Below are 288358 nucleotides of genomic sequence, written 5' to 3' on the forward strand. Positions count from 1 at the left end.
ACACCCTGTGATATTCCCTGGGGGGGATTAAATTTTTTTGATTTTCACAAAAACAAGAGAGTGAAAATTTCATGTGATCCACAGGCTTCAAAATGCATCCACACAAGAATAAGACCACCTAAGTATTCAAAAATTAAGTCTATGACTCAGATGTGCATTCTACCTTAATATTGAGGTACCTTTTGATTTTTCAATTTCTCTCAGATGCTTATTGACTGACCTTTGAACATTTGGAAGGAAAACGCATGGAATAACATGTAACTTACAGTTGGATTGATTACCATGGTAGCCAATGTTTGGAAATGATTGGTGAGCACTGCTGCTAAAACTTAATGTTACTTTTTGTAAGGATACCTTTCAGGGTACCTAGGAAATTGTAGGTTCAGGTGTGAAAACTACAGCAATGACACCCTACAGTTCTTTTTGAAATTTGTGATCTGCAACATTTAGATGGCGGACGGTCAAGAAGTTCAGCCATTGTCCCAATAGCTAGGACTATTTCATGAAATGGAAAGATTGACCGCAATAAGTATTTTACTTTGTTTCTTCAAATTTAGATAAATTACACTTGAACGTCATGCAAAATTCAGCGTGTTTTAATACAAGTTTAAGCCATCATTTGCAAATCCAATCAAATTGTATGTTCTGAGTTTTGCTCACTATGGCTCCAGGTAAACAAACTTTGGGAAAGACACGTTTATTTTGCAAATTTTGATGAACAATCTGATAGCAGATTGTTACATATATTTCATCCTGCCATGAAGGATTCACAATGGCAAAAAGTTTGACCACAGCTTCCATTATGAATTATATCAAAAATCTGAACTGTGTAATAACTTCCAGTTGCTCTCCAGCTGAAGTCTTTCACTTTTGATGAAAATCTTTAAGTGTCAGTAGTCAAGCTGTTTGTGTGGCGTTCATTTGTACAATAGCTCTTCAACCACAATGCAAAACATAAAAGTGATACATGCAGCAGTTTTAGCTGTGCACAGAAAGACAAATATAATTCCATACATAGTCACAAGAGCCATGCTTTATCAGACAAGCCCCCACTGTCATAGACTCATGACACATGGAAGCTAAAAACTGTACCACAACACAGACTTCAATATAGAAAATTTGTTTTATTTTTCTCAAGACAGATGGACACATTGACTTGTCTACTCCAGAAATAAAAAGTTTTACTTTAAAAGGAAACAAGTTTGTTTACATCACTGTTCAATAAGTCCCTTCATCACAAACTGTTAACAGTCTAGACTTCTTTGAAATCTCACATATATTTCAGACACAACAACATACCCACACTGCCACCCTGTTTTACACATTTGACTGTTGAATTGAACCTTGGGAAAATATCATGATACTATTAAGTACTGACATAGTCAGCTTTATTCAAAAAACCTGTCTGTTAGGACAAATTTCACATCAACTCGGCTACAAAACGTGTACTATGCGTGGAAAAAATAAAGGAAAATAGTAAATACAAGGCAATTCCCCATATAAGTTTTTTTTCATGATTTGATGTATTCTAAGTTTTTTGATTCTCTGCATTTTGTTTGATGACCCACATGGCCAGCACACATAGCAAAACCACAGAGAACTGAACATAAGTTTTGCATTGACTTACTTTGTTGTTATTGCTTGATGATACCCTTGACCCTAACCAACCATACAATGTTCCATGACCATGGAAACACATCTGTCTGGGAATCATAACATTCATTTTGAACTTGGAATTTGTCATGAGTTGTTTGTTTTTTCAACACGGTTGCCAAGAACTTCAAGATCAGAATGTAGACAATATTCTTTCAACTGTGAATTTAACTCTACAAGAAATGTAACACTTTTCAATTTTCACATCTAATTATCTGAACAGTAACAATGACTTCGATTGGTTCACTCAAAGGACACAATTCAATACAATGATTTTGATTGGCACACACGCCACACTACTTGAAACACTTGACTTATAATGGATGAGTGAGTGGTACAACACATTTTTATGAACATCATTCAACCAAGTATCACTGTTAAATCTCAAAATACACGACAAGGCAATGAATTGTTTGGTAAAGTTCACACCATTTTTTTGCCCGAGTTTACAGTCTATGATTTCTTTCTCAGTACAGCAAATTATGAGGGAAAAACAACCCTCTGAACAATTTCCCCCCCACAACAAATAAAGCACAGAAAAATTATCTTAAGAAGAACTTTTATCTACCAATGTTAAATTTTTTTAAGAGAGTAAAATATAACTTATTTTTGACTAGTTGCTCTGTTTAAAACAAAACTGACACTTTGATCTATATTTTTCTGCATACTGGCCCACCGCACAATGCAAACCACTGAGGTTGTATCAATGCAGGTGACCAGGCAAAACACATCCACAAATTCACTTCAGATCATTGGATTATATTTTGGCATACATGAATGTTCAAATCAATTCAGAATGCCGCAATCACATGGAAAAAAGCCACAGTCAAGCAGAAATGCAGAATTATCTTGAAGATTTCATTGCAATGGAAAAAAAAATCTTCATAATTCATAGAACTGAAGTCATCTATTCAGAGACTTGACTTAACAAAAAAAATAATTTTGAATTGCTGTACAACATCATAGGATATTTTGGCACATTTGTTGACCAATGCTGACATTATTTTTTGAACTTTCACACTGAGTGTTTCGATGTGTACTTTCACGCATACATTGAAAATTACAAGTTCAATCGCCCAGCACCAATTATTTACACTGTGGACATTATTAGTCTTTACAACTAAAAAATTCTAATTAATTTGAAATGTACTCTTTCCTTTCTCAATGTTTATCTGGATGTTCCAGACTCACTTTTTTAATACAGTAAACGTACATACATACATGACAGCTTTTGTACATGTGATAACTTTTTTGAAATGACATCACGAAACACAACCTTTAACCTTTTAACATTACTACAGGAAATACTTAACTTACAAAGTTCCCATAATGCTCTGCTTTGAATCAAAATGCAATACACAGTATACTGTTACATATTTTTTAGTTTCCTCTGACGAAAAGTTGCCTGCCTTATGATTTCAGCTTGCTAATAATGTTACTGAGTAGCAAGCCAATCAACTATTGTGAATAAATGAGTATCCAAGCAGCCAACCAATCAGAGGGCTGGAATGGATGAGTATCCAAACAGCCAGCCAATCAGAGAGCTGGAATGGTTGAATACCCAGACAATGACAGTTACTTCTGCATTCCCATTGCTATGGATATGTCTTGTATTTCAGAAAATGAGCTGAACTGCATTGAACCGTGGAATCAAAAAGCAGTACAAAGTATTACTGAATTAAGTAAAGTCCTGATTCAAACATTCATAGATATCATGTGTTGCATTCTGTACAATTGGTGTAATGAGATATTAAACAATCTCAATTTAAACACTTGAGATGAATTACCTATCTATCATTGAGAAAATTTATCAGTGAAAATAAAGGTCATCTATTCGTAAGCTAGGAACATTAAGTTATTCACCAAAAAGAAAACAAATACTAATTAATCTTTAAGTAATGCTACTGCTGTGATGTATTTGTAATATTTACTTGTACTGGGAATAAGCAGTGTAAAAACTTCATATGATTTCTGAAGAAAACTATTTTAAATTTTCAAAACAAAGCATACCAGTTTCAATACAGGAACAACAGTAAGATTTGCTTTGATTCAATCTGAAACACTTAATAATACAAGAGTGGCATGGCACAGGTTGTGTTTAAAATTTCTTTGTTTGTTTTGAAAACTTCTCATGTCTCTCCTGAAAGTCTCATGTGTTCAGTAACCTAGGGATCCCTATGAATAAAGAGTAACCTAAGGATACTGAAGGATACACTGCAACTGACACTCTCTGTCTACACAGAATCATCTGAACTTTTCAGTATCAGGATTGCGTTATAGATCTTCAAAGCTGGTCCAAGTTTGATGCTCATTATCTTCACAATGTCTGTCTGTGTTAACAGCAAGAATGCTTCACCATCAATTTGCTGTCAGGAGAAAAAAGACATAAAAAGTTTTATCACAGCGCAATACATATCCATCTGTGTTAACAGCAAGAATGCTTCACCATCATTTTTCTGTCAGGAGAATAAAGATATAAAGTTTTAAAAGTTTTATCGAAGTGCAAGACATGTCATCTGCAGGACATATCAAGTCAAAATACGCTTGTACTCATCTTCTCACACAGACTGCCCTTTTCAAGTGATAATTTCTCAACCAATCACGTTTTAATGAGCAAGGAATATTCAGTGGCAACTCAAGAAGAAATTACAACAGCATTCTCTACAGAATACTCCCTTCCAATGTCTGAGATGTATCCATAACTGTGATAACTATGCGGAGTATTGCTTTTTTGTTTAAACCTAGACTGATAAAGTTGGAGAGCTACAACAATGATAATTTGATTTCAGACTTTTAACAATCAGATCTTGACTTCCAGACAGATGGTCAACATCAAAAGTTAATCAAATAAACCGTCACTAAAATTTGTAAAAAGGGTGACTCACCTCCTCAGCAAATTTCTTGGCATGTTCATTGCATCCTGGCAACTTGCCAACAAACTCAGACACTTGCTCAGTTGTCCACTTGGCAACTTCAGAAGCTGAGATACCAGACACCCCAGGTAAGAGTTTCGAATGCTGCTCCCAACATAGAGGCAAATCTTTAGCAGGATAGGGAGACATGGCTGACATGAACACAGATTGGTGAAGCTGATGATGTAGGTTGTTTGGTGATCCCTCTGACAGTAAAAAAACAACGAAATAAATGTCAAACTGCTGCAGACTGTCTGATGATAAAATGCAATGTTCTTAGCGACAGATTACACTTTCCTCAAGTGAAAAGATTTTCTCCTAGCTCTATACTTACCTGTTAGAACATAGCCTAGTGTCTAGTTCTAACAGGTGAGTATGAATGCGCCAGAGGAGGTAAATCCTCCAAACTGCACAACAAATTTATCATGATAGTTATTTTCTTTACCTTTGCTATTGTCTGAAGATTTTGGATCAGGAGAACTCAGCAACTTGTCTCTATGATGTCTGTAAAAGAAAAAAGAAATTACTAGTTAGTATTTCATGTTCATTTAGCCAAATGGTGATATTGTAACTCCCTTTTATTATGTGATATTGAATGAATTACCAAGTTGTGCTTTATCATGTACGAAATATTGCTCCTATTCTTATGACTTCAGTTTGAAGTCCCATTAGCTGTGTCTTTTGCATTTTCATTAACAAAAAGATCCAATCTTCGAAGAGATGTTTTAGATTTCCGTTCTTAATCCTTTGAGCGCCATAATTTTCTCCTGCCAAAATTTTAGTGCAAAATTTTACCAATTTTTATGAATTTTTCTGTAACTTATTGGTAATTTTGGACCAAATGGACATCACATTTCATTGGCTACAGTTTTTTCTCAAAATTTTGGCAAAAATCTGAGAAAAATTGACAGGGATTTATTTTAAGTAAGGGACAAAAATAGACTTTGGCGCTCAAAGGGTTAAGCAATATTGTCTTTGAAATTATCAATATTTCAATCACTGGTGATGGATTTGGATGATTTAATTCAGGCACTATACTTCCAGTGGCCATATTTGAGTCGCAACATAACAATTATTTAGTTGTTAAAATTTAAGTTGTGCATTTGTTGCCAATATTTGAAAAACATTATGTAGTAAATTGCTTTCAAACCATCCTATAAAAAAATGTCAAAAGATACAACTAATGAGGCTTTCAATTTGGAGATATTTTGAGATATTTTGAGTCTGTCAAAAAGTAACTGAAAGCAAAGTTTTAGCAAAATTTGATATGTCAGATTTTAGTTTGGGAAAGATACCAAACTTTCTCACAAATGTGACCTTTCTCATCAAAGTTTTTCAAGAGGCAAGAGATTTACAAAAACTCACCGTATTTTAAATCTATCAGTCCAGGAAAGCAAAGAAAGGGAAGGAAAAATGTGCTCTATTTAATTTTCCATACATATTTTCTTTGACAAACACTAAACATACAATGGGATATGATTTTGAGATATAAGGTCCTCGTAATGAAATAACTCTCAAGGTATGACTGATATTATCAACAGTTGACAGATAAAATGTGTATACTTGAGTAGTATTCCTTGGGGACAAACTTCTTGGCGATATGTTTCAAGTTCGTATACTGAATAATCCGTTAAAAATACTGCAGGAAAATGAGCCATACCACTGACTTAGTATTTATGACAACTGATAGCCAAACACAGATCATCGAACATCACAAACTCTCAAACAGATTCTCCTGAAAACCAATCAAGAGACAGGAAGAGTGATCATGTGATGTGCAGATAACCAATAAGATTAACTTACTTGGATCTTCTGCCTCTTCCAGTGGCAACACTGGCGCTATTGTGAACAACACTTGGTGAGCTGTCGACCACCCTTGTCTTCATCTTATTCACATTTTTCTCTGCCAGTGGACATCCTGATATTCTGTGATGGGCTGTGTACTTGCCAGTCACATGACCTGATCCGTCACATCCTGGTGTTGGACATTTCCTATGAAAACACAAGATAAAGATGTTACCATATCAATCTATCAGTACCTCTATGCCTAGGAACTAAGCTATGACCTGTGTGCCCTCTAGGCTCACCTGACACACCACTCGATAAGAATCTCTTTGACATAGGAAAATTTCACATATTACATGTTCTGGTATAAAGCAGATGCTGAGAAATTTTCAGGTCTTCTTAGTTGACTCAAAAATTTAGGTATGTTGTCTATTAGAAAGAACACTGATTACAACACTACAAATGGTGTGATTTGTTTAAAATTTTTCAAAAGGACAGCAAATGCATTGCTGATAAATTTTACGACTTTAAACAAAATGTTAAATTTTCCATGATTTGCGCAACAAGACTGAAGACTAGCGTGAAAAGGGTACGTGACAATAATCACCTCCATTCTTGGACAGTTACCCGTTACCTTCTGGATGTTTACACACAAGACACTTATCCAAACGAAAGCCCCAACTGGTAAATTTTCAAGGAGAACATGTCCTAGTATTGATCTCCTGAGCTGATTGGTCACAGGAGGTCATGTGACTGGTATCAATGGTAACAAAAGGACAAATTAGGGCACAGAAAAGGAGCATCTCACTTACTTCATTTCTGGTGACTGGGGAATTGGTAGAATTGGTTTCTTATCAATAATGTTACTTTCTTGACTTTTGGGATTGGCTCCTAAACGATCTTGCAATGCGGACTCTTTGTTCATGTTGGACTGAGAGTATGGACATCCAAATGAACTGCAAATAGAACAATGCCACACTTTATTACCATTAAGTAAAATTACTTATATTTTGAAATACAATGTATTCTCTGTTAAAGCACAAGTCTTCAATCCCTGGTTCTGGCATTAGTGGTTGTTGACATTGACTGTTTATATGATTTTTGTCCTTTGTTCTCTTTTGAAATTGTGTTCAGTTAGTCAACTACATTTGAGATAAAGCTAATAAAAAAACCATCCCCTTTAAAGATTGGGAAACTATAAACGTTTACAAATAATCTTTGTGTGCTTGTTCACTGCAGTGTGTGTGATAGTACCTGGCTTAAAATATGAGATATTGAATAAATGTTAAATATTTCAAGAAAAAAAAGACATGTTTTGCAATGTTTCTAAAACGTAACCACACAGCATAGTCTCACTTTGCAAATGAAGTAACATTTTCATTATATGCTGAAATAGACGGTTTATGTTTAGTTGAAATTAATGCCGGCATGAAACTACCTCTCACCTGTGATGTCCGATATATTTAGCACCTTTGATATGACCAATACCTTTGCATCCAGGTGTCGGACAACCTGATTGGCTAGCAAGATAAAAATAATGAAAATTTTTTAAACACAATGATAAGAAAGATAGGCATACAAGGTTATGGAATTGAGGACAAAACACAATGAATCCAAAAGGTATACATGTGGGTTTCCATCTTAAACTGGAAGGTAAGCTTGTAAACAAAGCAGTCAAATCAAATTTTTTGTGGGAGGAATTTGACCATGCAAGGCAAATATTTTATTGTACAATAAAAAAGGTGAGCATGAGACTGATAACCTTATCACCTTAAAGCAATGTTTAATATTAACTGATTTAAATACTGGGTATCAATTCTAGTTTTACTGGAAAATTTGTCTGGATTATACTAGGTTGATAAAATAAGTTTACTAAACTTAGTGTTAATTGGTTACTTACCCAGGTGTAACAAGTAAATCCACAGGACTGATTGGTGGCTGCAGTGGATGTCCAGATTTCGCACACCAACCAAATGGATGTATATCTGGATTATCATCATCAACCCAGTAATCATAATCATCGGCCCATCCATCGAAATGTAATTTAATTCTATGTCCCTCTACTTCTACTATGGTGGCAACTCTTATTAAAGTAGGATTTCTTTTATCAACTGTCTCTAGTTTCATGCCGGCTTGGAACCCAACAATCTGTCTCTGCAAGTTAAATACATACATTACCATAATGTACCACAGTCTTTTTGGACAGATTTCTGACAACTTTACTGAATTTGAAATTTGAATCTCTATTCCATAATCATTTTGATATTATCAACAGTCAATGAAGTAAAAATAACATCCACATATGCATGCAATGGTGTTTTGATTATCAACTGACTTTAAGGTTTAAAGGCAGCATGTCAAGGTTTTCTAGACATAAAGGTTAAAGCACCAAGCAGTTCTATGAATAGTTTCAAATCCGTTTCTTGTACTCAAATCAACTTACAGGTTTGAAAGCTCTGGCTGGAACTGGCACAGACTTGGTCTTCGCTAAATACTCTGACCATGTGAAATTCTCAGGTTCTGAGTAATCTGTGAAGGAACAACAAACAGCTTTCAACAAACAAACAAACATCCAAGACCATGAATAAAAATATCAAATGATGACATAAATTCTAAATCATATCAAGTTACTCGATGTCCTACTAAATGTTGAAGATGAATGTCTAAAAAACAGATAAAAGTAGTCTTCTTTATATGTTCAGATCAATTCTTGGTAAAATTTGTTCATTACAAGAGACAATATGAACTGTCCATGCTGTGAAGATCTAGTACAACTGGGCATGCCCAACTGATGACTTCCATAAAACTTGACACAATTCAATGTTAAACAATATGTTCAAATTACTGGCTATGAACTTTCAGTCATTGCCATACAGCTGGTAGGATTCTGGATGTTACCATATTAGGAGTTACAACAGTATCCAAGGATACCAAATGTAACCTTGACAACACACTTCTACGTCTGTCAAATAAACTTGACAGATACCAAAGCCCAAAGGAGCACAAACACCTTGATGAACCTTGCCTTAATTTGTATAAACCTTGTTTTGTATATCTTGTAACAACATTCCAATATACCAACAGTCTTGAATGTGAAAGAAATGTTCTTGAACTTACTGAATCATTTTCACAACATAACTAGTTACTAAGTACGAGTGCAGAGTACAATTTTACAGAAACTGTTTAATGCAGCTGGTATGTAGGCTACAGAGGGCCCCATCGACAAGTTTAATGTTAGTGTGCTCTTACGGTTGAAATAATGAGTAAATCAGTTGTAAAACCGGTAAAATCACAGCAATATGAATATGGCTAAAACTGTAAATGTATATATACTTAAAAGGTCTTTTTGTTACTGTCACCAATTTAAATCTCCTATAGAATCTGTCTCAATCTGTTTCATGTGATACAAAATGGTTTCAGACACAGCTAACAAAAACATCCAAATGCGAGCACTGATTCATATCAACAGAATCAAAATCGTGTGAAATGTATTCAACAGATATTACAATGGCTTCAAGGCCTGGTCTCATATTATGAGCATGATACATTTATACGAACATTTTTGGTGAAAATGGTAATGGTTATTAAATTGCCAGACGATAGTATCCCATTGAATAGTGACTGCACCAAGCCCTTACCATTAGAATTGGTAAGTGCCTTACCATTGGGTGGGGTAAGTACTTTGTTGTTTTCCTGGCACCATCCCACAGGATGAATGTACGGAGACGTTGAATCTGCCCAGTAGTCATAGGAGTCATCCCAGGCATCGAAATGAACTAAGAATCTATTATCCATAACGTCAGCTACCGTGGCAACACATGTCAATGATGGATTCTTGCGATCAACGGCCTCTAGTTTCATTCCTTTTCTGAATCCATGTGGTGTAATTGTATCCTAAAGATAGCACGAATTGACAAACATCAGTTTTTGTGGTCAAAAATTTGGTAACCACATTGAGTTTGGAGCTAACAAAATCATGTCTTCATTTTATTACATGTGCACTGTGAAACATGGTTTCTATCACAGACTGCGTAATGCACTCCCAGGATTTGCACCATTGACAAAGCAGGAGGATACGTACCATTGTGGCTTTAGTTACTTCAGTTACTTTTTGATTACAGCAACTTACAAAAACATAAAGACTTAATATTGCAACATGTGCAGCAAGAGTTGACATTTGGACATTGTGTGGAGCAGGATAGTCACATTTGAAAAATCTCATCGATGTTACAACTTCCAAACTTTACAAAAACATATTCACACCCTCTACCAAAATATCAAAGGAAATTCACAGTGTGTGTCAAAACACCACACCATATTCACACATCGCACCAAAATATCTCATAATTTTCACACAACGTACTAAAATATCGCAGAAAGCAAGACACTTACAAATTTAGTGCATCTAAATACATGCTTTGGAGCAGCTTGTGCTCTAGACAATTTCAGGTAATTACTCCAGTTAAAACTTTCAGGTGTAAAGCCTAAAAGAGACAAAAAGATACAGTATAACAATTTATTTTGTTGATTGAACTGTCTTCTTATACTACATCTGCCAAAGTTTATCATTTTCTCTTTGAAAAAAAAAACACCTTTCAAAATACCTTCAATAACTTCTCTCATGAACTAGCTGATCTCTAAAAGGTGAATAAGGCAAACAAGAAGGAACTGGTCATATTTCTTGACAAAACATAGTCGCTTAGTCACGGTATGATTTTGAAATCAGACTTATCTAAATCTATATATTGTGGGTTCAACAACTATAATAATCATTTGAGATCACAATAAAATCGTTATGAAATGACTATTTGTGATTACAAATGCTAAATATTGTATTGCTGAATTTGCAAAGTATTAGCCATAGATGGCACTTATAACTGGATATCAGCTAGCTGTAACCATTTGACTTGAAGATATGACAGTGTGTGGCTTAGTCAAATGTATTGCAGATTTTAGACGAGCTTGCTGCAGCTCATAACAAACCTAACTGAGCTACAAACCATGTTATCTTAAAGTGTTGTATCATATTATTATTATTGAAGGAAAGCACAGACATATTATGTTAGAGCGCCCTCACCTTTTGGTGGGTGTAGTTTGTGATCATTTTTCTCACACCATCCAACAGGGTGAATATCTGGACAGTCTGCATTGACCCAGAAATCATAACATTCTGAGTACCCATCAAAGTGAAGTCGAACACGATATCCACGGACCTCAGCTACACTTAGAACACAAAACATGGATGGATGTTTGGGGTCTATTCCTTCCAGTTTCATTCCTGGCTTAAATCCATTCTTAGAGGATGGGAAAGGCTGTAATAAATTGTCAGAAAATCAGTTATTATTTGGAAAAAAATGCTTCAAAAATGTCACTTGGTAAACATTTCTGGGACTGAGTCAGTAACAAACAGAGCAATAAAGCTGGAATGAAGTCAATAATACTGCGTCATTGATTGTTACTGTATCAAGGCAGAGGTCATGCTGTTATGGGAAAATCAATGACGACCTGGGCAATAACACCTTAGATGAGGTTGATAATATTAACCAGGTCCAAAGTCATTAATGGTCAAGTCAAGCTGAAGATTATACTAAGTGATCATGAATTTACCAACATCCAACATTGTAGAACATATTATTCATGTCTGAATGAAAGGAATGACAAAATAATTAATATTAAAAAAAGTAAAAACAGGAAAATTTGCCTTTTCATTTATATTTTATAGAGTAGTATTGCCTGGTCAAAATAGCTACTGTTACTGGAGGGTCAATACATGGATTTTCACTGCCAAGTCAATATCTAAGGACAGTCATTTCTGGGTCAATATCTACCACATTATCCTTCAATAATGTGGGTATTTCAAAATCACAAAGATTAGTTTATCAAAATAAACAGTACTACACATCTAAAAGGATAAAACTGTTTCACTTTCTTGCAACGATAATGAAACATTTTCTCTATAAAACTGTTCCTTGCTTCCCACTTACGTCTTTAAATAATTTGGTTGGAGCACCAATGGCCTTTTCTTGTTCTAGATATGTCTGCCATACAAATCCTTTCTTCTTTGCTAGAGAAAGGACATGAAAGTCAAATTAACAGTGGCAATTTGTCTGCATACAATTGTGTTTTCTAAAGTTTCTGTTAACAATAACCTCAGATTACATTATATGACAGGAAAACTTAATTTGTGCAATTTGCCAGATTCACATTGTTGTAGTTTCATTTCCAGCGATAGCTGTGGCTGCAGACTAGTTCAAACAGTATAAATTTGGTGATTGATTCATCATTTTCATCTCAGTATCAATCTCTGTTCAGAAATCTGTCAGAAAGTCCCAGTCCAATGTGCAAAAGTTTATTGGTGTAAAGCGCCCTCAGTGGTAGATAGCACACTTGTCTGAGCTTAGGTCAGGTTACAGGTTAGAATAATGACCTTTGACCCATGACAGCACATGTTCAGTACAATAAGCAGTTGATCACGTTGCCAAACAGCTGGCATAATTACATCACTTGATCTCTGCCCTAACACTGTACATTCACAAAAACTCCAAAAATATTGTACAAAGTTGATAAGCTTTGACCTAAGTCACAGTTGGGACGTTTTTTCACATGGATTGACACAAATCCATAAATAACGTCACACAAGGCAAATCCCCCGTTGCAAATATGCTAAAACAATTAAAGTATATTCCTAATTCGACAAGCTTTACATACTCTACTGATTCAGCAGTAATTTTTAAATTTTTCATGAGTTTCCTGTTCAAATTTGCACAGAATAACTTTGCAAATTTCTTTGACTTTCTATTCCCTCTCATATTCACATTTCTTTTAGACATGCACTGTTGGGAAATTGTCAGAAAGATAAAAAGGCAGACTTGGGTTTGTGTAGCTGACATTACTGTGGACACCATATCTGTAACTGCACACTCTCACTGGAAATGAACACTGCATACAAGAGTGATCACACCTTCCCAGACATTTTCAGTTCAAATGTTTCAGAAATGTTACAGAAATACGGAATGTGATTAAAGTGGAATGCTGGAAAGATATTCAGACTCTCTAACTTTTAATTAATTTGATCCTTAAAGCTCTGAGAGTATGAAAGATTTTCACAAGCTTAGATTTTCAAAAATTTCGGGAAACTGCAGCCATTTTGAATTTCAAATATCAGTAAATGTTAGGTAATTTGTTTCCCTAGTACCAAGCTTTGCATGGTGGCCCCTCCTATTTGTTCTTGATTTGTAATGAGAATGGTTGAAAGTTGCATTGAAAAAGGTTTGAGCAAAGGTTTAATCTTTCACTTTCGAGGAGCAAGTTTTTCAGGATTTCACACATGCCACTCACAGGTGCACGACGTCTTTTGAAATCACTTGTCTGTAATTTTAATGTTGAAACATGCATTTTATTTAAATCTGTGCAAACGGAAGTCGTGCGGGCAGGTATTGATACATACAGTGAACAGTGCCCCGTGCACGGCTGTGGACGCTCAGCTCTACTGTTAACGTTACTAACTTTATAGAAACGGCGAATTTTAAAATCACTTGTCTACAATTTTAATGTTGAAACATGCATTTTATTGAGAAATCATGCAAGCAGCTTTTGAGACATACAGTGAGCAGCGCCCAAAGCACGGCTGTGGCCGCTCGGCAGTCTTGTACACATTACTCTAAAGGTACGAAAGTATTTGGAAAATAATTTTTAAATTAGACAAAATTAACGGTTATTGGCCATCCTCGAGATTCAAACTTCAATTTAATCAAGGGAATACTTACACAAATCGATCGATCGGCTTCCTAACTTGTAAAGTCAACATCGGCCCTATCTACGGCTGATAATTAGCGCAATGTTTTTTTACGGACAAGTCCCATGCCAGCGCCATTTTCAAAGTGTGCAGCTTGAAGTTGACGCATGCGCATACTTTCCTTTTAAACCAATACGTCATTCATTGTATGATTCGTACTGATATGGGAGCCTTCAAAATGGCGGTGTCACGGGAGTTGTCCGGAAGTAAAATTTAGCGACTTACCAGCAATTACATGGCCCGGTGCAGTTTTTGTGTTTCAAGAACCCTGTCGATCGATTTAGTACCACGCATGCGACAACACAGAGAAGTTTGAATCCCCAGGGTTGCCAACAACGTTTTATTTTACGGATTTTATTTAAATTATTTTCCCAATAGTTTCGTACCTTTAGAGTAATGTGTACAAGATAGCCGAGCGGCCACAGCCGTGTTCATGGCGCTGCTCACAGTATGTCTCAAAAGCTGTCCGCATGATTTCTGTTTGCACAGTTGTTAATAAAATGCAAGTTTCACCATTCAATTACAGACAAGTGATTTTAAAATTCGTCGTGCGCCTATGATGCCACTTGGATACAATAAAAGTCAAAAAAATGTGAAACACTTACTGTACTTGAGTCCAGCCTTTTCACCTATCTTATAATCATCGTCTCTACCTTCTCTGGTCACTCGGATTTTCATTTTCAAATCTCCACGTACTTCCTAATAGTCAAAGAGCCAAGAACAAAGAAACTCATATCAAAAGACGAGAAAGGATTGCCACAAATAAAGATTTCATTCTATGATTCAAGAATCATTAAATTAAGTATTTAGAGGATTTTGCAATTTTATTTAGAAGTACATATACCGTTGCAGTGATCAAATTATCCTCCTCTGCATGTACAACAATATTTTGTAAAACACAGAAAAATTATCAATATGATTGTCATCCAAAGTTTTTATGAGTAATTTTGTTAGGAGGGTCAATGAAAATGTTCTCATCATGGCATAGTAAAGATATAATGATGAACAAATTGGATTTGGACAAATTGCGACTAAATGTGCTGCTTCAGTTTATATCAAACCTAACTAAATAGCAAACATGATACACTTTTACTTAATCAGATTTTGTGGGATGCAATTGTGAATCCCTTTAAAATCTCTTGGGTCTTGTGAGAAAAACAAAGCACTTCAAAAGACATCGATGTAATATTTGAATCTTGGGCAAGAAAAATGAATTTGGAGAACAACAGTAGAGTAATTTTAGGTGACCCTATTGCTCATTTTGCTACATAGAATCAATAACTATGTATCAAGTGAGTATAACAACAGCACATTGGCTAAATTTTAACATTGTAACAATTTACAGGCTAATCTGCTTAGTTTGAGGTCAACAGTGACAAGCAACAAAGTTGCTGAGCTGAGTGACTGAGTTTCCTATTTTGGATCAATATCGACAAATTTCTTAGCTGTATTAGCTAGTTGAAACTTACTTCTTCCATTTTATGACCAATCTTTCTTTTCTTGTGTTTTATTTTCAATATAGCAGTTGGGAGCGGTTTCTTTTCTCCAAGTTTCTTCAGCTGTCTGCAATGCAAAATGTGAGTCAAAATCAAAAAAAAGTTTGGCATAATAAAAGAAACAAATTGACAAAGTCCTGTCACTATTCATTTTAAGTGTACACAGACAATATTGCTACATGAACACTTGGACCAATGAGCATGCAACAAACTATACAGATCTTCAAATGAAAAGTCCCCTGGTATTGGGCAGCAGATCTGACACAATAAAAGTTACAGATGCCAGCATATATGAAATACAACAATAAGTATAATCATCACCAATATTTCAACCAGGCAGCAGTGAAACAGATCACTCTGTTTTGTAAATATTGATTCACTGGGTAAGTTTTGCTCAGTGAAAAAGAATTGGGCTTAGAAAAAGCATGGCAAAGAAATAGCACTCGATACTTACAGACTAACAACCAACTTTGATAAATTAAATTGAATTTTATTACTTAGCTTAGATGGTCAATCTTAATTTCATCTATCCTACATTTTGTTATGAAATGTTTTACAGGTAGTTTCAATAACCGTAGTTACAACTACAGCTATGTTTGACTTACTTGTTATTGAAGGCAATGGCACAAGCCGGACGACAAAAGCGTCCTGATTTTGTGAACTCCGAAGCAAAACCATAACGTTCACAGTTTTCACAACAACAGATAGGTCCAGTGTCATCTAAGCCTGTATTGATAAATTACAATATTTCCATGAAGCCTGTTCATTAGATCGACATCTCAAAATGGTTTCAACTTTGAATTCATCAGCTGATACATCATTCTATAGACATACAATTTTCACATTTTTCTTCACTCAAGACACAGAATCCACAAACAATTTACAGAACATGGAGATGGCACAAGTTAGTTGTTCATGGCATAAAGTTTTCACTGAAAACTTCGTCACTTTGGAAAACCATTATCAGCAAGCTGGGCTTCCATTCTTGATAACACATTTATAATTCACACTTATAAATAAATTCCTTTATGACTTTAAAGTTGAAACATTTACTGGCTGTTTTCCAATAAATTTAACATAGCTGGGGAACTTTATGAGTCATCTACTCTTTTGACAGATTTGTTGATTTTGAACTGATTTTATTCATAAGTGTGCAGCCAGTGGATATGAATTTGTTTGCAAGTTGATTTTGACAGTAAGATTTGTTAGCAACAGGGAAGTAAATTGGTTCATCTATATTCTTTGTTTGTTTGTTTATAGGAATTACATGGTGAAATGGCTGATGCTAGTTTCAAACACACTTTTTAGTATTCATAGATATTCTGTTGGTAACAGTAATAATGGATTACGGTGCTTGTCAGAAAGGTGTATCATTACAGTTCTACATATGGGGAGGTTGACTGATAAATTTCAGACGACTTTGAGTTAGTTTTTTAACTTACTTTTGACAACAAAGTTTGGTTTTGGTGTGGTTGTCAATACTGTTGTGACATGGGTTGCAGTTCCTGGTGCAGTCGCCGTAACTCTGGTTGCTGTTAGAGTCGCAGTCGTGGCAGTAGCCGTTGCTGTTATCTGTGTGGTAACTGCTGACGCAGGCACCAACTGCAGCGACAGAGTTGGTTTTGCTGCAGTCACCACTGGACCAGTTTTGGTAGTAAGTGTGATAAACTGGCTAGGTTTTGTCACTGTGGCTGAAGGCTTAGCCATTGAAGATGAAGGCTTTGTCATCGATGTTGATGGTTTTGACACAGTAGCAGAAATCACTGTCTTGTTCTCACTGCCCACAGTCATCACTGATGATTCTCCAGTCTCGGTTTCCACCGTACTGACAATTTCCAGAACTCCAAATTCATTCATTTTAAACTTTAAGACAAAGAGAATCACATGAAACCAGTAAATAACAGTACCGGAAGACAGGATTGTAACTGTGTTTATATCTTTTCTTTCTAATATTAATTTGTCTCTAAAATTGTAACGATAACGAATAAATGTTGCAACTATGTCCCTTATTCTTGAAATCCAAAACATCAAATTTGAAACAAAATCATACATTAGACAAGAAATAATTGTTACTATAGATGAAATGCATGCCATACGTACAGACTTCTTCTTTCAAGAGAAATTCAAGACTTTACACAGACCTGTGCCTACAATTTCTTGCTTGTTTTAACACAATATTTAGCAGACTGATAGACAGCTGGGCTGTAATTTTTTCACACTTTATCAAGCTTTGCTCAATGGCATTTCACAAACCATGAATACTACCAGCAAAAAACACACATGATGATGGGAACTTAATATAGTTTTGGAGCCAGCTGCTTTGATAGACTATTCTAGACAATTCACTTTTTTATACGTTTTAAAAACAACATTAGCTCAAGGACATTGATATTTCAGCACAAAGTATTACCTGCAGATTACTACCAGGCAATGTGGCAATACCATCTCTCCATTCCATCATGGATATCGGATCAACATTATCTCCAGCACTCTCTCCACCACCAGCTTCTCTTTCTTTACTTTTTTCACTCTCTGTTTGTTTGGCTTTTGTTTTCTCTTCTTCATTATCCTTTGTTTCAATGATTTTGTCCTCACTTGGTTTCACAGCAGTGCTGACATTTGCAGAGCTGGTCTCTGTCTCTTTGGGGCCATTATCTGGAACCTTCGTGACTTCTATAGTCACTTCTTTGTTCTTCACTTCAACTTTTGTTTCTAGAACGGGCACAGCAGTCTATATTTAGCATTCTTAAAAAGGATTTAACACATATCAACTTCCATCTTATCAGTTCAAACAACAAGTTCACTCTTTCACCTTATTTTTCCCTCTAAAGTGGTCAAACTTTGTCACAGAAAACAATGAGGTCATAACACACTTTGGTGGTGATAGGGGTTTAAGGGACAGTCTCAGATTGTCACATAGGTTCAAAAACCAAATTCCTTTGTTCAGATCAAAACCCCCTCCCCCTAAACGAAAGGTCAAAAGTGCGAAATGATGTCTGCCTGAGAGTACAATGTAACACTTTGATATCACTTCTGAAGAATATGTATCCCCTGACCACATTACATCGTCAAGTAATTGATCAAATTTGAATACTAACCATAGCGTGACACGAACGAGGTGGAAACAGTTACGGCAAAATTTATTGGTACAAGTGTGCAGTTTTTGTTTATTTTTACACACAATGTAAAGAGAACTTGTAATCACAAAATAAAAGTGCAAAAGTGAAGTTCACTAATTGAATGGAGGTGAAACCCCTCCCCTTGTAAACGAAAACATTTCGCTTTTTGAACTTATGCGACAATCTGAGATGGTCCCTAAGCTCAACTAAAGTATTATAGTTGTCATTGACCAAATGCACTCATTCACTCCGCCTTACTTTGTTTAACATTGGTAAAAACTCCTTTTCATGACTTCGCTCATGTTGCAGTTTGTTGAAAAATATGCTACTATTCATGAAAATATAATTGAAGTAGTCCAACTGACAAAATATATAAAAGTAATTGAGACTGGCACAAGAAAATCTGTGCGATACACAATAATCCATTTATGTATTCATGCAGAATAATGGGCAAAGATCAAGTAAAACTGAGTGGTGGACTTTACAAAATATTCAAGATTAGGGTTTCTATACATGCTATTTTTCCATTATCCTATTTTGTATATTATTTTACATCCATGTTATTCTACTGTTTAACGTACTATTAATGAAAATTTCTGCATTTAGCTTTGGTTTGAAAGGTTGAAACTACTGTTAAAATCATATTGACCAGGAACGTATATGTAAATAACTTTGCAACACGGAAAATCCTCAAAATAAAATGACCAAAATAAGATTTACAGAAATTCACTGACTCTACACACGATAAGTGGTATGTTGATACAAATAAAAAGATAACGTAAAGCACTTTTATCACCAACTGGGAATAGCTACATGTGTACAATGACATGCACACTGTAAATCTTACTTCAAACATTTTCAATATGGCTGCCTAAACCCATCTGTCACGCTACCTGCAAAATTTGTCTCCATGGTGACTGTGACCTTATTTGGCACATTTTGACAGATTTGTGTTAAACAGCCTTCCACTAAAGTCTGTCCACAATGTGCATAAAAATCTGAAGTAAAATTTTTGAATGATTGAAAAGTTAAAAATATTCAATGGGAAAAGAAAACGTCAAATTACCTTCTTTACGCAACAATATTTCCCCATTTGGTATACTTTTCACCTCTTCACTTTTTTCTGAACTTGTATTCTCATTTTCTTGAATCTTGGCTTTCTTGGCAGGAGGGCCTTCTAGGATGCTGTCGCTGGGCGTACTCACTGTTGCCATGGTGCTTGAAGAAATGAAGGCCACTTAACTTCCTGAAATAAATGAATAATTTCATCACACACGTATATATGGTACTGCATAATGTCTATAATTGTTTTTTTCTTGTATCTAGATGAACTGTAAATATACAAAATATAGATTTTCACTTTGATACAATGCTGCTACTGTTTTAAATTTTCAAAAGAGTACAAAAATCTACATATTGTCAAGCATAGAAAGGTGTTCAATTTTCTATTTTGTTAAAAGTCATATCAAGCAAGTGGTTTTACGTTCCCAGGCGGATGGAACTTCAAATTCACATAAAACAGTAAGCAAACGCATTAATATCTCATGCATAATACAGAATTTCAGGTGGTTTGGTTAACTAGCATGGGTGCCTCCATCTTTCTCACATTTGCAACAAAATTTCTTCATCAAACTTGAATGGGAATGGTTGGCAATTTCCTTAACAGAAGTATCAGCAAATTTCACCACTCAATTTTACATTCACCCTAACAAAGTGTCAGGCAGTTAGGTGGTTTCATGAACAACAAGGAATGTCATGTACTGAGAACCATGGAATCCCTCAACCATGATTATTCATCTAAAAAGTGCAGTGACTTGTAAATACAACATTAAATTCGTAGTTTTTCATGGAAGTTGAATGAATTTCTGAGTTTAATGGTCAAACTGATGATCAAGATTACATGTAGGTCATCTCTCATTATTTGATAAACCGGGATGCAAAATGTTTTTACAGCATAACTTATAAATGGTTCAAAGAAAACCTAAATTCATATAGACTGCGTCTACCTGTGTTTAATTCACATTCACACATCAAAAAAAAATCTAAAAGGTTTATCCATATTTCATAAATCATGAAAATTTTAATAATATCATAGTATACATGTATCTGGGCCAATATTTTATAACATTGTTTGGCAAAATTTTGTACATTTCCCTTTATGTAAATCGTCAATTCATTTTGAACTCTCGACATGCCAGCATGCTACGCTCAATAGGAATGCAAACAAAGGATTAATTACCGTACATTGAACTCTGGAAGTTTTGTACATTTTTCAAGTTACATGAGCAACAACTTTTCACAAAAACCTCGGAAATCCTGTCAACATTTGCAGCGATGCCAATCCAGAGAATGAGTACTTTTCAAGTAGAATGCAATTCATGATTCAATGACAACAACACCGCAAGATCCATATAAAACTACACCACAACTCTTCAAACAAAACCCAATACACGAAGACTGCTGATATAAAAACCTCTGTGACCTCGATACAATTTCCAAACCCAAGTAAATTATACCTTTTTCTCTTTTCAAGTTTATTCTTATTACTTTTCATATTAATTCTACAAAAAGTCTCCATTACAAGTACAAAATAGCCGATTTTAGATGCTCAAAAATATTGCAATTCAGTTGTCATGATGCTCATCTGATACATTTTCTAGCGAAATACAAATCTGTATCAGAGAGTAGCTTGCCAGCTATACTGCACGATCTCAAGCCATAAACACAGGATAGATATTGTTATCAAATCAAGTCAGTTTAACCACGTCATTTACGCCAGACCTTATCTCACCTTTGACCCATCAACATACAATTTCCCGCCAATTTTTTTTCAGACTCTACATCTTGATGTCAATGAAAATTACAGAATTGATGTTAGTTCAAACTATACGTAAGACAAACTGAGTCAGAAAAGGGATATTTTGACAAAATTTGTCAGTATAAATAGTGTTCAATATTACAGGAAACATTTTTTGGCATCTACAGAAAAGATTTTGTGTAGGAACAGGTGAGATATATCAATCTTTACTAAAAGTACATTTATCACTGTATAAGACCTGACGGCTGAATTTACCTTTTAACATTATAATATTGTGTAATACCCAAAATAAGTATTATGAAACTATGGCAATTAAATACAAAATTGATATAAATACACAGCATATAAACATGAAACAGCAAATGTCCAAACGATGAATAAGATACTGACAAAATGTACTATCAGATTTAGCTTCTCATGGTATAAATATAAATAGAAATCAAAAGTTAAACATATGGTGATAAATGATATATGACCGACTTACAGATTTAATTTTATTACGCGACGGTGTTTCACTCCAATTTCTGTACAAATAATATTTTTTCACTGATATGATATGACTACAATAAAGAAGAGTCATAACTGTAGATCAAATATCGCGGTGACACAACAGCAGACAGAGAGAGACAGACAGACACCACATCCTCAGCAGTGACACCAACAGAATGAAAAGCTAGAGTCTTCAGCATTTCAACAATCTCAGGAATGTAGGAATATTTCCATTTTGATGAGGTATTTTAACCACTATTCCTCTCGTTACCAAATCTCTCAAATTATTTAGAATATGCTATTTTTTTTATTTTTGGAGTGTACATCTCAAACCCTGCATCTCTTTCTAATATCTTCACTGACAATTGCAAATTCCACTCCTCCCAGATTGATTGCAGACTTTTAAGGATTCATGCTGATTACCAAATTTTTATCTCCGGACAAAAGCAAGCCATGGACCTCATTCCATTCTAGTTTTTGTTACAGATTTGACAGTCAGAAATATGCAATATGGAAGAGAGTATTTTTTGAGTGGATTAGAAATGCTGACAAATTGACATATCAGATTCAGACTTCTTGAAGTTCATTTTTTAAACATGTCAACGATTTTTGATTCAATACTGAACGACACACACTGTAGGAAGCCTACATTTCACAGAAAGTTTTGATTGTCTTGATGAAAATGTCAGAGAACACTGAATCACAACCTGGAGGGCATACACGTAATCCTTTCTTGATTTTGAGACAATTTTTGTATATTATTTATGAGTGGAAACATTGAGCATACACTGTGGATTAGAATATCATTGTTATGCTGCTTGTCAGTTATTACAATGTAAACACTGACAACATTGCAGAATTCTAGTCGACCTTCTTTCCATTGAAAATTTCCATTTTGACTGTTTTTGACGCAAAAGGTGGACATGGGTGTTTTTTAACAAACTGATGGATATCATCAAGACAGAAGTCAACATTGAGCACACTCAAACGACAAAACAACAACACTTGGATAAAATTGGAGTTAACTAAATATAAGCACATGAAATGAGCCTTATAATTTTAATTAAAGGAAAGTACCAGCAGAGAATCCAAAGTAATGATGTTAAAATGTAAAATGGATCAGCCATTATTGACATGATGAACCTGTCATCGGATATGCTTACTATCCTTTCATGAAACATTGCAGAATTCTTTGACAGATTAGGAAATTTTTTACCCTTCTTTAAGCATTGATTCTGTCAATAAATAATACAGAAAAAACACAGAATATTGCTGTTTATTAGCAGCTGCCATAGAACTCCACAAAGCTTTGTTAATTAATATGAAGTATTGCATTAATCAGAATATTACGATTCTGAAATTTTGATCTCATGAATAGTAATCATTTTTTTGTTCTTTTCTTTTCTGAAAAATGAAAAAAATACAATGTTTCATATGACATATTTCTCCTTGAGGATTCCGAAATGTCAGCATTGATTTGATAATTCAGGATACACTCCGAGTGAAGAGATTTTTCCATCATGTAGAATTTCATCATTTGGTGTCAAATCATTGGGTATGATGACTACAATACCTCAGGGATAACAACGCACAACAACGTCCAAAAGCCAGCAGGTGTAGCAATCCCACAAATTACATCAAGGATAAAAGCTTTGTTGTTTTCAAACAGGTTTGGATCATGCTGATGATAAGGCTATTTGATTTTACTTTAACGCAAACTAATCTATTTAAAGAATTAATAAAAAAAATATTTGTTGCCCATGATTGTTGACAGTGTACATTATTCAGATTAGTCACAATTTATGAGATTAAAATGTCAAAACAGTTTTCTTATATAATTTTTTAGAATATCTTGTAGTTGAAATGCACGGTACCGGATCAGTAACTGAAAAGACATTTCCAACTGAATTTCCCTTCCACATAAAAACTAATAAGAATCACTTCAGCAACCTTGTAAAATTGTTCAAGAAGAAACGGATTTCACTAAAACTGGTGATTAGATTTCAAATACTGACATACTTGACTTGAAAGCCAATTTCTATGTCATGAACATTTTGTGTTGACTTCAATTCCTAGTTCTTCCATAAAGTATATAGCTTTCATGCTTTTGTTCGTATGATACATATACCATTATTGTTAAAGATATATATTTACATTTTCTTCCTGTTTGCATTCTCTATTAGATAGCCACACACTTTAAATCCATGTTTTTATCAACGTTCAAAACGACACACTTCTTTGATGGAACAGGTACACTGAAACGGAACAGTTACTGCAACTTCAGCAATGATACAAAGTGAAGTAAATTTGACCCTGAAAACGTATAGACTTGATTGATACATTAAACACCATGCCACCGTAAATACTATTTTGATAATTTTATCAAGTATATTCCATGTTACCGGTAATTCACTATGTCATCATGAAATGATTTTTTTCCTGTAAAACTGTGCAAATATGTCATGACAGTAAAACCCTTATGTAGTGTCTGTGAAAACTGTATGGGATGGTTTCCACAATGCTGATAAAATAGCATACATGCACAAATTTGTGTCTGTAACTAGTAAATATATTAGTATACCGGTATGTTCACATTTGTTGATAATTCAAGATGTGTAAGTCGTAAGGCTGTCTAAACAATGTACTTTAGGATACCCTGTAGCAGGTTTAGAGATTGGATACAGGACGTACTGCCTATGTTGGAACCATGGGGAACTATAGGACAGCCTGATGGGTACAGGACGTACTGCCTATATTGGCACCATGGATGACTATAGGACAGCCTGAGTCAGGATGATGGTTGCTACAGTAACAGGACTGTCTATGTTGGGACCATGATTGGCTATATGACAACCTAGGTCAGGAACATGGTTGGTTATAGGACAGTCTGTGACAGGACAATAGCTAAGACTGTGATAGGACAATTATGGCTGGCTATAGGATGTCCAATCTACGGTACGACCATGGATGGCAGAGAGAAAACCTACTGTATGTCTCATATACTGAGATATATCAGGTACACCTTGGTCGTTTGTTGCTGGTTCAGACTGAAGACATACTAGACAATCATTTAGATTCATCTAGCACTCCTTTACAACATCAATATTTTGGATGATATGTTCAAAAAGTGAAACACTCTTTAATGAGTCGGATTATTTATCCTTTTAGTCTGTTTTAATATTGGAACGATATGCCTCATTTTGCTAACTGTGTATATTTTTTCTTTCTCATGATCCTTCCATTTGCTCAGTATGTGCAAGTGTTTTACAATATGGTAAGTTTAAAGTTTTCATTTGTAAATCGTCACAAAATAACATGAGTTGGTGAAGATGTGCAGGGTGTCATCTAATGAGTTCCATATCCATCACAGATTTTTCTGATTCTTGCCGTGAAAGAATTCAACTAGCACTCCCTGAACTCACATCTCAAGAGATTACTTTGACAAAAATATGCCTTTCAGATTATATAGCAATTGTGGACGTAAGAGAGCAATGAATTTCCAGAAGTCAAACTAAGTCTACAGGTCAAAACCCTGAACTGTATACTTTAACGTAATTCTATGAACAATCTCTTCATAATGTACTATTTCTTAAACATTCTTGGCTTGGTTTGGGCCATGAGGCTAAACGAAGATGAAGCATCGAAAAATTTTGAGACGATTGAAAACTCTCGTGTACAGTAACACTATTTTCATGAAAAAAACTAATCACAACATTTCTTTGACACTCTGATCTCAAATAAAACATCTGTCACGATTGAAACATTCATATACCATCATTATTCTTTAAAAATCATAAACTCAAAGGTTTCTTTCAAAAGCACACAGATAGCAACCAAAATGTTATGGACTCCATTGCAATACATCTACAGCCAGCTATATCAAGAGCGGTGAAATTGTTATATTGAAAAGAGCATTCTCCCCTAAAAGCCTAACAATTCAGAGACAATGAGAACAATGAAAGCCTTGACTGAAGTCTTTAACTTAACTGCCGACCAACAGTTCATTAAGAGTAACACTCAACGTCTCTTAGTTTTCTACTTTTGAATGTATTTATGTACACTGCCACGCAATCTAGAAAAACAGTCACCTATGAACATCTACTTTTCTGAATCAGAGGTGAATTAAAAGCACATATATGTACATTATCTTTCAGGGACACAAGACTAACAAGTTTCCTATGAACACAAGTCTTCCTGTGAACAAGTCAAACACTACACAAATAAAAGTTTAACATAATGAACTATTATGCATTTTTTCTAAATTCTTTCAGAGGAAACAAAAACTGTAGACGCAAGTGTGAATAGCAGCTAACACAAATGCGCAATAAAATATCATGTTGGAGGTTGGACTGATCTGATGGCACTGAAGCAAAGGTCATTATACTGACTGCATATAATTTGAACACGTAGAAACTTTACAACTGGGAAAAGAAGATATTAGATTTCATACAGTATTGAGGCACAGCATTAGACCCTCATATCAAATTCAAAGTCATGTATTTTACAAACTCTAGCTGACACTAGGATTTGTACATGCATAGTTCATGCATGCAGCTAATTTATACCATCACACAATAATTCTCAACATTTTTCAGTTCAGCCCTTCGTTGTCTTTTGAGAAGTACATGACCCTTTAAAACTGAGGTCTAATAATTGCATTATATCCGCAAATTTTGTTGTAAAATATTTTTGATTGAAATTAAACTTTGAATAACTTTAAACAGATTTACAGTCTCTAATGTCTGTAAATCATGATAACATTAACAAATGAGAATTCTGAACAACTGTTAAAAGTTCATACAAGTGCCTTGTCACTTCCATGTTTCTTTATTTCATTCAGTTTTTATCTTCAGTGGAAGCCGCTAGCTTCTGAGTTCAAATAACTAGAATACTTCAAAACATTTTATCCACATTGTAAAAGGAAAGAATGCAAAAAAGTTCCCCTTGAAAATCTATGCGTCACATTTTTTTATCATATCAACACATATTGCAGATAATGAGGAGAATCACAACAACTTTGACATATGGTGTTTTGTAAAAAAATTCTTGAGACTTAAAAGACCACAACATAAACATGAGTCCTTGCTGCTCTTATCAATTACACTACACAGCCCCCTGTTAAATAGTAACTTGACCCCTTCACCACTTTCAGCACAGAGTTTGGTATATCCCCATTGTTGTCAATAGGGTGGGTGGACTTTTACACTGGGAAATGGGTGTGAAAGGGTCAAATATATATTTTTTAATGACTCATTTATGTACTTGGACTGGCGGTATGTTTGATTCAAACGGAACATCTGCATTATTCATCAAACTGTTCACAATTTAAATTACCACATACCGCAAATCTTGACTCTCTGTCTTCAAAGGTTTATAAACACTGAATATATCTGTAGTAATTTCTATGGATACCTACTGTTAAATCAAAACAAAAAGCGATTTTAAAAAATGTTTTCAAAGAGCAGTGACATCTAGATAGTGGCAGTTAGGGGTTTTGTATGATTTGTGATCACACTGGAATGACCTTTGCTACCACTCCACAGTTTTGTGATCACAAAAAACGTGGCTGACCAGTAAAGACACCAAAACCACACCCTAACAAAGCGTATTACCTACAAAGTGCAACAATCGAGATCTCAATTTCTTCTCAATGCATGTCTTTACACTTACCAAATAACTTGGGGAAAAGGGACAAATTCATATAAATGGATCCCAATAAAAGCAATTTATAAACTTCTAGAAACACCATTGGTATCCCATGACTGTACATGCTAGAGATCAGTAACAAAGAAACAATTTTATTTTCACTTTGAAAACTGAATTTCAGACGGTACTAGCACTTACACGCAAAATTATTTCATATTTGCATTTACGAACTGAGCGAAAAATAATTTCCTTGACACTGTCTCTTTGCAAACAACTTGAAATACCCAAAATTAAACGACAAAATATAATCTAGCTTTTTAACTGACAAACTTTTTGCTATGGCCAAACATTTAAATTTTTTTCACACTAATCAAAGACTTCAATGACAAAGCAATTTTGAAGCAATGATGTGTTGTTACTTGAAAATAACATTATACCAACCTATCCTATCAATTTTACGGTTTTCTTTCAGGAAATCAGTCTAATTTTAACTGCTACCCTAAACACAATTAAGAGCATGAATATTTGAATGTTGACATAAAAATATTCATTTTGAGTTTAAAATAGATTCTCTGATTACTTCCATATCTGGTTGACCTAGAAATATTCATTTGTTAATTAAGAAATATAGATTTTGTCATGAATTCCTAGTCTTCGGAAATTATGACACAAAAAAAAGAGTTACCTGTTTGATATTGCAAGATAGGAGACAAGTAGAACAATGAATGATAATTTGAACAGTTCCTTTTTCGTTACAAATTAATTCTGCAAATTATCAGTCTGGTTTTTCCAACAATTTTTATGAATTTCCACTTCTGATTCTACAGCTTGGCGTGCGCACCCAACACTGTGAAGCAACTCACAGCATTAATATCATGCAACTACATGATAATTTCCACCAATAAAACCAAGCTCTGACCACAAAATAAGCACACAAAGGGGTTTTTCTGTGAAGGGTTATTTTATTGCAAACCACACACCCGCATTGATGCTGGTATCACATGCACCCAGGCACAACCACGTTGTTGTTTGAATCAGAGGGAGGGTACTCATATGATTAAACAGCTGTGTTCAGATGGTGAACTCTGTTACCTTTGAACCTGGGTTGCCTTATAAGGCAACAGCAGCAAATCTCCAAATGAACTAATTTTTTCGCAGCATTTACAATTTGAAACCAGTCAACCTAAACTTCACAATATGATTCAGAGCTAGATATTCACTCTTCATGCTTGTTTCATTGAAGTTTCTCACCATTCACAAATTCAGACATGTGCCATTAATGGAATGACAAAAAAATAAAGCTCAAATCTTGGGTGTTTATGCAAAATTTATCAAAAGATAAACACATGAGAGGCAATATTAAAATCTTAAGAGTCGAAAAAGAACACATGAAACTCATGACCTGAACATAAACATGGTACTTACACACGATTTTCACCACCAGGAATAAACAGAACAATAAATCGTGTCTTCTGAAAGTACAACTATTGGGAATTTCCACTACTTCATTTTCTCTGTATTCACACTGATACTTTTTTAACATAACTCCATGTTCACTGCTGAGTCATCCCTAGCTGCCCACTGAAGCAAAACAACGTAGACATACCACACGGCTTGAAAACACTTTTGTATATACACTCAGTCTCTTCTAAACAAAAGTTGGATGTCAGCACTGAACCCTTCTCACATATCCCGACACAGCGGTTTACAACAACCTACAAATGCCACCTAGGCATAATCAGTTATGGTGATACAAAAACCAACTACAAGTGTCACACAGAAACATCATTGCAGAGAAGCATATCCATGGATATTTCTTCAATTCAAACAAAACCATGCCATGTCTAAAAACATTACCACTGCTTCAGTCGCATAAATGCTTCATCATGTCGTCATGAAATTTACATCATGAAATTTACTGTCACTCATACTGAAACTTGTGACATCATAGTTTTATCCTTTCTGAAACAAATTTCCTTTTTTCCCCTTGTAGGGCAGATGACAAACTCTAAACATCCATTCATCAGTGCGTTTTGCCAGAATATTTCTTGTTACTGAAAAATGCCTTTTTACCATCAGCATGTACATACTTTCGATGTTTCTTCTCTCATTTTATTAACCATATGCTCCACAAATTTATGCATTTTTTTTTTCAGAAATTCTCTTTTTTCTTACTTTGGTAAATGACACATGAGCTGTGAACTAACAATGCCAATCTTTGAGAAGAAATTGAACCTCAAAGGAAAACAGAGAAATACGGGGTTTTACCTTGAATTGTTACACAACTAGTTTTTTGTGTAACATGCCAACAAAAAGTACTCAACTAATTTTTTAGGAAGTTTATCAGTGAGACAAGTCATAAATTTTCCAGTTGCTTTATGAAAACAGCTAATTAAGTGAGCCATTTCACAAACCTAGCCTGACAACACGACTGAGAATTTCTCAACAGGTTGATTTGAAAAGCAATTTTTTTGAACAATTATTTATGACAAACTGCTCCACAGTAGAGCAGGAAGTGACATATGGGTTTGGCAAGGAATATGATAAGGCCGTTGAACAGTCATATAACAACATATTAGGAGGGTTCAAAAGGTCAAAACAAGGTGAAAGGTCGTCTCTAAACATGCCAATGTTTTTATAAAACTGACTTGTAAGGGGAAATGGACGGGAAATTTCACGTTTGGTTTTCTTAATACCAAGTTTTCGTGATGTTGCAAGTATACCACTAACACAAAACTTTCATAAAATTGTCATATTTATAATCTGGATAACAAGTAAGATTATATATTCTTGAAAACTGTACAACCAGATAATCATGAACACATCGCCGGTTTGAAGGTTTAAAGACAAAATGCCTGAATTGAGTTAGCTTTGTATTTATTACGCACATTGTGTATATCTTCTTTTCAAGAACGTCTCCCGCGATGCAAAAACACAAGGACACACAACAAACGGAATTCTATAACACGAAATGTTATGGGAGAAGTTTGTGAATTTGCAGTCAATAATAATATAAATTTTATTAGGTGACTGTTTTTCTCTACAGTGTCACAAGACGATAGGACTTATCATGATGTTATTGTCACCCGGGGGCAAAAAACCCCTCACTTTAATTCTCTGCCATGAGATTTGTCAATGTTAATTTCAACTGAAATAAGCAGACAATAGAGCCGCCACAACAAAACAAGTATTTCATTGATTTAGACTTTGGCTAATGTGAGTTGTGGCGAGACGGATAAGTGACTGAATGTATACAATTAAACATGTAATGCATTCGCCATGTATTGCCTAGTTGACTTATAATAGAGAAACCATAGACTTGTACAAAGGACGTCGCACAGACAGAATACAGGAATCTCTTCAATACTCCAAAAAATGGTGTGTTTACATTATGTGTACGTTTAGCTTATTCCATCATCTAAAACACGACACCAGTTTCGACAAATGAAAATTTCAGCTTTGTTTATTGAGTAAGTCTCTTAAAAAAAGTGATGCGGTGACACGGTTTTTCATTTAATTTTTTTTGGACTCACAGGATCTGGCTACTGACATGAAAACATCATGAATCCAGACATGCACACAGGTAATTACCAAACACATGAAGATTGTCTAGAACTTCACAGATCAGAATTACACAGCATGTACATATGATCCTGCAGATATATTAAACATTAGATTTTCTGCTATGCAAACCACAGTTATTGTTATCCTTAATATTATTGAACAAATGTTAAAGAAATGGGCTGATGTGGCTAGTCTACATCTACGATGATAAGAACAAAATATTTCCCTTTTTTGCCATCATTGTACACCTTTCTTTCGCACACATTGCACTATGGATCCTTTGTAAAGGGGTCAGTTTATTAGCTTTGAAACAAGCGACAATTTTGTTAAAAGTAATATCTGCTAAAGAGATATATTATTATATTTATCCCCTAATTCTTTCATTCTTTCCTTATAAAGAAACTGCTTCGTTTTCCTGTATAAGTAAACCTCAAGTCCAACTTTGTGAAAAAGATCAAATTCAATATTTACAGTAATTTAACAGGTGGCTGTTCTCGTGGGATTTTGACAAAAAAGTAGCCCCATCAAAAATCTGTTTGTTGATTTCATTATTTTTTTAATGTGTTATCAGGTCTGTAAAATGAGTGATTGGACTGCATGATGTAATTGTTTCTAAAGAAGGACAGTAACAGAAATACAAACTTGTATTGATTAATCTCAGAAGTTACAGCATGGTTTCAGTACATAATTTTGATACTGTTCTCGGTTTGTTACACCATCTTACAGATAGTGATATACCATAAAAGACCACAGCTACTCGTTCTATGACAAAAGTGCATGTTAGCAACAGTAATACTTCAGTTTTCTTGTCACTGGGATACAATATTACACGATGTCAACTATTCAAGTAAACCACAGTGAAAAATATCTTGAGTATTCATTCATTCATTGATACAATAAAGTTACAATATCAAAATGAAGAGTACATTTTTCAGGTAAAGAAAGCTCAAAATGATAAACAGATGTAAGTTTTGTCATTCAACAAGATTTCTTATGCTTATAAATTATTCCATAAGTGTGCAACATCTCAACATGTTGTTAAACACATACAAACACAGTTCTGTCAGTAAGTAAAATAAATTGTGGTAAAATGGACAGTCTGATAAACGTGCATTGCCGCATTGTTGTATACTTATGGCTATGGTTGTGTAAGACAGAACACAGAAAACATTTTGCAGTCGATTCTGTAAACAAACCACTCATTCCAAGCTTGAGTTATACACTTTGTTTTGAAAATCTCACAAATTCTTGACGGGATCTTCAATTCTCAAACAATGCAATGTCTCTGTGGTAAACAGTCTCATTTTACAGATTGTGTCTCGTTATCTAACACACACTGTTTTCACTGTTTTATTGATTTTAGTTGTTCTTAAGAATAAATGCTGAAACCAGAAGTCACTGATGACCTTTTCAAACATGCAGGGTCACTGGGTTTTCCACAGAACATTACTGTTTTTTAAAGTTACAAATTGCTACATAACTCCCAGAACCAAGGGTTGACTGTGCACCAAAAATATTTGACAAGGACACAGCAAATTCAGAGGGACACGTCTTTCAACTACCTACTTGAAAGAATGGGCTGAACCATTACAGATCTCAACAGAGCTATCCTATTTTCATGGAAAGATTGGGGGTGTCACACAAAGAACTGTCTATATGTGATATGAGATTATAATCACATTTGTTAAGTAAATGTTGTCTTTCACTGACTGTTTTGCCCCTCTCTATAGTATTGTAATTATACATTAAACTGGAGATTGGGCTTATTTAATCATATCACAACGTAAAGTGTTCCATAAGTTATCAAAATTTCTGTCCTCCTAAAATACAATATTCCGAAAAACGAAAAAAAATATGTGTACAATGACAGAGTGGAAGACATGATCGCAATAAAAATTATTTCCTCTTCAAAATCAAGCTTTTCATAAGTTTAAATTGTCTCAATGCAAATTCTGGAACAAAAATTTAGCAATCTGACGTTTGTTTTCCGGTACGATGATGATCAGGTTAGTGAATAGACAAACCTAACACATTTGCGGTTTTTTGCTCAAGGCCAACAAAATGAACTTTCCTGTCTGCATACAACATATGTTTCTTATTTTCACATTTAATTTGCTGACTAAATTTGTAATTTCAAATCACCTATGTTCATATTGTTTACAAGGAATACTATTGTGGAAAGCGAAAATTTTATTTTGGTTCATTCAAAATTCATTCAAATCAGGACTAAAATTTGTACAAAAATGGAGTGGAAAGCAAAACAACAGTGAAGGTACCCATGGCACAACAGGCAATGACATGAATGTTCTTTAACTGCACCTACATCTATTCATGTACATTTAATTTCACTTCAGCTTGTGACCAATTTTACGGGACGTAATTCAAAATATTAATGGTTTAACAAATATGGTTTTTTTTCCACATTCTCTAATTGCAAACTGGCACAACACTTAAAAACAAACAAGGACAGCATCTTATGTTAAATATGAGGCCAACTTAACAATGTCATTCATGAAATTAATATTAAATAACCATCTGATAGTCTTTCTTGCAAAGGATATGTTCATACACCATTTCACAGGGACTGCATTTTATTTTACCAGAAAGGGCTACTTTCTTCATAAAAGACTTTGCCCATTTCCGTGGTTTTTACACCCACCTACAAAATATTTATCAGTTTATCAGTATCAATTGACCCTCTTAACTAAGTGGATTTCATTTCAAACCTGATCAATGTTGCTACATTACTGTTATCATACCATCTTTGTTACCGTGTGATAAATTACACAAAATTAGGTGTTCATTCTCAACATATTTGGCCTCTGCAAGGAATACAGAGTCCCTCAGGCGAAAGCTGTCCACCCCTGTAATGAGTTCTAAACACCTTGCAATATGCTAATTATACACGTATGCAAGGGGCAAATATAGCACACAGCAAAACCAGCTTTTTCAGTTGATGAACTTTTACTGAATTTGTCAATTGGACCTACAGCAAATAAATAAAATATCAGAACTTATTTATTTTTCATATGTCAACATTCAGATTACACGGTTTGCAATGTTTTGTTTTTGAGGGGTTGAAAAGGAAGTCTGAAAGTAGACTGTACGCTGGAAACAAGAAGTTCAAAGCAGATATTAAAATTGCCAAAGTTAACAATGCAGTGAATCGAAAGGTCACACTCGCCATGCACACAAACATATAATATGACAAAAAGTTGTTAATGACATCATTTTCTTTGCTGCAAAAGCGACAGAAAAGATCACTGGCAGCAAACTGTCCGACTTGAAGCTCGTTTCAAAGGCAAACACAATACTTCTTGCAGTTTCACACAACGCGTTCTCCTGGCGTGTCTGACTCGCGCGAAATAAAAGAAACATGGCGGATACGAGTGACACATTTTAGCCATAACACGCACAAAACTTGAAAGATATATTTGAAAGGAAACTTTGAAGGCACAAAAGTAAATAGAAGTGCTTTGAAACATTCTGTTCCCTAAACTTTAAGGGTCCTTTTCTCACAACATTACGTAAATTTATAAATTTAAAGTCGTATCGAAGTTCTACGTATGCACCCCCGTTTGGCCTATGCACACTTCCAGCAATTTGCCAAATTTCCTGAAACGAAAACTCTACAATTTCAAGACAGGAAAAAATGCGCAGTGCACACTTGCTACTTCAAAATATGGCAGTTGCGTTCTATAACTACCCATGTATGCCTCACCGTAATACAAATGCCCAAACTTACCAATGTAAAACGCTTTTTTCATTTTTTCCAAAGTCTGTCAAGGCTTCAAAAAGTACACTCAGCTTTAAAAAACACATTATGATCGCCGCTGTAACTATGAAATTTCGTGAAAAAATCGACGAAATTCCGCAAAACATAAATAAACAAACTGGCGAAAGTAGAAAACAATTATTATTGCATCGCCCTTGAAAAGTATATTGGATTTTAAAGAAATTTCGAGGACAAAAATATGGATTTAAAACCAATTTCTCACCGTTTTTTCAGCAGATCGCAAGCGCCATTACAGTCACGAGTCAGCGCAGCCCCTATATTTGCATAAAATTTACATATTTTAACTGTACCGCAGCACTGAATGCGCTTGCGCAAATTATTAGCTGTTCCGCATGTGGAAACTCTGCACCCCCTGGAAAAATGTGAGAATCATTCCAAGCCATAGAGGCCACATAGGGTAGGACGACGGTGGGCGGCAGAGTTGAGCCGACGCAATGGCGTGAATGATAAAACTACTCTTACGCCAACCTTTGAAGAAAAAACACTTTATGTTATCTTATTGTCAGTAACATTCAGAAAGTCTCGAACTGCTAATATTCGTATTTTTTTAAGAGACTCGGAAAGCACTGTCTATGATGTTTTTAACTCCGTTGCAGGAGATCAAAATCCCCTAAACGGTATGAGAGAATATTGGAAAAGTCGATATTCGGCCGCACTCACTCGATCACCGGCAAGCCGAACCTTGCCTCAACCTTTCCAACAGGAAGTAGATTACGTAACCTAGCAACCAACTGTTAACTTGATCCATACCAGGTATGATGGCGCTGTTCATTAAAGTTTTCGCTCCATCTGAATCGGTACTACTAAAAGCTCCCCTCTGCTATTTGGACGGTAGATATCATTGATTCAGATTGTTATAACCCTCAGAAGCTCATATTTTTAATTACAGCGTTAACGAATTTAAAAAATCGAAGGCTATTTTGGTGCGCAAACAAGTTTGCTGGCTCTGCTTCATTGAAAAGTAATTAAAGATTCATTAAAAAGATCAAAAGAGTTGAAGTTTTTTTTTTAACTTTGCTAGTATCTAACACAAGGATAGGCAATTTATGTTAAATAAATACTACAGATATAAAGATTACACACATCGTAATCAATTGAAAAATCAATTGATCAACTTTACTTCATTGATCGATATTCATCTCATTTTCAGCATCCCTATTTTTCCAACTTGCTCTCACTCCCCCTCCTCTCTCTCTCTCTCTCTCTCTCTCTCTCTCTCTCTCTCTCTCTCTCTCTCTCTCTCTCTCTCACGAAATTCCAGAGCTCGATGCCAGAGCAGGGTTACAAGTCCATTAATAAATAACAGAAATGACATATCATCACTTATAATATTTTAGGTAATTTATGTTTTTGTTTACATATACATAATATCATATAATGTGTATGTATTTGTGTATTTATTCATCTACCCATCCATCCATCCATCCATCCATACATATATACATACATACATTTACTTGATCACGTTTCTAAGCTATACTTTACAGTCACGTGACCAAGACTTCCCTTGGACCTCCCACGATATTGGCAAATTGTACGTGCAGAAAATGAATTGTTTTAAAGTATTCTGAAAGTCATATTCCTGCAAGTTTTGCCAGAGTTTAGTCATTACGATTTCGTTGTTTTACTGACATGCAGTATTCTTAGCACCTTATTATCATATACCTTATTATCACCTTAATTAAACTTAAACCGAACAGGAAAACAAAAATGATTACATTCCAAGTGTTTCTGTGCTCAACGTACAAAGCAGCTGAAAGTAGGGTTATACATGTTGAATGAATCAGTTTGACTGTTTATGGCCTTGTCAGTGTGACCGCTGAATACGACAAAATGTGAATGATAAATTGATATACACGTTACTCAATTAGTGGGTGGGAGAATTTTGATATTCCGATCACTAAAATAAAGCGCTCTGAGTGGTCAGTTAACGGAACAGCCATTTTAGTGGGTGGGCGGAGGTCAGCTGATCGGGACGTATTAGATGACAAGTGTATCTAGCGAAGAGTTGAGGTCATATCGAAGCATGTGTCACAACTGCATTGAGCAGCCCACTTTGAAAGAGCTGCCGCCTAACACGTACGGTGTTCTCAGGTATGCGTTTAACAAACCCTCTCTACTTTGATATTGTCACTTTAATTCGGTTTGCTTGATACGATCTTGGATTTTTTCTCTTTTCTGTGATTTTTTGTGTCTGTAAAGTAAGGGTGTTGTGCGGTATTTGTCGGTGAATTTTTTAAGGTCAGTGCGTGAATAGTTAGAGCGAGGACCGGCCGACTCCCGACGAATGCACCGCAAAACTCCCGTTCACTTTTATATATCTGTTTGCCGATCTTTTCGTACACCTGTTACTTTAACGGCCCGCGGACAGGGCGAATTGCAATTTTGTCTCTGAAGCAACTTAAATGTGTATTTGATTTTCAAATATTTCGGATCTGAACATTTGGAGGTCATGTGGCTTGTGAGCGATTGTCCACGCCCTTGTAAGTTGTTCATGATTGCTATCGCAATCAGGCCATCGACTCACCGAGTCTCTATTTGACTATTTAGAGCAAAAAAGTGTGAAATTCGGATGACACTCAATAAAGTAGTTGAATTCCTGCACTTTAAAGAATTTAGTGGGGAAGGAAAGCTGTAAAACTGTATGAAACGCGGATTAGTTTCGAGGTCAATTTTTCTTTTCAAAATGAGGCCATTGATGTGATTATGCAGGATGGCCTTAGCAAGGCCCATGACCTGAAAATGACCTTAAACTAGCCAATTTTAGTCACTTATGCTTTTCAAAATTCCAAATGAACATTCAGAGATGACTTCTTTGAAGGAGTAAAATTGTTCCACATTTTAAATATATTTTTCTGTATTTTATGATAGCTGTACTAACCAGAGTACATGGTATGGCTTCAAGGTCATTGATTCTAACAAGTCTTTCCAAGAGCTGCTCTCAAATTGTGAGCAAGTCTTCTGCCCAGCCGTGCACTCTGGACAATAGTTTAGATATATTCTACGCCATTTTCTAAAATTTAATTGATATAAGAATAATTGTGTTTTAGTCATTTCATATTTGGGGTCGTTCTCCGACATGCTGTCAGAGTGCGAGGTCCAAGTAGAGACTACATTTTTGATCAGTTCAAGGAGTCCTTATCAAAGAAAAGTCTAAAAGTTAATCATTTTAAGGCTCCATTGATGTAAAGTCATAAAATAACTCTACAAACATAAACCTGCAATTCGGCATTTTTGTTTGACCTTCATTCATATAACTGTCAAATTTTGAAATGTCCTTGATTCTAGTCATTTACTTGCTCTACTGTAGTTGGTATTTTTAGTTTCCATGCTTTAGGAAAAATTGTTATAAAATTTGTACAGTAATTTTAGTGTTCTGCGCTCTAGCTAAAGAAAATAGAGAATTTTATGTTAGGGTCAGGGGCCTATGGAATGTACGCCTTTTTTGTTGGTTATTGTAAAACTGATAGGCAATAAAAACTCAAGCTTGCATGTATGGAGGTGAGATATTGAAGACAAGATGTAGAGTCAAGATTTTATGAAAGGAAAGGAAACTAGCGGATAGAAGTAACGATGAGTAATAGTGCAATGCCTTGTGACTCAGATGAATAAACGTGCTGCAAATATAGCAATATAGCAATGTGGCCTTGAACTCTTTAGATTCTATTATAAATGGAGGTTGAAGAAATATCTGAGAAAATTTATCACATTTTGAAGGTTTATGGCTGTCAGTGATAATTTAACACTGAAAAGTGAGTCGAGTCATGAAAATTTTGATTGCAATCTCAACAATTATCGTTTCGATTTCTGAAAATATGGCGAAGGCGAAGTGAAATATAAAAGAGTTGTTATAGTATGTCATGGTAACTTGTATCTGTCCATCCATTTTGATGTTCTACATTATTTGTTCAACAAATTGTATTTTATTGACACACATAAAATGAAAGTGGAATGACTGGACATGTCGGTGTAAATGGAATGTTTTGAAATTTGTGACTTTTCTATGAATCTATATTTTCTTTTACTCTTCATCAATGATTGATTTACAAACATTCATATGAAATGTATGCTTGTATCTTGAGGATATAGTTTTTAAACAGATACATAAAATATAGATGAGAAATCTTTCATAGGGAAATACATTTAGAAATTAGAACTAGGAAATAATTGATGAAATTAAAGACTGGCTGTAAACTCTGGATTTTCCAACGTAGATTGAAGAGAAACTCTGGTGAATATCGGATGGAATACCTGCCACAATTGTATTTTTTGTCAAAAGACAACTTGATGATGGTTGGACGTGATAGCTTAGTGGTATCTAAACAATTTGTGACATAGCAGTGATACTGAAATCATGGATTTTTGTATGCTGCTTATAATAATATTGAAAAGGTCAGTTTTGTCTTTCATTGTAATTATCATTACCAACAAAACATATGTGTGCATATTTGTAACTTCTGTTTCGGTAAAATGTATTCATTCATGTCCAGGTGTAAGGTAGTTTAATTTTGATGGTAAATGTAGAAAATATTCAATAATTGAACATGTTTTATTAAAACTTCATGAATTAAGGAGTTCGTTATTTATGTAACATTGTAAGCTTTGGGTTTAGTTTTCAGAACAGTGTTAAACACTAGTTGTGATTAGTTGTTAAGAGTTCCACGATTCAATCCGGTAAAGATTTTAAAAGTTCATATAAAAATGTGAGAAAAAAGGTTGAAGTTCCATAATGTTAGAAATTTTGTGTATGCAGCATTTTCAGAAGAATAACGCTGCATGAGGTTTAGGTTTGAAGTTGTTGATGGTTTGAAGTTGTTGATGGAAACTGTATTCTTAAAACTTGATATCTTTATAGGTGAAAGGACATATACAAATTGCATCATAGGTTTGTACCTAATGATCGATACAGTGGTAGTTTTGATGAGAATTCATTCCAAAAATGAACTTGCTCAAAAAATTTGAAATGCTGGTTGGACAACCATGTGCTGACCATTTTATCACGTGTAACGTAAGCCATTGGTACCATGGTACAGATTGGCGGTGGCTATAACTATCTGACCATATCAATGTGTAAATACAACGAGGATTGTCAGCTACTAAGAAAGGCAATAAAGTTAAATATTAACAACATTTTGGTTGAAATTTGCAAGTTCATTATCAGGTAGGTTAATTGAACCAACAGATTTAACATGTTGATTTCATTACGCCTGTTCAGAGAGTTGATGCAAAGCCATCATGAAATGGTTGTGTGACCTCACTGAAGTGTATTTTGTAAGATTTCTATCAGGTGTGACATGCAAGTATGACAAATATCGATATGTCAATGTCATAAATTCTTGCGAGCTTTGTGCAAGCTATGTCATGTACAGTTTGTATAACAAAGCCCTGACACCGGCAAGCTTGATGCATTCCCAAATGCTGTTTCAGCATAAGCTGTAATGCTCTAGCAACTAGCCACTTTGCAATGGGTAAACAATCCCTTTGAACCGACACAATCTCCAGTTCATAGAAAACCATGGTTGATTCCACTCTACAAATTTCCACATAAATTTACCTAGGGATTTACAAGACAAGTTTCATGTGTATGTTATCAGTTACAATCCAGCGGAAAATTCCATGTTTGATTGGTAGCTGTTTTGCATACTGTTTGTGAAATATGTCCCCATTTCCTCAAAACTCCATCTTGGTGTTGTGTATGTACTATTGACTCTGTTTCACCAACAAGATAAGTCATGAGTTAAAAACTTGTCAAGGATTGAAAAATTCTCATGTAATGTGACTTCTGACCTTCAAATTTTGGGAATCAAATAGTACGTCCTAGTTGTCCGGGAGCCATGTATCATAGTTTATACTGTTGTTGAACAAATATTTCTGTGAAAAGATATCATGCAAAATTAATGTTCATGCACAAAGAAAGTGGAGAATATTTATTTGTTGGAAGTTACTAGTTCTTGTAGGTAATGTTTTACAAGTTACTGAAGTTTCGTTGATTTTCTTCAAGTAATTTTCATCTCGGTGAATTCAATAGAATTACGTACAGGGCACGGATTAGCAACTTATAATCGAAAGATAACCTGTTAAAAGATACTTAGGTTATATTTTTGCTGCTGTTAAATCCTACACAAGGACATGTTGAATGATAAAGCTTCTAGGCTGATGCAATTTCTTGAAAAAGTTGTGGGAAATTCTGATTCACAGCAAGATACTTTCTTATCCTGCCCAAACTCTTTTTACGTTGAAATCACAACCCGATAAACCTTGGTGAATAGATTGAATTCAATACAGCTGTAGAAAGTAATGTCAGCGATACACTTGAAGGACATTATAAGTCACATGGCTCATAGAATTGAGGTCACGGTCTGCCTGACTTTGGCCGCTCAAAAAATTAAAATACTTCGAAAAAAAACTGTGTTAACAAAAAACTAAATCTACCATCCAAATGTAATTCTGAAAAGGTAATAATCCCCACCCATCAAATATCTACACAGCTGTAATGAACCATCATGATGATTTTGTCACTCAACCATTTTCAATTTAGGACAAATATGACAATTAATGAGCAGAATTGGTGGTTATTGAGTGACCTGTTGGTACAAATGGTGATAATTAATGATCAATTAGTTGGAATATTACTACCGATAAGATCTTGCTACTGCCAATCAGTTTTAGAATTTTTCACAACTTTTGAAGTGCAACAGAATCCTCAGAGTGGTGATATGACTTGATAGATTGGCAATAAATAGATTGTGTGCTGAACCAATATAATTTAGGTCATGGTAAAATGTAATAAGTGAGACTTTTGACGATTCGGTTGGATTAGTTTACAGAAATGTTACTTTGAGATGAGCTGAATACTTGCTGAATGTTTGATGTTCAATTGTGTCATTGCCACTGGCATTTAGGCTTTTCAGAATATTCAAAATAGGGCGTGTAAATACATGGTCTTCAGCCGATGGTCAACTATGCAGTGGTCAGCAATGCAAATATGTCAAAGGTCATGGCTTCTAGAAGAGGCATTTAGGACACAAAGTCTCAGAGGTTCTTGTCAATTCACCAGCTGAACAAGATTAATTTATAAAAAGAAAAGTGAAACGTTTTAAAACTAATGGTGTTTCAGCCATTTTGACATGCATGTAAAAATTTCCTTAACTTGTCGACAGTTGTCATTTGCAAGTTTGAATTACATTATCATGTTTCTCTGCTTGTAGGGACACAAGGAAATAATAAGGATCTACATACTATGTTCCATTATTGTCTAGGAATTACAAGGAAATTGTTTTGAATGGGAAATTCACAACATCCTTGTCGTAAAACAAGTCTTTTCCTGCATGGTTAAGATACATTGAGTGTAATTTTGTGGAATGTTACCATATTTAAGAGGTTCATGGACTTATTCAGGATAAGGAATTGATGAAAGCCAAGGATTGAAATTCTGACCCTGACCTTGATAGGTCCATTTTATGAGCCTTAATTTAAAATTAAGTTCAAGTCAATTCATAGTCTTATCTGAACAGGGTCAGGAGGAACTGTATTCTAAAGTTGGACAGATTTCAAGATTAGAATATTTCTATCACCACATGCAGATGTTCGTCATTGAATCTGTAAATATTGGTCAGTGTGGTTGGTGTAAATAGACAGCTTGTGATGAAATATAAGAATATTGGAAGTTGTTTATGTTTTATATGGAGTTGAATTATGTCCTTTACAAGTATGTAATTATAAACCTCAAATATTAACTTTCTACAGATCATGTGGAAACAATGTGAGCAGAAAAATATACACAACATCAAATAATGCATTTTATTTGTGAAGTGAATGCCACATTTAATCTTGATTTTCCTTTCTTTGTGTTTTTCCAGATTGAGACATGAAGACACAATTACACAGAGTCCAATTGTTGTAGGGGTTGAGGCAGACATTCGCAAGAGCACATTTTGACACTAACAATAATGTACTCTTCCTAATGCCTGGCTCACTCTCTAGCCCTTGTCAACACCTGGTTACCATGACAACAACTGGAAATAACCTGAAAGAGGAAATTTGACCAAATGGATAAGTGTTTTTGAACTTGTGTGTTTTTTGAGTCCAGTTGGGATCTAATGTCGGGAATATTGGCCAGGCGTTTGTGTTGAGCACATTGTGGTTGATACAAATACTTCTAAATGTACTCTTCCCAACGCCTGGCTAAAATTCCTCAACAACACATCAGAGTGGTTTAATTCACTGTTTCATCCCATCTGGTCATCACTACTCATGAAACATACACATGTTGATTTATTTCCACTGTTCTAGGGGGCTGGTTCAGGTATTGGAAAAAGCACGTTGAACTCCCTAGACAAATGTACTTTTCCCAATGCCGGGGCCATCTTCTAACACAGCGTCGTCAATGGCTTGCAAAAAGTAACACACTGTCCTTGATAATATTCATGTCCATACGACTCATCTTTTCATCAGTAATCTCATGTCAATATCTGGGTAGTTTACAAGTAAACTATGTTGCTATGCTGTCATATCCATTTTAAAGATACTAACTTCATCAAATCATGTGCTTTCATATTCAGCTAATCTTAGCCCTGACACTATTTACTCAACGAATAAATAATGACCCTCAGAGTGCCAGTGTACAACCAGCCTCATCTCAATTTAGGTAATTTAGAACTGGTTACCAAGGCAACTCCATACCATGTGATGAAGACTAAGGTAATTTGATATTAAGTCTTTTCAAAGATTATCAAAAATCAACTGCTGATTATTATGTTTTCCATATTTTAAATGTAAAATCAATCGGTATGTGAAATGTCTGTGCATGGTTTCTCTACTGAACTTGCAAATTTTTTGAAGTCAAGTAATTGTTAAATATCAAATATCTAGTATCTATGATGAGATAGTTGTGTGATGTCTTTACTTAGTAATGTGTTTGATTTGTTATTTCTAGCCATTCAGGGCTGCCTGTAATGGAGGTAGACTATTCTAACAGTTGACCTGTTTCAATCTATAAATATATCTGAAGGACATATGGTACAAGTACTAAAGGTCAAGGTCAAATGTCACAAGTGATTGAAAATTATGGGATATATGACATACTTAATCAGGAGGAACCTGACTACAATTTTGCAGTATGTTTCATTGCATGAAGTGTTTTCTGTTATTATATTCAGATGGATGTAAACGGAAGCAGACATTTTGACGTGGGAAATGCCATTGAGGCCCAGTCAGTATCTACTGCCATCTGGTGTCCAACTAAAGAGAATATTGGTCGTGATGGAGTGTTTGATTATTCAGTCAAGATGACATTAAAATGACACTGAATTCTCTTTGCCTTTTCTCTGTTTTTTTTAAGAAAATGTATGTTTTTAAGTTCCAGTGTGGTAGAATTAAAATGTATTAAAAGTAATGTTTGCTTGAATCTTGTGTTTATTTTTAGCAATGATGTCATTGTTTCACTTTTCAACCAGCTGTAGAAAATGAAAGTAGCTTTTGCTTACTTTCACAGTTAAATATACCACCATTAAATTCATTCATTGTGTTTTATAAACAATCTCAACTACTTCATCTCCACTGTTTGTACCGTTGAATAAAGCCATAACTGTTACACCAGAAACTTGAAATTGTTCACGCTGCTTGATCATCTTTATATATTCCCACTGACGTAGGGAAATAAGACATGACCAGATTTGTCTGCCATGGTCATAAATTGAGGGCCTAGTAAATCTGAGCTTTGATTTCATTGTCTGTCATATGTAGTGTACATTTTGATGGTGAATCTGTCACCCTTATCTATCAAGGTGAATTCTTGAATGTGATTCCTTAAAATCCAAACTAAACTGCCAACTACACACATTATGTGCAGCAAGTAAATCACTCAGCCAGACTTTTGACGGAAATAAGAGTAAATTTGTCCGGAAAGAGCATGTTTATATTTGAGAAATCTGTCACTTAACCCTGATATTTGTCTAAAAACTTTTGACAACTAATTCACTGATTTGAAAAATATGTTGAGATTGAGTGTTAAAAGGGATCTAGGATCTTTTCATAATAGGAAAACGCCATTGATACTCTATTCCCACTGAGACTGAAATTAATGACTGTTAGGTTGTATTTGTCTCTTAATCAAGGTCGTAATCTAATATGACAATCTCATGACATGGCAAGTTCATATCGCATTGCCAGACTTTATGTATTTATTACAGTAGTTTTAATAGTCCACTGCTTTGAATTTTTAGTCCCAGTTTTCATTATAATTTTTCTCAACTAATTGAAAGCCATCTGTACTGTAGAGATATTTGTAGTTCTAGCATTTACCCATTACTGATAACTCATAACCAAAACGACTAGGATTCTGTCTTCTAAAGATCTGTGCTGACGTTTACACAGTATCTTGTCTAAAGATGGTGCAATCAACGTAGCATAAATGTTTTTTTGAGTACTGCTATTTCAACCTAGATAAAACCTGTCTTTATCAAGTGTTTTATTTTGAATGCAGGATTTGTCTGAAAGTGAAAACTTCACATATGCATGTAATATTGAGATAATCTTACTTTAATTTGTTTCAAAGATTTGTCTCTACTGAACTACAGTGTGATCTCATATGATTTGACCTTGGGAGTGAAACCATGACCCATGGTGCAAAGTATCATGTCTAAGTTGAAGTCCACATGAAATTTGAAAAAGAACAGACCAAAATTGTAAACAAACTACTTCACTATAAAGCAAGTATGGCACTACTGATTTCCCAACTTTTTCAGTGCAATCACATAATTATTGGCAACATTTTATATTAACCTTTGAGTGTGTGATTTTTCCGACCAAAATTTTACTGCAACATTTTAAAAATTTTTATGAATTTTTCTGAAATTTTTTGATAACTTTGAACCAAAAGGACATCACATTTTATTTGCTACAGTTTTTTACCAAAATTTAGGCAAAAATCTGAAAAAAACTCACTAGGGTGTATTTTGTAAAGGCAACAAAAGATGACTGGTGCTCAAAGGGTTAAGATTGTTTGAAAAAGTCATTCTAGAGGCAATTCATTTGAGAAGTAACATGGAGGTCCCAGTGCTGGCAGAGTACCAAGTTGATATATGTATAGGATAAAGCCCGAGTACGAGGGCTCTTCTGGTATATAAAGTCCAACCCAACGATAAAATGTCGAGGCCGCAGGCCGAGACATTTTATCGTAGGTTGGACTTTATACACAGTAAAGCCCGAGTATGAGGGTTTTATCCGACTTAAAAACTATCGCCCCTAACTGATATATTTTCGTTTTCAATGTATTTACGTCAACCGTCCCCTTTGTCAATGTAACATGTTTAGGATATGAATTAAAACTTTTATTTGTGAAATAGCCTTCCAATGTAATGGAACATCCTATAAAATGCCCTAGGGCACATTATATAAATGCCCTAGGGCACAGCAGATTTTGTGTTGCAGCTGGTTTCCGCTGTATTACCAAATTTGAATATTAAAACGTACCAGATGTCTACAGAATATGACATGTTCACTTTTGATTGGACAGTACTTTACTACGGCGCTGTCATTCGTTTCTGGAATTTGGTGACCAGGGCTTTACGTGTAAATAAAACACCCTGAATTGAGCACTCTGATTGGTCAATCAACAGTGGATAGTTTTTAACTATAAATATTTCTGGTTTAAAATTTCAGAAACTTGATTCAATCATCAGAGAGACAGTAAAGGTTTCCATGGTAACCACTCCATAATGCTGCTATGAAAGTTATATTGCTTGTGAAATTGTTGAAGACATTGTTAAAAAATTCTTGATATATATCAGCTTACATGAAAGCAGTGTGCTGCTTTCCACATTGATCAATGAATTCAGCCGCAACATGAACAAAAAACATACTCATAGTCATTTTTTGTGATGGCAAAAAAATTATGTACTTCATTTTTAATGTTGTCACATTTGTGTGGTGTAATGAGCTGCATAGATGAAAAAGACACCGCCTTGAAAAGATACTGGGTTGTAAATGTCTTCGAAACACTGATATTGGCAGGGGTCAAAGGTCAAGGTTTTCCTATGGATGTGATACCATATAAAAATTTGAGTCACTTCAAGGATCTATCCCATAATCCACTTCACTTGTTTCATGTACATGAATATTTTCATACTTCTTGCATATAATTATTAAACCATAATATAATTTTCCAGCTGGAATTTCTGGAAGTCTTATAATCTGGTATTGCAATAAAGTGGAATTAACTACTTTTTTGTTTTATCTCCAGAATAGGTTGCAGCTCTTAGACTCATAATTATTTTATCTGCTCAAAATAAACCGTGTCAAGGCAGAAATGAGAGCAAAGTCTTCAATACACAGAGAAGACAAATATAGTACGACCTATGCCGAATCACAAATTTAAGACCTGACCTAACTCATTTAAAACCACCACTTAAACTTTTTTTTGCAATTTTTAGAAAAATGCACAATGGCTTTGCCAAATTTTGGTTTTTTTTACGCCATTGAAAATAGAAGTTTTAGACTGACCTACCCTCTTTCCTGAAGACAAGTTGAGGGAAAGATACTTTTTTGACCTGATGGTGAAAACCGCATTAACTACCATAAATATTTGAAATAATGTAATAAGTGTGTGAATTGCCTAGTAATTTATTACTTGAGGTCTGCTGCCAGATAAGGTGTGATTGATTTAATCTGTAAGTTGTTTTCTTCTATGGTGAAAAATTTAAATTGATATGGATGTAAGTGGTACAGACATCACTGTTTGTAGACGTGTAGAGTAATAAAGAATGAAAGCAAGCATTGATTAAGCATGTAGTGTTAGTTACGATGTTTGAAATATGGAGTCTAACTTACTTATCTGTTTGTCAAATTTTTTGGCAATTTTATGCCAAAAACAGTTGCTTGCCTGAAAAGCTCAAACTCTTCTGTGTTTGTACAGCAATAAAGTTGTGACTGTCTGTATTTCCGCAATTTTAATTCATGATAAAATATGACCGACAATATTGCAAGTACTTTGCTTAAAATTTAACAGCACAAAGTTGAGTGAGTTCATATATCTGTAAGAACTTTTACAAAATTTGACAAAATTTTGTTCAAATTTGACACCACACTCCATTCTCTAAAAGGCTTGCCTATGTCTTTGAGATCCTCTGTTGGCAGCATGGAATTTAAATTGCAAAGACAAGTTTAAAGCCTTTTCTGTATACAGTGTGTTCTCATAAATCACGTGAATGTATACAAAGGACACTGAATGGTGCATAGACTACCGGTAGGTGCCAATGTGCGTAGTAGCTAAGAATTGGAATGTGTCAATGGTATGTGCCACCAAACCTTATCACTACAGTCACTCAAAGCTAGTTTTGTGAAAGCAAAGGTGTGTCACCGTAGCGATGACCTATTTCCTGAGTGTACTCTAATGAGGTCAACTGCTGTCAACTCTTAATACAGCCTTTAACTTTTTGTATTTTACTGTTTATAGGATATCAACAGTTTATGTCTTTTTTACTCATATGACCCAGATGTTTATCGTTTCTGAAGTTTCACTTCAAATACAGTCTCACCTTTCAATTTAGCTTATTCCATGCAAGTTTATTTGACAATAAAGAAGTCAAGGACGCGTGTCCAATTTTCAACTTATTTTCTTCACTGCCGTCAATTATGAAAGCGATGCACGACCAATATAATATCTTTGGTTCACTGGTAGTTAACACCCCTTTGCCCCTCAAAATGAAAGTTCTTACACAAAATGGCAAACTTAGTGACATCAGTGTGACAGGTTTGCTGACACACGTACGTTCTTACAGAACCCAAATACTGAACAAATCCAGACTAGAAACTATTGAAACTACAGATTGATTGAGCTCAACTCATCATGATTTTATTTTCAAGGTGACAGAACATAATAATTTTAGATAAAATTTAATTCATATATTTTGCAACTCATTTTCAGTCACCTCAAGCCCCGCAGTTCACCGTGTCTTCCAACCAACATGGCCTAGCTGAGTTCGGACTACAATACGAACATTCTTACGCGATTTTGAAGCATGCAAAACAAAATGAGATCTAATAAACTCCTCCACATGAATGATATTAGACAGGTCATGCGTTGGCTTTTATCATCAATCACCTCTTTATCCATTCATGTTTTCAAAGGTTACTTCCTAACTTTTGTTACCAACTAGGAACTACCAGATGACTTGCGTGCAAATTATATATTGCTATTTAAAACTCTATTATCTGTTTTCACATGTTCCTGTTTCTTGCCAGCAAAATCTCTAAATAAGCCGTGAATTGTTAAACACTATAAATTGCCGATGTGAAAAATTGACCCTTAATGAAAACAGAATGCATAATTACAGAGAATGTCCATGAGTGGCAGCAATATTATGTTCAGATTATGATTACGTAGGCAATACAGTATTACAGAGATCTTGAAATATTTAACTGGAAATCTGAAATCTCATGATAATAGGAATAAATTTAAAAAAAATAAATATTGCACTGAAATCACTGACAGGGAGTATGACAGCATTTTCCTACTGACCTTATATTTCAAAAAGAAAAGGTCACTTGAAGCAATCAATTAATGAGGTAAAAGGTTAGAATGTACGTTCTGCGTCGGAGACGGATATTCTTTGGACTTTCAAATTTATACAATACTTTTTTTGATCTTTCACTTGTTGGGGTTTATTCTGCAGCTCAGGGAGTAAACAAAGTTTTCACCAGCTTAGTTTTGTGAAAATTAAAATGCTAGTTGTCTGTGGTGGCAGCAATTTTGAATTTCAAGTGTCGGTAAATATTGGCTACTTTGTTTGTCTGGTACAAAATTTTGCACAGTGACCCCTGATTTTCATTCTTGAGTTTGAAAGTGAATGGTTGCCCCGAGGAAAATTTGGGCAGAAATTTAAGACCTTCTATTTTGAGCATGAGCTTCCTTAATGTGATTGAGCAAAAAACGTCAAATAGTTACGACGTGTTGTTGCAAGTGTAGGCTGTATGGTTCCAATCTGTCTGTTCAAATAGCAAAGTTCAACAAACTGACTCCAACCACCCAGCCCTATTTATTCCAATTAGTTGTTACTTTGGTGGTCATATTTTGCTCATATCAATTGCTATAGGCACGATGCAATGATAAAAGAACAGGGTTTGATGGAAATAAATCTTTTGACCATTTGTTCTGGACTAAGAAAGTCGTTTGAAGTATTGAACAGTAGCATAAGTTTAAATCATGGAGATGGCTCCAAAGTATAACATCATTTTCAAAAGAAAGTTTCAACAAAAATTTACCCACTATTAAAAAGAATGTATCCAATTACCACTACATGTATGTATAAAACCTTCACTTAGATGGGATCAAGAGATAAGGAACCCAAATCAATTACATTACTTTCAAACAAAAAGATTACTTTTGGCAAAATGATTTATGAAAAGTATTTTTTCTTACTTGATTTTACTGAAGCAAAAGTTTGAAATGACCATTTGAGGACACAGGCAGTTTTGGGTAAAGTACAAAATAATTAATTGAGAGCCTGTGTCAATGAATTTATGGTAAAATTATAACAATTCTTTCTGATAAACAACAACAGAAATCAAATGACAAAATATTAATATTAATTGATATTAATCAGAGTAAATTTATCAGATCTGCCTGTCTACCTTTTTGGCATTCTTTGGCAATACACATTGATTTATACACAATTGCTCAAGTTGATGGCACTGATGACAGCTCAGACACAAAGCATTAATTCTGTACTCTTTTAATAATTCAGACAAACATAATACACTTTAATTTTCATATTAATAAAGTTCTCAATTGCTTAGTTGACATTAACTTGTCACGGAAAGTGCATGTATTGTATGAAATACTGGCCTTATAAAGATGCCTTGCATACAAATTAAACTGTAGAGTTTTTTGAGACAAATAAGTCCAAGCTGTAGAGTTAGTTTAAATTCTATCAGTGGTGAAGTTGCAAATTTCAGAATGCATGTGAACCGCATCACTGAATAGTTTCATGTGTGACTTTATGAGAGGTTATTGCTGTTCATCTAAAAACTCATTCCATAGCATGAAAATGATAGAAAATATAGACTTTTTGACCGACATGTTTTAAGGGTAGATATGTAACAACAATGAAATTCAAATAATCCAAAATGAAAAGCAAATCAGCGATGTCAGATTTAATCAGGAAGATGAAAGGTGACAGAATCTGAAGTTGCACAAAGTTTGTCAGAAAAGTTTGCTTTATGTCAGAAATTAACCGAGTACTCCAAGTGACCTAAATATCCCCGCCAGTATTCTTTTCAATGTGAAAGAATTAATATTGATTAATACTCAGAATTAATTCAAATCTGAGTCCTAATAGATTATTAGCTGTATAATATTCCTGTCGCTTTGCAAGGACAAAAAAATTCCATTGGTAAGAGTGAACTTGGTGCGTGTGACAGCATATGACTTAATAAACAGCTGATGATAAATTCATGAAATACTTTGTTTACCCACAAAGTGTTACATGCCTGGACCATCACATCATATGAAAAGTCATCAACTAAGTAAGTCCAATTGTCACCAGAGTTACTGAAATGTTTGAAGACTGCATCAGTTTTTTTTTCTGGCAAATAGCTTTTAAGTATTTTATCAAGAGAAAAGTAAAATGATGAGGATAATGCATTCCTCTATCAGGAGATACCTACAATGAATATCAACATTTCTTTGATCATATTGGATGTTTTGAAACTTCTGCACTTTTCACACATGCTCCAAATTTTGGGAACAATCTCTCATTTATCAGTGTTCTGTTTGAATCTTTTGAATCAATCATACTTAAATCGATAATTAATGATGTGTTTGTATAAAATCCTGGCATGCATGAACATTTCCTGTCTATTGATTTCCTTGTATGATTATATGTAAACACTTCTGTCACTTAACACATTGCAGAACCTTCCAAGACATTGATACTGTGTTATATGCAATTATAATTCTGATGGAAAGATATCTTTACAGCATAATAAATAGAATCAATTAGAAAATAGAATATAATAAGGATTCATTCATCATTATGTTTAGATTTTTCAGGGTTGATTTTCTTCCATGAACAGATTTCTCTACCTTTTATTAAAAAATAAAATAGAGTTGATCTCTTCACAATAATAAAAGGAATTGTTTTTGCTTGTAAAATATTCCTCAGAAGGTTGTAGAAGAGTTACCCCTGGATCCACCAGTCACTTACCCTACCACTATCCATAGACTTGACTGATGGGTGGGAGATGTCTCACTACTAAATTTCCAGGGGGTAGCCATCCTTATACCCCAAGAGTAAAGTTTGTGTTTGAAGTGAAAAGCTGATTTCATGAAAGTCAATTTTTATCAGCACTTGTTTTTAAAAATAAAAAAATAAAACCTGGATGAATCCTATGTCTTAACTTCTGAATATCAAAATTAACAATTAACTTTTTTTAGTTTTAGAATGGTCCATCGAGTTTATAAACTGTTCATCCGATGGTTTGGTTTATTTCACAAAACGGAGGGAAAGTGCATCAGGAAACGGTCAAACAGAAATTACTAGAAAACAATTTGAAGGAGATATGCAAATAAAATATGGCTGCAATGAGTGTATGTCTAAACCATTCCCAGATATCAGCAGTTGTCGGCTCTGAGTGTTCACAGCACAAAATTGAAAAGGTCAGTGAACTTTCGCACTCTTTGACTCATGCATCATGCATAGAGTGTAGTTTCAATGATTACAAAGTGAGACATGATCACCTCAAATTACAATGGTCATATTTCATCTTTTAGATAACATTTTACAAAATGACAGACTTAATCACTTGGCCACTGTGTGTGTTTCAACTTTGTATCTCGGTAAATTGCCCTGATGTCTGAAACTATGCTTGCTCTCGTCGGCACAGTAACCTGCAGTGTTTAGGATCAGCTTGTGATTTATTGCTAAATTTTCATACTAAATATTTGTAAATAAGTTCAAAGATTTAATAACAGTGCATCTGGACTATAGGAATGTACTATTCAATTGGTTGTAAAAATTAACCAAAATGCCTTTGTTTTAATTGGCTTTCAGATGTACTCATTTTTATCGCCAGCTTAAAAATTGCTTATGTAAGAAAATTATTCTGATTGACATCAATGCGATGAACACAAAAGGAATCGTTTGTTGGATTGTGAATAAGTAATAGTGGTATGTTACACGTAGTGGTATGTTACCTGTATAGTTCCATGTACTGCATCAGTGATCTATATAATACATCTTTTGTGATGTTTTTCATCAAATAAATGTGGCTAAAATCCAAGGAATAGATTTAGTTACAGGCCGGGGTTACAGGTAAACCATTACATAACTGATGGTCAATGTGTCTGGAATATTTTGCTCTCAAATCCTTTCAATAGTGAACGCTCAGTGGAGCTTAAATCTTTAATATCAATATTATACTGTTCAGCTGTCATGAACATAAAATGACAAGTTCATGGAAATCTGAAATATGTATAAACAAGCAGTGTTTCTAACTGGGCGTCTTTGAAACTATTGTTTTAGTATGTAATTGACGAGATGTCCAAGGTATACTTTCAGAAAACACTTACAATGAAATGCTTGCATACAAAATGACTCAGACAACTCAAGTTTGGCTATATAAAGTGTTTTTCTGCAAATCTTGCAAGTCAACTTGATATCTGGCACAATATGATGCGTGTTTGTAATTTTGGGAAAAGAGGAACTACATGTAAAGTGTAGAATCATTATTCACAAGAATAGGCTGTTCATCAGACTCTATCTACTGGGTGTCAATATTTCATATCTTTTGTGGAAACAAATTGCTGTTTTTACTGGGTGTCAATATTTCATATCTTTTGTGGAAACAAATTGCTGTTTTCATACGGAAATTTCCATTGAAAATGATAAGGTTTATGATTGGAGTAAAATATACAAAATTTTACAATAATGCAGCTACTTAATAATCTCTGAAGGGTGACAGTGTAGCTTGGTCAGTAATTAGTTACATTTGTAAAATGTATTGAAGAGACTAAAAGTTTGATATCACAGATGTTAGATATGTTCACATATGTTTAATATTGATTTACATAAACACTTTGGAATATCATAAATTAAGGCTTACTTTTTCAGTTTGTTTGTTGTCCTTCATCCCGGGTCAAGAGAGATGGTGGACCTTGACAAAATGAAGTGTGCGATTCTATATGGATTGAGTGAAATGATGGGCGCCCTCAACATAAAAAAAGTCATACACAGTGCCTGCATTGGTGTACATAATGTGTTCTTTTAAAGACTGAAGTCCGTGCTTGGCAGAATTTACCTTTTCTTTGCATGACTGAAAACTGTCAAAACTTATAAAATCTATCATAAATATTGCTGAGAACCAAATGCACTGAAAACAAGTCATCGTTGATGACACAGTCCCCACTTGTTAATGGGTACATTGATTACATGTCCTCAGAGAGGATAGAGTCCTCTTCATTAATTATGTCTGTGATAAAAATACTTTGATACAGATGGCGCTCAATGGCCAAGAATGAGTTCCATGGTGATGAAAACATAGAACCAATGTAGGCCACCATCCTAAAGTTCATAAAATGAGTCAACTAGGAATTAATCAACAGGATGTTGCAAAACATTTTTGCATACAATTCTAACACTTGACAGATTATCACTGGTACCATATTTCATAAAGTTTGATGCAGTACTTACAACACTATGAGATCAACATCTGTATCAAGTTTCATCACATTTGACGTTGTATTAATTTGTGGCTATATCACCCTAATTAGGAAAGTTCATTACATATGCAATTACAAATTAATTAAAATGACACTGATAAATGTCTTTTTCAATGTTAAAGCAATGTGAGCTTAACATCAGTGGACATCTGTATAAAGTTTCATGAATTTGAAACAGTACGTATTTCTTGACATATCAGCCTAATTAGGAAACTTCAATAATTGGCATGTTACTGCTACATGACGTGAAACAAATTGACGAGCATATGTATGAAAAAGGTCAATGTCCTTGTACCAACTTTGAATGATACTGGTGGAAATATGTCTTAGTTATGGCTCTGTACATTTGAAAATTGTAACAAAATGACCGCCATGCAGCGATATTTGATCTTACTGTTTAAAAAATCAACATGACTGTCAGTGTTTCATCTAGGCTGCGCGATTGCGCGATTCCCCCTCTTTGGTGTGCTGCGCGCCGCCAAGTGTGCGTAGAAGGGGCAACCCATCGCGCACTGCACTGAGCTGGCTGGAATGGCATATCAAATATCATGGGTGTCACACTTCGATGCTTTTGACCCATTATCAGCACCTGTTAATACTTTGACAGGCATTGTATAGTGTAGCAAGAACATTTACATGAAAGTAACTAATTTTAGTTCGATTTTGATACTTTTTGTACTTTCCGTATGCTGATTTTGCATATGAAAGCATGTCAGCCCATTGAGAGTTACGTTCACAAAAGTTCATTGCCTTTGTCTCATTATCTTTGTACGATCGAGAACAGGAGACAAACTGAAGTTTTTGTGCATAGTATGAATGTCCCTAACACTATGAAAATTATTCTGGTAGCAAAAATTGACTCGGAAATTGGACTTTACTGTTACAGAAACGTTTTCAGTTCAGTGAATGGCATTGGCACTGTGACGGGATTGCATGCAATGAGAGTCACAAGCAAGCTGTAGTGTCAATGAGCCCGGTTTTTGAATTCTGTGAACAAACATTGACTTATTTTTCGGGCAGATAAACCCTAAAGTTAACTGTTGATGACAACCAACATTTCTGTTTGTTATTTTCCCACTGTAAAATGACTGACAAAAAGCAATTGGTGCGAATCTGACATCGAGAAACTCCACATTCAAAACACGGCAGACAGAGACCTCCTAAGTTGTTCGTTTTAACTCTACTGAGTCTGCGCACAAAACTACAAGACTAGCTAGGTCACTAGAAAAATACAGCTAACTGGTTTGTATAGGGCAATCTTGATCCAAACTCTGCTGTGGTTAAGGATGATATAAGCACAGTAAAAACGTGACAAACAAATATGTATTATTTTTTCAGAAGATATGAAAGCATTCCTTTATAACTACTAAAGATTTTTTCTTGCTTTGTGTAAGTACACACAGTTCAGTTAAAAATGAAAAAATCCTTTGAAGGTTCATGTACAGTGGAAATGACTAGCTGTTAACAAACATACAGAATATTGTAGCATACAAATTACGCTACAATTTTTCCAGGAATATTAATGCTTACGAATATTAATGAGCCATCCACCACTCTTCTATTAAAGCTCTACATACATTCACAACAGAGATACTCAAATTTGTTGACTTTTGAAAACATCTTATATAGGATGGTGTTTGCAGCCAGCAGCTTGGATTGTGTAAGCAAGTGATTTATGGCTTGTAGTATATGTGTATCACAAGTGACATCATTGCAACATTAAAACTTACCTGTAAAGCCGTGATTATATGTTTTAGTTAAATCCCCCCCCCAAAAAAATTTTATAATAAAATCCCCCTCAAAAATTCCTGCAGAGGGGGACCATTCCCCCCCTGGTGTAGCATCCTAGATGAAACACTGGACTGTATATGTATGACGTAAGTCAATGTACATGTACCAACTTTGAATAAGATCAGTTGAGATTTGCCGGAGTTATGGCTCTCGACATGAAACAACCATAACAAAATTGCTACCATATTGGCCATATTGGCCATATTGGACCATCTCGTGAAACCAATCGACATACATATGTATAAATAAGTCAATGTCCTTGTACCAGCTTTGAATAAATTTGCTTGATACATGTCTGAGTTATGGTTCCGGACATGAAAAAATCGGAAAAAATGGCCACACGGCGGCCATATTGGATTGTATCATAAAACAAATCAATGTGCATATGAATGACATAGGTCAATGTCCTTGGTACTAAGTTTGAATAAAATCGGTGAATAAAATTAGTTGAGACATGCCCAAGTTTTGGCTAAGGACACGAAAAAATTGTAACAAAATGGCTGCCATGCAGCCATATTGGATCACATCATGAAACAAATTGACATACATATGTATGACATAGGTTAATGTCCTTGTACCAACTTTGAATAAAATCGGTTTAGATATGCTTGAGAGTATTATGGCTCTGTACATGAAAAAATCGTAACAAAATGGCCACATGGTAGCCATATTGGATCGTATCACATAACAAATTGACATGCATATATGTATGACATTAGTTAATCTCCTTGTACCAACTTTGAATAAAATCGGTTGAAACATGTCTGAGTTATGGCTCTGTACATGAAAAAATCGTAATAAAATGGCTGCCTAGCGGCCATATTGGATCGTATCACATAACAAATCGACGTACATATGTATGACATAGGTCAATGTCCTTGTACCAACTTTGAATAAAATCGGTTGAGATATGCCTGAGTTATGCCTCTGTATATGAAAAAATCGTAACAAAATGGCCACACAGCAGCCATATTGGATCGTATCACAAAACAAATTGACGTGCATATCTATGAAATGGGTCAATGTCCTTGTATCAACGTTGAATAAAATCGGTTGAAACATGTCTGAGTTGTGGCTCTGTACATGAAAAAATTGTAACAAAATGGCTGCCTGGCGGCCATATTGGATCGTATCACAAAACAAATTGACGTGCATATCTATGACATTGGTCAATGTCCTTGTACCAACTTTGAATAAAATCGGTTGAAACATGTCTGAGTTATGGCTCTGTACATGAAAAAATCGTAATAAAATGGCCGCCTGGCGGCCATATTGGATCGTATCACAAAACAAATTGACGTGCATATCTATGACATTGGTCAATGTCCTTGTACCAACTTTGAATAAAATTGGTTGAAACATGTCTGAGTTATGGCTCTTTACATGAAAAAATCGTAATAAAATGGCCGCCTGACGGCCATATTGGATCGTATCACAAAACAAATCGACGTGCATCTGTATGAAATATGAAGTAATCCTTGTACCAAGTTTGAATGAAATCGCTTCTTGCATCTCTGAGATATCTGCGTGAACGGACGGACGCACGCACGCACACACGCACGCACGCACGCACGCACAGACGCACGCACGGACATGACCAAACCTATAAGTCCCCCCGGACGGTGTCCATGGGGACTAACAAAGCATGCACACAGGTATAAGCTAATGTAGAGAGCTAGAAATGACACTTGGCCATGTTGCTATGGTTATATATTTATTTCATAATGAATAGATGCAGTTAGAGATATTCACTGATGTATCGATAAAATAGCGTGTTGTTGATAAAGTGAGAGTCTTTTCTAAATAATATCCAGCAAGGTGACAAATATACATGCATAAACCAGAGTATATGAATGTCAGCAGTACTACATTATTGTATTTTGTAAATGTTCATGTACACAGTACGTTACCTACACAAAAAATCTCAATTGTATCAAACCTAACATATATAAAGTTTGCCATGGCAACATTATCAAATGTCACACATTTTCACTTGTTAGGAGCAGTGCTTACTTTGATATGGCTATTTGAAATACAATTTTTGGCTGCTGTGAAAAAGTTTTATATTATCGCCCATAAAATTATTTGCTGTACACCTCTGGCTTGAATGCCACTGTCATGATAACTTTTATGCCAAGAATGCCAGAGTCTCTTCTATCAAAATATTCACACTTTAGAAGAGTAATGGTTATCAGAAAAGAACAGGAAATGATGAATGCCAGGCTTGAATTAGTTTCAGACCAAACTTGGAATTATTATGCCAATAGCATGTCCTGGATACCTTGAACTATCAGGAGCTCGGATTAGTTTCAGAACCAGAGCTCAGATTGGTTTCAGAGTGGAAAGAGATATTTAAACCTCACAGCGAAAGTTGAACTGTTAAGTGACTTGATTTGGACAGCATGTTGAAACACAGGACTTCAAACTCGAAAAAAATTCTACCCATCAATCGATTACTTTAGTACAACCACTTTGTTTTAAGTGTGGTGCAATTGGATCCACACACAAGCCGTACAGGGGTGATAGCACATAGATATTGATGATACACACTGTGGCTGTGCCCACTGGTAGGCACTTTATAATAAAGATATTACATTTGGTTTCAAAACTTGCAGTCTATCACAGTTTAGTTAGCTCTGCATTAGTCAAATCAAAGTGCATCTTGTAATGAACAAATCCACACAAATACTTTCAATCATCCATTCCATGTAGATAGATGTACGAATATTACCGAGAACTAAGGGGCACACTGTATGTTGGGAAGAGGTTCTAACTTGGTCCTCTCACAGAAAGTATATTATCTTTTGTGGATGAAATATTGAAGATAAACACCAATGTGGGTTGTAAATAAGATTACACCTTTTGATTATAAATGTTTACTGAAAGGTAAAAACAGGACAAAAGTTGCAGTGCAGTTTATCAAAATTCAGATATCTATTAGATTGGTATTCATTCAATGTCTATTTCACTGGTAAAATGCAAATGGCTTGAACTTTTAACTGTGTATATCAGATGAACAAATATATTTCTTTCAATTTGGCAGAGAAATTTTTTTTTTGCAGAAAAAACTGAACACATCATTTGAATGTGTCCTAGCCTGGTGAGGACAAATCATTAGATATCAATTCAACAAAATAATACTTTATGTACTTTGGAATGGTCTAACTGTACATCTTACACACTCAAACTATCACAGTGGAACGCTGGGAAGAAAACTAAACATATCTTTTAATATTTGTATTTATATCAATACATCAAAATAATGACTGGTCTGAAATAATTTTTTTTAGATTAACATTCAGGGAAGAAGTAAATAAACTGCAGTAAACACAATGATGTAAATATTAAATGAATTCAGAAAACCAAACAGTTTATAATAAAGGAAACCACTCATTTTTTTTTACTTTTTATCAAAAAACTCAACAAAACTGAAAATTAACAGAAGAAATAATGCAGAAATACTACCTATAAACATTCATAAATTTTGAGTTCAGTGTCATTATAGCTCATTTAGTCTTCGTTAAACAATATTTACATACTGAATGTTGCATCACATGGGTCTACTCAACCTATTGAAAATATTTTTCAGCGTTTTTCAATCTAAACTCACATAATATTGGTATCTTCAGAAAATAATCTGCGTGATTTGTTTTGAGAATAGACTTCCTTTTTGCAGTTTAATACAGACTATTGCCTGAACAGCTTGATACAAAGGCCTTGAAATATAATGAGAAAACATTATGTAATGCGTTGTTGGGTCCACATCATTACCTCATTTAAGTAGCAAATCTGATGGTTACTATTAGTGATTATTTTGTATCAAGTAAATCACTTTCTGATTGGCTGACTGAACTGGATGGTATTCAATAGATATATGGTGCCAGCAAAAATGCCTTTCCATCAATAGCCAATAATAAGCAATGTTTCAGCATAGCTACAGACAACAGAGAAAGAAATGAACTCTGCTGTTACTTTTATAAATAATGAAATTCATGACAACTGTAAATTAATAAAGTCACCTGCACTGCTGAGTATATTTGTTAAGAAGTCTACTTGTGAGCTTCATGAAAGGACACTCTACATTTCTAGACTCATCTTTCTTATAAGCTGTCGTAATCCCGTATTCCTACACAGTATGATTACTTCATCATTTACAATAATTGTTCAGTAGACATAGAATTGATGCAGGTGATATATTGATAAATTTTCTGTTCTAAATTCCAACAGGCTCATTCTGAACTCTAAACTTTGAACTCTCCACTTTCAACTGGTAAAGGTGCCATGATGACTGTATCATGCTGACCCCTTGAAATATGCATGTGTGTGCTAAATGCAAATAGTGGCAGTAATTGCCTGTTTTACTCCATATTGTATTATTTAGTAAAACTGCAGTAAATTTGGAACTTGATGATCAATCAAATAGAAGTCATTTACAAATCCTTTTTGAATGTGACTGCATATGTGATCGACATAACACTTCTCTACAATTTGCATCTCACAGTCTATTCATAAAAATATTCTCTGGCCATGTCATTCTGTAGACAAATATGGTAAGCATGAAAACACAATTTTCTATATGGAACTTCAGTGTGTGCATCTGTTTTCTTCTGCTTGGTGAAGAGAGTTTACAGCCTTGACTTCAACTGAGACAAAAAGATTATACAGTCGGACTGTGCTACTGAATGTGTATATGCCTCTTTTTTCCCATAGACGACTGAAATCGGAATGAAAAATCATCTTTTACAAATGTCGGTGTGGCAGTATAGCAACTGTGGCATGTTAAGCTGATACTTAATATGATTAATATTGACAATTCAAACAGGGTTTGAACTTCACATTTGCTAAGCACACACAAACTTGAACATGGCAAGGTGGTGGAGGGAGGCAAAGTATAATATGAGCTTAGACAGTGAACAGAAAAATTAGGTAAAGGTGATGACTACAGTGTGAGGTAATTTATACTTAAGATGATTAATATACAAACCATCAATTCCAAGTTTTTATAATTTTACAACAAAAATACTGTGGTGTGAAGTATCTCAATGCATGAAGTCTTGTGAAAACCATCCTCGCAGATTTTGAAGTGTAAAACACTGATGGACTACGATAACTTGGCTGCCTTTGACAAATAGCCATCAACAGAAAACTGATAAAGAGAATATAGCTTGTGGGTCACCTTGTTCAATTATGATGACTGACTGACAAATAACCGACAAAAATAGAACTGATACCCTGGTAATAAGATTACATAGCTTGTGGGGCACCGTTTTGCCTGATTGCTATGAACACGTTGAATTACCACAACTTTCAAGAATAGGCACAAATTATAGCTTGAGAGACTGTGGCGTGTGGAGGGTGTGAGGTTTAGAGGGGGTAGAATTGTCAACAGGCATTTCACAGAACTCTGCTAGAAATACATGTCAAAAACAAAGTCACTCTGATGAAACATCATCAGTAAAGCCCTCTGTATTTTTTGACTTGCTGATACTGAAACAACCTGTTCCAGTTTGCAAAATGATGTTTGAAAAAAGGTCCTGCAAAAAAGTAGAGTATTTGACATTTTCACATTGAAATTATAATCTTAAAAACATATTCAGTCTCTCATAGGTGTGTTCAAAATTTATCAAAGCTAGGAAATGTTCACTTTCTGTATCACTTCACAAGGCTATGTTAATTCAAATTTGCTTGACTTTGAACATCACAGCATGTCATGAATGGTCAAACTGTACATATATAACACTGTTGAACACAATTACTTCTGATAAGAGGGTGTACCTGGAGCGGAAACAGACAGATAACCATGAATGTCATGTGATCTTGCAAATAAATTTAACCACTTCAAGTTTGTTAACAACATCTTATCTGGCAGATTTGTTGCCATGCCAACACTTTAAATTGAAAAAACATCTGAACTGTACATTTCTAGAGTTCAAGAGTCAATAATATTGTCTACCTTCTACACAATATTATTGACTCTTCAATGTTTCTTGTTCCAAATAAGGCAACGGTTTGATTGGATAACAATTGACCAATGTGCTATTATCAAACTTCACAAAGCAGATTTTCAACAGTTGCACTTTAAGAATGATTGTTGAAGAAGTTTTGACAAAACTGAAAGAAACCTTTGACACTTTTCTTTGCTTTGTTACAACACTTCATTCTGTTTGGGCTTGGCAGCACCCTCTGTAAATTAACAATACTTGGATTTCATTTCAATTCATATCTGGCAATATAATCATGTTATATAGAATCATACACATGGTAAAAATCTTCATGAATTGGTGAGGTTTACATTGCAAATTCAACATTCTAGCATAGATTTGGTAATAAACATTCCTCAACTGTGTTGACATAGCAAAATTTACTGTTTAATTATTTTGAATTCTTTAGGGCACTTGTGGGTTCTGATAAGACAAAATAACTATTGCATCGCAGAAGAATAATGAAAGGATCAAATCTGAACCATCATCACACAGCAAACTAACTATTCATTGTGTATAAAATATGAGATTACTCATGGACACAGTTGATGAAAACACTCACCAATGACCTTTGACCTTTGCAAATGTACTCTCTCACACTGAACATCTATAGATTCTGAAGTGGTACCATTATAGAAAGATGTAAATTTATCATTTTTCATTAGCTCTTGTTCCACTGGGTAAATATTTGGGAATATTCACATAAATTCACTGCAAGATAATCACTCCCAAGGATAGTTGCTTTTGTAATTGAAACTGCCCTAAAATAAATAACTGTTATGAATTCCATAAATGCCCTTTACAAAAGTCACCATTGTAGATTGCAAAACACTGCCAATAAGACATCACAAAAGGTTTACTGAATCACTCTGAAGCTTCTCAGCAAATGTACAGCATTAAAGGAGGTATTATCATTGTGCAAGGTTGTTTATACATCTTAGTTTCATGCCAACAGTCAATATTCACCTCAGATATTACTGGCACTGTGTGCATGATTGTATATGCAACCAATGTTTAATCACCATTTCAATTTCTGATAAACGATTTTAAGCAGATGTGCCCAGGCCCATGTGTGTTATCATGTCTCTGCAAGAGAGTCCACCAACAAGCAAGGTGTGCCACTACAAAGTATCACTACATATATACACTGAGTTTGGCAGGAGTCCCTTCCGTACATACAAGAGTGAACTCAATATTCAGTGGGTCATCAACCTATAGACTTATCAGAAAAAGCAATGTTTTCTTATCAATTTTGTAAAATTTGCATATAAATGTCAGATTAAATATTGACTGTTGGTATAAAAGTAACATGTTTATAAGATGTAGCAAAGAGACATCAATGTCACTTTAAGATAGAGCATGTCAATATGCAGATTGGATATGCAGATTCAGATGACATGATACATTGAATACATTAGAGTGTGAAGGTTATAGATAGTGTTACTAACTTGCCATAAAATTCAAATTTCTGAAGTTCAATTGTGGTTACATATGATCTAAAGTGGTAACCATGCCCTGTCTTCTCTCTGCAAAGTCCATTGTCCAATATTTGTCTGACATATTACTACAATATGACAATCACACCCATCTTTCTACATACATGCAGTTCCAACAACTCTACTAAAAGTGATGGGTTTGAAGTGATGGGTTTGAGTCAAAGTTCAGCTGAAAAAGCTGCCAGTCTGAAGATGAACCCTACCTCATTTCTTTGAATCAAAAGTTCAGTACAGATCGATCCAGATTATAGACATCCATTTTATTGGGATGGTGAGAGAAAGAGACAGACATGATGTAAGAATGTGAGATATCTCAACCTAAAGATGATAAGAATATCACTTGGTCAAATCATGAACATATACAATTATAGAGTGAGTTGTTTCATCCATCATGGCAGCTCCTTTGAAAATCAGACTTTTGGTTCAACTGTCTTGTTACAAAAGGTGTTATTTGATCTGTACATAACAACTAGATGTTAACAGTTTATTGCAATATTACTCTGCTAATGTGACATATCATGCCATAATGTAATATCATTTGACCTTCATCTCATTACACTCAAATTTAGACACACAAAATGTTCTTGAAACTCCTAATGCAACACTTTATAACCATCATGCATTTGTCGGTTGATTGGTTCAAATTACTCCTGAGGTATACACACCTATCATATTTGACTTGTAAGGCAGAAATCTACATTGAATTTTGAAAAGTTGATGCTGGCCACTGTAGAGTTGATAAATCTGGGTCAAAACTTCCATACTGGTATTTTTAAAGCCTGCTTTCATGATTTCAATACTAGAATGACTGGGGTTTTTAGTGGTAAACATAAACTGTAAGGAAATGCCCTTTCAAAAGAAAAACAATATATAGCTTAATTCTCACTTTCTGCAAAATTATGAAATATGTTGCACAAATTACTGGCGCTTGTGTTTCAGTGTTACAAAGCATAAGAAGTTGACTGCAAATTCTGCATTAGTATGTGCAGTTCAAATCACTGAACTGTAGTAACAAACACCTCACAACTTTCTGTAGTACAGCAAGTAGTCTATGAGAGCTGGAGGCAATGGTAACTCTAGGATCTTTTCACGCAGATAATTTATCTCTGGCTGAGACTTTGTAGCTTCCTTTTTTGGCTCCTGTTTCTCTGGAGAGTATAACTCCCTTGACAGTCGCAGTCTAATTTTTTCAAATGAGTCTTGACTTGAACTACAAGAAGACACAGCGGATGATGAACTGTTGGATTCACTCTCACACTCTTCAACTTTTTCCTCTTCTTCAATCATGTCTTCATCCTTTTCTGATATCTTCTCATCTTTGCTATTACTGTCTGCATCCAGTCCATTCTTGCCTCTAGCATCCTTACCATCATCCTTTGTATCTAGGATACGCATCTCTTCATTTGTTTCTGTATCATCATCTTCATCCATGCTTTCATCTCTGTCTGATCTCACCATCTTAAACCCTACAGCTCTCAGAGCCGGCTCACGCTGCACTCTCCTACCACCATTTTCACCTTTGTTGTCTTCTGACATTTTTTTGCTGCCGTTTTCATCGGCAGATCCGTTCTCATGAACTCTTTTCTTTCCTTTGGAAATCTCACACTCTGCCAAGTCTTTAGCAATGCCACTTTCATTTTCCTTTAAAGGTTCTGTTTCTGCTGCTGCCCCGGCAACTTCATCATCATCCGGTATTTCCTCATCAATATCATCATCTACCTTCGCAACTGATTCATCTTGTCTCTCATCTTGTTGATCTTCTCCATCATTTTCACTGAGCTCACTCATGATTTCACTGGCCAGTTCCAACATATTATTCACACTTCGTATGGTGATTCTACTCCTTACTTTGTGACCTCCGTGGCGTTTTGGTCGTCTTTCTCTCTCTGTGGGTGGATGTTCTTTGTTGACAATATTCCGCAATATTCTTCTGATAATGACACGGCAAAGATCTTGTAAACTTCTAGGATCAACACTTGCTGTGACAATCAATGAAAATAAAACAATTATTCTTTCTCATTAAAGTCAAGAAAGAATAAAGTTTACATGGTATATGTAGAATGACTACCGATGGTATTTTTATTGTTGCAGTGAATGAACACAAAAGTTTATACAGAGCTATATAGATGACTTGTGAAGTTTAATAATTTTATAGCAAGTTTTCTAACTTTCTCACAGCCCCCTCGTTGGCTACACAATAAGACCTTTTTCTTGCTCTGATTGTAAGTGTAGTGCAGCCTTGCTGAACAACCTAGCATAGCCACTTCTGCATTTGCTCTCACCCTGACTTAGCCACTTGAGGGCACAATAGTGTACACGAGATGCCGGTATATTAGAACCTTTGCTAAATAAAGGCTAAAAGAGAGCCAAGCTCTATCTATTTTATCACTTTTGGTGAGCAAAATGTATGTTGAAAGATATTAAATGCCTACATTAAAGCTGTATCTTTCAATAATTTGTTGACATCAAACTTTCTTGCAAATTCCTAAGATATTCTCTGAATTCTAACAATCACGGAAATTAGTCTTTGACTAAATTACACGGACATTCTTTGTGACGCTAGTAAATTTAGCAATTTTCATTTGATTTCAAATTTCCAGCCACTTTCAAACACTGACTATATTACAATGGAAAACATTAAATGGGAAGTTGCAGGACCATGGGAGCACAATAGGGAGATTACTGATGATACAGCCATTTGCATACACTTGGTGGGAGACTTGAATTCTCCTAGCATCACTTTGACTGCCGCCAATATGATAAATTTGAATAATCATGATGGGCACTTTTGTGACATATGCAAAGAGGGGTCACATGGTGGTACACTGAACACATTTTGAAACATACGTATTTTCTGACAAAAAACAAAATTTTTTCAGTTTAATTTTGACTAAAGTTTAGTCGCTATATATTCACAGATATCATATGCTAGATTCAATGACAATGACAGGGGAACGAACGGCTGAAACATGGCAAAATTATGGGATTCTGGAACCAAACTCTGTATGTCCGCTAAGATCAGTAGAGTGGCTTTTTTTACATATAAATTTTGCATAGATTTACCATAATCCGGCTTTTATAGGGGAAGTTCCTGTTTACAGGCCATGTGTTCAAATGGAGGACAACATGTAAGCATTTCAATGTGTACATGCACTGCACCATGTCCATCGTTTCGTTGCATTTTTGAGTCAGCAGTCATTTATTATTTATCTTATTCAAACTTGCACAATCGGTTCAAATCCTGTGTACTCATACACAGCCTTCAATTACTATGCTTACATGATAACACTGTAACAGTTGTATAGTTGGGTAGGCTTTTTACCAAATTTTTCAAATTCATTATAACATAGTATTATTGCTACGTACATCATTGAATAAAGTGTCTCAACCATGCCATAAATGTTAACTCCACACAATTAATAATCTTCATGGATTGAAATCAAGTTCTGTCTGCCCTACAGGTACCATCCTGAGTCATAGTGTTAATAAATAGGAAGTAAAAGTGGCAAATAGATATGTCTGGAACCAATTCAGTCATCTTCATCTAAGTCTTTTCAAAGTTGGGCCATGAGAGAAGTCTTTCACACCTTAAAGGCCCCTGATGTTTTTTCAGTGCAGCATGAATAAGCAACATGATCTAACTTTTCAATAAGAAAACATCTATATGTTTCCATCTGTCCTATTTATATCAATTCTCCCTGTTCTATGGAATGTAAGTGTCAGTGCTTGGCAATTTTGGCATGGTGACAAACTCAAAGCAAAATCCAGCTCTGGTGTCATTAAGAAGAGACACACTTTGCCTGTATGTAGGTAATAACATGATACATAATTATATATATATATATATATATATATATATATATATATATATATATATATATATATATATATATATATATATATATATATATATATATATATATATATATATATATATATATATTATATATATATATATATATATATATATATATATATATATATATATATACACAAATATATATATAATATATATATATATATATATATATATATATATATATATATATATATATATATATATATATATATATATATATATATATATATATATATATATATATATATATATATATATATATATATATATATACACAAAATGTATACAATGTGCCCTCCCGGTTATCACCATAATGGCTTTATGGCAACCTCTGAACTTGGGCACAGAGAGTACGGTTATATATATATATATATATATATATATATATATATATATATATATATATATATATATATATATATATATATATATATATAATATATATATAATATATATATATATTATATATATATATATATATATATATATATATATATATATATATATATATATATAAAATTCAACAAAGCACTTGAGGAATTTTTGATACAATAGAACTACCTGATTGCATGTCCAGGGCAGGTAAATTTTTGGCCAGGCAAGTGAAATTGTCACCTACAAAATGGACAGGTGGAAATAACTGCCAATTTTGGTTTCACAAGATCAGTGATAAGGTAGACTGGGTACACAGTATGCAAGATATGAATATCATGTTACATACTCTTTTGCTAAGGCAGGTAGGTAACTTTGAAAAGTTACCAGTCCGGATATTTTCTTGTTATTTTCAACATATCTCCTACACTGCTAACATTCAATAGCATGTGCACCTTGACATGTTCTTTTGTACCTACCTAGTCACACTTTTACTTCCTTATTTTAACAAGAAAAAGAAAACACTTTAAAATATATGTACAAAACCTGACAGATGTCACTCTTAAAGGGCTGCTATTTGTTAAGGTACCAGTATTGATTTTACATCTTTCTGATGTAATTGTGATAACACTGGTGCAACGTACATGAATTTTGTCACGGTACAATTTCCATCAGGATGTCATACTGTTGCTCATTTACTTTGAGTATCATTGTTCTAAAATGAAAAGTATTGGAGTATAATTATCTGATGTCAGTTCAGCCTAACCTTTCAGTGACAACTTCAGAGAATTCTCACCAGTGGTCCTATTTTAGGGTTTGAATCTTGCCGTATAGCAATATAGAACAGATTTTTATGAGATTTTACACAAGAACAGAAAAGCTTTCCTAAAGTGAATTCCTTTGATTATTATCACATTGACTGGCCAATGAGAGTAAATCAGGCATGTTTTTTTCAGTGAATATCTTTACATAGTTGTTTGATTCTCACCTAAATCAACACTTGTAAGATGGTCTCCATCAGCTTTGGATGGCAATATGAGAGGTGCAAATGACACGGGTAGAACATTCTTCACATCCCAAGTACTCTGTCCAGTTCTTGTAATCTGTTGTAGCTGTAAGGAAATCATGATACCAGCGTATTACCACACAGACTACCGTTGTAATGGATATAGGCAGACAGAATTCAGCAATTCTTGAACTTATTAGGATGTATTTTTCCACAAAAGACCTATTGCTTTAGCACAACTTAAGGTAGAATATTGTGCCAACAGGACAGATATGTGAACTATCAAACTTTCATTTTGGCCTACCACTGGAGAGGGGGGGGGGGAAGAGAGGAGGAGGGATCATTTTGAAGCTTGTGGTATAATTACAGTTTTCATATGTCAGGCTTAATTTTGTGAAAATCAGAAATTTAATTTTCTGCTAGAGAGACAACGCAGGAATGGCGGCCATTCTAATTTCCAATATCCATAGATATTGGATACTTTATGTCTCCAGTACCAAAATTTCACAGTGACTCCAAATTATCACTGTTGATTTTGAAAGAGAATGGTTGAAAGTTTGCTTGAGGAAAGTTTCAGCAAAAGTTGAAGTCTTTCATTTTTGAGGTACAAACTACACACAGTACCTTTAATTTCAGAAAGACCTACAACAATGTGCTTACCAAATAGTAACAATGCTACAATTCTGCTCACTAAGAATACCTGGTTTGATAAGTTACATATAGCACCTAGTATTGATGCTGATTAAGTAAAAGAGAAGTTCAATGCAAAACTCTTAATTTATAATTAAATCACCTTCCTTCAGTGCATAGTTATTCATTCAAATACCAGTCATCCATCATGGCTGACAATGTTTAATAGTTTGGTGACACTTTTATAACATTTGTATTGATTTTAATTTTTGAACTCTTTGCATGTTTGATTTATATACTGCTGGTGTCTTGGTAATACTTTACCAATTGTTAAGGTGAAGTACTACGAATTACGTCAAAATTAAGTTGTGGTGTCATTTTCTTGAAACTTTGCACAAATATCCTTGGAAGTTATGCAAGTGCAAAAATGAAAGAAAAAATGGGGGTCACCACGCTCGTTTCCATGGAAACGGACGTTAAAATGGCGCCGTTAGAAATAAATAAAAATGATATAATTCACCTAAACTAAAGAAAGCAATTATAAAACGCTTAGCAAATGAGTTAATTTTAATAAATACCAAGAATTAAGATCCATATCTATCGAATGTATAGTTTTCATGTTTGTGAAGAAATTTTAACATAAGTATCGATTACAAAATGACGATATCGAAATTATATCACTACATAATTTTCGAAATTTCTTCCTGAGTCATTTTGACCAAACTTGGGGAATAAACTCCTGACATAATACCATTTAGTTTACACTTTTAATAAAAGGGTGTCACCACGCTACTTTTTACAATATCTCCAGGTGAATGGGTAATTTGCGCCATATAAATGGGAGAGAAATGTTAATTTTTCGCTCATATTGAATAAAAACCAGCTTCCTAGGAGGTCAAAATATGACAAGGTTATAGGTCACATGTATTTCTAAGACACTGGGTCAAAAAATTAGGTAAAAGCGCAATTTCAACAATGACAGGTGATGTTAAATACATGCGCTACAAAATAACCCATTTGCGGCAGGCTGGAGTTAAATCTGCGCAGAAACGTTCTAAAGCGTGTGCGCGTCCGAATTCGTCGCCCTTTACCTTAACATTGGCTTCTCAGATATAGCTTCCCTCTTTGTAATTTTCTGTGTATTTTATTTGATACACTTTTAGTTAATGAATGAATTTCCACTAAACAAATACACCGACTTTGAGTAAAAGATTAAATTGAAGTGTACCAGATAGTTGTACTGGTATTACAATACCATATGAGAATTTTTTTTTTATTTTAAATTTTGTTCAACACACATTGTCCATTGATGTCCATAGAAATCTGGCCACAAAGAAGAGATGTAAATGACATCAAAAAAACAACTACATCTGATACTCATAAGTCAACAAATGCATGGGGTCAAACTGTTCATACCAATGCCCCAGTTGTAAACAGATCCCCAATCATCATTGATAACAATGGATATGGACCAAACCATGGTGGTCAAAGGGTTACACAAGAAGCCTACAAGAGGTATTTTTAGAGTCCTGAGAATCAACCTAAAAAATTTTACCTGATCATCCATGGGCATAACAAGTATTCCACCAATCTTCACTTGATTAGCCATGTATTTTTCATGTTCTTGTGGACAAGCTGCTCCACAATAGACTCTGTCATAACATTTGCTACCCGGTGTCAAGTTTAGACAATTGCCTGGTGAATTCAAAACAGTGACAGAAATTCCATTTTTTGTAAGCTGGGTGAAGTTTAGAGCAAGACACCTCTGAACACATCCCTTTGCAGCATACACAGGTAGGTTTGGTAATCTATTGTATGTCTGGTTACGCTGTGTGATTTGTATGCTGCAATTATCAACTCCTATAAACATGTTGTAAACACTGGCTTATCATGGAACGGAGTGTTGTATACATGGACGGTCCCTCGATCTCATGTATTCAGAATGAAATTCAACTGTAAATAAGTTATGTCAGCCAAACTTCAGCATTTCACAAACTCATAAACTCAACATTTCATGAATTCACAAACTTCTAAATCTATTTTGCTGGTCAATGCATTGCTCATGATGTTTTCTTATGCAAATAAATTATTTACCTCTGTGTTTCCAGTCAGATTTATTCAAAAGTCATCATTATCAGAGTGTCATTTTACAGTTTGCAATATTAATTATTATGATGATCAGAATTGCTGAAGAGTATATGAAGTAGGTGAGGAAACACATTGGTACATTGCCCAGGAATGATGACACTGTTTCTCCTGTTCCCTTTGTGCTTCCTCTGATCAATAAACATGTTGTGATCAATGACAGCATAACCTTGGAAACTTGCCAGTTTACAAACCTTCAAAAAGATCACTTCCGACAACAATACAAACAGCTATTGTTAGCATTATCACTACAGTGACCACAATTACTAACAACACATTTAAGTTTGTACCAACAGCAATGCCATTCATTACAATTACTTACTACTACTACTACTACTACTACTACTACTACTACTACTACTACTACTACTACTACTACTACTACTACTACTACTACTACTACTACTACTACTACTACTACTACCGCTACTACAGTACTACAATCCATTAACTCTTATCCTACAAGGTCTGTCACCTATCCATCTGTCAAGTCAGTAAAAAAAGCAGTATTGAACCAAAATGTACATGTATTTTCACCTACTTGGCATGTATATCAGTAAAAAGAGGTCAAGTCAGTAAGATTCATATCTTTTTCAATATCTAAGTAAAGGCGACTTAAAAAAAGTTTAAGACTTTGTTAAAATGCAACATATTGGACATGTTATACGCCTTGCTGAATTTGACCAACTTGACCTAATGGTGACCTATGAACTTGGCAGGATAAGGGTTACTACCAGTACTGTTATTTCTACCACTTCTAAGTTCCACTCATCTACTTCCTTTATTATTGGCTTATCAAGGGCTAATATTACTAAATCAAGTTGACTGTTGTTCTGTGATCAAAGAAAAATCCACATGAGAAGCAGTAAAACTTACCTTGAATGAACTTGGGCTCACAGAATTCAAACTTATCAAAATGCGGTGAATGTAGAATGAAGTTCTGAAGTTTTTCTTTGGAATACTCGATAACATCTTGATGGAGTTCAACACCATGGTTTACCCCGTTTGGACCTAGAGTCACGGTCAAGACAAAAATCAAACTCCCACTGATGAATCAGCTTCATCAGTACAGAGAATAATGACATTGTCTGTTACCTGTATTGGTTTTACAGAGGTGTGTGAACTGGTTGGTTTTGGCTAAGGACAATCAGTTGTGAGAGACGTTCCATTTGCACTGGCCAGTAAAACATTCCACGGACGAACACATTTTGCAATATTTTTTCATACCAGTAATTTTCTTGGTAAAAAACTTTTACAAACCATCCATATTTACATTATTATCACACCTTATTGTTTACTTCATGAGACCTATACCATCATTCAAGATATTCCTCATATTCTTTTCCCAAGCTTGAAGTCTGCTTTAAATCACTTTTTGACTTTCCGATCTTTCAATGAGAGTATGTATAATCACTTGGCAAGATGGGAGAATGAATAACCGGCCAGTAAAACATTCCACGGACGAACACATTTTGCAATATTTTTTCATACCAGTAATTTTCTTGGTAGAAATAATTAAAACAAAGATGTCATTGTTATTGTTGTTTTTGATGATGATGTTGTTGATGATGATCAGAAGAAGGTTAATGTTTACCTGAAGAATATTACAGCATCACAACATGGATAAAAGTAAAAGAGTTTAAAATTTCAAATCTACAAGATACTGGCAAACAGGAACTTACCAAGGATAAGCCCGGCCATAGTACTCAAATAACCAGTTCCACTGCCAAGATTCAGAAAAGACATGCCAGGTTTAAGCTTAAGTGATTCCATCACTTCTGAATATATACAAGGTGCTGACAAGTGTATATTCCCATGTTTCCATGCTAAATCTTTATACGCATTTTCTTTATGTCCGTCAAGATAGTAATCAGATCTGTCCACAGCTCTGAAAACGTCCTCTACTTCTTTGGTTTTGATGTACTCTGCCTCTTTAAGATTATCAATAAGATGGTCATTGTCTTCCCCGGCACTGACAGCACCTCCCATGATGACCACTCAAACCTGAAAGATCAAACAAAGATGTCCATTTGACACGGCACCATGTCATTATTTACAACAACTTAAGGAATCTGAAACAAGGTTATTCTCTAGCTGATTGGCTGTTTGGAAATAATTAAAAAAAAAAAGAGTTTCAGGCAACCAATTGACTAAAAGCTTCTGAGATGCTGCACAACATCAGAAATAACACACGTAGAGAACAGCAAATATTTTCTGAATGCAGTTCAAAGGATTCAGTTTAAAAGTGCAATACTCAAAGAAGTGGTGGTGCGATAGATAAGGCTTATCGCACTGCTATAACTTCCTAAAATATAGTGCTTTACCACAGTTTCACAAATGTTTGATAATTTAAAGTGCATGAGATGACCGAGCTTGTATTATCAATCAATGAATAATGGATATGTTTTTAGTGAGATATCTACCATGACTTAAAAATTTGAGGACCTATTTCTTCTACCTGTCTTTGTGAAATAAGGCAGAATTATTAAGCATGTTCTTTTGTTATTCTGGGTCACCTGTTGTGGTGGTATATGTCACAACTGCTCAGAGTGTGCCTTAATGCTTTCAAAATAATGGACCAGCTAGGGGGTTATTATTTATTCAGTATTCCACATCAGACAAGATGGGGAGTCTCAGCATTATTGTTTGCCCACAGTCTGTGGTGGTGGAACTGTGGTTGACCAGATTCTGTGGTTCCTTACAGAGTAGTCTTGAACTTTTTTCTTTACAGCTATTTAATACGAAACAAAATTTATTTTATTCGTTTAAAGACCCAGGTTGTTTATCAGCTTGATCTCAAGACAATTTGATTAAATTGATAAAACTTTCACATGATAACAAAGAACCGAGCATCATTTTCATAGTCAATGTCACCAAGAATTCAAGTGAATATGATAGTGTGAATGGTACATGAAAAATATTCAACAGATTTTTTGAATACATAATTGCTTTGTAAAGAACAATGTTGATATGCCATTACTTGTGAATATAAATGTACGATGTGAATTGAGAAATATGTATAGTGACAGAATGTATAAAAGGCCTTGACAAATATACACACGGCTGTTACTCAGAAATTGGAAAATTCTGTCTTACATGGCCAAATGAAAACTTTAATTTAATGGATTTGTATCAAGATGCAAAAAATAAATTTAATATATGACAAATTTGTTACACCTAGGTAAGAATTCTCATTTTTCATCTTTTTGTATGAAACTGGAACATAGACAAGTTACAGACAAACAGATAAACAAGCTGAAGGACAGATGGTCCAGTGAGACTGCATTGGCAAATAACATTAATTTACATTAACTTTGTGGTACTATGCACCTAGAAAGTGATAGTTTAAACTTTCACTAATACTTTACTTAAGGAATGAAAATTAACCAAAATTAAACAATTATATTGGAAATTTTACATGGCTGCTACACCATGTATCAACTCTATGGGGAAAACTAAATGATTGATATTCATGACTTCAGTTACTCCAAAAACTTCAAAACAAGTCTACATATATTGTAAGCAGCTGATCATTGAAAAGCATAGAAAATTTGAGTGCTGGAAAAGTGAAATGACACTCATGAAGAGGTTTTAAACCGTTGTCGTTGGATTGAAAAGATTAGGATAAGTGATCTATATTGTTTGGATAAATGCCAGCTAATGAAACATGGTATTCAGGCCACAGAGAGGAAACCTCTTACACTTGGCGCACGAGTTATCGGAACACTAAATTAGGTAATTACCCAGCAACTTGGCTGAGTACTTTGCAATTTGACCTGGCATTTACCTAAACAAGAGTCTGTTTTATGGTCTGAAGACTGATAAGATATCCACCACACTCAGCAGGCAGCTCCTCCACTGAGTAAACTGATATGCCTACACTGCAAAAAACATTTTTGACTGGCAGCTGCATGTAGTTGATGGGAGAGTTTTGAAGGGCCGGAATAAAATGTTGTAAAGTGTAACTGAAACATGATTTGCCGCTGTCATTTTGTGTCCTGTTTTTGTATATATGCATGTTATTACCAGTTTTTTAATCACAATTACATATTGTTGAAGAAACACTGACTATCAGAGCAACCATCCAATCATATGATAAAAATGGACTGTTCCATCAACGTCGGTGGTGGGCTCATGGAAGGTGGTAAATTTGACGAGTTTTGTAACTCTAGATTTACAAGGGATGCTGCGATGTTTCAATTCCAAATAACATACAGAGGCAAAACCTGTCAGGTTCAGGCCCAGGACACAAAATGAGTACAATAGATTGTGTTACATCATAATATTTATTCCCCCTTTTCACAATTTTCCCATGAACTATATGCCAGTTGAAAATGGGTTGTTCCTGTGTAGGCATATCAGTTTACTCAGTGGGAGCTGCCTGCTGAGTTTGGTGGATATCTTATCAGTCTTCAGACAATAAAACAGACTCTTGTTTAGGTAAATGCCAGGTCAATTGCAAAGTGCTCAGCTAAGTTGCTGGGTAATTACCTAATTTGGTGTTCCGATAAGTCGTGCCCTCGCTGTAACCCCTTGTTACCAAAACAACATCTAACTATGCCCTGATGAACAATTGGTATATATACATCTGCTTATCAATGCAGACAAGTGCAAGAGGCTGATGTGTGTTATCCTCGGCAGATTTTCATCATGTCTCTCTGAAAAGTTGACAGAAAGTCTGCTATGATTTGTTGTGGTTTGCTGAGTATAATGAGTTGATGCTTTGGGGAGTTTACACCCATACAAAACAGAGGTACTTCTAGTGTAATTCTGCGATAGCTTAGTTTACATCCCTGTGCATGAAGGTTGAGGTTCTCATGAAATAAACACACATTGTATTAGAATAGTACTTTTTGCCTGCATACAAATCTTTAACAAATTTTGTAAAATGTGCTTAAAAGGTGTATAATGCCTGCATGCTTGCAGAATGTCACATTGTGTAAATTATGGCAGTGAAAAAGGAAATCTCTGCTTGGATTCTTGAATGAGCACTCATATTATCTGGAAACAGTCAGGTAATAATATAAATCATGCGTTTGTAAAATTTTCTTTGTCTCTTTGAATCTCTTACCTGCAAACCTCTCAAAGTTTTGACTGGCACACAACAAAGAATTTGATTATGCTGATCTGTTTCCTCGATGAACACATCGTAACAGAGTACATGCACTTCTCAGTTCTAGCCAGAGATGGGTCAAACATTCGTGAGCATTGAACTATGGGTAACAGGAACTACATTAGCGTCAAACTGTTGACAGGGAAATGAATTATCATGCTGAGACACTGTTTTTTTATCTTGTCATCAGGACCATGGGGTATAACAATGCAAACAAACATCGACAAATATAAAAACTAATTAAAAGTAAAAACAATCATGACAAATGAAATAATTGTCATTTTTGCGTTTGTTCTTTGCTTCATTCTAGGAAATTAATACTTTCACTCACAAAAAAGAAGAACCATGGCTATGTCAATGTCCAGTATGTTATGAAACTAAGCTGAGTTTCATTTCACACTATTGTGATTTCGATTGCTGAAATGAAGTTGATGCAGACATAGATGTGCTGCTTCCAATAATTTTCAAAATTAGCTACTAATAATCTTTTCTTCTATATTGATAATATTTTCATCTAAACAGTTTGAATATCAAATTTATAAGGTTCCCTGGATGAACAAGAGTTAACGTGCACATTTCGATCCACAAATTGTTCGATTTGCGACCTTGCACTGGCTGGCACGTAAGGCCAGCTACATAGAGCACGCTTATTGGAATATAACTGGGGGCTGTGAACAACATACGCGTAAGCGCGTACGGTCCTACTTCATTTGCATAAATTTTGCATATTTTGCAAAACACTGTACTGCTGCAAGTGAGCCGAAACTTGATTTTTGTCTCTGCGGTAAGTCTATACGACACCATGGCCAGAAAACCACCACGGTCAGTGGCAGCTACAAATAATCCTCTACTGCAGCTCAAGTGGAAAACGTAAAAGGGTTAAAAAATGTCCATTCGGGAGAAGAATAGAGCAGACGTGAGCGTATGACATAATGATGGCTGCAACAACAGAGAGACGAATATATTCGGTCAGCGATGTTTATGATTTCAAAATGTCTACTACTGACGAAGTATTGCGACTAAAACGAATACAGTGCCATGATAAACAACATATATAAGTCGAATTATTACCTAGGACAGTCCGCTGGATGAGCAGTCGCCTATTCTGTGTAGTTTTTTGCAGTTATTTGTAGCTTTCCTCCGACGTCAATACACTACAGCTGCGAACCAAAATAGAAATCTCTGACGTCATAGCCCTGAGCGCTGAGCAGTCTGGGAAAATCACTCGCCGAACGCGCGACGCGACGTTTAGATGCGCAATCTGAACTGAAGTCTTTACTCAAGTCAAATGACTGTATTGTATAAATTGTGGAGTTGTTGTCAGATGAGAAAACATGCACATCAGATATCTTTTAGAATGGATGGAAACATTTATATCATTTCAAATTTTGCTCATCGAATAATATGATAACTAATAATTTTGTTATTTTTTTTTTACCAATGCGTTGAAAAATTGTAAAGTACAATGTGACCCTTGACTAAAAGTAAACAAGTATTAAACTGTGACAAATGCATTTGTGATTATTGTGTAGGAAATACTAGCAGTACGGCAACTGATTATGGACAAGGGGGTGGGCAATATCCGGTGGGGGTGTTCATCTGAATTAGGAAACTGCAAGGGGGTCCATACTTTTTTTGCACAGAACAGAGGTAGGGGAAGTCACTTGATTTTCAAAAATGTCCAACCAGTCAGAAAGCCTTGTTTCAGTGTACAAAAATATTCAGGGAAGTCACAGTGAGTCTCCATATATGTTTTCGTTCTTTGAAGTCAATACAACACTATGGTCTGAATACAAGTATATGTATCTTCAAATGACTTCTTGTCCTGGCAAGTCTTTAACTTGCTATAGCGTTTTCCAGCTGATTGGAAAAGGCTGGTTCAGCTTCCTAACATCCTTTTAAGCTGTATTCGGCAAACCATTAAGCTATGCAACATGGCTTAGTGGGCCCATATCACGCAAAACATACTGTGTGAACTTCTAATATCAACAGCCTTCAAATAAAATTTTCGAATTATTTCCCTAGAAAAATGGCTTTGCCTATACTTTGTACATGCCCTCATATAACACCAATATACTTGACGCATGATTTTTACTACATGGTGGATCTGTATCAAAAGAAGATCTATTTAAGGTAATGCATTTATTATACTATACTTATTTGAAGTTTCATTATCAACAACTTTCTTATAAAAAATTAGGCAGTATCTATACCTACTAAATTTTGTTAAAATACATTTATTGTCGGTCATCAAATTTTCAGAATCTTTGAAGAAGGGTCGTCAAGAGAGGGGTTCTACAATGTTGACAAATGTGTGCAAAGACTTTGCTAGCCCCCCTCCAGCTACAGAACTGAACAGCCCCCTTGAGGGAGCCGTCATTATTTACGGCCTGGGGGGTCGGAGGAATTGCTTTCGAAACTCCAAAATTTCGAGTACCCCCTCTGCCAACCATGACGTGTTTGAGTAACCCCCTCTCTGCTACAGAAATTTTGAGTGAACCCCCCCCCAAAAAAAAAAAAAAAAAAAATTGGGAAAGTTAAATATCTATACAGTAAAATGGATTGCTGCTGCGACAGGCGCTGTACAGACCCTGATTAAACCCTTGGTACAGGTCTGTGTCAGAAAGAGGTCCCATTGCTGTGACAGGGGCTGATCTACAGGTCTGTATCCAGTGCTCTGATGACATGCAGTGTTCTCCGTAGGTTTTTTACAAGAGGGTGAAGACGTGGTGAGAAAGAAACACAAGTGGCCGCGCAAGCGGTCAGGGGGGGTCAAGAGGGGGGTGTCCCCACTCCTGCCGTTGGAGCTTTTGAAAAATAGAGATTAAAATGGTGTTATTCGATGGCACCTGGGGAGTATTTTTTCAGATTTTTTTCGTTAAAAAAACTCAAAGGAACAGAAATCTGAGACAGTATTCCAAAACTTATATTCCAGTTCACTGATTTCAATGAAGATTACATTTTTGAAAACGAAAAAATAGCGACAGACATACATTTATTCACATTTATTATTTATTATTATTTTCCTGCAATAAAAGATGGGTTTGTTGTCGAGGCATTCCACTGGTTTTAAACTTTATAGAATCAGAATTAGCTTGCTTTACATATTTTCCCCTATCGGTAACCTATACAATGTAGAATATAGAAAGTAGACGTTTTCATTAATGATCAGGCAAGTATATCAATCTTTAATCAGGAAATACTGAAAAATGTACTCAGTACTAGTCTCTAACACAAGGCTTGCCACGTCGAATAGCTAATCATTCTCGTCTGAAGATCACAAGAACATGAAACACATAGTGTGATGAGATTTTAGTTTCTACTTGAAACCACCTGTATTATGATATATATATATATATATATATATATATATATAGATATATATATATATATATATATATATATATATATATATATATATATATATATATATATATATATATATGGCTCGTGTTAGTCCAATCCATAAAAAAGGTCCACTAGACGAACTGGTAACTACAGGCCAATAAGTGTACTTCCTGTACTTTCCAAACTCCTCGAGCGCCATGTTCACAATCACCTTGTAAATTTCATGGAAACACACAATCTCTTCTTCTTTTCTAATCAATCTGGATTTCGTGCCAAACATTCTTGTGAAAGTACTCTTGTTGGTCTGGTCAACTCATGGACTAAAGAAATCGATTGTGGAAACATCGTTGGCTCAGCATTTTTAGACCTGAGCAAAGCGTTTGATCTCGTTGACCACACAATCTTGTTGTCCAAACTAAAAACCTACGGGTGTTCTGATCATACCCTGTCTTTTTTTAAATCATACTTATTTACACGTAAACAATTTGTGCAATTTAATCGTAAAACTCAGATGTTATTGATGTCAGGGTCGGTGTGCCGCAAGGTTCCATACTGGGGCCATTACTCTTTATTATTTATGTTAACGATTTGCCCCTTCACCTTGAAAATTCATCCTGTACTTCCTTTGCAGACGACACAACACTTCATGTTTCACACAAGTCCTTAAACACCATTTCTACTTACCTGAATGCTGATCTAAAAATAGTTGAAAATTGGTGTCTTACTAACAAACTTTGTATCAATCCCAGTAAGACAAAATCAATGATTATCACATCTTCTCAGAAGAGACGGCACATTAACAATGAAAACTTCAACCTCACTTTGGCTGGTAAAACTATTGACCGCGTCTCATCAGAGAGGTTGCTGGGGGTCACTATTTCTAATAATCTGGACTGGTGTGAACACATTTCAACCATTGAAAGCAAAATCAATTCCAATTTGTTTCTTTTGGCACGCATCAAAAAATTTCTTCCTCAGTCTCCTCTCACACAAGCTATTTTATTACTGTTTCATCTCACCACACATCAATTACTGTTCTAATGTTTGGAGCTTTACTTCCAGTAGCAATATCTATGAATTGGAGCGTCTACAGAGACGTGCAATGAGACTTATTCTTGACATTGTTCCGCCTCTTTCCACTTTTCAAATGTATACTCAGCTTCATTGGCTGCCCATTAACTTGAAACTCCGTTGTAACCGTATGGCCCAAATTTACAGAGCAACTCACAATCTAACCCCCGACTACATAACCAGTTTGTTCAATAATTACATCCCTTCTAGATCACTTCGTTCTTCCAATCAGAATCTCCTTAAAGTTCCCAAGGCACGTACACTTCTCTATCAGAACACCTTGTCAGTTGCGGGTGTGGATGAATATAACAATCTCCCCAAATCAATAAGGGACTCTGAGTCACTGACTAGTTTTAAGAAATCTTGTAACAACTTTTTGTATAATACTTACTTGTCTGATGCCTTTTCGTAGTTTTTTATATCTATTTGTTCTTGTGTGTTTTTGTGTTTTCATGTTTGTGCTGTAAAGTGTTTTATGACTTTCTTTTGTCTATTCGACCTCCACGAAAAGAGGTGTTTCACCTATGGAGTTATCGAGTTTAAATAATGATTAATAATAATATATATATATATATATATATATATATATATATATATATATATATATATATATATATATATATATATATATATATATATATATATATATCATATATAAATATCATATATAAATTGTGTGTGTGTGTGTGTGTGTGTGTGTGTGTGTGCATATACCGGGTATGAACATACATATCTTAAGCATACATTGCTGTTCTTTACTATTATTGTTGTTACAGTATTAATTCATAACTTCACTAAATGCTTCAGTACATATCAACAAAATTGAGTAGCCCCCCCTTCTTGTTCTCCACTTTTGAGCAACCCCCCTTGTAGATTTTGATTTTTTGAGTGACCCCACTCAGATTCCTCCGACCCCCCAGGCCATAAATAATGACGGCTTCCTAAGCACAGCTTCACATATACATATGTATAAAGCCCTCTGTCAGGTATTATAATTCTCATCAAAATGCAATGTATCATGGTAAGATAAATGTGTTTTCTTGCGTGATGTCATGACTCAAAGGAAACTAAATGAGACAAGCAGTAAATAGAATGATAAATGTTCACAATGTGGTCACATGATCACTGTTTACATATGACCAGACCGCATCAGGTCACATGATCAGACCACATCCTGTGACAAACTTGGTGATTCTGCCTCTTAACTGTGGAGATCAGGACAGGGTGAGCTGTGGGGCTCAAGATATTTTGCTGTACCATGCAAAGACAATATTTATCCTAAGAGAGGGGAAGGTACAGAAAATCAGCCAAGGAAGAGATTCTTTCTGAAAGTATTATTAGTAACATATCTATTTTGGAATAGAATGACTTCGAAACTCACTTTGAAAACAAAAGTAGAAATGAAAAAGTGATAAAAAGATCAGCTTTTATTCAGGAAAAAGAAAGAGACAGGTTTACTATGAAAATGTTTGGTTGTCTGAATGACAGCAATTTTCAATTTTAAATATTTATGACACTGTAGACAATCATATTCTCTATCAGTCTGGCATTGCCCTGGACTTGGAAAAGGAATATTGGTGCAACAAATTCATAATTCTTCATTAAAATTGAATACTTTAATACTTTATAGTCTTTTCCTAGGGCCTTGAAACTAGACTGATAACATTCAATCTGAAAATGATTTTTTTTCCCCAGCCTTTAGTTTTCACCTTCCTGTACTTTTCTCAATGATTTATAACATATTTCCTCATCCACTTCTTAGATCATTGAACGCATGGTAACTATACGCTGCTTTGTGCATCACTTGTCAACATGCAAAGATATTCCTGCATGCATTTAATTTTTAATTGAGGAAAAAGAACGATGCACAGCTGTATTAGAGGCCTCATCAAACATGTTACAGAACAAAGGACACAGAAATGACGTGATTTGCATATTTCATGAAAATAACACATCAAACAGTTGGAAACATAACCGCATCATTGTGTGAAAATTCTTACAGGAAATACTGGATACTACTGTAATTCAAAATTTTCCTAGTGCAATTATGGCCTCGTGCATAATTGAAATATTGTCTTATTTCCTATGCTCCCTAAATCACTCCAATTTCTTGGGCATATCTTTTAACAGAGATAACCATACAGGCGCATTTCATACATTTGCGGTGTTCTTTTTGACTAAACTGTTACCAGATCATAAATGACACGACACATCGACACATACAGGCATAAATCAAATATGGACATTTATTAAGTTGACACATGCAAACACATGATGCAGATCAAGAAATGCTTGTTGACACCGAATCATTGAATCGTATAATAAATATCTCAGCATTGCAAATCTTTGAATTCCATTTTCCAGTTTAACTTGGTCCATCGTTGATGAACTAAGTTGACAAAAACTACAATTACGATAAATTAAAACAGCCTGTTCCTGAGCAGTAAAATAATTTTAAAAAGCGAGAGCATTTGTACGGTTTTACAGATTGCAGAGATGATTTGAAGTTGACAGCTATGAAACCATGGTTACTGATCACAAACAGAAAGTCTTCAATGCACTTCAGTAGAGCCATTAAAACTCAAACATTTGTGGCCATAACAATAGACAATGGTACATGGCTACTGAGGGATCTTCAGTTTAATCACATCGTGACATTTTGGATTTCAGAATATGGAATTTGTATCTTCACACAGTGCTGTTCATCTGTGATTGGATGCATTTCTTAATTCAAATATGGTCCTGGCATTGTTTTAATTAAAAAGACTCAAAGCACATTTAAAGATTTCAGTATATTGCATCATTATCTGTATATGTTGACCTAGAAGTCCCATTAAGTCTGAAATAAAGAAAATTATATGCATCCTTCGCACTTTAAAGGTATACTGTCACCTGTTCCAATTTTGCCACAGTTACCATGGAAAGAGAAAATCTAACCAATCACAGATTTTAAGCGGGCGGCCGCTTTTTAAAAACAGCACCCTCACATGGGCATTTTGAATACCAAGGAATGCCCCTTTGACCATATATGGGCATATTTAGATTACAGGTGACTGTAAACCTTTAATACACTTGATGCCAGGTTAATTATATTAGGTTTGGTGCCATCTAAATGTCATCTTGTCTTGTCAATGAGAACACTTTCTGTCTGTATCAAACCAATAAAAGCACTACTTTTCTAATTCTGAACACAAAAACAAGACGCAATGAAAATACAATTAAAATTTCAAAAGACCATTGAGAGATTACACATGTAATCTGACACAAGGATCTGATGTTTCCTAATTTGTAACTCGGTTGCTTATTTCTTAGCAGGGGCACTGTTCACATAGGTCACTTCCAGAAACATTTCATATGCACAAATCCTTTCTTTCATATAAAATGCAAATTTTCAAAATAATTGTTAGGAACTTTGTATTATCTCTGAATAAAAATTTACAAAATCAAGTTCAAATGAAGGTCTTTGGGAAAAGTTGAAACTCTCTAAAATTACAGTCTTACGTCTTCTTCTGGCACATCTTGCAGTGTGATCATGATTATATATATGTGATCTTTTGTTGTGAGATTAATATTTGGTTCACCAACAAGCTTTCATTTATTCAAAAAACTGCTCATTGAAACAAAATCATAAAATTCCAAGTTTGTTCTCTGCATGTCTACATCATATTTTTACTCAAGTTGCAAAATTCAAAATGACTAGTTAATTTCACATCGACCAAAAATTTTCTTCATGAAAACAAAGTTACTCCTTTGCAAGGAAACAATTGTGATGGTATTTTTAGAATTTATTTCATTCACACAAAGCTGATCTAGAAATGATAACACACGACAGACAAGACATAAATGGCTCAAGGATACCTAAATTTTTTCTGTTTGGCAGATTATTCAAGTTCACGATGATTTCACATTCAAACTTTCGACTTGTGTTTTTGAAATGAGTGTGTTTTTTGAATAGAGAAACGATCAGAATATTCAACTATGGCATTTGAATTGAATAATTGAATCTACTTTTGGTGAAAAACTGCTAGGCATTGCATTAGAATATCTGCTAAAACCAACAAGACAACTGAACTTGGCAATTGCAATTGCTGAAGATACACAAATATATAATTTAATTGTGATGTATATGTCTTGTACACAGGTAGACTTTGTACAAGAATAATTTAAACATTATTGTTACAGAAACCTGCAATATCTGAAGACCTAGTGATTGTAATTTTTGACAATTTTTCAGTTACATCATTCTGTATATTTAGGCTGTCTGTCTCCTCTCTAACATGTTTAAATACCTTGTATTTGGTTTGTCAACACAAACTGAATACACCGACTTAAAAGTATTATTGCAGGATTTATATATTCATAATCAGACATGAGCTGGTAGTAATGGTGCAGATCATGATTGCAGGTTTCTCAATGCAGTAGCAACATAGGTGCCACATTAGCTGCTTTCGACAGAAATTCTGACAAACTTCTCATATCCTTTGGCATATAATTTTTAGAGTTTCATTCACAACATTGATGGTACCAAAGAACCGTTTTCACAATTCCTGTATGATTAACTTCCAAACATCCTGTCCAAATTTTCAGACAAATATTTATTTGTGCATATTGACAATGAACTCTGACGTCATTACAATCAGCCTTATAATAAACCCAATTGGATATAAATCTACAACTTACAAGACGTATTGACAAGCTAGACACCCGGTGATTCAACATGCTTTCAGGAGTACATATCACCAATAACCTTCCACTGCTATGAATGCATGGGTCAAATGGGAACTACAAACACTGACTGCAATTACCCCAAGTTACAGTTACCTGGGCTGTAGTATAATCATATATCTTGTTTTGATTGATAGCAGAAAAATTGGAACTGTACAATCATTTTTCTGGAAGTGACTTCATGACAGACAGGGGACATGAAATTTAAAAAGTTTGCTATCAATGTCAAGAGTTCTGACAATTAGAATCTTTAAAAAGTGACACAAGTGAATAGAATGAATAGCTTGATGAGGTGAAAAGCCTCTTTGGTCAAAAGTGTCAACAGCTATTACAGAACAAAATGCAACTTATCGCTGCTATTGATTCTGTGATCCATGATGTCAAACTCAAAGGAGAGTTGTATCAAATTTTTAAGAAGTACAGAAATTAAATTCATGAGTACACACAGCTTGGCAATTTCCCATGAATCACTGTGTTTTTGACATGAAAAGTTCATGCAGGTCAAAGGTCAATCTCTAGTCAATCACCCATGAAAACAAATTATTTTCACAACATTCAAGCAAATTTTGATCAGTTTTTACAATCTACTGACAAATCATCATTGCTTGTAAATTTCATGTCAAAGATAAATGAAATGTGATCAGCCACTTGTTTCAACTAATGCCCTCTGCCATTATGCCTCATTTTCCAAGAACTTACGCCACATGCATTGGGGATGCTAGCAGACAGCAAACACAATCATGGGAAGTCAACCAAGCAAAAAAGCCTTACTGGCTGTATTTTTAACAAGACTATACCTGAATCAAGAAAAATATTGCACAAAATCAATTTACAAAGCCGAACCATTCATACAGGACTACACAATCCATGGCTAAAACTCTATATGCAATGACAAGTGAAATCAACATTTCTCACACAGCCCCGCTATTTGGCATAGACTTGTTCAGAATCAACAAACTGTTCTAATATTATTTTAGAAAGAAGGGCGATAAAATTTTTGAATGAATACCTTGGAATCAAAAACAGTAGTTTAAAAGTTAGCGGAACTTTTAACCAATAGACAGAAGCTATCTATAGGATGTATGCTCAGTATAATAAACTGTTTTCATGGGATATTTCAGATGTTGAACTTGTCAAAGTAAACAGTTGTATTAACTTAGACAGCTTAAAATAAAAATCTTTGCGACAATAATGCGCACAAAATATGCTGAGATTCACACATGGAAAATTCTACACAAGGAAACCAGACCTGTAAGTTTGATTTTTGAACTAGAGCACTCAATTGTGGGTACTGATAAAGTACTGACAGCCATACTGAATAATTTTCAAACTAACACTTACTACCATAACGAGGGCAATAGTTGTCATGTCTCCTTATCAAATCAACAATAAAGCAGCTGAGTCCTTAGGTTAATCATTAACAAATGTATCTTTGGGTCAACAATAAAAATATATCCCTGGACAAAAGCAAAATGATGTACATTTCACCTCAACATTGGGAATCAATGGGTCAAAAATAAAAATATACACCTGGTCAACACATGATGTATATTTCACTTCAACATTGGAAATAAATGGGTCAACAATAAAAAATATACACCTGTCAAGAAAGATGTACATTTCAATTCGACATTAGAAATAAATGGGTCAACAACAAAAATATACACCAGGTCAACAAAAGATGTAAATCTCACTGGAATATTACAAATAAAAACACTGCAACAATGGGTCGATATTGGCAGCTTTCCCATGAAAATTAGGTGACCAATTCAAGGTGAGACAACAAGTGAAAGTTCATAAACCATGTTGGGATTTCTGAGGTGTCTCGGTGGGCACTAGGAACTTTGTCAAAGGTCAGCCATCCACTAACACCTCAACTTGGATGATATGACAGCTCTAAAACTGAGATGTTAAAGGTATACTGTCACCTGTTCCAATTTTGCTACAGTTGCCATGGAAAGAGAAAATCTAACCAATCAGATTTTAAGCGGGTGGCCGCTTTTAAAAAAACAGCGCCCTCACATGGGCATTTTGAATACCAAGGAACACCCCTTTGACCATATATGGGCATATTTAGATTACAGGTGACTGTATACCTTTAATAGGCTGGAAGTAAAACACAAAGATAAAGGATACTTTCACACAGTAAAATTCAAAACCTGGACCCAAAAATCTTATTTCTGTGACATTTGTTTTGCTTGTTGAAGAAAATATTCACACAATTTGGGAAATTTTAATGATTATACTTTATGCATTGTTTAATTTCTTTCAAAATACTACATCTACATAGGGATGAACATAATAAATAAGAACACAGAGTAGGTAATATATATCCCTGTACAAAATAACTTATAAAGTCTATAACAAACCATATAATAATTTAAATACTCTGCATATAGGTTGACCAGTATATTCTCATATCAAATAAGAACATTCACATCTTAGATTGCACCCCTGTTTTGAAATAGTTTGTGCCACAACTACTTCAATGGTCATGGCAAATGACAGCTTAAAAGAAATAAATTGGGAGTTTGTTAAATAAGTCTTAATGTACTGACTTGAATTGTGGCATTCACATAATTTTCCAATTGAATATGCCAATGTAAAAATAAAAGAAAAAAATTTGGCCTGTACCAAATAGCTCATAGGGGTGTAAAGAACAGTCATTATCTACTGACACACAATGCAATATTCTGTATTTCCATGACAAAAACCCAAAAATCTGCAAGCTACAAAACAATTTGTACAGAAAACAGTCTTGACAATCTATCAATATTGACCTAATTTGGATTCATTTTAGTCTACGCCTCCAGAATGATAAAAACAAAACATCTTTCCTATATCTCTGTTTTTTTCTTCTTTTAAGAAATTTTTACCTTTTTATTTGTTTATGTATTTTTTTCTTATTATCTTGAACGGCAGTGAATTTGTCTTCTTTGCACTGGTCCCATATTTAACAATGAATATTTTGTAAAGTAGTGAGCCATACACTAATGAACTATACACAGAGATGAGAAATTACTAACAAACAAAACCAAATCAAAGTCTGATTGGCTAATATTGAAGAAATTAAGGTTCACCAGTAAACCATGAAAGCAACCACCTATTGCATCATCAATTTGATAGTTAAACAGGTGTATACAATGCCTAACATGCAAATACTAACAACACAGCTTGTTTAGATGATAATGCTACAGTAACTAAACATCTGTTATCAGATAAAAGTTGTGCTCTGTTATGAGTTTCTGTGCTAAACTAAATTCTACTGCTGTTTTAAAACTACTTTCATTGGAGATTGAAGGCAAAATGATACCGTAATACAAGCACTGTTTGACAACGCATATCAGAATGACAATACATAATGAACAGGAAGAAATGGCAAATATGCAAAACATTACTGAAATTTCGAATTTTCTCATTATGACAAGACAAAAGCACATGACAGACAAATTTTTAAGAATGTTTTACTTCTCTCTGGTTTTTCTCAGTGAAAAAGAAAGAGATCTGATTGGAACAGTGACCAGTTGGTCACAGCATCAAGATGCTAATTTGTGCATTCTCTCTGATTCTTTTCAGTGAAAAGAAACAGATCTGATTGGAACAGAAACGAGATGACGACAGCACAGCGATGCTAATAGTTGCATGATTTTCATCTTTGTCATGATACTATACTAAGACAGATTGCAAGATGTCAGACGACTTCATTTAAGGATTATGATACAGCCATACTAATTAACTCTACAAACTTAAAGGGTACTGGTGACCATGAACCTAGGGAGTCACAAGATGCGGTGGAACAGAAATATCTGACAAAGCCAGTTTCACTGCACTGAACAGGGCACTATTTTCTGCAGAATAATTGTCTAAACACAAACTCTTCAAAGTAGCTATATAGCTGTCAAAGTTTTCCTCTGTTGGTGTTTCAAGCGTAGTCGGTATTGTCACATCAGACAGATGTGTCATCACATTTCTCTTCAAGTTGTTGAAGTAAGTATCTAACGTCGACGTTTTGTCTTCGATGGTCGTCGTTTCCTTCTCGGAGAATCGTAGTTGGTTTTCCATGCTGGTGATTTGCGTGCGTAGTTTGATCATCTGGGATTCCATCTGTGAATTGTTCTGATGAAGCTCATCTATCTCCTGTTCAAGGGTTTTGATGTCTTCATCATTCTCAATACCTGTCAATCAATAACAATATCTGTCAATCAGCAATGGAAAATACAGCATATCTTTACAAGTGGTGAGAATGATGCAAATAGGTACATACTCTCCTGGCAAGTAAGGTGTAGTAACTAATATGTTTAAGAATTGACGGCAGAATTCTGATAAACTCAGATTTGAAAGCCAGATGTATTACAGACTGTCTACATCCAAAACATAATCATCAAAAGAGATGATGTACTGTAAGCTGGCTGTTTGAAGACTCAGAATTTATGATGAATTTAAACTATGTTTCTGTGTACTGAAACACACTAGTAAATGTAGCTGGGTTTTAGAGTCTTTTGCTAAGATTGCCATTGTTTGACAAAAGAATTTCTTCGGGATATTCACTATTATGCTGTGGATTATCTAGGTATGACAATGCAAATCTTCCCAGCATTCCTAAACAAATCACATTTTCCCTAACTTCAGCACAACTACACCAAGTAGTGTAACTAGGGGTGAGCAGATCCACCAGCCCAACCTCATTGGCTAGCAGTCCTTCTATCCAGGCCAGAAATTTTTAGCATCTACTAGCCTAGTAGACTAGTGAATTTGGATAATTGTGAAAGAAGTCCTTCAGAGTGTTCTTCCACAGATTGCATTGTCATAGCTAGATAATCCACAGCATAATAGTGAATATTTCAAACATACAACATTTTCTGATAATGGTTATAAGTTGAACAGAATTTACAACTGTGTTGACCACTGGGCTGCTGGATTCTGAGAGGGCTTGTAGTTTTTTTGAGCAACCAGCCTAGGGGCAAGTGGATCCAAAATAGATTTGCTCACTCCTGTGTAAAGCAAGAACATTTAAACTTGATGGTTGGGAAAGAGATAGCTGAATACAAACCATTCAAAGCTTTCAAACTGATGGTACTCATTTCTTCCCCATTGAGTTTGGCTTTCTTCATGGCTGTCGTCGCTCGCGGACATCCAGAAAGACTGCGATGGGTTAAAAAACTACCATTAGAATGACCAGAGCCGTCACATCCTGGTGTTGGACATCTGAAAGGTGAATTGAATGAGAGATTTCAATAAATACAAAACACAACAGAACTTTCATGAAGAAATACTCTGTGTAATGAGCCAAGAACTGTAACATTAATATCCTTTAAACACAACATTTTCAAGGAGTGTTTGTGCAACAAATGTGTGGAAATCTTCAGTACAACATCTGCTTTATATAATTTCGCTGTTTTTGGTTAAATTTTGATTTCTATGGACTTTTCCTGATTTGGTAACATCTTTAGTGTTTTCAAAGGTATAGTCAGACCATCACACTTGGAGGCAGGGGCAAAAGGATTGAACATAATCAACTTTAGTGTTTTTCGTAGTCTTTAGCATTTCTTCTACCATGTACCGGTACATGAGAGTAAAATTATGAGAGAGAATTATGAGAGGTAAAATTATCAGTGTATGCTGTACAGTTTCACACTCCATTCCCATTAAAATGGCTGGTGGTGTAGTCTCAGAGATACATGCAACGATACAAGATGGATTCAAAATTTCCGCACATTTTCAAACTAAAATAGAATATGAAAACGCATTTTGGATGGTGACATCTGTATCAGACTAGTGTGAAGATGGGCATTAAGTCACAGAATTAATAGACTTTCAATGCATTGTAAAATATGAATTATATGGGTATCTATCACATGAGACTTACGTAAGTCCATCCATTTTTATCGACTTCCACGCTGACGCAGATGAGTTGTCGCAAGAAATATGCTGTGATTTTAACAACACTGTTGCACTCTTGGTTGCTAGGGGACATCCTGATGCACTTCGATGAGATGCATACTTGCCGGTCACATGACCAGACCCATCACAGCCTGGTACTGGACATCTGTCATACATCAACAAAAGATTATATTATGACTCAAATATGATTGTGTTGATCTAAAGTGGCTCTTTTAATTGAATTTTGATAACCAACAATTCAAGAAGTATGAAAATGATACCATTTCTCTTCTTGGTGATTTTTTGCAGCAATGTTAATTGTAAAATGACATGCTGCCGGGAACAACTATCATGAATGTCATACACATTTGACAACATTATTGAATTTGAGTCACTTTAGGATATAATTCCACATTGGTGATACAGAGTAAAGTGTGAAATTGTGAGATTGGAAAAATAAAATTTACAGATTGAGACAAAAGAGTAAAATGTAATTCTCAAGCGTGGAAAGAACATAGTAAACACAAAGCATAGACGACAAAACATTGTCAGCATACCAGTTATATTGAAAGATGTTCCTTTTTGCAGTCAGTCAACCAATCTTTGAAATCACCCTGCACATGATTCATTGATACCAGTCTTTGAAATCACCCTGCACATGATTCATTGATACCAATCTTTGAAATCACCCTGCACATGATTCATTGATACCAGTCTTTGAAATCACCCTGCACATGATTCATGGCACCAGTCTTTGAAATCACCCTGCACATGATTCATTGATACCAGTCTTTGAAATCACCCTGCACATGATTCATTGATACCAGTCTTTGAAATCACCCTGCACATGATTCATTGATACCAGTCTTTGAAATCACCCTGCACATGATTCATTGATACCAGTCTTTGAAATCACCCTGCACATGATTCATTGATACCAGTCTTTGAAATCACCCTGCACATGATTCATTGATACCAGTCTTTGAAATCACCCTGCACATGATTCATTGATACCAGTCTTTGAAATCACCCTGCACATGATTCATTGATACCAGTCTTTGAAATCACCCTGCACATGATTCATTGATACCAGTCTTTGAAATCACCCTGCACATGATTCATTGATACCAGTCTTTGAAATCACCCTGCACATGATTCATTGATACCAGTCTTTGAAATCACCCTGCACATGATTCATTGATACCAGTCTTTGAAATCACCCTGCACATGATTCATTGATACCAGTCTTTAAAATCACCCTGCACATGATTCATTGATACATACAAGAATGCTAACCACACGAACTGAAAGCATTAATTCCAAATGATTGGATGATATTTCATAATTCTTACTTGATAATTTCTTCCTCTTTAGCATAAAATGATGTATTTTCACCATCTTTCCTTGGTGACAAGGTAGCAACTTTTCCCTTCTTGGCTCTGGGACATCCCGATAGACTTCTATGTGAGGAATAGTTACCAGTCACATGACCCGATCCATCACATCCAGGGGTTGGACACCTGTCAATATTAATTTTCAATCAGATTATAGTCCTTCAAAGTGTTTGGATAAATTTCATACAAAGCTAGCACGCATATGACCATAAATGACCGAACTTTCAAATTAACATGTATATACATACTCATACAACAGTGTTTACTTTCTTATACTGCGCTTTATTCTAACAGATATGGCTACCCTGTCTCAAACATTGTTTCTATGGTAACCGCTTGATTATTGTTCTTCTTGGTAAAAGGATTAAAATTTTAATAATTTGTCATTATTTACTTTTCTTTCATAAATGAGTTGTGTTTCCTGGCTCCTCAGGCTGTCAAGTTAAAGACAATTACATACAAATCATATCTGTCTTAACAACCAATCATTCATAAAACTGTGACATACTGGATAGAAATGTAAATTGACATACAAATAAATATTTCAATGCATAAAAATTATGAAAAAGCTATCAATTAAAATTAAAATTAGATAACATCTATACGAACAAGACAAAACTATTTTCTTTCTTCCAAGACGGACACGACTTAACATTTCAAATCGTACACGCCCATGCATTCTTGAATGTCATGTCAACTGAGGAGAGTTTAATTTTCAATACAACATTAGAAATTCATTAATTAGCATCTTATTATACTTTGTTTTATATTTCTAACATATCTTATGTTGTCAGTATGATTCACCTTTGGAAGGCAGTGATGGTTATGGATTGTACTTGAACCTGAAACTTTTTGAAATCACAGTACAGAAAAGTGCACAGTGCTGACAATACTGATAAAGTTCAATTTATGCATCACAGAGTGCATTGTCCTTACATATTTACAGAATTTTTATCTGCTTGACATGTCCATATGCCACAGCTGTACAAGCAAAAAGATCAAAGTTGAAAGGTCAGAGATCACTCACTTTAGTTCCTGGGATCCTTGGATGATCATACTTTTATCAGCGTTGGGGCAACCTGACAAACTAAAATACCAAGAATTCAAATTAGACAAAAACTACCAGAAAACTGATGTGTTGCCAGTGTTGGTGACAGATATGCACAAATAGAGTCATCTGAAAAATAATTGTTATCTGTGTTTGCACTGATCAGTGTTTGATATCATTGCAGGGCATTGTGGTAATGATGTACTGCATGACCTCTGACCTAGAGATTGAGTGTTGCTATGGTATCATCTGTAATTCAACAGAATTGGTCCTTCACTGGCTGCTTTGCATACAGATGTTATGCAGTGTTGAATTGAAGTCTTCCATGGACTGTCCTTGAGTTTATCAAAACACAAGCTACTTACTTGGCATAAAAAGAAACATTCAAACTATCAATTTCAAATAAGTTACTGACAAAATCCAATTCTGGGATGGGAGTTACCCTACGTAGCATCATAACAGGACCTAGTAAACTTCCTACAAAATTATTCACAGTTGCTTTAGGCTTGTTTTTTTTCAAACTATTCTTCTAAATAAATGGCAGCATAATGTTGGTGTTTTCAAGTGTAGTGTGCTGGTTTTTGTACCTTTGTCAAAGGTCACATATGAAGTGACACTCATCGCCAGTTAATTTCATCATATTGTCATACGAAGCATGTATCTCCTAGTCTAGTTCACATACTTATGCCCATGACCTATGACCTCAATATGATATATCAATCTGTAATACAATAACAATTTTAGGTTCATCATAAAGCACAGCATCATGCTTACACGATGCCGACAGAAAGTCAGACAAATTTGGTCTTTTTTATGCCTTTATTTATTGTTGCAGCCGTAGTCTAATCCCTTGATACCTGACTGTCACGGTTTATATCTTGACATAGGCGTCAATAAAGCACTTGTTGAAAATTCTTTTCAGGGTAATTCTGAGAGTCTTGTCAAAAATTTTAGACAAATGCGTGGTTTACTGACAAAACTGCCACATTATCAGGAATGGGAATTACGCCTACTGCCTTAGAGAGTGTATGTGGGTTTTTTCATCAAATCTAATAACAGAACGACTTTACAAATACATGAGATTGAAACCACATTTCATAAATGAAGTTTTGATAAAGAGGCTAGCTATTGCATGATTAACGACTGTGTGGTAAAATTCTGTAAAATTTGCACCGAATTTCTCGACAATAATCTCTAAGTCACACACTGGAACAACACACTTATCCTGAAATCAAAACAACTGATGTTTAGTGAAAAGATTCCACAAGACTTCTGTCCCGTACATGCTGTAAAGAAATTGTTTAACAGTCTCAAACTTAGCATCCATTTCAATGCTTTCAGAGTGAGATGAAATCTTACACATATATGTATAACACAAAGAATGAATATCATTTATCAACAAAGTGGAGAAAGTCTTGACAGATGGTGTGACTCCTGGATTGAAACACAACTTGACAATGATGATAAAATCTCTGATGATAGGATGAACAATTCTTCAAACTTATATTTCATAATTTTGACTTCTGAACATTGTCTTCACACTGTATAACTTAGGAAGTGATACTTGCAAAAGACGACAAACATTAAGTCATACATGCATGGGGAAAGAGTTTTTCCATTGGAGTTGAAATTTGTGGATCCAAGCACTACTATTATATGAAATGAAGAACTGCATGACATCTACAACAGACACAAGTGTTATGTCACATTATATTAACCTGTCCATCCCCAATTCATAGTCCATAGGTCCAACAATGGCAGTGAACACAATAGGGCTATTCTATTACCTGGTGATGAACAGGTTAATATTGAGGGACATATATTCTGCTATTTCGCTGACTGACCTTTGCGTATTTTGTGGTCTTTACGATGGCATATTGAGTTAGTTTTGAACAGTTAACTTTACTAGCACATTAATGCGAATTTAATTGTCCAACTTAATGGCAGCTGTTATATAGTGACAGTTATTTTAAACTGACCAATCACAATGAAAGATGGTTGAACTATTAAAACTATTGGTATAATATTGACCAATGAAGTCACAGAACAACAACTACTGCTGTTATGTGATTTCAAATGGTCAATAAGATATCTTATATTTACTTGATATTGATATTGGCCCATGATTTGTCAGAGCAGGTCAATATAGCTGATATCTGACTTAAAGTGGCCAATGAGATGATAGCATACCTTCTATGAGATGCATAATTACCAGTAATATGACCAGAGCCATCACAACCTGGGGTGGGACAACTATAAAAGACAGGCATGGAAGCTACAGTTAGTGATTGTTTAGAAGTTGGATTAATGCACAGGAAACAGGAAGGAAAGCTATGTGAATGCATTCAAGAGTTGTTAAATGTTCATGACCAAGGAAAATTCTAATTTCTTCCAGGAGTTTTTCGAAGCCATTAAAGGGCCAAAAGCTGTAACTTTTGATGATATATTCATTACTCTTTGTTTTTTAATGTCAACTACGGTTTCTTGTTCTACTCCCCAAAGCATGTCGAGATACATAGTATTCAGCTTGTCAACTCAGCCTGTATATGTGTAGACTGCATTGTTATTGTTGACGAGTGAATTCTGGTCTAGACTAGAATTCAATTGTAAACTGCATGACAGTGAATTTTACACATATAGAAGATGTGTCAGCAGGCTAAATAGTTAGTGTTTAAACATGCTTGTGGGAGTAGAACAAGAACTTGCAATTGACACACAAAACAAAAATAGTGAAAAAATCATCAAAAGGCACAGCAACTGACCTCTTGATAGGTATATAGTCTTTGGATCATTTGTACTGTATGCAAACTGAAATAATCATCACTTACATCCAATGTAATTGAAAGAGTTCACAAATGGCAAGTTAGGGTCTGGTCATTGACATAATGTTTTATCTCTTGCATGTAATGCGTCTACGCCAGCAGTGATTGTCGCACTGGAATCATGCTGAGATGACACAAAGTCTTATGACAAGACATGGTTGTAAAATCAAACGACTTAATCTAAAATGAGTTTTTTTGGTGACTAAAACAGCTTTTTTGTCTGAGTAGAAATGGTGAGAGCTATTATCTAAATTGAAAACTGAAGTCCTAAGTATGTGAATTGTTTTTTTTTGTTTACTATGAATGTTTGTCAATCCACAGGACTGAACCGTCAAAATCAACCCAAAGACGTTAGCCAGTCACAATATCACAATAATTTCAACAAGGCAATCTGGGATTTTCCTTGGTCATAATTAAATTCTTAAGTTTGGTTTCAACTGTGAAGTATAATTAATGTAAAAGTGAATGGCATGGCAGGTATCAGTGGAACAAAAAAGGTCAGAATTTGGAAGAAAAAGATATTAATGAAGTGGTAGATGATAGGAAAGACCTACTGGCAAAGAAGGAGATGACAGTCACAGACAGAGCGTAAACAATGTGATCACTTCAACAGTGATAGAATCCATATTTCAATACCGTACTTATTTGATACCAAGAACTAACTACGACCAATACAATAATATTTAACAATTTACATAGAAAATACACCCACGGAAAAGTAACAGGTATTCATGTTCTTTGAGTCATGCATGTAAACATTTAAATTTAGAATTTTAAGTTCTAGGAGGGTTTCTCTCTGGACATTTGGCAACCCAAACCCCTAATCCTCACTCTATCCTTGCATAACCCTACCCCGAGCTGAGCCGAACTGGTTGCTGACAATGTCCAGAGAACAACTCTCCCGATACCAATTTTCAAGGACACCATATTTTATGAATTAGAATTTTATTGTTTACAGACCAATGACAACACCTTTCACTGATACAGCCACATCTACAACAATATCATGCAGACACACACACTGAGATAAACATCTAGGATGTGAAAATGGGGGCTACAAATAACTGGGCTACATGTGTGTATTTCACGAATGGCATACTGCAAATTAACAGCTATGGACAGTGTTCACTTTTTATCAAACCTCATACTTCAACACCTTCAATTATGTGGTCTCTTTACAATCTATGTTGCAAAGGCCTTCAATAATATTTGCTATGAAAATATTAGATGTTTCTGAATCAACTTTTGATGTAATCTTCATAATATCTCACAAATTTATTTCCAGGTCAATTTTCATTTTTAGCACACATATTGTTTATTATGTTCTGTAACCAAGCAACAATGCCAAAGTGATTAAAATGTATATGAATGACTAATTCTCTGTTCCTATTTGACCGCATCTGAAAATTCTAATTTTACACATGACACGTCAGCCATCCTGAAAAGCCCTGGCGAGCAGGTGTCCTTTTCACTGAGGTTAGCCAATCAATTTGGGCAAACACACTGGTTGACTATGGAAGTACACAACTTTCTTATCTCTTTAAAAGCTATCAACAACCATACACCAGCATGCAGATACAGTTACCATGGTGATACAGCTATTGCATGATAATAGGGGAATGCCATGCACGGTGTAACCTTCAGACAGCCATGCTAAGATTGACCTAGCGAGGGCAGTACACAACCTACCTGATGAGTTCACGAACTTTGCCGTCAATTGCGTGTTTAGGTTTTTTAGGTTTAGATGGAAGAAAAGAGGACTGGGAACTGATAGAAATAATATGCAAATTAGTCCTCTGCTTTTTCCTGGAGATATCTTGATAAATTTTGCAAAAAATCTGGTACAATGCAAAATGTGTATACTCAAAGCAGACAACAATTTTGCAAAAAATCTGGTACAATGCAAAATGTGTATACTCAAAGCAGACTACAATTTTGCAAAAACTCTGGTACAATGCAAAATGTGTATACTCAAAGCAGACTACAATTTTGCAAAAAGTTTGGTACAATGCAAAATGTGTATACTCAAAGCAGACTACAATTTTGCAAAAGATTTGGTACAATGCAAAATGTGTATACTCAAAACAGACTACAATTTTGCAAAAAGTTTGGTACAATGCAAAATGTGTATACTCAAAGCAGACTACAATTTTTTTTACTTTGTAAAGTTTTTTTGAAAACTATAACATGCATAAAGATTGAACGCTGGTATTTCAATCCTAGGAAGTTGCCATAATATCTCCGGAAGAAGCAGTGATTAGATATGAAATTGTTAATGCTGGCAAAACAAGCATGTTTCCGTTAGAACATGTTAAAATGAAGATGTAAATAATTAGAAGATTGAAATGTAAGCAATTTGTTAGTAAAAGCCATACCACACAATGAACTCACAAAACCTGACATTCCATAGCAAATATACAGCAAATATACAGTAAAATTATAAAATTTTGTCATTTCACTTGATTTTGTTTTCACACATTCTCCCTGACTCACTCACTCACTCACTTTCTCCTGTCTGTAGTATATCTGTCCTTTTATTATGGTCTATCTGATTTTAGCAGACAATAACAGACATCAAATGACACTCTCAACCAATTTCAATTTCACTGATTTCAACAGACAACTGAAAACTGTCATACGCATCACTTCAAAATTCAGCAGCAAATCCATAAAGGCAAATCATACATCATGAATGTAAACAGAGAAATATATGAGTGTACGGTCACGTTGATAATAATATTTATACATGTACTGAGTCACACTAATACGACTAATTACACCAATATTATAATTCTATTTCAAAATGATTCACACACAGATTATTATTGGACAAAAAGATGAATAACAAAAGATTTCAAAATGCGTTATCAGTTCTGGTATTTTGATTGACATCTGTCATCTCATATAAACAATGCCCTGACCCATGTACATTACATTGCATTAATCAAACAAAAACAAAACATTGTTGTCTTGTATATCAGGTTGGCTCACCATCATTTCAGATTAGCATACTGGACAAGAAGATCTACACTGTAAAAGATCATTCTATCCTTAGTGTTTGAATATATTAATTTTTTTCTCTCCATTGTCAAACAAAATCTGGTCCTGACCAGGGTCATTGAACTATTGCAATAGATACCGAACACTTATCTTATATATGATTGATATAAATTTGCTTGTCAATAGAAAATCAAACAAACTGTAGTGGGTTTCTGAAAAATTGAAACTTGCTATTAGCAATTTATTTCTTGAGAATGTTTAGTTCAAATGTGGCCTGAAGTGAAGTATATGACATGAAATCAACATCTCACAAATTGTTTGATTAGGTATCTATTAAATGTCCTTGAGACTCAAGTAATTTATTTATTATTGATAATTTTTAATTATTAATCTGTTTACTTTTTCATTCCTATTTATGGCTAAAATGGGAAAAAACTTCGTTGTGATTTTATAAGGTGCACTGTTATTTTTTCCATCGTGACTTATTCAAAACAACTTCATGTGAAATAATCTTTCTTAGAGAAATGATAACATACCAGATGTGATCCCTGGCATAGCAAGTACGGAATTCAAGTAAGAAAATACCCGTACTTATGACAGGCTAAAGACAAGTAATGTCTCTGCTGCCAAGATTCTTGTGAAATGAGAAACAGTTCAACTGGACATAAACTGTGATGCACAATTCAAAGTACACTGTGATACAGGAACTTTTTCTACATTTTCTTGCCATGATATCACTGTGATTATTTGATAAAAATGAAGGTTTGACAGCTATAAAATCTTTTACTGATATCTAGGTTAATGATTCACTACCACAAACACTATTTGCAAATCTAAGTTATGAATATTATATCCGACAAAAATATCAACACAGAAATTACGGCATTTATTTAGGCGTCACTATAGAACTGTTTTTGTTTCAATCTTAATTTCATTGAAATACTGTTAACAGACCATCTTCATATTGAGCTACATAGTAATTGCATAGTTGGACAACTTTCATTCACCAACCAAGTCCCAATGATAGGAATGAATATACTTGATTTCTGTTGGGGGAAACTGCTACATAACTAGTTATTACATCCATAAGGTTGTAAAATTTTGGCTGCACTGGGCAATTTCAACAATCACTGGTCTATCACTACAAATTCTAAATGTCTTTCACCTATGCTATTATTGTGGGGAAAAAAATTGGAATTAGAGTCCAAACTTGTTTCAATACTTTGGAACTAGACTGAAAGGTCTTTGACTCAAATGGACTACAAAATCACGAAAATGACCGCACTCAAAAACTCCACTCACAAACTCAAACCTTTACTAAGATTTGTAAACACACAAAACTCATACATTCACATCTTTCATGAAAACTTTGAAACAAATTGCTCCAACTGCTCTATTTCAGTTTGTGGACACGTGTCAATAATGTGGGCCAAACAACTTCCTGGGTGAAAAGTCATGACTTGAAGATGACTGACCCCTGTGACACATGTTAAAGGTGATAGTTTGCAGATTATTGACTCCAATGATAAACTTGAATAATACCTGAATGGTCAAAATTGACTTAAGGTGAAATGCATTGTAACAATACAGTGGATTTTCAATACCGCTCAACGATTCATTATCTGGATATATTTAAATGATTTCATCATATCTTACCCTTGGGCTTCCTCCGGGGTCAAACTTCTGACGTCACTGATTTTAATCTTTGTAGAATAGTCGACAGCTTGGTCGTAGCTTGTAGTGGCTGGGCTTGTCACAACAGCTTGGTCTTGTTGTTGAACAAACAGAGATGGACTGCTTGGAGCTGAGGTGCTTAGCAACACTGTTTGCGTCGGTTGTGGTGACAATTGTGGTGTGGACAATGTAGGCAACGTTGAAGTGTGCAGTGCTTTCATGCTCAGGTCCAACGTACCAAAGCTGTCCATCTTCACACTGTCTGTAGAGGGCGCAGTTGCAGGTTTGGTGCTCATCACCGGTTGATTGGCAGATTGTGTGGGTTTCATTGATAGATTCACAGCGCTGGCTGCCAGCTTTGCCACTGTGGAATCGATCCGGTATTCCTGTTTGCCGCTATTGCTGGTAGACTGTGTCTGTTTGTACAATTTCTTCTGTGCATCTGGTGTCAAGATTTTCGGTGCAATGCGAGGGTAACTCTGTGATCCAGATTGACTTTGTTGTGACTGCGTTGTGCTGGTTGCTAGGGACTGTGTTGATGTTGTTGATTGGCTCTGAGTTGATTCAACGTTGACAGGCATGTACTCCAATGTTGGCCGTGAATATTTCTCTAATTCTTTGGCTAGGTTGGTTCTTGGTGTTGTAGCACTGACCAGTGGGGTGTAACCAGATGTTGGAATCTCTAACTTCTTCACAAAACATACAGGTCTATACCAAATCAAGACAAAGAATAAGTACAAAAACATTTTGAATGATGGCAAATGTATGGTTGAAGTACTCTCTTACTTTCCTATTTGCTTTCAAATAATTTGTTTAGGAACTGGTGATGATATTACAGACATATACACAACAGATTATATATGATAGTATTATCCTATGTGTTAATGTTCACTTTGCTGTCTCTAAAATGAAATTCTTTGAATTTGATTTTAGGATGTGAACCTAAAGCAAGAAAGTAATCGTGATCTCAGGAACGAAATTCATTCTCTTTGCAAGGATATGATTTAGCTTAATGGTTTTGAAACCATGACGGCAGAGTCTAAGATGATTTGGTACAGATTGGAATGTAAATGATATCAGATTTAGAAACTGATCAATAACCAAAGCAGGAGTAGCTGCTGAGATACGGTTTTCTCTGATTCAAAATAGCACACTTACCTTTTACAGTTGCCATGGCGAATGTTGACCAAAAATTTGTAAACATCTTTCACGTACAATGTTGTTCTAACACTTAGGCCAAAAAAATAATTGATTTATTTCTCATCCTTGGTCTATTGCACACATGATGTGGTGACAGACATCATGTGACAGAGTATTTTTTTCTTTTTCTAGCTTACACAATCCAACTATACACACATGAACAAGAACCAGTAATGGTTTACATGTAATAGTAATTCTCACATACAGCATCAAGACCGAAAGAAGTCAACTGTTCAGAACTATTCAGTGTACACACCTGCCCAGTCATGTCCGATACTAATAATTTACACTGTGGCAAGTGCACTGTCATTTCTGGTATGTGTATTTTCTAAAAGTAAACACGAAAAACGTAGGGCTGACATAGCTCGTCCAGATCGACCAATACGAGGATGAGAAACAAAAGCCTTTTCTTTTTGCGGCCTAACTCATAGAATATGTAACTTACCTCACATTCAAACTTTTATTCCAGAAGTCATACACAATTCCTCCTAAATTTGCTTATTTAAACAAAGTCTAACCAAAGTATGAAAATCTGAAAGAGCTACCAGGATTGGCAAGTATTGGCTAAAACCTTACACCATTGGAGAGCATATCAATGGTTGAATTTCGGCGTGAACGTGTTGTACATGTTACAGCAATGGAAAAGCGCAGGAAAACACGGAACGGGGATGGGAAAGAGTATGGAAAGGGTGTGGAAGATATCCTCACCTTTTAGTTTGTGAGTCAATAACGGTTGTTTCTGGAGGCCCATCGTTAAGCTTCCAATGCAATACACAGACTCCACTAGAAAACATACCGACAAAATACATACATGACACAGATCAAGAAGATATATAAAAAAATAACAATAATAATAAACATCAAAAGTAACATAAAAACTTAACATATCAAAAAATTAAGCATAAACAAAACAATTTGCAAAAGATCAGCAGCTTCTGAAAATGGGAAGCGATAAAGTGTACTCATGCAATTAACCCATATATTGTCATAGCAACAGGAACAGTGGAAATGTCATGCAATTTCACTTTGACTTTGTGCATGATGAAAAGCAAGGTTGACCTGAAGCGGTTTTGAGAAATACAGTGACAATATCTACAGAGGATTGTCAATCACCATGACAACCATCCATAACTTACCTATTTGACGTTGGATACTTTGTATCAGATCCATTGACTGAACAGAAAGTTTATGATACATAGAAATCTATGCTGTGATTGGTTGACAGAAAATAGTGTAACTAATTCTTGATACAAAATGTATAAAATGTACCGGTATCTTGTATCATGACATTGTAGAAAGGTCAATGAACTTCTGGAAAGTTCATCAGTTTCATGTTAATATTAATACTTACATGAGTTAATGGAAAACAGCATGGATATTTACATGGTTTTAGATGTTACTGTCATTTTTAAATATTTTATATTTTGATAATGTTGAGAAAACTGAGGGGTACTTCAAAAGCAAACCACAAGCACAGAGTTACTGTAATGGTTTATGCCATTCCTTCGATGTCATATCTCAAACAACAAATGTCAAATGTTATCTATGTCAATACAAAGTTGAATTACTGCAATCTATATCACTGTATATTAAATAACTTAAATATTTCTAAAATGTGTGCCTGGTGAATGACAAAGAGATATAAATTCATGATAAGAAACATTTCATTGTTACATGATTTGTATCCAGTTTGTAAAATATAATCATGTATTTCACAAAGTAAACCTTCACTAAACATTACTTCATGCCAAGGGTCAGCTGAAGTCAATAAATAGTGACACAATGACATTATGAGGTTACTGTGTATACTGCCATCTAGAGTCTATTTGTGGAGATGTTTGAATAACTCAAACAACAAGACCTTACCTGCTGTGTCTGTGCACAGTGGATGGGGACAAACAGACTTACAACAAGTATTGCATTTGATCAAAATTTGGGAAAAAAGTCCAACATACTGAACAATTACTTTTTGGATGCCTTTCAATTTACAAAATGATTTGTTAATATTATCAAAACAACAAAAGAATAAATCATATTTTCTAAATAATATATAATATTATTTCATTCAAAGGTTTGGTTTAGACGTTCAATTCAACAGCTAGTCTAGAGATCATCACATACATTCTTCACCTCCATCAGTATCTGCTTTACCAAATTTTTTATCTCAAACGCACAAATAGTTCTGTTGTAAAGTTCTACTTCTTAGAAAAAAGAGATTTTTTCTGTGGGTCAGTCTGTATCATATACTGTACGGATAATAGCAACAATGTGAATTTAAATGACCAATTTTAGTACCAGAAAATTGAACACTTTTGCAGAAAAGCTGATGAAAGTGAAGATCATGTTACCATTTTGTCTATGATCAAACTAACCTGAGTACTCGGTCTGATAAATGACGCTGTCCCAGAATGCTGTTGGTTGATGATTTATTGTTCAGAGCAAGTTTCTCTGCAGCTGCTATCGGACAACCAGACAAACTGTAACAACGTTAAACATCAAGAAAAACAAGAAAAATCAATCATCACATGATAATACAAAGCAAACTTTCAAATTTTAAGGATGAAATTGAGCATAATGAATTGTTTTATGAATGTTATCTACGGTTTCCGTCAGTGATGCCAAAATCATATAAAAGGGCAAAAAGTTGTAACTTTTGATTTTTTTTCATTATTTTTGTTTTGTGTGTCAATTACACGATCTTGTTCTACTCCCAAAGCATAATGAAACATCTACCATTTAGCCTGTCAACTTAGTGTCTATATGTGCAAAATGCACTCTTATTGTTTACATTTGAATTCTAGTCCGGACCAGAATTCTCTTGTCAACAATAACAACGCACATATACAGGATGCATTGATAAGCTGGATACAGTATGTCTAATAATACTTTGGGAAGCAGAATAATAAACTGTCATTGACATTAAAAACAAAAATAACTGGAAAAATCAAAAGGTACAGCTGCTAGCACTTTGGTGTCCCTACCATGCATCATTCCACTTTGTAAGATGTCATTTTTGCAAAACATGGCTGCATGGTCAATATTTGTCAGAACGTACCAAAATATACCTGACATTTTAGGTCAACAATGTTCATATTTCTACAAAAGATTATCTTGCAGAGAATATGTAAAAGAAGACAATACTGTGATAATATGTAACATCAATTCAATATCAGGAAACCATGACAACATATAATCTACTGGCTTTTCTTCAAAGTCTGTTGTGTAATTTTTGCAATTTTTTTCCTGATGTATAACCAGCATGAAATTTCCAGACAATAAGTGAAGTGAAATACAGAATTTTACATGGAGCATTTTTGAAAGTTAAACTTTTTGAAATGAAACATGAAAGAACTTTAAGTTGTTTTCTAATATCAAGAGATTACTGAGTAGACCTATCACTGCCAACCTTCTATGTGAGTTTCTGTTACTGTTAACATGTCCTCTTCCGGTACATCCTACTGTCGGACACCTAGAATACAAACACCACAGAAAATTAACCTTCATGACACTGTGTGGCTTCATTCTGACAAATATCTAAAATCAGTTACTTACAGTGCACCTACCCACAATGCTCTACTTTTAACAATGACAATTGACCTATTATGGTGAAGAATGAATTCAAAACTACAAAATGACATGAAGGTTAATCGATGTGAGCTAAACTTGACTGCTGTTGATCTGCAATTCTGACTGAAGTCCTGAAAGCTGACACTGAGTTGAACGAAAACATGTCACTGAACCCTTGCAAGCTGTACTATGATTAAATATCAGTAAGTTAAGGAGTTATCATGCGCAGACTTGATATCAGAGAGTTAAGGGGTCATCATATGCAGTTATAGCTATGGTCAGTCTACGAACTTGAGAAGGAATCTACATTGGGATATTACAATGACATCATCTTGAAAAACTTTAGAATAGAGGGATATTCCTCCTCTGGTACGCTAACAGTCTTAAGTCATGTATGAAACTCTTCATTTACATCTGAGCATTTAATACCCAGCACTTTATCTGAACACTGAGAAAAAGTACAAAATTGCATATTAATATTGAGTTCTATTTTCTCAAATGATTACTCAAGCTTGCAAACACATTTATGATGCATCTAAGAATGTGGATCTACCTAAGAACAATTATAACTAATCTGTTTTGAGAGCTGGACTATCAGGTCTTTGTTGGCTTCTTCCCTGTACTAACTAAAAACACCTTATCCTAAATACCCTACGGAAATACTTGGTAAAGCCTGTGTATGAATGTGAATATCCTGCTGGGAAAAGATGTGTAGTTACTAAAATGACATGTGTGCTGTGAAAACTTGCTGCCGTATATTTACAATTAAAACTGGATTCCTTTCCATTTAAGCTGTGCATAATTATTTTTTTCGACTATCAACGTTCCTGCTAAAGACGAAAACTAGGTTAGGTGTGTTACTGCTTCTAGTCACTAGAACGCTACATTGCCTCAACAGTTGACATGACCGCACCGTAAATGTTGACATACTGCAGTCTATACTCTTTGACATTTGATGTTAGGATGAAATGACTCTACACAACTACTATGTCACTGGACACATCACACTGTATGATAGTATACATTGCCTTATCACGGTAGACACTCAGTCAAGACATGGCTACAACACTACACACACTGCCTGCTGGCAAAATAAGTGATGTTGATGGTTGCTCTGTTGATATACCTGACAGCACAATACTTAGTTACAATTGACAGTGCATGGCATGACATTACCCTACACACAGCATTCTTAACACTACATGCAGTCTGGGTCAGGAAGGTGAGTTGCAAGCTGTTACATTAATGTGCATGACACTACAACAATAAGTTACCGTAGACAACATGACAATAGACATTATGATGCTAGATTTCACTCCACACTACTGTGTTGTTATCTACACTACTCCAACACTACTGTGTTGTTATCTACACTACTCCAACACTACTTCCTTGGCTAAACCCCTTCATTTACAACAACAAATGTGTTACTTTCTACAAGTCTTTCCTGGCCTACTGTGCAGTGCAAATGATCTGGAACTGATGAAATTAGAATTATTGTGTATACATACTTCAATACATGGTCATGTTGAGCCAGTACTGAAAGAGAAAATGACGTGAAAAAATCATTAAATGGTTAATGTTAATGAGATGTAACATGTCCATTGTCAACAACTGATTAAACTCATTACATGTAATTTACTTAAGTTGAGACCGGACTAAAATAACTGTCGTAAAATATTTGAAAATAAGATACTTCGGATAATTTATTCCCAACATTATCTGGTTTTATTGACGCATTCTGAGTCAAGACATTTATAATAAGTGGAAAAGCCAAGGTACATCGAAGATCCATGCTGTAACACACACACACACACACACACACACACACACACACACACAATATCATTATCTGGTCAAGTCAGTCAAAATCACCATGGTTACATGACTTAGCGATGCAAGTGTTAAAATCACATTTATGTACACATCTTAGAGGTCTTCTAATGGTCAAATTGGCCACAATGTGTTTTATAAAACATCTTATACCATTGTGTTTTTAACTAACTTGACCCGAAACCCATAGATGGAACCAGACAGAAAAAAGAGCTACATTCCCATTGGATTAAATTACACTGGATTTTAACTACAATGCTGGCAATACAGTAGTGTTTACATATTTTATGATCTCAGAGGCATGTCAGTTTGTGAATAGTCTCATCTTACAATATTAAATTTCACAGTATTTACTTTATTGGAATACAAAGACAGGAATACAAAGACAGGGCTGTAAAAGTGGAAACAAAAGTTGCTCACTTTTGGCAGTGAGAGTACTCAGTAATGGGCCACTGTTCAGACATTTTCAATGATCTACTTTTGTTGATCTTACATTTTACATATAGCTTTTACTTAACCTTGAATTTGATTGATACAAAATATTCAATGTTTTAAGTGATTCATATTTTTATAATATGGAGTACGCATTACAAAGAGCACTCGCCAAAATTTTACATCGGCAGGATTTCATTGTGGAAGAGTATCATCTATACAACATATTTTTCACTGCGATTACTCTAGAGAAAAGAAGTAAAGATTGAAACATGCTTTTTAGCACTACACACAAAAAGGCTCTTACAAAGACCACATCAAAATACCATTGTTCCCAAATACAACGAGATAGCACTTACACTCTGGGGGTATTTTGTCTTTGTGCGGGCAACCAGACAAACTGTGGGCAGAAATTAACATAAAAGCTATTAAGATAAGATAAAACTTTATTAAATCCCTAAAAGGGCAATTTGAATGCCTGCTTGACGAACGATACAAAAATAAATACAAAGTCAAAAAGCACAAAAAAACAAGACATGAAAGCGAAAAAACAGAGACACAAAGAACATGGCCGTTAATTTCCACGATTAAAATTTGCGTTAAAAAGACTGACAGCTTGTGGAATAAAAGAGTTTGCGTAACGCTGGGTACGGGCTACCGGTGGCCTAAGTCTGCCACTTCTAACAATGCGTTTATCGACCAAGTCGTGATGTAGAGGATGAGTCTCATCGGTCAGAGTTAGTGTTAATTTCTTATCAAGTCGATCATGGTAGATAAGGTCGACTTGTCGCTGTGAATTTCCGATGATTGTTTCCACCTTTTTTATGATTTTGTCAAGCCTAGCTTTCTCTTGCTTTGAGATGTTACAACTCCAACAGACAATACAATAACTTAAAACACTGCTGATAACGGCATTGTAAAATGCAGACAGGATCTCTTTCCTTACATTAAAAGACCTTAATTTTCGAAGACAATACATACGGGAATAAGCTTTTTCAACATTGCTTCAACATGAAAACGCCAGCATAATATACTATCAATAGTGATACCCAGGTACTCATAAGTCACAACTCTGCAAACATTTACACCTTTTATAACAACTGGGTCAGGCTCAATGGCTGCTTACGAAAATCAATTAACATTTCCTTCGTCTTATTAACATTCAAAACCAAGTAATTTCTATCACAATAGTTGACAAAGCTATTACTCATAAATCGGTAGCTTCATGAATATTTAACAGCATGGTTGACTTTCCCTGACAACCATCCCATAATATTTGGTATAAGTACCTTCACACTGTTCAGGGTTACTGACATTTGAGAATTAGCTGCATTGTGTCAATAACCATAACTGTTTCAATTTCTTGCATCATTGGTTTCACCGTGTCTTTCTCTACATCACAAACTATTTTCTCTCCATTTTTTCTACCATAACTTAACATCTTTTATATATCCGAACTCTTTAATGTTGTCAAAACTACACATACAATCACTCAAACTGATTGCAATTTTGAATCTTTCTTTCAAAACAATTGCTGTTTTGTTGGCAAGAGCAGAAGCTCAATACGATACACACTGAGGTTTTTCACACCAAAGAAAGCAGAGGAACTGGAGGACATATTGTATGGGTACTGTGCTGGATTGTGACAAAGAAACAGGATTAACACAATCTGTCGTTTTACGACTTATCCGGACACCAAACTTGCTAATTACCCAGCAACTTCGCTGATGATATTGAGACTTTGATCGGTAATTACCAAAGCACTTCGGTAATTCACCTCAAACTTGATACTTGATCTGGCTGCATGAGTGCTCCATGGGGTACACAATGTGTATACAAAGTCACTGATAAGTATCATACTAGTGCCATAAACTAATTTGTGACCAGGGGTTGGCATTCCACTGAACAGCATTCCTCAGTAGAACCAACATATGTACATGTGTGCTGTTCATCTGTGTAACATGTAAACTCAACTACGGAGAGGTTAGGAGAGTATAATGGGTCGTTAGAGTTTGTGAAATTAGTTTTCAGAGCAGAAAAACTATTAGTAACGTTAAAACAAGCTGACATTGGAATTCCTGTTACAGCATTGTGAGGAAAATCCTACATTATCCAGTTTATTTATAAACCTATGACCCTCCATCTCCATCACCTATTATAGTCCCACTCCACGCATCCACCATTGGTTTACCTCCTCTAAAACCTACAGTTTCATTCGTTTGAAGCAATTATCCTTTCATCTGTGAAGAGTTTTTACCAGTGACTATTACAACTTTCACTGCCAGTCGTTGTTTTCATAAGATGCAGACCATTTGATACTGAGTACACTGAGTTGCAGGCAATGCAGATGCCACTTCACATTTCACACTGTGCTGTTGATCGGCAAAGTACAAGACATCTTTGTTTCACTTTTTTTTATTTCAAGATATGATTCATGTGAAAATTTTACCAAATGTCACTGATGGGATGGTGATTTCAATTTCATTTGATGCAGGGATATGAAATACTGTGTTAGTTTAGCTCGGAATCGTTGCTGAGTTTTGCTGCCTTTTGGTAATGGTTGTCTATCAGCATAAATGTGATCGAGGAATGCCAGTTCATGGAGATAGAGAGATTGAAAATCTTTTCTGTATTCCAACTTCCTTTACAATTTCTTCAGGTGTAAGTCGATTTAGGCAAGTGATTGAAAGTTTGAGTGGTGTTCAATAATTGTGCCTAAATCAGTACAAATTGAGCAGAAAAAGTATTTAAGTAGGACTGTTCAATCAGATATGATGTCCATTGAAGTTCCAGAAATCTCTTTTAGTGCAGTTGCAAGTTGTATTTGTCCTGTGCCATTTTCATCACTTTGTTCAGCAATTTTCTGTATGGGTACACAAACTCATGTCTCAAATTGGTTATGCTATCACTGTATGCACTGAGATGTCGGCGTCTGTGTTTACACTTTGCCACCCATGGAGTTACTGCAGCCAGATCAAGTATCAAGTTTGAGGTGAATTACCAAAGTGCTTTGGTAATTACTGATCAAAGTCTCAATATCATCAGCGAAGTTGCTGGGTAATTAGCAAGTTTGGTGTCCGGATAAGTCGTAAAACCACTGTAACACAATATGGTATACGCACACACATACTGGGATATCAGAGACAGTAGAGACATGATAAGCCATGGAAAATGAACACACCGACACCAGCTGTCACCATGAAATCATAAATTCATACTTGGTGTCAGAGTAACAGTGGTCAAAAGTGTTGCCAGACAGATAAAATCCTCACTTGCAAGTAAAGTTAATTATGATTATTTAATATGAAAAATAAACACAGAAAACTAACTTTGCACGCTAAAAATATTGAATGTTGATTTCACAAATAATGATAGCCAAGTCACATTATTCATTGCCCCCTCAATATATAACCTTCTCTCCCCCCCAACCCAATACAGTGAGATTTTGGTATCTTCCAAAAATCGAAAAGACATAACATTTTACCAAAGACAAATGATAATGTTGAGTATTGCATTATCAGAACATATGAGTTTCTAGGCTAAAGTGCACAATGTCAACACACCTAATTGACATCATTGAAAGCAACAGAGATCACCTTTGTCACATTCATCTAGGTTGACTTTTTATAGAATTGTACAGTTACAATGGTAGGATGTTATTTCAAAAGAGTAAAATTCACCAATCAAAAAGCACACATCATGAGGTGTATAACAGAAGTATATCATGGCAGTTTAACTCTTCATTAGTTGGCAGAAATAATGAATCAAAATAATTAAAATGTCAAACAGAAAGATCATGGACATATTTAACAATTTACCAAATCAGAACAATTGCAGTAAGTTCTTTTTTATTTTCTACTGGAAGGACTTCAAATTGTTTTCATGAGAATGACTGATCCCTGTAGATGTGACTCAAATACAAGTTATTCAATGATAAAAAATCCTTACTTTTACATTGTATTTGAAGTCTTCAACATTCATCGGTTTCATAACTTTGAATAAATTTTGCATATTTTCGCAAGGTATGCCGATAAAAGATTTCATTATTACTGGGAAAACATATGTGACCTTTCACCCCATTTCCTACAAAGACATTTAACTTTGTTGAAGACTACCACAGAATTTCACCATATTTTAGTCACAAGAGGTTAATGCCCATCATAGATACTGAAATACCGGTTCTTTTTTATGAAAATTTAATAAGTCACTTCCATCAAGTTAAAATCTATCATTTGTTCAATAAACAAAGTGATATCAAACAAAGTTCAGAGTTACACATTTAAAATTCTCTGTGCCAAATACAAGAGTTTTTGACTCCGAATTTTCAGTTGTATTTCAGAGTGAAACCTAAAAAGTTGAAAGTTTTTATGGTTGAACAAAATGCATAATAGTAATCTATGGTTGGAATCTCTGACAAGTATGAGGGCTAAACCATTACCCTCAGGGGGTGGTATCTTAAGGGAGGGGGTGTTAAAAAACGGATAAAATCTACAGAGCTAAATTGCTGCAACATTTTTTTCCAGCCAGATATTAACAAGAGGTTTGGTGAAGAACTTGAAATATGGGGAAAATAATATGTTGTGCAAAACCTGAAAAAAATAATTTGTCAAAATTTTGAAAGGTGAAAAATAAATTGCACTATGGCATTCTGATCACCCCAATCTAATGGTGCATTCAGTAGACTATTACTAGTAATACATTTCCATAGCTAAACAAATCATCGTTGATGACACAGTCCCCACTTGTTAAAGGGTACTTTACTTACAAGTCCTCAGAGAGGATAGAGTCCTCTTCATAATTAGGTCTGTGATAAAAATACTGTGATACAGATGGCACTCAATGGCCAAGAATGAGTTCCATGGTGGTGAAAACATAAAACCAATGTAGGCCGCCATCCTAATTACAAAAGGTCATTAAATGAGTCAATTAGGAATTAATCGACAGGACGTTTCCAAACATTTTGCATACAATCCTAACACTAACAGATTATAACCGGAACCGTATTTCATAAAGTTTCATGCACTATTTACAACACTATGAGATAAACATCTGTATCAAGTTTCATCAAATTTGAAGCAGTATTTGTGGATATATCACTCTAATTAGGAAAGTTCATTACATATGCAATGACAAGTTAATTAAAGTGACACTGAATAAATGTCTTTTTCACTGTTAAAGCAATGTGAGCTTAACACTTTCACCGCGGGAGGGCGCATTCTGCGCCAACGGCCAGACTGCGGGAGGCGCGTAAACGCGCCAAGAACGTACGCGTTATTTGCATTCTATATACGTTGGCTTTGTTTGCTCTACATCATGTTTGTTGACTATTTCCTCAAGCCTAGCGTAGTATACGAGGTAGAGGTCAAACCTAGATGAGCATGCGCGCCAAATTTGTAAACAAATGCCGCCATATTCGGTCATTTCGGCCGTGATTTGTAGGGATCGTGTGATCGTTTGTTGTTTTCTCTCAGAGGGTATTTAAAAATGGCGATGCGGGCACAGTTTAACACTGACAAAGCCCTTGAGCATGTTTTTCTATACACTAATAGTGGAATTGTCACTGATCTTGAAACTGAACTCGACTAGATGGCGGAAGTCAAATTTCAAATTACAACTTTAATACAGAACTTGAATATGTTACCAAACCAGTTGAGCAAACACAGAGATCGCAAGCAAGACACTGACAGGAAGGTAGGCAATCTGAGCATGCGACAAAGTGCGACAAAGGACCGATGACTGACATCACAAACGTCGAAGGGGTATCCTGTGGATGTTGTACGACATCAGTCTATCAATGACAATTACACATCGGACTTGCTACCAGTATATAAGCTTAAATTGAACATAGCTCTCTTTTGAAGGTCAGATGATACCTGTTGTTCGAAGATAAACCTGTAATAAATATGCATATTAATCTCATTTACGTGGAATATGTTTTAGCGTATGTGTTCCTCCTACTGAATGTGAGTTTATAAAACGTAAGTGGTAATTTTTTAAAGTGTTACGCCAAGCAAAATACATTTATATATTGAAATAACAAAAAATGCAACATTTTTTGAATTTTTTGTAAAATCCAATATGGCCGCCATGATCACGTGATCTTCAAGGCGTGTCACATGACCTTTTGTGCATTTTTATGATGCTCTGTCATATTGCAATACTCACTGAAAAAATTGTCCCGAATACTCAAATAATTACAAAGATATAGCACATGCATGTAAATCAATATTTATAAGGCCATATACCCATAGAAAACTACGCACAGGAATGCACGTATAAAATTAATTACGCAGTGAAAGTGTTAACATCTGTACCAAGATTCATGAAATTTGATGCAGTATTCTTGACATATCAGCCTAATTACAAAAACTTCAGTAATTGACATGATACTGCTACATGCCGTGAAACAAATTAATGTGCATATGTATGAAATAGGTCAATGTCCTTGTACCAACTTTGAATGATACTGGTGGAAATATGTCTGAGTTATGGCTCTGTACATGAAAAAATCGTAACAAAATCGCCGCCACGCAGCCATATTTGATCTTACTGTCTAAAAAATCAACATGCATATGTATGACATAAGTCAATGTCAATGTACCAACTTTGAATAAAATCAGTTGAGACTTGCCAGAGTTATGGCTCTCGACATGAAAAAAAACATAACAAAATGGCCACCATGTGGCCATATTGGATCATATCGTGAAACAAATAGACGTACATATGTATAACATAAGTCAATGTCCTTGTACCAACTTTGAATAAATTCGCTTGATACATGTCTGAGTTATGGCTCCATACATGAAAAAATCGTACAAAATGGCCGCCACCGCGGCCATATTGGATCTTATCACAAAACAAATCAATGTGCATATGTATGACATAGGTCAATGTCCTTGTACCAAGTTTGAATAAAATTGGTTGAGACGTGCCCGAGTTTTGGCTAAGGACATGAAAAAATTGTAACAAAATAGCTGCCATGCGGCCATATTGGATCATACCATCAAACGAATTGACGTGCATGTGTATGACATAGGTTAATGTCCTTGTACCAACTTTCAAAAAATTGGTTGAGATATGCCTGAGTTATGGCTCCGTACATGAAAAAAATAGTAACAAAATGGCCGCACGGCAGCCATATTGGATTGTATCACAAAACAAATGGACGTGCATATGTACGACATATGTATGACATATGAAGTAATTTTTGAATGCAATTGCTCCAGGCATCTCTGAGATATCTGGGTGAACGGACGCACGGACGCACGGACATGACCAAACCTATAAGTCTGAGTTGGCAAAGTAAACACCATCACCATAAAAGTCACCATTTTTAGAACTGTATTTTATCGGGCAATAAAAGCAGAACAAAACGGCAACCTATTCATCATCAGAGCGAATATCAACGACATCAGTAACCTACACATCTGTTTTTCTGGACTTATTCAATAAAAGTTTGAAATGGCATTATGATATCAATATAAATCATTGTAAATTACCTCCTAGAATTCAAAGTGGACATTTTTGAGCACTCATATTTAAAATACTTGAAGGACCAGAACTCTTCGTTAAAACTCATTACAGTCCACTTTTCACGAGAGAAACCCTCATTTGACACATGGCAATTTAAAATTTTGTAATAACCACTGTTACAACTCACTCAAAAGCCCAACATGACAGAAATCTCATGGCATTACTTCAGACTGTTTCAATACTTTTAGCACAAAGCAAAAATTACATTTTGAGATGATATTTTCAGAATAGAGGATGTTTTTAGCTGGGATTCCAAAAAAGTTGAGGGTAGGACAACTGGGATGCAATTCTGTTTAGCCGACTGATTCAGGTTGTGTACTTATCCATCACAGAGAAAAGTGAGTGTTGTCTGAAATATCACAATCTTACTTTCTGAAAGAAAATGTCACACATAATTTTGTCCTTGGTAATGTATCAATAAATTTCCAGTTTGAAGAATGATTACATTGATAAAAGTTGACAGATAAGACAGATAATGATAGGGAGATGATAACACAGAGAGAGATATAATGAGACAGAAAGCGATGGGTACACAGAAAACACACCATGACACAATCACAATAAAGCTCTTTTCATGAATCATAAAATATCTACCAAAAAATCCACAATTCTTTTGTAAAGAAAGAAATGGTGACAGCATTCACAACAATAAATGTATAAGCTCACTAAGATGATTATTAATTTATAACAAAGTGATTTCATGTGTTAACATTTGATTGCATTGACTAACATCTTTCATTCTCAATTTAACATTTGCTGTGCATTTTTGACAAAGATCCCAGACTTAAGGACTTACTGACTATATTTAGAGATCTTACCTGCGATGGTGAGAATACAATCCTGTCACGTGACCTAAACCATTACATCCTGGTGTCGGACATTTACTTTCTTTGGCCTCTCCTGGGGTCAAAGGTGGTGGCGGTAACTGGGATGTTGCCTGTGAACTTGATGTCCTGTTGATGGTGGATGACCCTTCAACTGGAAAACGAAAGAACAAGTTTTGTCATTGTCATGAATGGCTGCCATAGGTAGTTTGGTTTTTCATAAATTCAGATCTTTTCATGTTACTCATCAACGTGAACTACCTCTGTGCCTGCTGAAATAAACAAAAACACTAAAAAACCTGAACATCCCACAGAATGAGCTTGATTTGATGCTAATTTAACAAGTCAGGCACTGCCTAGCAACAACTGAGGACACACAGACATACCTTCCATAAAATGACAATAGTGCACTGACTAGACACACTTTCCCTAAACCATCAAACACATGTCTGGACATGCTCCTTAAAAATCATGAAAGAAATACGAAAATTTTTCAGTGTAACTCATCCATGGCAGGTTCAACGGAAAGCACAAACCACGTGCTATGTTAGAAGGCAGCTTGTGTGGCCTGGAACTGATAACTTAGTGCTGTTATTTTTGTTGATGTATATAGACACAAAAATATAAGGGTTATCCTACTGTAGCTGGATTTAATGACAATCTATTTTAAAAAGACATCTCATTGAAAAGTAAAAAAAGTTTCCGTGTATTTGGTAAAAATAGCAAATTCAACAACTGTAATTACATTGTCATGGTGATCTCATTTGGCAATTAGAGATGAAAAAACTGCCAGAGAATTGTAAATACATTAAAGCCCCAGTATTTGTAACTTTTAACCTTTTTTTTTATGTTCGAAATTACATGTTATTCTCTTACATCCATCGTGAAATGTTGTTCAGTAAAGAAATAAGCCAAATTTGTGCTCCTGTAGTGACATACAAACGCTAAATATTGCCCGATCGAGTTGGATTGCCGCGCGGGTTTGTTGACAAATTGTAGGCTGTGCACGTGACCGAGAACGCCGATACTGATGACATCATCGACCCTGCAACATTCTGGGGCCTTGCCATGCCACGCCACACTGCCGGGTAATCGCCCATGGTCGCCGGCTGAATGACCTGCGAATGGTTTTATTTTGTTCTTCTCCGTTCAAATACGTACTGCTACTGTGTTTCAGAGGATACAGAACTTTGGCAGAGGAGGCTAACATTCTATTCTGGTACCGTGTGCGTTATATATGGATTATTCAAACTGCAGTTGGCAGTGCACCGATGCGCACCCTGCAGTTGGTCACTTAGAACTCCGGCCGATGTAAAATCAAGACGACACTATATACACTTGGATCATTTCTGTAGGCAAATAGCTATCAAAATTGAGTAACTTGAAGTAATAATTTCAGCTAATTGTCGCTTTAGCGGCAAGATGATTGCGAAATCGAAGCAACAGAGTTTGGCAATGTAGGCTGTCGAATGCAGTGAACGCGATGGCTTTGGCAGCAAGTAAGGGAACCGTCAGTATTTACGACCTGGGGGTCATTCAAAAATTGAAAGTTATAAGGGGGTGCTCAAAATGTTTTTAGCTCCCATAGCCATATGTATATATGGCAATGGAAGCTATTCTTATAGGCTAGGGAAATGTCTGTATGTCTGTATGTCTGTATGTCTGTATGTCTGTACGTCTGTATGTCTGTATGTCTGTATGTCTGTCCGTCAACATCAAAAACTCCAAAACCGCTGTACATTTCATCTTGATATTTGGTGTGTACATGGATGATGGGCTGTAGATGAGATTTTGTTCAAATGAAGTTGTCATTGCCAAAAATATGCAAATTAAGTGAAAAAATGTAAAAACAGTCAAAATTGAAAAAACTCAATAACCACTGAACAGATTACATGAAAAATTAGCATGTAAGTACTTTGGGCTGACATGAAATGATTGTGCACATCTTGGGTCAGTATCTTGGACTTGCTATTTTTCATGAATTTTTTGTAATTTTCTCCCATTTTTGGTCAAAAATCTCCTGCTCTGAAACCACAAGTCCGATTGATTTGAAACTTGGTATGGAAGTGCATAGGAGTGACCTTTCCCAAATTTAGGCATATCGTGGTGAAATTTGCATATTTTTAGTTTACACGTCCATAGACTCCCATGTATAAGGCAGATCTCCATAGACTCCCATGTATAAGGCCACGAAAAAAAAATTTAGTTTATCTCATCGTATTCATATTGCAAAAAGGATGCAGTGACACAATTTTTAGTCCCCACGGATGAAGTCCAGTGAGCTTATAGATTGGGTCATGTCCGTCTGTTCGTCCATCCGTTAGTCCATCCGTTCACGCATATATCTCCGATATTTTGACAAAATGTCATGTGACCTTGATGACCTTTGATCTCAAATATACATATTTGTCCATAACTCAGTAACCACAAGTGCTACAGCCTTCATGTATGGTATGATGGGACACCTTATGACGCCACATATTGTACCTCATTAATTATGCGCATATCTAATTTTGAGCGAGCCAATAGAGCTAGAGGTCTGATTTTTGGTATATAGGGATAACTTAGCAATACAATTTTTTTGACAAAATGTCACGTGACCTCTGTGACCTTTGACCTCAAATATACATATTTGTCCATAACTCAGTAACCACAAGTGCTACAGCCTTCATGTATGGTATGATGGGACACCTTATGACGCCACATATTGTACCTCATTAATTATGCGCATATCTAATTTTGAGCGAGCCAATAGAGCTAGAGGTCTGATTTTTGGTATATAGGGATAACTTAGCAAAACAATTTTTTTGACAAAATGTCACGTGACCTCGGTGACCTTTGACCTCAAATATACATATTTGTCCATAACTCAGTAACCACAAGTGCTACAGCCTTCATGTATGGTATGATGGGACAGCTTATGACGCCACATATTGTACCTCATTAATTATGCGCAATCTAATTTTGAGCGAGCCAATAGAGCTAGAGGTCTGATTTTTGGTATATAGGGATAACTTAGCAAAACAATTTTTTTGACAAATGTCACGTGACCTCGGTGACCTTTGACCTCAAATATACATATTTGTCCATAACTCAGTAACCACAAGTGCTACAGCCTTCATGTATGGTATGATGGGACAGCTTATGACGCCACATATTGTACCTCATTAATTATGCACATATCTAATTTTGAGCGAGCCAATAGAGCTAGAGGTCTGATTTTTGGTATATAGGGATAACTTAGCAATACAATTTTTTTGACAAAATGTCAGGTGACCTCGGTGACCTTTGACCTCAAATATACATATTTGTCCATAACTCAGTAACCACAAGTGCTACAGCCTTCATGTATGGTATGATGGGACACCTTATGACGCCACATATTGTACCTCATTAATTATGCGCATATCTAATTTTGAGCGAGCCAATAGAGCTAGAGGTCTGATTTTGGTATATAGGGATAACTTAGCAATACAATTTTTTTGACAAAATGTCATGTGACCTTGGTGACCTTTGACCTCAAATATACATATTTGTCCATAACTCAGTAACCACAAGTGCTACACCCTTCATGTATGGTATGATGGGACAGCTTATGACGCCACATATTGTACCTCATTAATTATGCACATATCTAATTTTGAGCGAGCCAATAGAGCTAGAGGTCTGATTTTTGGTATATAGGGATAACTTAGCAAAACAATTTTTTTGACAAAATGTCACGTGACCTCGGTGACCTTTGACCTCAAATATACATATTTTTCCATAACTCGGTAACCACAAGTGCTACACCCTTCATGTTAGGTATGATTGGACACCTTATGACGCCACATACTGTACCTCAATAATTATGCGCATATCTCATTCTGAGCGAGCCAATAGAGCTGGATGTCTGATTTTTGGTATATAGGGATAACTATAGGAGAGAAATTTTTTGACCAAATGTCATGTGACCTCGATGACCTTTTACCTAAAATATATGTTTATGTCAATAAATAAGTAACCACAAGTGCTATGTCCTTTGTATTTAGTAGGATGGGAGACCTTATGACAACACACGCTTTACCTCATTATTATGTACACATCGAATTCTGGGCAAGCAAATAGAGCTAGAGATCTGATTTTTGGCATATAGGGATTAATTAGCAATATATTTTTTTTTCAAAATGTCATGTGACCTCGATGACCTTTGACCTTGATTATACATGCATATTTCAGTAACCACAAGTTCTATACCCTCCAATTTTGATAGGATATTAGACCTTAAGATGTCACATCTGTACCTCATTTATAATGCGCATATGTATTTCTTGGCTGGCCAATACTGCTAGAGATCTGATCTTTTTTCCCGATTTAGAACCATAACTTAGACATGCCTCATGTGTTTCAAATTGGGAACAACGACATAGACCTATGTGCCCATAGATCTCAACATATACACTCCAGTGATACTTCTTAATGACCACATTTTCCTGCCCCATCAAGACTAATACTCCTATTACAAGTGGGGACTATGTCATTGTAAATGACTTGTTGAGTTAATGGTTGTATCACAGTATTCGATATATCTAATTCTGTATTTTTTCCATTTTATATTCTGAATAATTACATTAAACATATTTCACTGTCTCCAGTACATTTCATTTAAGTATTTTCACTTCATGCACTTTATCCCTTTCACACATGTTCAAATATCTGACCAGAGAACAAACACTAAATAGTCCAGGATGGGAGCTACAGTGTCATTGACGCTATTTTTTCTTTGTCTTAGTCTGTCCTCAATGACATAATGATTTGTTGATTATATATGTTTTACTCTGATACATATTAAATAAAAAGAAAATAAATACTTTAACAGTACAAATAAATATCAACTAGATGAAGCAAGGCAAAAACTACAAGTAGGTGCTACTACTAGCAATACTTATTATGAAAGAGAAGATAGTGACGATGAGAATGATATCGTTGTTCATGTACGCAATGGCACCAGCGACATTAAAGATGAGGATCAACAGTGGTGATGATGATGTCACACAGCAGTTTTCTGCAGTCGTTACCAGGGTTGGAAGGAGAGGCTGGGTCATGGAGAAATGTTCTCGACAGATATCACTATAAGTGCACAGGATCTAGGACAAAACTGAACTGTTGTGAATTCATCCTTTATATTATCATAGAAATGTATATTTTATTTGACTTGAGTTCAACAACCATTTGGACATTTAACCATACCATAATGACATGCTACCCATCCAAATTTAACAATACTATATGGTCGGAGACTGCTTATTAGGTGAGCTTTTATATCTACATATTATTACATGGGCTCAGGTAAGCCAAACTTTCTGTTAGAGAGGGGGTTACTCAAAGTCATCATGGTTGGCTGGGGTGCGACTCAAAATTTCGGAGTTTCTAATGTAATTCCTCCGACCCCCAGATCGTAAATAATGACGGCTCCCTAAACAGCTGTGAACGCCTGAGTCAGAACGATCGGGACCAGTATACGCACTGCTGTATCTCAGCGAAAATTTAGAAAAAAACAATGGAGCTACTGCTAAGAAATTTACAGATTCTGGCTCTTGATGCATCAGTTACTGAGCTTTTATACTGGTAAAAAGGCATTCTGAATACAGCGGTAAATTTCCTCCCAAACGAGAAAGGATAACACGCGGGCATTCTGCAATGGACGCTGTCAATTTTACCTTGCTGCAGGCCCCACACCAATCTCGGCCCGGCCCCGCTGCACTTGTACAGTCTACTACCTCCATGTAGTACAGCCTTACAGGTCTAGTAGCTGGCCAAACACACAAAAAACAACGTCGCAGTGTAAATTCCGTAGGTCAGAACCGTTGATCATAAATTTTCAGAACCAGTGATGTTTAAAACTTTTGTATTGATCACTTCATTTAGGTTTATGTGAATGACTTTCTCATCGAGCTGCGTCTATAATTGTCCCGGGCATTGTCCATGCAAATTTGGGGCCTGCCTTAGCTCCCTCCGATCGTCTGTAGACTACAGCCTGAGCAAATTGTACAGTTGTGAAAGTCAGATATGTATCATGAATTTTATACAAAAATATAAACAACAGAATCAAACCAAGAGGTTAGTTTGCTGTCGGGCCGGGTGCGCAGGGGATGACTTTGCAGTGAGGCCGGGATCTCTCTTGCGTTCGAACTTCCATCGCATCGCAGCTACCCGATACTTGTTGTACTACTGTAGTCCTTGTGAGGATTAGATACCCGTTACGTTCGATATTATTTTGAAATACTTTTAAATTTAATAAGTAAGACTGTTGTACTGCATTCAAGATATAATTTTTCCTTTCTGAGCGTTTTCAATTACGCCGTACGGCAACGATATGCGAAGTTGATAGGCTGTGTTGCCTGCAGCGTAGCCTGGCCATACACAAAACTTCGTTTGAGTAGACGGAGCAGAATCAGTCCCGTCATTTATTTTCAACGAAATTTTCATTATACTCCATAATGGAAGAAACGACTAGTTCAATGATTACAATGGTGAAGTGTTGAATTTTTATTCATATATGTTTTTCTCTCCCAATTCATTCAGCAAACTTGATCTCCGTACCATCGGTCACAACGTGCAGTGCCTTGCATGAAGCTAGAATCGACTCACTTCCGTCGTTAGTTTAGCTGTTCAAGACGTTTTGTTTGCACGGCTCATTATAGTCGGAACAATCTGTAAACACTTACATATTTATATCTTTCCGGTATTTCACCCAACTTTCGCGCGTTTTTCGCTGAGTCTCCAGTTTCGATGGACCAGACCTTTTCGAAGAGCGTATGGTTTCTACGGACGCCACAGTAAAACTTGCGTAGATGTGGTTGAGCATGCGCGGTGGTGTGATTACGTTTTGTTTCGTGTGTCAACAAAGCTGACTTCTGGTCCGGACAAGAAGTCATTTTTCAATCCTTTTACTGTTAATCGTGAGGCGGGCTGGGCATGCAAACCATGCGATTCAGTATTAATTATGGTCTACTTTCACATACTGAGGATGTCATTTTAATCAAAAATATGAAAAAATGTGTTAAAAGTTACAAATACTGGGGCTTTAAAAGTTACCAGAAAATATCAGGGGGGGGGGGGGCGCCCCCCCCTAATCACCTTGTTGTCTATGGGTGCTTTTCATTGTATATGTGATAGAAAGTCATCCATTATGATGCATTATGTTACCATCTTGGAGGATTCATTGTTCTCTTGATCTGATATCATGCAACACATCAATTTTTCAGAGTTGATAAGAACAAGGTCTATCTCATTTGAAAACTTTAACAAACTTGCATACCTTCATAAATACAAGATTGCTGATTTCATCACAATTTCAACATATCTGAATAAGAACATTCCAAGGAAGAACCTATGAGCAATAACTGCAGTGGATGAAAATTGTTTTGCATCAAAAATAATATAAATGCTGTCAAATATAAACAATAGATTTGAAGCAATTTGACTGGCACTTCTTGACTGATTTTTTTATTTTTTATCTGTTACATATACTCCGCTTGATTTGCACATTTTGGGAACTAGCATGTTCATTTTGAGAGATTGGAACCCTAAGTTTTCGTGCATGTACTTAATGGGTGCTTGTGAAATTATACTGGAATGCTTTTGTTTTTTCAGTTTTTAGGAGTGCATATATGTACATACAGGCCGTTACAAAGTGGTCATACATGCATGTAAAACACAGACACAGGAAGGCGATACTGGTTGATCCTGGTAATTGTCTTTGCGATATACATAGACATTTTATCTAGCAAATGGGAGCTAAAAATAATTGATTGCCTTCAATGACAAATTCATATCTAAAATTCCAATGAAATGTTTCAGAATCATTTATAAATTCCCTTGCTACCTTGAATACATTCTTTGATACATACACACACATACACACACACATAGAACAGTTACACCAAAAATACTAAAGGCAGACTCGAAAATCGGCTCATCTTATCTGAAAATAAATGAAAACTTATTCTTTGTAGATAGTTTCATAGATTAAAAGAATGAGCTGTCTTTTGAAAACTACCAGCACGACCAGATGTCTGTCTTTTCATATTTGTACTATATTATATTCAACATTTAAGTGCCTAGACGTCCTGCATATGTACATGTCCAATGATATATCTCTTGTGAACCCAAATACGGTCTCTTCGGTGTCCAAACCGATGAAAAGAGAGAAAAACATATACAGGCTTACTTTCACATATTCCCATTTCTTCACAAGCATTCAAAAATCGCTGGTAGGCTTTCCTGGCCAGGGCATTATCCATTTCAAATCAGGGTTGTTTATCTGCTAAGCCATTTATGCACAACTCAACTTTTACAGGGCAGGGATGCTTTCTATATTGGCAATATGGTTTACTGTACTGCAAACTTATTGATCTGAAACACCAAACCAGCAACCGTATGGATCAACTACAACTTACATCTATTCTGTTCTAGTTTTTGTTCTTCACAGACTTACAGATGCATTCTATGATTAGCCATATGGCATCACGTAAACTATACAATAGCTTTTATTCTAAAAACTAATTTATCCATTTAACTGTCAGGTTTTACCATCCAACCTGCTTCAGCTCAGACATCAAACATCAATTATTTTTACAAATTTCTATAAAATACACATTAATAAGATGCAAAACATTTTGGTAACTTTTACAGACTCCACTGCTTTTCTATTGGCTGTTATGCTGATTGACCTATGACCTCTACCAAAGGAAAAACATTTTTTCATGGTTGCTGCATCTGTTCAATTCTAGCTGATTACAAAATACTTTAAATTTACTTTTCTGTTAAATGCTGAGCAGCACGATCTTTGACAAGTTTGGTTTTGTATCCTAAACTGACAGAGGTAGTGCAAATACTGAAGCCAACAAACAAGCTCCACACATACTACATCAGTACATGACCTTTGAAGTACCTATAACAGGCAACACCACAAGGTTTGTCAACACTCGAAAGGCTACACCTACAGAGTCTTCAGCCCACCAATGTACAGGCTACACTCTATAGTGTTCAGCCCACAAACTGACTATATCATAAGTGGTCCTGGCCCATGAATAAAGGGTATACATGTATGGTGTTCAGCCTGTAAACAGACTACGCATAGGGTCTGCAGCCCACCGATAAAGGCTACACTATATGGTGTTCTGCCTGTAAACAGACTAAGCATACAGTCTGCAGCCTACTGATAAAGGCTACACTATATGGTGTTAAACCAACAAGCAGGCTTCACCGTAGGGTCTTCAACCGAACAATTTCACCGACATTATATTATGGTATTCAGCCCCAAAACAGCTACATCATATGGTCTCTATCCCACTATGAGCTATGCCATATCATCTTCAGCCAACCAATGTGGGCTACTCTACAGGGTCTTCATTTCACCACTATGAGCTGTACCATATCATCTTCAGCCCATCAATGTGGGCTGCTCTACAGGGTCTTAAAGTCACTCTGTCGATCCCAGGTTCTTGAAGCATGACATGCTCATTCATTTAGTGACAGTTTGTTCACTGAAATTTTTATCAACAAAATAAATTTCTTCTTATATAAATCTGGGGGCCTTTAAGACCACCAACTGGCTATAAACAGGGTCTTCAGATTGCCAATAGGCTATATGGCATGGGATCTCTAGCTCATTAATGAAATGCACACATAGGAGGATTTCATGCACAAAAATGAGCTATTACATGAATCGTTGGATCTCAAGCCTGGCAATAGATTATATAGCCCACCATTGGGCTTCACAATTGGATGTTTCACACATGATGGGTTAAACAATCTAAAGTAGTTTTCAGCCAACAAATGAGCTACACTGTCTAGTCTTACTCACTGGCCAACAAAGACACTATGCTGTAGACTCTTTAGCCAATAGACTACACTAGAAAGCCTTTTAACTCTCAACAACTACCTGTGGCTGCGTTCCATTTACCAATGGGCAAGGCTGTGAGAGCCATCAGTTCAAAATGCTACAATTAACTATCACTTACCACTTAGCTGTAATATGTCGTCCATTTTGATTCAAAAGTTACACCATCATGCTCAACATAGCAGTATACCCTTTACTGTTTTTAAGACCCCTGTGTAACCCTCCTCTCCCCCCATTTCCCTGTCCTTTAGTCCCCTCCCCTCATTCTCTGTATTTTGGTCAAATGACTCCACTGTAACAAATGGGTAATATTGAAAGGATAGACTGCCATTGTAATCAATGGACAAATACCAAATTGATACTGTAATAAGATTAACAGGTACACTGGCAATTCAATATCAAATATTAAACCAGCCACCAAAACATCAATCTGTGTTTATCTGTTTAGTCTACGGGAGTGTAAACATGTGTTACTTGTAATTGTGCCATATTCAGTACTATATCTACCATAGGAAAACATGTAATTATACAACGGACAACAAAGAAAGTAGGTTGCATCTGACATTGCACAGGGAGTTACAAAACATCACATTAGAGAATCCTTGATATGAAAGAGTATTTGCAACTTACGTAGTTTGTTGATAGTTTTGTTATTGTTGTTGTTGTTGACCAACTGTGTTTGGGTAATGGTGGCCGGTGTGGTGGTCGTTGTTGATGTTGCGCTCATCACGATTGGTTTATTCAGAATCGTCGTCACGGCACTGCTAGGAGACAGCAGGACGTTAGTCGTACTGGTTGCCATGGGTAGACTGACTGCAGATATTACAGTTGACACCATAGGACTACTAACAAGCTGCGGTGTGACTTCAATCTCAGTACAACTCATAGGAACTGATACAGCATTCTCCACTTTGATATTTGGAACTTCTGAGTCTTCTGACACTGGCGGGGGTTCCGAGTCAACGCTAGCTGTTGAAACAGTCTCCACACTCGGCAACACTCCTTGATTCAAACACTCAATATTTTCTTTTAATTGTTCTAAAGCGGCGACTGTTGTGTCTGCTGTCTCTTCTTCATCCTCACTGTAGTTAACATCACAAACATCCTCCTTGTCTTCTATGATCTCATTGCTCTCTCCTTGGAAACCAGACTCATCCATGTTCCTCTGGCAACTGTCTTTTGTCTCTGATTCTTCCTCTTTGACCAGAACCATCAATGGTTCTTCTACAGTTTGTTCAGCCAACTCTTTCAGTACATCAACACCTACTTTTTCTTCAAAGCTGTTGACATGTTCCTTTTCATTTCCACTCTCATCTTTCTGAAAAGACTCCGCATTGTCATCAGCGGTGTTTTCATCTTCAATTTTCTCATCAATGACAAGTGGTAGGTCATTATCTATAATTTCCTGATTATCAAGGCTGTCCTTGTCGTCTGTTACATCAGCCGACACAGATGCGACACTTTCTTTGTTCTCGTTTGCCGATTCCAAAGACGGCGCCTCTTCCTCCACGGCATCTTCCTCTTGATTGAGAAAGGCTAGCTCTTTGTGCAGAGTGGGTGGATCACAGCCTTGCATGGCATCACTATCATCATCATCATCATCACAATCATCATTGTTCTCTTCATCACCATTTATTTCATCATCCTGGCCGTCTTCATCACTGTCCTCCTGTTTGCCGTCCGTTTCATTATCAGGATTTGTCTCTGCCTGCTTTGTTTGGTCGATCTCGGCCGTCACATTGTCAATCAGCTTTTGTAGATTAACGATGGCTCTTCGACTGCATTTACTCTGAACGTCCTCGTCCGGTAAGGATGAATTATCGCTGACAGAATTCACCTCATCTACATCACTGCTTTGAACTCCTTCAGCTAAACTCTCTTTACTCTCCTCGTCGTCATTGTTACCACTTGATGCAGGTTTCCGTAGTGACCGTTTCTGTTTGCGAGCTGGTTCACTGAAGTTATCAACAGGAAGTTTTCTCTTTTTTGCGGCTAGAGGACATCCATATGCACTGATAATGAAAACACAACAGTGAAATTGCATTAGTTTATTACGTCTTTCTGTCACAAAGGCTATTCTTACGGAGATTTTACCATATTGGATTACTGTGACTGTTCAGTGATTCTAATGAAACCACATTTTTGACAAATTGAGTATTTATCCTGTTTTGGCAAAGTTTTGATACGTGATTCTTCCAAAGCTTGAGAAAGCGATGCACTCTATGCTCTACAGCATGGAATTTAAAATAATCTGGATATATTCTCTTCACTAGATTTATATTCTTTTTGGTTAAACATGAAACTAAGCAAACCTTCATTTATCTGCTTTTCCTAGAAAACTCACCGCTGTAGAATTTTACCATATGAACATCAAATTAAATGAAATATTCTCATCGCTGGCAGATCCAACATATACTCAACAGAGCACTCTGGCACTCTAAACATAGCAAAAACATCTGATCGTACCAGATTAATATCCATACCATGAAATCTCAATCTGTGTCATTATGTCTATTTATTTCTAATATCTATATAAATTCCATGACACGCAAATGATGATCCTTAAAGGTATACTGTCACCTGTTCCAATTTTGCCACGGTTCCCATGGAAAGAGAAAATCTAACCAATCACAGATTTAAGCGGGTGGCTGCTTTTTAAAAACAGCGCCCTCAATGGTCATTTTGAATACCAAGGAACGCCCCTTTGACCATATATGGGCATATTTAGATTACAGGTGACTGTATACCTTTAAAGGTAGAATGTGCCTCAGGGACAGATATTCAAACTCTCAAACTTTTACAATACTCTTTTGGTCCACCACTTGTGGGGGATCATTTTGAAGCTTATTGGGTAATGAAAGTTTGTGCCAGCTTAGCTTTGTGAAAATCAGTAAATTTTAATTTCCACCATAGAGATAACACAGGAATGGCGGCCATTTTGAATTTCAAATATTGGTAAATATTAGGTAATTTGTTTCTGTAGTAGAAAAATTTGCACAGTGACCCCTGATTTTTATTGGTTTTGAAAGAGAATGATTGAAAGTTTGCATGAGGAAATTTTGAGCAAATGTTTAAGTCTTTCATTTTCAAGGCACTAAATGTAACAGGCGCCAAAACTGTCATGTTCCCAACTTGCATCGTCCTTCACTCTACAATAATTTAACTTGTTAACTTGTTACAATTTGTATGCAATACAATATATCTTTTGTTATAAAATTGTTACATTTAACAATTACAACAATTTACATGCAGTAGAATATATGATCTTTTGTTATAAAATTGTTACATTTAACAATTGTAAACTCTATTGTTCTGCAGGGTTCTGCTACTGTCCGACTGATATCCCTTATAAATTATCAGTTCCATTGCTATTGATTCATTTCAGAAATGTTGTTATTTTACAACATGGCAATATTTTCTGAAACAGCACATGTTACACAATGCTATTAATATGTCCCTGTCGACATTCTATCATGGAATATATCAATTAATTCTTCTAATACTATCAAACTGTTATATTTTCTAATCTGGAGGTCAATTACTGTAAAATTTTTGTGTGATTATTTATCTATTGTTGTCAAATTATTCCTTATTGAGACACACTCCTTTACAGACTGTTTCCCAATTAGCTTGTGGATTACCAACCCCTTTGCAAATACTTCAATGATTTGACGTTGGTTTACTTCAACATTTGCATCATTATCATATAAAAAAAATCAACAAAATGTGATACTGAATAAAACGGAAACACAGCTTGTATTGAAATCAAGTCCATACATGTTACAATGAAAAATGAATGTTTCCCACAACATGTCTCTGATTAATAGAGTGTGAAGATTGGAAAGTTTCTCCGTGCTAGTTTGTTTGAAGAGACCTGACGAAAATAGTTTATTTTTAAATGAACACGCCGATTTTAAAAATACTCAACAAGTTCCGGTGTACATGGATATGGATTTAAGCAGAGATTTTATATACCAACTGTTTGGTTTGTTTTCTCCCTGTAGTTTGTAGCACTGGAGTAAAGAATGGTGAACAAAGACAGCACCAATCATTAATCACTAGTGACCTAGGGAGTCACTAAGGTTTGAGATGGGACAGAGTAAACTGCTAGATACCCCTAGGAAAACCGTTGTAGTTTGTAAGCACAGGTTTGTAACAACTAATCTTTACTCACACTTTGTTTTGATGAAATCAGATAAAATGAACCCAAACAAATTTAAAATCTGGTAATTTACTCTCTAAAGTTTCATAAAACACAGATATAAATAAACGGCAAGGGTAGTGCCATTTCACTAGACATTAACACTTAAAATTAAGCACTTTTTAAAGTTTTCATAAAAATTCCTCAACGTAAAAGAGAAGAGATAAAAAATTTGGGTTGAGTCACCATAAAATACCAGACAAAAAAAAGCATGCATATTGCCAAAAAGAAAAGAAAATTCTTGCCAAAAGAAGTGGTGGACGTGTAATTTTACAGATGAAAGTTAGAAAGCAAAAATTAAACCAAAAAACATTGAATGCTACGACAAGTTTTGAGGGAATTCATAATCTTTTGATGCTTTTAATTTGCTTATTTGGAGCCAAATCGAAGAATTATCCAACAGTTTAAACAAAATGTGTTTCCACAGTACTGGCCAAATTTAGTGGCAAGAATTTCTTTAAAGATGGCTGAAAGAAAGGAATTGTGGGTACCTTCTGTGTTTGGAATATTTTCCACTAATATGGCCATTGCCATCACAACCAGGTGTTGGACATCTACAAACAGTCAGGATATACACAAAGGTTAGAGGCACAAATTAGGGTGATCCATGCACTTGACCTATCAGCTAAACATAAATATGATTCAAAAAAGTGCAATGTGCAGAATCTATCTTTGACAAAAATTTCCAAAAATGATGTTGCGTATTTGAAATCAAACAAACAGTTTTCAAATCACTAACTTTTCATTTGCGAAATGACAGATGCCGTCGAGAAATATCAAAATGTTCACTTGTGATAAAGGTGGTTCATGTTCATCTGTCTTACAGGAAGTCTGTCACAAAGTCCCTGAAGCAAAATTTTGTACTGTACATGGATTACCCAGCAGAAAAGAATTGTCAGCGTCTGGGAACATGATGTTTACATAAGTAAATGCATGTGCAAGCGATTAAAAATCAACAATCTCATTGAAATTCATGTATGCTGGATATTTTTATTGACATAATTTGAGTTATATAATGAAAGATTTTTGCAGGTTTGTATAAAGCAGGTTTAATTTATGAAACAAATGTTAGCAATGGAATATTATTAGTAAACATGGATATAAGATTGGTTTGTGTTTTCTCACATAATTTCAAATGTTTTCAATTTTTTTCCCTCAAAGAAAATGGACAACTCAGTGTTCAGTGGATGATTGATTAACATTTGAACATGAGTTCCAGATGGTTGATCATTTCAATTATTAGATAATCCTTACACACACGTCATGTTACCCATGCAACATCCTGTTCCCAGAACACTTGACGTCGTTTTAAGAACAGCATTTATACAAAGACACTTCTATTATTCAGAAATACAATAGAGCAGTTGACTCACCCAGACACATCTTGTACAGGTTCTGGAACAAAGAACGAGAAATTGAAATAAAAGACGGCATCAGAACCAATTATGAACTGTTACCTAGCAACTAGGTACCAATATGGCTTCCTGTATGCAAGGTCAAAGGTCAGAAAGCTTTACTGGTTGTAAAGAGCACCGATGGGTTTGAACAAAGGGCTTTGAACTAATATAGGGTTGAGGGTTTCTAGTGTTTTGCAAAGCTAGGGGTGAGGGTTCTGACAGATCGTGTGTTGAGAACATCTGTCGATAAAATTTGGTGAAAGGTTGAATGGCGTATCACTTTTCTAAAGATTGTAGAGTTCAACTTCAAGAGAATATTGATACACATGGAAGGGTTCATTAGCTTGTAGCTGAAAGGCTGTTGGCTTTGATACTTGGTAGATGGTTGGCCTTTAAGGTTAAACTTTTGATATTAACCAAAAAGGAGTCTAAAAGCTGATGGACACTGGACTTCGGGGTTAAGCATTTAAGAGATGGTGGCTAGGGGTACCATGATTATACATTGTAGTGATGGTTATGACACTGAACAGACTAAGGCTTGCTAGGTGCGGGTCACTGAAATCCTGAAGGAAAGATATGTGATACAGTAGCAAAGAGATTAATTTTTTTACTGCAAGGTAACTGACCAATGGCAATAAATGAAACATTGAAACACTATAGCGTACCTGGTGGTCCCTTTGCTCTGGTTCTTTTTGATTCCTATGACAAATAAATATACAAGTCAGTAAAATATACAAATTTTTATGGACCAAATGTGATGCATGCAACCACTGTTGATCATTTCACCACATAGACTAGCTCCCTCAGTGGTAACAAAATGCCATTGCTCAGTGGAGACCTGTGATGGCAGTCATGTATCTTCAATGTATGTAAATATATTCAGACCTTGTTACTAAGAAACCATTCTGGCATGAAAATCAAAGTGCTTTAGATAAGAACATTCTACCTGAAATTCTGTAGATTTCATTACTAGCCAAAATTGATACATTCATTTAGGCAGACAAAATGTCTCTTCAGTACATCTCTACATTATTCAGACACTAAAATGCAAAATAATTGTGACATGTGCAAGCATGTTGTCACACAAATCATTACACAAATAATATTTTTGTTAGTTAGTTAAACTTGATCAAGTATAAAGGACAATTCTTAATATTTCTACACTGAAAACAGCAATCGTGCAATATTTTATAAATTATCAACACAATTTAATTTTGTACACAGGAATATAATGACATTACATTACAGTTTAGTTTTGTGGATAAGTTTAGTTGGGTAGTCAACAGTTACGTTTTGTTGTCAACAGTTTAATAGTTTTGCCGGCAACAGTTTACTTTTGCCAGGAATACATCCCATTCCTGGATACACTGATGCATGAACACACAGGTCCATGTACACTCAAGTGAACAATTTGTATCTCTATCATCAAATTTCAACTTGTGTCTGTACTATACGATTGGTTTGGCCAAAAGAAATTCTTCAAAAATTTAATGCATACCCAACTATGAATACATAGTTCTGAACCTAATTTGAATTAATAACGTGGCTGATGTAGCTCACAGCATTTCAAACCTTTCTGATTAGCATAACTGATTAATGGAAGCATCCAAGATGACGCCTTCATATAATATGTTGCCTTCTGAATAAAAAATTTCATTATTTTCTACTTACTTTACTCATGTCTGAGCTCTCTTCTTTGGCTGTCACTTTATTACCACTAGCTTCTTTTTTCTCTGTTGTCCGACCACGGTTTTTCTGGTTTCCGCCGTCGTTAATCACCCTCTCATCTTCTGAAATCAATGGAATATAACATTACTCCAATGACACAGTACTGAGATTTCACCGAACAAAAAGAACTGCAGACTATTATGCTCAAACCTTACATAACTTTATCATTATTTGACTAATTTCCTTCCTTCCACATTTTCCAATTGTGACTTAACTATGACATTTGATATTGTTGATTAAAATTAGTTCCTTGGGAGAAAAATTACCGATGGAAAGGAAGTAGATATATAACTATATCATCACAGACAGCATTGTCAGCAATGGATGAAAATGAATGTTATTAATAACAAGTGTAGGTATCACGTCAAAGTTTATTGTAAAAGGAAAAATATGGTTTTAATTGTATTAAAATATTTTTTTGTTTCTTAATGTGTTTCACATTTGATACGCAATCACTAGGTTATTGTCCTCCAGTAGTTACTACGGTAACCCATAACTTTTCAATAAAATTTATATCTTTTATATCTGATAAGCTTAATGAGTTGCCATGGCAACTTATGATTGACATTACAGTCTGCTGCCAATACTTTACCAGTATTTGCATGTCTTATATCATTATTGAATCAGCAGACATCACACTGATTTACAGTTTTTATATGATTTCAATAATGTGACATCGTCCAAAATCCTATATGATGCATTGAGTGGGTGCCAAGGGACAACACAGTTATATCGTCAAGACTAAATGCCTCTGAGTGAAGAGATCAACATGTATGTGTAATCTGTCACATTCTCTCAACTTCATGAATTTTGAATAGAACTCTCTACATGGACTGCTTACAAACAACATTCAATTTTTATATATTATGCTGAGCAATGCTGTCAGTACTCAAAATAACTTGATACATGAAAACAGCCTCCGTTTGTCAGGAGTAATAAATGTTCCTCTTGATTTATCTGAATGTGAAAGTCGTAACATTTTCATGGTCTATCCGATTGCTGTATCTCTCATTCAACATGTTGTGAGCACTAAGTTCCCTTTAACACATTCCCCATACAGTATATTTAGGATTGCTGAAATGTACAGAAACATTACGTGATTAAATTTTAGACAACTTTTTTACCATCAACATACTTTTGATATTAACCCTTACAAACAGACACTGTTAAAGAACATCTTTCATGATTAGTTGGATATTACATCGTACGTAATGCTCTCTATGATGTGGGTCAATTTGTGTAGAGTTCAAAGGTCATCCACATATTCAATGGTGAAATTAATAAAATCCACTTCCACGCATAAAGTATTCCTAATTACTGAGCAAATCAGGCATGATTCCTCTTGCACCTTAATAATTACAGACTTGCGTCAACGGAAACCGTTGTATCAAAGTGAAATGTATAGATCAAATTAGATCTTGAAGATGCACTTTACAATACACATCACAAAGCATTTTCTGTCAATAGGGAAAGTATCTCAGTAAAATTATATTGGTTTGTTTTCATTTTTCCATCCTCAGTATTCATTGTAAAGTAATTAGGATTTTTAATGCAACAACTATGCAATGTAAGAAAGAATAACACAAATTGCAAAATTGACAGAGGTACATTGAGAATTTTTACATGACAGCACTGATGGGATTTACATTGACACTTGCTTAATTGATACATCATGTTTATACGATATGGTCCACAAACATTGATGACAAACTTTGAATTTTCTGAATATAATTTCAAAACACCCAATCCATCAAAATAACGTCAAAGCATGTTGAACTGATTACTCAAAGATGAATCTGACAGACTTGCGCACTTCAAATCACACGTTTACAGTGAAATTGTCACAAACTACTTAATTAGATCAACTTTACAACTTTCATCCCACCATGAAATATAATTTAAATTGGTAAATTTGTTGGTGCAAGTTGTTCTGGGTCAGGAACAATATTTGAAACTACGGAAGACCTGACCAGATGTAACTGACACATTATACCGTATTTTGCCTTTGTATATGAACCAGAAAGGCCTTGACTTTGATTTTAATATCACCATCTGTTCCAATGATTATTTTATTACACCTTGAAGAAATCTGGTAAAACCACTGGCAAGCAGTTTACACACTATGGGTTCACTAGAGTATTGCGTTGTAGGATATCTCTGTAAGGCATAATTTTCATGTCACTTTCTACTCTAGTTTATATATAGAGACATTACAAGTCACGACTGTTCACATAGTTAGATTATAATTACATGCCTCAGGTGTTAGAACTGACAAATTGCCATGGTTACCGTTTGTCATCATTAGCTACATGTAGGTTTACCAAAATCTTTTTTGCTGTGTAGTAACCCCTAAGATATATATATATATATATATATATATATATATATATATATATATATATATATATATATATATATATATATATATATATATATATATATATATATATATATATACTAAAACTGCTAAATACAGATTAGGACTGGTGTGCTTGTATTCACATTATTGTTTTTAGATATTCTATAAAAACACCTAGGGCAAAATGTACGACTTTGAGATTTTATTTCCTTTGATGGCAGGAAAGCTCAGCTGGTTTTGTCAGCTTCAACTGTGGATAATATTAGATTTTCTGCTGATAAAACCAATGTCCCTTATTTATTTTTCTTGAAAAATATTGTAAAAAGAAGTCCAATTTGCCCAAAGTTGAGAAAAGTTGGCCAGGATATTATTTCTGGCTTTTCTTCATTAACACAGACCACTATAACATATCTATGTCACTCATCCCCTTCTCTAAAATCTCTCTAAGAAAACCTACACTCCCCTTTTGAAATGTTTTAACCTAAGCTATACGTCCAATATCAATCATGCTATCACAGATATGACAACATCTGGCGAATTTCCCACGATTTTGGACACATTAAACAGATTTTTTTTTACATTTTAAATTTTCAAAAAGGAACAACAGAGATAATAGAGACAGCAGTCATACAATGTGCATTCACAGATATCAGCACTTCAAGTTTGTCAAATTACTGTGGAAGATAGGATTCTGGGATGAAAGATTGACAAGAAAACACAACTCAACGTCCATGTACCTTGTGAAGGAATGTTGACAAGAACTCATCTCCTTGTCTTATTGTAACATGACAACGTAATCTACATCAGTAACTCCAATTTCACTTACCATTACCATGACAACCATTTAAATTCTGAAGCTTATCAGTCTAAATGATCTCTTGGTGTAGTATCCATTACAAAATTTAAAAGTGAACTATGTTTGTTACTTCAGGTTGTCATGGAGACAGGATATTATTCAATAGCATCTTCCCTGCATTGTGTCTTGTGATTCATGCAAATTTTTCACTCGGGACATAAGTGTATGTAGAGCAATTGCTGGTTCACTGATTGGATGTCAAATTGATACATATTGATTGAAAGTATCAACAAACACCTATTGGTATTGGCTGTTTAATTAGCATTTGACACTTTCTGTCCTGCATAACAAATCACAAAATACAATCTGGAATGAAATTTCTTACAAGTGTGGCAACTCACATCTTGAACGCCGATGATAAGCTGAGATGTGAAAAGATACATTGGGGACTTGATTTGACTTCATTTAGCATCTTTTGTTTTTGTAGTATTTTGTTGGAAAATTTCCTATATATTATATTCATAAAATGCTGCAATATTCATATTGTGTGTTCACTAACTCATCTTAACGACCGTTGCAATCACAAATTACAATGTTTAAGTTTGTTCTTGGCATCAGTTTATCTCTGAACCATTTTCAAGAAATTTACACTCAAAAACTTGTAAATAACAGAAACAACGATCCTAATAGACCTTGGTACATAATACCTTACATGATTAACATCTGATTTTGATAAATTAATCAACAGTAAACAACAATTTTTTTGATAACATAGATAATACTTTCATTTTATGCTGCCTGCCAGTACATTGCTTATCTGTAATTTCATCTCAACTGTTTTCATTTACATGGAATTTTAATCTACTTTACACATTCCCCAGGTCACATAATCCCCAATAGAGCTAGAACTGTTCAACCAAGTAAGAATGGCGATGTTCCCTGAATTTCTAAACTGAACAATAATTTCCAAATGATTTGGCAATGCCAAGTTCAACAATGGCCCTTTGTCAATTTCAAAACCCACTGTTTAATACGAGAACTCATCTTTTACCGATATCAGCTGATGTGGCTGTGTTGCTGTTGCAGTAAATGGTAACCCACCCCAACCAACAACCCCTGCCATTCTAAGAAATGTTACCACCCAACTGGAAATGGGCAATTTGTAATTTGCATTCTTGGGTCAGTGATTGTCACATGCACTGGCTACAATCAAAATTAAACTCTAATTGTTCTTTACATGTACATGTATCATCTTGCATCAATTCTTTTAAATGCTAAAAAATTATGTACATTTTATGTACATTTTATGCACTTTTAACAACTTACAACTGACTCACTGAACTGTAACGGCGCAATTTATGAGTTATTGCTTAAAGGGGAAGTTCACCAAGGATGATTTTTACATATGTGCTAGCTTTGTGGTCACTTACCCCGGAAAAGCTATTTTCGCCATTTTTAACTTGCAAGATTTTTACAAAAAACGATAGAAAAAGTACAGGAAGTTGCCCATGTAATTTGAATCATGGGAAAAAGCGCCAAGCTTGGAGCTTGCATAATGTGATATGGAAGGGACCATTTTCCCATGGGTATGGCATTGTCCACTCACCTATGCTTAAACCAGGCTGTGCGTATTTACACAATTTTTGTTTATACTGAGTATCCTTGCATAAACAATGAATCACTTATAATAAACTTTCCACTGTCAGATTTTGTGTTGCTGTTTACTACTGTGTTACTGTGAATAGACAATGTGGGGACCATACCCGTGCGAAGATGGTCCCTTCCATATCACATTATGCAAGCTCCAAGTTTGGAACTTTTTTCCCATGATTCAAATTACACGGGCAACTTCCTGTACTATTTTATCGTTTTTGTGAAAACCCCTGCGAGTTATAAATGGTGAAAATAGCTTTTCTGGGGTAAATGACCATAGAGCTACCACATATGTGAAAATCATCCTTGGTGAACTTCCCCTTTAATTTCACAAACATGGTAGACAATTTCTTTGACACTTATTTCTTCCACGTAAGGTAAACTTCATTAACAAATTAAAACTAAAAGACTTTCCTGGATTTTAGAAAAGTCTTTGAAAGCATCTCATTACATTACAACCATTGTAAAGATACCAGAGAAGAGGTTAGCAATAAAGTTAAAGAACATGTAAACTATCAAAGACAGACAAACAGGCAATCTGTATTTGACATGGAAGTACTCTTAACAATTAGATAAGTGTTAAAGGTGAACACAAGGTTTTATAAGCAGCTACTCCACACAGTGCTGTTTTTGACGTGTCACTATGGTTGGAGTTCAGTCAACCTGCTATAGGGTGTGAATGAAAAACCACTCTGATGAGATTTTAAAACTCTTCGATGAAAAGTACGTGCAGAAATTGTACTCATCTGGCAATTAAGCATAATTGCAATATCACAGTACGCGACCTTCAATGAAATGTGTTTCCTTGGCAACCAACATCAGGGGCAGAGATATTGATACTGACTTCACTGATGCAAACTTTTGATTCAAACACTGTCGTATTTCATCTTATATATCACACGAATCTGCTAAAATATCTTTGTGATTTCAACAATGTCCTCTTAAAAATATGAATGACAGCTCTGTGATGAAAAAGCAATAATTCAGTTGTCACTCTTCAGCAATTTTCAAGAAGATATCACAATTACAATGAAAACTTTTCACCAAAGTATCAATTTCAAGGTTCATTGTTGTCAGATAGGGACAAATATTACTATTTGTTTATTCACTGAAAAAAATGACTTAAAAGCCACATACACATTTTCAAATGCTGATTTGAATACTTTCTTCACACACACAGACATTCTGTGCAATCCGTACCCATTAATACGACTTATGATAAATGTCATCAAATGCGCACTGCACATTGAATTTTGCCTCTAGCGACACTGATATCACCACTATCTGTTGCCAATAACCTTTCATCATACATGCCCAACGTTGTGAATTCAACAATTTTCTTTTTTACTCAGATATTTCAAGTCTGAAGACGTGACAACTTCTGAAAAAGAATGAGTCAACAATAGAAGACCAATCAATCTAAGATGGACTAGGCATGTATGGGATGTGACGTGGATCAATTTTACTACCAAATTTGAAGTGTGAGATTAAAATCACTGGAAAAAACATGACAGCATTTAATTCGATGTAAATTAAATTCTGATCAAAATGGTAGAATGAGAGGATACGAGAGACATCAACTCCAATGGTATATGAAACTTCTGTCATTTCATCTCATCGCTATAGCAACAACATGGCAAACTAGCAACTTAAAAGGTCACATTTTCATTTTGTGATTGTACGGCAACAAAGACTGTTACTGCTCGTTAAATTTCACATTTCACATTATCCTAGTTTAGACGACTAAGAACCGTCAATAATTTAAATTAAGCAAGTCAATAAATCTTTGAAAATAATATTTGTACATTTCAAAGTTCACAATGAAGCGGCAGTGTCCCATATTAGAATTTCAATGGCTGATTATTGGTCTGGTAATTCTGATACAACAATTCACAATGGGTTGAGTAATTTTGCTGGTGGTTTGAAATTCACACTGAAAATGCAAATGACATTAACGTAATAATGTTGATAAGCCAAAGCTGATTTCAAGATGAATAGAATGCTTCATTCAAAGTTTGGGACATTTATGAGTTGTCCTCTACAGATGGTTTAAATTTCTTTTTAATTATAAAACTTTTTAGTTGGCACAACTGACAGGGATAGAAATTCTTGGCAATTTGCCAAGGCAAATAAGTTGAAAGATTTTCAAGCGTAAATAATTTACTTTTTTCTACATTTACACTTGTAAAAAAAATCCATACGATATTACAGAATATAGGCTGTCTGAAAAAGCATGATTTAAATTTACCAAATTTAAAACCAAAAATTATTAAAATATCACAAGATTTTATATGAAAATAATGATATCTAAAATATATTGAACACAAAGTTTTGTACACAAAACAATACATTATTTTGTAAATTGTTCAAGTTTTCAAGATAAAATTATACTTAACACATGCTGCACATAAACTTTCCATTTAAAAGGGTAAGATTGTAGTGTATGGTGAATGTCAATATGTGGGCTGACAAAAAAGAGAGTTGAAATATGACTAGATATGGGTTGTAAACTTACACTGTGGAACCATGACAGCGCTTTGATGGATGCAGAATGGTATCAATCCAGAGACAATAAAAATACTCTGATCACTTTGTCACATCTTTTGTCAAGAATTCTGCATTAATAATATACTGAGTTGAAAGCTATCATAATTTATGCAAATACCATCTGTGAGATTAAGTCCCCTTAACTTACCTGGAAGTCATACTTGCCATACCACTTAACTCACAACAGATGTGTAAGAGCACAATGGAGAAATTAAATGGGGCAAAACAAAACACCTAAGTTATTCGGCAGCATTTGTAATTAATTTCATCTCAATTGTTTCATATTTGTATCTATCTATAAGAAAAAACTAATTATAAAATCATACCATTGGTTTTTGAAGTTAATTCGGAGTATATTTGACACAACAGTGTTGTAGGCTTTATTGATGAGGTCTGTAAACTTCAGCACATAAATTTGAACACCACAACAAAGAGTGGATCATCACAGGTCAAACGTCACGTGTCAAATTGGTAGTTTGCTCTCGGCTATCAACTACTTTTCAATGAACTTATCACTTTGAATATCTGTACACTGTCACTCAAACAGCTATTGAGATTTCTGTTCATATTAGATGCAGCTCAACTTGACTGCATACAAGTTGGTTGGTTGTCTGCAGAAACTAACATCAAAACTCTTAAATTTAATATATTTTTCATAGTTTGCCCAAAGTTCAGCAAATTCTGTCCTGGCTCTTACCAAAGACATTATTATCATTATCAGGTTGTATAGTGTTTATCTTGTTACCTTTCCACTATGTCATCTTTGTCCTGCAGTGTTCCTAGTTTCATTAATCAACTTTAATCAGTAACCAAAGAACGGATATTTTGATTATAACTGTCATAACTTGTTTCATCAGAAAAAAAATATCATTTCCAACTGTCCTTAAAACAAGTGTCATTGGAAGGAGTCACATTTCTTGATGGTTTTCAAAAATACACATTCGGCCATTGCTCACTGGAGAATTACTGAAAAATTCATCAAGATAATTGTACTATCATTAGAACAAATTTAAATCATCAGTTCATTCATTTAGAACACAGGTAGATATCATAACATACCCATCAGTTATACTTTCCTTTAATAATTCAAAACATCACAATCAAATGAACCCTCAATTTTATGGTAGGAAGTTTTTTATAGATGTAAATATTTGAGATATACATTGAAATCGCAATTTTTAAGAAATTACCAACAATTTTAGCCAGCTTGTGTCATTGCCTGCAGAAACAAACCTTTAAAAAAATGTTTATATGATAATCACATGTTACACCATGCCAAAATAGCCGTGGTATTAAATTACAAACAATTTCCTCTATTTTAAAAATTGTGGCTTTGGTAAGTTTTAACCTTTATAAAAGCAGACTTTTGTTACCATCCACCAATTTCAATGGTGATAATGGACCTGTGCACTAACAAATAGGGATGACAGGCTACAGCAAGAGGGGCACACAACAAACAATTGAGGATAGCATCGTAGTGCGCCACTCTATGCAAATTATGTAACTTCCACGTGTGATAATTATGTGATGATCCATTATTTGACAGTGACCATAATTTCACAATTACTTGGTATAATATCTCTTTGCAAATTGAAATTTGATGGAAGAGTTTTCAATTTATATAACGAGAAAAGGAAATATTTAGTCCATGCATAATAATTTTAGCTTGAATAAAAAATGCAGCACTCAATTCTATACCATGTTGCGACAAGTTAAATTTCTTTCAAAAGTATACACATTTTTATAATGGATTTTAAATATATAATTATCACAAAATTGTTGATTTACTACTTATCAATCATTTTACCATTACTGCAATATTCAGATTTTCCTCCTTTATGCGGAACCCATAACTGTTTTTCAACATCACTTTCTGTGTCATCTTTATCAAACATTGTGTCATTACGAGTGTATTCTTAGAAATTTCACTGATATCAATTCAATTTAATAACACCATTATCATTTGCAGTTCGGCCTCACTCGGTAGATGACAAAAAATAATGCTAATAATAGTATTTTGAAGTTGTGTTTTAAAAGTCATATTTCAAGCATTTCAAAAAATAATACCATTGAAATTTCGTTGAAGATAACATGCTTGATTTTCTTTGAACACAGCACAGAAAACTAATACAACGACAATTAAAACGGCAAACTCATTTTAATATGGGCTAGTGAATTGATGCAGGCACAATTCAAATTAAATATTGACACAATTTGAAACAGTCCAACTGTATTTTAATAAGCTAGTGGGTGTTGATGCTTATTTGCATATGAATAGCTTGTTACAATGTTGCATATTTGAAAATCAATGGATACATCATTACTTTAATGCATTCAAGAAATGTCATCCATGCTATCTTTACTGTTAACATTGACCTGTAATCACAACTTTACACAAATATATGTAATTTTAATATCTTTTGATAGTAAACCTTTCACAGATCAGAACAAGTGTTTTTTTTATCTCAGCAAGCAGACTTTCTTAAGAATAACGCCTATTTTTGGAAATCATAATTTCACCCACATTATACAATTTTTTTCTTTAACTTTCAAAGCAGAAGTAATCCCTAAAATATCGCTCCCTTTGTAACTTACTTTTACCATTTTCAGATTTTCAGTGACAGTAGCAGCATACCAGCGTAACTGTAGTGAATTCTCAGATTGCATTAAATTCCCATAATAATATTTTCATCACAAATTTTATAATCACAAGTACACAAAAATAATTGATATTTGTTTTGATGTATACCTGTGTAAAAGTGGATGTATACCTTAACTGAATCTCTATGCACCATGTAACTGATTATAGAGATATCTGTCCAGTGGACTTAGTTACATCATACAGGCGCATGTACTCTGCCATTACATAAACATAGTGTTAATGACAAACCCAAAGTTTGACATTCTATAACTTTACAGCTTTATCAATCCTGTCAATTGTCATCAGAAATCAGCCAAAGTCTTTTAAATACATTTACAGCAAGAAATAATGAAAAGTGTTGATAGCTTGTAATCTGCTGTTGTTCTTCAGTACTTAGCTATCAGTATTTACAGTTCATGTCAAGGTAGAATTACAATTGAAGATAGTTTTCAAACCTTTTTACAAGTGTTTAACCATATCAAAATTATCAATCTATATAAACAAATTATTGACCAATGCATAACGTTAACGATTAAAGTACCATATATATAACACCTTCAGGTAACTGAACAATTAGCTTGAGACCACACATGACATGACTCACTACAAATCCAACTCACCAATCAGAACGAGCATATACATCACATGACCACATTTAAATTTAACTCACTGATCAGAAGAAACACAGAAATCACAAGAGTCAATTTAAACAACAGGAAAATCATCTCTAGAAACATTTACAGTCATGTCAGCTGAGAAATCCAAAAATTATTGTATTTGTATGGTATTTAGAGTTTTAACTGACCAAAAATAAAACATGGTATCTGCGTGTAAGAGTCAAAACTATAAAGTTGGGAATGAAAATGTCAAACACAAGAGTTTCAGAGAGAGAATGAGAACAAAGAGACATCACTAGCAAAGTCAACATCTGAGATGAACATCCGTACTTACCTTTGCTGTGAATGTTTTTCTCTGAAGTTTTTCTGAGGCCAGCCAGTGCTCGCGTTGAGACACGGGATGGTCTGGGATCTACAGACCAATCCACCTACAAATTAAAAATAGTAAAAACATGAGAAAATATGAAAAGTTACATGTTACGCAAAGTTATCCATCACATATTATACATCTACACTCTTCTCACTATTATCTTAGGTGCAGTATTAAACATTATTCCTTCACTGGAAATACCTCCTTCCTCACCAAACTTAAAATTTTACACCTCAACACAACAAAAAAGAAAGTTTTATGTTGCAATCCTACATGATTTTGACATTTTTACTCACTAATAGCTTCATTCGTCATTTTTTTTCTCCTTCTGTCACAAAATGTCAAATTGAATCTCTAACAACATACAGGTCATCCTTTTACTAGCATCTGGGAAAAACTCCACATTTGACCTATAACCTCTGACACTGCTTGTAATTAGTAGGAAGAAGATGACAAAAATATTGGTTTACACAGTTCAGTTAAATATATGTTGCAATTCACCGTGCCATTAGGATTATTATTAATGTCACGACACTATTGGCTGTTAATGAGACACAATATGTAATTATTTTGGGGCAAACTCCAATAAAATACAGTTTTACGCTTTACTGAGATAGCACAAAAAACTTCCGTGGTAACTATTAAGCTGCTACCATAATTCATTTTCATGCAAATGGATAAAACAATGACAATTGCTTGACCATATATTTAGGTACAACTTGAAATATTAATAGATTTCCGAGAAAATGTGAATATTAATCCGATAACTTACATCAAGTCCCACACATCAGTCACTGACAAACGGGACAAAATTTATCAGGAGAATTTCTTGTACAAAACAACTTATTACAGAACTGTTGTTCATCAATTCTGGTACAAAACATGAAACTAAGAAATTAGGGAAACTACAGAAAAATAATGTTAAACTATCAGTAATTTTACTATCAATGAAGCAAATTAGTGTGTTAGGGTACAACTATAAAAGTGTGGGTAGGGTTTTAGAAGTAGGTAGAATGGATTATGGGAGAATGGGGTACCAGTTACAAATCTATATCTATATCAGTAAGTGATAATTTTATGAATCAAACCTGTTGTTAGGGACTGGATAGTCTTTGTTATGCTGGCACTGGTAGGCGTCCACAGAACATGTCTTTTTAGCTAACATCATTTTTTAGCGAATTAAACTAAGTTTGTCAATTCACTAATTCAAGATAGTGCTCATTTAAAGTTTTTCCTATCTTCACTGTGGTTAGGATGTCTTTTTAGCTAAACAAACATCAGCTGATTGCAATGAAAATCTGAAATGGCTAAAAAAGTATGCATCTAATTCAAAGTGTTTTACAGCATTAAAAAGAAGAGTTGTTATTGTACTTTGCTTTATTAACAAATATTGTTTGACTTTGCACGATGAACAAGTCAAAAACTGAGCTTGCAGTGAACTGTAAATTTGGCATTCCTGGAACATTAAAAACAGTAATTGGTGCTAATAATTTGGCCATATGTCCCATAATACTCGACTGATTTTAGAGGACAGACTTACAAACAAACAAATGCTGATGATACATGTACTGCTAATACTTTTAAAATAGTTGATGCGATTGGCTCTTTCATTCATGCAACAATTGTCAATGTTATGTTCCTCTACTTTGACATTTTCCAATTTGAATAATTATTACCCATGTAAGGATCAGTACATAAACATCTTCTGTGATGGAAAACTAAAAATGGTTCAGTAAAAGAAATACATATATTCTTCATCATCAGTATTATTATACTGCATAACTTTTATTTACAATTCAGAGTTTCAAGTGGTAACTACCATAAAAAACATTGGTAGTTTTCTGAAGTGCATATTAGCCTTCGACATTCGATACTGATATAATTTGACTCAAGGTCTGAAACTTGATTTGGAGAAAAGAATGCTGCACTATGTTTGCTGTATGCATTTATTATCATGAAAAAATGCCAGCTTTTGTTTACTATGGTTTTATTATCTACTTCAAGCCTTACCTATTTCATTAATTATTCAACTCTCTGCTCACTTCAAAATTGTGGCAGCAACACTGTAAATCTTCAATGACAGTATGCACCAAAATTATGACATCAACTGTTTACACATACCGGTACCTGGGTTCATGACCGGTGCTTTCATGGATATTTGAAATTACCAAGTGTTTAAAAAATAACTTTAATCATTCAAAATTAAAAACTGCTTGAAAAAAAATAACCAAACAATGTCATTTGGTTGTAATTTTCTTTAAGTAAATTTTCCATTAAGACTGAAATTTTAAAATGCACAGCCCAGAGGGTCAGCAGTTTATGATAACAACATGGAAATGCCTTTTTTTTTTATTTCAACAAATTTCACATCTGAACTGTTTCTCATACCAAAAATGTTAGAATGTCCATGTTTACACTTTGTTGCCTGATAAATTGAAAACTTGTAAAAAGGTTGCTATGCACAAATGTTATAGACCTTACCAACATGTTTACGGTAAAATTATCTATTTTTCATAAGATTGTTGATCAATTCAAGGTAACTCTTTCGATGATTTTGACTTCTATTCAAATAGATATTCTGAATTTCATTTTCAATCCTGTTCCTTCATTGGCTGTGAACAGGTTTTATCTGCTGGCTACTAAACACACTCATAAAAACAGAAATGGATTGGTGAGAAATCACGACGGGAAAACTTTATAGAACAGTAGAGCTCATTTCTGATAGTTTAATGACATGTAGAATACACTGACAGAACCATAATATACTGCAAAGAAAATATTAATAACGATTTCTAGGAATTTTCAGATATTGTCCCTGGGCTATCTGTCAAAGCTTGTGATTGAAATGAGATTCATATATGAACTAAAAATAAGATTATTAATCTCATCAAGGTGACCTTGATGCAAATACAATAGGTCATAGGTCATTCATCCAGCAAGTCATGGTGGCAGTCTAACACGTCAACAGCAACCTAGGCCTTGCCATAATTTACCACTAGAGGGCAGTTTTCAGATGGCTCAAAACTGACAAGGAAATGCAACCAACATCAGCAGGAATCTCTGCAGCATTGAAATGAAAACCCACTTGTTCCTTTCATTTCTCCACTCATATAGATTCATTTCTAATTAGACAATTATGTTAATCATCTCTCAAAGAGAAACAAGAATACCGATTTTCACCATGTGAAAATTCAATTGTAGTTTCAATTTCTTGAATTCTTTCAATACTTTTGTTCAAAAAAACCTGAAAATCTTCTAAATGACATGTATAGCATTCTTTCAAAGATAATCCATGATTCCCCCTCTCACCCTTGTGTCCCAGTGTACTGGTCCACACACTATTGAAAACCACTGACTATGTACCAATGTTGGGGGTGAAGGCACTCTACACTAAACTGTCATGCTAAGGACTTGGAAGCTATATCAAACAGAACTTAAAAACTTCGCAAGCACAGTTGACAGTTTGAACTAACACTAGTACTGTGCTTGTAATCAATAAATACTCACTTGCACAAGAAATAAAGTTTTACTCTAGTGACCAAAGCGCCATGACATGTACTTTCTGAAACATGTAATACATCTCAGTAAAACAGCTGATCAGTACAGCTGGTTAACAGCAATTTCTACATGAACTTTTTGACCTGACCTCATCTGGTGAAATGTGTTCTGAGCCTGGGGTAATTTAGAGGAGTAAATTGATCAGAGTGTATTCAGAAGTGTAACACATAACATTTGTGTTTTCTATGACATGGGGTCAGACAGGATGTTATTTTGATAAATTTTCCTTCACTTTGAATGTCGGACAAACAAATCAAATGTTTACAGACTAGCTAATAACATTGTATACATTTCAAGTTTTTAATTAACCTCATTTTCAGTCTCTAAAAATAAGCAGAAAGATTTAATAAACAGAATGGTACTTTCAATTCATATTGTGATATGATATCTTTCATCTCATGAAATTAGGAATAGTCAGTATAGGATGATATGAGTTCCCTTGCTACACTTTACAGACTACACTTTACTCCACTTAGTTTCATTAAAGGGACAAAGTCGACCATTTTTCATGAATTTTGTTTGATACGAGATACTATTCATATTGTTTGACATGTTGAAAGATACTGAACAAATGGGTGCCCATTCATATCTTCGACCCCGGTTTTAAACAAATTAAATGAAACCATCGCGAAAATGAATTAATGGTCATGACCATTAATTCATTTTGTGATTGTTTCATGTATCGTGTCTTGAACCGGAGTCGGTCAAATATATGCATGGTCACCCATTTATTCAGTATCTTTCAACATGTCAAACAATATAAGTAGTATCTCGTATCAAACAAAATTCATGAAAAATGGCCGACGTTGTCCCTTTAACTGTCACTTGTTGTACTATTAGTTATTATTGTTGCTCTGTTTGTAAAATACAGTTCCCTGTTCAACTCCCAAAATCATGAACAAGTGCCCCGTGTTCCACTCATCAACACATCCTGTATGTACATTATGTCCAATGTTGTAGTTGACATCTAAATTTGAATCTGGACTTGACATTAGTTGTCAACAATTAACACTGCATCTTGTAAACACTGCACTGTGTTAGCTATGTTAATACTCTGTATTTCAACACATTTCATTGAGAAGTCTCTGAGGAAAGGCATTTCTCTCATGCAGCAAAAATAAAAAGGAAATACTATCAAAAGCTACCCAAATCTCCCTCCAGTACAACAGTGAACTACTTGAGTACAAAATAAACATGACAAGAAATCACCTGACAAGAAATCACCTCTAATGTTGTGAAAACTTTCCAACGAGTGCTACTGTATATCTGACCACTTTACTATTCAGTGAAACTTGTCATAACTCTGTTATGACAAGTCACGCGGCTGGAATCTATTGCTTTTGAAAGACAAATATATCACTGTGTTGCTTGTCATCTGTGTTCTGCTTTGCTATGATACTTCAGTGACTAAAACCATCCTAATATTTTTGAATTACACAGTTGACAGATATTTTTCTGGAGTAATGTCTTCTCATAACGTGAATGCTTTCCCTAACAACGCAAAAGTCATTCAGCCGAACTCACAATTACAGGGTCACCATATTTGACATCCTTTGTCTTGATGAAAGCTTGTCACAACAAAGTAATGATTATTAAAATTTGAAAACCGAATGTCCCTGACAACAAGGCAATCAGCGCAGATATAAATATTTATCAATAACACATTGATGATATTGGAAAGGGACTTCTTTGAATCAGAAAACTGTACCAATGATGCAATATCAAATAAAAAAAATACAGGCCTTCCTGTGTTTAGGTTGAGGTTTGAGAAAATCAAGTAAATGATTGGGAACCAGGTACACTTTTATTATACTCATACATCAATTGAAACCCAAGCCCCAGTACTTGTTAGTTACAATTTCTAGAGTTCTGCCCTTGACAATATGCCTTCAAGAAATTGTGGACAAAATCCCCTCATTATATTTTTGTTGTATGAAATGAAAGTGGCTTGGTTGATATGATGCATACACACATGACCTTGTAACTATCTATTGAACAACATGTGACTTGGAGTTCAACAAAATTATTTGAAGTAAATCAAACAAATGAAGGTAAAACTACACATAATTGATTCACGTACAAAACATTTTTGGGGTGCTTAAATTACTCTGATTTGGTACAATCCAAAAGTTTACATTGTTATGTTTTAAATCTGTCCGGCACAAAAGATGTGAGTTAAATTCATGGACAAAATCAGAGTCTATGTAAAACAACAACTATACATTAAATTCAGAGAATTGTCAGGTTGTATGAAAATGATCTAGATCTTCCTTAAATTCCTAATAATAACTTGAATAATTGTTGATTTCACTGCAGCTCCATACATGGCAGTTTGGTGTCAACAAACTTTAATGGAGGAACAATATGTAAGGTGATAATGTGCACATCCTGCTGCTGAAATATGTTTTTTTTTTCCCCTGAACCAAATTCAGGCATTAATTTTCGTACAATGTTATAAATTATGACAAATCTTACATAACATTTGCATAACTTACTTGTAAGATACAAGTTTGCAGACTATATTTGCTGTTTGTACATGAGCTTTTATTTTACTAACTGGGATAATTTTTTACGGGGAACTATTAAAAATGTTAACAATGCAGTCACTTTGTCACCAAACCAACAGAAACAATATGACCACAGAGTTCTCACAGTACACATGTCACAACACAGCAGTGCCTGTTATACAGAACTCACAACTTTCATAAAACTTCACTTCACTTTCCTAAGTAAAGATAAATGTCAGTCGGACAATGATGATTACGTAACCAAAATCTTGGTCTTTGTATGGCCTCAGGGTGACAAAGCAAATTTTAAACAACAGCCATCTCCATGAATACAAAGGCTGTAAAATCAATGGCAGTGTCCTCGTCTTTGATTGAACATATTAGATTTCATTTATCCATCTCAGTGGCTATGAAATGTTTACTACATAACAAAATCCTGCATTTTCTTAGGCTTATCGGTTTCGTTTTAGATTCTGTAAGTGGGTTCTTTTCTGGTATAAATAAACACAACCCTACACAAATTTTGTGGACACACTGGCTATAACAAAGTCAGTAACTTTTTTTTTCTTTTACATGTAATTCTACAAGAGAATAGTTTTCTAGTAGGAGCGAGGGAAAGTGACATTTGTTGACGCACTGCTTGTAACAAAGTTGGTAGCTGCAGTTTTTTTTATAATTCTACAAGAGAATAGTTTTCTTGTAAGAAGGAAAACAATTTAATATACTAGTAACATTTGTGAGACACACTGCCCGTAACAAAGTCTGCAGAACCAGAAGTTGACACATAAAAGCAACATCTAGTATCACAGACAGAATGATCAAACTGCAGTCATTGAAAAAAATAACATTCTACTGATGCACAACAGCATCACTTCACAGCCAAAGTCGTCATATTCCTTGATTATGTGTATTTCTGTATGACACGGATGAAATTCAATTTCATGACGTTAATATAACATTGACAAGATTGTGCTAAAACAATTTTGTGTCGCAAACACAAGTTAATGCAAAGGGTAGGAGGTACCGTATTCATGAGTGCTTGGCAGAAAATGAAGAAAATTTCTAGATTAAGCAGTAATCTCTGTGTGTGGGCTTTGACATTTTAATTCTTGGGACCACCATACACTAAAGTCATGGTGTTGTGACCAAAGTTATCAGACATAACTTGGTAAATGGCAAACTTAAAACATAGTGTACCCTGATACATAGTAAGTCAACTGTAGACAAGACTGTGTTAGACACATAGATATAGACATCAAAAAAAACTCAGAAAGACACAGAGATGCATGGATAGATGCCAAGAAACATGCTCACAGAGACCCTAAAACATAGTGTGACACAATTGGATATAGATATACTGAGACACATGGAGACACTGAAATGTACAGATACACAGATACCAAAGACACACACACTGACAGACACTGAGATGCATGGACAGATGCCCAAATATGCTCACAGAGGACCCCAAACATATGAAACAATTGGATATAGATATACTGAGACACATGGAGACACTGAAATGTATACAGACATCAAGACACAAACAGACAGACAATGTTGCATGGACAAAAACTGAGAAACATGCTCAGAGATGCATTACCAGACTCCAAGACATGACGCATGGAAATAGAGATACTCAAACATGGAACAACTCTGAAATGCATACCGGTAGATATACACACACTGAGATACATGGACAAAAATATTAGTAAAGACCGTGAGACTCTGGCAGGTCTGTGTACACACAGACTCGCAAATATATAAGTACAAAATTTCACATGAACGTATCAAATATCCTACACTTCTGATTCTGGTAACTTCTTAGTATTTCTGTTCAAGTTTATCAACAGAAGACAATTTTTTTAATGCAACAGACGGCGAAATCCCCATTAGAATTTCTAGTACGATAACAAGTATCTTACAGGATAAAGTACCAGTATTGTGAAAGACTTCAGGATCCTTGATGACGGGGCACCTGATTGTTTGGAACAGATATGTCATAAGTAATGACCTTTTAATATTTTTAACAAAATACATTACAACTGTGCAGATATCATACTTTTCAAACAATGGTTTACAGATCACTCTGATATTAGAATTTATGGGGGAGGTGCATCAGGAATGACGGATGACATCATTGTCAGTCTGGATCACATTTCTTATTCCCTCCTTTGGCAGAGTTGAATCTCAAGGGGCAAAAATTGGATAAAAACCATACAGATCAGTTATCGTTTTCATTCAATAGTTTTTCTTTCTAAGTTACTGTATCACAACAAACTACAATACCAGTCTAAAACTGCAAAGATCACACGACACAGTCATATTTCCATAGGCCATGTGTTTCTTCTCGTATGATGTCTAAATATAATAATGCTGTTTCATAGCATGTGCATTTAGATCTGGTGGATCTTGCCATACATCTGAACTGCAGTAACCTCAAAGATATATTCTGACCAACAACATGTCACACTTGTAAAGGTAATTTATTAGAGTCTATTTAGTGGACGTGGCAAAATTGAGACACGGTCTGTACCTGGCTGGACACACGTGTTTCTGTGAAATGCTGTACATGGCATTATGCCCTCTAGATATCAACGCTAATGCAGTCATTCATGACAATTGAGTTATTACCTGCCGTTGTAACTTACTTGACATGACGCTGTACATGTTTTGTCTGGAGCAGCTAGGAGTTCAAAGGTTATTTCAGGTCAGAGGTTACGCACCTTAATGACAATTGACAATTTGTGAGAGATGAAAATCAGTAGTCTCATAAAAATAATTTTGAAGTAAACTATGACAAATTACAACATTACCGTACTCTATATATGTGTATAAAAACTCAATGGAATCAAAAAATGTCATTCTCAATACATAATTTGATTGTCTGAAGATTGAAGAAACTGGTTGAGTACATCCATCATTTTGCCTCGATATAATTCATAATTTGCAACAGTCAATTTAACAGCTTGCATTTGGCTGAGTCATACCAAGTAAGTCAAGAACAAAGGCTGGCAGAACCATTGTAGCAATTGTTAGTTTGGAATTTGCCACACATGGCAGAATGGATGATGTAATAAGACTGCCAAGATAACCTTTCTAAAATAAGCTATGCCATAGATGATTGATTGACAGCTGTCAATCAAGAGAGAATAATTCATATTTTTCATGCTTATGAATAACATGATACTGTCTACAATTACACTAAGTTACTGACAATGTACAAAGTTACACAGATAAGAACAAATTTACACTTTATAATATTCCCTCTAGGAAGTTACCACATGAATAGTTTGAGATTTTTTTGTACACAACACTGTTTTCTTTCCAAGGTTTCAATTCTACGCAATTCACACTTAAAAATTGTTGGAAAGACAATAATTCACTAATCACATAAAAAACTAGGCTACAAAAGTTAGCTGTTGACACGTAAACATTTAAAGAAGTAAAATTTCTTTTCTAATGCGTTATAGTCTGACGGAGTTTGACCATTAGCATGTACTACTTTACAATGACATAGAAGAAATTCTTGAAATGCCTTGCAAAATTACAACACTCGGAGTCTGGTGTCAAGTTTGACTATGTCACACACATGTACAACATAATAAAATGCTAGCTCAACATCAAGATGCCATTTCAGAAGTACACTACAATTGGTAGAATTTTACGAAAATGTGGAGTTAAAATTGGTGGCAAAATATTTCATGGTTGTTCTCGGTGAAGTTTTCTGTGAATGCTTTTACCATCTTGTGTTACAACAATATTACACTGAATGACATTGGACCCTTTGATTGATGTACTGTCTCACAACACATAAAGGCAAGATCTAGTAAATCAACATTTCATGAATACACGTCTTGTATGTGACAACAAGTACACTAGTCACTTAAAAATGCCCTATCAAGAATAAATAAGTACGCAATTTCAGTAGTTTTTCCCTGTGAAAAATTACACTTTTTGTTTAAATATTTTGTGAAAGTTCAATTGCTAGTAGGGTTGCCTGTATTTTAATAGTACGTTGAAAAAAAACTACAAAATCACATTTGTTTGACTCACTGTATAAGAATAGGACAAGAAGAATTTGTACATCTTATCTTTTCAAATAGTGTCTCTAGATTCTCTAAGACTTGTACAGTGTGTGCGATGTTTTGTACTGTTCAAGATGATGTCACCATGGTTCCAAGTCATTCCTGATATCATACAACAGTTCCCTCAGTACATCAGGAGAATTTCACTCAACAAACTGCTCTATTTGGTCATGATTTGGGACAATATTGTGAAATTTGATGAGCTGGTACTACTACATGCCTTAAATGTACACTACAGCTGAGGGAATAACTGAAGAAAAATATGTAATTTGTAGTATGATCAACTCAGCAACATTGTTATGACTGATGGCTTCCATAAACAATCTAGCAAGCAGTACAAAGTCGGAATTTATACTCATTTTAAAGTTCATTAACAGAATTATTAGCTTTTCAAGAAAGAATATCATTTTTGCAAGTCCTTTTATCAATGTATAGCAGAAAGTGTCTTTGTAATTTAAATTAAATGCACTATGCCTCCACACACACCCTCGAACACAACATATTCAAGTTTTGAAAGTTTTGAAAAACTTCCTTGTACTACAGGTACTTCCTCAAAACTGTGACTGCATGTCCTGTGTCTATTCGATAAATAATTACCTAATCTTTCAGAAATTTCAACATCATATTCAAACTCCCAAACAAAACTACAACATTTCTTCCAAACATAATTTTTTTTGTATCAAATTTGTCGGCTGCAGTAAGGTTCCTGTAAAAGATCTGGCATGCTAAATTCCATGCTGTTCTCTATGTTCTTGAGGCACCCTACTTATCAATACATGTACAACACTTGTACTTGGAGAACACTCTGCCGAACTCTATCAGAGGCAATCCTTCATGGAATAAAACTTTTGCAGTCTGCTGTGGTGTATTAAAACCTCGTCTATGTGGTGTAAGTTTACATGAAATGTGCACCACTTTGAATCAAACTTTAATACAGTAGTAACAATGGCCAGCAGTGCCAACAATAGCAAACAGAGCCCTCTGCCAGTGTACAGATCAATGATGCTCATTTACATAGAACCAGCATTGTACAACTCTTTTATTTCAAATCTTTTGTTCTAGTCAAGGAGATGAGACTATGGGAGAATCAATCCAACAAAATCTACAAAATATTCTCATCTGTTTGAAATCAGCCTACTGGCCTTTATGACCATTTCAATATATTTAATTTGAAATAAAATATTGAACCTTGATGCATGATTTGATATTACGTTTGGGGATCTACTAATACGGTCACTGAAATTGAAACAAAAGGTAATATACTTGTGATTTACACAAGAACTGGTTTGGACGAGACAAAGCAATGGGGATAATTAATCACCTGCAAGTGTGGAACAATATTCATGGCACAGATAAAAAAAAGCATGATGGGTGTTGTACCATGTCAAAGACATTTGACATATTTCAGAGTTAATATTATTTTGTTTCAGCTTAAAGTACTGGGGTTCAAATTCTGTGTCAATATTAATGTGCATCTCCCTTGTAAAAAATTACATAATTCAGAAATTCACGATTTCAAAATTCCAACGACAACCTTTTCAAAAAGTAGCAGCTGAATAGAACTTTGCCACTCAACAATTACATGAAAAACGGTACACTTTCAACAAATAATTTACCGAGGGCATCCAAATTAAATATTAACATAATTTTTTTTTGTATTAAAGTTGTATTAATATAAAAGCAATGAACATTGGCACGCTGGTACACTTGTATTGTTCAAAATAAAACGACACGAACACTAAGATATTCAAAATTATTGAAATCCCTGTTACAGATGCAAAATATTTCAGACTACCCTGCCCACGATGGCTATTCATCAAAATAATAATGTGGTAGAGTTTAACTGATTTTGTAATATTGACTTCCATTTTGAGTCATTCAACCTGTTAAATAAAACATAAATGTCTTTTCCTCCAAATCACATAATATTATTTCGTAATTAATACCAGAAAGCACAAAATCAAAATATTTTACACGATGCAATAGTTTTCTGTTTTGAATACTATAAATTCTTGCCTGCACACTTACACAAGAGGCCATCACAAGGGTTTCCAGAAATTCAACATCACCTCACCTTGTTAAGTTTTCTCTTGACGTTGCCAGCTAGCGGGGAATTCGCAGACGATCGCAGTGTTCTAACTGGCGATTTATTGAGCTCCAAACTGGTCCTGCTCCGTGTCTTGGCACCTTCGTCGGAATTCATGTCTACAAGTGAAAAAAAAATTAAATCAAGCACTCAGGTATTTCTTCTCCAGAGTTTGGGGAATGACAGCCATTTTGGCTGTATGCCAACAATTCTCTTTTCTAAAAAGATGGGGGACAAAATAATAAAGATTTCAGCACAGCACAAAAGACAGAATTAATACAAATATTCACACAATATTTTTATTGGCACTGATCATTATTATCACAGGTTACTGCAACAATGGTATGATGAATAAACGTTTACATCAGCTAGGTATGCCTCTGTAAGTTTTACTGAATCAGATAACATGGAAACCCCCACTCATCATCTTCAATAGGCAACCTACACTTAACACACCTTTCACTTTCAGCTCAACATTCCACCAAACCATCAACAAATTCACCAATACACATTTCTGATTGATAAATATCACACAGGGTAGAGACCTAGTTACATATTTTTATAAAATTTCACCGCCAACAAACTTATCAATACCACACGATTTTGTTCAAGTTTTCAGCCATATTTGATAGGGGTTACTTTTGCTATCTTTTTATTACCAATGATATTATCTGTTCTAAATTGTAATTGAAGACAACAATTTTCACACAGCCAAGCCACAGAATTATCAATATTAAAATAACACTAATTACAAACGCTACGTAGGAATATTGAACAGTTTTGATTAATTTTGATAAGTTTAGTTCTTTCGCTATTACGTTCATCTGAACGTTCGTGCATCCTTACGCCGACACAAAGGTCAATGTAATATCACACATACGTGGTAAATCCAACTCGCTCGTTCTGGAAAATTACCCACTTAAATTTTACCAAACTCTCTGAAATTAACGGAAATACTCACAAATATGAAAATCGGGTGATCCTGTTGACATAGATTGGTTGGACGATGACTGAGTTTACGGGGACGAGTTCGATATTGAAGACTACACCGTATAATGAGTTTTGCGAGGGGCACAGACTTTGTAATATAGCGTCCATTTATTAAAATGAGCGTTGACAAAGAGTTCAATTTCAGGGCCACAATTCCACCAAGAGGACATTAAAAAGTCGATCAAAACAACACAGAAGGTCAATGGAATTTAGTTCATGGATCTGGTGTTCTTCTGTTATTTCATGATTAATTTTCTGTGAAGTTTTGAGGCGAAATTAACGGCTACAACAATCGTTGCTGTTCAACCCATCGAGGCCTCCACGGCTGATTATATATGCCGGTTACTTTGCATGTGACGTGAGCCAACTTATCGAAACTTACTGCAAACCACCGGAAGGGCTGTAGTCGGACTAGCGTACTCGAGAAAACACCAAAAACAAGTATCCTCACACAAATTTGGGGTTTAAAACACTAACACTCCCTGCATGCGGATGATTTGGTCACCAAAACAGGGTAAATATGGTCGGCGAAGAGTCGGGCAGTGTGGTATGTTTGGAACTCGTGGTAGGCACACACAAAAAATTCCACTCGCTCGCACAGATAAAGTTAGTCACCAATCCGGTGCTGGACATTAGACTAAAACTTGAAACTGGTCCCGAAAACGACTATTTGACGTTGATAGTCGCGGGGCTCAATTAATTCTACAACTTCTCTATTTATACAAAGTTGGAATTTAGGTTTTACCGCCTTCAGGAAAAGACAAGACAAAAGTTCGCTGAGCACTTAATCACATGCATGTTTCAAACAAACATACCACAGCGTGGTACACTCACGCGAAGGCAACGTCTTGTACCGTTAGACAAACAATCGGGAGTAAGACACACGATTAAACAAAAATTACCTTCTCTTCAGAAAGAGAACTCCTTTCCTGACGATAGACGGAAGTTTGTTAACTTTGATCAGTTGCGGTTAATATCATGTGACTACAAACAAAGTACACTTCCAAACTTTTTCTCAACAAAACCTATCCCATAATTTATTCTAACAAGTGTAAGGCGCATGCTCAAATCAATTAAGAAGTAAACTTAGACCAACCAGAGGCTCGTTTAGTTTCACTTCACTGTCATGTTTTTGTGCTACACTTCCCAATAAATATCTGAAAAGGGAGACACAATGTGCCGTGATTGTCTGGTGTCAACCGCCAGGTGGTCAAGTCGGTAACACCGCCACAGAAGTTGTACATGTTAAAACTTGGTTAAAACTTTTTGAACTTTGACCCCGGTTGGTTGACGTAATTGAGAAACCCTATTCGACATAGTTCCGCTGGAGGATTGCCTTGTTGGGTAACTATGCGGCAGATGCGTGTACATGTACGCACATGCAAAAATGCCAAGTTGGTTGTCAATCTAGGCCACATCTTCGATGCAGTTGTAATTGGAATCACATGTGTCCCGTGGTGCAAATAAAAAAAATGAACTTCAGGAAAAAGAAAAGTGCAAAAATTCATAATCAGTGCCAGTTTAATACATGTCAATATTGCATTAACACAGGCCTAAAATAGAATACGGGATATGTTCTGTTGACTATGAAAAAAAGTACTGTAAAAACTTTTAAACTTGAATGGGATGAAAAATTCACACCCTCGTTCTGACCATCACCTCAAAAAATATTCATTGCTCTGTACCAAACATAAATATCTTGTAACTTAGTACAGATTCAACCACAAGCCTGTTTATATACCATAATACATACGTAATGTTTTGTCGGTAAAAAAAGAACATGTCTCGAGCCCTGGTGTTGAGCAAATGCCAGAGAGTGAAAGTGGGTTGTAAAACAGTGTGCGATCGTTAAAAGTCTAGGCAAATTACATTGCCAAATGCCAATACATACACTGCAAATAAACAAATGAAGTGGGCATCATAATGGTCAGACTTTCAGTCTTCTTTAATGAGGGAACCTGCCGTGGGTTTGGGAAAAGGTGATTGTATGTAACATGTTTAAGATAGTTTTACTGTCAACAATATGGAGTTTGTCACTTTCCCGAGCTGAGTATTATTTTACAACTCTCTCTCTCTCTCTCTCTCTCTCTCTCATATTCATGAGACATTTTCTCGGAGATTCTTTCCAATATCAAACATTGTTTGATGGAAAATATCATAAATACCAGATCGAAAGGTTCATATTTGCGGTCATGAGACAGAGATTGTTGAAGGAATTTGACCATCTCTTGACCCTAGTCAGAATTTCCGGAAAATAAAACAATAAATAGTACTCGACGTGTATAGTATTTCATAAGAGACAGCCTTCATTTTTGAAAATGCTTTGATACAACAACGTCACAGATGCCGTTGATGAAAAGGCTTTGTGCAGTTTAAAGTTCTGCCAATCGCCTTGAATAACACTGCTCATGGATCAAGTATTTATTAACACACAACAATTTTTTTCTACTGCGATCAACTAAGTTTATTCTATTTTGAATTCAACTTCATGTATACAATCTTAAGGGGAGAAAAATCACAGATAGAAATAGTATACAGTGTCCAATGTAGCAAAAGCGATTTATCATTGGATAAAGACAGTTCAAACACATGCATGTAAGTTCAATACCAACCATTAAAAGTTGCAATGTCTTTGTCAATCGATCAATAAATCGATCGATCAATCAATCAATCAATCAATCAATCAAGTGGATGATGAACCGACAAACTTTTTCACTGAGGATGTTCGGTGACGCTGAGCGAAGAAGAAAGTAGTGTCGAATTAGATTACTGTCTTCTATTCAAGAGAGGAGAGAGTTGACGAAAAAGTTACATTTTGACGTAACAAGGCGTGATTTGGATATATTTCTTTTTCTACTTCACTCTATCAACTTTAAAGTGCAAGTTGAAGATAATGATGTCACTTCTAGTAACTTGATTGCCAATGTAACTTGAAAAGATGCGTTATAAATCGCGGTCAACCCATTGCCGTGAAAACCAACACGCTGTCACATCGACTGCCGCCCTCAACATCGATATTGCGAAATAATATTGAGGTATCACTTGGAGTAAGAATCATTCAGTCAGCGGCCTCTGTCCTCACTAGCTCTATTGTTACCATACGTCATCACCTTTTACTAGCTGCCTGGTCTTCCATGAGTTTGTCCTATATTTGCACGCTATATATAATGCACCAGTCTACATGCACCACAGCTCAGCTTGTACAACAATCATCCATTCGACAAACCGTGGTCCATAAAAAAGTTCACAAACACTCACAAACTTAAGTTTTGAAAGGGCTTTGGGGAAAAAAACATCTACATTACTGATTAAAAATTGTGCTTGGTCTGAAGCCAAAATTCATGTCAGATAAAGAATAACAATGGAATCTCCGCTGGATGGAGGTTGAACGCTGAAGAAGTTGGAACTTATATGTACTGTCCCAGTGACTTGTGTACAGTCGAAGATTTTAGAATTTTTCAATGTTAGAAAAGTGACACTTATTCCTCCGAAACCGAAAAAGACCATTTACTGAGGTGAAAGGAACTTTCGACCAGAGTACAAAATTTCAAAGTAAGAAATATAAGGTTCATTGAAAACATCTTTTACTGCGCGTTAATTAATAGTTTTCCTAAGTTTGGCAAAAGTGATCATGTGCTTGGCCAGTGTAATTTATCGTCAGCCATTGCAAAAGTTTTTGCGACCTTAGCTACCATTAGAAATTTAACCTTTAACTATGATATTTACTGGTGGTCGACAAAACTAGATTCTGTACAGCCATACCAGCAACCTTTGAACTACGTGATTCGTTTTAGAGACACAATGAGTTTGCGACAGGTGAAGAGTCGCTGCATTATCTCATAAAACAAGCAAAAGTGATCAAAATTAAAGAGCCTTCACTTATTGTGAAAGCAAAATAATTGTATTCTACCGTAAGGTCCGCTCACTTAAGCAGTCAACCATATTATATTATTTTGACGACATTTATGTCGGCAGTAGATTCCACATAAAAATTCTTGGCCATGAACCAAGTTTTCGGGAAAGACATAACTTTACATTTCCAGAGTTTACCAATAATAATCGTTCAGCCGGGTCACATTCCCTCATCAATTGATGGAGGGACTGTGATAGTGTTGGTTATTTCATGGTCATGATTTCGTCTCCCCCCCAATAATTTTTTCAGTACTTAGAATTCAGAACTTTAATATATCGCAAAATATCCCGCAACGAAATCTCTTGTCCGTAGTACGTCACGTAAAAATTCGCGACGAGCGAAAGTTTAGCAAGCATCATACCAAAGCGAATGATACCTGACCGATAAAGTTGAAGTATATTATGTAGTGGCTATGCACAACATTGCACACTTGGTAAATAAAACCCATCCATCTGCAGGCCTTGACAGCTCCTGGCAACTTTCTTGGAAAAATACCAGCTCAGTCTCAGCATTCCCGTGAAAACCCTAATCCATTAATCATCCCAGAGGAACCAAGGTGAGTGAGAAAAGTGCAACAGTACAACTTTCACATGGTTTTATCGTTAAATTAATGACTAGGGATAATACGTCATGGAGACATTTCAGATTGGATCGAAGGAAAGATCATTTCAAGTGGAATCATTGAGTCGTTTTTGTTGTCAATCAATAGTTTGCATTTTTTTCTTGGGGGAGGGGGTTCAAAAATTAGACTTTGAAGCTTAAGATTTCTGTATTTCTAATCGTTTATTGATTTAGCCGTCGGAAATTCTGACATATAGCAGTGCATATTTACTGAAGCTCAAAAATACGTAGTGTTTCTTGCACTCGGTATTCTATTAGGCGACAGAACGTACTAGCAGTCAATTCGATTGACATCGTCTCTTGCACCACAGTTAATAAAAGAGGAAGTTTTAGCCCTCTAGTGACTGAGATTGCGTAATTGCATATTTTATTCTGTAAACACAATCACACGATGCAATGACTGGTGGTCGGCATGGACAGCTTGCACTGCTCAAGGATTTACACAACTGTGTACATGTAGAGTTAATGGTGAGAAATATTAACATCGTTGTATCCCCCCTATATGTAAGAGAAATAGCAAGATAAGGTATTTGTAAGTACACAACAATGGACTGGGTTTGAGCCGTTCAGAATAATAACAAGGAAATGGAAAAAGTCAATTTTTATAAAAATGAATGAGCTATTGATTGGGGTGTTTGAACTTTGCTATAAGATCTATTCGAGATTTCCGTCATATTACAAAACACTTTTGCAACCATAATCACCAAAACAGGAAGAGAAGTATGTGTATAGATACAGCCTCGACGTCACAGGTAGAATTCATTCACATTTTGTTCCCACTGGGTTAATTTTCTCTATGAACAGTTCAGTCACACACACCTTGAGCCCCCGGACATGTGCTTACTCGTTTATAACACTTCGCTGAAGTTGTTCTTGTCTTTGTTGTTATTTACTCATAACATTAAAGAACACTAAGTTGTTGTTACTGTTGTCTCAATCATATTGATATCGTTGGAAATACATGTCGAGGAAGACCATAACCATCCGACTACAGTGGCTGCAAGTACCGGGCATGTACTGAGTACAGTGGCAAACGTTACCCACCATGGGAAGTATAACAACAAATTGGTTTTATAATTTTAGTAATTTATGTGGACTTGACGGTTCATTAATGCTCTAATCTTATCATTAATTGTTCATATTAGTTTAGCTTGCCCTATTTTATCATATTTGTTGTCTTTGCTAATAATATAGTCACTTAAAATAATGAAAACTTTAGGGATGTACTCATAGAAAAAAACATTAGCTCTGTTGGTCTCACTATCATTGTCCTTTGACATAGCTGGCCTGATGTTCTAAATAGATATGCCACACAAGAAAATTTATTATAGATTCCATTCAAAAATATTTTGGATCATGTGAACTGAAGTTTTCGTTCGTAACTGTACATTTCAAAGGTCAATGAACTGTAATCCTCTAACTCTTCGGAGTTTTTGGCTCTACAGTCTTGTGTTCGGTACATTTTGACAGTGATGATACTGGAATCATATTAAATACACGATTTCTAGAAGGTGGTACGTGTCTTAAATGTGCAAGAGTTTAATTTTTACTCAAAATTTCTTCAAAGAAACTTACAACCATTCTCTCTCAAAATCAAGAGTTAAAATTACAGGTTACTGTGCAATTGCGATACAAGAGAAACAAATTACCTTAAATTCACTGATCTCTGTAATTTAAAATGGCCATCAATGATTTTCACAAAAATAATACAGTGGAAGTTTCATTTACTCCCAGAGCTTCAAAATGAGTCCCCAAAAGAATATTGTAAAAGTTTGAGAGTCTCTGAAGTGCATTTCTACCTCAAACATACTTTTCTATATCACTTTTTTCTTCCTTTGTTAGTCTTGCTTGGATGTACATGTATGTTGGTGGATTTTGCAGTCACACAACTGCTGTCAATGCATTCATTCTTGTATTAAATATTATAAAATGCAGTAGACTTTTCTGAAATTCATTCCTTCATATTGTAAAAATTCTGACATAAGCCAAAGACTCGGGCAAGTGTTTGTTATTCCTTGGAGAATCCTTTGATCTTGTATTTTTGCATCAATACTCATTATAACTACCAAGTTCACCTAAATGTCACTGTAAAATTGTGATAAGCAAGTGAAATTGTTCAAGTTTATCAGAGTTTATATTTCTTACCAAGCAGTAGAGGTCATAGAGTATCAGGACTGATGATTGACACAGTAGACCCTGCAGTATCAACCATGTAAATACAAAGTACTGCAAGTTTTGAAGATTATGTTCTATTTGCTCATTGTCTTTCAACTTGTCAAAGTACAGATGGTAGAGAGAAATTTTTGCATTTCAGTTTACATCTTTCAGAAATTCTGAATGGGCAAAGAAATGGATGAAGTTCAGATGACAAATAAAAATTAAAACAGACTCTCTCTGTACTCTTTACTGTTCTTCACTGGTCAGATTTATAAAGGTCATTAAACTTTCTTCTTCAAAACTCCTGTCTGAACTGAGCCAATGGCATGAGAGGCTTTAAAGATTAGAAATAACCCACCAGGATACAGCTCATTAACAGAATAATATGATTCTAATGATTAACAAAATCAAATGTGAAAGCAATTACACAGATGATTTCCTGTGAAATTTTTGCAGTGGATATGGGAAGTATTCTCCAAAATCACAATTATGGAAAATAGGAAATGTGCCCATTATTAAATTTGCATATGTGCCTAATGATATGAACAAATCTCAAGTTCATCAAGAGATACCCACAAGCCAACTTTGAAAGCAATAGGACAAGATTTCTGACTCAGGTGCTTTGACTTTAATGACAAAATTAGCTGTAATAATGCGATCTTTCAAAATTTTGTCTCAATTTGAACAGATCTAATAAAGGTCATCTTGAAGGACTTATTGTACAATCGCAAGATAAAAGGTGATGGAAGAAAACTGATAACGACTGACAACAATATATTTGTTTCTATATTATTGATTGCAAAACTTTGGATAGTCTACCAGAGTTGCGTACAACTGAGATAATATATGCCTCTTGGAGTTGATTTTGAAATAAATTATGAAACAAACTGCAAAGGTATGTAAAAATTAGGGTCATCTTTGTCATTCAAAAATGAAAAAGCATGAAGCTATAAAATTGAAACAGAAGCAGCATACAAAATTTTCTATATTTTTATTTCCTGAACATGTTGTACAATGAAAGATACACTAATTACATGAAAGTCAATGATTCAAGTCAGATTTATATCACTGGGATGCTACTCACCCCTGTTATGATTTACACTTGGTATAGTCCTATTTGTATCTATAGTTCACTACCCTACTACTGAGCCATATTGTTTGGGAATAGTCAAACACCAGGTTTCATAGCTTTTGCTGTTGAAAGTATTTTACTGTGGATTCAAACATTACAGATGATCTTAGCCTAGTTATATAAAGCCGGTTTATTATGCAGCAGCAATGTGAGAAATGCAAAAAGTTAGATCTTTTCGATGTTATAAACGCCATGACCAATTCATTGACAGGACTTTTACATATGTACACAACCCACTAACATATGGTGTTTTCAGTGAAAAGAATATGACATTGGCAAGATGTAGCTAGTTTGATGTCATGGTAGACACTTTCACACATGAACGCACGAAACATATCATCTGGCAAGACATGTTTTAAACAACTTTTAGATTTATTTTTACATTTTGTTTCCTTATCAAAGTTTTACCAGTGGCATGTTGATTCAATGGTTTTATCAACATCTACTGTAAACATCCTGCCAATTTCAGATGACATTCGCATGTGACTACGGGTACGTGTAACTCTCCATGGATGACCTTATTGACCTGGTAATGATGTGGATTATTATAAATAAACACATTTGAATATTTCAGTGGCTAACTCGACTTTTAAGATCTTTCACAGCCATATGTTTGTCAGGAAGCCTCCAATCTCTCCCCTCCAATGATGTGTCAGTATTACAAATCTTTATCTATGAATGATCAGATTGTAATTTTACAGCTTTTACAAGTCTGGAACACTCCTTCTCTTTGGCCAAAGCCAACATTGGAGTAATTTCAACAGAGTCATTGAAAAGATCACAAAAACTACAAAGATCATTAATATTATTGATCTGAAGAATTTATGTATATCATCTCTGTAAATACATCTGCTGAATATGGAAATAAAGTGAAATCTTTAACATTTTAAAACATTTTGTTTTATCCAACGTCTGCAAGGTAGGCAGCAGCGGATATTTTGACAATGAACCATTTGCTATCATGACACAAATAACTTCTCCATTGAAACAAGTAGTAATCTGCATAATAAAACGGGATTCACAGAATCAGTGACAGGCAGGAAAGGATAGAAATACATACAGACATCAACTGAAATATGTGCACACCAATGTTTAACATGTGCCATATATTCCTCAGTATTGCCAAAACGGGCAACAGCTTCAAGTCTGAGCACGTTAACATGTACCCCACCAATACATTGTACACATTAGCTTCTATGCTGTGTTTTATATATGATAATCATATGCCAGGATGGTCATGGATGAAACAATATGTCAACATAACATTCAAAACAAATCATGAAAGATGATATGATAGATAAATATACATTTCTGGCTGTTTTAACAGAATTGCTCTAAAATTGCTATCGATGTTGGTTTAACATGAGCATATGGTTCCTATAGAGGTCTCTCCACTCACTATATTGTAATAAATATGAAACATCACATTCTTACATCGCCACATGTCAACAGGACCTTTCTTGACCTTGACTCACAAAAAATAACTGCACTACAGTTTGTTGGTATAAACTTGCGAAAAACTGACAAATTTGTTGATATATTTTGTGGAAAGTTTTTACCTAGTCAGAGTTATCTGACATTTAGAAATAAAGTTGTCTTAACATTATAATATGATGTTATTTCAGTTGTAAGTAGAAATCTGCATTCCTTCTTCAAAATGTTGAATAGCGGATGAGGGTCAATGACACAGACTTCACTATTGGCATTTTGTAACAAGCTTAATTACTACATTTTGGAGAAAGCCTGTGGTTTCTGATGAGATTGCACCTGTAAGTGAAACAAAACAACTTTATTTAGTGATGTAAAACAAAGTAATCATGATAGTTAAGTGGGTTTAGTATTAAAACAACAAATCTGTATTAAAAGGTGAGGACATGACAACCTTAGCCATGGAAGGGGTGAATAACATCTTAGATTGAGGGCGATAAAATAACAACCTAGATTGAGAGTTAACAACATAGATAAGGGGCAATGAAATAACAACCTAGACTGAGGGTGATGAAATCCTAGACTGAGGGCAACGAAATAACAACCTAGGTGAGGGTGATGAAATCCTAGACTGAGGGCAATGAAATAACAACCTAGATTAAGCGTTAATTATTTTATTTATTTATTTAGCACAAATAACAACAATATAGGAGAAAGTGCAGACCTATAAAATACACTGACAAGGAAATATTTGTGCATGGATAGCATAGAAAAGTCCATGGACTTATTTCCACTGTGGTCCAATGAAATAAAACCTAGAATCAGAGTTATAGAGCCATATTCATTTACTGCATCAATTGTGAAATTTAGATTACAGCATTAATCAGATATGAACTGAAAATGCTCACATGTTTTTTATATATTGCAGTTGTGAGTAAAGTTAAACTTTTGCCACTTGTTTGCAACTTCATTGAACGTGTTATGATCAACATCTTGAGCAATATTCACCGTAGATTAATTATAAAGGTCATCAAGAATACAAATGTGTAATTAGCTGAAATAAAAATACTTTATTTCTATGACTGCTTTCATTGTATCACAACTTTGTATAGCAAGTGTAATTGCCTTTGGTCAAGTTCTTCAAGGCTATATATGCCAAACTGTGAAAGCTCATTAGATATGCAAATTATAAATTAGCTGACATGAAAATGCTAAACGACTATCAATATTGTTGTAACCTGGTATCATCAATGTACATAGCATGTGTTGCCAACTTTGGTCTAGTAAATCCCGGTATATATCCCTAATTACGAAAGTTCATTAAATATGCAAATTAGACATTGGCTGAAATTAAATGCAATAGTGACTTTGAAAAATGTTTTATCAAAGTATCTTCAATGTACATAGCAAGTTTCGACAACTTTGGTTGAGTCAATCAAGATATATATCCTTATTTAGGAAAATTCATTAAATATGCAAATTGGGAATTAGTTGCTGTAAAAATCCAAAATAACTTTTAATAATGTTGTATCATGGTATTTTCAATGTAAATAGCAAGTTTTGTCAAGTTTGGTCAAGGCAATCAAGATATATAACCCTAATTAGGAAAGTTCATTAAATATGCAAATTGGTAATTGGCTGAAGTAAAGAATGTCTTTTGACTTTCAATAATGTTGTATCATAGTATCTTCCATGTACATAGCAAGTTTGGTCAAGTTTGGTCAAGGCAATCAAGATATATAACCCTAATTAGGAAAGTTCATAAAATATGCAAATTAGGTATTGCCTGAAGTAAAAATGCTTAATAACTTTTAATAGTGTTATATCATAGTACCTTCAATGTACATAGCAAGTTTCGTCAACTTTGGTCAAGTCAATTCAGATAAATATCCCTAATTAGGAAAGTTCATTAAATATGCAAATTAGGATTTATCTTTAATGTCAACCCTTAATACCTTTCACACCTGATATATCTGTATGTGATCAACATTTGTAGCAAATCTCATTAAATTTTTTGCAGTCGTTCTCAATGTATATCTGTTTTTACTAAAATCATTATGCAAATGAGCAAAAAGTATGCAAGCCACACCCACAAAAAACCAATCAGTTCTTGCCATTTGCTAATTGAATCTATGTACCAGATTTCATTCTGATCTGATTAGCCGTTTTTGAGATATCAGACCAACAGACAGACAGACACACACACACAGACATCGCTGCGACATAAGCTCATGTGTGTGAACACGTGAGCTAAAAATGTCATCATAAATCTGATATTAGAATGTACAAATACCTAGATTAAACTCTACTTCATGAATCGTGATATGAATTACCAATTTTGCATTATCTGGCCTCAGTCTCTTTCTTGGCTTTAACTCTGATTTAAAAATTGTTGTATTTTGTCCGTAAACAGTATGAGGTAAAGGATTTTTGAAAACATAAATACCTGATCGTTAATAACATTTTTGTACTTTTGATGGTACATTGGTTATTACAGGAATAAAATTCAAACCATACCTTGCCCTCTACTGACTATCCATATTCATAATAAAATTTTATATTTTTCAGCTCTAGGTACATGGTTTATGACCAGTCTTCCATCATAACTTAATGACGCAAACAGCCATGGATCTGCAACACACCATTCTGCTGTGTAGACGCTGTCTTCGTGTTCTTCATATGTTGCTATGACGCCATCTTCTTTGGGTTCAGTGGATCTGAAATATTGTACAATTCTAATTTCGTTAGCAACTTGCCATCTTTTACATAAATTAGTAAAACTATAATCACAGGAGTTAATTTCACATCGCATTAAAATCAAGATGTTAAATTATTCACTACTCTTGACATCAGATCAAAACCTAGAAAACAGCTGACTTTTCCAAATTAAGATCATTCTTTTTTGAAAAACCAATAATGCTTTATTTTGTTCTTGGAAAGAGAATTAAGTTGAATTAACTTGCTGAACATTTTGTCAACTTTTGCAAAGAAAATTTCTTCCAATCTGTTTTTGCAAAGTATTAAAATCATTTGTTGATGAGATATACTGACAAAACTGAAACCAGTGATTGTAGTATGTACTGTACTATGCATAATTGCAATGGTAAAAAAACATGCAACATTTATGTGTTGAAAATTTCCTCATACATTTAATATGTTGTAGTATATTTTAGTATGTATAGTTATAGAAACAGCTTTCTGCTTTCTCATAGTACATTGAATTGTCAATTATTTGCATGGTGTACCAAGCTGGCTTACATACACTACCAGTACATAATGTACCAATCTGTTCCACATTGTCATTTCATTCAGATCTCAATGTTCTGTACAATAAAAAAGTATCATATCGTATGGCTTTTGTTGGTGTTCTACAGACTGTATTTAAAAAGTCTGCCTTGTAAATGGGACAAAAATATGGTTTTAGATACTGAATGAATAATTGAATGATAGTTTTTGTAATCAAACGCTACTACAGCAAGGTAAATGGTATCTTTCAAAATCTGAAATATGAGTACCTATACTTGTTCTGAATAACTGAAAATATACAGACTCCGTACACTCAACCAGTTTTAAACAGCAACAAATATTGCAGTGATGTCAGTAGGCATAGTAATGTACAAGTTGTCTGATGTGGACTCTCTAATGATATTATCTGGCATCAATACTTTCAGAATGGCTTCATCAAAAATTGCTATGAACAATATCTTTTGCTGGTCTGCACAATGACCCTGGCATTTCAAATTTATGAAATGATAGCTCATATGCAATGCTACACTTCACACTGTGTACACTGCATAGTACACAAACTGTACAGGATAGTAGACACATCGATGTATCTGTGTATAATGTTTTTAGAAAGTGCCTTATGGTAGAATGTACCTCGGGGACAGATATTCAGACTCTCAAATTTTCACAATTTATTTCTAATCAACCACTTATTGTGGCTCATTTTTAAGCTCCTGAAGTAAGACAAATTTTCATTGCCTTAGTTTTTCAAAAATTAAAAATCATAAGGCCAATGTCCCTGAAGCTACTATAGACATGGATACAAAATTAAGTATTTCCTGACTGTATGAAATTATCTAACTAAGGTCATCACAGGGACCTGTGTACCAAATATTAAAGCTGTCTGACCAGTGGTTTTGAAAAAACAAGTGACTCAACAGTTGACAGAGCTCTGCTATGTTATGTAGAGAAAACCTTTTGTGACACATGTATTGATGAGGAAGGTGGATATCTTTGATAGCTCATTTCAGGATGGCCTCACCAAAAATGGCAAAATTAGCTGCAACAATACAAAATTGAAGATTTCATCATAATTTCAATATATATACCGGTATATATAGGAACCTGTATACCTAATATCAAAGCTATCGGATGATTAACATTTGAGAAACAAAGATTTGACCAAAAAACGGCAAAAGTCGTCCCAGAAATAAAAAAAATTGAAGATTTTAATATATCAAACTGAGACATTTCTGACCCTTTAGTTTATCTGTAGGATACTGTATGCCAAATATCAAAGCTCTCAGACGGGAGGTTTTGATGAAATAAACTTTTGACCAAAAATGACAAAAAAATTCCTTAAAAATACAAATTTGCATATTTCATCACAATTTGAACAAATCTAAGTTGGGTTATCCCTAGGGACCTGTATACCAAATATCAAAGCTGTCTGACTAGCGGTTATGAAGAAGTAGATTTTTTACCAAAAACACCTTTTTTGGCACTAATTTGCATATTTTCAACAACATCAAAAAATAAAAAAAAAAGTTTCTCAAAATCATATTTTTCATCTACACAACAAATATCAAATCAGTAAGTACTGCGGTTCTCAAGATATCTGAGTGGACGGACGCCTCACAAACTGACATACATACATACATACATACATACATACATACAGACTGACGTCGGATGGATACCCATCCCAATAGCTTCTATAGACTATAGTCTATATTGCTAAAAATCATATTTTTCCCAATAGACTTACCATAGGGATGATGACCATTTTGAATTTCAAATATTAGTAAGAATAACAATCTGGGGTCACCGTGCAAATTTTGTACAAAGGAAACTGATTACCTAATACTGAGTAAATGTTAAGTATTTTGTTTCTCTAGTACCAAACTTTGTACAGTAACCCCTGATTTTAATCTTGATTTGGTGAGAGAATGGTTTAAGGTACCAAAGTTTGAGCACAAGTCTTAAGTCTTTCACTTTCGCGGCGTGTACTCCTATGGATAATTCAACAAATATTTCATACGGAATGTCACATCATGTGAAAATAAAGATCGATAACACCACACTTGGAAACAACAATGGATGTACTATGAATGACGGCACACACTAGGGAACATCGCATATAAAACTTACAGTGATGGTACAAAGTCACATACACCTGTGCACACACTTTCACTGACAGTACAAACTTACACATAAAGAGTAAACATTTCCGGCAACAGTAACTATTTGCATGCAACAGTAAACATTACAAAATGAGTATACACTGTGCACGCTGTAAAATGAGTATACACTGTGCACGCTGTAAAATGAGTATACACTGTGCACGCTGTAAAATGAGTATACGCTGTGCACGCTGTAAAATGAGTATACACTGTGCACGCTGTAAAATGAGTATACGCTGTGCACGCTGTAAAATGAGTATACACTGTGCACGCTGTAAAATGAGTATACACTGTGCACGCTGTAAAATGAGTATACACTGTGCACGCTGTAAAATGAGTATACGCTGTGCACGCTGTAAAATGAGTATACACTGTGCACGCTGTAAAATGAGTATACACTGTGCACGCTGTAAAATGAGTATACACTGTGCACGCTGTAAAATGAGTATACGCTGTGCACGCTGTAAAATGAGTATACGCTGTGCACGCTGTAAAATGAGTATACACTGTGCACGCTGTAAAATGAGTATACACAGTGCACGCTGTAAAATGAGTATACACTGTGCACGCTGTAAAATGAGTATACACTGTGCACGCTGTAAAATGAGTATACACTGTGCACGCTGTAAAATGAGTATACACTGTGCACGCTGTAAAATGAGTATACACTGTGCACGCTGTAAAATGAGTATACACTGTGCACGCTGTAAAATGAGTATACACTGTGCACGCTGTAAAATGAGTATACACTGTGCACGCTGTAAAATGAGTATACACTGTGCACACTTTAAATAACAGTAAAAAGTAGTAAATAATTGTTCACTGTATTATCTGAAATCATACACTTGACTATAGAGGGAGCTGTGACAATGTCACGGTCAACCTTGACAGAATTGCCTTTTACTGCTTTTTCCCAACAAGGATATTATTTTACTACTGTTCTGTGTATTTGTCCAGCATCAATCTGACATTTTGCTCATGGCAGTTGTTAATCCACTGTATATGCCTTGTACTATTGCTAAGCCGCTGTATGCAGCTTATAGCAGTCGCTAATTCACTGTCTAAAGGGGGGTTTACACGTGGGAGTTAAGTCCGGAGTAGACACCGGAATAAATATAAACCTGTGTCAGTTGGACGTGTGAACAGACAACACCGAACTAACAAAGAACTAAATTAATTCGGTGTCAGAGGGCTGGTCCAGGTTCGGTGCTCCGTACTAAACAATGGCCTATTTACACGTGTGACCAGAACACCGAACTAAACGCCGAACTATATCCTGTCTTCGGTTCGGTCATTACCACAATGGACGGTGTTCAAGTAAGAAGCTCTCGCGATCGCGGCAACAATTGGTCACAGGAAGAGATCAGGCTACTAATTTCACTCTGGAGAGACGAAAACGTCATCCGTATGATGGACGGCACGTCGAGGGATCGGCAAGTGTATGAAGACGTCGCTGCCAAGGCCAGGGAGAAGGGACTCGAGAGGACAGCGGAACAATGCCACAACAAAATCAAACGGTTGCGAGCTCAGTTCAAGTCCGTGTCCGACAACAACCGTCATAGTGGCAGAGCTAGAAAAACGATGCCATTTTACGATGAGTTGTTAGTAAAGGGAAAGCAACTGATAGTAAAGGGAAAGCAACTCCACACATCGTTCATATTTGGGTTGTTTGCGTTTTGTGTATGATATTTTGTATAATATAAGTGTACATCATGTTTGGCTGTTTTATGTAAAATGTCGCTTAGCCATGGCGGGTACGATATAGTGGGAATAGAAACTGTATGTCGCCTGTATACGGTAGTATGGTTACAGAAAGTATCCGATGAAGTCTGGCGCTTATAAGTGTGTCGCCTATATTTCTGTTCCATCTATATGCGATTATTGGTTGGTTTTGGAACAGTTTTTTTAGTGTTTCGTCTTTTTCAAGTTCACTCCAGTTTATGTCAGGGCCTTCTTGATTTTTGTAGTGTCGATGTACGGGCTATACGTTGTTATGAAGACTATTGTATTGTTGGTGGCGTTATTGGTTTCTTTTTGTTGTTCAAGCAGTCTTTTCCTGCTTTTATGATCTGTCTCTCTGATAATGCGTTCTATTTCATTTTTTTTATATTGTCGATCTTGTAATTTTTCACTAATTTTTTTTTCACTAAATTGTGTGACTTTCTGTGTAAAATCGGTTTCGTTGTTACGTGTTCTGATGTATGGTAATGTTTCACCTTTGATCAGACCGTTGAATGTTGCTGCCAGATGGCATGAGTTTCTTTGTAAGAACTGGAAAATATCTGTTGGTTTTGTGTGTGTCTTGATGTCGAGAATATTCTCTTTGTTGTACCGACGACCTTTGTAGATAGTCAGGTATAAATATGTGATTTCTTGAGAGGAGCTTTCAAACGAAAATTTGAAAGTAGGATGCATTTTGTTGATGTTTGATATGAATTCATTGAGTTCGTGTTGTGTTCCGATGAAAATCAGAAAAACATCGTCCCTGAACCTCAGCCAGGTCGGTATTTGTTGTTTGCGTTTCAGTATTATTCCCATTTCTGTCTCGTGAAATGAAGGCCTAATATCTGCTATTTCTGGCGAACAACCCATCGAGATTATTTCCGTATAAGAGCATCCCCATATTTGCCGGTAGAATTCATCGTTGAATTCAAATGTGTTGTTTATTAAGATTATTTCTAGCAGAGCTATCATGTATTTCATTGGTGGTTACTTGATTATGTAATTGTTTGATGATCTTCCTGATTTAATGCTCTGCCAACTGATTCAATTGCCTCATAATGTGGTGTATTCGTGTTCATGGAAATCCAGTGTTACTAGTGTCGCATTGGCCGGAACTTTGATTGTCTCAATTTTCCGCATAAGAGTCTGTATTGTAGGTGTCTGTCTAGGTGTTTCATCTTAACATGAAATAGATAATGACATCAGACGGGGCGAGGCCAACAATATTCTCTCCTAGTAAATTTCTTCGCCGAAGGCGTCTCGATTGGTTGACAGAACACAAAAAGAGCGTAGACAGCAGCTGCATGATGTGTGGGTCCGCCATTGCAAGCAAGCGATTGTTCTCTAGCCCAGATATTGCTGAGGGCGCTTGACCCGAACTAAATTCATACCTTGTATATGACGTGTAAACGTGAGATCGCTTAGATCGCTGATAAGGAATATTTACAGAACGACTAATCAGATTCCCTCAGGTTTAAAAAAATACACGTGTAAACCCACCTTAAGCCCTATACCTGTTGCTAAGCCATTGGCTTAATCCTCTTTCTGCCAAGTTGTCTTTATTTCTATGGCTTGTCTATGGAGCATGACAGAAAGAGGATTAATCTGTCACTAATCTAGGACATTAATCTAGGATATTAAGCCACCAATTGTCAGGTAAGTACCTGTTAATCTCTGTGTGCTATCAGCAGATTTAGTTAATAAAGTCAACTGGATGGCTTATATATACTGTACAGGAGACAAGCCACTGATAATGAGTGAGAAATTGATACAGACTAATTACAGTCCGCATGGAACTAGTTTTAAAAATGTTCCTAATTGCAAGTAAGTTATTGAGTAAAGAGGAATAAAACAGAAGCATTTTGCAGAGGTTAACTGTGATATTTTTGATCAGTGTCACGAGATTCAATGGCCGTACATGGGCAAACAGTGGTGTTTGTATAGGAGTAAAATGTAAATGTTGGTAACACCTGACAGCAATACAGTATAGCTGTTTGATCGAAGTGACATGACACGACTGAGAATCTCAGAACACACATTGAAAGTGATCATATACAAGGGTACAATATGAATGACAGCACAACAGTGCACACACTGTAATGACAGCACAACAGTATACACACTATCAATAACAGAACAACAGTGGGCCCTCTCTTAATAACACTATAGAATACATTGTAAATCACAGTAAAACAGCACCTCGTGAAAGTACAACAGCACACATTGTTCATAACAGCACCTTGTGAAAGTACAACAGCACACATTGTTCATAATAGTACAACTATAAATACTTATACAACAACTGTACTAATCCTGCAGACAGCAATACAACAATACATACCGTATATGAAACAAGAGTTGCAAACGCAAAATTCTCACATTATAATTATGGTGTTTATGATCTCATTAGCAGTGTCATCTGATGGCGAGAGTAAAATTTGTTAAACTTGTAGAGGGACAGTTCCCCAAAAATTCATAATTTTGTTCAAAAATCATCAATCAGCTGCTTTCTTCTCAAAAGTTTAAGTTTCTTCATAAAAAATTTAGAGTAGCATATTTTAAAATATGCCTGGTTACAAATTCTCAATCCTCAACGTCAAACTGTTGGCTGCCCCTACAGAGAAGTATACATGTCATATACTGTACATGTCTGTGACCTAAAAAAACAAACTTCCTTTGTTTTGGTCAATGTTGTACTCTGTAAAATATGAGATCACAATGACTGTCAAATGGATGTATCATAATTCCATTTAATAACTGATAAGACTGACTACTTTAGGAAGGAAATCAAAATCAAAACAGTCGGTACGCCAAGGAGTCCCTTGAAACTCCACAGGACACCAAGGAAAGCTGTCTGGCACCGCTGAATATTCATGAGCTGCCACGCATATTCATGACTATACCAATGTAAATTCATGCAGAAAGGTGTGAAATATTAATGATATGGCTGGCAATAATTAGTATATTATTGATATTAATGAGGGTGATTTCAATGAATTAACAATAAGGTCAAATTAATACAAAGCCATCAAAACTTTGACTTTCTGATGTCACGGTTCATCTGTAATTCAAAAGAGTCATACTTTCATTGATGAGAATGTCTGGTCAATTTTTCTGGGGATCTATCTGGTTCAATAATTCTTTCATCTGCTGGATTCACTCAATATTTCATTGATAAACAAGGGCTGAGTAAACGTTTCATTTGCATGGGAGATTGGTGAGCTCGCTAATTAATGAGGTGAGCTTGTTTCATAGTTTCCTTGATGAATTAGACTGGTTAAGAGTTTAAATGATTGTTGTTAGTTTAATGTTTCATCAGTGACAGTCCCTCTACAGGGACTGTGCATCAGTGAACCAGGCTGCTTCATGTGTGAGTAAATTCACATTTGGTTATTTTGATGAACAGTTTCAGATAAATCCAGCTGTCTTGCAGGCTAGTTTACATTATCGGTATTTGTCATTATACAGTTGTTCAATTATAGCACTACTCAAAAAAGCAAGTATCAAATTGTTGGTAAATGAATCAAGATAGTTCAATGTATTGTTGACTTGTTAAATGTTTCATCAATGACATACAAGTGATTGCCTTAATTGAAAGTCAGGTTTATGAATATTTTACAGATAATACAGATCTTTTGGATGGCTAACATAGTATAACGACAAATTGACTTAAAGGGACAAAGTCAGCCATTTTTCATGAATTTTGTTTGATATGAGATACTACTTCTATTGTTTGACATGTTGAAAGATAGTGAATGAATGGGTGACCATGCATATATTTGACCCGGGTTTTAGACAGAATACATGAAACCATCGCGAAAATGAATTAATGGTCATGACCATTAGTTTATTTGTCTAGTGTGGGATTGGTTATAGGTACCACATATCTCGTATGAGATGGATTTTGGGTACTACATATCCAGTATGAAATGGGTTGTCGGTACCACAAATCTAGTGTGGGATGGGCTATGGGTACCACATATCTAGTATGAGATGGATTTTGGGTACCACATATCTAGTATGAGATGGGTTGTGGGTACCACATATCTAGTTTGAGATAGGTTACGGGTACCACATATCTAGTGTGAGATGGGTTACGGGTACCAGATATCTAGTATGAGATGGGTTGTGAGTACCACATATCTAGTATGAGACGGGTTGTGGGTACCAAATATTTAGTGTGAGATGGGTAGTGGGTACCACACATCTAGTTTGAGATGGGTTATGGGTACCACATATCTAGTGTGAGATGGGTTATGGGCACCACATATCTAGTATGAGATTGGTTGTGGGTACCACATATCTAGTATGCGAAGGGTTGTGGGTACCACACATTTAGTATGAGATGGGTTATTGGTACCACATATCTAGTATGAGATGGGTTGTGGGTACCACACTTCTAGTGTGGGATGGCCGTGGTACCACAAATCTAGTTTGAGATGGGTTATGGGTACCACATATCTAGTGTGTGATGGGTTACGGGTACCAGATATCTAGTGTGAGATGGGTTACAGGTACCAGATATCTAGTATGAGACGGGTTGTGAGTACCAAATATCTAGTATGAGATGGCCGTGGGTACCACAAATCTAGTGTGAGATTTGTAGTGGGTACACAGTGTAAGTGGGCTTAATGGTACCTGACACCATTTGTCAGGCAAGTTTATGGTTCTGGGCAGTTAGTTTAAATAGGATTAGAGGTACCAGAGCACAAATTTAATATGGACTGTGGGAAACATAACTTGGTTTGTGATGGGTTGTCAACATTATGCATTTAATATGAAGTAGAAGATATGAGAAGTGGATCAGATACCATCAGTAAGTAGTTGATGCAGTATAGGTTCTGAGATCTTGAAATGTGTAAGGTAGATAGATATAGTGTGCCCTCTATAGACCAGGTTTCTGAAGTCTTACAGCAAAGGAAGAATTCTGGAAATTCATTTTGCAACAGTATGTGAACCAATGCATAGCACTGTTTTAGAAGAAATGTGCCATAACTTTTGTTGATTGTGTTGGCTGCGAGGGCGCACTATGTAGCAGCCAATCCTATTGACGGATAAACAAAATGCATGTTAAATAATGTGATTTGATCGGAAGATGAACTTAGAGGAAGCAAGCGAGGCTTGTCAGAGGAGACTTTCACCAGTTAAGAAATGAAAGACAACAGACAACGGGAATAAAGGATAAGAAGTGTATGTAACCGCGGTTCTTACCTTCTTCTGGTACTCCAGTAATCATAAACAGAGATGAAAGGAAAAGAAATACTAGTAAGATGAGAAATTAAGATAAAAGGGAAAAGAAAAGAAGAAAGATGAAATGAGAAAATGGAAAGGGGTCTTCTCCAAGAACAGTTTGTCTTGATGTGGGAATTCCATGGAAACAGAATCTTGACAGAAAATAACATTTCATAATGATGGTATTCTGAAGGTTTTGAATTTATCAAATTTGCATTTAAAGTCAAAGTAGACTGGACAACACCTATGTCACATCAAGAACCTACGAACCAACAAGAATAAATAACGAGTACAAAGGATATAATTAATGGAATTAAGAACTTGCGGTTTGCAGAGTTAGTGAAATATTTTATACGATATAATTGGTATGAAATGGTATACATAAGAATAGACGCCTTTCAAATCTTTAGGTCACATGACTTTGTGAACCTCTCGTACTAAAGGGTATAGAATCACAATCTCCATACACACTTTACTGTTAGAATCCTTAGTTGCATATGCAATGGGTAATAACACAGAAACCAGTACACAATAAAATTACACTCAACTTACAGAGTTGATTTTTAAAAAGTATGATATTTTTTAGCCATTTACAACAACAAATCAGATATTTGCTTTTACCAAATGAGTAGTTTCTGGTAAGTATTTGAAAGAAACTTTTTCATTTCTTGGTCTCACAAGATTTCAGAGAGAACAGAATTTCTCAAGAATGTATCAACATGTTAATTTTTCCAGGGTAGAGATTCTTGTTACTATGGTAGAGACCCGCAAAGAGACAAGCTGAGCTTGGAGAGTAAAGACAAGGGGTAAGTCACAGGGTTGGAAAAGGGAATCTTTATAATAATAAGATGATGGAGAGATTGTGAGAGATTTAGAATTAGAATGTTGCAAAGGAGAGCAGTTCTGACACCTGGAAAATGTAAATTTTGTGATTTGTTCCACCACATGATGTTAATACAATTGCCAAGAAACAGTGTTAAGTTAGATGATGTGTGAACTGAATTGCTGTGGATGAGGAGTACTCAGTCAGGACATCATGTTGCTATGGGTTTTGTAGGCTGGATGATACCAACTTTCACAACCAAAATATGTTAATAGACCATGCAGGTCACATGCAGGTGAAAGGTCACACAATCAGTCAGAGGTCAAGATACTGTATCAGTGTTACAAAGATACTGCATCAATGCAGTGAAACAAAACTAAAGCCAAAAGACATGAACCGTAAACAGTCAAGAATTTGACGATATTATTATGACAATGAAACAGGTTGGCTGAGATATGTTCACAAGTCCATTGCATTGTTCAAGAAATGTAAGACAACAGTCAAGAAATTTAAACACTTCTAATATTCATAAAGAAATAGAAATAGAATGTGTACAGACTATATCATATCACAGCCAGTAACTTGTGTCAAGATTTATTTGAGAGTTACTTAAACATGCTTATATCATGTTGACTTAAATTTGCATGCTAGGTAAGTACAGTGAAGACAGAATAGAAGCACATGACAGAAACTCTAAACGTGGTCAGGTTCTCTTAAGGTAGAATGTGCCTCAGGGACAGACAGTTGGACTCTCAAACCTTTACGATATTATTTTGGCCTACCTCATGTGTGAGGGTTCATTTTGAAGATGACAGGGTAAATAAACTTTTCACCGGCTTAGTTTTGCGAAAATCAGGAATTTTATTTCCCCCATAGAAATAACACAGGGATGGGGCCATTTTGAATTTTAAATATTGTTAAATTGGGTAATTTGTTACTGCAATACCAAAATTTGCACAGTGACTCCCGATTTTATTCTTCATTTTGAAAGAGAATTGTTGAAAGTTTGCTTGAGGAAAATTTGAGCGAACATTTAAATCTTTAATTTCGAGACATGAACTGCCTAAACGTCACACTATAGGCATTGATATCAATAAGTATGATGAAAACATTCTAATGGCAGTGTCAGGGTATCTGACGGTATGATCAAGATGATTAATATGCAGTCTTGGGTATGAATCATCAGAATTATAGTGGTTAAACATTATATCATGATTATCAAGGCCAAGTCAGGCATTGAGACATCATATTTGACATTTGAAAAAAGATAATGTTTGACATGGATTACAACACATTGTCCAAAAGTATGTTAGTAGACATGCTATATTGTCTCTAATGAACTGAATTGAAACTTTGGTGGAATGAGTTCAGTGCTGTGTGCGCATGCATGTGGACATTGTTAACAAACATCCTGCTAACTCAGCCAAACTCAAACTTTAGCTACAGTGAAGATGCTGGACACAGACTGAGTTATCCAGGGAGTCTGTCCATTTCAAGTAAGAAATACAGTACAGAGGAGACTTTATAGTTTGTATTTAAAAAAGGAAAAATTACATCAACATCAGCTATGTGAACTATTCTGAAGTACATAAAGAACGATGTGGCCACTATGTACAGTGTGAGGGCAGTGTTCCTGTGTGTCTGTAGACCATGTGAGGGCAGTGTTGTAAGAGTTGGTAGACCATATTTGGGCAGTGCTTTAAATAATGAAGTCAATTTCCATACATGCAGAATAGAAATTGGTAGTTAATTTCTTCAATAAAATAAAAATAAGCTTGATATTATGAAAAGGCTGTTCCCTCTGCGATCTAAATCCCCCTTACAGTAAAAAATTTTGTATACCTTTCTTGTTCAGCATCTTCATTGTCGCTGATATTGTCTTGATAATTAAACGGTTCTGAAGACAGTGAGATGATATTTGACAAAACCACTCGGCTATCACTGCTTGATGTCAAAACTAGCTGGTCATGAAAGTGATTGTAACGTACACTCCATACCCTGTAATCAACAATCACACAATACATAAACAGATGCCTCAGACAGTCACAAGAATTCAAAAACTGACACTCGGAAATGGGTTTAAGCCCAACACAATTACTGAACTTTGCTTTCACTTTAATATCAGTTGGTGCAACCAGCTTCAATACTTTGGATTCTTGAATTTTAACTTTGAGGAGAGGCTCTGGATATGATTGAATTTAGTTATTGGTGAACTTCCTTGAGTTCGTGTGCACAGCCAGTATGGCCTTGGGCTGTGCTATACCATGGAGGGCAGATCTGTATACATCACTGATTAGAATTATGCTGTGAAGCCAATGAAGGGCTGTGAGAGAGAATACATGGAATACAATCGCTGAGGAATAAACCAGTGCTATTATGGATTGGAAGAAAAAACAGTTGTAGCATAGACAACATTAACCCATGACTGTCTTCAGAGTGAGATATTCAAACATTTCAATCATGTCCCTGAATATATTCCATGCATTATGGTCTACGCAAACATCTGTTTTGGACTTTCCTGCAACTTAATGTGAAATGAAAATTTTCTGAATTTATATTGCTACTACAAAAAGTCTGAATCAATATTTATCTTGGGTAGTAAATGGGCTGATGGTTTTTCTTAGCATTGAAGATCATAGTTTGCTAAATACTGACAGAGAATTTTATTTGTCATACCACTTTGAAGGACATGATTTTTGTGTTTGAAACAAGGTTCAACATGTTCTTGAAGTATAATTTTTACTATCTACTGACCTGACAACTTTTTTGATATCTTCAAATAGTTATGGTCCTAGTTTTCAAATGTTTTTGTTTTCAATACCATGCAAGTATTATAAATGCTGCACAACTTATCAGTGTCAATGATATCATTTCTGTGTGAAACCACCGTCCACATTTATATACTTTTTGAAATTGTCTGTGTAACCTAATTCTGTACACAATGACAACCATGCTGTGTTAAGTATCAGTTTGATAACAAATGCAGAGTATTTGCAAAGGTAATTGTACGGGTTAGAGTGGGTTTACAATTCTAAACCTCACGGCTTTAGCTGGCATGTTGTAAACCGCACGAGGCCGAAGGCCGAGTGCGGTTTACAACTTGCCAGCTAAAGCCGTTAGGTTTAGAATTGTAAACACACGAGAACCTGTACAATTACCTACTTATACCACGAAAAAGAGGAAATTTGAAAAATATCATGACCCAGTTGTGCGGTGCTATCAGAATGATTAATTTGCATTGCGCCTTAAAACACCTGGTGTCATTAGGGATTGACATTCTGACACAATAGATAGTTCATTACAGCTTTCTCATTGGCTAACAAACTGACTGCACTGATCCAGGTGCACATCAATTTGCCATGTGGTATGATGCATGTGCATGTCACTGTGCATCAGCCACGCCACCAGTATTGACGCATACTTGTATATCTCCGACACAATCTAATCAAGCGAAGTGGAACGGTTTTGCTCGCAGTTTGATAACGCTATACCTCTGGATGACAGAGAGGATTTTACTAACGGCAAACATGAAAGTGAAAGATTTCCTGCTGCCGTGAACAGTGCACAATTGACTGAAATACAAGGATCTCGCGTACTTCAAAATACACTCAAGTCTACCGGATCAGGCGTGTCAGTGTCGGATGCATGGGGACGTAACATGTGTGAATATCTGGATATCATACGGGCCATTCGGGCAGGTTAGTTTCAATATTTTCTTACATTTTCCCGGTGTGACTGTTATCGTTATTGTTTCTTCCATCGTGCTTTTGAAAGGCCAGTTTAATATGACATGATAATATTTGAAACATTCGATGCAATGGGACTATCCCGCCCGCTGAGTGTTGTCCTTCGAATGGAGTTTCAATTGTGGCATTCCATTACTTTCCGCTCAAATGTCATTCCTTTTCGACAGCAATATTTTCAATTATTGATTATTTTCATTAAATTCAGGTTGCTGCAGCAACTTCTTTGTATGAATAAGGGCTTCGATGAACAACTATTTAAAGAATGCACTGGTCATCGTCCTGATGAAGAATTTCGCACGTACACTGCGTATCAGCAATTTCCTGCAGAAACCGTGCCTAACGCTTTACAATCCCCACAACCTGTGACAAAAGTTGATGTAAATGTTGAAGAGTACCATTCTCAGTGCTGCTCGTCAGATACCACTACGTTTAATAACCTGGTACACAAGTTCATCAGGCCATATTTTCATTCAAAATCAACACGGTGATAAGTTGTCATTGAAATGTAATTTGCTCGATCATTAAAAGTTGCCATGTGTACAATCTGCCAGATGTTTGATTTTCGTTTGTATGTAGATAAGTAAACCTTTACGCGTACATTGATATGGAAAGTAGTAAACCTTACGTCTGTATTCATATGATAATGAAGTCTATTCATTAAACTGTAAGGTTTACTAATTTCCATATCAATGACCGTAATGGTTTACTTATTTGCATAAGAACAATTGGTGTTGTCCATAAAAACGTAACGGTGAGGACAATGTGTCACATGACCATGAGTGGTATAAGCAAAGTAATCTGATTTCAGATACAAAACGGTAAGTTTATTGCCAGGAAGAAAATGTATTTGTTGCTTACTGTCTATTTACACAGAATATCACAGCGTATCTTTTGTTTTCATGGATGAAAAACTTTGATTTCTCCTGTGATTCACCCTTACAATACAATAGGGTTATACTATTCTTTCTGAGACGACAGGTGTCACAGCTCTACTCACCAATGTGAATGATGTGCTAAAACTGTTAGGCTCTCTCTGGTATTCCTGATGTCCCAGAATTTCACTTTACAATCATCTCCACAACTGACAAGATAATATTGCTTGTTTGGATTGAATTCCAGATCTCTGACCAGCTGACCGTGGGCATTCTCTATACAATATGCCTGACTGTAAACACAGAAAAAATGCTATAAATATTATTAACTGCAGAATTCTATACAAGTATTACATAAACAAAACACCAGCGGTCCAAGCAAATGACAACAAAAGAAAACATAATCATTTTTACAAGTATGAGTGGAGGGGTTTAATTTGTAAAAGAGTCGAATTCTTATCTTTCTGGGTGATAATGATGTACTTTCATCAAGAACTTTTCAGTGATCAGAGTTACAGTGGCTATTACTGTGTGTAAATCATTATATTGTGGATTATACTATATAAGTATGTCAGTTGTGTAAATGCGTTGTTTTGATTGGATGAGAGCTCACATTGGCCATGGTAAAAATCTGTTTAACCAGTGCTAAAACGGGCCCCTTAACTAGTATAAAAGCTAAGAGACAGAGCATTTGTATGCAAGAAAAATTGGGGATTAAAAGTAATTTATGATGAAATACATGGAGTTTATTGCAAGAGCAGTGTAAACGTTTGGAATGTTACTTTTACAACTGCTGTATTAGAGCATTTGGATTGCCGTTTGCTAAATCAGCACTGTCACTTTTCTGTGTTGCTTCCACTGCCATAGCTGAATGCGTGTCCTATGCATCCTTTGTGTCAGCAATGCTTGGTTTCGGGTGCTGAATTTCCAATTGACAACAATCACCACATTAAATTCTGCTTTCTCTGTTTTTTTGTGCTAAAACTACTGAGGAAACAGCTTTTAAAACCACAACACAAATGTTCACATAATATACAAGCAATGACCCCCTTTGCAGGTGGGTATACGTGAATAGCATGGGTAGCAAGAATTCAAAATAAGATATTTTCCTGCATGAAAAAAGTTTTTATTTGCAACAAATTTATGGTGGCAATTCAGTTGAATATAGTTGACTGTTACACAGTATTCAATCTAATTGGTGGATTCATACCATGAAATTGCAAAGATAAAAGTTAGTGGTCATGAAAGTAACACATTAGATCATTAAATACTAAATACAATTGAAAAAGGTCATCCACAGGCGACTTTCATGGATAATGTTGTTCCTTTAGCTTTTCAGTTTTCATACTGACCTAATTGACCTCAAATCTCATACTGACCTCTTTGACCTCAAATCCCATACTGACCTCTTTGAACCTAAAATCCCATACTGACCTCACTGACCTCAAATCCCATACTGACCTCATTGACCTCAAATCCCATACTGACCTCATTGACCTCAAATCTCATACTGACCTCATTGACCTTAAATCCCATCCTCTGATTGCAGTATCATTGGCAGTTGCTATCTGTGTACAGTTGTGGTGAGGGTTCCAGGTCCCTGATGTCAGCTTGGGTTGACCTTTGCCCTCTAACACTGCAGTATTGGCAATCTAAAGAGGTGTGTGTGCGAAGGGGAGAGAGAGAGAGAGAGAGAGAGATAGATGAAGAAAGGAAAGATTATGTACAGATATACAATGATAATGGTAAATTTGAAAAGTTTAAGTGCCCCCTCAAGACAGATGCCATGCTTATGTTCAATAGTCGTGGTTGCGTACACTGTACAGATGTTGCATATAAAGCAACACAATTTGATGAGTTATACTAGCCATGGCCACGGCCGATCCCTTGTAGGGACTGTGTGTTTTATGGAACACGAATGCATATACGTGTATAGCAAAGCTTAGAAATAGAAGACACGGTACGGGCACACGTACGCATGGCCTTTGTTTCTCTTGTTCATATGTTCGCAACAATGTAGTAAATTTTTACAAAAAAGAAGCTGAAGGCTGCAGGCTGTAGCCTGTCATTCCGATGATGAACACGTGCTCAGACGCCAGTTTTTTTGCCGTGTATTCATCCTGTGAACATGTCGCAGTTGCAGTGAACCTGTCCAAGTTGCCATGCGAGCGGAAAATCGTTCGCGTGGATTTTGATTTGCGCAAGCGCTAGGCGAGTGGAGCGATCGCTTGCCTCAAATCTCATGCCCTGAATAGTATGCTCCAATATGGAAACTCACAAGATTCAATGTTTAAAATTGAAAGGAAATCATCCTAGAATCATTCCAGATATATTTACTCCCTATCTAATTAACTCACCTTGGCATCTGTAGAATTGTTGGTAATATCCCATAATACTATGTGACTGTCCATTAATGAAATTAACTTTTTACCGTCACCCTGTGGTTCCCATAGTAACCTACAAAAAGAGAGGAATTGTCATTAAAATTTGTACCCATTGCCTAGACAAGCTGTTCATCGCCATGGTAACAAAACCTTTGGTCTTGAAAGGGAGAATAAGCGACAGTTATCAATTTACTGACAGCTTCACTGACTAAACCTTTTAGACACCATTAAGGTTTTGAACAGAAGAACACTCCCCATACACAGAATTTTCAAACTCTCCATATGAAAATTGAAAGCAGCAAGATTTCTTTTTGAAGATGCTGTTTTCTTTTGATGATTTCTGTTTTTGATGTAAACTCTCCAGAACATTGACTGTCGACACAAGTTTTCTGTTTTCACAATACAATCACACAGATGTGTATATGTCACGAAGTAGCTGCATTTTCTAAGTTTTGATACAACTAGTGGAATGTGATTCTAGATTTCAATTTTTCATCCCAGGTCCGTGAAATCTTAGTTTAGAAATTGGCATGGGAAGAAAATGACCAAAACTTTTCAAATGTAGAATGACTGAAAATATAAGTTTTTTGCAATGTATTGTGTAATGTCTGTTGCAGTGCAGTGGTATCCATAGTACATGTACTACTATTAGTCAGTGGATTTTGTTAATGTTCTGACGGGTGGAAAACTACCACTTACTTGACAATGTTGCCATAGGTACTGTTGTCAAGGTGATAAAGCAATTCCAGAGGCTGTGGTGCTGCTTGTTCTTCATGTTGGTCTAAACTCTCAAAGTCTGCAGGAATTCTCCACAGAGAAGCATTCATCTCTGTCTTTGAATCTGATGCTGAAAGTACCGAAACTTTATCAGTCATAAGAGCCAGCACCTGTAACTTTTGATGTTTTCACAATATTGTTTTGCATCAATTGAAAGTTCTTGTTATACACAACAAATCATTATATTACCATAAGCTTGTCTACACAGCATTTATGCATGTAAAATGCACTGTAATTGTTTACATGTGAATTCTAGTCCACACCAGAATTAACATGTCAACAATACAACTCATTCTATATACGTACAGACTGAGTTGACAAGTTCAACACATACTTTAGGGAAAAGAAAAAGAAAACTGTAGATGACATTAAAAGACATAGAAAGAAGTCATAATACAGTAGAGCAAATTACTAGGAGAAAACACAGCAACACCTGCCATTCCGAAAATCAAGAATATTGTACATCAGCTGAAGACAGATCCAGTACACAATTGCAAAACATCACATCCGACAGCAAGCTTTGTCAGCTACAGAGAAATAATACCTCTGTGGTATAGAATCTCATTTTTTCTTGCATTGTGTGATCAGTAAAAAGTGGGAGGAAGAACTCTCACTATTTTGACATTTCAATGACACTGGTCCCAAACATGGACTACAATCAGCATCAATCTGATACATACCGGTATTGGACTGAAACTAATGTTATAGGTTGAAAAGAACAAGTAGTGGTTCTTACTTTTGTTGTAACATGTTGCGAGGACATTTTTGTCAGCTGGACTACAGCTTATATGCCATATTTCACCTTCTTTGTGTAAATAGACATTTTTGTTGACAACATTGCTTTCATCATCAAAATCTATCTGATGAACCTGTTGATGAGAAGAAACAACAAATGTTGACTATAGTGGAGAAGTTACCATTACACAATAATGAGTGAATCCATTTCTGCCTTTTATCATCTCAGACCTAGCATCAATGTAAATTATTGGTCCTCCAAGCTTGTCTGTTTGTCCTATAATAATTGTCTGTCACACAGTACACTGATGATTCATGAGAGTGATTGGTGAACTCTTGATACACAGCATTGAGATGGTATCCCTGAAAATTTACCATCCAGACATTTTCCATCAACCAGAGATACGGTATTGTCCCCTGTGTATATGTCTGGGGCATACGGTCATTGTTTGGCACACAAGAACACTTGGCTCATATGCCCTATAATATTGATCAGTGCTTGTCTGATGGTGCCTTTCATAATGCATGAACACAAACATAATCCCAGGATAGTGTTGAATTTTGTAATGTTGCTTTGCATGGCTATGAGTTCTTCAGTCTTGGCAACTCAATGTCCTTTGATACCATTAGCGACACCACATCCCATTTGTGATAGAAGGAGAGTTGCTACCTGACATTTACCACAGTTTGTGACTTCAGTCAGGTATAGGATTAGGATAAGAACCTGATTCACTGGTATAATCAGCAATGGCAAGGATCAGCATATCCCTCTACAGAAACTGAATCTAATCATAAATGGCAGACACTCACTGTGACTACAGATGCAATACTCACCTGGTTGTCAAATTTCAAAGACTGCGTTCCAACAAAGAATCGTATGTTCTCAGTTTCAGCTGTATGTGCAGTCAGAGCTCTTGCCTATGACAAATGTGAGTGAGGAGTTTAGGTGAAAAATGGTAACAATTACCATGCACTTCAGATGAAAAATTTTCTGACAATTGATTTGCCTCATTCTCCAGTTCAGAGTTACTCTTTACTGTTAGTTTGATTTAAGCAGTAGACCACAACCTTGATGCTGTAGTTTCAAACCCAGAAACTTACTATCTTGTGCCGTTTTTTTAATATTTTAATTAAATCATATAATTGTACACCTGTATCTGTAACCTATGGAGTGTTGTCGGACACTATTTGACCTTGACCTCATGCCTTTATGTCAAAATAGGGAAAAACAAGAGAAGATTTACATTTTCTACAAAACATCTAAACATTCATATATATAACAGAGTGAATAATGGTCAGTCCAAAACCAGTGAATTGGAGAGAAAATTTTGCTGCACAAGTACAATATCTACCATGTGCACTGCGTTGAAGTTTTGTCTGTGAGCTTAGTGCTTCCCAGTTTGCTCGCAATAGCGTGATGCAGGTGCTCTACAGGAATCCTCAAAATACTTTAATTTCAACTTTTGCTTGTAAAATTGGACTAAAAGCTGTATAATAATGAGATTATTAAACAAGTCATGTTGATGACACAGTCCCCACTTGTTATAATGGGTACTTTGATTACATGTCCTCAGAGAGGATAGAGTCCTCTTCATTAATTAGGTCTGTGATAAAAATACTTTGATACAGATGGCACTCAATGGCCAAGAATGAGTTCCATGGTGATGAAAACAGAGAACCAATGTAGGCCACCATCCTAAAGTTCATAAAATGAGTCAACTAGGAATAAATCAACAGGATGTTGCAAAACATTTTTGCATACAATTCTAACACTTAACAGATTATCACTGGTACCATATTTCATAAAGTTTGATGCAGTATTTACAACACTATGAGATCAACATCTGTATCAAGTTTCATCACATTTGACATTGTATTAATTTGTGGCTATATCACCCTAATTAGGAAAGTTCATTACTTATGCAATTACAAATTAATTAAAATGACACTGATAAATGTCTTTTTCAATGTTTAAGCAATGTGACATCTGTATAAAGTTTCATGAATTTGATGCAGTACTATTTCTTGACATATCAGCCTACTTACGAAACTTCAATAATTGACATGTTACTGCTACACGACGTGAAACAAATTGACGAGCATATGTATGAAATAGGTCAATGTACAACTTTGAATGATACTGGTGGAAATATGTCTGAGTATTATGGCTCTGTACATGAAAAAATTGTAATAAAATACCGTCAATGACGCTGTACCTTCTCTAATGTGTGGCCAGGTCAGGTAATTGGTTGTTGGCATGGAGTTGTTGGTAAATAGTTGATGATGTAGGGGCATGAGGTGGGATATGGACCCAAAGAACCCAAAAGATGATTAAATACATCAAAAAAAATTCTAAGCTACAGTATAAACTGCCTAAAGATAGTTCAATGTGGAAAAAAGGTTAAATAATTCAGAAATAAGAATTAACAGTCCAAAATAGTAATGACGCACTTCCCTACTGACCTGAGTGCATGTGAAATACACAACCTGGCATCTGTAAATTAAATGTATACCAAGTGATCATTTTACTTAAGTCACTTTTAACTGTTTTTAAGGGATATTCCAAAGAGTCCTGTGGAAATGATGAAAAACGCTTATCTGGTCTTGTGTTTGTAAAACCTCATGGCTGATAATTGTCATAGTATTCAAAAGAAATTGAAAGTGAAGAAATTACTGTTTTTAATAGGCATATTTTCCTTGAAATACATGACCGTGTAAAGAATATATGCTAAAAGTGTTTAAGAGTAAATTTCTTTTCAAAAAATAATTTAATTTGTGACCAAAGGATTTTTATTCTTTGAGTTTACAAATTCAAACATTGCAATTTGTTCAATCATCTTGTGCAGTGCAAAATTTATAAAATGACTGAAAAATAAAAAAAATTGGCAGAATTACAGTCTTTGTGATGTAAAATCATGGGTTGACATCACGATAATTGTTAATCTGTTCGAAGTACTTTCTATAATTTAAAAAAGAAAAGTTCATGCAGAAACGGTAACATATATTGTCAGCAATGTAGTGTTAAGTTTGACTTTACATCAAAATATGCCTTTGCTGGATACCAAATATATAGGGCGAAATATTAAAATCAGCCATGTTCAGCAAAATCCACACAACAAGCATTGATCCTTTTCTAATTTGATTTGATTTGCTTATGTTATCCTTGTATGACAGTCAGTACAATATGGAACTTGAACACAACACAGTGAATAAGTATGCTGTAAATGAAATGGTGTGGCTGCATCCACATGCAGCAATAGGAGTGCCTTTGTCTCTCACCCCTCATTTCCAACCTGTCCCATCCCTGAAAAATAGTTTGGTCTTATATTTATAATGTTAATAATTTCTGTATTTGTTAAAATGTGCGCATCTCAAAACTTTTGATCATAAACATTTTCATTGTTTTTTATAGCTAGCCAGTCAGTTAACCTGTTTATTTTGAATATTTGTGCATTTTTCCTCAGTATTTGACATTTTCAGAATACCTTCTTATTCAATTTGTCATTTTCTAAAAGTTAAATGCTCCTTTGTGTGGTCAAGCTTTCCACAAGCATCAAATGTGGTACTTCATATAGGAAGGTCTGCCTCTAGAGGGCGGGCATCATGAATAGTGTTTGTTAGTTATTTCCTCCACATAAACTTCTGATTGTACTAAACACTTGAACATGGCCGAAGTCCGATTTTCCTGTCTAAAACTTTCACTCATTTTCGTTCATATGACTCTGAAACTCAGGAAACGATTGGGAAGAAAGAGTTATCTTGAAATATTGAGGTACTCGCCGATATTTTGCAAAATTAATGAGAAAAAATGCAAGGAAAATGCCGACAGGCTTACACAATGACCGTTTTCAGACTCAGAGGCATATGATCATCTGCAGATTATGCAACAGGCCCATATCACGTGAGGCCATGAGGGGATATCCACGCAACTCAGTACCAAACACTAGCGCACACAGAGTGAGCAAACACAAAGTGAGTACCCCTAACGTCAGCTCAGTAGTCTGTAATAGATCGTAGTCAACTAAGAACCTTGGAGAAAGGCTTACATGTAACACTGTGGCTATGCCGCTAAGTCCCTTTCGATTTTTGTCACAGCTCAAATCGTTTCTCCTACACCTCAACCTAAACCATGAACACCCCCACCAGTTTATGATATGACCCATCACAATGGCATGACGTCAACGGATCTTGACAGACGGAAGTATTGACAGACGGAAGTAGTTGACACCAGCATACTGGTTTTTCAACTCTAATACCTTCTCTGTCTATAAATAGACACGAGAAGTAAAAATGGCTGCCTAGCGACCATATTGGATCGTATCACATAAAAAATCGACGTACATATGTATGACATAGGCCAATGTCCTTGTACCAACTTGAATAAATCGGTTGAGATATGCCTGAGTTATGCCTCTGTATATGAAAAAATCGTAACAAAATGGCCACACAGCAGCCATATTGGATCGTATCACAAAACAAATTGACGTGCATATCTATGACATTGGTCAATGTCCTTGTACCAACTTTGAATAAAATCGGTTGAGATATGCCTGAGTTATGCCTCTGTATATGAAAAAATTGTAATAAAATGGCCGCCTAGCGGCCATATTGGATTGTATCACAAAACAAATCGACGTGCATATCTATGAAAGTGGTCAATGTCCTTGTATCAACATTGAATAAAATCGGTGAAACATGTCTGAGTTGTGGCTCCGTACGTGAAAAAATCGTAATAAAATGGCCGCCTGGCAGCCATATTGGATTGTATCACAAAACAAATTGACGTGCATATCTATGACAGTGGTCAATGTCCTTGTACCAACTTTGAATAAAATTGGTTGAAACATGTCTGAGTTATGGCTCTGTACATGAAAAAATCGTAATAAAATGGCCGCCTGGCGGCCATATTGGATCGTATCACAAAAAAATTGCTGGCATATCTATGACATTGGTCAATGTCCTTGTACCAACTTTGAATAAAATTGGTTGAAACATGTCTGAGTTATGGCTCTGACATGAAAAAATCGTAATAAAATGGCCGCCTGGCGCCATATTGGATCGTATCACAAAACAAATCGACGTGCATCTGTATGACATATGAAGTAATCCTTGTACCAAGTTTGAATGAAATCGCTTCTTGCATCTCTGAGATATCTGTGTGAATGGACGACGGACGCACACACGCACGCACGCACGGACGCACGCACGGACATGACCAAACCTATAAGTCCCCCCGGACGGTGGTCCGTGGGGACTAAAAATACCAGGATTTATGTCCTTGTACATCACACGCTTCAGTATTGTCTGAGACACGTACCGTCGAGGACAATACCTCCTGCTGCAGTCCCACAAGTGTTGGTACTCGGCCCTATTTTGTATTTTGTTCCTAATCTTTATAAATGATACTGACTTGGGTATACTTTCAACGCTGAAGAAATTTGATGACAGCATAAAGACTGACCTTGGTCTGAGATCACTTGAAAATAGAAGACTACCGCAGTGACATGATAGAAACACACAAGATTTTAAATAAGTTTGACCTGTGTGAGCTTTCCTTCCAGTGTACAATAGTTACTAAAACTCGTGGTTACAACTTGAAATTACATAAATTCACCAGTGAGACTCGACATAAGGAAGTACTTTTTCATGTCATGATTTGTCAACAAATGGATAGTCTACCAGCCTACACTGTGAATGCTGACAGTGTGAACTCATTTACAAACAGATTACGACTGCCTGCATGCAGCAACTTGATCTAGAGGGATTTTGTTATCGAGGATACCGCGACATTGGCACTATAGGTATTATCGGATAATATTATCTAAGTTATCTGAGTTAGAGTCTAATATTAGACGAGTGGGGAAGAGGCAGATGCCCGATGTGCTGTTTTATCGGATAATATCCAATAAAATCGATAATACCGTCTAAAATCTAAGTAAGAGTCTCATATTAGACGCAGATGGGTGGAAATTCTAAAATACCGCAATTATACGGTGTCGCTCACATTTGATCAGAATTGGTACATACCAGTATGGGTACCAAAGATCAACAATAAATGTTGTTTCTATCTGTTCAGTGCAGGAAAATTCTACGTTCAATGTTATGACAATGGATTCTGCACAGTACAACCAGAAAAACAACAAGAAATATTTAAACCAGAAAAACAAGTTGACAAAAGTTGGACATACATCCGCACATACTCACAAACATACAGACACAGACGCCACTCAGACTCATCATATAAGCTCTTTTTGTATTTATATATAAAACCAAATATGAGCTAAAACGCTGTTTTTATCGGATAAAATCGATAACATTATCCCTATTATATCACTTGGTCTCATGTTCCTGGAACCCTCTAGTTAGAAATTTTAGACGATATTATTCGATAATAAAGAAAAAGCCTATGTCGCGCCTTCATGTTGTTATCCATATGGATACCTTTTCCTTACTACTACTGAACTGAATTGAACTTAACTGCATGAGTTCCAGTATTTTGTGAATAACCTTATATTACTGCTAATTTGAATTCAATATGAAAATTTACATCACTTGTGTATGCTTAATTAAAGTCAATCTCTAAATTGTCTCTTTCTAGTAATGGTTATGAATTCCATGAGAGGTGATTCGATTATATTATACTTCGATTATATTAATTGCGCCAAATTACAGTTCAGTTTCCTTGGATACTCTCATGGGTAAATCAGCCTGTATGTGTCACGCTGTGGGAATTTTTTCTACAGATGAACACTTTTATTGGTCTCATGAAAACACCACATGCCACACTACCGGTAGATGCAGGTTTCTGGGGTCTTAAAATGCAGCAAGGACAGGTTATTTGCTGTGATTACTGTTAGGCCTCTCCTAGAAATGGTTACTGTAGAAATACATTTTACAGAAGATGGTCTGTGACACTGTAAATGCAGTAGACTCCAAAATTTCACCAAGTAGATGTGTAATTTAAGGTCTGTGAAATTTTCACAAAAACTTCACCAAATATATTTGCAATTTGAGTTTAAAAACATTTGACAATCTAAATTTTGTACCAGGCAGTAATTACATACACTGCTGCTCCAATGGCAATACAGAGTGGCAAACTCGCTGAAGACCCCTGCCTTTAATAAATTTTAGCCATGGACTATAGGAAGAATCAATGATTAGAAGTGCTGTTTTGGGGGACTGGGAGGGAGTGGAGGGGCTATTACCAATGAGGATCACTCCAATGATCAGTGATTTGGGCAAGCCAGTGCTACGATACATAGCCCCACTGCTTCCTTGATGGTACAACACTGAAGAGTGGCAGTACTTGGATTGCGATAGCAACAACATGGTGACTAAAGGTTGCACTAGCAACAATGCTACCTTGACATCTCTCTCTGCATAGACAGTGAAGCAGCTTTTCCACTCCACAAGAGCTACCTGCTGCGATTCAATTTGTCAGACACATTTTGTCAGTTGGCAAACATTTGGTCACTGAATAAGCAGCCATGATGAGATACTTGCCAAGCTTGCTTCCAATTTGAAATTTGCGAATAATAGTTAACTCACACCTTTTCAAACCCGCCCAGAACCAACTCGCCCGATACAGACTCGCCTGATGTTATAGATTGCACATTGCTTGTGTCGCTAAATGTTGACTTCTACTTACATGAAACTTAAATATTGGAAATTTACTGAAAATGAAAGTGCTGTAAACACCATGAGGTGAAAATTTCAGCTTTAACAATATTTTACAAATGCAGTCGCGTCTTGCGGAAGAATTTTCAGGTTGAGGCGGGAAACTTTTAATTTTTTTATGATGGTGAGCAGTGAACAATGTACTGTGAGTAAGCCTTATTCATGAGCCTTGTGCTGCATGCTGGTGTGGCCAAATTTCACGGGCCACAATTTATGTCCTGTAGTTTAAGCTAGAAACAGATGCATTTTCACTCCAAATTACTTTATTGATTTATCTATACTGATAAACCACCATCAGGGAGGGGGGTTGTTGGAACTCTGCTCAAAGGTTGCCAGGCTTCCCTATGACTGATGTAAACACTGTCTCTATGATATGTTGGCAATTGATGAAAGTTAAGACATGTTGTTAACAATGAATATAGTAAAATTTAAATATTGCAGCTATGTTGACATGATGCATCTAGATATCATGCATGAAATGGATTGTTTGTAGACAAGAAAATCACAAACACGCAGTTCCGATGATTGTACGACCGGACCAGTCAATACCTGAAAGCTGTTTAAATGAATGAAGACACTTGCATGATGAAATGGTAACAGTGTCAGTGGAAGTTTCAGACACTCATACACTGTAATTTTCACAATCATCATGTATGTCATGTATTGGATCACAGTTGCTTGCGGTTCCATACATGGCGAGGGCTCCTGTCTCTTTCTTATGCTTACAGGGACCCTCACTGTGTATTGAACCACATTAGATGATCTCTTGCATGTATCAGATTAGCCCTGCGTATGATGCTGTGTGTTCCCGGCTTTATATGGCGGCCTCCATTTGGGGGGGGGGGGGGGCCGTATAACGACAGGAACATACAGCATCATATGTAGGGCTAGTATTATTTGTGATAATGCAGTGGTGCTGTGGCGTATAGATCGGGGCAGGTCAAGGGTCAGTGCCACAGAACTGCTTCGAGCCACAGATGTGATGGGAACTGGGTACTTTTGATATTGTGGAGTTTATGCTGTAAGTTTATGCTACGTTCCGATGTTCTGAAATGTAGACTATCCCTAAGGAGTGAAATGGACTTGTCGAGGCTGCAAATAAAACTGCCCGTTCTAGTCGAATAAACCACAGGGTGGAGGGACTGTGAATAAATGCCAATCCTACATTAAGTTACCTCATTTGATGTGCAAGGCTCTCTGCTATCCAAAGAGCACACCCATGTCACGATAAAATGAAACTTTTGAAGAAATATGCCGCGTTTTGACAAAATCGGTGTTTCTGGTGTCCACCGTTGTAATAACGCAACTCATTATCATAATGGACATTGTCAGCACATAGAAAGTGATGAATCTCCGTCTGATGTCGTAGGATCAAACAGCGATTTGGACGATGTTCCATTATGACTCACGGGAAAATGGTTGAAAATACATGTTCTTATCATCGAGGTAACTAGCAGGAGCAGAGAATAAGACATAAATAGTCAATGATAAAGTGGATACAAGTTGATTTATTCAAAGACTAATACGATTCATTATTTTTGCGAGCTAAATCAGCGATACAGATTGGTGTTGTAGTAACTACCGGGTGGCTCACAACCATTCTTTGGCATGACCCTCAACCCGAGTGCGATCTATATGCCGAAGCACAGTTAGGCCAGTATGAGAATAAAATTGGCGTCATCCTTATCCTCAGCCTCAGGTGTCAAGATGACGCTGAAAATGATGCTACTCAGCATCAGCTTCAGCATCGTATCCGAAGATTGCCGAAGTGACACTACCTGATGATGGATAAACATAAAATTCGACCACAACTTAAAAAAATATTAACTACATTCTTTCACAATTTTCTTTTGAATCATAAAACGGATTCCCAGGTAATACTTAATCAGAAAAATATCTCATAAAGATTAGTTTTTTGGTAGTGTTAATAATTTTCAGTCCATGATCTGTGGAAGTATTTGTTGGTGTCCTGTCAACACTTGCATTATTAGACTGTCCGAAAATAGATGCAAAACAGGGAATTCATGGTCAGAAATTTGTAAAAATTACCACCATGAGAGTCAATATGGAAGTCCTACAACAGTACTCATTTTATTTTTTTTTATTTATTAAATTACTCATCCAAAAGGCGAGCCCAATTACAGGACGAGGTACCCACAACCCACTACCCAATGGAGCACTGAGAAGTAAATTGCCCTGGTCAGGGGCACAACACTGTGCTGGAGTCTCGAACTCACCATCCTTTGACAGTGAGTCTGTTACTCCAGACCAATCAGGTCTCGGACTCGCCATCCGATGATAATGAGTCCAGTACACTAACCACTGCCCCACAGTGCCTCCCATACTTAGGGCTTAGTATGTTGTGTCCTAACTACATTGTTAGAATGGACATAAGATGAGAGGTTACCAAATATTATAAAATACAAATGCCACAGTGTTTTGAAACTTGGAGCACATTTTTACAGTTGCTTTTACACTTATCATTCCATCAGATGCACTCAGGAATAATTGGATCTGACGCTGGTGAAGCTGACGCTGTAGCGTCATCCTCATCCTCATTTTCACGTGACCACTGAGGCTGAGGATGATGCCAACTTTACGCTCATCGAGGCCAGTATCAGCAACAGATGGACACAAGTGTAAAGTTGGCATCATCCTCAGCCTCAATGGTCACGGGAAAATGAGCATGATGATGCTACAGCGTCAGATCTGATTATTCCCGACTGTGTCTGATGGAATGATAAGTGTAAAAAACGATTGTAAAGACGCACAGTACAATAAATCACCCACAATTCTCTTGATTTGTACACATGAAGGTTACTTTTCTAAAAACTTTTTCAGTTCTGCATGTAAGCACTAGTGTGCAACATCAGAATAATTGATAAATAATATCTAGTAAAAGTACGTTTAGATATCTCAGTGAAAGTTTCAAAATAACCATTAAACAACCATAAAAGTCACATTCTGTAGGTACTACAAATGCCTTGCTTTTTGGGCAGCAAGTTATGACGAACTCAAGGGGTCATTCTCTGAGAAAACTTAGCATGCAAATTTCTTTTGTCACTTCCATTGCAAAAAATCAATATCCTTTTGTTTCATAAAACAGGTGCAACTAGTCTCCCTACTTTCCATCACATTATTCTGTATGGCTGAGGACACAATCTCTGGCAAATTTCACAAAAATGCTATCTCCTCTCTCAATTATGCATAATTTTCCAAATTATTTAAAATGAGAATTGAGAAGAATGGTGTGCATAAAAGTACGTTTTCAAAATTTGATAAATAGTCTGTGAATTTGTCTACACATGGGAGACATGGTAGACTTCACTCAGGTATCTCCGAGGATACAAATCGCAATGAATTATGGGAAATCTACAGTACTGTGAGACGTGCTCCAAGTTTCATATCACTTCAAATGTTAATCAAAAAACAATAGAGTTTGTATCTCATAATATTTAATAGCCTCTTTTCTTAGTATCCGTTTCTCACGATGTGGTTACAACACAACATTCTTAGCCCTTAAATTTGAACGCTGTATGTTTAATATGTCGACTTTTCAGGCCTCCTGTCATAGTTATACAAGGTAATGCTTTTGTATGTCCTCTAAATAATTAGGGCTTTCATATCGCCTCCTATGATGGTGATTTTTACACATTTCGGACCATGTATGCCTTGTTTGAAACAATTTTCGGAAAAATCTTAACACAAGAGTTAACAGACGCCAACAAACACATCCATGGTTCATGGACTGAAAATTACGAACACTACAAAAAAACTTGTCTTTATGAGATAATCTAACGATAAATATTATCTGCAAAACAGTTTTAACGATTCAAAAGGAAGTTGTGAAAGAACGGAGTTGTAATTTCTTATTATGTGAGCGAATTTTATCATTTATCGGTCCTCAGGTAGCATCACTTCAGCAATCTTCGGATACGACACTGAAGCTGACGCTGACGCTGATTAGCGTCATTTTCAGCGTCAGCTAAAAGATCACCTGAGACTGAAGATGAGGATGAGGATGACGCCAACTTTTCAGATGGACCTCAGTCCCAGCATGGAGCGCCTGAAGAACCCAGTCACTTACACAGGCACCGCCGTTGTTGACAGCGCTTTTAGTGTAGTAGAAAAAAAGAGCGTCCTACTATTACTGCCTGTCAGGAAATTAACCTTTCAATTACTGTAATCAGTCGATATCTCAATACCAAAGACAACTAATATTTATAGAAAGCTACAAAATAAAGAGTCTGTTTTACTCCAAATGCCCGAGTGCTCTCTCAGAACTACCATCAATATCTGTAATTAGTGCGCTAGGTTCCCGACGGGCAGTGACGGCACAGGCGCTCGTCAGCTGCTAGATCGATCGTCAGAGTATTAGGTTGCAGTGGCGGGCATATCGACTACGGGATCGATAGATTGAGCAGAAAATCGATCGATCTAGCACTAGCAGACTACCCAGCTAACGAGCACCCGAGAGTGAGGGGCTGTTCAGTGCTGCCACTCATTCGAAAATCAACGTTTTTGGGGTCTGGGACGACTGTTTTGTTTGGTTTTATAAAGAGTAATGTTTTGGTAAGAGATATCAACTGATTACAGTACAACTTAGGTCACTCCTACTAGCTCTGCATGGCAGGGCTGTGTGTTCCCGGCGTTATGGCCTCCCGGGAACACACAGCCCTGCCATGCAGAGCTATTAAACTCCTAACCATAACATGGAGGTAGTAGTACCTCCATGCTCCTAATTACTGCCCGTCACACTGCCTGTTGCCAACACGGCGGACATCCCCTGTGCATATCCCCCTGTAACTGTATTTACAATTTCATTACTGGAATAAAATCTCATTTTAATAGAATACCTGAAATTCCAATCCATATATTACGGGAGCATCGTCTTCCATTTTCGTCGCAGCATAGATTTTCTCGATATATGAAAACGGTGCCAACAGGTCAAAGGTCATTCTTCAATAAACAATCTTACATGTAAATGTTTGGATTATGTCTTTAAATATTTTGAAAATCAGTTTGTAAGTTTCTGATGTATATGTTGTAGTTTTGTACATGTTATATATGAACTATTACCGTTTTCACGACGCGTATATAAAGCAGGAGAGGATTTACTAACCAATGGGCGATCAGCTTAGAAGTGAGCTGGAAAGCTCTCATGATCGCCCAATCAGCGCGCGGTTCTTACAAGGCGAACGTAGACGTAGGCTCACGTGACCGTAACATACAATTACCACAATAAATAAAACTCATCGAAATCGGTGAGGGACCATCGGTGATACCGCTTGGACACATGTGAATGTAATCAAACTGTTTTCCAGTACCCCGAATAGAAGAACATCAGGTAAGACATTATCAACGGACGGGCTGTAGATGTAGAGTAGGACTGCAGTGACCAAAAACTGAGAGAGCTCTCGTGTTTAATCGACGACGCATCGCAGAAACTCTTTTGTGGAGAGGGACCGTGCACAGATACCGACAGTAGTACTACTGACAGAGTTTGTCACGTCAACCGTATATGTTTTTAACTGCAACTTGGAAGCGTTACTGTGCTCCTGTCCGGACATTTTGGGCTACCCCGAACTATTTATTGTTGCATAAAACCATAAACGGTAGAATTAGAAAATGAAACACATAAACAAAATGCTACACCCAGGTGCCTTGCGCGGAATTGCATGATGTCATTTTGTCGAAATGTGTACACTTTCAAGACTTTATTATAGTCCTTTGATGATATTGATAGATCATAAAAATTCGATGGCAGTGGTTGGTCATTTTCAACTTTAACCAGTTGAGTTGCCGATAGTTTTGGGCGAAGTGGTGAAATGGTTTTTGGGCGATATGACCCCGAATCCTGGGGCATGGGGCGGAGAGGTTTTGAAACAAGGTTGTTTTGGTGCGAAGTGATCAGAAGTGGTGTGGTGCAGATAATCTGCATGCGATTTGGAGACCGCTTCTCGCGCACGTCCCCTCGGGACCCCTCTCCACTGCCTATCTGTAGACGTAGAATATCGTTGTGTTGCTTTCTGAGTCTAAAATTGTGGGTTAGTGCGTGGTGCGAGTTTAGCATGTGTGATGTACCATGGAGGTAGTAGAGACTACTACCTCCATGGATGTACGTAAAACTGGGGAATATTCTACCGTAGCTGATGTGTCAAAGTCAGAGAAATTAACACACACTCACGACTTCGCGTCCCCGTATGACCTTTGGCGTAGCGGTTAGGCTGCTGTGTTCGCAAAAAAAAAAAGGTGAAAGGGGGGGGGGGGGCTGGAGGAATTCAGGGATTCGAAAATGTTGGGGGTAGTGGAGGGGGACTTTAAAGTTTGCACTGCCTACAGGGGGTGACCTGACAATTTTTTAGTTCCCTTTTACCTTTACATTTTCCCATTCCAAGGTTTGTCAGGTAAGTCAATGAAAACTGAATAACATATTAATATCACCCAATTGTAAAACAAAATCTAGAACCATTTTGTCTCATTTCATAACTTTTATCTCGAAAGATATAAACATGTCTAAACAAGTGGGCCTACTAGTAGTATAGGGGCAGAAGCTGCAACTGTTGATAATTTTTTCAATATTTCTACGCAATATACAGTTCCTTGCTGTCTCCCTACAGTATGCTGAAAACACAGTATTCAGTTTGTCGACAAAGCCTGTATATATAAAGATGTTTTGGATGATAATTGAACTACAGTCCAGACTGAAAGTCATTTGTCAATGATACATTACACAGTACATATACACAGGCTGTGTTGGCAAGCTGACTACTACTAGACAGCTCAACTATGATGCTATCGGAATAGAACAAGACCGCAGTTGTTATAAACTAGCTGAGCAAAATATTGTCAAAATAAGGTTAATGCAGCTACTGCAGTGTCACTGTCACTGCATAGCGGCAGTGATAGAGGTAGCTCTGACTCTGATGTAGTTGAAGAAGAGTTTTTGTCAAATGATGCTCATGACAGTGAAATATACTTGTACATAAGATCAGGCCAGAGAGCAACACGGAAGACCAAGAAATTTGAAAGTAATCAGGGAAGTTTGAATTCTGGCATATGAGAATAATCAAATATTAAAGAAGAAAGATGGGGTCGCCATGCTTGATTTTCTGAATTTTCACATTCTCAAAAATAACACAAAAGTAAAACTTTGAACAGTAAAAGACTAACTTAAAGGAAAAAATGTGTGACTGAATGGAATTATTTCTTTTCTACTAAATTTGCCATATTGCACCTAAATTTTAGAGATTAAAATGTTTATTTTATGGAATATTTAACTTTCCAGTATTGTCAATTTTGAGAAGCATCTCAGTCATATATGTCTCGTACATTTTAAAAAATGTTTTTTGTAGGTCACTGTGCCCGATGAGTTTTTCACTCTGACAATTTGGCAAAATGCATAGCCAGGAATTCAGGATTTGCATTCTCTCATGATCTTCATTTTACGTGCTCTTCAGGAGATGCCACTGACCTGACCAGAGTTTGATTAACTCAAGTCTGCTCGTACTGATAAATCCAAAATATCCATTGATGTGTTTAAAAATGATCAATTTAAGAACTTGCCTTATACGAATATGGCTCTATAAATTGCTAATAGTAGTGTCGAACATCTGTGAGTATTATTATTCCCAATTCATGTTTTCTTTTCTTTGCATACATTCCTAATAAATATGCGGCTGTATGAAAATTTGGAGGGGGGACTTGAAAAATTTTGATCATATAGATGGGGGAACTTGAAAATATTTGAGGGTATTGAGGGGGGATCTGAAAAAATAAGATTTCAATCGCGATTCCTCCAGCCCCCCCCCCCCCAACCATTATTTGAGATGCAGCCTTAGCTTGTTTGTTATGATGAACAACGATGGTGTTCACTATATAGCAAAGGATTTCGTTCAAACTCAGAGATGTTCTATTGAATGGGAGAACCTATCGCCATAGGGGACATGCTGAAAATTATTTTATGGCAGTCATCACCGATCAGGAAACAGTCTCCTTGGACGACGTATTGCGCACAACACTTGGTGACATTTGAACCTGGAGAAGTGTGAATTTTGCAAGTGACACCAGCAAAATCTACAGTTCAGGTCTTCGAAGTAGACAGGTGACAGTTTATACTTTCGTGGGGAATGCTATGAGCAATCTTGCAAATTTATAAAAAAGTACAAAGATCAATGGTAAATTTTAGGACCACGGTAACCGTACTTTCAAATATGCACTACCTTTGCTGACGCCCAATAGTGAACCTGACTTGGAGGATTTTACGGCCCAGGCAAGAAAATGTCACCAAGCTTGAACAGTGTGCCTTGCCGGTACTCTGACACACACACACACACATAAAACATTGAAAACGCCAAGCTTTAATGGCTAGATTGATCACAGAATCATATCTTGAGTAAACAGAGCATTTATGATTTAGTGACTATTTCCACAAAAATGACCAGATTCAGAAGAAGAAGAGTGCCAAGTAATATGCATTTGATTGTTCTTTCTGCCACAATCCAGTGTCACAATACAGTGCAAATATGTGCACTTTGTGATTAGTTTTAATCATAATCAATCAAACATCAGGACATGTTCAAAATAGCTGACATGCAACAGATGTATAAGCAGATATGGAGGATATTTTCATGCCAAGCTTAAAACATGAAAAAGTGACCTGTTACGTCATATTTCTTTTCAGCTTCGAATAATGGTAAATTGTGTAGTTACTACTGTATCGTAATTTTGACTTGGCTTGATAACTACAGCAGTTGGTCTGCCTCTCATAGATTTATTATATGGTTACTTTGTCACCACTTTGTAAACTATATCACCTGCACTCTCAAAATTTCAGAAATATATGGATTTTATTGCCAGCAAATTAATAAACTGCACATTCATGACTTGTGTGGAAGTGACAGGCATTACAAAAAGGATTATAACTTCTTACAAATCTCTTAACTGACACTTTCATAAACATAGCAAAGAGGTATTACATAAAACTTTTTATGAGTGAAATCTGTATGGGTGGATCATGAATGAATTTAACAACAATACACAGCATAGTTATGTGTGCAAGACAAAATACACATGGCAAAAGTCTTATTAGAAGATCAGAATATTTTAATTGGACGCAAATTCTGACATCATTTGTTAAGATACATGTAAACTTCTTTTAGAGATTTGGTTAAATATCTTGTTGTGCTATTAGTCTTATAAATATATGAAGCATTTGAGCATAGTACATTTGATACCTAATGAAGTATAATGTAAATAGTTTGCCCTTTATTTTCAAAACTACTGTAAAGTTCTTAGGGCTCTTGTCAGCAATCACAGTCTTAGTTCACTAACCATCTTGCTCATAAATTTATTGTTGCAATTTAGGCAATGGCCTATTTTATAGGTTTTTTTGTCAATTAATCAATGACAAAAATTAATATTGTAATAATGCCTATCCTCCACTAACCTTACACCTTGATACATGTATGTGATGGTTAGTTCTTTGAAGTGCAGACAGGTTTTACTAAACATGCACATGTACTTCATCAAGTAAGCTTTATGCCAATTAATGCTGTCTTCGGGTTCTGCATGTATCTGTGTTTGTATATTATGTCAATTTGTGTTGTGTTTAAAAGTGTATCAGTATATCAATTTTTCCAAGTAGCTTATAGCTATCTATCATTGGAGAAAAATAAGTTTTACATGGTTCTTATCAGCGTAATCAAGTAGATGTATTTGGAGCTGATGAAAGAATGATAAATCTGACAAATCTCTTTCAAAGTAATTCCATATGGCAATAGAACAGTAACATAATCATCTCTACTGGTTTGGTCTACTTTCAGATTTTTGGAAATCATGGATCATGGCATAGGGAAGTTAGAATCTGGTAAGATAATACAATGTATAGATATGATATCTCACTGTGTTTGACTGCCTCTCTTTTTTGTCTGTCATTTTCTCTGTCTCCACACACACAGACAGACATAGACATACACTGTACATATTTATATATATATATTTTTCCTTTGAAGAGAGAGTGAAAATCGCTTGGTTTCTAAAGCACTGTCATTATTCTTCATGTATGCCAATGAATGTTCTCACACAAGTGTTCTTGCTATGTAGGATATAACATCGTCAAGCCTGAGGAGAAGGTTAAGACTGAGGAAATTAAGACTGAGGACAGTTACCAAGCAGACAGTGCTATTAACACTCTTCAAACAGGTAAATGGTTACAACATGAATTTTAACAATGTTTTCATCAAATCACAATTACCATATTCGTCCGATTGTAAGACCATGCTGCTTGTGTCTAAGACCCTCCCCCACTTTTAGGGGATTTACAAAAATGCTATACATCCATGTATAAGACCCCTCCCAAGTTTAGTTATTTAGTTCAAAAAGCCAAAAATTTACAATTCAAAAATCAACATAGTATGACTTCAACAATCACACATACGAAGTTGTTGCTGACTGACCAACTAAAGATGAAGAAGAACCTTAACTGTCACATTATACGAATTATGGTAGTTGTATTGGAGTGCCCATGTACACTTTCAAGGTCATGTGGTCTGTGTTTGGGTCTAGTGTGAAGAGCTATATTAGATATATTATTTGTTGTGAAGGGTATGTAAGCATGAGCCTGGTGTTTTGAATTATTTTTACATGTAAATATCCTTCCAGTAGGGTTCCCACCACGCTGGTCAGTGGCGGTCAGGCCCAACCAATATCTGAATTGAACAACTGTTACAAATCTCTGTTAGTCATAGGCTGGCTTATCCATCCAGAAATGAATGGTGACATGATTACATCAGCTTTTAAGTGTTTATATTTTTTGGCAAAGCGTTGTATACCCCCAACCACTAATTTCAAACCATTCCTTGATCTGCTGATACAGCTTGGTCTGACAGTGAAGCAAGACCTCAACGTTGATTTGTATTGATCTATATTACTTCTAAATAATCAGACACAAGTTTGAGAAATTCAGTATGTTAAATTTTGTACTTTATTGTTTCCATGGGTGGTAGTGATGCGTTCAATTTGAAATTTTTGTGTTTCAGAGCTTTTATGTGGTACAAACATTTCAGAACTTTCATCAAGATACGAAAGTTATGTGTGTCGCCAAGTTTTCTGTATAATTCAGTAATAATAAATTAAAGTTGAATTGCAATGTGTGCTTGCTTTGTTTTTGGTGGTGTGTTGTATATATGTTGATCCACAGCTGCAAAAGTTTGATTATTAGCAATATACCTTCTTGGATCTCCCTTGTATAGTAACAAAAGTTAAAAACAAAATACAAAAAACTCACATGATTGAAAAGAAGAAGAAAGTAAAATAATATCAAATGAGAGTTAAAAAATACAACCCACTGTTCATGCTTGCATTATGAATATCAATAAGGTCATGAATATTAATTAGTGACCAACACTCCTTTGAGGTTGGTTGTTCTCAAAATATTTGAGTTGATGGACATCCTCACAACGGACATACATACAATCATACATTCAATATACATCCATCCATCCATCCATCCATCCATCCATCCATCCCTCCATCCCTCCATCCCTCCATCCCCTCCATCCCATCCATCCCGTCCATCCATCCATCCATCCATCCATCCATCCATCCATCCATCCATTCCATCCATTCCATCCATCCATTCCATCCATTCCATATACATACAATCATACATTCCATATACATACATACATACATATCTACATACATACATACGGTACATACATGCATGCATACATACATAACCATATACATACATACATACATACTCACATACATACATACATACATACATACATACATACATACATACATACATACATTCATACATACACACATTCAGACAGATAGACAGACAGACAGGCATACAGACTGGTTAGTTTATTTTTAGCCACATTTACATCATTCAAACCAATGTTAGTAGAGTGTCAAGTGACTGACATGCAAGTCAGCACTATGTGAAAACTGGTTAAAATTACAAACTCAAAATTTCAGGCCCTTTGGCATTGAAATTTATAAGTATGTTTGTATTTTGCTGGAAATGTAAGTGTGCCCAAATGAAGTTGAGCAGATGACTGTTATGCTAATGAGCAAAATAAATCTTGAAAAATTACCAAAAATTCCAAAAATGTTTGTTTAAATCAATGTTTGATTATGACTGAGACTGAAATGAGCAAATAATTGTGAAAACTGATTGAAAAAATGGCAAATTCATAAATTACTTTTAATAAATTTCCTAAGATTTTGGAACTTGGTAGAAATTATTTGTGTTTTATAAATTGCAAATTAAGATCACTCAAATCAAATTTATTTAGTTATTTTTATGCAAGTGGGCAACATAGTGAGGAAAGGAGACAAAATTGTCAATGGCCCTGCTACTACACAATCAGAATGTTCTTATTGTAAAGTATTCAATCAAGTGATATACATGGTGAAAATTTATGCAATTTCTTTGAAATATTTGAGGTATTATCACACTTTATCTAATTGGAAGCACACTGCAATTTAATGGGGGGACTTTTGTGCTGTGTGTGTGCATGTGTGGCTATCGTGAAGCATCAGTAACATTTGGAATATTGTGCGCATGACAAATTTTACATGTGAAGTATAAAAGTAACATTTTATTTTATTGCTATTTGCAGGTTTTGATGGAAATAAACAGAAGTTTGCAGTCAAATCTGGTGGGAATACTGAAAAACTCTTACCATGCACGGAGGAAGTTGTTGAAAGTAGAGAGCGAGGTATAGAAGATGGTAAAGGCATACAAGCTGTCAGCACTGACAAGCCACAGTGTTCACTTTATGATGCAAGGTCTAACAAAGGACGTAACAGAATACCTGCTAACCATATACAGAGTGGTAAGTTCAGAAGTAATTCATTTGTTGTTATTACTTGTAGTGTAAGTCAAAGGACAAAGTGTAGATGTTCAAATTTGTAGTACACTGGTTTCCAAAATGATATTGTCATTGTTTACTGCTGGGACAATAAATCTAAGAATACTGAAGTCCCAATATACATAGGAAAACAGCTTGGAATGTCAGTACAATAAAACCTGGCAAAACCAACCTCACATGGGCTGCACATTTTGGTTGGTTTCCACAGATGGTCGGTTTACTTATGTGGGAGTAGCAGCCTTAAAATGAGCCCATTGGCTCAGATCTCATACGGACAGTAGCCACACATGCACATCATGATCCCACATCATAGTGACACATTACAAACATTTGGTATTTATTGGAAATAAAAAAGTACTTTGTAGAAATGACACTTTAGTTCTTTTGTGTTATTTTTTGTTTGATATAGAGAATAATACAGAATAAATAAAAGGTAAGGTGGTAAAGTTGGACCTCACCACACACTGAAAATGGATCTGCTTCCACTACTGTATATCATTTGTACAACCACGGTCAGAAAAGGCTGGAATAGCGATCAAATCTTTTAAATCAATTATTGTATCACCGTACACTAAAGTGTTGTTCACAAAGGGAAAAATCTACAGTCTGTAGATTTTCCATTCATGCAATTATTCAAATTGCCAGAATTTACTTTCTTATTGATAGCACATACATTCTACACAGTGTATATGTGAGCCCCATTTAGAGTCTTTCAAACTGGTATGGAGTTTTATTCATTGGAGGTTTTATAGTCATTTAATTTGCAGTAGGAAATATTACATCATTGACCAAGGCATGGCATTGGTGGTGCCATGAAGTCGCATACCTTGTGCGAGTATAGTGGGTAATTATACTTTTGTTGCATTTTGAATATGTTGCATGACTGTAAAAACATTGTGTTTTCTTGTCAATTATTTCAATTCATATTTAATTTAGTGTCATTGATTTATGTGGGTATTTTATTTAATTGTTATTTCAGTTATCACCTGTGTTTTTGTTTAATCGGTTGGTTATTTGTTTGTTTTTATTGTTTGTTTGTTTTGTTTTGTTTTTGGGTTGATTTTTGGGTATTTATTTTTGTTTGTGTGTTTGATTGCTTGTTTATCCTGGCTCCTCTGTGATCATATTAGCTATCCAACAGATCCGCTTAAATTTTGACAGCACTTTTGTTACTAGTCTTCAACATCTATCTCGTTTTCAGATACAAATACTCATGGTTACTTTGGTAGGGTCCTGACAACTATTGATGCCACAAGAGTCTTTTCATTGCCAACTAATATCCAGTAGATTTTCCATTCAACTGCAATCACAGCTGAATTACTAGTATTTCAGAGCTGTGTTGACACTCTGGTCTGATGACATTTTGTCATTGGAAAATACCATTTTCACAAGGATGGAGGGGTCTGAATGACTGAGTGTCAATGAATGCATGCACTGATTTCTCACAGTGGTGGTAACATAAATTGATGAACAAACAAAGTGGAAAATAAGGAAATGAAGAAATAAATCTCAGCAAACTAAAACAAAAAGCAACCAATTAGGCAAAAAAAAAAGAAATGTTTCTGGTCACGCGTCACTTCAACAACAGCACGTCACCCTTTTTTAGCTACTATAGCCATATGTATTATGGCAATGGAAGCTATTCTTATAGGCTAGGAAAATGTCTGTATGTCTGTATGTCTGTATGTCTGTATGTCTGTCCGTCAACATCAAAAACTCCAAAACCGCTGTACATTTCATCTTGGTATTTGGTGTGTACATGGATGATGGGCTGTAGATGAGATTTTGTTCAAATGAAGTTGTCATTGCCAAAAATATGCAAATTAAGTGAAAAATATAAAAACAGTCAAAATTGAAAAAACTCAATAACCACTGAGCAGATTACATGAAAAATTAGCATGTAAGTACTTTGGGCTGACATGAAATGATTGTGCCATCTTGGGTCAGTATCTTGGACTTGCTATTTTTCATGAATTTTTTTGTAATTTTCTCCCATTTTTGGTCAAAAAATCTCCTGCTCTGAAACCACAAGTCCGATTGATTTGAAACTTGGTATGGAAGTGCATAGGAGTCACCTTTCCCAAATTTGGGCAAATCGTGGTGAAATTTGCATATTTTTAGTTTACAAGTCCATAGACTCCCATGTATAAGGCAGATCTCCATAGACTCCCATGTATAAGGCCACAAAAAATAAAATTTAGTTTCTCATCGTATTCATATTGCAAAAAAGGATGCAGTGACACAATTTTTAGTCCCCACGGATGAAGTCCAGTGAGCTTATAGATTGGGTCATGTCGTCTGTTCATCCATCCGTGAGTCCATCCGTTCACACAGATATCTCGGATATTTTGACAAAATGTCATGTGACCTTGATGACCTTTGATCTCAAATATACATATTTGTCCATAACTCAGTAACCACAAGTGCTACCACCCTTCATATATGGTATGATGGGACAGCTTACGACACCACATATTGTACCTCATTAATTATGCACATATCTAATTTGAGCGACCCAATAGAGCTAGAGGTCTGATTTTTGGTATATAGGGATAACTTAGAAAACAATTTTTTTGACAAAATGTCACGTGACCTCGGTGACCTTTGACCTCAAATATACATATTTGTCCATAACTCAGTAACCACAAGTGCTACAGCCTTCATGTATGGTATGATGGGACACCTTATGACGCCACATATTGTACCTCATTAATTATGTGCATATCTAATTTTGAGCGAGCCAATAGAGCTAGAGGTATGATTTTTGGTATATAGGGATAACTTAGCAATACAATTTTTTGACAAAATGTCACGTGACCTCGGTGACCATTGACCTCAAATATACATATTTGTCCATAACTCAGTAACCACAAGTGCTACAGCCTTCATGTATGGTATGATGGGACACCTTATGACGCCACATATTGTACCTCATTAATTATGCACATATCTAATTTTGAGCGAGCCAATAGAGCTAGAGGTCTGATTTTTGGTATATAGGGATAACTTAGCAATACAATTTTTTGACAAAATGTCACGTGACCTCTGTGACCTTTGACCTCAAATATACATATTTTTCCATAACTCAGTAACCACAAGTGCTACACCCTTCATGTATGGTATGATGGGACAGCTTATGACGCCACATATTGTACCTCATTAATTATGCACATATCTAATTTTGAGCGAGCCAATAGAGCTAGAGGTCTGATTTTTGGTATATAGGGATAACTTAGCAAAACAATTTTTTTGACAAAATGTCACGTGACCTCGGTGACCTTTGACCTCAAATATACATATTTGTCCATAACTCGGTAACCACAAGTACTACACCCTTCATGTTTGGCATGATTGGACACCTTATGACGCCACATACTGTACCTCAATAATTATGCGCATATCTCATTCTGAGCGAGCAATAGAGCTGGATGTCTGATTTTTGGTATATGGGATAACTATAGGAGAGAATTTTTTGACCAAATGTCATGTGACCTCGATGACCTTTTACCTAAAATATATGTTTATGTCAATAAATAAGTAACCACAAGTGCTATGTCCTTTGTATTTAGTAGGATGGGAGACCTCATGACAACACACGCTTTACCCTTTAATTATGTACACATCTAATTCTGGGCAAGCGAATAGAGCTAGAGATCTGATTTTTTGGCATATGGGGATTAATTAGCAATATAATTTTTTTCCCCAAAATGTCATGTGACCTCAATGACCTTTGACCTTGATTATACATATATATGCATATTTCCGTAACCACAAGTTCTATACCCTCCAATTTTGATAGGATATTAGACCTTAAGATGTCACATCTTGTACCTCATTTATTATGCGCATATGTATTTCTTGGCTGGCCAATACTGCTAGAGGTCTGATCTTTTTTCCCGATTTAGAACCATAACTTAGACATGCCTCATATGTTTCAAATTGGGAACAACGACATAGACCTATGTGCCCATAGATCTCAACATATACACTCCAGTGATACTTCTTAATGACCACATTTTCCTGCCCCATCAAGACTAATACTCCTATTACAAGTGGGGACTATGTCATTGTAAATGACTTGTTGAGTTAATAGTTGTATCACAGTATTCGATATATCTAATTCTGTATTTTTTCCATTTTATATTCTGAATAATTACATTAAACATATTTCACTGTCTCCAGTACATTTCATTTAAGTATTTTCACTTCATGCACTTTATCCCTTTCACACATGTTCAAATATCTGACCAGAGAACAAACACTAAATAGTCCAGGATGGGAGCTACAGTGTCATTGACGCTATTTTTTCTGTTTGTGGCCCGCGGCCGTGGCTGACATCAAACCAAAATGGCTGAAGAGAAAGAGAAAATTCTTTGGGGGGGGGGGGGGTATGATCAGTGACTGCATGAACAGTATATATGTGACTATATTGATAAAACTATAAAACTGACCCTCCTCCCTCCCTTGAGGGAAAAAAAAATAAAAATAAAAAAATAAAATGCACGTCGCCGTACCATTTTTAGCTATTATAGACTATTGTCTATAGAAGCTATTGGGATGGGTATCCGTCCGGCGTCCGTCGTCAGTCTGTATGTATGTATGTATGTATGTCCGTTTGTGAGGCGTCCGTCCACTCAAATATCTTGAGAACCGCAGTACTTACTGATTTGATATTTGTTGTGTAGATGAAAAATAGGATTTTGAGAAACTATTTTTTTTAATTTTTTGATATTGTTGAAAATAGGCAAATTAATGCCAAAAAAGGTGTTTTTGGTAAAAAATCTTCTTCTTCATAACCGCTGGTCAGACAGCTTTGTTATTTGGTATACAGGTCCCTAGGGATAACCCAACTAAGATTTGTTCAAATTGTGATGAAATATGCAAATGTGTATTTTTAAGGAATTTTTTTGTCATTTTTGGTCAAATTTGATTTACATTGTATGTAATTCTTGTACTGTATAAACCCTATCAATTCACCCTGAAAAAAATAATTGATATGATTTTAAATAATTGAATTAATTAGGAAATCATCAAAGCCAAAATAATTTTAGTGTGGAATTATCAGAAAGTTCAACTTTTTTGACAGTTCATAGTGAAATGCTTACCATTTTGGAGGATTAAAACATGTAAAGGCAACTTTCCTGAATCCCAACTTTGATATATTCTGAACCACCATTTATGTTATCTAAAAGAAATTGCTCATAATAGCTTGTCATGATAGGGTGGTCAAATAAATAGAGATAGAGAAAGTTCTAATTTCCATTTATGGTTGACTTGGTAAGGATAAAATAAAATTACTTTTTGAGGAAGAAAATAGAGTGGTCAATTAAAAGAGTGGTAAAGTGATAGGGTTTTTATGGTAAAGCTGGGCTGTAAGATTCCTCATGTGCTATTTATAGCAATTATGCAATCTGTGTAAACAGTGCAATGAAAGTGTTACATGATTCCTTATAATGCTTTTGATGACCTTGAACTTCTTAAGTTACAAACATTTGTCTCTTCAGTGCGCTTTCTCTGAGTACGTACAGTCTCAACTTATTCAACAGAACTTACTTACAATGTTAATTTGAAAGTTAAAATGTGCTTAGTTAATAGATTGAAAATACTGATATTAAAAGGTAACCAGCTCAAGATTCTTTATAACCTGACAGATATGCTGTTTTCTATGACGTAAATCTTGATTTAAGCAAGTCTTGTTTACTTTAATTAGAATGTAATTAACTCTCGTTTATTTGCTATTATAGACTAATATAGTCTGATGAAATATGCAAATCTGTATTTTTACAGAATTTTTTTCCATTTTTGGTCAGGCCATCCTGAAATGAGCTATCGAAGATATCCACCTTCTTCATCAATACATGTGTCACAAAAGGTTATTCTCTACATAACACAGCAGAGCTCTGTCAACTGTTGAGTCGCTTGTTTTTTCAAAACCGCTGGTCAGACAGCTTTAATATTTGGTTTACATGTCCCTAGGATGACCTTAGTGAGATCATTTCACACAGTCAGGAAATACTTAATTTTGTATCCATGTCTATAGTAGCTTCAGGGACTTTGGCCCCATTTTTTAAAGAAAGACCTGACCAGAAACATTTCTTTTTTTTTTGGCCTTATACAAATACACACAAACACAAGTGACTTCAAAATTATTTCAACATCCCCATGCAACAAAGTGTGAAGGCCATGTTCGATCTCCGGGGAATACTGAGCTTGTGCATGATTCCAACAAAGAAAGCCTGCATTTCCCTTGCTGATAATTTCATTTGCAAGTAGGAACATCACTAGCTATTCCCCTTGTGTATATTGGGACTTTGGTGTCCCAAAGTTTATTGCGCCAGCAATAAAGGTTACATAAAAAGTCAAGAGCAAATAATAAAGGGACAAAGCCACTACTTTTTTAGCTTCTTTCCTTGAATTTTTTAATGTAAAAAGTTGTCTGTGTTATTTAACTTCTTGAAACATTCTGAAATACCAGCCAACTTTTCACACCCTCTACTCTGTTTGCAGCTAGATGAAACATTTAGTGAAGCACTTTAGGGTCCCCACCCAGGGTTGCTGTAAAATCAAGTTCAGCAAACAGGTCTCATGAATTTCACCCATATTGACATGCTGTAGTCAGTAGAACAAGAAACTTGTTGTTGACGTGATATGTATGTGTATGTTGATAGATAGATAGATAGATAGATAGATAGATAGATAGAAGATAGATTGAAAGATAGATAGATAGGTGGGCTGAATGATAAATAGATAATAGATAATTGATAGATTGATTGATCAGTCAATCGATTCACATACACTTGTCATAAATACATGTAACCCCTGACTCTGGTTAAGTTGTTACAAACATCAAGTTGATTATGTCCTTTAATCTGATGAAAATCTGTTCCAAATCAGCAAATTATGAATTTTTATCATTTTTATCAGGAGATCAAGATGGAAGTGATGGACCAAATTCCATGTCTGCAAAGTCTATAGGCGATGAAGATCAATCCATGGAGAGGCGTGATGGAGAAGCAATACTTGTATCTTCTGGTGGATATGATCACAAAGAAGCCAGTGCTGAAGATGTAATGCAGTTGCTTCATTCCATAGAGGGCAGTCTTGGGCCAGTGATGGACAGTTTCAGAAAATTCAGTACAAATACTCTCAGAGCATCGACTTGTTGTCAGACTTATAAAACTTTAGCCAAGACCTTCAATAAAAAGATAAGTGGAGTGAAAGAACTATTGTTTACAGCACAAAGCATCGTGTCTCAAATGAAACAGCCGAGAGAAAGTGAACCAGGTTCCAGTGAAAAAGATACCAACAAAGACACAGAGTTCAAATCTGCATCTTTGAAGGACAAGGTGAGGAATCATATTCATGGCTCCTTTTTTTAGCTCACATTTGGTTATACCAAAGCTGAAGTTTATGGCGTCTGTATGTATGTGTGTATGTATGTATGTATGTATGTATGTATGTATGTATGTACGTACAGTATGTCCGTCAACATCAAAAACATGCAAACCGCTGCACGTTTCAGCTTGGTATTTGGTGTGTGGATTCATCCTGGGCTATAAATGGGATTTTGTTCAAATTAAGTCTGCATTGCCAAAATTATGCAAATGAGCTTACAAAGTGTGAAAATGGTCAAGAATTAATAACTCAAGAACCGCTCTTTTGATTGCTTTGAAAATTTGTGTGCAAGTACCTTAGGTAAACCTTATACAGTTTTATGAATATTGTGAAGATATCCTTAATTTTGTATTTTTGCTAAATTTTTTGGTGATTTTTCTCATTTTAAGTAAAAATTATTCTTCTCTGAAACCGCCAGCCCAATCACTCTCAAATTTGGGTTGGATCTTTGCGAGGGTGTTACTCTTCTAATTTGTTGAAATTATGACAAAATTGGGAAAATTACTATTTTGGAGCAATTTTGTCATTTTTTGGTCTAAAAATCTTAAATAGTATTTTCTTTTTAAAACCCCTGGACAGACAGCTTTTATATTTGGTACACAGACGTACAGAGATGACAATAGTTAGATATATGGAAATTGTCCTGAAATATACAAACTTGTATTTTTAAGACAATATTGTCATTTTTGGTCAAGAAAACTTGTTCTCAAAATTACTAGTTTGATAGCTTTGTAATTTGGTATAAAGTCCCGAGGGATGTTATTAGATAAATTTTCTGCTCAAAGTGTTGGGAAACCCCCAAATTTGTATATTTTAGGTAAGTTTTTCAGTTTGTGACCTTAAATGACCTACACAAACCCAGGATATGTTGTGAGACAGTTTCGAAGGCTGTGAACATAATTTTGTTGTATTTGGTATCAATTTGTAGGAAAATTTGATCCAGAAAACAAAGCTGAGGTGAATTTTTTCATTGCGGACCAATTTTTGCAACTTTTCTATGTAAGACATACAAGAACTGATGAGAAATTTGGATCCAGGATAATTCCAGATGTTGTAATCACCGCCCACAGTGGAAGGCATTTCACCATCTGTAACTAACTTAAGTGCTGTTACATTAGAATGATAACACTCATCGCATTAATTAAAACTCCCAAGGTTGTAAATACATTCCTGGACATTTGATATTCAGGAGGGGGTAGAGTCTAGAAGATTGATGAGGTAGCATTACTTTTTTACCAGATCCTTTGTACATTTTTTTACCCACTCCCACCTTTTCTTTTTATCAAGCCTTCTCTGTCTGTTTTTTGTTGTTGACATTTGCTCATGTATTTAGGATCTACTTGTCCCATTGCTACAGAAGTTGATATGCATGTTCCTAAAGATGATCTCCAATACCTAAGTTCGAGACCTTATTTGCTTTTGTCATTCTTGTTTTTCCTGGTTTAAATATTTCTCAAATGGACCAATTCAAACGGAATGTGAGCACACTGTCCTTGACGGTATTTTTCAAGATCCACTTTGTTCATTACATGTTTTACCAGAAAACTATTTACATCGTTATAACCTGCATTCAATCCCTGATTTCAAGAAACTTCATTCTGAACAGGTCTTCCTGTGTTCAAATTCTTGTTGGTTCCATATTGTAAATTGAAACTTTACATGAAGTGTGCTGTGTGATAGCACCCCCTCCCCTTCCCAACAATCATATTAATGTCTGTGTACCAAAATGCAACTGAAAATTTCTGTGTATCACAATTTACGCTTGCATAGGGATGTTGCTGTGCTCAAATGTAGATGGCACAATTTCAAAAGTTGGCAGTTGAATGGACAAGCAAGAGGAGTGGTGGAGTTGGAGCCTGAGGAGGTGCTTGTTTTTGAGGAAAGTAGCTGTTACAGAAAGGCAAAGTAGCTATATGTAGTTGTTTTTGCTGGCTACCAGGTGATATCTCTACCCCTGCTGAATTATGCTTGCTATCTTTTCCACCCGTGATTGCAAATAATTAACCTTGAAGATTGCTTGTTCTTGTATCGTAAATCTCTGACACCTAGTGTAAATTTTCGTTAAAAGATATGTGTAGCAAACTTTACCTGTGTATGTCTTCTTCTCTCTTCCAACAGCTTCAGGAAGAATCTAAAAACATCCCATCATGCGATCTGAAAATGAAATCAGCTGATCAACAGGATGACAGTGAACCAAAATGTCAAAGCGCTTCTGCAGATATGCCGTGTTCATCTCTCAAGAATGTAGGTGATGGAGTTGATGGTTTACCGGATACTGGCCAGCACATAGATGTTTATCCTCGAAGTGGTGTTGATGCCAAAGCATTGGTTTCTCTTTGCAATACCTTAAAAGAAGATCTTCAAAACAAAGATGCTGTTAAAGGGTTACAGTCAATGATTGAGAAAACTGATGTAGGAGATGCGGGTGAGATTAGAAACAGCAAAGAAGGAGATGTCGTTGATGAAATCATCGTTGAAGCATTGTCACACGATGTGGTGGCCATTCAAGAAACAAAATCTCCAGCATCATTGGTCTCAGAAAAACCATCAGATGGAGCTTCAGGTGGTTTCCAAGACAAGTCAATAGGCAGAGATAAGTATTCACAGACACAGACACAGACAGAAGAAGTGAAGAAAGGGCCGAACCTTTGCCAGTCTTTCAGAAGACGAGATTTGCCAGCTGATATAAGTGGTGACTTGGAGGGAAGAAAATTACCATTTGATGAATGCAGCAACCTTGAAGTGAGAATAAAGAATTTTGACAGCCATGAAGCAGCAAATATCAAAGCTAAAAACAGACACAGTAAACCACTGCACCCCTTGCCATCAAAGGACCAAGCAGCATTGAGTGAGGACAAGAAAAGTTTAACAAATGAAGATACATCATACATTGACATCCATTCCACTTCTGGAACCAACACATACGTCATCAAATTGATAGTCAGTCTGACTCACATGATTCCAATCAAAGTTGTACCTCAGTTGAAAATGGATCCACTACATCAGTGCAAGACATAGCAGCCCAAAAGAAACTCAACTGGCAACAAACAGCTAACACCTCTGTGATGCAGAATGAGAAAGATTTGTCAGATCAGAAGGAAGAGGTTTATCCTTCAGCTTCCAGTTTAGAGGTAGGACATTCACCTGATGATATCACAACAAGCAAGTCCTCGACAACATCAGGTGATGTAGAGAATGGCAAAATGGATGAAGTGAATCGTACAGGGTTGATGTGCAACCAGCAAGCTGTATTGAGGGAAGAAAATAACATCTGTGCAAGGAAGAAGGCTCTACCAGGAACTGGTGATGTACAGAATGATAGAACAGATACAGAAAGTTCTGCAGCAGATACAGCAGAGCCAGTCGGTTCACAAATGCCAATATTGGTGCCTACAACTCGCAAGAGATCTGTTAGAGGTGGTAAACCTGAAGTGAAAATCAAGAGATCTGACATCGGCAAAGTAAATATCAAAGATGGGAATGTACAAAAGGAATCCCTGCACTCCTTGTCATTGAAACACCAGGCTATATTGAATGAAGACGGGAAAAATCTGACAAATGAAGATACACTATGCCATGGTATCCAATCCATCCCTGGAACCAGATCAATCAACAATGATGGTCATCCAGTTGATAGCCAATTGTCAGCAAGGAGTGATGAAGTAAAGGAAGAAAGAGATATTGCTGTCATACAAAATGGTAACTTAGGCAACAAGATAAAGAGGCACAGACCACCTGAAGTTGGAGAAAGACTAGAAGAAGGAATGGGGTGTCCAAGAAAGGAGAGGACACAGAAAACAGTTGAAGTTCCAACAGCTGAAGACATGACAGAAAGGTTAGCACATGGACAAAGAAGTCACAACAAAATACAGCAATCACCAGAAAAAGCAATGCCTGCCATTAATGAAAATCAAAAGTGCTGCACATCAGCTGAAGATGGCTTAAGCACATCAGTGGAAGACAGAGCTGCCAACATTGAACCTTGCCAGCAACAAACAGGTAATACTGCTGTGGTGCAGAATGGAAAAGATTGGTTAGATCAGAGAGAAATGGTTTATCCTTCATCTGCCAAATCAGAGCAGGCACTATCATCTGATAGTATCACACCAAGTGGATCCCTGTCAACATCTCTTGGTGCAGACTATGCCAAAATAGATGAAGTCAACCCTACAGGGTCATCCAGTCTTCAAATTCCAGTATCGCTGCCTTCAGCTGAGAAGGGAGTGAAATCAGCTGTTTGCAAAGCCGAGGCTGAGCCATCTAGTGGTCTACAGCTACAGCCCAGTACAAAACTAAAGGTAATGGTGTCTACAGATGTAAAGAGAAACCAGAATTCATCAGAAAAACAAGGGAAAAGAAAAGCGATGTCACAGTCTGCAGCTGGAGCCAATCAACAGTCATCACACAACAATCCTCCCCTTCATGGTGCAACTCCATTCCCGCAGTTACAAACAGTGTCAAGACCAACTCAAGACAATCCTCTCTCAAATTCAAAAGTAAAGCCAAAAGAATTGAAGAAAGAATCAAATAATGGCCAGTTTATGACTAGAGGGAAATCGTCAGCTGCACCAGAGTTACAGCCAGTGCCAAGACAAACAGTTGGCACTCCATTTTTAAAAATGTGCCAGCTGGAATTCAATAATGATATGCCTTCATCTTCAGTAACAACATCTCACCATCAGCATATTTTGATAAATCTGGAGGAGATGCTTTCCCATCCATGAACACAATTGGAAAGAAGTGTCTGCATGGTTCATCTGCTAACTGGTCTCAGCCTGGTAGTTTGAACTTGCAAGTACAGCAGAGAAAGTATGTCAGCAAGGCAGTAATCAGTCAGTTTATGATAATATTCATGGGCCTTCAAAATCGATCACCAAGTGGACCAACAATTTACAGCCTAACTACAGGAAGGAGATTCAGCAAGTGAAAGATCTTTCATTACAAGGTGACCCACAAAGTCAGAAAACTAGGACCACCATGTTGACTAGAAATGGTCAGTCAGCTGATGTGAAGAAGTGCAAGATGAAAGACGTACAGAGTGAGAATTCCTGAAAGTTGATTATCCACCAACTGATCCTGTATTGAAATATGATCCCATGGAAACAAGTCATGTGATGACAACAACCGACTCCAAGGCCACAAATGATGTGATGGTAGCAACAAATGCCAAGGTAGCACCACCTGCCTCAACAACTGCAGGTAGCCATCAAGTCAGTCCTACCAAAAAAATGAAGTAGCTTCTGGCTCACACCAAGTTGTAGGAACTAAGTCCAAGATTGCAGATACCAAACGATACACTGTATCGTTTATCAGAGAAACCAAAGAGGCTGACAATAGGAAACCATCGACAGGTACTTTGTTTATTCTATTCAACTGGATTTGTCTCAGAGGATCTTTCTTTTGTCTGAAATTGATAAACCTGTTTCACAAAGCATCATTAATAGATTTTCTCACACCTGTCTTGAAAATCTCTGAATTTCCTATAAGTAACAATATTTTTTCAATTATCTTATCACATGAAATACTTGTAGTATACTTGTAGTAATATCCTTTGTGAATTATTTAAAAACCTCTGTAATGTGATTCATGTGAACTTGTTTTCACTTTGTCGGCTTCCAGTGGTACCAATTCATTCACTTCAAGATATGTTTGGTTTTTTTTCAGAATCTTCTCACTGTACAATACGTGTCCATCACAAGTATGGTGCTTGCACTGATGTGAAGTCTTTGAAGCCAGATGATACTTTCCAGGATTTACGGAAACTCATCTTTGACATGGTGAGTACTACTTGTTAGTGACAGTGTTACATGCAATGAAGAGTTTGTTATGGAAAGGAAATAAATAATAAACGAGAGTGAATTTTATGCAAAAACTTGCCTTACATACTGTTGGAAAGATTTCCTTCATCAGCATTTGGTTTAATGATGTTTTAAATGAATAATACAAAAATACTGGTACACAGACTAAGTTGTCACTGATACATGTATATTATGAGAATCTATGCAGAGGAAGAATAGGAAATATCTGCTGCTTGAAGGAAAGATCAACTGTGATATTCGATGTATGTCTTATGTGATGATAGTTACATGTTGTAATATTTGTGCATATTATAATTTCATTGCAGGTTTATCCCTATGCAGGTGAAGTTGAGAATGTAGAGTTGTACCACCGTATCACAGGCAAAGCAGTTACACTTGATGCATCAGTAGGATATGGTCATCTGCCCGTCTGCGCTGTCCTAAGGTCAGAAAACTTCCTAAGATTGACAAGATAGATATCACTAACAAGATAGATTATTAGCAAGTATGTTGTACGTGAACTAATCTAATAATCTGTCCATTCAGAGAGCTTGAGTTTAATAATGAAGTGAAAGTCTAAATTGTGTAATCATTGTGTAATTACCGGCTTAGGTACAGCCATACTCTATGTTGGTGCAACCTTGTTTCCCCACCTCATATTGGTTATGTCATGACAATATTCAAAAAAGAAGAAAAATTCAAATTTATCATGATAAAAAATGGGAGCTTGCTTGATGGATCTAGCAGAAGTTCTTAGGTCATGTCATCGTACATCTTCAAAATGGTGTGTCTTCACTTGCTGCATGTGTACTGCATAAAGGGTAGCTTGGTGTCATTGGATTGCCAAATTTTAGAAACTATGTAGTTTGCACAGCACATCGTGGAAATGATTATCAAAAATGCAACAAATTATAACAAACTACACATAATCCAAAATGGGTATTCTTGCAATGAAAGCACCAATTGTGTGATTGTGCTTGTATTTCTTTTTATGTCGAGCGGAGCCTGTAATTGGGATTTTATTCCTGTTGGTCTCCGAATAAATAAATAAATAAAATAAATAAATAAAAGTTGACTGATTCTCCTCATATCAACATGGACGTATGAAGTGTGTGAATGACCAATTGCTAAAGAAGTAAATGAAAAAGCAACTTTCCTATCTTTTGCTATGTTGATCAACCCATAAAATCCCTGATAAGTCCACTGATTAGCATAATTAGTTGTGTGACTAATTAATTACAAGATGTGTATATGAGAGATGAACATCCTTGTAATGGGGTGTAAAATAAATAAAGAGTCAAGAGGCTGGCCTAGGTTATATAATCATTTATTTATTTACTCGGTCAGTCAGAGCATGAAGAAAAGGAGTGGAAACTGATAGAGAAAACTGTGAGAAAAACTCAATATGTCTGTGCCGCCTGTGGTTGAACCTATTTGGTCGTGTGTGTGTCTGTGTGTGTGTTTGCAATTTTTTAACATTTAATAGAAACTGTTCTACACCCCCACTGTATTTGGTATAATAATTTAGTAATTATAGAGTTATTGATATTTTTGTATACTTTCAGGACTCAATTTGTAAACAGACCAGCAGACACCAAATGTAACAAATATTTTGTCTTAGAAGTCAAACAGGATTACAATAGGAATCTATGCAAAGGTACTTCACTAATATTATTTAACTATTTTTGTCTCAAAGGGCATGTTTCATCAAGTACCATTCATAGCTTTTCTCATAAGAGTATTGAAGATCTATCAATTTCATATAAGTAATGATATTTTTTATAATTATCACAAAATTAATAGTATACACATTGCTTTGTCTAAAAATCTCTGACCTCATTAATCATGTGAAGGTATCTTTATTTCATCATCTTGTTGTTTGAACAATTTGCAAGGTGTTTCTATGGTTTCGTTTCAGAATCTTCCCGCTGTACAATACGTGTCTATCACAAGTATGGTGCTTGCACTGATGTGAAATCTTTGAAACCAGATGATACTTTCCAGGATTTACGGAAACTCATCTTTGATATGGTGAGCACAACTTGTTAGTGACAGTGTTACATGCAATGAAGAGTTTGTTATGGAAAGGAAATAAATAATAAACGAGAGTGAATTTTATGTCAAGTCAGGTTCAAAGGTCAACAGTCTGTAATTGATGTTTGGTGCATAATATATTGACAAAGTTATATGGATCTGTGATAAGATTTTCCTTTTGGAAGTGTATCTACCAGCCTGAAATTAAAGTGTAGAATCTCCTTTGATAGAAAAGCGTACAATACTTGTGCTGCTCTTGGTGACTAGACATTTGCCATGAAATTTATCGTATGTTACTATTTTAATTCAGATGTATGGAAGTCAAGGTTATCACATTGAGGAGCTACAGCTGCGCCACAGACTCACGGGCAAGCCTGTTCGACTAGCAGCATCATTGGATACGGACATGTTTCTGTCCAAGCTGAGATCAGCAGACAGCCGTGGATCAACAGGTTTATGAACTTGCCACCGTGTGGAACACCATGCAAGGTCGAGGTCTTTGATCAGGCAGGATATGTTGGTCTTCTACAATGCCTTAGTATCACGCACACTTACAGAGACCTGTTGAAAGTTCTACATCAGGAGGTAAGACTAAATTTTCAACAGATCAAAGAAAAATATGAAGTTTTGATTAAGTCATGGGCATGATATTTCTCTTGTAGTTTTTCAGGGACTCCTCAGCTTATCTAAAAAACAAGAAAATTTTGAAGCAGTAGAAAACTGATTTAATTACTGATGAAGGTAATACGCACCTCTAAACTAAGGGCACACAGTCCATGTAGCCGACAATGAGATGCAAATGATATGCGGTTAAGGTCTCCTCGACTAACTTTCAGCTGGTTGCTCACTTTCTACTATTTTTATAGTATTTTATACAAAGGCACAGACTTATTCTACCTGCAACTTAAAACTGATAGTGATTTTGTAGCTCATTCTTTACTATTTTTCATAGTTTTGGGTACCCGCTAACAGACACTTCGTGTTCGTGTCGGCTACATGGACGATCTGCCAAACTAAGGGCTTTAAACTTGCTAAGAGTCCTCAACATTTGGCGCTAACCTAGCATACATGTTTCAGAATGGATCTACACAAGCAGTAGACCAGCAATTCACTGTAAACACCTGAGTGTCAGAATTTCTGTCCTTGATGCTTATATATCTCAATATGTTGTCAGTGATAAAGGTGTCTGGCTTATGCACAGCTAGTGTCTCTGAAACTGCCATTTGGCAGGAACTAATGTTTTTGTCGAATTATTTCAAACAGCCAATCAGGTAGAGAATAGTCCTAGTTTCAGACTCCTTAAGTTGCCATAAATAATGACAATGTACCAATCAGATGTAACCTTCTGAGCTGCTGCACATTACCATTCAACTACGGTATTGTTCTATGTTGTCAGTACACAAAAACATCATTGCTACAGGTATTTGTTTAGGTTACCAAACTACTGTATAACAGTAGTATTGCTGGGTTCCAAAGTCACACACTTTTGTTCGTAAACTTAAGATAAAATTACTGATATACCAATAAAATGTTCAATTCATGATTATAAAAAATCACAGTAGGATACAACAACAGTGTTGCAAGGATCTTCTCGGCCAAAGGTTTAAGCAATTTGTGATTGTGCCTAGGGCACCCTTGTAATTCTGCCTAAATGTTTCATATCTCTAGTGTGGTGCCTTATGGGTCTGTACAATTCAAATCGCATTTGTGCCTGAAATAGACTTGGTTCAAGTCGGTAAATTTTTAAAAAATATAATCATTTATAATAGTTTCTCTTGTGTCTCTCCTATTTCGTACAAACCTATTCGGAATTTGGTAGCGCAGGCCAGGTTTTCACAGCGATTGAATGCGTTACCTTTGAGTCTGCGCAGTATGGTGAGTTAGTTTTTGCCGGATTCACCGACTTGGACTTCTTGCAAAGTACCGGCGGCCAGACGGACTGTGTACACAGTGACGTCAAGAAAATATAAAATGATTGACGGTTCCAGCCATTATTCTGGCCAATAAGGAGAACGCGTGAACTTCGTGTTAGTGGCGTCGAATAGGACCCTTTGCTGGGCCTTTTATTTTCGCACGGAACATGCCGTTTGACAACTTCTTCTTTGGACCTGATGGTTGATCATGTAGATCACTGTAGTCGGAACTGCTTGAGGCTTTTCAGCAGAGTCGATGCCGAATGCTGCATGAAACTCACATGAGTGTGCAGAAAGGGGTCGAGACTTGTACCGACGGCAAACTCTATTTCTTCACAGGACAGTGTCTTTTTTCCATCCTTGAATAACCGGCGACGATTATCGCATTTTGCAACATGGGCCCCACAAACAACATAGATATTTCCACGCGTTTTCGGCGACACAGCAGAGGTCGTGCTGACTTTTCTGGGAGTGATCGCACTCGACATCAAATGAATAATATATAAGTAAATAAAAGCGTCATCTCATGAATAATTTATAGCAACGCAAACCCTGCAGGAAAGCCAAGTCTGTGATTCCGGGTGAAACTCCCCTGTAGGATAGCGTTCACGCGACTCATCGCGTCCACTCCACTCACGCGTTTCACATGAAAGCAAAATACAAATCATTGCGTTCACTCCACTCAAACATTCACAAATCACAGACTTTAACCAAGTCTATGCCTGAAAGGAAGTTCCACCAATCACAATCATGCCTATAGGGTATCCTACCAAATCACAATTGTGCCTATAGGGTATCCTACCAAATCGCAATTGTGTCTATAGGATGTCCTACAAAATCACAATTGTGCCTATAGGGTATCCTACCATATCACAATTTGTGCCTATAGGGTATCCTACCAAATCACAATTGTGCCTATAGGGTATCCTACCAAATCACAATTGTGTCTATAGGATGTCCTAGTAAATCATGATTGTGCCTATAGGGTATCCTACCAAATCACAATTGTGTCTATAGGATGTCCTAGTAAATCATGATTGTGCCTATTGTAAGTCAAACCAAATGACAATCATACATTGATATGTTATCGCATAACAGATGCTCACTCAGATGCTTGTGTCCCTTTAAATCACTGTTTTGTAGGGGATGTCCTTTCAAATCCTATCAAATCGTAGATGTGCTGACAGTGTTCCATCAAATTATATTTGCTCAGTGTTCCACTAAGTCACTGTTTTTGCTGTGGTATTCTATTAAATCACAGTTGTGGCTTGGGTGTTTATCAAATTGAAAATTGCGTCCAGGTGTCCAATCAAATCACAGGCTGCTGAGCCTAAGTTGTCCTTTCAAATCATAGTTTGTCTAGATATAGTGCAAAGTCATGAACATGAACCATTGACAATGAGTTATTTTCCAGGGATTTGTCTGTTAATTCCATTCATTAATACACTCAACATAAATGAATGCTAAGACATCATTGCTTCATGCATGAGATGGTTTTCTAATAACATGTTATCTTTTCTTCATTACAGGTATACCAATATTCTCCATACAAATATCAGTATTACCAACTTGGATTGGCCTACAGAGACACCTTTAAGCAGTCAACCTTGGTGAATGTTTAGGATTTGAAGAAGTATATGTAACCGTGGTGATCACTTAGGACACTGGTACTGGTTGATTACAACTGTCATTCATACATGGTTACCATGACACTGAGCCAGTGAATTTTCATCGGTTAGAAAAAGAGTACGACATTGATAAGCATGTAATGTATACCTGAATCTATAGAATTGTCTTACAGTTCCAACTCCATCTAATAGCAACTTTAACAATAGTGAACAATTTATAGCCAAGATAAGATCAATGTAGGTCTAACAAAAATTGTAGTTTTGAAGAAAACTAAAAAAAAGCGACATTAATAAGCATATAATGTATACCTATATCTATAGAATTGTCTTACAGTTCCAACTCCATCTAATAGCAAATTTAACGATTGTGAACAATTTATAGCCAAGATATGATCAATGTAGGTCTAACAAAAATTGTAGTTTTGAAGAAAACTAAAAAAAAAAAACCACATTAATAAGCATATAATGTATACCTATATCTATAGAATTGTCTTACAGTTCCAACTCCATCTAATAGCAATTTAACGATAGTGAACAATTATAGCCAAGATATGATCACTGTAGATCAAACAAAAATTGTAGTTTTGAAGAAAACTAAAAAAAAGCAGCTCAGCTCAAAAAAGTAAAACCCATCGGAACTGTTACTGTAGAAATTTGTCTGAATTAAACTTTTTAGTCACCTTTGTACAACTCTTTCACAACATATTTATTACTAAACGGTGGTGTACACAGTTTGCCACAGTTTGCTCCTTACAAAGTAGTTTAATTCAATTTGAAAACAAATATTGTCAGTCAATGAAAAGTGGTGATGTCATACATATCCTATGTGCCTTGGAAATGAGAAAATTTACTTTGTATTGGTGCAATGTAAATATGTATGTAGGACAAAAGGCGTTTTGAACAAGGGTCTTTGAAGAAAATGACAAAATGTGATGTGCAATCAGACTAGTATAACTACTTAGAAAAGCAGAAATAGAAAATGAGTGTTTGAAGAAAGGCCAATTTCAACCTTGATGTACATTTAGCAATATATAAGTAGATATTTTTATCTCTGACAAATTCATCCCTTTGTATCATAGAATGGTTGAATGTTCTATTGATATTGATATCACAGATGAAGCAATATTTGTAAGGAGAGGTGTTCACAAGTGATTCCTTCGCAGTATGTAAAATATTATTCTTTGTAGCACAGACAACATAAACAGTAGGCTGACACTGAGTGTCGTACGTAGGGTTCAGAAATTTTTATTAGGAAGTTTGGTTGATGATTGTGATGGTGAATCACTTTCAATTATAGTGTAGTCACAGTTGTTACGTGCAGAGAAAACGAACAAAAGGGTGAACTCAGCAGTTAACGTTTAAACAAAATTTATTACGAAAATAAAACTAATTGCTAAGTCAGGGATAGAGTACAAGCTTTAAAGTGTACAGACTACTTATCTCAGCTGGGACGGCAAAGCTCCAGTCTCAGAGTTGTAACAGTCAGTTGGATGAATGAACAGTCCTTGCAGGCTTGAAGTTGCACAAAGTCCACAGTATAAATCCAGCGTTGGCAGTGAAGGTCTTGAAAGTCTTGAGAATGACTACTGCTGGAGTTTAGTAACACACAAGAGACACGATCCCAAAAGTCTGACTGGAAGCTGTGCACGTCCTTTTATAAAGGCATATAAGAACAATCTAGAACTTTTATTGACATGCTAATTACTGTTCTAAAATTATCTCCCTTACACAACTAATCAACTTTCCAGAACATTCCAAACATGACTAATTGAATTCAAGGTTGTGAGGTCATCAAGGGCAGTGACCTTGGGAATGTTCTAGACTAATTGAACTCAGGTCATGATGAGTGTGGGGAAATGACCTACATAACACACCCCCTCTTCAAAAAAAGAAAATTTTTCAAAGAAAAATCTTTCTTTTACAAATGTAATCTTGAAAAGGATTTAAGTACTCAAATTTTTTTTACTCTAAAGTAAAATTTCTCGAAAGTGAACAACAATAAACTCTAAATACGAGAGAGACAGTCTGCAATTAAATTGTCTCTGCCTTTGATATGTCTAATATCAAGATTAAACTCCTGTAACATTAAACTCCATCTTAGCAATCTCTGATTTTTGCCTTTAAATTTCTGCAGAAAAACAAGAGGGTTGTGATCAATATAAACCACTATTGGCTGATTTGAAGAAGTAACATAAACTTCAAAATGCTGTAAAGCTAATATCAAAGATAAACACTCTTTTTCAATTGTAGAGTAGTTTCTCTGGGATTTGTTAAATTTGCGTGAAAAATAGCAAACAGGATGATCTACACCATGACTATCCTCTTGCAATAAACAGCACCAGCAGCCGTATCACTAGCATCTACAGCTAATTTGAATGGCAAAGTGAAATCTGGTGCAGACAACACTGGGGCACTTTGCAGTATGGCTTTAAGTGTATCAAATGCCTGTTGGCATTGCTCTGACCAAACAAACTTTACTTTCTTTTTAAGTAAGTTAGTCAAAGGCTCAGTAATTGTGGAGAAATTTGGACAGAATTTTCTGTAGTAACCAGCCATACCGAGAAAGCGCATCAGTTGTCGTTTGCAGTTTGGTATGGGAAAACTTGAAATGGCACTGATTTTGGCATCAACAGGTTTTACCTCACCCTGTCCTACAGTATGTCCGAGGTAAGTTACCCTAGCCCAACCAAACTCAGATTTGGCAAGGTTGACAGTCAACATTGCTTTGCTCAGTCTCTCAAAGAACTTCCGCATGAGCTTGATGTGTTCCTCCCAGGTGTCACTATACAGGACGACGTCGTCAACGTAAGCTGCACACCCGTCTAGCCCGGATATGACGTCGTTGATCATCCGTTGGAACGTTGCCGGAGAGTTCTTCATTCCGAATGGCATCACCTTGTACTGGAACAATCCGTCTGGTGTAACAAAGGCGGATATTTCACGAGCACGATCCGTCAGAGGGACTTGCCAAATCCCTTCAGTAGGTCAAATTTCGTCACATACTTGGCTTTTCCCACTCGGTCGATGCAGTCATCAATCCTCGGGATTGGGAAAGTGTCTGTCTTTGTTAAAGTGTTGACCTTCCTAAAGTCCGTGCACATACGATAACTGTGATCTGATTTGGGAACAAGTATGCACGGCGAACTCCAGTTACTTTTACTGGGTTCAATAAAGTCATTGTCCAGCAGGTATTTGACTTCTTCCTGGAGATATTTCGCTTTTGTTGGATTCAGTCTGTATGGATGTTGTTTTACAGGCTTACTGTCCCCAACATCAACGTCGTGATAGATGACGTTGTCCTCGTTGGAACATCTTGAAACAGGTGTTTATATTCGTGGAGCAGTTCTTTCACCTGTTGTTGTTGTTCTGGCTGGAGGTGTGCCAACTTTGTAGACTCCAGCTTCTCCAGGATTTCTGAGTTCTGAAGCTTGACCGAGCCCAGCTTTGAGTTTAGAGTATTTTCACTCAAGTCAGTTTCAGTATCACTATCTTCATAATGGCCAGAACTGACGGTACTGACAGGCTGAGTTATAGTAGGATTATCCCTATCCAAATATGGCTTAAGCATATTTATGTGACATAGCTGTTTTTGTTTTCGCCTGTCAGGTGTTATTATGATGTAATTTAAATCACTCAATTTCTTATCGATTAGATATGGCCCAAAGTAACGAGCATGGAGTGGTTTGCCAGGAATTGGAAGTAGAACAAGAACCTTTTGACCTGGTTCAAACTTCCGTTTTGAGGTGCTTTTATCATATTTGGTTTTCATTGACTGCTGAGATGACTCAAGATTTTCTCTGGCTAATTCACATGCTTTAGAGAGTTTTGTACGAAAATCTGACACATATTGCAAAATATTCAGACAATCATCATCGTCTGATAGGAATTTCTCTTTAACGAGCTTAAGTGGGCCACGGACTGTATGTCCAAATACAAGCTCAAATGGGCTAAAACCAAGAGACTCCTGAATTGACTCTCTAACAGCAAAGAGCAGAAAATGAATTCCTTCATCCCACTGCTTCTCTGTGTCAAAACAGTAGGTCCTAATCATGTTTTTCAAAGTTTGATGAAATCGCTCAAGAGCACCCTGACTTTCTGGATGATAGGCGGATGACCTATACTGTTTAATGCCTAGCTGATCCATTACTTGTTGAAAAATACCAGACATAAAGTTGGAGCCTTGATCGGACTGGACACATTTAGGGAGGCCAAATAAAGTGAAAAATTTGACTAAAGCTTTCACTATAGTCTTTGTCTTTATGTTTCTCAGTGGTATGGCTTCTGGGAACCGAGTTGATGTACACATAATTGTCAACATGTACTCATTTCACATGTACTCTTCTGATCTTGTTTTTGGTAGGGGCCCAACACAGTCTATTAGAATCCTACTAAATGGTTCTTGAAATGCAGGAATTGGCTGTAAAGGGCCTTTGGAATGGTCTGATTTGCTTTCCTACCATTTGACATGTGTGACAAGTTTTACAGAAATGTGCTACATCCTGCCTGAGATTAGGCCAATAAAAGTGACTGAGAATTTTATGATAAGTTTTCCTACTCCTAAGTGACCAGCCCAGGGGGTTTCATGGGCCAGGCGCAATATTTCAGCACGGTAAGGCTTTGGAACCACAATTTGGTGTTTTATAGCCCAATCGTCATCAACCAAGACATCTGGAGGTCTCCATTTACGCATGAGAATACCAAATACGAAACAGAGCTATCTGAAGTTTTACCTTCATCATCTACCCTGTCAAACAAACACAAAATATCTGGGTCTTTGTGTTGTTCTGCAATGAGATTTGATCTAGAAAATGTCTGACCTTGGTCAGCAGAAGTTTTACTGGAAGTTTCAAATCCACGAGGGATAACGGAATGATCCGTGTCAAACACCTGACTGAGAAAGGTGTCATTTAAGTCAACATCTGTGACATTATTTTTGAGAGTATTTTGATTCTCGGAAGTTTTCTTTGACATGGCTCGAGTAATGGCACATGAAGGAAATAAATCGGGTATCTCTTGTTCAATTGGCTCTGGATCCTGATCTAAACTAGGATTATCAGTCACAAGTGGATTAGTAATGACCTTGTCCCCAGCAAGGTCGTTTCCAGAAGAAGGTGAATCCCTTCAAAAGGCAAAAAAGGCCTAATACCTAAAGCACAGGTCCAGAAACAAAGTCCGAAGACAAATAGACATTATGGAGAGGAACAGGAATAAAGTCATTGCAATCTACCCCCTTAATAAGAACTTTAGAACCTGAAAATGACTTTTCAGAAAACGGCAGGGTATCTGCCAACAAAAGAGACTGGGAAGCCCCGGTATCTCTTAAAATTTTGACAGGGGTAGCGGAAGAAAAATCACTAGAAAGTGATATAAAACCATCATGAATAAATGGTTCGAAAATACCCATAATGCTATCTTGAGAAGAATTGACCTTGACCTCATTAATTGGGGATAAGAGGGGTTTAACCTCAGAAAATGTGTTACACACATTATTAGACTCTAATTGAGTTGATGAAGAAATAAAGCCGGTGGGCTTAGATCCACTTTGACCACTTTGACCTTCACGTTTTCTTTTCAATTTGAAACACTCTGACATTAAATGGCCGTCTTTCTTGCAATAATTACAAGAAAGTGTACCAAACTGTTGTCAGAAGGAGATTGAGACTTGGGATCTGATGATGTGGAAGTGTTACTTGAATTTTGTGAACTGTTTTATTTGATTTCCTACTCTCCTTTGAAAAATTCTTGGATGAAAAGGACGAGTTAAATTTACCTGCATTGTTTCTGTATGAAAAGGACTGGGATGGTTTGTGAGAAATGAAGATTTGTGGGTCAATGAATAATCATCGGCCAAACGTGCAGCAACCTCCAATGTATCTGCCTTTGTTCATTGATAAACGTCTTGATGTCACTCCGGATGCACCTTTTAAATTCCTCAATCAAAACAAGTTGTCGTAATTTGTCATAATTCTGACTGACCTTTTCAGAAGAACACCAACGATCAAACAGTTGTTCTTTTGTTCGAGCAAATTCAACATAAGTTTGATCTTTCACCTTCTCACAATCCCTAAATTTCTGACGGTAAGCTTCAGGCACCAACTCATAGCCCTTGAGAATTAATTCCTTCACAGAATCATAATTTGAAGCCTGCTCTACTGACAACTGAATGTAAATTTCTCTGGCTTTACCCACCAAAGCACTCTGCAAAAGCATAGACCAGGACTCCTTAGGCCAATTCAACTCTGAGCAATTTTCTCAAAATGAAGGAAATATTTATCAACATCCTTTTCTTGGAAAGGGGGAACTAGCCTGAAATGCTTAGTGATGTCAAACTTGTCTGAAGGGAAGAATTTTCCTGACTGTCCAAGCTCTAAACGTCTCATTTCTAATTGCAGTCGGTGTTCTGCTAATTCTCTTTCCTTTTCTTTTCCTCTCTTTCTTTCTCTCTTTGTCTTTCTTCCATTTCTAATTCTTTCTCTCTCATTTGTAATTCTAGTTTCTTGATCTCCAAATTTGTCTGCATTTCTAATTCTAATTTTCTGAGTTCAGAGGTAGACTCGGGCTCATAATCTTTTAAGGCAGACTCCTCAAAATGGCCTGATTAACTAAATGTTTTGCAATCTTGAACTGTATTTCTCGCTTGCGCATAGATCGTTTAACTTCTACCTTAAGGAAATTGGCCAGTGCTATGAGGTTGTCTTTTCTGAGGGAATTAAATGTGTCCTGATCAAGGTCCTCCATAATTCGTCTGGCTTGAATTCCGCCATGATTGAATTTCGCTGAGTTCACAGTATACAGTAGTTTTAAAAAGGCTGGCAAAATGTTGTCAAACGGCTCAAAATGTTCGATCCCGGACAAGCCCCCAATTTGTTACGTGCAGAGAAAACGAACAAAAGGGTGAACTCAGCAGTTAACGTTTAAACAAAATTTATTACAAAAATAAAACTAATTGCTAAGTCAGGGATAGAGTACAAGCTTTAAAAGTGTACAGACTACTTATCTCAGCTGGGACGGCAAAGCTCCAGTCTCAGAGTTGTAACAGTCAGTTGGATGAATGAACAGTCCTTGCAGGCTTGAAGTTGCACAAAGTCCACAGTATAAATCCAGCGTTGGCAGTGAAGGTCTTGAAAAGTCTTGAGAATGACTACTGCTGGAGTTTAGTAACACACAAGAGACACGATCCCAAAAGTCTGACTGGAAGCTGTGCACGTCCCTTTTATAAAGGCATATAAGAACAATCTAGAACTTTTATTGACATGCTAATTACTGTTCTAAAATTATCTCCCTTACACAACTAATCAACTTTCCAGAACATTCCAAACATGACTAATTGAATTCAAGGTTGTGAGGTCATCAAGGGCAGTGACCTTGGGAATGTTCTAGACTAATTGAACTCAGGTCATGATGAGTGTGGGGTAAATGACCTACATAACACAGTCCCTCCATCCAGGTGTTTTGAAGCACCCGTTGTTAAGGGTATGGATTACCCCAACTTCACGGACAAGACGTGATATATATTGGTCTTGGAATTTGTCATCATTTTGTCTCAGCATTTAGAAATGAACAACTTGCCAAACTTGGATAAATTGGTGATTTTTAGTTTTAAAAATTGAATTAAGTATTCTTAAGTGTGGCAATTCAAAAATGTCCACTTCAAAACTTGCCGAACGTAGATAAATTGGTGATTAATAGCGCAGTCCCTTCATTTGCATGTGTTGAGGGACTGTGTCATAGTTTTAAAAATTGGAATGAAGTATTCTTAAATTTGAAAATGTCAACTGTGAAACAGAAAATCTTTGAACACTCATTTTCATTTGATTTCACAGCCTTTGTAGGGTGATTACAATATGCAGCAATTTTGTCACCCTACTTCTTACATGTGAGTACAGTATACACAAAACTTGAACAAAAAATTCAAAGTTTGAAGTCTGTTGAGGGTAACACGTTTTGTGATTTTTATATCAACAGCATAAATGTTGTAATTTAAGGGTAAAAGTTACGATATAAATAACATGCATAACCATGAACGAAGGAGTTTATATCACAGATGAAGCAATGTTTGTAAGGGTGTAAGGTTGTTTATTGATATCAGGCTCTATCACAAGTACACAGTGGTGTTTCCTGACTGGTGGTGGACGGACTGTGATGTAGTCTGGTGTAGTAATAAGTCTTTAAAATATGTAAAAAAGAGTACTCAAGCAATAAGAGAGTGACATACATGTACAGAGGGAGACTGGAGGCAAATCATATGGCTGCACTTTACAGACCATGGGGGATCAGTGGGGACAGGGAGATCTTGATTTGGGAAGTATTTGGAGTAGGGAGGGAACAACAAATTGATGGGAGGGGTTTCCTTACAAATTGTAGCAGGGGGACATATTTAAATAGCCTTTACTCAAGATATCTCTCAATTCCTATAATTGTTGTCTGTTGCAAATACCTTGAAATAGTACCAGTATTATTGTGAATCATTAATTTTCACAAGGACTTAATTTCACTATTTGGATAACAATAACACCAGAATCTGTTTTTCTAACATGTTCACTGTGATTTAGTGAACTTAATTTTTCATCAAAAATGGCAAAATTAAAACCAGTGAATAATTAATGCTGTTGTAGTATTTGTATGTGAAACACCGCAGGTGATAATTTTTGAAATAGACGGGTTCACTACCCCTGAAATAACTTTTTGTACTTACCCTGACAGACAAGTTTCAATTGGCAGCTCATCAGTAAAATTGCCATAAATCTCCAAAGGATAGAGAATGAAAACATGAAGTTTTGTGTAGAAAAGGAATATATTTCAGTTTTGTGTAGAAAGGAATATATTCTTTCCACAGGATGTCTTCTAGCTTGACAGTACTACAAAACACAGGAAACTTTTTTTTTGTTTTCTAGTCAGTCAGTAAGAAAGGCATCATGTGGTTTAATTTAAAAATAGATATTTTATTTGTATAAACTTTGTAAATTTGCTGATATGATATAGCTTTTGTTTGATTACTTGCAAATGAATTTCTATCGCTCAATATATTTGAGACATTGAAATTTGAAAGAAGTGATGATCGGTAGATTTCTATAATGAATTTAGAGATTGAGTAACTAGCAGTCGGTCACAAAGTGAGTGATAATTTGCTCCCATCATCAATAACAATGAATCAGTTGAAGTTGTCACGTTTTAAGAATTGGAAACATTTCTTGAGGAAAACCTTGATACAACAAAAACACTGACTCTATTCTGTAAGAAGACCAAGAAAAGATCATGATTCATAGTGATTGTTTGATGTTAGCTGTGATGTATATTGGTTTACAAATCTCTCACTGAAAAGTGTTCTGACTGTGACCTTTGTATTGTGGTACATATGATACTGTGACTGTTAAAAACAGTAGTAGAAACTCCCCACAAGTAATCTGTTTCCAACTACAGTAAACTCTCTACTTTAAGACTGAACCTATGCAATACTTTGTACCTCTCATTCTGAAATATACTTTTTTACAATGCTGCATTTCAATAGGTTACCCAGAATTCAAATGAACCATGGGAAAACAAAACAATGTATGCAATGCACATTGAAATACTTGTATTTCCATGTATGTTTGCACCTGTGGATTTGTTTGTAGTGCTATCACGTGATCTTTTTGGTGTAAAACACCCTGTAAAACACCATGCTTCATTTTTATTCTGGAGTTGAACATTGAACAGACCTTACCCAGAATCCCTCATGTCTTTTCTATCTGTTGTATTTATTTAATATATGTACCGTGAACAATCACATTCAAAAATGCATGTGTACAGCAGAAGTGTGTTCAACATAGGAGTTTGTAATGTAACTGCGTGATAGATTTCAACTTCCATCTCTCATGGGGAGATGCAATGTTTGTATGTTAGTTTTATTTATTAAAATTGTTCATGGTCAGTACAACTTTCCTTTTTCCAAGTTGCATTTTAATGTACCTGGCAGACAGCTATGACACCATGCTACTTTTCGTGTCTGTGGGAGAAGATTTATCCTGAGATAGTACTCTGTTACTTTTTAAAGTGTACAAGCAAGTTTGATACGTCTGGAAAGTAGACCCACTCATTGATTTGTAGAATTCAGCGTCTGCATTTTGTAGACTAGTCTTAAAGCCTGCTCTAATTTTTTCTGTGTTTTTATATCTTGTCCTTTTTTGTGAATATCATTGCATATTTTGGCCCTGGTATGATTTTTTATTTTCTTTGTTTGTTGTACTTTGTTCTGTTTTATCTTTTTATAAAGATCATTTTTACAGTGCCTTGAAATTAGACCTCTGGCCTGTTGGTTTACTGAAATAGGCACACATTTCACAGTGGTATAGCCCACAAAATGATACTGTCAAATTGCCGTACACAATACACAGTGCCATATTACAAGGCGTCTGTGTTTTGTGTACGGCGATTTGAAGTCATCAGTTTGTGGCTATACCACTTGTAAAATGGTGCCCTGAAATAAGTTAATAAATACAGAATATTGACTTAAAGGTAATGCTAACTTTGATAATATTTTCATCATTTCTATTTTGAATGTCAACCATAATGCCTTGTTCTCCGGGCTTGTTCTACTCCCCAAAACATGTTCAGATACACAGTATTCAGCTTGTCAACTCAGCCCGTACATGCACGTTGTAACAGCATTGGTATTGTTGACAAGTGACTTCTGGTCCGGACTAGAATTCAAATGTAAACAATAACAATGCATTTTACACATATAGACGCTAAGTTGACAAGCTAAATAGTGGGTGTTTCAACATTCTTTAGGGAGTAGAATAAGAAGTTGCAATTGATATATAAATAAAAATAATGAAAAAGTCATCAAAAGTTAGCATTACAGTCCTAGTGCTCTGTATTTAAGATTTCATGCAACTTTTTTAGAAATAAATGCCTGTTGAGTACACTTGGCCTGAATTTTTATTATGAAAACAATCAGGTCTTCTTAGGGGGTCCTCCCGTTGCTTTGTACAGCAGCTAGACCCCATAGGATTATGTTGATTTGTACATGGCTGAATATTCTTTAATTTATCGTGAATCAGGTGCAAATTAATATATGTGTTTACAATTGCGTTGCTGTTGGATATTACACACATGAAGGCCGCTTTGACAAGTCAAATACCATTTCAACATGATTTTGGGAGTAGTTGAAGAAACTTACAATGAAACTTACAAAGGGAGCATATCATTGTTGAGAATACATCAAAAGTTACAGATTTTTTGTTTTAACAACCACAAAGTGTTTTATTGTTGTAAACAGTAATTTTGAAGCAGAAGATGAACTGTAAATGAAGTTCAAACAAATCATGTATGAGGGTAGCAAACGTTATGGAACTAATAGAGAATATGAAAGTGACAATGAACTGTTCATTTATTTATGAAGACTTAAAAAAATAATGTGAGCTTCATTTTGATAGCCATGGAATAGACTTTCATCAATAAAGCTATGTACACATCAATTAGTCTCATAATGTGGGTTTCAATGTTTGGCTTTACAAGAACTGTACACAGTCTGATCAATATGTATATACTACAGATGGTGATGCTTAATTTGGTCGAGGTCTTCCTTGCTGGTGTAGGGAGGTGATAATTGAATGCAAATGAGAACAAAAAACTAAAGATAGAAAATGACATTACCATCCCATCTTTACATTTTGTGTTAATCAGTTTTGACAGGATTATAGCTGCTGCAATAGTATTAAAATCTTTTTCAGTCCAAGGAGCTTATCCCTCCTACATGTACTATACTTTGCAGATGCAAATGAAACAATTAAAATCATATCCTAAAATTATGAAAAAAGAATTTCCCCTTTGAAGTTTGATGTTTCATTTCTAATCATGTAACCTGGACGTTTGGTTTTGCCAGAAACACCACGGAATGTTTTTGCAATCCCATCAACAACATTTCTCAAATAAATGTAAATTTTAATTGTATAATTGATTGGACTTCATCATGTACTTTGTCTTCAAATCTCAAACCTCCTTATCAGGTAACAATAACATGAACAAAATGTGTGTGAACAAATAAAATGTGTACAAAATGTGTGAATATGTTACTCTGGTGTCATAGAAAATTATTGTCACTTGACTTCACAATAATATACCCCTCCTGGACGATAACGGGCAAAAGGAAACTTTGCACAACATAATGTACTAGGTGAAGCTGTGTACATTATGGAGTGCTAGTTTTCCTGAGTCAACTATGGGCCTGGACATACATTATTGCATTATTTTATAGTTTTGGCTATACCAGGGATTTTGTAGATGTTGAAAAACATATGAGGCCACAATACTGGGTGATAGGATATATTATCAGTAATAGGGTGGGGGATGACATCACAAATTCACTGGTACTAACAAAGCTGTGACATAATTGGCAATATTGAAGAAACCAGAGAAGCCCGAGAGAGTGAATTTACCTGAGGCTCTGAGTAAATCTGATTAGCTAGTGCACCAACAAACTCAAAACTGTTTCGATCAAACTGGCAATTTCTGGAAATTTTGCATCGGCCAATATATGCAATATGTAAAATTCTCTGGCCGTTAACAGAAAAAGTTAGCATCTGCTAATTAGTAACTACAATGTAACATAAAAGTTAATTATTGCCATAATTGAGGAACACTTTATAAAAACTAAAAGTTGTAATCATTGAAACTAAAAGTTGTACATCATTGAAAAATGCAGATGAATTTTCCAGGGTTAAAAAAACTTTTCAGTATTTTTTTGTTATGCCCAATTGTACAGAAACAAGGTATGCACTCATGGATAGTGGGTACTTCACTGATCTATTAATTTGGCTTTTGTCTGTCAGATGATCGATTAATTGATATATCACTTCTGATTGCTCAACAATGACATACTCGGAGAGTACAGTAAAGCAAAAATTTTGAAAAAAATACAACAACTATTCATTAATATTAATACCACACACATATATATTTGAGCTACAAAAAGAAATTGTACACTCTGATCATGCACAGCGCCCCCTGTGGTTACTTTGTACACAGTGCCGTGTGAAGTCTGGCGATGGGAACTGTATGTACTGCTCGTATTTCACCAAAGACATTGGAATTAAATCATATGATTGGCCCTTTTCTATTTTTTTCTATAACCGATCCAAACGAAATCCCTAAGTTGGCAAATGGTAAATTTAAACTATTGTCGCAACGGATTATACCCATTGATGGTCGTAAAAAGTACGTTTTGCGACATCAACACTGATATTGATGACGTTCAGCACACAGTTCGCCATTGCACATCAATACAAAATTGCACGAGTATCTCTGGCATCGAAGTCGATGAACCAGTATTCTTGAAGGATGGATCAAGATAGTACCCAAGCTAGCGTGAGTATAAATATCGATATCGACAATGTCGCGACTGGTGAGACGGGTTCTCCCGAGGACATTTCTGCAGCTGTGCCAGTCGCGATGGGCGGGTCGGAACTTATCGATGTTCCGGTAGGTGAGGATCAGGGTGTAGCAGTTAGTGATCTAGCGGCTACAACTGGACAGCTCAACCTAGGGGAATTTGCAGGCAGTGAGGTTGATTTGAGTGAAAGTCCTGAACAGCAGGAAAAGACTGGCGAAGACGGTAGTGCACTTTTGACAGGAGACGTAGACGATGAGGTGCCGTTAGAGGGCGAAAGGCAGGAGGAACGACCAACCATAGAAGGGAGTGGGGAGGGAGATATTGAACAGAAAGTACCAGAAGATCTTTTGACTTTCTCACCGTCTTCAGAAAGTGAAACGACTCTAGAAAACGAGCAGCAGCTCAAGGATCCCGGGGAACAATCCGTGGATGGAGTTTGTGTAAGTAAACAAATTAAAGAAGATATCATTGACGATGATATGCAACCATCTGTGACAGAATCTGAAAATCAACGAGAACAAGATGGAGAATACATTGGCTTTTCACCCCTGGAAGATAATCCTGTGTCATCAGAACCAGTAGACATCGAAGGGAAATCAAATTCTGATGATGGATTTGAAACACAAGTCGTTGGCAGCCCAGCGTCTAACCTGACACAAGATACAACTCATCGAATTGAGAAAGTTGAAGAAGAAAACGTCAGGAAATTCTTCGCTGATGAGGATGTTAGCAGTGGTGACATCGAAGGAAAGAGTTTCTTTGACTCTTTCACTACAGGTGGAGTTGATAGTCTGACAGACTCATCTGCATCAGTCACATCTCATCGTAGTGGTTCATTCTCACAAGTTGAAACAACACGACGGAGCGGATCGTTCTCACAAGCTGAAACATCATCGCCCACATCAAAAGATCCCCATCCAACAGTCCCGACAACTCCACCAATCAATGAAGTCTTTACAAGTCACTCTCCTGTGCCAACTAGTCCACCAATCACAGATGTTCGTGCAAGCCATACGCCAGTTCCAACAACTCCACCAATCAATGAAGTGTTTACTAGTCAACCCCCCCAGTCACATCCCCACAGATTACTCCCCACCCACCTTTCTTATCATCAAGCTCATTGGACAATGAAGATCCTTTTGCAGCAGCTCTGAAGATGAGTGACATTGATAGACGTTACAATGCCTGGATACCATCGGAATCAACAAGACAAATACTAGTTGCCAAGGTGATGTCACCTAACAGTGTAACGCTTGACAGGAGTCAATTAACAATGCCTGGCGTGGTTGTAGAAGACTCACAGGTAGGTTAGCATGGAACACATTCTCTTTGTAGCTTAGAATGCCGTGGTGGGCAATGCCATTTCTGCAAATAATGAGGACGTATCACCAAAACTTGTCTTGTCTCAAAATGCAACAGTCTTTAATCCTCATAGAACTCTTGTCTTTTTGCCAGTAATTTAGCTTCATTTAACTTAAACACGTAGATGAGCTCTTAAAACTCCTTCCCATCATTCAAAGCAGCCACTGGGGCATTTGGGGCATTTTGTCAATTATCTAGCAGAAATGTACATCATACTTCTGTGCATCAAAGTGATATGCAACCCTCATTGCAATGATAAGTATGACCACCAATGTTTCTTGAATATTCAAAACTTGATAATTATTTTACTTTCTTAACTTACTCATTTTAGGGTGACCCAATCAAGGAGTTGGTGTACAAGTTCATGGGTGAACAGGAAAGTAACAAAAGACAAATGTTGACAGCAGATAATGTCAGTCAGAATGAAGAAGGACTTCAACAACTCATTGTAAGTTCCTAACAGATAAAGTTCTGAAGCTACTCATCCCTCATTCCCAGTGAACAGGTCCACAATCACCAGCAATAACAATAAGTTTGGGCCAAACCATGGTGGTCAAAGGGTTAAGAGTGAGCAAATTCTATGTGAGAAAATTGTACTACCTAAGCTCTAGCCCATCTAATGGTTCTACTCAGGAATATGAGGACATACAGAGTTCTGCAGAGTCTGTAACACCCAAGAGTTTATGTGATGGCGGTACAAACTAACCTACATGTACAAGTGTGTATGGAAATACACGTATTTCTATGTATGTTGGCGCACATGGTTTTGTTTGTACTGTAGTCCATTCCAATTGCAGGTTTAACCCAATTGACAAAGAGAAAGAGGTTTGACTTCTAGTCCTTGTCTCTCGTACACTACCACCAGAGTACTTTACAAGACCACCAGATGTGCTGTGACACTTATCCTGTGGACAATTAATTTGAGACATAATTCCATAATTTCTTTCAATGTAATATGATATATGCTGAAAAATATATGTATTTTAGCCTGTACATCCCCATTTCCCAGTGTGTGGATCCACCCTAACTACCGATAACAATGGGAACGTACCACAGTCTGTGGTTAAAGGGTTAAAAAGTTTCTAACATATTATCATCTACAAGTTGCTGTATGCATATTTAATGTACATGTAGTGTTTATTTGTCAAAGTGTATACTAGGTCATAATTTATCAACAACAGTTTTTAATGTACTTGTTTTGGCACTACACGCATATCAAGTTTACTGTATGGCTTCAAAACAGAATGTTGCTCTGTAAGATAAAATTTGAATAATGCATTTAATCATTTCCGTTTTAGGCAGGAGGATGTTATCGTTCTGCTGTTGATCTGACGGCTCGTTTGTTAGACAGATACAACCAAGGCAATGGTGCTGTAGGCCAACAGTCGCTGAATACACCATTGACACTACAGGTAAAATGACTTCAATGGATAATTTATAGTGATTGACAAGATGGATGTATGGACTGACAATGATTTTTCGCTTTCAACCAGATAGCATAGCTTTGCGATTTCTAATCAAAAGTGGTAGACCAGTGTCCACTAATGCTCCAGAGGTTTCAACAATCCAGGAAAATTCTTCATGACATCTACATGAAAGAAATCACACTAGAGTTGAAACCCCACTCAGTATTGGTTCTGAAATCCAAAGGATTTAGGATATCAGTAATAAGATTCCATCATTTTAGTCGATGACAATTACTTGTAAGGTTTACACTTCCCATACTGCCATTACTTGTAAAGTTTACACTCCCCATACTGCCATTACTTTTAGGCTTTGCACTCCACTACTGCAGTCATCCTTCAATTATCTTCATGAATTACAGTGTTTACAGTTTTCACAAATACAGATATCAAAACAAATGTCAGTAAAGTATTCTCATTTTACAGTAAGTGTTGGTAGGCGAATGAGTCAGTTTTTAGCTACTATAGACTATAGTCTATAGAAGCTATTGGGATGGGTGTCCGTCGAGCATCCGGCATCAGTCTGTATGTATGTATGTATGTATGCACAGTCCCTCCACAAAACCCTGTGATGTATGTATGTACCGGTATGTCCGTTTGTGAGGCGTCCGTCCACTCAAATATCTTGAGAACGGTAGTACTTACTGATTTGATATTTGTTGTGTAGATGAAAAATCTGATTTTGAGAAACTAGATTTTTTAATTTTTTGATATTGTTGAAAATATGCAAATTAGTGCCAAAAAAGGCGTTTTTGGTAAAAAATCTTCTTCTTCATAACCGCTGGTCAGACAGCTTTGTTATTTGGTATACAGGTCCCTAGGGATAACCCATCTTAGATTTGTTCAAATTGTGATGAAATATGCAAATCTGTATTTTTAAGGAATTTTTTGTCATTTTTGGTCAAAACTTTATTTCATCAAAACCACTTGTCTGACAGCTTTGATATTTGGTATACAGGTTCCTACAGATGAACTAAATATGATATATTGAATATATGATGAAATCTGCAATTTTGTATTTTTGGTGCAATTTTTGCCATTTTTGGTCAAAAAATGTGTTTCTCAAAAACTACTTGTCTGATGCCTTTGATATTTGGTATACAAGTTCCTAGGGGTTGTCTTAGTTTGATATATTGAAATTTGATGAAATCTTCAATTTTTGTATTTTTGGGTCAATTTTTGCCATTTTTGGTCAAAATATTTGTTTCTCAAAAGTTACTCATCTGATAGCTTTGATATTTGGTATACAGGTTCCTAGGCTTTATCTCAATGTAATATATTGAAATTATGATGAAATCATCAATTTTGTATTTTTGCAGCTAATTTTGCCATTTTTGGTCAGGCCATCCTGAAATGAGCTATCAAAGATATCCACCTTCTTCATCAATACATGTGTCACAAAAAGTTATTCTCTACATAACACAGCAGAGCTCTGTCAACTGTTTGGTCGCTTGTTTTTTCAAAACCGCTGGTCAGACAGCTTTAATATTTGGTTTACAGGTCCCTAGGATGACCTTAGTGAGATAATTTCATACAGTCAGGAAATACTTAATTTTGTATCCATGTCAACAGTAGCGTCAGGGACTTTGGCCCTATGTTTGTATGTACCTGTACAACTTAACCTAAAAATTTTATTCATTTTTATTCTCCAATTTTACTTTTATCTCAGTCGTGAACATACCACTCATTTCAATGGTATACCATTGAAATCTTATGAAATACGTTGAGTAGAAATTGAATCATACATGTGTAACTTCCATTCATGTTTTCATCCATCTGTTTAACAGATTTGGTTTACAAGAGTTGCTCTGATGATGAAGTTACGGCTGTTCAGTACAGTGGAGGTAGAAATTGAAGCCTTTGGAAATTTGGATAAACCTGATTTATTTTATGAATTCTACACTGAGATGTACCCAGGAAAGAGAGGTAGGGATATACAAACTTTGACCATTAAATTCTCAACTGAAAGTAATTTCCTTATGAAGGCAAGTTATTGACTATACTTGAATACATTACAGTGTTAACATATTGCTGTGCATGTTACAAATGTTAGATAAGTCTTAGGTAGTAGTAGGTGGAGAATGCTAATGAACTTCCAGTGTAATCACAGTCCAATAATCAATGTGAATGTCAGTCTATCAGTCTATCTTTGTGTAGTTGGCTGTCATTGTCAGCGTCAGTGAACCTTTTGATGTACTGGTATGTGTCTCTCATTTTAGCTATCATTGTCTCATATATATATATATATATATATATATATATATATATTGGTATGTGTCTCCTCATTTTTAGCTATCATTGTCTCATATATATATATATATATATATATATATATATATATATATATATATATATATATATATATATATATATATATATATATATATATATATATATATATATGGGAAACTGTCTCATTCATTATGTGCGTGCAACCCTTATGTTCATTTGTTTGTCCATTGTTCAGTATGCAATCATCTGTCATTTGTTTCTTCAAGCAGCCTTTCTATTCATCGTTACAGTTTTGTCTGCTGGAAAATCTTTCTGTTTGTCTCTCAGCAAGTCTCCATATGTCTTTCTGTCTATCTGTATGTTTGTCTCTCTGTCTCTCAGCTCAGTCAGCATGGCTGAGTCTGTGGCTAACCATGTATCATTTGATACGAAAACCAAAACAAATGCACAAGTTTCATGTGGTTTTCAAAGCAGTATATTAGTTTGTCCTGAGAAAAATAGTGAAGAAGATATCACATTGTGTAGTTAGCTAAAGTGAGCTGTAATAGATATTTTCAAGAAAGTAAAGATACAGTACCTGAAATCAGATATTCATGTTTTAAAGATTTTGCCAACAGTAACTGTGTAACATGTCTCTGTACATTATTCCAGTGTGTCTAGTCTTCCTTGATGGCCTATAGAATCTGTGCCACTATTTTTTCCATACATCAATGCTTGACATTGTTTCTCTGTTTTATTCCATAGGTTCCATGGTGCCGTTTTCATTCCGAATGCTGCATGCAGAGTTACCACAATACAATGGAAGACCACAAGATACCATTGATAGATTGTACTATCTACATGCTATCACTTCGAAGGTATGGATTGGGGGGATGGAGAGAGAGAGAGAGAGAGAGAGAGAGAGAGAGAGAGAGAGAGAGAAGAGAGAGAGAGAGAGAGAGAGAGAGAGAGAGAGAGAGAGAGTGTGTGTGTGCGAGTGAGCGTGAGGATGGATGGATGGATGTGAATAGCGTTGTAGTATTCTCTTGGAGAAGTAATTAACTAAAAGAAAACTTAGAAGATACACACATTTCGATAATTGACAGAGGTATCAGTTAAAATCTAATGATTAATGGTAGGATTTTATTGAAAAGGTGGAAATGGCATTGGGGAGAAATTTTATTACTCTGAAAAAGACTCAATTATGCTTTAATATCATTTTTGTTGAAATGTACGGCATCAAATTTCAAAAACCGGCAGAGTAAGTGAGTTATCAGATACATTCTTGTGCAGATTATACACTTGGAATGTTCAAATCTGACCAAAATCGTTGTGTAAATAGTACTGACAAACATGTTCTAATCTTGTTGCTGGGTTTTCCTCCTTACAGATAATAAGTAATTTGGAAAGTGGTCTTGCTGAAGATGGCAGTGGTATAGAAATTTCAGAAGAAAATAGAAAAGGTAACAGAATAAGGTTTTGTCATGGCGATATGTACACATGAGGTTAAAGTAGAGAAGAATATGTGGTTGGGTCCTGGTTATTAGTCCCCACGGACAGCGTCCGGGGGACTTATAGGTTTGGTCATGTCCGTGCGTGCGTGCGTGCGTCCGTCCGTCCGTTAACGCAGATATCTCTGAGATGCCTGGAGCGATTTTATTCAAACTTGATACAAGGATTACTTCATATGTCATACAGATGCACGTCAATTTGTTTTGTGATATTCCAATATGGCCGCCAGGCGGCCATTTTATTACGATTTTTTCATGTACAGAGCCATTACTCAGGCATGTTTCAATCGATTTTATTCAGAGTTGGTACAAGGACATTGACCAATGTCATACATATGCACGTCATTTGTTTTGTGATACGATCCAATATGGCCGCCAGGCGGCCATTTTATTACGATTTTTTCATGTACAGAGCCATTACTCAGGCTCGTTTCAACCGATTTTATTCAAAGTTGGTACAAGCTTATTGACAAATGTCATAGCTGTGCACGGCAATCTGTTTGTGATACAATCCAAAATGGCCGCTGTGCGGCCATTTTATTACGATTTTTTCATGTACAGAGCCATAACTCAGGCATATCTCAACCGTTTTTATTCAAAGTTGGTACAAGGACATTGACCTATGTCATACATATGCACGTCAATCTGTTTTGTGATACGATCCAATATGGCCACCAGGCGGCCATTTTATTACAATGTTTTCATGTACAGAGCCATTTCTCAGGCATATCCGCATGTTTCGACCAATTTTATTCAAAGTTGGTACAAGGACATCGACCAATGTCATAGCTATGCACATCAATTTGTTTTGTGATGCGATCCAATATGGCCACTGTGCGACCATTTTGTTATTATTTTTCATGTCCTGAACCATAACTCAGACATGTATCAAGTGAATTCATTCAAAGTATTTTTATCACAGACCTAATGAAGAGGACTCTATCCTCTCTGAGGACCTGTAATCAAAATACCCATTAACAAGTGGGGACTGTGTCATCAACGATGACTTGTTTTACAATACATATTTTTAGGAAAATGGGTCAGAACTTGCTACTGACCCATTCACACTGTGATTAAGAAAGAATGTGCCTCGGGGACAGATATTCAGACTCTCAAACTTTTACAATTCTTTTCTGATATACCACTTGTGGGGATTCATTTTAAAGCTCTTGCTGTAAGAAAACTTTTCACGGGGATACTTTTTCGAAATTCTAAAATTTTATTTTTTTCCATAGAGTTGACACAGGGATGGTGGCCATTTTGAATTTTAAATATCGGTAAATCCTTGGTTATTTGTTTCTCTAGTACCAAAATTTGCACAGTGACCCCCAACTTTTATTTTTGATTTGGAAAGAGAATGGTTGAAAGATTCATTAATTTAAGTTGGAGGAAAAGTTTACTTCTTTCACTTTCGAGGTGCATACTGCCTTAAGTCCCGAATACCTCTGATATGATGTACCGTACTTCAAATTATTTCATAAAATGTAAAATACATTGGCTGGAGACTGTTATGCTGTTACTCATTGGTAGGAAATAATGTTCTCAATCAGAGACTAACACAATTTTAGGACATTACTGTAGAATTTGTAGTGCCTGCGACAGTTTGTTTGGTATCAATATTAGGGCATAGTCTGCTAAGATGAATTACAATTCTAGGTTTTCAAGTGATCTTAGTAATGTTTATCTGTAAAACAATGAAAAAAATTCATTCTTGAATTTGAAACACACATTGTTTATCATTATTTTTTGAATTTTTTTACAGCATCAGTACAGCTTTGGAAATCTCGACTAATACGCATTCTGTATTCTATTGGAAATTGTCTTGCCATGATGAAGGTAAGTCTCTATTTCGTTGACTCTTATGTATTTTGATCCAGGTATGATTGTCTTGATCAATATTAATAACAAAATCTATTCCAGAAGAACATGTAGATGTGGTAACGGTCAAAACTTTGACGGTTGGGTACTGACTATAATTTTGACATGTATATTAAGATTTGTAGTGAAATCTTGAGGAAAGAGGAGTATCGTATATTCTATCTACTAATAATTTCAAAGAGATCCCTTTTCATTATTTGTTTGTCAGTGGAAAGCGTGATCTTTTTAAATGTTAATAAGGTATAAGTAAATGTTATTTCAAAGATTTCTTGTTAATTTTTAGGATTACAACCAAGCTAGTATGGTTTATAGAGATTTACTTGACAAAGACACTGCTAATGTGACGTCAATATTGAGTAGCATTGGCAGAATTCATCTACAACTAGGGGATTTAAGATCAGCTGAAAAATGTTTTGACGAAGTTGAGAAACATATAACCAGTGACAAAGACAAATCGCAAATCTACATGAACAAGTAAGTACTCTTGGAGAAAATTGATGTAAGAGTTACTGTGATTTATTCAAATTTGGTCCCAGCATTTGACTATTTTCACATCCATGAGTGAATCAATCTTTTCCTGTTTCTTCAATTGAATTGCTGTGGTGTGTTTTCATCAAAAAGACGGTTTTTACCAAGAATTGCTCAGAAACGATGCTACAAAGATGAAACATGCTTAAATTTTACAAATTAAGATAAAATTTTCCAGAAATATTACATGAAAATAGCTAATGATCTAATCTGAACAGTTCATATTCTATATCCAGCCCTATGCTGTCACTTAAATGGGAAGTTACAGGACCATGGGCGCACAATAGGGGATTACCAATGACGCAGCCATTTTCATACACTGGTTGGGAGGTTTTGAATTCTCATAGCATCGCTTTGACTGTATGATAAATTTGAATAATCATGATGGGCACTTTTGTGACATGGTACAGGGAACACATTTTGAAAAAATATGCTTTCTCTGACAAAAAACGGAGCATTTTTTCAGTTTGTTTTCGACTCAAGTTTAGTCACCACATATTCACAGACATCATATGCAAGATTCAATGACAATAAATGCCTGAAATATGGCAATATTATGGGATTCTGGAACCAAACATGACATGTCCAATCAGTAGCATTGCTTTTTAACATTTACATAGATTTACAATAATTTGGCTTTTATAGGGAAGTTCTTGTTTAAGGATGATAATTGATAAAATTGTATTTTACATCTGTTCTTCACAGAGCATTCTACTGGTTGGCACAAAGTAACTATGCAGAGGCACATTCCAACTTTGTAGAAGTTCTGAAAATAGATCCTGATAATGCATTGGTGAGTAAAGACTCAATCCTTCGTTTATTACTTGTCTGCCATTATCTTTTGTAAACCCATCAGTGAAATACATCATTTCAGGCCATGTATGAAATTTCAGATCTTGCTTGACAGAGTTTTGTAGCAGAAGATTTCTGGCGTCACAGGATAAACTGTGTGGAAGATGCAGAGTTCATCCTGTGATGCAAGAAATCTTCTGTTATGCAACTCTAGAGTTTCCACAGTGTTGAAGCTGCGGAACACTTACCAATGCCACTCAAACAAATATCTGACTCCTTTCAAAGGTTGACTTTTTATCACATGGTTTGTGATCAGCTGGTGCACTGGTATTTGTCTTTTCATGCAAAGCAAGGTGATCAGAAATTAACAACTTTTTCATCTGACTTATCAGCTTTTGATAGTCAAAGCCAAGAGCTGTGAAATCAATATCAGTGAAATTCAGCCATATCAAAATCAATCAGGCTGAATCAAATTAAATCTATTCATCAAGCCAGATCTAATCAGTCAAACGAAGTCAAATAAAAAAGTGAACCAAAGAAAGACTATTTCACACGAGAAATCAAGTATTCCATCCTTGTCTTGTGAAGTGTCTTTTTAAAGGGAGGGTGTCATTGGAACTGCGCGTGTGCAACTTTCTTGTTTACAAACATTGTATTTCATGCATGATATCTAGATGCATCATGTCAACATAGCTGCAACATTTAAATTTTATGACATTCATTGTTAAAAAAACATGTTTTAACTTTCATTAATTGCCAACGTACCTTAGATACTGTGTTCACATCGGTCGTAGGGGTCCCAAGCAACCTTTGAGCTGAGTTCTGATGACATCCTCCTTTTAATCCATGGAATACATTGGTAAGCTACTCAACTACAGCCTCGTTATGAACCGTAAGTTACGAAATGGAAATTCATACAAATCTTGTGTTAACATTGCAAATTTTACAAACCAGTTGGAACTTTTTGTGACAGTTTGTTTAAAAATTGTTTATGGAATGACTAAAACTTCTGATATTTTGACAATTCACAGGCAATCAACAACATGTCTGTGTGTCTGCTGTATGTCGGCAAATTGAAAGAAGCTCTGAAGACACTGGAAAATTTAGTTCACAAAGATCCAAAATATTTACAGGAGGGAGTTCTGTTTAATTTATGTACTGTTTATGAGTTGGAATCTTCTAGGAGCATGCATAAAAAACAAGTATTGTTAGATCTTGTCAATAAACACAGGGGTGATGGATTTAACGTGCAGAGTTTGAAAATGATATAAAAATAACAGTCTTACAGCTTCTTTTCACATTGTCTCAGACCACTTTGTATTTACTGAAGTGTCTTGTCATGAAATGAGAAATTGTTCATTTCTGTGTGGATGGATATCGTGAAAACAGTGACTGCATCATGCATGTATATATTGGTTCTTGAGAAAAATTTGCCCAAATTTGTCTACATGTAAGTTAATGTTATCATCAGTATTTCAATTTTCCAAATATCATGAATCATATTGCTAGTGTCTTAAAGTAACATAGACAGTATTTGTTGGAAAAAATTATGAAAAGTAGAGAAAACAAGGAAATATATTGACATGCACACTGTAACTGACACTGTATAAAGAAGGTATCAGAAGCAAAAAATGAAAGGAGTTGTGCAATATGAATACTGGAAAACAGTCAGTCCTTTCTTAATGAAATTTGACTTCACTTTGACTTTTGTAAGTCGTTCTTTGAAGTTGTCCTTCACGCCTAGTCTCAGCGAGTGTATTTTTGTCAGCCTGAAATATTTTTTTTTGCATAAGTATAAATATTCATGATTTTGTCTGTCACATCAGCTTTCCCAGCACATTGTATTCTTAGTGGATATGATCTGAATCTCTTTCAATAAAGATATTAACATGTTAAGGTATGTCTTTGTGATAACATTGCTGAAAAGGTTAAGGTCAGTGACAGCAGCTTTAAAGCTCAATTGTCATCTGACCTCAACTTTGACCCAACCTCAACTTTGACCCAAATTTAACTTTGACCTCATGCAGCTGCTATTTGCTAATCATAGGTGCATGCAATATGCAGTCATTAATGGATCCTGATATTGTTGACAAAACTCTGAAACACAACACCATCACCTAGCATAGCTATACTGTGTGTAGTCTGCAACCAGGTAATGAATTCTCATTTGAAGGTAACCATTTTATGTTTTCTTCTGATGACGACTTGACTCACCCGTCAGATTTAAGTGCCGAAAAGGAAACTAACAAAGCCATGCGGAATGAAGTTACATCAAATTATTTATCTGCTTATTTTGCTATATCTTAATCACAACAAATTGCATAATTTGGTCTGATCTGAAAAACACATCATTGATTATAAAAAGTTGATTACAGATTGTTTGGAGAAATTTCTCCTTGGGTTTGATACAGTGTAGATGCTATTAGGTTTAGGAGTGTTGCCCTACTATTCATTACGTGAATTTTCCTGGAAAAGTATTTGTTGAAGAGGGGTACAGTATGGATTTGTTTGTGTAAGCGTGATACCTAAAAGTGGTAGTGGAGTAGAAAGTGCACCCTCTTGTGTGCAGTTGCAGAATTTATGGTCAGTTTCTCTCAATCTTTGGCTGAATCAGATATGCATTGATTGTAACTTTTATCTTATTAAAAACCACAAAGTTTTGTAATTCCAGATAATGTATTTAACATAAGAATACAATATATTATTTCTGAGATTGAATCATCAATATCTGCTCCAGTTATTGCCATTTTTTTCAAGTAAGTGTCTTCATGTAGTCCATGCCCTTTTGTTAAGAACAATATCCCATAATTTGTTTGCATATCTGCAATCAAAAATTGCATGTTCAATGGTCTTTTCGTCCCCACAGATGTGGCATTTCCCGTCATTAACTTCGAAAATTTTTGCCAAACTTTCTGTGACTAAACCTCTATATCTTCAAGTTTAGGTCATTTACCACATTACTGACAATTTTGTCTGAATTTAAAAGCTGGAACAAGGACTTTTTATAGTTATCCTACTTAATATTCAAAGTCTCTGTCCAGTCACACACAATACACATACATGGTAATCACAGCGCCCTCAAACAGCCAATATGGTAAAACTATCGTTTTACTAGCCTCTTTCACCACGGGACTGAGGTGAGAAAGGCATGAAAAATCCAGCATTCAGTACTCAGCAGTCCTTTCCTTCACTGGTTCAGATTTTACCATCAACACTGCGAGCTGTTAATTAATATGGCTCTACCGAATGTATCAGAGCACCATCAAATGTCTGTCACTTCAATATCTGCATGTTTTATCAAAATTGGTGAACCAATTTCAGAATTGTATCACTAATTACAATATTCAAATTAGCTTTTAATTGGCATGATGCTCCAAATACTATCATTTCTTGCATATTACATTTTATATGGCAAGTTTCATCATATTTAGTGCAGTAAATCTTGGTATACAACACTATGGTCATCACCCGTCTCATAGACAACCATGTAACAGAAAAATTAAAACTTTGATAACTTTATAACTATGCATACCACGCCCACCAAAATCTAATCAGTTCTTGCCATTTGATATCTGAAGCTATGTACAAAAAGTGAGCATTTTCTAGAAGAGTCAAAGCAGTTATTGTACAGTGACCTTTGAAAAATACCAACCCCCTACCCCCTCCCCCAATGAGTTGGGGCAGTCCCCCCTCCCCCCTGACAATGATATTGTATCCTATTAAACCATGCTTTTGAACATTATCATTATATGCCTAGTTATAAATAATGTGTTTACTTATATTTGTTTAGCTATGTTTACACGTTGGAACTTAATCTTGATAATAAATCAAGGTAAATTGTTGAAGGCAGTCCCTCCACATCTTCCAAAGAAAGAAAAATGAAAGAATTCAGACTGTCTTAGCCAAGAGCAAACCTTGGCAAATGGTATCTACCGTTTAAATTGCTTTACACCTGGAGCAACATGTGTTGTACATTTTGATTTCAGTTTAGTTTTCATGAAGCGTTTTACCTTTGCTTTGCAAATCACAATAGAATAAATTTCATCTCAGCTTAGTGTTATATGCATGTGTACTACCTAGCTGCATGCCTTTCATGATGGCATGATTATTAAGGTTTCAAGGTACACATTCGTGTAGTCTGTACCTTGTACAGTTATAGGCCACACCTGTGCAGTACTGTAGAGTGTACATAAATAATTGTGACACATTGAATACTAATAAGGAAGTTAACATTCATTTATATTGATTTGCATATTGTTGTTGTTCGTCCAATTGAAATAGAATAAAGACATTTCCCAATACCACTTAAAAGTTTACCTTGCAGATTTTTAGTTCTTCATGATGAGAAAGGAAATTTTTTTCATCTTCACATTAATCAGTTCACTCCACCATGTAAGACATGAAATTGAAAGAACATTTGATGTGTATAGTGCTGTGGAGTGGGCATATTCTGTGCGAAATTTGTATTTACAATGTACACAAGTTTTTAGATCTCTCACCATGGTCAGAGTTTGTGCCCTGTCAGAGCAGGCCATATAGAGCTGAAATGTAAGGTATACATTGGGAGGTTTAGGGTCACTGTACACAGCGAATCTTCACTTGTTCTGCAGAGGAAGGCCAACCTGTGCAGTGCTTGGCTGGTTCACCGAGTCAGTGCTCTCCTGCCTCCTGGGTTTCCATGTTCGTAGGTCCGGTTTACTACGGCATGGAAACTCTTTTGCTACATGCCAAGTATGAAGAAGCTGATTTCCCTTTAACCCTTTCACCCTAGTTCCCTGTATACAGGTCCAACTTTACCATAGAAAACAATGGATTTGGACAAACCATGGTGGTGAAAGGGTTAAAATATCAGGTTTAATAGACAGTTTACCCCACCTCATTTTATGCCCCGTTTTGTACGAAGTTAAACTTAAGGTACTAGTATGCACCTCGAAAGTGAAAGACGAGAACATTTGCAAAAAACTCCCTCAGGAATCGTTCAACTCTTCTCTTTCTAAATCAATAACTTAAAATCATTAAAATTATCCAAGATTTACCAATATTCGAAATTCAAAATGGCTACCATTCCTGTGTCAACTCTAAGGGGCAAATAAAATTTCCAACTTTTGAAAAAAACCAAGTAACAGTAACCATGGTTCCTACTAGACTGAAAGATGTATCACTCGAGGGCGCTCTGTACAGGGTAAGGGGGAGGTAGGAGCTTAGAGAGCGCCCTCGAGCAACAGGTCTTTCAGTCTAGGTGCAAACATAATGTACATATTGTATCAAAGTATTACATGTAAACTATTATATTTTGTTTTACTGGTCTTTAGTGTCCATAATTACAGGTTGGTCAAAACGCAAGTTGTTAGGATGGCTTGTGGATGATATTAATTCATTTCTCCCGGTAGATCAAACTTTTATTTCTCTTACCATTGTGATCAAAACATCTAGACTAATACCATATCCATGGCAAAACATGTCCCAGATCAATGTACATTTTGTCCTTTATGACTTTATACAAACAGACGTAGTTAATTTCTTTTTCACGTTATCAAATATTTTATTCATTCAAAACACTGGTCATTACAATTTAAACGTATCAACATAAAAAGACACATGATGACTGAAATTTACAAAACTTCTATGACATATAATTCTTCAGAACATTCAAAGATGGCATTCACGGATTGAATTTAAATATTTGCCTGGATGCCTGGTTGCATAATGCCAGTTGGTGCATCACCTAAAGTACACTACTTTGTGTTCATGGAGTGAATTGAATTCAGGGATGTTCTATCATGTTCAATAAATAGGTGGCAAACTGTGATTGGTGGGTGACCATGATACAGTAAGAATTAATGATGGCTGTGTATTTCTTCTACTTGGCAGCAGCGATAACCGTAAAAATCAGTGACATGAACAGAAAATAAGCTGTACAGCTAAAATAAAACTCACTCAAATTTCGAGAAATCTTTGCATCAGCTATATTCCACATCATGTCGCAAGAAATTTTCTTTCTTTTTGTGTCTTTGTTTTGTGTCGTGTTGACCATGTTCTGTTCAGGTTGGTACCTGGGTGAATTTAATCATGGTTTCCCAGTCATGTTGCCAGAGTTCCCCTTGAACCCTCAATATTTTTCAGTGTAATCATATTAAAGGTATACTGTCACCTGTTCCAATTTAGCCACAGTTACCATGGAAAGAGAAAATCTAACCAATCACAGATTTTAAGCGGGTGGCTGCTTTTAAAAACAGCGCCCTCACATGCGCATTTTGAATGCCAAGGAAGCCCCTTTGACCATACTGTATATGGGCATATTTAGACTACAGGTGACTGTATACCTTTAAGGAACAAATGAAATGGTTTTGGGATTGCCAAACCTTCACTAGAAGACAGTAGAGTTAAAGTTACGGATACAAATGTATATCAGTTGATATGTAGAGTGTACACTCATAACTGATGCATGACAATATCTCTGTTTCATTGACACCACCTTTGTTAAAGTTCAGTTATCCATGTGATATGACTGTCATCTCTTGCCAGTGTATCAGACTCCAACTGCTAGTTTGTGTATGCTGTGATCTGTAGTACCATCATCCCCAATACTGATCAAGGGTGGTAACACCAAAGTAGATAATTCTCAATTTTAGACTGATGAATATTCTCCACTGATAATAACTGACTATTGATTTGCATATTCAAACAATGCTGATTAATACACTTTGCATCAATGAATACTTTTATTGAGCAAATTAAGCATTACATTGGCCAAAGTTCAGGATTTCCCCTCGGTTGCTGTGGATGTCGCATGGCCACGGTCAATTTGCTTTTCTCGTCAGCAGTTACTGGCAACAACCTACCACTAACACAACAGTCTGCTGAAGTTTATTCCTTCAAGTTGTTCAGTTTAAATGCTCACAGACTTGGATAAAATCTACAGTGTATTCTATACAACCCTACAGGATTCAAGGGGAGCATAGAGAGACCACCATAACCAAGGAGAGATCCTAGCTAGTCCAGATGGCTAACGATCACAGTTAACTATTTATCCTTGATTTATTTCAATGACTACTCTGATGACTGATATATGAAAATTTTTTTTAATCCAATGGTCAGATTAGAAACTTTTGTTTGAAAGAAATTCATAGATCCTGATCACTTTTGTTTAACCTTTTCACCACCATGGTTTAGCCCAAACCCATTGTTAGCAATGGCAATTGTGGACCTGTTTACAGGCAATGGGGGGTGAACAGGTTAAACCACAACCTTGTAAGTTCCTCTTCATTTTGAAATTGTTCTTTTAAGCTTACACATTTACTAAGCAACAAACTGTTATTTTGTATACACTGTAAAAATTACTACAATGATCTTACTTGCACTTACATACACTATATGAGCTTATTGGCAACAGCATCTGTGACTGACATCTATAAAAACTAAAGGATTTGTGGAAATGGTCATCCAGTTTTTCCATTTGGCATCCTTGTAAACAGCTGTAACTTTCCAAATTTCAGTTACACAGTACTGGTGAAATATTGTATCACAGTGTGACTAAATTCATTCTTTAAAACCAGCAATGTCATCAAATTCTTTCAAATTTTCTAGATCTGTCTTACTGTCCATGTCAGCAGTATGAGGTGCTCTGTTATCAACAAAATTTTCACTCTCCAAACTGGTCAGTTCAGCAGTTCTGTCATCTGATTGGCCACTGAAATCATGTGACAAATCATCTGCAGACTGAGACTGTGCAAGCGGTTGCTGTGGTAACGGAGAAGGTTGCTGTAGTGGTTGCAATACTGATCTTTCCTGCGCCATTCCCGCTGCAGCTCGTTGCTGTTCTTGTTCATATTCCAGAGCTGCATGTTTCCTTCCCCTTCGTTTTCCCAGTATCTTCACATAATTTGCCGGAATCAATCCAGTTTTTCCATCTACGCTTGCCAGTAACCATCCTCTAACTCTTGGTTGCATTTCTATTATTGGTGAAACAAACAAATTGAACCAATTCATGAATATCAATGATAGAGCCAATAAAATGGATGAGTAAAATTGCAGTTACTATTATCCTCAGAGAAAAATTGGTTTGTGTTATTTTCTCAGCATTGATCTTCATTGCTATCATTTTTGTTACTTTTGAAACTCTTCAAACTACGTTGATGATGTAAAGCAAGGCCTCCATAGACCCTCCAGGGGCTGTGGTGAAACCATGGCCCAAGGCCTCCCTGAGCCCTCTATGGGCTGTGGTGAAACCATGGACCAAGGCCTCCCTGAACCCTCTATGGGCTGTGGTAAAACCATAGACTTAGGCCTCCTTGAACCCTCTATGGGCTGTGGTAAAACCACGGACCAAGGCCTCCCTGGGCCTTCTAGGGGCTATGGTGTAACCATGGACCAAGGCCTCCCTGGTCCTCTAAGGGCTATGGTGTAACCATGGACCAAGGCCTCCAGGGCACTCTAAGGGCTATGGTGAAACCATGGACCAAGGCCTCCCTGGGCCCTCTAAGGGCTATGGTGTAACCATGGACCAAGGCCTCCCAGGGCACTCTAAGGGCTATGGTGAAACCATGGACCAAGGCCTCCCTGGGTCCTCTAAGGGCTATGGTGAAACCATGGACCAAGGCCTCCCTGGGCCCTCTAAGGGCTATGGTGAAACCATGGACCAAGGCCTCCCTGGGCCCTCTAAGGGCTATGGTGAAACCATGGACCAAGGCCTCCCTGGGTCTTCTAAGGGCTATGGTGTAACCATGGACCAAGGCCTCCCTGGGCACTCTAAGGGCTATGGTGAAACCATGGACCAAGGCCTCCCAGGGCACTCTAAGGGCTATGGTGAAACCATGGACCAAGGCCTCCCTGGGCCCTCTAAGGGCTATGGTGTAACCAGGACCAAGGCCTCCTTGGGCACTCTAAGGGCTATGGTGAAACCATGGACCAAGGCCTCTCTGGGCCCTCTAAGGCTATGGTGAAACCATGGACCAAGGCCTCCCTGGGCACTCTAAGGGCTATGGTGAAAACCATGGACCAAGGCCTCCCTGGGTCTTCTAAGGGCTATGGTGTAACCATGGACCAAGGCCTCCCAGGGCACTCTAAGGGCTATGGTGAAACCATGGACCAAGGCCTCCCTGGGCGCTCTAAGGGCTATGGTGAAACCATGGACCAAGGCCTCCCTGGGTCCTCTAAGGGCTATGGTGAAACCATGGACCAAGGCCTCCCAGGGCACTCTAAGGGCTATGGTGTAACCATGGACCAAGGCCTCCCTGGGTCCTCTAAGGGCTATGGTGTAACCATGGACCAAGGCCTCCCAGGGCACTCTAAGGGCTATGGTGAAACCATGGACCAAGGCCTCCCTGGGCCCTCTAAGGGCTATGGTGTAACCATGGACCAAGGCCTCCCAGGGCACTCTAAGGGCTATGGTGAAACCATGGACCAAGGCCTCCCAGGGCACTCTAAGGGCTATGGTGAAACCATGGACCAAGGCCTCCCTGGGCCCTCTAAGGGCTATGGTGTAACCATGGACCAAGGCCTCCTTGGGCACTCTAAGGGCTATGGTGAAACCATGGACCAAGGCCTCCCTGGGTCCTCTAAGGGCTATGGTGAAACCATGGACCAAGGCCTCCAGGGCACTCTAAGGGCTATGGTGTAACCATGGACCAAGGCCTCCCTGGGTCCTCTAAGGGCTATGGTGTAACCATGGACCAAGGCCTCCAGGGCACTCTAAGGGCTATGGTGAAACCATGGACCAAGGCCTCCCTGGGCCCTCTAAGGGCTATGGTGTAACCATGGACCAAGGCCTCCCAGGGCGCTCTAAGGGCTATGGTGAAACCATGGACCAAGGCCTCCCTGGGCCCTCTAGGGGCTACGGTGGTGAAACCATGGACCAAGGCTTTCCTGAGCCCTCTAAGGGCTGTAGTGAAACCATGGACCAAGGCCCCTGGGCCTTCTAGGGGCTATGGTGGTGAAACCATGGGCTAAGGCCTCCCTGAGCCCTCTATGGGCTGTGGTAAAACCATAGTATTAAGGCCTCCCTGGGCATCCTAAGGGCTGTGGTGAAACAAATGCCATTGTAATATGGAAACGTTATAATCTGAGAAATTAATAATAAGTGAAATTAAAGGCCCAATAGCTGTATCTTTTAGCATTATTTTTGTGATTTTACTTCCAAACTAAAACAAGTTCATGGGAATGCACTCATTGAGGGTGTTTATACAAGTATAATAAACTGTCCACTGGTACTGCATGTGCAATTTTGAGCAAGATAAATAATAAACGTTTGCCCAAACATAAAATGGCGCCCTCATGCAAATAAAGCAAAAACACTGTATGTCGTGCATATATGCTTTGGAATCTTCATAGAAACAACAGAGTAGTCCAATATAATGCACAGTGCTGAATGTTTTCCACTGGGACATCATATGCTTTGTTTTCTTTGTAATATTATCAGTTTTTTAAAATGGCGGGAAATCAAAATAACGGTTAAAATTTAAATTTACTTGTCCAATTTTTCAGTGGTAAAAGACTATATCCTTTAAATTTGTAGACTTTAAAGGAAACCAGAGAAAATAGAAAGCCTTTTTCAGGTCCACAAATTTCAAGAGTTACAGCTACAGGGGCTTTAATTGCTAAGTATAAATAATTGATGCATGTATAAATTGACTGATGTCAACATATTGACAACCAACACTGTGGAATTTTTCTGAATACAAACCTACAGAAATAACCTGTAGTTGTCAGAATGAAGGCTAGAATTCATTTGATATGAAATACTATCTATTTACCTTTAGGGGCAACGTTGATAAGCTGTCCAGCACGGAATGATAATTCAGAATTGTTGTCAGTTGTGAAATCATATTCTGCCCTGGCCACGACATGGTCATCATCTCCACTGGCCCAACCATTGGTATCTTGTAGAAAGTAAAAGTCAAAATAATTTGTTTGAACATCTCTTTCTCATCAGTTCTCAAAACTCATTGCCTGACACAGTTTAGGATCAACACGCAACATTCTTTCACAAATGCATTGTTCCAAAATTAGGTATGAAATATCATCTTAATCCATTCACCCCTCTTTCGCTAAGTGGAAGTCCAATTTCACCATATAAAACAATAAGCTTGGACTAAACAATGGTGGTGACAGGGTTACAATACAATCCACCAGTGACTTAACACTTTTCAAGCCAGACTGTATCACTTTTCAATCTATCAAGTTAGTGTTAAGCGGTAGGTATTATGCCAAAACCGTATATATACTGGTATTTCCATCCACTTGGCTTGGTATATTATAGAAGCTTTGCTATGTAAAATCATACTTGCAGCATCTATATTTTCAGTGGTATTCATTATGTTCAATTTCTTGTTAAAATGCAACATATGGGACATGTTGTGCTTCACTTGTTTTAACTAACTTGACTTGATGCTGACATATGAACTTGGCAGTATAAGGGTTTTAAAATACTACTCATTTTCAAATATGTATACGGACCCTAACCCTAATGACTCCCTAGGTTACTGACCCTAACCATGACTCCCTAGGTTACTGACACTAACCCTCATGACTCCCTATGTTACTAGCGATTGCTGAAAAAATGCGCTCTGTGTCCACTATACTAATTTTCACTCTTGTCGAATCCAAATGAACGAACTAACCTTGAGGCGTATCATTCATAGAACTTAGTAACTTCCAAATCAACCATGGTGCACCGATAACAACGCCAAAAAACATGACAATTGGCCATGATTTAGGTCCATTCTTGGGTGTACTCTCCTTTGCTAGTGCTTGAACTTGATTGCTAGCATCGCTCCATGCATCTTCCGGCAGATTTGCAGCTCGTAGTCGCAACAAGACGAGCAGTCTTCGGAATAAATACCGTAGCGTTCTCACCAATGCAAATGCCGATAGCACATGGATGAAGTGCTGTTTGAGTCTGGAAAAATGGTCAGCTACTCCGAGAACAGCACGGAATGAACTGTACACAGCATGGAATGTTGATTCCAACATCATACTCACAGAAGCAAACGCCTGAACAATACTTTCAATGGATTGGAACGCTGCACGACTACTGTTCTCTGCTTGTTGTACAAACTGACTGGGACTTCCAGTACCTACTGCATTGGATCCGTACATACCACTTCCATACATTCCACTTCCTCCATATAAACTGCTTCCGTACATCCCAGAAGAATATGGGGAATAGCTACTGTATCCTCCTCCATACATTCCCCCACCTAATCCACCGTATAGACCTCCTCCCATCCCAGGAGAATACATACTATTGTATGATGAGTATGGACCATATCTATTGATACCAACACCTGTTGTTGTCGGTGTTGGTCTGTTTGGGACTGGAGGTGGCGCTGTTGCTGTAGCCAATGTAGTCGACCGTGGAGTCACTGGTCTGAAATGAATAAACAGATTTATGAATCTTGTAAAATCCTGCCTTTACTGTAAACTGGCAATGCGGCAAGGATATTTCATCAGTCAATAACTTCATATAGCTTTCATAACATCATCACAAATTTCACTCAACTTCATTGTAAACTGGATTCACAGTAATTACATCATCAATATAATTGTAAGTTTAACGTAACTTCCATTCAAAAAAGACTGCCAAGTTATCAGTTACATTGATGGCTCTTTCCTAAAAACAAATGAAGGTAAAAATGAACTTGTTTTTCTGGTAATGACTTTGAAATGGCTGTGCTCTCTAGTATGCCCTAATGGTTGAGAATTACCCCTGGATCTACTGGCAGAATGTTGGGCGGGCTGTTTGTACACTTCGGCATTTCATACCCTCATAACCACTGCCATGGCCTTATCTAAAGAAAAAGCTGGTGTGTATGCCGCACTTTTGATGCACACAAGCCACCACTCTTAAAACCAGATATGAACTGAAAATGCTCACGTGTTTCATTATATATTGCATTTATGTGCAAGTTTGAACCTTTGCTACATGCTTTGCTACATTTAAAGTGTTATGATCAACACAATGAATTTCACCACAGATCAATTCTAAAGGTCATTAAGTATTCAAATATGTAATTAGCTGAAATAAAAATAATTAATTTCTTTGAGTACTGTCATTGTATCACAATATAGCATGTGTAATTACCTTTGGTCAAGTCCTTCAAGCTCTATATGCCAAACCGTGAAAGCTTGTTAGCTATTTATGCAAATTATGAATTAGCTGACATGAAAATGCAAAATGACTTTCAATACTGTTATAACCTGGTATAATGATCAATGTACACAGCATGTTTCGCCAAATTTTATCAAGTAAATGCCAGTATATATCCCTAATTTGGAAGGTTCATTAAATATGCATATTGGGAATTGGCTGAAAAAAATGTCAAATGACTTTCATAATCTTGTATCATAGTATCTTTAATGTACATAGCAAGTTTTGCCAACTTTGGTCAAGTCAAAACAGATAAATATCGCTAATAAATGCGGGATATCGGACAAAGATTGCATTATAAGTGCGCCAACCCAAACTCACTGCATGGACATCACATTTACGAAATCGAAGTCCAAAGTCAACTACGTCATTGTTAGAATAAGAGAGGTTTTCCATCACACGGGAGCATACCACCACAAATTTTGCACAGATGGCGTTGCACTGGCATTGAAAAAGGGTGCATGGGAGCATGGGAACGCGGGCAGTTTCCCTCGCTATGGGTAGGAAATGCATTGAGCAAGACACACTTCCGGGTTCGCAAAAAAAACGAGGATCCCATTTAGCTCAAATATAACTATTTGCTGTGATACATAGCAGAGGCGTATATGTTTGTGATGCTGAGAATAACATCAGTAAATAAATGACGGGTTTTAAAAGTTGACGTTTTTTGCGATGAAACAGACTTCTGAAGGTAGCTCGCTTGGGGAACACGTCATCCCGGCCGCTGTCCGCTTTGACCCCAGTAATTCACACTGGTTTGGTCGGCCCCAGGTACCCAAGTCACTTCGACCCCGTCACACTTTTGCCTACATGTCCACGGAGACGATTCAACATGTTCCACAACAAAGCCAAGACAAAAATTGAAAATATCAATAAAATGGCTTCACAAAGGCTGAAATACACGATACTCAATGAAGTATGAAGTTTATGAAATGAAATCAAAATTGACAACACAAGTGTTTGTCTCGGGTAATACCACTTGAAGTTGAACTATTCTACAGACTGTTTTTTCCATACAGTGCAGTATTTGTCAGTGACAAATTAATCTTTGCAATACATTTTTTGCGATGAGCTGGAAATTTGATTAATATCGATTAATGTACATAAATATTCCGTTATTTACTGGGACACGTTTATTTTCTCGATCCGCTATCTGCGGACTACGTGCTGAAGTACATTGACTGTTCATGTCAATGATCGTTTCTCCCTCTGCAGAGTTTCTGTATCCCGTTCAACAACGCTGTACCTCGATCACACGATAGTGACGCTATGTAGCTGTGCAGTATTGAAACTTATCATAAAATGGCCACCTCGTCTAACAGTAACACGTATTGTCGGGATTATCGTACGGAAAAAAGACTGCAAAAGTAAGACTTATGAATCTTCATCAGAATTGAACACATCATGATTGTACACGAGTATCAACCGTGAATGCACGTTGAGCTCGGCAGTTACACAAGCATGGTACGCTACATGCATAGCCCTACGAGTATGGCGACAGTGTCCGGCTTTGGCTACGCCGCCTCCCGGAGGTGGGAGGCGGCGTAGCCAAAGCCGGACACTCTCGTCATACTCGTAGGGCTAGCTACATGCACTGCCGCGATGCCGATCGTATGCATTCCAAGGCCTATCCCGGAATTTGTTTCACAAACAACCTCAAAGGAGAGCAAACATACTTCTATGGACAATGACGAACACGTTTCTTGGCGAAGCAAATTCAAAACAGTGCAGAAGTACATGAAGTAGGTCATGGCCTTGGACTCTGTGCACGAACCTGATTGGACACTTCAATACCTTTGACCCAAAGTTATTATTCATCAGCACTTCCATGCCATGAGGCTAGGTAGAGAACGTATGTACTCATTTCTGGCGATCGAGCAGCGAGGGAAACAATCAATTACCAAGGATAAAGCTAATTTGCTAAACGATATTTTATCTTGAATAGTGAGTTGAATGAGTAATAAAATATCATATTTTTAATGTTCAATACGAGGTTGAAACACGGAGGGACCGTGGTTGAAACCAGTGCTATCCAGCTGTAGCCAACCTGGACAAGCACATTTCACAGCGCCCTCAAACAGTCGATTGTTTTCACTTGTCATACGCGGCGTAACAGAAAAATTAAAACTTTCATAACTTCATTAATATCCAAGCCACGCCCACCAAAACCTTTTCAGTTCTAGCCATTTGAATTCTGAAGATGTCTACCAAATTTGACTGAAATACGTTCAGCCGTTTTTGAGAAAATGGACCAACAGACAGACAGACAGACAGACAGACAGACAGACAGACACACAGACAGACAGACAGACAGACATCGCTGCGACATATGCTCACGTGTTCACACGTGAGCAAACGAGCCAAAACTGGATCATCAAATGAGATTCAAATAAATCAACCCCATAAATATTATACCTTCTGGTTTTGGGCCATGGTAGTGGTGGGGAGGGCACTGAAGCATTCAAATGTAAAAACTGCCAGCCCAACATTCCTCCAATGGATCAAGAGTTTAGTGAGAGTGGAGGAGTGAAGCTAAAACATATGTTTGCGTATAGTCTCATTTATCCAGATTGCAATTTTGGGCTCTCATCTGGCTACCCTACAAAGTCTGGGGAAAACACATTCAAAAATCCCAAGAGCGATGCATCCTGGGAGCAACTGATCTATGATGTAATTATTATATTTTGAGACAAAGTCAAGGAAAACATATGTTCAAAGTTATGTAGAAGTGGCTTGCAAAGTCCCACCTTAATAATCAGTGTTGACTTTTATATCCTGGATGATGGATGTATCGTACTTGTCCATAAACTGACCAAAGCCATAGAAACTGACTGACCATAGTCACACTCATTTCTAAAGAGGGACTTTGAAAGCCACTTCCAAATAACCTTGTAGATGATGCTATATATTCTGCGACTTTGTCTAAAACATAATAATTCCATCACTGATCAGTTGTTCCCAGGATTCATCACTCTTGTCCATATCGCGCCATCTTGCTCAGAGATTATTTCATGGGATTTCCCCAGACTGTGTGCAGGCAGCCAGATGATGAAAGCCCAAAAGTGCAGTCTTGGTAACAGAGACGAGTTTGCACTGTGATTTTATGACTGCCTGATTTCAAATCAAGAACTGTGATTAAAGAAAGTGCCTGTACAGTTACATGTAGAGGCACTATATTTCACAGTCATGAAGTTTAAAGGTATACAGTCACCTGTAATATAAATATACCCATATATGGTCAAAGGGGCGTTCCTTGGTATTTAAAATGCCCATGTGAGGGCACTGTTTTTAAAAAGTGCCCACCCGCTTAAATCTGTGATTGGTTAGATTTTCTCTTTCCATGGTAACTGTGGCAAAATTGGAACAGGTGACAGTATACCTTTAAGTTACAATATATAATATGTACAGCATACTACACAATCTATTGCATGATCTAGGTGTGTTGTTTCTTGCTGTTCACCTTTACATGTATTCAATTGTTACAGTTTTTATCGTTGCTGTACTTCTAATGTTAAAGGGATATAGTCGTCGGAACTGCACCTGTGCGAGTTTCTTGTTTACAAACAATGTATTTCGTAAACGATATCAAGATGCACCTCATCATCATAGCTGCAACATTTAAATTATACAATGATAGATTATGACAGACATGTTTTAACTGTCATCAATCACCATTGTGCCTTGGATACATTGTTGCCATGGGTCGTATGGGTCCCATACGACCTTTGAGCGCAGTTCCGACGACTATATCCCTAATGTTAAATACGTACACAAGTCTACAAGGCACATTGATGTCAGGACCCTCACAGAAAATATTCAATATATCATCCTTCTCTAAGTCAAGTACACCATGGAGCTAGAAACGGAGTACACCATAGAGACTCAGAGTCTTTTGATAGCTCCATGCTCAGAGGTAGTTTGTGTGCTCATTTGTGCTAGCTCCATGGTGTACTGCACCTCCATGTTGAGACTTTCAAATTCACCTTTATTTGTAAAACGGGTTCGAAACGAACATACTGACACTAGACTGTAATCCTTCTCGTGGCTACGGGGTCTTATTTACGTCATCTATCTAACTTTCCGATGGTTCATACTATGATACTCCCGTAACCAACAAAAAGCTGAAACTCGACTGGCGATTCCTGACCTTGATTTCTCTGCAAAGTTTATTCACTTCGACTTCGCCCTTTGACCCCTACATTGTACATATACACAAACTATGTAACTTGCTTGTGGACGAGACAGATCTTAGACCAGAGCCCCTTCCAACCCACGGCAAAAGGGACAGATCAAAATTAAATATCACTCATTTCATCGCTTTACTTACACATGTGCCGCAGCGCTTGGTTCATTTCCGATGTTGCGCTGGTTCTGTCCAACGCCGGATCTCTCCCATGGTTTCAGAGGGGCTGCCATCTTTCTTCGCGGGTATCAGTTAATCGGCTCGCTGCGTTGTGTGTCGCAAAGTCGCGGTGTTCGCGATCTCCCTTGTTTACCTTCACTGATGTATAGGCATTGCCAAAGTGGGATGACTAATTGTGATCAGCCAAGAACGATGTTTGCGGAAGGGAAGTTTGGTAAAACCCCGACATCATCGGATTCACATAGATTTTCACACAACCAGGTAGTCTCGGTGACCCAGACTCTCTGCTGAGGGCGCTGTCGCTTCCGCCCGGAGAAGAGAAAGAGGCTTTCCTCATGGACGAATATATTATAAGATGATGAACAAAGCTGGGATTTTATCAAAGTTTCAAGCCTTGTAAGACTTGAAGGAGAAGAATGCATTCTGAATGCATTTACATGATGATCTTTGGTTTTTTTTGGCCAAGTTGCATTTTAATTTTAACGCATTCGCAGTGATGTAGATTTGTTTTTTGCAACTTTGTTGAAATAAATTTATCTTTTTCAAAAAAAAAGAAAAAGAAAAGGGCTTCTATATACTCCTAGTACATTGGACGCCCCAACAGGCTGCCCATGTTATACATAACTCATACATATGCAGCGATTTTATAGAGTTCTGCTTCGCAGAAAGGAAGCTCAATAGTGATGAAATACTAACTCGGTTATCAATATTTCATAATTACAATGTATTATTTTTAATAATTATGAAAAAAATATCATATTTTAGACTATTCATTTCCAGTTGGCCTGTGACCATTCAAGAAGATCTAGATTTAGTGGCCTTATTCTCTCAGTCAATCACCATGCTAAATCAAAATCATACTTATTTCTGTAAAAACATGATTAGACTCATCAAAGAAGTAAACTGGTCAACCCTATTTCAGACCATGAATGCAAATTTCCTGATATAAACTAGCTGAAACACAAAACGAATGACACATTCATGTAAAACCATGTAAAGGAAACAGAAATTGCCTTGGTAATGACAATTGTTACATATGGTACTATATTAGTGTACCTTGCCTTTCATCTCCTACCAAACAAAGAAATGTTTTTGTTTTTTTTCCTATAAAAAATGACTGTCCTGGACCTAACTGTCCGGAAAAGGTAGTTACTGCCTCCTCTGAATATTAAAACCCACTGTCCAATAGGAAATTGATTTCTGAGGTTCTTTGTGAGTACAACTGTGTGCTCCATAACGACACAACTAATTTGCCACAACACTACAAGGGTTGTCCGGAAAATACCCCTTCAAATTATCAAACAGTACGGTACTACAGGTGAGGAATCCTGCTGATCTTATTTAGCAAACCACAGTAATATTCTTACATAGAAGTAGCATTTTTGAGTGGAAAAGTTCAAACTCTAACATGACACAATGCTCCCCAAACACACAGACAGATACTTAAGTAATAATGTAGCCTTGGCCCGTAATGCATGAAAGCAAACTTTGCACGACATAATGTACGAGGTGAAGCCGAGTACATTTTGTTGTGCAAAGTTTGCTTGAGTCCATTGGCTGGGAAGGGGTACATTATTGCTATTATTTTAAAGTTTTGGCAATGCCAGTGACTTTGCAAATGTAGAAACATCTGGGACCACAATACTGGATAATCGGATACACTATCAGTAATAATCTGAGGGTATGACATCATAAAAATTCACTGGTATTGACAAAGCTATAATATAATAAGATATACAACACCTGGATAACATATTTTGCAAACGTTACAACATTAATCTTTATTATACTACATACATAACAGTCACATCTTTGAGAAAAAAAAACAAATCAAATTCAAAGGAAAATACTTCATTGTTTTTACATGGCAGTGCACTTCCTTTGGTACTTTCAGTACATTAAGTTGAATAGACACACCAGTAATTGTTTATTTTATGGTAGAGTTTTCATATTTTACATTAATTTTGGCAATTATTGTTTCATACGAAAGGCTGTTTAGTTTATCTACAGACCAAATTTTTTTTTAGTCATGAGCCAATATAAACCTGCTTTAATTCTGTGGGTAGACACGATTTGAAAATGGTTTGATGGCACAATTTGTGGTGTGTACCAGACATGATTTCATTATAACATTGGCAGAGCATGAACAGATATTTGAAAATACCCACACATCAAATTTCAGTCTGAAGAATAATTAAATGGCTTCACCCATGAAACTTTTTGTCCATAATAATGAGAAAAGGTAATGCCTTTGTGTCTCTTTTGGTATAAAATCTAGGCCCTAGTTTAAAGGCTTCAATGCACCGGCTCTAGCAAGTCTATCAGCTTCTTCATTTCCGTGGATATTCTTGTGTCCTGGAATGTGCACCTGGAAAATAAATCACAATAAGATAATTTTGTCAACATTTTTGTAATCATGTCAGCAAGATCTTGGAGGAAGTTTACACGGACATAAAACTTGACCGAATCGCTACAACCTTTTGTATCTTACTGTATAGCTTTTAGATGAATATGTTTATCACCTGACTTAAGGAATTGTTGTGTTATTTTCACTAACACTGCAGTCTGACTCTTTTGTTCAACTTAATACGTAGTTTGTTCACTCAATAATATGCTAATTTGCCATCCCTGAAATTTTCCACACTTGCTAATGAATGTAGACACATGATTTGTATCCAAGCCAATCTTCTTAATCTATGTAGTTTATAGTTGAAACTTAATAGTTCAATTGGTTTTCTTTACTTTTTTCGCTTGAAATTTTGTGCTACCCTTACACACAGTCACCATGCCCTACAGTATGTCAAACTCACCCATGACACATCAAGCTCGTTGCATAATTTGTCAAGTTGTATGAGTTCCTCTTTGTGAATCACTGGCCCTGTCTTGGTTTTCCATCCATTACGTTTCCAGTTGTGGATCCACTGTGTGATACCTACGACAATGAAAGGAAATTTACTGATCTGTGTTGCTGTGGATCAAAAATGATCTCTCGTAAACATCACCAAATAACAGACTGTATCTTTATGAAAACAGATGTACAGATGTATGCAGTGTTCACCTCTTATTCATCATCAGTAATATGTGCCTGTGAAAAGCAAGGACCAACCTTTCACAAAATCTATTACAAAAAGATAGCAAAGAGGAAGTTACCATAGCAACCAGCAATCCCTACATCTTATTTTGTTTAAACCAGAACTCATGTGAACTTCTTTGCTTTCCTTATCATTCGAATAAACTTGCACGGGTAGACAACAAACGGAAGCTGGCAGATAAATGTAACTGATTGTAGTTGTTGGAATGAACACTTATCAAAACTAAGTACTTTCTGTGCATAAATCACTTACAATTGATGGTGAACATGCTGTCTGTGTAAATGGCTAAACTTTTAATATTCATTTCTTTGGCGGTTTCCAAAGCTCTCACTGCTGCCTGTAAAAAACAAACACAGGATGTCATTTACAGGAACTCAGAGTTTTTCAATTGGAATGTCAAGATACTGGGACGCAAATTAGTTCTCATATTTTTGGATAATCTTTGTAACAAAATATCAATAATTTTGTGGCTGAATATTTCTCTGTTTTAAGGTAGTGTGTAGTGTGAAAGTGAAAGGCAAACTTCTACTCAAATTTTCTTCAATGAAATGTTCAACTATTCTCTTTTCAAATCAAGAACACAAATCAGGGGTTACTATGCAAAATTTGGTCTACAGAAACAAATTAACTGACATACATTGATATTTGAAATTTAATATGGCCGCCATTCCTGTGTTACCTCTAGGGGAAATACAACTTAAATTTTTCAAAACACTAAATATGATAAAAAATTTTCTTGCACCAAGAGCTTTAAAATGAGCCCCCACATGTGGTAGACCAGAAAAGTACTGAAAAAATCGAGAGCATTAATACATGTGTGTCCCTGACATGCATTTTACCTTAAGTTCATGTGTTGTACATGTAATCTTACACGTCTGCATGAAATCTTCATACTAGACCTGCAGATTTCATAAATGTAATTTTCAAAAATGTTTGACTCAGAAAGCAACAGCAGCTATAAAATCTAAATAGATACGTACAGTGGTACATGTGTCTACTCACCAACATCTCAGCTCTCTGGTTGGTTTGCCTGCCATCTATTCTTTCACTGATATTCTTGGGATGTTCAGGACCCCAGTAGACACCAAGACCAGCTCTGGCCCCATTCCTACCATTTGAACTACATGCACCATCAGTGTACACAACAACTCTGTCAACTGAAAACAGGGATTTGTGAAAAGGATGTATTTTCCTGGTTCTTTCACTGACATGTACCTAGAAACTGTACGGTAAATTCTGTAGTTCAATATGGAACTGATGATGAAAAGCAACAAATTACATTATAGCAATTTGATTATCTGTTAGTTTGTCATTTCTCACACTGATAATAAAGGCAAGATGCAAGTTCACTATCAAGAAGCAACTTAAGAAATGAAGAGCTTATCTGCCATAATTTCTTTTTGTGATGCAACAAGGACACTATTGTCAAAGCTGAACTAATACATTGAGTTGAATGAGCTTCAAAAAGTAGACAGATAACATTATTACGTAAGAAGTTTGACAGTGAAATGTGTCTACATAAATTAGGAACAAAATATATCAACATGCCAAACTTGTTTTTAGGTGGCTTTATTAAATAAAAATCTTTTTGGTAGTTTTTCACACAAAATCATTAACGTTTTTCACACAAAATCATTAAAGTTTTTCACACAAAATCATTAAAGTATTACATAAAAAGTACCTATTTCCTATATCCCACCAAGAGATATATAGCAATGTTCAAGTATGTATTTGTATTGTTTCAGTTCTGTGTGTTTTTTTACCTTGTGGCAGATTAGATGTAAGGAAAATTGAAGACGTCAAACAAAGAATTTTATTAAAGGCCCCTCAGTATTGCATGCTTACCTTTATTTAAATCAATCTTCGGACGTTTCTTCTGTCTGTTACTGTTACTATCTGTTGAAAATGAACGTTTGCCTGTACGACTCTGATTTGGTCCATGCGAGCTCTGATTTGGATGTTCAGAAACAGAACTGCATTGTGTTGAAGAGCTTCCCTTTGTTGTAAATGATACAGTAGATTTTGCTATCCTCCCAGTTACACTGTCAGGCTGGTTTGTTTGTTGATGATTTTCTCCAGTTTGAGTTGCATTTCCAATGAATGCTTCAGCTTCATTCTGAGTTGGAAATTTCTTGAATCTTGCACCTGAAAATCCAGTAACCTGTTTCTGACAGTCATCCCTGCACAACAAAAATAATTTTATCATAGCGATAAATGATGTCATGATTCAGCATTTACCATTCAAGAAAAAGCCAATACATCTGAACATTGGGCTTGGCATATCATCAGTGTATTTATATGCGTCTGTTCGTTACTTGACAGCCCTCTCCCAGAACATGTTGGAATCTGGAACATGAGTAGACTGAAAGAGTCTGTCATACCAAAGCACTCCATAGTTGTGTCACAGGTTCTGGAGCGCCCTCACACAGCAGAATATTTCAGTCTAGACTGTGGGAATTCAACTGGTATCATGGTGTCTTTGTTGTACAAGCAGCGTTTTTGCTAAGGGCAGCAACCTAGTAAAAGTTAATGACATTCCCGTCATTTAATGGGAGTAGATAAATACAATTTAAAGTGCGTATAACACATGTTACCCAGTTTCAAAATCATTTACCAATGTTTGCAATCTATAACAAAGTAATGTTTTGGTCACATACATTTGTAATAACATCGAATAATACAACTCATTCCACTTTAAGTGAAAAAAATGCACAACAACAATAATATATACATATACATTTTTCTCAACGAGCACGAAGCCCTGGACCCCTGTCCATGGAACCCCAATGTCCGGAGTAAGCTTCAATTCTTTCAATACCGCATGAATCAAACACAGTGTTAGGGAAAAACTAAAGTATACTATTAATTATACTTTCTTCTTAATTTGCCGTGTTCCCACATCCTAACAAACTACATGGTCAATGATTCCAGTGACAGCAATTTGAGGAAAGCTCTAGTACAATGATGGAGGGACTGAGCTGGTACATGTTCGGTACAAACCAGTGCCGATAGCATTGGTTTCCATTATTTCTTCAATCATTAAAAGTGTCAATTCATGGACACTAATGAAGCTTTGCTGTTCAGTTTTCTCGTTAATTAAATGTCACAGGATCCACACATCACTGGGACCATCTGCAAATGTCTCCATGGTGTTTCATCTGACTGTAGATAAGTTAGTGCAGTGTGTTTCTCTGTAAAAATACTCCTGTCCACATAGTGTCTTAAGACACAAGACTTGTGTTAACTGTCTGTACATTCAAAATCGTTGGCAGTGATGCTCACAGAACAAACAGTGACACTTGAATACTGATTATCAGGGCTGTCAATTATAGCCGGTCACCGGCGGCAAATCGCCGTCTGACACAGGTCTTGCCGCCGCCTGTTTTCCCTATTCAAGGCCTACAATAATGATCTTTACACACGTTATGAATTCTTTCCTGTCCAAATTCTACCGTTGGCTGCGCTGTGCTACAGAGGCGCAGCCCCTAAGGCTCGTTGGTAGCCGATTTCTGATTGGTTTTAATCGGTACTGTCAAAAAGCTTTACGTGTTCTGATTGGTTTTCGGACGTACACGATCGATATGGCTACGAAAGTCGACAGCCTCGTTGGATTTATGGGTCCAAAAAAGACCCCCGAGAGGCTCACACTAGCTCTGGATATAAAAGTAATGTCAATATTTGTAAATCATTTTATTTTTTTATTTTCCTGAGGAATTTCAGTGATCGGGGGTTCAATCCATCAATGGTATAGCATGCAATGCAGATTTCACGCCGCGTCTGAGCAAAATGCCATAGCATTACGTGTATTTAGCGACTGGAATTTTTGATTTGTTTTCCCGTTTGCAGATCGTGAACGCTCTTTACAATGAGTAAGAATCGTTTACTCAACGCAAAACAAACTTTGGTGGGATTGACACAATTTTTAGTGAGTTTTGACTACCACTGAATTTGTTTGCACCAAGCCGCCGTTCTATGAAATGTATTAATACGGTAGTAAATGCTGTGTACTGTGATTGTTTCGAAGGCCCGAGTATTGAAGTTTGATAAATATTTTCCGACATCCGAAATCTTTCCTCAAAAGCAAATGTCGGTATTCCGATCCTTCAAAATCATTTACCAAGACCAACATTTTTTAATGTTTAGGGCAATCACAAAATTTAGCTAGGCTTGACTATATACTTTCGCGGTATCTTGCACGTACGTGCGGCGCGGCGGTAAACCATGTTTTGGATATGGATATAACATGCATGTAGTGAGCCTACCCACTTGGCAGGCGTGGGTTTCGACAAAACTCTGACTATTGTGAGGGATATCAGAATAGATACTATGATAGTCATCAGGAGAAAATATTTGATCGTTAACTTTCACACGCAAGGATTTACTACGTAAATAAATCAACATACTCTCAATCTTGTCAACTGAGAGGCCGACGGACAACGAAGGCACGCAATTCATTAGTGGATGTAAACTTGAGTATTGTAATTGTTTGTATGACGTAGCGTCTACTCAAATTGTCTCTGGTAATGGTCTCGTATTTACCCCATTACATTTGTAAATTTTCACACTGGAAATTCATAGCCGGTAACTCTGACGAGAGGTCTTGAAAAAGACAAAATAAAATTACAGCAGTATCAACCAGACGCAGATCGGAATTTTTTGTCGTGACGTTATGACATCAGTTTTACAGTGGGGACAAGATTTTTTTAGATTCTAATACGATTAGCTGTTTTGAATGGGAACGTATTACAATTATTGAATTACTTTCTGCAGATGTTGTTTCTTAAGAAATAGTTTCTGCAGGTGTAGTTTCTAAAGCTACATCTGAACACGGTCTTTTGTGGAGGGACCGTGATCTGAAGAAATAGTTTTTGCAGATGTGGTTTCTGCTGAAGCTACTGTTTCATCAGCCTGAGAATCACACAATATTGAGGTATTGTCAGCTGGTACTGCTATACCGATACAAGCCTTGGGCTTAGATGAGTACTCCAGTGATTCTGATTATGGTTCAGATTATGATCTTTATTAAGCAGGTTGTAATTCAACACAATTTGTAGGCAAATAATAATAATAACCTGGTGTATCAATAAACATATAAACTCTGTAATACTTCTGTTTGTCTTCCATAATTTATTTCACAAGATTCAATTTCATGTTACTTTTTATACTTCAGTTATAATAAACTTGACAGTAAATTGCCCTCAAAAGTGCAAACACAGGCCACCAATTGAAGATGAATAATTAGAAAAGCTTCAGCTTCAGGAGGGGGACACCCCCCTCCTGGCCTCCCCCCGCGTGCGCTTGCGCGCACGCCTTGCTCCGCTTCGCTCCGCACAAGGCTGTACCCTCCTGTTCTTTCACTTGTACCCTTCTATTCTGAAAAACATTGACAGCCCTGAATACTGATGATGGTGTTTATTTGATGTTTTTTTCATCATTATTCTTAAGTTTGGGAATTTCAGTGTGTAATGAGACTCCAGGGACTGGAAGATGTACCTTTACACGTAATTGTAACGCTTTATCACTACCATATCGTATAACTGAGTTGCATGCACCAAATGTTGTGAACCCAGCAATCTCTGATCAATGCATCACAACATTTGTCAGTGAATGTGGTCAGTGAATGTGGTTCGGCCTTTACTGCCTATAAATGCACCACTGGTGCCTGAGCTGTCAAACGCTTGGACAATTATCATAGGCAATTGTTTATTACATATGTACCATGGATGTAATCTTCTGGTGGTACATCCATGGTTACAATATATGTAATAGTCCTACCCACAACCAGTTAAACCCTCAGGCCGGCTATTAAACCTCTAGCTCTGCGTGGCAGGGCTGTGTGTTACCTGCGTTAAACGGTCTCCCATGTGGTTGGAGGCCGTATAACGCTGGTAACACACAGCCCTGCCACGCAGAGCTATTAAACCTCAAGCTACTGTACTGTGGCTACCCTCCTAGCTATATGTTACCAGAAACTCACCACTCAGGATACAGTACTATTATTTCTAGTAATGCAAGGGTTAATACCACAGGTGCTTGTGAAGTCGAGCACCAAAAGATATACTTTCATAGTCGCTCAACTTCACAAGCACCAGTTGTAATGGATGGGCACACAGAAGCGTAGCCTACTTGCTGTTCACTGTGGAAAAACTGTGACTAAATCATGCATGATAATACTGTTAATAAATAGAGAATGTGATGCAGGCGCTCGGCTGGTCAGACGTTTGCTGCGTGCCCACTCCCCCAATACAACCAGCAAAGGGAGTGGTAGGGCTACAGATCCGCAGCAAAATCAGAAGTATGAACGCACGGGATTCGCGTGCGCCACGCCAGGCGGTACACAGCAGTACAGAGGAGAGCCGCGTCGAGCGCCCGCAGTTGAACACGATAACACTCAGTTTCACATGCATACGAGTAACACTAACCATGTTGCATAAATGCCAGGTTTCCTGCCCACCCGGACGGCGTAAAACCATCTACCCATCGTACACAGAAGCAAACGCCGACTTAAACTTTGTATCATCAAACTAAGTCTTGCCAAAAGTTCATGAATTAAGAGACAAGTGTTACGACGTTGTCAGTAAGCAGCCATACACAACGATGCTGAAGTTATTTTCGTATTCGTTTTCGTATTCGTTTTCGTATTCGTATTCGTATTCGTATTGGAGTCACTGACAGAAATTGTTATTTTTAGTCCAGGTTTCAGGTATGAAACGTGCAATATACGATATTTACTGAGGTTTAAATATTGTGATAATTTGTTTCGTAATTTCATCTGCCAAATTTGGTTAAATTTACATAAATTTGCATTTGTAGATTTTAAAGAATTTTGTTCACTTCATTTTATTTGAAAAAAAATACTTAAAATCGGTTGGGATCTGGTAAGGCAGCATCTTCGCTTGCAAATGTCTCTTGACCGGGCAGCTGGATGCACCCCGAAATCAGGTGGTCAGTGCCAAGTAATGGGACTCGTGAGAGCGGATGCAAAGGAGCTGCCCTGGACTGTACCATTGTTTTGCGGGGAGGGCAGATTTTTGTGAGGCGCTGCAAAACTCGTGACCGTTGAAAGCTTGATGAACGGGGGACTTGTCTAGGACAACCATCTGAATAAAAAAATGTGAAAATTGTTATATCCGGTTATCCTTTTGGACTCACTTTAGAATGATCATATCCATTTACAATTTGTATTTCAAGTATTTTACTTGATTTTGATATGGCTCTACGTAAACCTGAAATAAATTATAATAACAATACAATACAATACTTTCAAAACTCAGGGAGTGCGGTAAGGCAAAAATTACAAAATTGCAAGTTACGACTAAGTTGTACGTGCTGCTACAGGGGAGAAAGTAACATAAATCAATGACAATAGGTAGTTTATCTTTCAGAGTAAAGATGTGAGCAATATTATACATAAAACCGGACCGACCGATAATTCATGTATTACATTCAATCAGGGCTCAAAGTAGCGACCATTTTCAGTCGCATAGGCGACCAAATTTTATGAGATTGCGACTGAATTTTTTTCAAGACATTTCTCCATACCGTATACGTGATCAAATACAACATATATTCGCTCAGTGTTCACGGAGCATTGTCCTGAAAGGCCACGACCCCAAAATACGCATTGAATAAGCATAGCAGTTGAGCGGAGTTACTCAAAGTTTGAGCGCGTTCTCTCCACTGCACAGCGCTGCCAATGTGTCTGCTGATGTTATCTTGAATGATCTGTCAAAATATCCCATGAATTTAATGATAAATTTTACTACAATCCAATCAAGTATCACAAGCAGTTTTAGTGCTGTCACATCATTTCAAATGAACCAATCATAATCCCAGCATAAAATGTCATCAAAATATAGCTGACAAGGGAAAACAAGCAACCAGTATTAAACTGCAACATGTTTCATGCGTTCACGTGCGTAATGAATATTTGCGTTAGTGGCATGTGACCGGCTAGACCATTTCCGGAAATCGTCCTTTGGAAAGCAGATCAAAGCATCGATTTCATCAAGCTTGGACTGGATTATCCTGTTTCATAAGGTTTTTGTTTTCAGCTAGATCTAAATAGCAAGCAACTTTGTTGAAATATCATGGCAAATCTGCCGGGTAGCGACTGCAATTATGTAGAACCATGGAGGAAGTAGAGAACAGACCATGGATGGGACTGTGGCGATGACCTCAATGACCCGAGCGAGTTCGATACACGCCACAAGTACCGCTGCGATATCACAGCTAGGATTAAATGCGCATATACGTTTGAGTTTTTGTTCTCTTGCCTACAAAATATCTATCGAAAGTTGATAGTTGCTGCATTTCTATTCAGAGTTTTTGTTGAAAAAAGTAGCTATCTACGGCTAGCGGCTTAATTGGTCCCCCAAAATAGTACTGCTGAAAGTTTTTGGAGTGACCTGCAGAACGGAGTTGTAGAGCGGGGCAAACTGCGTAACACTGAAACTGGATCGCACAGTAACAAATGACGGAAACCGATCGAGCCAGTTGCGACAGCTACTAGACTAGCTGAAGTCTATTTATCATAGAATACAGGTATTTCTCGATATTTCGCGATACAAATTAATTTCCATGCATTCTGGTGTATCTTATCATAACGCAAGTTGATCAACATGTTCTGGCAATGACAGTTGACGCAAACGCAAGGAAAGAAAAGAGATGGGCCGTACTGAAATAAAGACTCTGACAACAGCTCACACAGTAATTTAATCTTTATTAGGGAGACAAATGTACCGATCGGGACATAGGCCTATGATACCATTTTATTTCATCTCGTTTTCTTTTATGACGCTTTCCCACATCATATGAGATGATATTTTCTTTGCGACAGCAGTCTAAATATAGCATGTCATCGACTTAGGGGGCATGCGATAACGTTGAGCCCTGCATTCACTGTCGTTATGACGATCACTTTCTCAGAGATATCAGTTTAAAACAAGAAAATTACCTTTTAAGTTTACAACTCGTCAAATTGGCGGGTCAGCTAAATTTCCATTATCGATACTAATGATGTCAACAGAATGTTTTAAGTTGGTTGTTGTGATAAAGTTAATACGAAAACGAATACGAATACGAATACAAAAATGGTTTTTTTTTAAAAAATCTTCCCTCCAAAGACTACCACCGGCCCACTGGCGCTTATAGTTTGGTTGTCTGAAAAATAGATCGTTTTTCGGCTCGATCTATCGATCCCGTGGTCAGTATGCCCGCCACTGTAACCTAGTGTGTATTTTGGTTACAATGGCGCGCATATCGACTACGGGATCGATAGATCGAACCGAAAATCGATCTATTCAACAGACTACCCAGCTAAGGAGTGCCTGTGTACTGGCCGTTTGTTTTTAAAATCTCTCCTCTAATTATAGCAACGATATCTTTCAATCTAGGGCCTAAAAAGATTGGATCTTTTTCAACTTACATTCTCAAATATTGAAGTATCGATATATTGTCATATAAAAAGCACTTTAAGTTCTGTAAAGACAGAACTTTTATATAATACGTACGAAATTTGGACTAAAAATAAAAAATTTTGTCAGTGACTCCAATACGAATACGAATACGAATACGAAAACGAATACGAAAACGAATACGAAAATAACTTCAGCATCGTCCATACACATCCCGAGGTATAGGACCCTCTAAGACGCACACGGTGTAAAATTTGAGTGTACCAGTGTCCTCATTTTTCATTTTCAGAAATAAAACACCCGAAACAAATTTCGACAATTGCTACTTACCAAATCCCTAAATACAAGCAATCGATATCGACAATGATTGAATTAATCAAACAGAACAAAGAAGTCGCAGTCGGTTCATTAATATGCGACATTTGCTAATCTTGATATAGCTAAGGGTGCTTATTGTACGTCCTTTCCCTCAATGGCCGTATTTGAGTAGGTACGTTAGCTGGAGCAAGTTCAACAAATATAATCGTTTTAAGGGACTAAAATAAAGTCATATTTGTAATTAAACAACATAGAATCATGTCAGATGAATTAATTTATAAGATTGGCCAACAGAGTATCATCGATGGCCAATATGCACAGAGATTTTATAACGATATTTCACCATGATCATCGAAGACTTGGTGTACGTTACCTCTCCATGACCGTATCGTCCACCGTCGCCGACGCGGTGATTAAATTGTATCCCAGCAAACCCCGACAGACTATTTTGTGCCGTTCCCAGTATCTCGACATATTCTGTTCTATGAAATCTCAGGAAGTATGGTCGTAATCGCAAAGTACATCAATACCAGTGTTGCAATTGTCATTGCCTCTGCTCAAGTGTTTTCGTTCTACGTGTAACATGAAGTTGTCCACACCGCTGTGTGTGAAACCTTCTCGATCAGTATCAGCCTGAAACTAACATACCTACCATGACTCTGTTGTTATTCGATAGCTGGTGTACATCATCAGAAGGCCAGAATGTTCTCAACCAGTGCAAAGATCATTAAGCCGCAAGGCGAGAAGGCAGATGACTTTGAACTACAGGTCTCACAGGTAAGACACATTCACCATTTTACTTTGTAAATCATAATAGTTCATACACTATGGTAAACAAGTCCAATACTCTACAGTGCATGGAATTGTAAAGATAGACATTCTTATTAAACTATTGTGGTTCGATACACGGCGATGGCCACTGTGGTAGGTATTAGAAATTAGGAAGTTGGGAAACGGAATGGCGGGGTCCAGACACATTGCACCAAAACCAGTTCGCCCCACACAACTTCGTCCCAAAACCATTTCTTACCAAAACCACCTCGTCCCAAGTACTACCTCGTCCACCGCCACTTTGCCCCAAGTACCACCCCTGTCTTACTAAAACCACTTCGCCCAAAGTATTGCACCATCAACTCGTCCCAAAACAACGATGCCACAATGTATCATAAAGTTGCTTTGTCTTGTAAGCATTAATGTATCAGGACATTTTGGCTACCACAAACCATTTATTGTTGCATGAAACCATAAACAGCAGAATAAGAAAAAAGAAACGCGCAAACTACTCAATGCTACAACTCAGTAGCGGTGCACGGAATTGCACGATGTCATCTTCTTGAAATGTGTACACTTTCAAGATTTCAGTCCTGGGATGACAGAAAGGTGATGAAAACTTCGATGGCAGTAGTTGGTTATTTTTCAGCTTTACCGGTTGGCGATAAGTTTGGGGTGAAGTGGCATTGTTTTGGGGGCGAAATGGTTTTAGGCGACGTGACTTTTGGGGCGAAATGGTTTTGGTACAAGGTTGTTTTGGTGCGAAGTGGTTTTGGTGCGAAATGGTATGGGACGAGATGGTATGGAGTGAAGTGGTTTTGGTGCGAAGTGTCTGGGAACTGGAAGGGCTGCTATATACGCATGTATCACGAAGTCCCAAGACAGATTTCCCTCACAAAAAGCCACAGTTTATTCCATAAACCAGCATAGATGGCTTCCTATGCATCTCTGAATTCATACTTGCTATCCTCTTTACGTCAAAAATGATCTGTGCATTTTTTGGTGCGATTGTTAAACCGCCCTCTTTACATGAAACTGCGACTTTCTTACGACAGCAGCAGATGGTTTGAAAATAGAGGCTCTGTGATTGGCTGTATCAGTGTTTTTGTTAAGGCCGGGACCCGGGTAAATGTTACCAGGGTTCCTGGTCATTTTACAGGGGTTCCCCTTGGTATACCAATGCAATCAGATTTAGGGACAGCAGAAATGTTACCGGGGTTCCCAAATCATTTACCAACATTCCAGAACCTTAGCAAAAACACTGCATTATATACTTGCAATCGGTGATCGTTTAAAACATTTAAAATCAGGGTTCCACAGCGCTAGTGCCACTACACCTGCTGCTATTGTAAGAAAGTAGCGGTTTATGTCAAAAGTGCAAGTCCCATCAGATGGTAAACACACCGATGTAAAAACATTACATTGTACCCACGGTGGTTTTGGGACCAGCTGGTACTTTGAGTGAAGTGGTTTTGGTTCAAGGTGGTATTTTGGGCGAGGTAGCATAGGGCTAGGCAATACTTAAAATGATGTGGTTTTGATACAAAATGGTTTTTAGCTCATATTTGGTTTTATATATAAATACCAAAAAGAGCTTATATGATGAGTCGGTGGCATCTGTATGTCTGTATATTTGTGGGTATGTATGTGCGGATGTATGTCCGTCACACACAAAGGCTCCCATACAGCCAAAGCTACCGTCTCAGTATTTGGTGTACAGGTAGATGTAGGGGTTGAGATGTGAATTTGTTCAAATGAACACGTCAGTGTCAACAATGTGCAAATGAGGTAAGAAAAAGGGAAATCCTACAAATGTGCAGGAGTGGTTGCAGTAACTGAATCAGCCCCACACATCTGAATAAGAGGATTTTGACATTTAACCTATTTGTATGCAGGGTACCTATTATGTTTTGGAGAGGAAGCAGTAACTGAAACAGCTAATTGGTCATTTCCTGTCATTGTTTATGAACTGTGACATATTAACCCTTTGCAGCCCAGCTCATTTGCATAACAATGTACAGTGGAGACCAGAACTCCCCACTCAAAAATTAAATATTCCGTAATCATTAACAGTGTATTGTTTATTCCAAATTTGTAAAAAGTGGCTCAGAACTGACTACAGCAACCTGAAATTATTTTAAAGCTTATAAAATTTCCTTTCCAATGATATATTGCTTATGGGGAATTCAAGAAATTTTCTTGACACTTTTCCTCATCAAATGAAGCTGGCAGCTGATTTATTGCGCAGTTTTACACTTTCCTTTTCAGGTTAGAAGTCCCAGATGAAATAAAAATAAACAAAACACATAATTTGAGTGTTTCTTCTTTTTTCACATGATGTTATTTGAAAATCAATGTTTTTCTAATTTTGTAATTGTTGTAGCATCATAGAGACGAGAATTTGCCGTACATATTATTATATATCATCAACCAGCTTGTGCAAATTTCATGGCACATTTAGGAAATGTTTGCATCATTTTTAAACTTATTATAAAGTAAAAGTAATATCGAACACAAAATTATCAAATTTACAACAAAATAAAAGTATTTATTTATAAAGTGTCTTTAATTCAAAAAAATGAGGGTACGATAGTTCTCTTTTTGGCGCCTGTACCGTGTACGTCCGCCTTTCTTTCCAATAAATTCTGGGGATCGAAGCTCAGACAGTATCCGCTAAGGGGACAAGTAAGCATCTAAACTTTGAAATACTACTTGACTGGCTTGGCTTGCATGTACTGCATCATATGGCCTTTGAATTTTATTATAGCCTAATCAATCGACAGCTGGCGAAATGACCGTAATTTGCGGGAAAAGAAAATTGAACGTCTGAGGTCAAGATGAGGTCGAACTTTGAACGTACGATCATGCACGGTTGAGGTCACCGGCGGGCACATCGAGTTCATTATCATTGACATGAAAATACTTCTGATATCGGTTCTTTAGCATTACTTTTGCGATCCCCGTACTTGTAATCTGTCGTCTGTTGACCAGTAGTCATTTACATCTGGCATGGTGTGAATTTCGATCAAAATATTTTGCTATGAACGCCCGCATTTCATCAACCTTCGTCTCATACGTACCAGTACTGGTTTACGTTGGCGCCGGCCATCGACACAGAGTCGCGTAGTGGTTGATTTCATCAACAACTTGTTGACGGAAAGGCGGCGGAATTAACAGAAAAAATAATCTAACAGCTGAGCTCCGATGCCTAAACTATGATAAGAAACAGATTCAGCGACCAGAAAATTCAGAAGATCGAAATTTTGTACCACGAGGCGACCCTGTGAGATCTCACACTATTTATCGGGCGCTTCCGGTTATAGTTTGCATGCAGCATGTACTTGCCGTAGCGCTGCATCGATCTCACCTACGTCAATGTCACTCACTGTTTCTACGTTTTGAAAACGGAATCAACAGAAAAAATAATCTACCGGATGAGCTCCGACACCTAAACGATGCTAAGGGCCAGATCAGCGACCAGAAAATTCGGAAGATCGAAATTTTATACCATGGGACGACAATGGATCTCACGCAAGATATCGGGCGCTTCCGGTTACAGTTTGAAGTCCTAAAACTGGAGTATTTGCCGTAGCGCTGCATCGATCTCGCCAACGTCTATGTCACTCACTGTGTCTACGTCTGAAAAGCCTTCAAATTTCTCCTTTTCGTCATTGTCAAGGAAAATTCTCATGATTTAGGTATTCGAGCGACCGACATCTGTGATTTTTCAGTGAGGGTTGACGCTACGGCAGGACGTAAACAAAAATTTAAAATTCAAACTTCAGCGACGCGTCTGAGAAAACATCGATCGATTTTGTGCAAAAACTTTTAATGGCAACCTGTATATTTATGAGCGGGAAAATGTAGCCTAACATTTGCTTAGTACGTCATCAGAAATGATGATACGTTCATCACGGAAAACCGTTACGTTTCCCGCATTTTCAAATCGACCCGGAAGTCTTGAATGTTCGGGCGCTTTCGGGCGCTTTGGCCGCACCCCCATAGGGCGTTTGAGGGCGCTCTGGACTGCAAAGGGTTAACAGATCTGCTGAAACCATGGATGTCTATTTTTGTACATCCATGGTTGAAAGATTCTCTGCTATGCATGTTGCTAAAGTTGACCTTCAGTACCTAAAGTTTCAGACCTTATTTACTTTTGTCATTCTTAATTTTCTGGTTTAAATATTTCTTGTTGTTTTTCTGGTTGTACTGTGCAGAAATTGTCGTAACATCAACGTATAATTTTCCTGCAATGAACAGATAGAAATAACACTTATCGTTTATCTTTGGTATACCAATTCTGATCAAATTTGAGCGACACCGTATAATTGTGGTATTTTTAGTTCATATTTTTAGGATGATGTTGTGCATTTTGGTGCACCCCTTGTACATCAACATATGCCAAAAGAGAAGAATAAGAAAAATAAACTTGCTTTCTAAACAAAACTAATAAAGGGATTAACAAGTTGAATAAAATTTTACCAACACCTCTTGAAGTGTGTTTTTGGAAGGCAGATAAATGATTTTTAGCTCACATTTGGTATACCTATGTGAAGTTATCTTTTAACACTGGTAACATTCTTGTTACCTCATGATGTGAGTACATGTATATAGCGGTACAAGTGGGAATCATAGTAACACAACTTGGAATCCCAGTAAGTTTGAGAGGGTACTTCCCTTTGCGAAAACACACTCTATTAGGAACAATCTTGCTGTCTCAAAGGATGCTGGTTATTTTTGCCACGGAACAGGAGATCAGTGGCATAGATGTATAATTATAGTAATGATATCATTCAAGGCAAAACTTTAGCTTATTGTACTTTTTATCTAAAGCACATAGTATGTGCAAGCTATCTCAGCATTTTCCCCCGCCAGTGCCTTTAAAAAAAGT

The 288358-nt window shown here is 36.2% G+C and overlaps 10 protein-coding genes and 1 long non-coding RNA gene across 37 annotated transcripts in view; 5 read left to right on the top strand and 6 right to left on the bottom strand.

The window, feature by feature from the left end:
* Positions 1-1104: 1104 nt before the first annotated feature.
* On the bottom strand, positions 1105-230726 carry LOC139133942 (lethal(3)malignant brain tumor-like protein 4). 4 transcript variants are annotated; one of them, XM_070700760.1, is made up of 20 exons: positions 35276-35313; positions 27409-27482; positions 19827-20006; positions 18052-18353; positions 17084-17504; positions 16247-16367; positions 15615-15708; positions 14751-14844; positions 12335-12414; positions 11428-11662; positions 10743-10834; positions 9989-10244; positions 8794-8879; positions 8251-8504; positions 7796-7870; positions 7163-7306; positions 6369-6557; positions 5011-5069; positions 4539-4771; positions 1105-4019 (listed from the first exon to the last, which is right to left on the bottom strand). In XM_070700760.1, the coding sequence occupies exons 3-20, from the start codon at positions 19972-19974 to the stop codon at positions 3888-3890; spliced, it is 3015 nt and encodes a 1004-aa protein (XP_070556861.1). In that variant the 5' UTR covers positions 19975-20006; positions 27409-27482; positions 35276-35313; the 3' UTR covers positions 1105-3887. The 4 variants fall into 4 exon arrangements, with proteins under 4 accessions (XP_070556861.1, XP_070556862.1, XP_070556863.1 ...); XM_070700761.1 differs by lacking the exons at positions 27409-27482; positions 35276-35313 and adding an exon at positions 230677-230726; XM_070700762.1 differs by lacking the exon at positions 27409-27482 and having other exon boundaries at positions 10013-10244; positions 35276-35358.
* On the top strand, positions 37068-44467 carry LOC139133928 (uncharacterized). 2 transcript variants are annotated; one of them, XR_011552677.1, is made up of 3 exons: positions 37153-37167; positions 42933-43773; positions 44232-44467. It is a non-coding gene; the product is annotated as an uncharacterized lncRNA (long non-coding RNA). The 2 variants fall into 2 exon arrangements; XR_011552676.1 differs by having other exon boundaries at positions 37068-43773.
* On the bottom strand, positions 58283-78397 carry LOC139133945 (protein-L-isoaspartate O-methyltransferase domain-containing protein 1-like). Of its 2 annotated transcripts, XM_070700765.1 has the most exons (7): positions 78255-78357; positions 77142-77246; positions 73753-74074; positions 72947-73081; positions 71481-71620; positions 69278-69401; positions 58283-66037 (listed from the first exon to the last, which is right to left on the bottom strand). In XM_070700765.1, exons 3-7 carry the CDS (start codon positions 74057-74059, stop codon positions 65079-65081), a joined length of 1665 nt encoding a protein of 554 aa, XP_070556866.1. In that variant the 5' UTR covers positions 74060-74074; positions 77142-77246; positions 78255-78357; the 3' UTR covers positions 58283-65078. The 2 variants fall into 2 exon arrangements, with proteins under 2 accessions (XP_070556866.1, XP_070556865.1); XM_070700764.1 differs by lacking the exon at positions 77142-77246 and having other exon boundaries at positions 78255-78397.
* Positions 87859-160002, bottom strand: LOC139133940 (myelin transcription factor 1-like). 21 transcript variants are annotated; one of them, XM_070700740.1, is made up of 22 exons: positions 159861-159983; positions 157957-158087; positions 145694-145787; positions 134690-134805; positions 133684-133717; positions 132995-133016; positions 132113-132175; positions 128051-129432; positions 117529-117688; positions 109537-109577; positions 108424-108451; positions 106752-106814; positions 105718-105822; positions 104054-104128; positions 102128-102853; positions 99161-99238; positions 96840-96902; positions 94629-94688; positions 93560-93727; positions 92194-92373; positions 91378-91532; positions 87859-90502 (listed from the first exon to the last, which is right to left on the bottom strand). In XM_070700740.1, the coding sequence occupies exons 2-22, from the start codon at positions 158083-158085 to the stop codon at positions 90099-90101; spliced, it is 4146 nt and encodes a 1381-aa protein (XP_070556841.1). In that variant the 5' UTR covers positions 158086-158087; positions 159861-159983; the 3' UTR covers positions 87859-90098. The 21 variants fall into 21 exon arrangements, with proteins under 21 accessions (XP_070556841.1, XP_070556840.1, XP_070556838.1 ...); XM_070700739.1 differs by having other exon boundaries at positions 134690-134808; XM_070700737.1 differs by lacking the exon at positions 159861-159983 and adding an exon at positions 158930-159086.
* LOC139133929 (EARP and GARP complex-interacting protein 1-like) lies at positions 166624-202581 on the bottom strand. 2 transcript variants are annotated; one of them, XM_070700725.1, is made up of 11 exons: positions 202442-202581; positions 190743-190826; positions 189910-190042; positions 189096-189243; positions 188370-188469; positions 187528-187664; positions 186138-186305; positions 183237-183392; positions 180551-180601; positions 170727-170926; positions 166624-168548 (listed from the first exon to the last, which is right to left on the bottom strand). In XM_070700725.1, exons 1-10 carry the CDS (start codon positions 202541-202543, stop codon positions 170752-170754), a joined length of 1254 nt encoding a protein of 417 aa, XP_070556826.1. In that variant the 5' UTR covers positions 202544-202581; the 3' UTR covers positions 166624-168548; positions 170727-170751. The 2 variants fall into 2 exon arrangements, with proteins under 2 accessions (XP_070556826.1, XP_070556827.1); XM_070700726.1 differs by lacking the exon at positions 180551-180601 and having other exon boundaries at positions 202442-202580.
* LOC139133943 (uncharacterized) lies at positions 202817-220888 on the top strand. Its single transcript, XM_070700763.1, has 6 exons — positions 202817-202932; positions 207410-207453; positions 207690-207788; positions 210224-210439; positions 217400-217821; positions 219989-220888. The coding sequence occupies exons 2-6, from the start codon at positions 207423-207425 to the stop codon at positions 220886-220888; spliced, it is 1668 nt and encodes a 555-aa protein (XP_070556864.1). The 5' UTR covers positions 202817-202932; positions 207410-207422.
* An 11837-nt stretch (positions 230727-242563) lies between the features above and the next one.
* Positions 242564-243769, top strand: LOC139133719 (uncharacterized). Its single transcript, XM_070700484.1, has one exon. It carries the CDS (start codon positions 242564-242566, stop codon positions 243767-243769), a length of 1206 nt encoding a protein of 401 aa, XP_070556585.1.
* On the top strand, positions 243753-254260 carry LOC139133930 (trafficking protein particle complex subunit 12-like). Its single transcript, XM_070700728.1, has 10 exons — positions 243753-243918; positions 244309-244425; positions 245276-245389; positions 247228-247366; positions 248417-248529; positions 249042-249114; positions 250925-250998; positions 251324-251514; positions 252274-252361; positions 253392-254260. The coding sequence occupies exons 1-10, from the start codon at positions 243772-243774 to the stop codon at positions 253629-253631; spliced, it is 1296 nt and encodes a 431-aa protein (XP_070556829.1). The 5' UTR covers positions 243753-243771; the 3' UTR covers positions 253632-254260.
* Positions 254261-257877: 3617 nt separating this feature from the next.
* On the bottom strand, positions 257878-270156 carry LOC139133931 (peroxisomal membrane protein PEX13-like). The gene is made up of 4 exons (XM_070700729.1): positions 269835-270156; positions 263979-264727; positions 263112-263237; positions 257878-260312 (listed from the first exon to the last, which is right to left on the bottom strand). Exons 1-4 carry the CDS (start codon positions 269921-269923, stop codon positions 259900-259902), a joined length of 1377 nt encoding a protein of 458 aa, XP_070556830.1. The 5' UTR covers positions 269924-270156; the 3' UTR covers positions 257878-259899.
* Positions 270157-271625: 1469 nt separating this feature from the next.
* Positions 271626-279576, bottom strand: LOC139133932 (ribonuclease H1-like). The gene is made up of 6 exons (XM_070700730.1): positions 279385-279576; positions 274808-275142; positions 273965-274119; positions 273215-273299; positions 272681-272802; positions 271626-272238 (listed from the first exon to the last, which is right to left on the bottom strand). The coding sequence occupies exons 1-6, from the start codon at positions 279480-279482 to the stop codon at positions 272152-272154; spliced, it is 882 nt and encodes a 293-aa protein (XP_070556831.1). The 5' UTR covers positions 279483-279576; the 3' UTR covers positions 271626-272151.
* A 3161-nt stretch (positions 279577-282737) lies between these two features.
* The window catches only part of LOC139133933 (small ribosomal subunit protein eS7), an 8638-nt gene continuing 3017 nt past the window's right edge, over positions 282738-288358 (top strand). The window contains exons 1-2 of the mRNA XM_070700731.1: positions 282738-282868; positions 283373-283473. Of these exons, the coding sequence (XP_070556832.1) occupies positions 283399-283473 (75 nt within the window). The 5' untranslated portion in view covers positions 282738-282868; positions 283373-283398. The remainder of the gene's footprint in view (positions 282869-283372; positions 283474-288358) is intronic.

The sequence above is a fragment of the Ptychodera flava genome, chromosome 5 (genome assembly GCF_041260155.1).
Source record: "Ptychodera flava strain L36383 chromosome 5, AS_Pfla_20210202, whole genome shotgun sequence".
In the NCBI taxonomy this organism is placed as follows: Eukaryota; Metazoa; Hemichordata; class Enteropneusta; family Ptychoderidae; genus Ptychodera; species Ptychodera flava.

Coding starts and splice junctions, on each gene's coding strand:
- LOC139133942 (XM_070700761.1), bottom strand. CDS start 19,974: ATGGCAACAGTGAGTACGCCCAGCGACAGCATCCTAGAAGGCCCTCCT. Junction 6,558..7,162: donor CCCCAGTCACCAGAAATGAA/GTAAGTGAGATG, acceptor GTGTTTTCATAG/GAAATGTCCAACACCAGGAT. Junction 5,070..6,368: donor GGAAGAGGCAGAAGATCCAA/GTAAGTTAATCT, acceptor TTTCTTTTACAG/ACATCATAGAGACAAGTTGC.
- LOC139133932 (XM_070700730.1), bottom strand. CDS start 279,482: ATGATACAAAGTTTAAGTCGGCGTTTGCTTCTGTGTACGATGGGTAGA. Junction 275,143..279,384: donor CCTGGCATTTATGCAACATG/GTTAGTGTTACT, acceptor TTTGTTGTGCAG/GGATGACTGTCAGAAACAGG. Junction 273,300..273,964: donor ACCAGAGAGCTGAGATGTTG/GTGAGTAGACAC, acceptor TGTTTTTTACAG/GCAGCAGTGAGAGCTTTGGA.
- LOC139133945 (XM_070700764.1), bottom strand. CDS start 74,059: ATGGGAGGTGCTGTCAGTGCCGGGGAAGACAATGACCATCTTATTGAT. Junction 71,621..72,946: donor TGAGCCCAAGTTCATTCAAG/GTAAGTTTTACT, acceptor TGAATTCACCAG/GCAATTGTCTAAACTTGACA. Junction 66,038..69,277: donor TCTTACAAGTGTTGATTTAG/GTGAGAATCAAA, acceptor TGATTGTCACAG/CAAGTGTTGATCCTAGAAGT.
- LOC139133930 (XM_070700728.1), top strand. CDS start 243,772: ATGAGTGACATTGATAGACGTTACAATGCCTGGATACCATCGGAATCA. Junction 243,919..244,308: donor TGGTTGTAGAAGACTCACAG/GTAGGTTAGCAT, acceptor TACTCATTTTAG/GGTGACCCAATCAAGGAGTT. Junction 245,390..247,227: donor ATACACCATTGACACTACAG/GTAAAATGACTT, acceptor TCTGTTTAACAG/ATTTGGTTTACAAGAGTTGC.
- LOC139133929 (XM_070700725.1), bottom strand. CDS start 202,543: ATGACCTTTGACCTGTTGGCACCGTTTTCATATATCGAGAAAATCTAT. Junction 188,470..189,095: donor ACCTATGGCAACATTGTCAA/GTAAGTGGTAGT, acceptor CTCTTTTTGTAG/GTTACTATGGGAACCACAGG. Junction 170,927..180,550: donor TACTGGAGTACCAGAAGAAG/GTAAGAACCGCG, acceptor ACAATATTTCAG/ATCCACTGAACCCAAAGAAG.
- LOC139133931 (XM_070700729.1), bottom strand. CDS start 269,923: ATGGCAGCCCCTCTGAAACCATGGGAGAGATCCGGCGTTGGACAGAAC. Junction 263,238..263,978: donor TATGAATGATACGCCTCAAG/GTTAGTTCGTTC, acceptor ACTTTCTACAAG/ATACCAATGGTTGGGCCAGT. Junction 260,313..263,111: donor TATCAACGTTGCCCCTAAAG/GTAAATAGATAG, acceptor CACCAATAATAG/AAATGCAACCAAGAGTTAGA.
- LOC139133719 (XM_070700484.1), top strand. CDS start 242,564: ATGGATCAAGATAGTACCCAAGCTAGCGTGAGTATAAATATCGATATC.
- LOC139133940 (XM_070700736.1), bottom strand. CDS start 158,960: ATGTCAACAGGATCACCCGATTTTCATATTT. Junction 106,815..108,423: donor CAACATGACCATGTATTGAA/GTATGTATACAC, acceptor TTTGTATTCTAG/GTGTCCGACAGTAGGATGTA. Junction 93,728..94,628: donor CAAGGATCCCAGGAACTAAA/GTGAGTGATCTC, acceptor TAATATTGACAG/GTGTCCAACCCCTGGATGTG.
- LOC139133943 (XM_070700763.1), top strand. CDS start 207,423: ATGGATCATGGCATAGGGAAGTTAGAATCTG. Junction 207,454..207,689: donor CATAGGGAAGTTAGAATCTG/GTAAGATAATAC, acceptor CTTGCTATGTAG/GATATAACATCGTCAAGCCT. Junction 210,440..217,399: donor TGCTAACCATATACAGAGTG/GTAAGTTCAGAA, acceptor CATTTTTATCAG/GAGATCAAGATGGAAGTGAT.